Source organism: Pleurodeles waltl, chromosome 12 (genome assembly GCF_031143425.1).
Source record: "Pleurodeles waltl isolate 20211129_DDA chromosome 12, aPleWal1.hap1.20221129, whole genome shotgun sequence".
Taxonomy (NCBI): domain Eukaryota; kingdom Metazoa; phylum Chordata; class Amphibia; order Caudata; family Salamandridae; genus Pleurodeles; species Pleurodeles waltl.
This window is the reverse complement of record NC_090451.1, coordinates 217,462,276-217,677,406: the sequence shown is the minus strand read 5'-3', so window position 1 is coordinate 217,677,406 and position 215,131 is coordinate 217,462,276. Positions and strand designations below refer to the sequence as shown.

General features: G+C 45.0%; 1 protein-coding gene across 1 annotated transcript; it reads left to right on the top strand.

Moving 5' to 3' along the window:
* The first annotated feature begins 330 nt into the window (after positions 1-330).
* On the top strand, positions 331-213,985 carry DBNDD1 (dysbindin domain containing 1). The gene is made up of 4 exons (XM_069216540.1): positions 331-519; positions 127,145-127,315; positions 206,350-206,481; positions 207,689-213,985. The coding sequence occupies exons 1-4, from the start codon at positions 489-491 to the stop codon at positions 207,850-207,852; spliced, it is 498 nt and encodes a 165-aa protein (XP_069072641.1). The 5' UTR covers positions 331-488; the 3' UTR covers positions 207,853-213,985.
* The last annotated feature ends 1,146 nt before the right edge of the window (positions 213,986-215,131 follow it).

Sequence of the window (215,131 nt, the reverse complement as noted above, 5' to 3'; positions counted from 1 at the left end):
GGAGGATGCCTTGGCTCCCGTCCGTGCTCACCTGCCACACCTCATGAGTCTGGCCCACCCCAGCTGCCCCGCCCTGCTCTACCTCCCTCCCTCCGGCAGGTCAGTCTCCTGGTACCTGGGCTCCCTGCAAGCGTGCCTCACTCACTCTTCCCTCAATGCCTATCCTCACTCCCTCTCCGCCTGCCACGGCCCTCCACACCCCACAGACACGCCCTCCCCTCGCCCTCTCATTTGCAAGGCACCCGGGGCTCGCCTCGCAGGGCCGCGCGGCAGCCTATGAGCGGGCCCGGCCGCCGTCTCGCGCTCTCTGCCGCTCCTTCCTTGCATGGCAATGTGTGTCTGTGAGCCGGCGCGCTCTGCAGGCAGGCTGAGGGCTGGAGGAGGCTCTGGGTGGGGGCCAGTGTCTGCTGCAGCTCCCCGCCTCCCTCCTCTGCTTCTTTCTGCTGCTCAGCTCGGCCGGGAGGGAGCCACCTGCCCAGACTGGCTGAATGGAGGCTGAAGGTGGGGTCGGGACCCCAGGTAAGGCGCCTCTCTTTTTTGACCCGCTTTCCCCGCCAGGGAACAGGTGTGTCTGGCCGGGGGATGATCTGCTAGGGACATTGTAAGAGGATTGTGTTGCTATGCTGCTGTGGGCAGGCTGATAACCCGGTCTGCTGCTGCCGGGGGAGGTGGTGCCTGTCACAGAGGCAGAAAGTTATCTTGCGGCAGTGGGTTCGAGGCCGAAGTACCTCAGGAAGCGGACTGTAGTTCCAGGAGCTTGCTTGGTGTTCGGAAGAAATGATGCAGCAGTTTTCTCTAGCACTGACCCACACTATCGGTTTTGCCGGGCATGGTAGACTCTATGAGGAGATGGTCAGGGGGCTTAGGACCAATTCAGCCATAGCAATACTTAAGGTCGCTGGCTGCATGTGAAAACGCAGACTGCAGACACACACACGCAAAAAAACTCACACGCATATAAATCATAGATGAACAGCTCCCTCCAAAAATGTAGACATGGATCTAAACACATTATCAGCGCTTGCCTGTATATAAAAAGAGCGGATGCCAGTTTGGTTGAATTTAGGAGATTAAAATAAGTTATAATTTTTGAAGAGAGCTACTTACGTAAGGTAGATATTTTAGCTTTAGATGTGTTTGATTTTTTTTTAAAGTTATATTTTTTAATGTGTTTTCAAATTGAACTAATTTTAGGTCTGCTGCCTCATATGTGCTTTATTTACCTTAAAGGAGCGTGCAAGTATATATTTTTCAAGAGATCCCTAGCATTGTGGACCTGGTACTGCTGCTCTGCGAGCTCTCCTGATTTTGTCATCAGTAGGCTCCTCACTTATAAAGATATTGGGGACCGTGTGGGTGTTTTGGGAGGTTGGGATGGTATCCTGTTGGGTGTAGAACTGGTGTCTACCAAAGCGACGTTCCATTCATAACTCTGAGGGAGATGGTGTGCATGGGTGGTCGCCAGAAGGGAAAGGTACGGGAGGTTGGCAGTTATGGTACATGGTACAGCAAGTTCTAGGGAAAAGGAAGGAAGAGCTGAGAGGCGTGGCTTACTTGTAAGGAATACATTCAAGTTCCCACATGTATTCTTAGAAGTCTCCTAGAGACCGCCAAGTGTCAGGGTCAGCGAATACTAAGGCTGCCTAGTATTGCTTCCGCCCCAGGCCTCTTTCATCCACTACTATACACTCCCTGACTCTTTAATTCACATCTGCAGGTTCCTTTTCAACCCTGCTTTCTCCCTTTGTCACTGTTTTTATGTCATTCTCTTTTTCTCCTTTGTGCGTTTCCAACTCTTTTGTTCTGGGACAAAGTCTGTCCCACATGTAACCACCAGCTCAAATTAAGCACTGTCAGGAGGAGAGAAAGAACAAGCGAGAAATCAATAAAAAAAGAAATTGGGAACAGTAAGGTATGAGAGAAAAAGTGAAACAGCAAGAAAAACCATCTGAAAGGAATGCAACGCTAAATTAGGAAAGAAAGGAGGAAAATGAAAAAAAGGGAAAAAATGACAGAGAAGAGAAAGGAACCTTTTGTTGATGCTGGTCCTCATTGTAAACAAAAAAGTATTGTTTCTATTGTGGAACAAAATTGGCACAAATAATAAAAAAAGAACAACAGAGCACGACAATGCGTGCAAACGGACACATGGAGTGAGGCACAGTTTGACGGAGGAAGCAGTAGGAGAGAAAAACAAAACACATGCAATGTCATGAAGTGATGAAAGAAAAGGCAAAAAGTAGTTCTCTGAGCTGAGAAAAGATAGAAGTCATCCTGTTAAGAGGATAGCGGAGAAGCTATGTTCCAGAGGAGAGGCAAACCTACAAAGAGGAAGGGAAGCCATTGAACAGTAGGCAAAAAAATGAGACTGATAAGAAAGCAACTGAGTGGTAAGCACTGGGCTGACTCGAAGCCCACTGTAAGTACTGCCCTTGTCCACAACAGGTATATGACAACAGGTAGCTAAAAGCTGGATGTACATCAAGGCCTAAAAAGAGTGGCGGAAACAAGGAGATTAAAGGTCAAAATAAAGACTGCAGAGCGACAGAGATCTCCATTGGCAGTTCACTGACGTACAGTTTCTAAAGGAGGACAGTCGGCAAGGGGGGGCTATTTTCTCAGACTCTTCATCTTCTAACAGTCCTTGCATTTCCGACATCTCAGTTTTGCGTCTTCTTTTTCACACAATCCTTGCACATGCCATTCCTTGGTACCTGCAGTTTCTTGGTGAGAGCCACAGAAGTCAGGTATCTATGCTATGGTGTGATAGCAAGGGGAGGGGCTGATACTTTTTTGATAAAATGAAAGGTGTAGCACATTTGCCTTTTTCCCCCCAAAATAACTTGTAGTAAGGACTGTGATGAGGAAGAGGAGGGACATAGTAATAGATTCCTAACTCAAGAAGATCTTGAAACAGTATATTCCTCATGTCCTAAATCGTAATGCGCCATCAGCGGTTGGGGAAAGGTTTTGTTAACCAACACCGAATGAATGGATGGGAGGTGTGATTGGGTGATGGCCCCCACAGGTGTTGGGGTGGCAAATGGCGCCTTCCCCCTTCATGTAGTCCCTAATATGCTCAATATTGTGTAATCCCCTCTGGTTCCAGTGGTGACTCCTAATAACCACAAATTGCACTACCATATGCTTCTGCACCAGTACTTTGTATGCGGGTACCTGTTTGCTAGGCAATCTGTCAATGTGTAAATAGTTTTAATGATGCATAGCAGCTATTTTTGCCAGTTAAATATATAAAAATTCTGTTGGTATTATTTCTTAGACCCTGACACTTTGAATCAGGTTCCAAAATAATTTATGCCCGCAGAGAGAACTTCTCACTGGGGGAAAAACTAATCTTATGTCAGGTTATTCACAGTTAAAACGCCAAGGTCATGGGTAAATGGAAGAGTGTCAGAGAAAGTAACTATCCAGTGAAGTCACTGCTTTGTGTGTCTTCACATACATTTTGCATGCCCTCTTATCTGGAAATGCACATAAATCTACTCCAAAAGAAGGTTGTAGTAATTTTGTTTATCCTTTGTAAATTGTAAAGAACACCCACAGATATAATTACAGGGAATGGTTTCTACAACACGAAAATATTTTCTTAGTGGAGAAAAGCAGCAAAATGGTGGATGTACTATAAATGAATATACCTGCTCCTGTGAATTGTCAGCTGTTACTCAAGCAGATTGTCTCCACTGCAGACAATCTGCAAGAGTAAGCGTATAGGATGAGTACACGTTGAAATCTACTCCTGGGAATGTGTGTGAATACCCCAAAAGTTACCAGTCTGTGTTAATCGTGGGAGTACATTTATAATAAGTTGCTTTCCAGCTTTTAAAATCAGGTTTTAAAACGGCCCAGAATAGCTCGGAAAAGATGGATCTGTAGTTGGTAGAGATTTTAAGGATGATCATGGGAGAATGCTTAAAGGGGTCATTTCTGAAAATATTTCCATCCGGCCTAGGAAGCGGGCAGCAGAAGGATGCTCAGCGTAGGGAGATGGCTGATAGCTACAAGATGCTAGGAGGGGAAGCTTCTGGAGATGTTGATGTTTTTTTTTTTGGGAAAACGTATTCATTTTCACAAGAATAAAATATCACATCATGGCCACGATGTCAGTGCGTATACACAGTTTACAGGAATATCTTACTGAAGGGTGAAATTAAATCCCAACTCCCCTAACCCCTGGAGCTGCTCGTAAGTCCTGGTTGCAGGTCACACATATATATAGGGGTGTTGATCAGGTTCAGGAGTACTACCAAACATTACTTGCATGTACCAACATGATAACAGCCCTTCAGTCCGTTCGCCCAGTGATGTGGCGTGAGCCCTGTTTCCCCTGACAACCCTTATACTTTTCTGGCCCAGAGGGGTGTGGAGGGTTGGGGGGTGGGGAGGGGGCTTCATGGCTAACACCTCCCCAAGGAAGGATACTGGGACCATGAGACGACAAATAGTAAATCATCTCACAATGGGGTGTTTTTTGGGAATATGATGATTTGGGAAACAGCATGATCTGGACAATGGAGGAAGCTGTGAGGTGGACTGATGTTGGGAACGTAAGGTGTTAGAAAGGGGAGGCTCTGCAGAAAAGATAACGCTCCGAAGGAGGCCATACAGGGGAGGCAATGGAGAAGATAAGACTCCAAACAAAATGGAATTGGGATTATGAATGGATTTTGAAATTTGTGACTCTAAGATGCTGAGAGGGGATGGTTTGAGAATAGAAGCCGTTAGGAATGGGAGGCTGCAGGTTGAACTCCAAAGTACTGTACAAGAAAGAGTAGATCTTCTGTGTGGTGCATCCTTGCCGACCATGCTGCACGACCCCTCACTGTCGTCCGAATGGTTCCACCTCTTTCTATATTCTTTCTAATTACCTTTCTTGGCTCACATTTTACTTCCCATGGTTCTTCGCTTTGTATTGGTTTTCTTCAACACTTGCATATTTTCCCCACTATCGTCTCTGCCTTGTTAGTTACATATTCTACCTCCCTTTAATGTTTGTGGTTGTTTTTTTTTTTTTTACTGTGTTGGACGTGGTAATTGATTTTGTTGCTCACTATATATTAACTTATTTTTGTTCCTTTGTAAAGCACAATATATGCCCTCGGACCACCTTCACACTATAGAACACTGCCTGAATGAATGAATAAATAATGACCACAGGAGAGTGCAGCTCTTTACCCAGGGTTATGCTGGGCTGGGAAGACTTCAAGAGCTGGCGTGGGGCCTCGAGTGTGTGAGCTAGAGAGGGGACAATGATTGCTGTCCAGAGTGCATGTACACAGATGGGGTGAAGAGGTGCTACGTTTATTGGGAAGGTGTTTGGTTTAGCAGATTCTGAAAATTGTAGAATTTGAAAATAGGAGGATGCTTAAAATGGAAGCCTAGTGGGAATGGAATGTGTGGCAACAGTGAGGTGATATTGGAATGGCACTGCATGTGTGAGAGAAGTTCTCAAGTATATGTGGCTGAACTAGAGGGTTCATAGACATGTGAGTGTTGCATAGACAAGGATGGGAAAAATGGACAGAGGGAAGCCAAGGGCACAATAGTAGGAATAAGAGCCACTACTACCAAGAGTGGAAGGATACGTAAGAGTGTGTGCATGGAAACGCAAAAGGGTGGTAGTCGGAGGATGGTGGAAATGGTAATATACTTGATAATCTGTGTTTTGGAATCCTTCCTCCTCCATTGAAGAGAAGGGGAGCAACTGACTGTCTGGGTCTTGTCTGTTTAACTCTCCCATTCATGTTTGGCCCATAGTTGGCTGCAGAGGCTTTACTTGTGACTGGTCTTTGCTATGTGGGGCTTTGTCCGTGCCCACTTTGCAACCCTTCTAGTGGCTTTTTGGACTTAGGAGATGACGCGGTGAATTCTGGTGTGAGTGGTGCATGAAGAATACGTTTGCAAGGCCCTTAAGATCTAACTATCTAGGACCAGGCCACATTCCACCGCCTCGGGCACCTCATCAGCATTATCCCCTCCTCACCCCCAGCTATCCCTTTACGCTTATAGGAGCGACCATCTTACAGTGGTGCATGTGAGTGACCATCATTTTCTTTATTGGTGTTTTGTCTGTGTGTTGTGGAGGAAATAAAGAGACTGAGGCCTTAACTAAGAACTGTTGGCCTTTTCCTTGCATCCCCAGAACTGTGATTTAGCTCATGGCTGTGAGTGAAGTTTTGGCCGGGGCAAAGTTGGACTTCTGGCTTTCACCTCAAGGCTCTGCCACTGGTTTGCTTATTAGGCATGTGTTGATTGGGATTTGCCTGTGACTGGAGTTGGTCATAGATGCCGATCTCCTGGATACTATGTTTATGTTGTTAACGTTATTGTGTTTTCTGCTAATTGTTGATATAAAATATATTGCCTCAAGAGTCGCGCTCAGCAGCATCGGTTTGTGTTGCATTACAGATTTTTCAATGTATTGATTTATGCTGTTTTGTAGACGAGCTCAGTCATGGCCTTCAAATGCCACCTCTTTAGTGTTCATATAAGGCCCGATGACGTAGACTGTGTGGCTGTCTCATAGTTCTGTTATCCATTGGGCCTTCTCACAATAGCTAAAAATCCTCTGGGTTAGGGATGGCTGGAAATGGTCTGGCATGGCCTCTTACAAGCTTTCTGTTCTGTGACTCAGACAAGAAGTTGAGACCAGTTGGCATTGGTTGGGATGCCGAGGGAAGGCTCGGAAGTACTGGGGGCAGGAGGCAAGACATCAGGATTATTTTGTGTTTATATTTGGGAGGAGAATGACTAGAGATAGTGGAGGGCACAGGATACCACATATATATATTTTAATTTCATATACAGCACAGGTTAGGTGACCATAAGGAGCTAAGACCATGTCGTTACTGATTCCACCCCCTAACTCTGCTAACCCTACTCAGCTCATCATAGCAGGTGAAGATGACCGGGTGGGGCATACATATGATAAAATCATAGTTGAAGTTAAATAACCCAGAGTTTTGACTGTGTGGGTCTAAGTGGCATAGGCAACTCCAGCTTTGCGCTTATTGTCCATTTTATGTCAGTTGGAAGCCCCTCAGTGGAAAACAACTGTTATTGACATCTACCTATCTATAATTCTACATGTTTCTGTTGTTTGATATTTTCTCATGTTGTATTTCTATTTTGCACACACCTAGACGTGGAGAAAATGATGAGTGGTGGAAGCTGAATTGATAGGTGTTCATCAAGTGGGTTTCACCTACCTTGGAGACACTTTTATCATTACATCACTATATTTTTACACCCTGGGACACGGATTTATCCAGAGTTGCAAGATTATTGGTTCAGTGCCAACGGTGAAATTAAGTACCCAAGTCACCAAGTTCCAAGGTCAGATAATTCGCCACAAGACAAAATGTTCCCAATGCACAGCAGTTACGAGGTTTAAAATGTATACTTAAATTAACTGCATGAGCTAATATTGCATTTTTTTTTATGGGCCTTATTAGCAAAACTATTTGCTTCTCTAAGTTCAAAATTCACATGCATATGGCTTGGTTTTCTAGAGTAAGCAATTGACAAAACGCGAACTGGCACGCATAAATCCATTTAACCATGCATAACATTATCCTGATATAGTGTAGTCATACACGTGTAAATCTTCCTGGGGCCTGGAATGTTTAGGGACACTGACACTCGTACGTTTGTCTGTATTCACAAATCTTTCCACGATCTATTCTCACCATGGAAATGCGTGCGTATTTGCCCCTGTCCAGAGCAAGAGTAAATTAATTTCCAGAGAGGCAACCGGACAGGAGTACTCCCCAGATTGGAGGGCGTAGAGGCGAACGAGCCTCCGCAAGGGAGGACAATATTTTTTTAAGTGTGGTGAAAAAGTTCAGTTGCCCTAATCGGAGGGAACTTTCCAAATGCTCACTTAGACCTGATTGGGAAGTCGGGAATTGTTTCAGGAGTGATCATGGAAAGGTGTCAGTTTCTGAAATTCACCCATGCGATGCTGTACACCTGCGGGTTCAGATGTTTGTTTCTGACTCGGAAGCAATGATTATTGAGGTGTCGGTGTAAAGGCCGTGTTTGTTGTGCTTTGGTAGATATTTATTAATTATGCAATCATTAAAAAAATAAAGAAAGTGAAGCTGCAATGAAAATCCACAGGGATTGAAAAAAAAACAAAGGCATGACCGTACATGTCTCTGGGAATGGAAATGAGCGGCACATTGTCCCAACATGGAAATGAGGCCTCCTTTCGGGATCTCAGCGCCCGGTTGGCTGATATCTTATGACCTGTTTTCGCTGCGTTTCCGCCTTCCCTCTTTCCTTACCTGCTTGTCTCTAGCCTCATGTATTGTACTGTGCGGCAGGATACCCCTGAGAAGCCACTCAGAGCTGCATTGTCACCATAGACGAAACAGGCCTTCTTTTGAACACTGGTACACCAGTCCTCATAGGTGCCCTGATAGACTGTCTCTTAGTCACATCAAAAAGGGCAGGCACCTCTGATGAGTGTTGCGAAGTGGGAGCCTGTTGCCCACTAACTTGATTACCTCGAACTTCCAGTTACTAGGGAGTTTTAAGTCTTCTGTTAAACCTTACAGTTACCTGGCAACCTTTATTTAATGAGGACCATCAGATACTCAGGCCAAAAAGGATGTCAGTGAAGATCTGATGGTTTACCCTGGATACCCAGGGGCGAGCTGAGCCCAGGCCCAGGGCGCCAATATTCTGACTGGCGCATGGAGTTGTGTGCATTAAGATTATGCAAACAGCAACGCCCTTCTAATTTTGTTCCATGCTTGTCCCTGCCTGTTCGTTTCTGTCTGATTTGCCAGTTAAAAGTGATTTTAGTCCAGCGGGTGATGTTTTAATACCCCTTTAGCCCCCTTCCTTGCCCTCCCTTCAGCCCCTGATCCCTGCTGATACACATCAACAAAACCATCCTCTTCGTGAGGCAACTAAGCTATGGGTGATGTATGTGAGCCAGGGGAGGTCCAGGGATGTCTATGTTCAGGGGCCAGAGGCTGCTCCTCCAGGTACTGACCAGTGAACACAAAAGGGACCCCCTGCTGCTTCATTTAATTCACTACTAATAGCAAGGGGGCCAGATTTCTCTCTGCCCACGCCGGCTCTGTGGATTCCATTGCCTTATGGTACTTGATAGTGTAGGGCTAATAAGAACCAGTGAGACCTAACCACAGAGTAGTAGAACACAATTGGTTTCCTATGGTAACCACAGCTGCCGAGATCTGAGTAAACGTAGCATTTCTTCTTCTTGCTACTATAACAGCTGATGAGCAAAGACACTAGTAGGATCTGCAAAGTTCATGCAACACCAGCAGATTGTAGACCATACTCAAATGTATTACATCAGCTGAGTCATTAACAAAAATGTGCATGGGGCTAAAGCATTTTGAAGCTGCAAACCCTGCGAATCACACAATCACAGGTTTTCGACTAATGTTGGGCCATGTATTAAACCCATTTTGCTGGTGGAAAAAGTCTATTTGAATCATTTTGATTCGCAGTTAGGATGGAGCGTAAAGGGGAGTCCTCTCCTAGTTGTGATCTGCCATAGTATATGGCAGTGTTTTGCAACTGCTGTTGCTGTCGCAAGATATTGAAAAGTTACTGTCACCTTGAAGGAGGTGGTCATTGAATTGCAAAGGTGGAGCTGTCCTCATGGGACAGCGTCCCCTTTGGGAATCATGTCAGGCAGCCCCAGCGAGCAGTGGTCAAGAGGAACAGTGTTGCGCCAAAAAAAAAAAAGTTCCTAGTTTAATCTGTGAAATAATTAATGTTGCTTAACCAACTACATTTAGGCAAAACAAGTTACTTGCTCATACCTTTAATTTTTTTTACTTGAGTTTTACCTCTCAAGAACAGATCACCACCAGCTATTTTGAAGTTCTAAAATCTACATGTTTTGAAGATGGTGATACAGTTAGTTGCAGGGGCCAGCTCAAACAATAACAAACGAGAACTAACTCTGAAATGCTGACAATGAAGTTTAGTGGTGTCACCAAATCACTGACTTATTGACATTGAAGTAAGTTGCTAGAGGAAAAAAGGACACCATCAGCAAAGAGGTTGAGGAGCCCTTCTTCAAGCAATTTTGTAAATGGTCATGTCAACCAGAGGGGTTCAAGTGTTTTAACTACGAAAAATTAAATGGATGTAGCATGATACTTAAGGTTGTGTAGGCGGTGTTGTGATTTGTGTCGAAAAGTAGCGTTAAATGTGTGAGGTTTAGACATCAGCTAGGCTTGTGCCCTTTCACCAACTAGCTCTGGCTTTCTTACCAATATGATACAAATCAACACTTATTTCTGGATGGGGTAGGATTTGTTTACTCTTCGCAAGCAATGTTCCCAAGCCAACCAATCCTTTGACACCAAGGAGCAAGAAGCCTCCTAGCACAGAAGTAGCAAAGTGATAAACTGCTGTTTATTGAGATGCATGCATACCTACAAAACTCTCTTCATGGGTTTTCATCCTATTGCAATAACATCAACATTTAGGAACGTCAGAAGGTTTTTGTGAGGCCCGGGATAAGAACCTCAAGTGGGGGTCATAGGATGAAGACCTCTTTCAAAACTTAAAAAATATGTTAAGGGAACATTGAAGATCTAGCATCTGGATTTCTCTAGTTATATATTCACAAAAGTTTTCTGGGAGTGCTTCTGGAAACCTGGAACAGTCTCAGATTAACTGAGCGCCATTAAAAACATTTGAAAAATGTGTAAATTTGGCACATGCAAGGGGGTATACCTAAGGTTTGAGGGTCTGATTTGGGGTTGGCTCACAATGGAAAATCCTCCATTTTTAGATGAATGGCTGAGTCAGCAGGAGAATCCACTGTTGGAATGTCCTCCACCATACAGTCGCTCTAATGGAGCAAATCCACCCTGTGGATTGTTTCTGGATTTTGCACGTCTCCAAAAATCCGATTACCACCAAATTGGAAGTCGGGCAGACGTCTGCCTGGCACACCCTACCTACTCGAAGGGACAGTGTATTGTTTGCCTCCATTGTGTTATTTAATGACTCTTAATTCAGAGGCTTTTTATTTTACCTTAGGAACATTTTGGGATGAAAAGTTCAGGTATCTCTGCTTGTGCATGTCAATAAGAACATCATCTTGTTGGGCAGGGGTCTTGTTCCAGCAACCTACTTCCCCTGCAAGTATTCCTTGTGTTACAAATCCACCTTAAAATGCATAGATCTCTTGTGGGATAGAGAACAGGTAAATAGTCTGGTCAGCTTGGAGCTATCTTAAAGGGACTATGTTGGCCCACATTCCTAGGCACCCATCTTTCATCACATCAATAGTCCTGGTTTGTCAGTGCAATAAGAAGGGAGCGCACACTCCCACCAGATTGAACCCTCTTATATTTCCACATTTTATAAGAATTTTATAAGAAAATCGTCCTTGGAGAAGAAACGTTATTGAGCATATGCCCCTTATAACTTTCTCCTTTAGATCATGTTTGACTAATTTCAGGAATACGTTGAAATATGTTCAGTCTCTTTCTGACTATAAGACACAGGCGAGGATCCTCTCTAATCGGAATCCCACACAGAGATCCAGCACCCTGTAAATTCATGCCTCAGCCCGTGCAGAGTCGTAGGTACACTATGCCGCTGCTACAACAGGAGAGTAGAGTACAGACTCCGGATAAGCCCAATAGTACGACCCTCTTAGTTTCCACAGACCTATAAGATGACCCACGGAATACGGCGTCTTTTGTGCTCTGCCTGGTAAAGAATATGTTTTCCTTCACTTTGAGAATGTTTTGTACTTTCTACTTCATGGAAGACACCGGTTGTACCAGTTCCCCATTCCAAAGAGATCCTTGATTAAGACATTAAGACATTAAATGCGTGGATAAGGGGCAAAAAGGTGCCCAGTTTCCATGAAAGGGCTCTATCAAAGGACTGAAAAACAACCGTAGCCCTTTACAGTAATCTTTGACTTGGCTACAATGGCGAATGGAAGAAAACATTTAAGTCCTGTAATCCGTACACTTTTACTCCCAAAACATTGGACTTGCCAAAAAAAGACAGTGTCTCTCTTCCCCAAAAATATCGTTAGAAGCAAATTGGGACGCAGTTAAGTCCTTTGTTCCTGTCCAGTCTCTCAAGATAATACCTTGTCTAAACGAATTCACTTGTTTTACTCACTGGTGATGGTGCACTTTAATTTCACTTGCAATACTTGAAGTATGACATGGTGAATGTTGTTTGTCTCTCTTATTCTTTTTTACGATACAGTAAGAGTTGAAAGTAGAAGGTATAGATGTTTAAACAAAATAATGACCTTGATCAACTGTTTTTTTTCCTTTTCATTTATTAACAAAGAATAACAAAAAAACAGAACTTGTGAGATGTTTAGCATTTTTTTTTCTTCATAAACATTTATTTCCACTCATGGACCTGGTAACTTTACTCATTAGATGATGTTTGACTATTCTCGCCATACATTAAAGTATGTTTGTTCCTTAAAGGAGAAATGATTCAGCCACAGAGTAGTTAATTCTGTGCCCCGTGATAACCAATAGATATCCATTTCTAATTTATTAATGATTTGAACAAAAATAAATCGTACAGATTTTTACAGTTCATTGCTAAAAACAATAATTTAACAATCATTTGCAATGCAATGAGTCTTGCACTTGCTCGAGTTGGAGCTATTAGCGTTGTAAATTCCTAACTGGACTTTTCTTGCCACATAAATTGAAAATGAAAAGTAAAACAGTTGACATAAGCGAGCTGATTTAAAGCACCACAGCTGCCATATGCATGAGCGGGAAGGAGGGACACAAAAGGGAAAATATGTTTGCCCCCAGTCAAACGTATCAGAAATCCTGCAATTATCCATGTAGCAGGGTCAATCTACAAGGCGGTAACAAAACCGCCCCAAAGAGGGACAAACATAAAGCATTTACCAATGATGATAAAGGATTTTTGAAAGGCAAGCCCACAAATGAGTGGAAGTGATGGGTGTGCAGTGGGCGTGGTTAAAAGCCCACAATAGTTACAACCGGTCAAATGATTGGAGTCCACATACTGTCTGTATGGTGTTTTGCATGTTTTTTTCTGCAGTGCTTCATAATCACACTTTTTGTCTCTAAGAGCTCTTTCATAAGCCGTTTAACTATTATATTTTTAATGGTGCTCAGTTTGCCTACCTTGGAAGGGTAGAAGCCAGTGTTGTCTTTGCAAGGATACAAACTTGTGACCTGAGGAGCACAGCAGATTTAAGCAGCGCCTTTTTAACTCACTGAGCCATCTTGCTTGCTTTATACCTATGAACAGAGGGCTTTACTCAACATTAAAGCCTTACACACTCAAAGTTTGGAACTTTGTGTACTGCACCCCGGGCTCACCTTTGTTAGCATGGGGACAAATTTGTCACCTTCCAATGAGTGTTTACTGTCAGAACATACATAAACTATAGGAGTCTTTGGATTTATAGTTCTCCCTTAAGTATTTGTGCTGGTCTAAGGTGGTTCCATGACTAATAGTTTAAGTTTTAAGTTTTGTTTTTGTGGAGTAATTAGCATTTACACGAGGAATACTGTACACAGTAGAACTTGATACAAATGAATATACTCGGTTTGGTAATGTACATTTAGTGGTGTAGAAGGAGATGTGCTGTTCAGTGGATAAAGAGACAACAACGCTGCAGATTTAGGATATACACAAAGTATGTTAGATGTTCTGAACTGGTAGGCTTGCATTACACTAATATGGATACATGGTTCGGAGGACACTGAGTTCTTAAGCTGGACTTGCGGGGTGGTAGGGAGGAGACTGCTCAGAGGTGGTGAAGAGCCATTTCAGCAGAAATAGTTCCAGTAGGCAGGAGGATTGGGATGTCCCCGAGGAATAGGCTCAGGTTTAGTGGTGAGTAGGCTGCATTTGGTAGTTCACAAGTAGCACACAGCAATGTGGTGGCCAGTGTTTTTGTGAGCTATGTAAGTCAACTTCATTTTTGAATACCTGGCTGAGCAGTTTGTACATGGCCATCCTTTTGGTCTGTAGCCGAAATTTACTCTCCACTAGCTTAATCGCTACCAACCTGTGTTTGGTGGGCTACCTTTTCAGCATTTTGCCTTTTGGTTACGCAACAGTAACATCTTGCCTATTGGCCAAAGTATTATTTTGGAGACAATGCAGTTTTCTTTTCAGGTCCCCCAGTGTTTAATAGAAAACCTCTGCATCATCCACATGAAGTGAAGCATGTGAAGTGACACATATTCATAACCTGGAGTCCCCGACACCTACAAATGAGTCTGCAACTCTTTAAAAAAACTAGATAATACTAAGATGAATAAAGTATACATGAATAAAGAAGCAAAATTGAAAACTGAAAATATTAATAAGTTCTGTAATTGTAAAGGAATTCAAAATTGGAGGCAAAAAATTAAGTCAGTATCTTTAGCTTGATTTGTTGGAGCAGCGCAAGAAACAAAAAATAGTATAGACAATGGGTGGCCTCAAATGAACCACCAACAATAATTATATGCATTAGGACCACAAATGACAAACTAATATGCTAGAGTGTAGCAAATCTCTTCCTCTTTAAGAATTAAAAGCTAAATTTAAAAAAGCTAACACATTCCCGTTAAAATTTACATTTGTGTATATTGAATGTTAACTAAATAAAATATTTCAGTATGTGCCATTGTTTGATGTATACTTGTTTCTGTATTTTTGGAATTGTTTTGAGATTCAAATTGTAGAAATTACATACACTGGGGTTCACTGGCATCCAACAATGATTCAGTGGGGATCGCATGATTCCTTTTATAGATTTATTGGGGCTTCATAGAAGTCCAAAGGTTTTTTTAGGCGGGCAAATCAAACAATGGGGGTGTAAAAATGCTCCTCTCTTTTAAACCTTTTCTGGTGTCGACCATAATTTTAAAGTTATTTAATTGGCTCCATGTGGAATACAATAAATATCTTCAGCAACCCTGCTTGAAAAACCCTGAAAGCAAGCACTGTATAGACTACAAACCCCTATTCACTCATCAGAAGCTACCCGGGCATTCCCTGCTTTTGTTGATACACAATAGTTGAGGAGAACACACTGACCTGTGATACAACTCCTTCTCAGAAATCTTGCCAACTGCCCCAAACCAACCTGGGTACCATTGCCCTTTATCTACATCAATGAAAGTAGATGTTTCTACTCGGGATAGTGCTTAAACAATTCAGTCATGTTTTGAGACCATAATTGTCTGGGTCATCTTTAGAAGGTACAGCTGCACTCACCATGGGCATTTTGAAAAGTGTCACAAGACATGAACTTACATGTGGTTTTGTAAAAAAAAAATCACAATACAAAATGAGAGAAAAAATGATAGCAGAGATTTTGTTAGGCAACTGAATTAAATACATTTTCAGTGGTCTTAAAGAAGAAACAGCATTCAATCTTGATTAGAAGATGCACTCTCCTGAAAACCATTATCTTTTTTTTTTATTCAACTTGGAAAAGAATGAACCATTAAATAACTACTGCCATACATGATTCTGAGTGACGTGGGTCTGGTCAGTACATCTGAAAGTGTTTTCAAAAGAAAAGTGGTCCAAGATGTCTGTGGATCCATGGGTTTCAACCATTAACTTTGAGAATCCAGAGATCAGTTGTATCCTAACATGATTGTCTGTGGTGGTGGTCCCTGGAAAATGAAGAAAAATTGTCCCTGGATTAGGATGATTTGTTTAAAAGGTAGCCCCTCTCCGAGCATACGCATAATGAGACTCTAAGATGGCAATCAGGTTTTTACAGTCCTGTTGGAGCATGAAGCTGTCTAGCAGACTTGTAACCCTGCCGGCCTGGTGCACAAGAGCCAGAAAGGGGTTCTAAAGGGATGGGCTCTGGCCATTGCAGCAAAAGTGTCTGATGTGAACTGGCAATGCCGAGGAGTATGGTATCACTCTCTCTTTCTCTGTAAGACTCCCAAGAATACTGCCAGTTCTCAATTCACAGATCTACCCTTTCCGAACAGAAGGGAGTGTGGGATGAAAAGAGATGAGTGAGCCAGGAGCATCTGGATTAGTGATAGGCCTGTCACAATTGTTTCTATTATTTAAATTAGTTATCCCTGGGTCGTGATGGAAAATAAATGGCACTGGGAAAGATCAAGTAGGAACAGCTGAGGGAGGTGGTGCGGCCAAAGGTAGGCCTATGGGAACAGAGAAGACAAAATCAGCCTATTTGATAATGGAGCACGATTTGTAAAATCTTGCTAGGTAGCCTTACATAAACAAGACTTAAATGAAGATTCCCGGGTGGTGTGCGGATTGTGGGGAGTGGGTGGGTAGCAAAACTGCACTGACAACATAGAAGGCCCTGAAGACGCCCATGGAACACAATCTCAACACAATCTCAACACTGTTGGTAGGATTTATGTAAGCATGACTTCTTTAGAAGTACACGAGCAAGGCCTCAACAGCAGGGTCGACGGTGAAAGATGTGGAAGCTAGTAAAACATTATGGGTAAATTAAACCATATAATATCTGCCCAGATGTGGTACACAGAATTTCAGCAATCATGCAAGTGTCTTAATCATGACGCTAGTCGCAAGATCCTCAGTGTGTTGTGTTGCAGGAGGGGAGAAGTCCTAAGGGAGTTCATATAGAGCTTCCTTTAAAAGGGATGCTTCCATATTCTTACTGACACTGATAAAGAGTGATGAGAAAAAACTGGGGCACAGTTAGTCTGTCTTATGCTCCTCGTGGAGACAATGTTAAAACCAGTGACTGCCATTTAGAAAATAGGTAGGGCTAAGATGTCAGAGGCCCCTCATGGTCCCAGATGTGACAGACACATGATATGTAGCAGAGCTGGCTGACCTGAAGAATTAGGGATCTTCCTGCCTGCTTGCACCGGGCTTGGAAATATTTTGCAAGAGAAATTATCCATTTTCTCTTTGACTGAGAGTGCTAGAAGACTCATTGGTAATGCGAAGGTTGAACATCCCAGCGGTGTTGGTTGCCCTTTGCATGTTGACTGTGCAGAGTTGTTGTTGTTCTGTTTACAAATTAGTGCTCTCTGAGAGTTAATGTGAATTACTAACTGAGCTGCAAAGGTCAGATGCTTTACCAGAAGGGGTTTATTTGATATGTGGAGTTCAGTTGAGAAGAAGTGTTTCATTGCCTGCCTTACGCCCTTTCAATTCCGTTGCTTAAACATTCATTTAATCTAAATTGTACAGGTGAAAATCAGAACAGAACTAGGCATGTATGGAGGGTGGCGACACACAGGGTGTGGCGGTTGTGGGTAAGGTGACTTTGGATAGAGTGGCGGTTGGAACATCTGTAAGATCTTTAAGCCAATTTCATTGGTCAAAATTTGCAGTATTTAAAGATACTTCACGATGGGGGATGCGGGAGTGGGGCAGATGTTCTCCCTCGTGTTTTTTTTTTTTTTTGGTAGGAAATTTAGGGACAAGTGGTGTATTTTTGCACATTAGGCTGGTTACTTTAAACACAAATTTGTAGGGGTTAAATACTGCTTTAGGGGATGGGACCAAAAATAAGTAATATGCCTGTTTCTGTATTTACTCATTTTTTCCATCCACATTTGCCAGACCTAGGAGTCCAGCAACTCTGAACCAGCACTGAAGCCCCCAATCTTCCCACCCTGGAACATTTAACAAACTACATCACCAGCAATCAGTATACTCATTGTGTGTGCAGTATGTACACTGTTGCAATATTGCACGTAGGTTTCTTCCTTTTGTTGGTTTTTCTATCTTTCTCTTATTCGTTCTTTCCCTTTTTGAGCTTTTCCACTCCTCTGGAGCAAGGTAACGTAAGTGTCAGTCCCCAAAAGTGAGTTCCAGTTCTCCCTCTGCTGCCCCCACACCCAGCCACTGTAGCCACAGTCTCAAATTAAGCACTGCTTTTTGGCATCGCCAGGGCTTGTGTTTGCTGCTGTTGAAGCAGAGAGCATTGATGGAGTAGCTTGATATCTTGCTAACATTTCCATTGTAGTCTCAGAACATTTGTTTTATGGCTTTGGATTTTTTGGCACATTTTGTACCTCTATAATATATGGCAATGTTTAGTTTTGGCCCTGCGCATTGGAGTAAACACAGCACAGTGATCCTGTGTTATCCTAATAAACATTTGCTGGCGAGAGGATATATAATTGCATGCTTAATAGAAAAATGCAATGTTTGCAAAATGATTCTTGTAGCATAAACACCGCACTTGTGAATGTAAAATTAGAAGACATGCACACAAAACTTTTGTCATTCCCACCTCCAAATGGATGGCGTAGTGGCCTCTGTTGTCTGTTTGGGTGTTCCTTGGAGCATGATGGCAAATTGTTACAAGGACTGTAGTTTATTGTTGAAAAGCATCCAAATGATGCCTTTTAATCCCTCCTCCCCTCTAAATGTTTTCTTTCTTGTTACAGTCTCGTAATTTGATTTCCTAGTAGATGATATGTGTGTATGTGCACGGGCATGTATATAAATGTAAAACAAGTTTTCTAAGTATAGCACTATGAGTCAGTGAAATAAAAACACACAGTAATGCGCTGATAACTTAAATGTATTTTCATTACACTGATTATCCTGTACTTGCCCCAGTACTTATTGAAATCAAGTTGTCACACCAGTTCCTCCCCAGGCAATTCTTTACTTAGATAAAAAAAATAATACCTCACTTGCCCAACACCTGCCTGCACCTTTCCCCCGAGACTCCACCTATTCACTCAGGATAAAAAAGGGCAGGAGACCACATTTTCTTCTATCATCAAAAACCAGAAAGATTCAAGGTTCCATTCCAGGGAGGGTAAGTGGGATGTAAGTACAGAGAAAAGAAAAGAAAATGGAAGTAAAAAAAATTACTGGTAAGTAATTGGCACATTACGTCCTCAATCCTACTTTGTAACAGTTCTTACTAAAATGAGGATATACATCTCAACCTGAATAAATTCCCAACTCCATTGTAATGCTAACACATTTACATTAATTAGAAAGTGATTTAGTGTTGTAGGAGCAAAGTATAATTTTACTTTGCAGTATTTAGAACTTTTATTCTCAAAGTCAAAACTGCTTTGATTAATTAAATCCAGACAATAGTGTTTCACAGAAGTTGAAGGGAGCACTTAGGACTCTGCCCAGCAAAAGTCCTGAATATCTGCATCTCCGGCCTCTGCCCATAAGCTGACATTCCACGAGTGCAGTGAATCTGCACTGTTTCTGCTAGGAAAGTTTCCTGAAATTAATAAACCAGAGTTCAAGTTTATTTGTGATTTGGAACTCTTTAGAGGTCCACATTAAAACAAGACAAAATATATCAAAGCAACCAAGACTTCATAACCAATGTACAAAAAATGTGAATATATTACAACTAAGCGCACCAATATCCAGTCTGTCGGACTCTGTAAAAGTTGATTGTGACTAAAGTGCATCATTAGACTAACCCTCGTACTGTATAAAGAAATCAATATAAATTTAAAATCCCCTTAAAACATTTAAAAATCCCAAAACAAAACATTTCCTTTGGGGGTAAACAGTAACTCAAGGACTTCTCTTGCTGAATGAACCATACATTTCATAAAGAGGGGTTTCAACCATTGTTTCCTCTGTAGCAGCAAAGTGGGGCAAACAAATAAGATATGCTTTAGATCTTGAACATCAGATAGGCACAAATCACAAACATTTGAAGTGCCATACCATTTATGAGTTAAACCCTTTAACTGGAGTATATTCAATCTTAATAAAATACACAGATGCCTCACCCCATGGGGAAGATTTCAAGTTAAATAAGGTTGCATTTTTTTTTTTATAATAGTGGAATTTATAAAAACATTGAATCTGCTCTTTTGGCTACAAAGGTTTGGATCTAACTGATCACTTTCATGCAATGTAGCATCCTTTAAGCCGATTTTCAGCTGTGGTGATGATAAAACAAGAATTGTGTAGAGATCCAACTCAAGAAATTCTAAAGCATATTTAACATTTCAAAAAAACTGTGATTTTTCTCTCAGTGTGACAATAACCTCTTTGTAAATAAGGTGCCTTAAAGAAGATGCATCACTGTGAGATAAACCAGAGAGAGAACCAACTTAATCCACCAGCTTAGAAAGGAAGTAGATGGTTCACAACCCATTATAAAAAGACCAAAGTAAGCAAAGCTTCTCACACCACCTGAATTCAGTGGAACAAGAAAGATAGGTTCTTTACTGCACAAGTGCCATTAAGAAGATTTGAAGATTCCTCTTCCTAAGCTGAGGTCCTAGTAGGAGAAATAAGAAGAGATCACAATCTTCTTGTCAGTATGAAAAGAAGAAGCCACTATGGGCCAAAAACTTGGACCTAAACAGAGAACAGATAGGGTCATTTTAAAGGTAAAGATCGTAACTCCTGCAATCGGCTTGCAGGTGTAATGGTCACAAGACAAAAAACCTTGACTGTCAGAAACTTTAAAGAAACCGCTTCTAGTGGCTCCAATGGAGGTTGCTGTAATGCCCATATTTTTCCATTTTAGAAGAACCTCCTTAAGAGTCCTGATTGCCTTTATCACTTCTTAATGTACTCTAAGGAGGAAAAAGACAGACCTAAGTGAAACCCATCGTTCCATCTTGAAGACATTGTAGACTCTACTTAGGCTCACATGTGCAGAGGTCCAGAGATCTGCCTAAACACCAAGAGGAATTAGACTTTCAATGGCGGTCATGTGATTGTGTAAAAGCACAATTGTGAGATTCCTCAGCTGATGCTAGAAGAGGAAGAAAAAGGTCAAGATGTTGAAGACTCCTGCTTTAAGCTTCCAGACAGTTAGCAATGACAACAAGACACCAGAGACAGTAGAGAGCTGTGGAGCAGACACAGATCCAGAGGCAGAATCCACTGTTGTGCCTGGAGCAACCATCTCAACAGAACAATCAGTCACTTTCAGGGCCACTGTGGGATCACTAAGAACAAGTCTGTCCTCTCTCTCCGGTGTTGAGGTAGAAACCTAGGAATCAGAGGAATTGGTGGGGAAGCGTACAGAAGAAGAAGTGGCCAAGGAGAAGTCAATGCATTTACTCCCCAAACACCCAGTTCTGGAAACCAGTAGAGATTATATGGAAATAGAGCATTATGAGGACTGACAAAGTGATCCTCCATTGAAAAACAAAAAGCTTAGAAAATTTCTTGAAAATCCTGCCTTGATAAACTGAAATCATGAGAGGGAGAACAAATCCTGCTTAAGTGATCTGCTCTCACATTAAACTTTACAGAATATAGGAGGCAGCCAAGACTATCAATTACCCCCCTCTGAGGCACAGATCTGGGCACCTAATTGAGCTAGGTGGGCCAAGCTAGTTCCTAATTGTTTATGTGTGAGCTGGCTACTGCATTGTCTGTTAGAATCAGAGCTGAGTGTCTAACTATCAGCAGGGAAGATCAGAGAAGTCCTGTCTGGATGGCTGCTAGCGCCCTCCAATTGAAAGAGTGCACTAGGGTCGATCGAGACCACTTCCCCTGAGCTGAAAGGGACCTCGTGGCTCCACCCCATCCTAGTCTGTTTGTATCGCTAGTGATTATTACAAGTTGAGGAAGAAAGAACAGAACTCTTTTGTGATTTGTAGGGTTCAGCCACCACTGCAGACTGTCTCTGAATGAAGGAGATCCTGGAATTACCATCTCATAGTTCTGGAAAGAAGGACACTGGAGCAGCAATGTCCCTGTATTGAAACAAATCCCTCGCCGCTGGAGTGCTGTGCTTTTGCCTTGTTAGGAGATTGCAAAGCCAAAGTCTCAACTATTCCACTCTCTTCTGCTGTCTGGAACCTGCCTCTGATGAAACCCAGTTCTTGTGAGGGACTGTAATGGGGACTTGTGGATGATGATAAGAACTCTGTGATGGTCCAGGAGCAGGCACGCTCTATCCGTGTACCCAACAAAGAAGCCCCCGGATCAACTTTATGATGTTTGGATGAAGAAGAATCCATATCTTCCGAATGCCGCCTTTTACTAAATCTTTTCTGTGCTTGATGTTAATTGAAAGCACAAATTATTGGCCACACCTGCCTCTGATGCGCTCTCCATGTGGTGGTTAGGGAGAAGAACGCTCCTGCCTCCATTAGAGGTAAACAAAAGAGCTGCTGCCAGTGCCCCACAAACTGGGAGCCCACCAGGTGGCCACCATAAATAACTATATGTTGGAAAGAAAAGGCTTCTGTGGCAGACAGGTGTGGGGTGCGGGGAGGTGTTGTGTAGCTGTAGTGTTTCTAGCTTAGTAAAGTGGTGCCTGAGGGGAGATGTGTGACCGCCTGCTTTCAGTAAGTACTGGGGCGAGGTAGAATTGAGATGATAATGTGCTGTTGCTTTGATCTCCAGACGCCGCCTCATGCTCCCTAACACTTCAATATAGAAATGTAAAGCACCTTGCCAGCTGTCATGAGATGCAGTGAAGTGATTCATTAATAAATCGTACGGTTACTCTGCTATGGATTTGTTTATTTCTTCAGCACCGTATAACATTTCGTCTAGAAACGCTTTACCTAGCAATAAAATCGGGACATAGAAAGACAAGGTCGGGTGGTTAACATACATCCACATGCAGACGGTGTTGTAGATTCCGCGCACCCATTGTATAGAATACAGACACATATCTAAAATGCAATATTTTAATGAGTAATGGGGAATACAGATAAGAAATATACACATTTATGACAGTGTTAGAAGTGGGACTGTAATTACTTGTGTCCTAATTGCAATGGACGGTCTTTCAAGTATTTGAACGTTTTTTTTAACTACTGGCGAGAGCGGCTATTTCAGTGCCTGGTGGTTGGAAGTGCTCGTTAATAAGAGTCTAGAAGGTAAAAGCACTGGATCGTGGAGGTGGCCCATGGTGGCTTAGGTGTGGCTCATAGATTGTGGTTCTTGGCTTTTAAGCTCTAAGTTTCTGGGTAGCGGAAACTGGAGAGAGAGATGGGTGCCATGTCATGCACATTAAACAGCAATGCATGCACCACTCTGCCATGTAACACAGCACTGCTTCCTACAGGCGAGCGAAAGAAATGTGTTGTAGTGGGGTATGACCTGCCCAACCAGCAGTGACCATGCATGTAAACTTACACGTTAGTGGGGAGTGTGTTTTTATGTCTTTCCCTCTGTCCTGTCTCTTTATCTACCGGTATCTCTTTGAATCTCTGATTGTTGACACTGTATGTTTAGGTTTGTTTATTGTTTTCTCTTCACCTTATCCACTTCTATCACTCTTCCTTTGTCTCACTTCTTGTTTCTGCCTCTGTCCTCCCTTTTGGCTTAGGTTTGCATCCTGCTTTCCTGTCTTGCCTCTTTCCGTCATACCATCTTTTTTCCTCACTGCTGCTCTCTTCCTGTTTTTCGCACGCCCTTTCTTTGTCCCTTTAACTTCCGAGCATACGTGCATTCCTGTTGCCTTTCTCTCTTGCTTTTCCATAACTGCTTCTCCAGCATTTGTTTTTCTCACTTCTTCCTTCTCCAGCTTCTCTCGCACTATATCCTCTGATTTTAGTGCTTGTGCCCCCTCTTCCTGGAGTTGGCCTTACTCTCATCTCCTGCTTCTTTTTTTACACTGTCCTTTTCACTCTTACCTCGTCCCCATGCTTCTCACTCCCACTCACTCTCTCTTCCTCCACCTCTCTTGTTCCCCTAGCTCCTTCTCTCTATTGTATCTTCCTGTTCCTCCACCATTCGATGGATGGACTACATCCTATGGCATTCTACCAGAATATAGAGTTTTACATGTTGTGCTAGAAAAATAACGTAGCAAGAATATCGAACACAAAAATTGTGAAGATAAGTGTATATATGCATATACATTTGTATGTATGTATATATAACTCCATCTCGATGTACCTAGAAGGTAGATAGGTAGATATTCCTAATTCCTTGATTCTGGGGAGTTAGGAACAGTAAAACTTACGTACCTATACATACTTAACTTCATGATTTCGTGATTTTCTGGCTACAAAATTTTCATAGCAAGATATTTTGATGCTCGGTATTCTCCCAACTCCTCTACTAACAGTTGTGAGTCAGGGCTGTAGTCACTGGTGAATCTGAAAGTTGACAGTCAATAGCTGCCTGGATGAGCAACAGAAGGGAGTAAGACCAACTTTCTCTGAAGGAGATGACCATGGTTCGGGATAAAACTCCCCCAAAAAACGTGGAAACCAGAGCAAAACTGTACATTTTACAATAGACTTTTAAAATACTTTTGTGCGATAGTCACTGATTTTACATAAAGTTTTGAAAGTACGCTAATGACCTACTGTATTAGTCAGCAAAAAAAGCATGAAACACTTGCTGTTAAAGTGATGCTTTGCGCGTCACAGCTCCCTAACATTTGACATACATCATACAGTTCATGCTGGAAACAGATTAGTAAAATCACACAGCTTAGACACTGGAGCTACTGCTCAAGTGAGCTAGACCTTATATGTTCAGATAGCAGCAATACCCCTTGGGGTACACCAGTCCCCAGAAACCTATAGTGATGATAATGTCAAACACCTACAATAGTATAAAAGAAGAAACACTACTGCATGAGTCATAAAGTAACAGTCAAAGCTAACCGCGCCCCAAAGTCGGCATACATGATCAGTCCTGAATATATTATGGAAATCCGATATTGTTGCCTCCAAACATTTCCTTGAGTTTTTAATAACACTTTGGCCTGAAATACTAGCTTTTCATTGTTTCTAAATGAACACTATTCTTGAAACACAAGACTCTCTTGTTCTGAAAATACACACATTTTGCTTCCAGGAATCAGCTTTTCATTGAGTAAATAACTCCAGTTTTCTAAAGCCAAAGCTTGCCAGCTTCTGTAAATAACCATGTTTGTCGCCAAATGTCAGCTTTGATTTTTAGTAAATGCATGTCAGGAGGCCAGCAAGGAGCTTATAGAAACCAGAGCCGCTGCTGAAAACTGCAGTCTCCCCTCCTGAGTGACCACCAAAGTGCTGGACATTGTGCTGATAGAAAGGGGCGATTGCAGAAACGGGGGGACAAACCAAGGAATGAGGGGGAAACCGATCATCTATCTGGGTGCCTAGGCAGGCTCATAGATGGCTCTAAATGCTGGGAGATTGAAACAAGGAATCAGTTACTGAACATGAATGTGTTGGTTAAGAATGATGCACAAAGAAAATAAACTACAAACTCGCCCTCCAAAGGCCAAGCAAAGCAACAGCAAGCCCACTAACCTAATGAATTATAAAATTAGTAAAGGTGCACAAAGCAGGGAGGCGGGGTACAAACTTTGACAGGCGTGTACAACCACCACCTCTGTGTTGCCACGCATAGCGGTATTCCTTATTGTTTTGTATACTTTGAAACCATCAAATGAAGTCAAGGTTGTTGAAGATGTAGTAAAGCACATTGTTCTCCATGCAAGATGCCCCAGAGCAAGGTGTCCACCTACCAACACACTACACCATTGCGCCCATTCAATGCAATACGTTTCTGTTGCTAAAATGGTGGCGTGCATACAGAAAACTGTTCTTCTCAGTGTACCACTGCTTGCTGCACATGCCGCCAGGTGCTAGCTCCACAGTCGCTACCGTCCCAACCCTCAGTGAATTCTTCTCCCAGGCCCGGCTAGCTGTACACAAATGACCACTAGAAGCCAACTGTGATGCCATGATTTACGCTGAATGCCAACAGTGCCCCCGTCGCAGACAGGCCCTGGGGTTTCAAAGGATACCGAGAGAATAAAGAGCTGACCATCGATGCATGTGCAAAAATAGTTGTCTCCTATGGACTTTCAGTTCGGCCATATTCCTTCCAAGACTTTGAAAATTGTAACAGGCCCCTATGGATGCGAGAATCCAGGGTAGCACCGGCTTCATATTCAGTTTCTTCATTCAGAGCCACGGGAGGCGGGAGCGCCGACCTGAAGTGAGCTGTAGGAACTGGCTTTAAAAGATAAACCTGATTATCCAGATGAATACGCAAGCATGGGGTAAGAGTCAGTGGAACAGCCACTGGACTAACTACCTAGGAGAAGAACAAGGGCTTACGAAGCACAGAGTAAACATGTAAAAACCAAACCCTGTTACCAACTTCATAGTCGGGTGCAGGGTGACAATGACTGTATACTTTTTGTAGGCACCTTTTGCTGCATTGAGGTGCATGACATTTTGAACAGAACTTGGTCAGAAGATGAGATTGATCCTCCCAGACCAGGTCCTGCTCCATGTATTATGCACATTAAGTGCAGACTGGTGACCCCTAGGATGACGGTCAACAGATACAACTTCATTCACTATTCACCCCGCATTCTTTCATATTGAACATTCCATGTTATCTCCGTGGGTTTGCAATGCCACACCAAGTTCTACAGCTGCTTGAGCCAACCCACTATGCTTCATCCTCCTTAAGCACGTCCTGCAAATGATACATCAATACCGAGCTATATTAAGACCCGAGTGCAGGGGCGCAATTTCAGTGGGATATTTAGGGTGTTGCACCCCCCTATTAAATGTATTTTCTAATGAATAGTTGGGTACGGTAGCTTTCAGTCACATATGGTGATGGGTCTGTCGGATTTCACCTGGGATTTATGCACACACACAAATTCCCAAACAAAAAATGCACACAGTCTCTCATATCTCTTTTTTGAAAGCCCTAAAAAATTATTTTACAAAATATTGTGTTTCTTTCACTTAGTACTCCTACGAATCCACATACCTCTCCCTGTCCACTGCCTCTTAAGCTCCTCTTCTGTGCCCTGCTTATCATACAATGTATTTTAACATTATATGCTAGGGTGATTGTCGGGAAAACTGAAGCTCACACTCCTTCCCGCCCCCCAATCTTGCTGATCAAGCTATGCCCCGGCCCGCGTGTCAACACTTGAGCGATAGTGATGAGAACATCTCATGGTACATAAATACGCCGCCTTGTCCAAACTTCACACCCCTTGTTAAAATGGCCCTGTGAGGTCTATTTACAAAAGCAACTATACACGTACGTATTTACTCATGTTAGAAATGGGGTTTCTGGTTGGCTAGGGTATGTACCTAACCCAAGCAGAACCCACCACTCTAGTCAGGGAGAGTAAGCTACACACCAAAGATAACCTGTGCTCACCCCCTGGTAGTTTGGCATGGTGCAGTGAGGCTTATCCCCAGAGTTCATATGTAAAGTGTTTGCGGAACACAATCACACCAGCGACACAACAAATACACCACAAAAGCGACTCTACACAGGAATATAAAAAAATTTGCTTTTTGTATTGTATATATGATAAGTCCAAAATCACATAGTCACAAATACTGTTCATAGCATATCACTGAAGTAGTACTCATTATCTTGGTGAGACAAGAATAACATTGCCCGGTATCACAACATAAGGGCATGAGACATTATAGCACAACCCATACATCATGAAGTTTCATCAGGATCATATACATTATGAAATGCAGACGGTTATAATGAAAGCAGTCACATACTCCATCACATTCATGAACAGTAGGGAGCCCTTGTGGCAGGATAAAGTACACAAATCATTCCGTGAGGTTTAATAATGCAACCTGGCTCACAGATCACTATAAGCACCGAGTTCCTATCGCGCTTGTGCTCATATTAGATTCAATATGGTGCTCAGATTCCCTCATGTAGGGCACCGAAGAACCGGTGCGCCTATTACCAGTAATACAGTACTCCCCAGTGTTCCATATAGGACAACTCTTGGCAAGGAGGGGGATGAGCCTCAGATGAGGATTTCCCTCGTAGTGCCATCAACAAAAACCCAACACCCCCTATAATCAGGGTGCCCCAAGGCAGCTGCCTGCAACACTCGAAGGAATCTCGCTGTGTGCCAGGCGGGCCACCCTTATCCACCCAATGCTGCAGTCGAGGGCGGGCAATGTTCCTGTTGTCCTTATAGCGGCTCCCTTTCCCAGGGGACCTGTTCTCTCCATTCCCTCGTGGCAGCAACTGGCACAGATGGGAGAGGTTATCCCTGCACATTCAAGCCACAGGCCTTACTCTCCGCATCTTCCACGGCAGAGGGGGCTGGCTAAGCGGGGTGGGGGTTCGGACAGGCGCAGCGCTCAGGGATGCGATCCTTGGCACGCACGGTGTTATTTCACGGCAGGGGTGAAAGCCTCCGACCGGCACTTTTCTCCCCCACGCTGCACATCGCAGCCCCCTCCCTGGGGCAGAAGAAGCCATACTCGTAGTCCATACACCACTCTGGGGGAAGGCTGAGCACCTCCACCCGCGCAGTCTGACACCCACGGGGAGCGCCAGCTGTAGAACGTCAAAAAGCACCAACGCACGTAACCACAGCTAACGTGCTCCACCTGCGCTGGGGGAGGTAACAAAAAGGAGATTGTAGGTTGAAGTCCAGTGCTCTCTCAGCGCTATAGTTGCAGGACCAGGGGCAGGTTAGCCTGTACTTGAAGTGAAAAAATAAAGCGTTCACCATACGCTGAGGTGCAGAAAGGTACCCAGCTCGCCACACAATAACTGAAGAATAAAACACTCGCCACAGGTTTCTTTTGTGAAGGCCAGTGCGGTCAACCCCAGAATTCCTGCGGCACGGGAACTTTTGAGGGAGCAGGGGTCCTCCATCCAGCCCCTGGAGAACACTTGTAGTTGGGCAAAGCAGGCAGGCCAGCACATCAGAGCACACTGGTGGTTCCTCCTGGCAGTCCCACATGTAATCCCCAGTCACAGAACAGCTGGCAGTAGTGCAACAAGCACAAAAGCAATCCAGATGAGTTTGTGCCAGGCAGCAGGACAACAAACAGAAGAGCAGTCCAGATGAGTCCTTTTGCAGCTCAGCAGTCCTTCTACAGATGTTCAGTTCCAGTTCCCAAAATTGCTCTAAAAATCATGGGGTACAACCCCTGCACTTCTACTCAAAATGTCTTTGATCTAAGGGGCACTTCAGAAGTGCACAACACCTGCGTTCTACCCCAGTCCTGGCTCCAGACCACAGTAGGAGGTAAACAAGCCCTTTGTGTAAGGGCGGGGCACACCCTATACACATTTAAGTGCGCCCTCACCCCCCCTCCCAGCCCAGATGTAATCCTGTAACACCTCCACCCTCCCTGCGTGATGGCTGTCTGAAAAGTATGCACAAAGCCCAGCTGTCACTCTACCTTAGACATGGATTGGAGTTGGGCTGCAAATCACTAAAGCTGTAAGCACAGAGAAATGCCCACTTTCTAAAAGAGGCATTTATAAAATAGTAATGTAAAAGCCACCTACACCAGTAAGCAAGATTTCTCACTACCATTCCAAACATGCCCACGCTACTCCTCAAAGATACGAGATTACCACATAGACATATATAGGGGAATTCCCTATTCAAACCTATGAGAAGAGCTGCACTTGCAGCAGTGAAAAACGAAATAGGGTGTTTGTCCCTACTAGGACATGTAACTCAAAATGTATGTCCTACCTTATACATACACAGCACCCTGCCCGTGGGGCTATCTAGGGCCTACTTTAGTGGTGACTTGGGTGTAGTAAAAAGGGAGTTTAGGCCTTGGCAGGTAGTTTGAATTGCCAGGTTAGTGTGGCGGTAAACTGCAGACGCATGCCCTGCAGTAGCAGGCCTGAGATAAGTTTGAAAGGCTACTTCTGTGGATGGTGCAATCCACACTGCGGGCCCACTAGTAGTATTTCATTTACAGGACCTGGGTATATGGTTTACCACTTTACAAGGAATTTACAGGTAAATTAGATAAGCCAAATAGGTGTATTCCAAGTATACCAAGTTTTAGGGGAGAGAGCACATGCACTTTAGCACTGATTAGCAGTGGTAAAATGCTCAGAGTCCTAAAGCCAACCAAAAGAGAGTCAGAAAAATAGGAGGATAAAGGCAAAAAGTTTGGAGATATCCCATGCAGAAAGGGCCATTTCCAATGTGTGTATATTTACTACTGCATCTAGGTGTAGTTACACACATTTTGCTATTGAACATGTCTCAGTGTAGATTTATGCCTAGGTGTGGACTACATATCTCTGTTTCTTCATGTCAGAAGGTGTAGCCTCCTTCACCATGATTTACGAGTGTCAAGTTTCTATAAAATGGGGTCCCCTGCAGAATGTGATGAAGGCCCCCTCAGGTTCCCATATCTCCCAGATATTCATAGGTGTTATGCTGAATGGGGGCCCCAAGACACAAGGACTTGTGTTAATTCCCTGGATAAAGAGTATCTTCATATGGGCTGTTATGACTTCATTATCAACATGTTCCACCTTATTTTCTGGAATTTAAAGTCCCCTGTTGCACATTGTTGAAACTTATGTTTTTTGTCACCTCTCTGTGTTGATTTGTTCACCTTGTTGGGAGGTCTGACTGAAGGCCATGACGTTCTTTTGCTTTTCTATCCATTTCTGCCACTTTTGAGCTTAGGCCCTCCGGTGATCTCTTTCCTCCCCCTTAGTGGTACGTTTCTTCCTTAGGCATTCCTGGAATGCATTCAATACCTTCTCCCCCTGGTGAGCCCTGCTCCCATTCTTAACACTTTTGCTAAGAGTAAGGCTTGAAGAAATCAAGTTGTTAGATTATCTCTTCTTGCACAACCTTTAGCCTGCCCCTCCCTTGCATTTCTCTCTTGGAAACTTTTTTCATGACACACTTTTGGGGACGCTTGACGAGCAAAGCAGGACACACGATTTCCAACACAGCAGTTTCACACAGTCCACTGTGTCCGACTTGGATATCGCCGTCCAGCCTTTCTGCTGAGAACATCTGTATTGTAAAATATGCGCTACATAGCTCCTGCCGAGGGGGTAACTAGAAAAATAATATACACCCACTTTAAACCATATGACTGCCATGAGTGAAACGTGCTGACCCTTTCAAGGAAGGTCTCCGGGATTTGTTTATTCAAATAAAGTTTTTTTCCTTCTTTTCTCATTTACATTTGTCTTTCCCTCTTTCCATTTTTGTGTTGTTTCTTACAAACTTCTTTCCCCTCTGCTCTTTTTTCCTTCTTTTTTTTGCCTTTCTTTCTTTCCCTTTTTACCTTTCTTTCTTTCCTTTTTTTTGTGCTCTTTGTTTATTTGCCTCTCAGTTACATTTTCAGCTCCATTTTCATCACTTCTCTTTCTGTAACAATGTTTTTTTCCCACCTCTTGTCTCCCACTCCCTTAGTGTGAGCACCCGAATCACGAGTGTGTGGTAGCAGGAGAATTTAATCTTCTAAATCTGGGTCAAACTAACGGGCTATCAGGAGACCCCGTGAGAATGGCCTTAGAAAATTTCCTTTATGAGTTTGGCCTGAGAGCAAGCAACCAACCAAATTAAATCGTAGTTGGCACGCTCATACCAACCTTCAAAAACATCTCCACCCTAGACTATATCTTTGTGAGTAAAAATTTGTGGGCTAGATGTCTAAGACACAGGTTATCTACAGAACTGAAGGCGCTCACAACTCAGTGAAAATCGAGTTCAATCTCTGGGCAATGTGGCATCAGATATATGCAGCTAGCAAAAGCCGTTACCTACTAATCTAGGCTCATTAATAAAATGGGTTAAATGGGGCACGGTGTGCTCCACTAAGTATGCACAATGGGAATTGTTCCACGGTTTTCCAACTCCTGTAAAGAGGCAAGGCAGGCGGTGGACTAGTGTGGCATCATGGTTATTATGCTCTATGACGCTCTTACTAGCATCGATCAGCCCCAGCAATAAAGAGTTACAAGAAGAGGAGCCCACTCACTCCCGGTGTCCAGGGAGCATCAACGTAGCAAAAAAGTAGGAAAAAGAAAACAGCCCTCCCAGAAGCCATTATGATGCAGGCAACGAAAGAACTTAAGAAAGTAACCTGGAAACTAAAAACAAAGGATATAGAGGAACGCTGAAAACACATATATGTGTTAGTGTCACCAAGTAAAAGCAGAGAATTTTGGGTTTATGTTGGCACCATGATTCACTCATCCACTAGCAAGGATAGCGTGGTCAGGGCCTACGATTGGAAGAGCTATGTGGATAAACTATATGTGAATTCCAACAACGCAGATGCTCAAAGCATATCCATGCTGCAACGTGCATTAGATGGCCTTGACACTAGTACCCTAAATGTTGCAGAAGAGACCATCGAAACATCCTCAGGAGCATCCGGGGTGATGGGGCACTTGGACCAAACGTTCTTCCAGGAAGTATTTTCAAAGAAGACCAGGACTTCTGGGTTGTGCCCATGACAACCTTATTTAATGAGTTCGTACACTTGTCTGTGGTACCAGAGGCTTGGAAGGGGGTCGATCCTGCACCTGATCCACAAAAAGGGAGATGTCACTCAAACCAAAAAAAAGAATAGCGCTACTGGATGTGGATGGCAAGGCATTTGTAAAATTTCTCCTACAAGAGCTTGAAATCTGGATAATGGAAAATAACATCATACCTATGTACCAGATCGAGTTCAGATCCAAATCTTCTACCATAGACCACATACTTGCTCTTTAATATTTAAGCGCCAAGGCACAGAAAACTGGTCCCCTCCACTTTATGCTTGCTTCATAGATTATAGTGCAGGTTTTTTTTTTTGATGGAGTCAACAGCAATACTCCCTGGGGAAAAACTGGCAGAATGGGGAATACCTAAAAAGCTGCCTTGTACACGGAAACCTGGGTGCAAATCAAAATATCACAAATGCACGCAACAGAGAAAATGCGTACTAATAGAAGCCTAAAACAAGACTCCGTTATTGCCCCTTGCTTTCTCTAATCTATATACCGCTGACCTGGGTGCAAAGCTGCTGAAGGGGAACACATCCCCCCCCTACTCCTCCAAATTGGGCTAAACAACTATCCCTATAATACAGTATGCTGATGATCTGGTGGTGCTTGCTCAGACTCTGATAGTACTGAAAAGGGCCCTGGATATACCCCACTGGTATAACTCAAAGAACGCTTTGCGGGCAAATGCTGCTAAAACCAAGGTCCTTATCTTTGGTCATCAACCAAAAAAACACCTGATGGAATGGAACCTAGGCCCACTAAAGGTAGCGATGGCAAGTAAATATAATTACATTTTGCAGTCTGGATGTCAGATACAGGTAAATCTATGCATCAGGCAGCATGGCTGGCAGAGAAAGCCGAGAGAATTACCTATGCCCTGTCCAAACTCCACCACAGGCTTAAATCTCCCATCCAGAGGTGATCAGTAGAGTCATCAAGGCCAAACTATTACCAAGAATTACCTATGGCCATCTTGCATATCCTGGCAGGTTCACAGCGTTTCTTGAGAGTTGTCATCTATAAGCCTGTAAGAAAATATTTCAGATCCGAAGATCCACAAGGCATACAGTGATTCATATGGAATTCGACTTGGTGAGGATGGATATAGAATGTAAAAAGGACATAGTCAAATTCTAGCATCTAGTGTTCAGGCCAAGCCCAGTTAGTCTGCGAGGGATTCTGAAAGCTATTTTCATAGACAACTGAAGTAATTGGTCCAAGTATTTATGGAGCGCAGAAGAATCCTTCAACCTGGTTCCAATATACGTGCAAGATCCCCTTATAACAATGACCCTGCTAAATAAGACTTTAAAAGGGCATGAGGTGAGGATCTCAATGGAAGGTGATATTGCTTGTATCAGGAACATTAGAGGCACGGATGACCTTGTGGAGTTATACGTGGACACCCGCTGCCAACCATATCTAAAGGTGGCAATTGGTGGCTGTGCGTTCCGAAGCATACTGCTGATGCAGCTTTTAACTCTTCGCGTGTGGGAGTATAGACACCATTGGAAGTCCTCACACAGCACTCAGAAACAATGCAGATTGTGCAATTCTCACACAGAAATAGCAGTCCTTCTTGCATGCTGCTGTCTGGTATTTTCACTACAGAGATGCCCACCCCTAAAACCTTTTATTTCTGAAACACAGGTTGAGAACATGTAAAGAGGCACTGACCTCTTCACAGCGGAAGTCCCTATGGAACTCGCCTGCTTTGGTAAACTTTTTGCTGAAGCTGGCAGGGTTCTTCGGGAGGCAAGGGTCAGTGATTGGGGGCTCCCACGGCTGAAAGCAGGGCCTCAGCTACTAAATGCCCAACTCTCATATATTATTGACTCTGCTCTAAGCCTAATATTGATTAGGACTTGCACATGGCACTTTGAACTCCCAACTGTGCTTTAAGAGAACCAGTATATAATACACAAACGCACTGCAGAAGTAGGTAAAGCTTACTAATGTAGCGTATACTATGTACGTAGGGTCTTTTTTTTTTGCTTACTTCTTGGGTAGTTTCATATAATGTCTTTGGCTCCTATGACTTCGACATTCAGGCTGTCTGTGCGGCTTGGCTAATCAGCCAATTAACATTCCTCCTTGGCACACTGGCTTAAGAAGCATGATAGTCCAGAACAGTAGCGTTTTTTACTTTTGTCTTATATTGGTCAATAGATGATCTGTAATGATTGTAAGTACTTGGCTCGCACAGTTTATTAAAATTCTTTGCAAGCACACTGTTTGCGGAAGTATGATAGCTCATGACAGTAGTATATTTTATCCTTTTTTTATATTTGCCAGTAGATGATTTGTAATGATTGTTACCACCTTGACTGCACACTTTATTTACACTACCTCGTCTTTTAGCTCTGTTTTATACTTGAGAATGATTGTTTTGCAATGATTTTAAGTAATACACGCTCCACGCATACACTCCATCACTGTGCCTTTCTGCTATTTATTAGTTTCTGCCTTTGTGGACCAGGTATCACAGTTCAAAGTTAAGATGGACCATGACAACTTATTTAATCCGTCCACTGTCACCCCTGCTAATGCTGTGTTCTAGTGAGCGTTTCACTGCACCCTGCTTGTCACTACTATTTTACAGGTGCCAGGGCCCTATGCCTTGGTCGTGTCTCTGCAAATTGGATTCTGTTCTCCACAGATAAGCCCTCTTCACCCTTTCAGTGGTGATTTTTTATTTTTTTTTGGACAGTGTGGGAGAGCCTGGTCACCAGCTCCTCCCTTTCGGCATCACTCCTGCCACCGGTATCATCCAATGGTCATTCCGAAAGGGGTAACTGCTGCTCTGTTCAGAGCCCCACCTATCTGGAGAAGCTGGCCTTCCTCTTTCTCACAGTACCGCAATATGGAAGCCTGGTGGTGGCAGGGATAATCGCATCCACCATCTTGCCTCCTGATGCTTGCTTTAATTTGGAAATGGTGGGGGGGGGGTCATCAGTTTTGTTTGCTAATGTATCATAGTGAGGACCAGTTGCTTGGGTTCATGCCCAACCGCAGACATTACAATGGTTTATCCACTTGAGTCTTAGCCATACAGTTGGCTTGTCCTACTCTACGATACAATTAGAAATGGTGTTGATAATGAATATGATTGATCGTGCATTGCCGAGCCCTTGAGCGCTAGACAGCAATTCCCAGCATAAGATCAGGGGACCAGAGATGGAGATACGGATTAACCAGCACTCATTCCATCAAGCCAGCTACTGCCCGCATTTGGCTCCATTGCTCAATGGTCCAAGTTAGCCAGGTCTGAAATATGAGGGGCTTTAAGGTGATATTTTCGAACTGTGAATCCTTCTGTAGTAAGCAAACACGCCCTCCACCTATGGCTTGTTGTTGGCTGTGAACCTTTCACTTGGGCGGTAAAGCCCATAGCGGCATCAACGCTGATGACTGCACCTTACTTATCTATTTCACCACTTATCTAGTTCATGAATACACGTGCGGGAGGCCAGGGAAAGTTCCAGAGTTCTTGTGTATGATGCGCCTTAAGCCAGTAGTTTTTAATGTACATTCTGAGGTCCCATAGGGGTCCACAAGGCCTTCCTTGGGGAAGGGTGGCTAGACAGAGGGGTAAGAGGGCCTGTTACTGTTACCAAATTAAACAATACTAAAATGAATCCATTAAAATGAACAAAGAATATCCAAATAATGAAGGAAATAGAAAATGCGAAAACATTTTCTATATTGGATTGTGAATTAAACATTTGAGAATGTTTTGGTGTATACTTGTTCATGTACTTCTGTGTATTCTTTTAAAGTTTAATCATTGCAATTGCGTAGAGCCAGTGCCCCCTGCTTCCAGTAGTGACCTTGTGGGGGTCCCCAGATTCCAGTAATGATTCAGTGGAGGTCCACAGAAGTCAAAAGGTTAAGAACCGCTGCCCTAAGCGACCTGGCACTGGTGACTTGGCTCTGAATGATCATGCTTCCTGAGCCGAGTGGGATAATTAGCTGTAAAAGCCATGTGATTGCCTGGGCTCTAGTGGTGATGTGCTTGGGATAAGGGACAGCCGTAGAGAGAGTAGTTTCTCCTGCCTCTGCGCCCTGGGGAATCCACTAAGCAATAACTTCAGTGTTGGGATCGTAAGGGCTTTACAGTATGGATTGTATATATAATTCATAGCATACATAGTAGGTCCTCAAACCCTCAAGTAATCAGTTAGTCTAAAAGCAGCTACAAAGGAAACAGGAAGTTTAAACGCTGACATCAAGTTAACTAAAAAATGACATCCTTTTTCACCGCAGTGCTGAAATAGCATCTTTTCTCCATAGTTTCCTTTGGTTGTTATGTGAAAAACAATAAGTGCTCAGCACAAGCACTGTTTATGGCCGTCCTCGGGTAGAGTGTAACGTGACTGGTTCCTCAGCTAAAGAGAATTTCTTTATGTATTTATCCGCGTTGTGTAACAAAAGTGGTCCAAGGTGCTAGCGAGAAAGAGAGGTGAATCCGTTTTTAGAGGATCAGATGTTAGTGTAGAAAAGCTTTTCAGTAGTTTTCTGGTTGGGCATGTATGGAGCTTTTTACCTTAAACATACATATCTGACCTCTTTCCCTCTGGAGAGATGTAAGTTATAGGTCTAGCACTACTCAGGCGTGAAGGCCTGTAATTTTATATATTGAGAATGGTATGGACACTAGAAGTCATTGCAGGCACCAGGTCATTTAAAGGAGGTCTATTCCAGAACCTTTGCACAAAAGGCCTTTCTCCTTAGGCTGATGAAATGTGGGGCCAGGTTCTAAACCCAACAACACTCAGAACATGAACACTGAAACACGTATGTTCCATGCTCTGCAGCACCTGGGCCCCAACATGACTCACCAGGAAGAGAAAAAAATCGGGTTCTGGTCCATGAGAGTATTTTAGAGCTGTGGAACCTTTTCCTACACAACCATTCAAGAAAACAGTGACAAAATGGTAACGTTAAAATATATTACAGAAAGTTTCATACAGTATCGTATTTAAGAACCAGCCCCCTAATCTTCCAGACACTGGAGACAGAACCAAATGGCTGGTAATTTCATCAGAGGAAGGTGGCGATCCTGAGCTACCTTCTAAATGTGTATATTTCAGGTGCTACACGTTTGACATCCATGTGTAATTTATTTTTATTGGTCAATCTCCCTGCTCTTCACAACTCTTCCAAGTTTTTTCAGTCTCCCCGCTTAGATTTCCAGCCTCTGGTCTGCATTCTCCACTCCCTGCTTCTGTCCCCATACTTTCCTCTTCCATCCTGAGTGTCGCCACATACATTGCTTTCGTCTCCCTCTCTTACATGCCCTGTATCTTCTTGTACCTTCTCTGCCGCCATCTACCTGGTGACGTTGACGGAGGGTTCCATGCAGGAGTTATGTATATCAGCAATTCTGTATTTTTTCAGTTGGGCGTATTTACCTAATTAAAGGGAGCACTACTGAGTAATATAATGTGCGTCTCTTGGCCTGCATATGGCTGATACTCCTGTGACCTCTAACCTAATTGACAGCAGGAAGTGGATGTGGCAAACTGAGCTGTATCCAAATTCGTGCGACCAACTTCAGCAGCTATTTTTGACATACGACGTATTCGACTCTAGTTACAAACATGTTCGCTGATAGAAAATGCAATGAAATTGCTTTATACTTTTGATTGGAAATCAGATAGCGCCTAGTTTGCTGAATATAAACACGTGTTCCTCAGCGACAGTGGGGAAATACAGTTTGTGCGGCATGCTCTCACGGCGTACACAAAGTTGCACAGAGATTTAGGTCGGTTTTACATTTGCTTATAATTTAGTAGGGCTGTCCGAGCCCAGTGAAGTCATGTGAACTCTCTGCTCTCCACTGTCAAGTGCAATATTGTAGTTAACATGTTGTAAAATCAGTTCTGAACAGACAACTGCCTGTTGCTACAAAGCAGAAAGGGGAGGTGATCACTATATCAAAAAAAGTACATTTTTTTAAAATTTATTTTTATTTTACAAAACGAACCCTCAAAAGCATATTTTAAAAAACATTAGAAAACATTTACAAGAGGCAAGGAAGGAGAGCGGTAGGATAAAAATCAACTTGGACTGCACTAACAGGTGCATTGAACGCCTTAACTACAGAACCACATTCAGCCTCCTCTGTAAACACATATGCAGCTAAATATTGATGTAGAGAAGAACGACTGGATCATTAATACAGTAAGATATCAAAATCATCACACTTGATCAACTAGAGAATAGAAATAGTCATAATAACACTACTACCTACAGACAGCAAGCAAGCAGGCAACTCACAAATGAAAAATACTTAACCGAACTACAAGGTATACAAACTAACACATACAGAAAACTTTGACATCCATACAATGAGCTCTTTTCCCAAACAAAGGGACACGTTGGCATTTTTAACATGCTCACCAAAATTCCTAAAGATTGCCACACTGCTCCCCCCCCAAAACAAATCTTGACTTTCATCAAATATAACCAAAAACTCTTAAACATGCTTAGCAGTATTTTAAACCCCAAATGTAATAAGGTGGATTTGCAGAGTGCTACTTGTTACCCATGAGGATATCCGGATGCTGAGTAGGTTAGTGTAGACATGTGGTGAGTCAGAGCCTGAATACAGGCAGTCTCAATGGTCCCACAATAACACTAATTGAATAGCCAGGTCTTTGGTTTCTTTCGGATTTCAAGAAGTGAGGAGAGCTTGATGTGTTGTGGGGAGGTCGTACCAAGATTTAGCGTCTTGGTAGGAGAATGATCAACCTTCCATTCTGCTTCTGTGGATTCGGGGAGTGTGTGGAAGTGAGAGTGATGCTGAGCAAAGTTGTCTGATGGATTGGTGGAAGTGAAGCCGGTGATTGAGGAATGTGGGTCCCGTGTTGTGTAGTGATTTAAATGCATGTTTGAGAAGTTTGAACTGAAAGAGCTTCTGGATGGGGAGCCAGTGGAGCTCCCTGAGGAGTGGTGCGGTGTGGGTTCCATGCTGGAGGTTGAGAACTAGTCTGGCCCCAGTGGAGCTCTCTGAGGAGTGGTGTGGTATGGGTTCCATTCAGGAGGTTGAGAACTAGTCTGGCCTCAGTGGAGCTCTCTGAGGAGTGGTGTGGTGTGGGTTCCATGCTGGAGGTTGAGGACTAGTCTGGGCATGGCTTTTTGGCTAGGTTGAAGTCTGTGAAGAAGATGGGTTGGGATGCCAATGTGGAGTGCATTGCTGTAGGCCAATCTGCTTGTGAATAGGTCCTACACAATGGTATAAGGAAGACATCCAATTATGGTACAAAGAAAACGTCCAATTATCTATGGTCTGCTATAGACCTACTAAACTAATTCTGAGTAACTGGGCTCTGAACACAAGGAGGTCTGGCGTGGTAAAACCCACAACCAGTAATCATTTGGAAAACCCATAAATCGTCTGAAAAATGGAACAGCAATGGGAACAGTCATGGTATTACCGTACACCAAACTTTGTATGGTGCAACAGGGTTACAATTATATTACTACTTGCCACATCAATAGGCATCAAATCTACTTTTGTCAAATACTAATTTAGATTACCAGTGAACAAACATATACAGGTTCAAGATAATTTTAATTAATTTCACCAAACCATCAGCTCATCCACTGCCTGAAAGAAATGTATTTTGGGGCACAGCCATCAGCGTGAATGTCCTAAATATAGAGACATCAATGTTGTACCAACACACAGACTGTCACTGCTACATACATAGCTGAAGTTTCCAATGTAAGCACATAAAACTTGTTATCAACTGTAGCAGAGCAATGCATACATGGTGTGTTTAGATACCAACAAATAAATATCCTGATGAGGGAACTTTAAAATCTTGGCTACAGTGAAAGGCTTTTGAATGATCAGATCTGTTGATGATCAGTTTTTTTAAAGACACTCATGGAACAGAAACATAAATAAGGCAATGGTTGAACTTTCCATAATTATCATCTACCATCCTAACTCGAAGACGTGCAGAATGTACAACCCATTGCCTAGGAAGGCTTATAGGTGCCTTGATGCTTTCCCATCAGGCTCCATAGCGGACAAACAATCTCAAACAAATGATTGAACAAAGAATATGCTCTTGCCAGCAAAATTTAAAATACTAACATGCCATCACAATAAACACAACCAGAGGCAGTCCGTTTATATCTACAATGCAAACACAACTTTAAAATCTGTTGTACCTTTGCTGGCTTGACAACCAAACTGGTGCACCTGATTACTGGTGCATAATGCTCAAATCCTACTTTCAGTGTTGCAGAACAGAGCTGGCTCGACAGAGTTGCAGGAACAAAGAGACATCTGCTGATAAACAGTTTTGTGGTCCAGAGTTTGATATAAAGTACTAGAGAGTGGGATGATCTTGAATGAGAACAGTTAAATACAAATGGACAAAAGAGTATGAACTATAAAATGAATGAAATGTATGATATTCATCAAAATGTATTGAACAGATGTAGGAAATTAAGTTACTGGTTGATGGGGGTGAAACCCTACTCAAGCAGCAACCACAATTCTTGTCAGACTAAAACACAAGTGAACCCCAAATTAACCTGTGCTCAACCCTCTGGTAGCTTGGCAGAAACAGCCAGGCTTAACTTAGAGGCAATGTATAAAGTATTTATGAAGCACACAAACAGTAATAAAGTAAAAACACAACACAAGAAAAATCCAGCACCAATTTAGAAACCTAGAGATAAAAAGTAATAATTATTTGAGATCAAATGACAAATCCAATCAGCAAAACTGGAGGTATGCAGTTTTAAAGATTTAGGTAAGATTAGTAAATGGAAATGCAAAACGCTAACTCTGGTTATCTGGCCATGACAGACCGGAACAAAGTGACAAGTTCAGACTGACCACCATGGAGTGTGAGCTGGATACAGGGACCAAATTAGGCCCACTGAACAAAGTACTTTAAATCCTGCTTGCAGAGCATTGCGAGATCTTGCATCTATGATGCATTGCACATCAGCTGTTCCGATGGTGAGCTGCAAGGAAATGCACTGTGCTGTGTCTGTTCTACCTAAAAGACCACAGCTGGGCTGACAGAGGACTTTTAGGCCCACTTCCAAAGGTCCATGACTAGGGGAGGCACGACTTGGCGGGCAAAACTTGCAGAAGGAAGTGTCTGGGTGCAGGTTTCAAGGCGGTTGGAATCTTTTCTACCACTGAGGCTCTGATCAGGCCAACCAACTAGCTCTTGGAGTCATTCTGGTGGTCTTTGGTGGTCCTGTGTTCAAGGTGCAGGCCCAGTCTTTATTTAGGCAGCAGAGTAGCAGCTCTTCTTGCAGTAGAGCAGCACAGCAGTCCTTCTGAGTCTTCCACAGGTCCAGGGGTGTACTGAAGAGTTGGGTTTGAAGGTGTGCTATTTATCCTTGGTGTCAGCATTGAAGTATACGTTTCTAGAGGCCCCCTGCAGAGGTTTCTGGAATTTCCTCCTTTGCTGCTTTGACCCCAGCTTGTCTGGGGGTGAAAAAGACTAGTGTGAAACCTTTTGTTAGTATGGCGAGGCAGAGGCTTTGTGATGTGCAAGTGTGGTAGGTGACAACTTTGCACCCCTATCAAGTGAGAGATGGCCCATTGTTCCAGCAACTATTCCCCTTTTGTCTCACTGTCTGGGAGCAATATATAAAGCAATACATAAAGACCAACTCCCAGCTACACCTAGTCATGTGACCTAGGATACAGGCTGCAGGCACCAAATGGTTAGGAAAAAAAGGCAACTTTCCAAAAGTGGCATTGTTAGAATTGTGATTTAAAATCCATCTTTACTGTGAAAAAGGGTTTAAATTACATTTCTTTAGAGACCACTCTAAATTCATACCTGTTCCTAATTGAAAGTTATCACTCATTAAATGTAATAAGGTAACCCATTGTTTTCCTATGGGAGAAGTAGGCCTTGCAGTAGTTACTTTAAGAATCGTCAGGAGAAAAATAGCTCTTTTTTTTTTTTAAATAAAGAATGAAATATAAAAAACACTCAATCACAAGAAGATATAAGTATAATTTTTTTATATACAGTATGTGACATTAATATATAGATTTAAAAACCCCGGATTGCTATGTACATAGTCAAATGGAAGTTCCAATAGAATGATTTCGCAATATTGTGGCTGTGCAATCCTAGCACTGAAGTAGACAACACGTGTTTCAGGGAATCTCCGCCTCTTCTGGGATAAAAAATGGCAAAAAAGTTAGCCTATCCTGTCCTTTTATATGGTGAGAGTGCCCAGCATGTGGGAAGAATTCTTTGATCTGTTTTTGGAAAAAAGATGAAAAATCCCCTCCCAGCAAGCAGGAGCAGTTTTCCTGCTCCCGCCGGCTGGGAGCTGACTTACTGTTTGCTCTTGCTTGGCGGGAGTTGCCAAAATTCATGCTAAGTGACAGCAAACAACTAAGGGGGTCATTTTGACCTCGGCGGTCTTTTTGAAAGACTGCTGAGGGACCGCCGTGCGGAAGTCCGCCAGTGGTGGTGGTTTTCCGCTCGGCCTATTATGACCGTTGGCAGCTCTCCGTCCTTTTTCGGACGGAGAGCCGCCAACAGCCATACTGGCGGGAGGCGGGGAAGTGGAGGTTGCTCCACCGACACGCCAACAGAACACCGCCCAGCGAATCACGTCCTGTGATTCGCCGTGGCAGTGTTCTGTTGGCGGTGTGGTGTCGGCGGAGCTGCCCCTATGGCTCCCGTCCGCTCCCGGAGGATCGTTGGACCAGGTAAGTCGATCGTCAGTGAGGGGAGGGGGTAGGGGGGGGTGTTGGGTGTTGTGTGCGTGCATGGGGGTGTGCGTCTGTGTATGTGAAGGGGGGTGTGAGTGCGTGTATGCTTGCGGGGGTGTTGTGTGTATGGGAATGAGTGCGTGTATGTCTGTGGGTATGTCAGTATGGATGTGTGCATGAATGTTTGATTGTGGGTGTGCGTGTCTGCCTGTGTGTGTGTGTGTAGGCATGTATGTTGGCGTGTGTGCGTGTGAGTGTGTAGGTGGTGCCTGCGTGCGTGTCGTGTGGGAATGGGTGATGTGATGTTGGGGTTCGGGTGGGGAGGGGAGGGAGTCGGGGTGGGGGGTTGGGGAGACCCCTATCAGTGCCAGGGAAGGAATTCCCTGGCACTGATAGTGCTTACCGCCATGGGTTTCATGGCGGTTCAAACCGCAGGAAATCCCCGGCGGTAAGCCGGGTCAAAATATCGCCGGCCGTATAGTGACGCCCGCCGGGCTGGAGACCCACGTCTCCAGCCCGGCGGGCGGAACGGAGAACCGGCGGATGACCATGGCGGTAACCGCCATGGTCATAATTCCATGAAGGGAGACCGCCAGCCTGTTGGCGGTCTTACCGCCGGTTCTCCACCTTCTGCCAGGGTCGTAATGACCCCCTAAGTCTCAAGGGTGGGCTCCTCAGGACATAGGATGCAGGCCCTGGGGGGATGGCGGTCCTCAGGTACAATAATGGCTCTAGAAGGGGTGGCCACCTGGCCCCCCCTTTGTTATTGTAGGGCCCGCCCTGGGGAGGTGGTGGTCCTAGGGCCTAAAACAGCCTGAGCTGAGCGACCTCTCTCCCCATTCTAACTATGGCCAAGCCCCTGGAAGGTGGTGGTTCCTGGGGATGTAAATGGCCGAGGAAGTGAGGGGGGCACAGCCACCCACCCCCTTTGAGTACTTACTTTGGTCTTGAGGAGGTGGTGGTCCCTGGGCCCCAATGGGCACAAGAGGGGTTCCACGTGGCCCCCCTCTTACATATATACAAGCCCTGGGGAGGTGGCGGTATTAGGGCCATAAACGGCCTTTAGGTGATGGCTCCCCTCCATCTCAATTTTATTTGGACCACCCCAGGAAGGTGGCGGTCCCTGGGGCCAAGATTGGCCATTGGGAGTGGGGCCACGTGCCTCCCCTCCCCAAAAGAAATAGTACTTTTTGTCCCCAGACCTGGCCCACCCGGGGACAGACTTCTAAACAAAAGCAAAAGACTACACTTGTGTTTGTTTTTTTTTTTTATTTAAATGTTTGTTGGGATTTGCAGATACTCTGAGATGTTTGCTGCAATTTAAAAAAAAAAAAAAAAACAAGCTTTTTGGCTCCGGCACCGGGCCTAGTGGGGTCAGAGTATTACTATCCTGCCCCCCCGTCTCTCTTTTTTTTTTCCTCAGTCAGAGTCCCAAAATGGCTGTCAACACTTCAAGTTTGAAGTTTTGGCAGCCAATCAGATATCAGCATGGGACTGTCAGGTCTGCAGAGCATTTGCCTCCTTAGATATGCTATTTTTTTCTCAAGTATCTCGAAAAAATGGGCACACAGGGGACAATGAGGCACTTGCGGTACCAATCCCAGACAACACTCGTATATCCTGCTCACATACTCCCAAAATGGTTGGAATATTGCATGGACAACGTAATGTTTGGCCTCATAGGCTGTATCCTAAATTACAGCAATTATGGCAATCTGTGCTTTTTACTTGTTGCTTTGTGTTTTATCTTTCTATTGACACTTTCTTTTTAAACTTTATTTATAATTTATCTCGTAAAACTACTGAACGGATTTACACCAAATAACAAAAAGAGATCTTTCTGGTCTCAGATCTACCTTTCTGCCAAATTTGGTCTACTTCTGTACAGTGGTCCAGGCTGTAGTTGTATTCAAAATCTCTATGGGAAATCACATGGAGAAACTCTTTCTCGGACCCCGCTTGATGGACCACCCCCAATTGTTAAAGACAGCAGCTGAAAGAATTAACATGGGTTTTGTAAATTTCGTTAAGATTCATCAAACAGTGTCAAAGTTATTGATAAAACAAAAAAAGCTTAGTCTGTGGGAATTAGGGAGCAGATGTATCGAAGGGTTTTACCCATTCTGTGTCTATGGGAAAATGCTTTAGTACATATGGCCCTAGGTCCTAACTATAACTACCTGCTGGCGACCACCAGCAGTTTATATATATATATATATATATATATATATATATATATATATATATATATATATATATATACACACACACACACACTTTCACAGAAAAACAAAGGTTACAGGACAGTATAGTTCGGAAATAGAATTAAAAAAAACCTTAGAAATTCACTAAAGATTTTACTATAACTCTGACCTAAGGTAACTATAACTTGTGCCCCTGCATGCAGCCAACCCCGCGTATGCAACCAACCACACGCTGTGCATGGTTGCCGACCTGCAGTGAGGCCAAACACCCCCCAACATGCAGTAAACTTCGCAAAGGCAGCCAACCCGGTAGGGGGGCATAATACAGACCTATCCCCCGGGGCCTGGCACATTTTGTGGGGAAGGGGGGCACCCCTGCATAGGCCAATTCTGTCCCCAGGGACCGGCCAAGAATGGGTGGGCACCCTGGAGCCCACCCAGGGGAGCCACAGTATTTTTGAAGGGGGTGGGGAGGGATCATAGTTGTGGTCACAAACCTTTGATACATCTGAGAGAAAGAGGAGGGAACGCTCATTTCATACCTGCTAATGATTGCGAATTAGTATGAGTCCTAAAAAGCCTTTTTGCAACTCGAAAATGCTTTTCTGAATTGCAAAAAAAAGGGTTGGTAGATTAACAAATGCCATTTTTCATTCTAAAACCTGTAATTTTGGGGGTTGGCAACCCCAAAATGTTTTTGTACATTAAGCCCTAAGTCCCTTGTAATTGTTCTTTTGCGACCCGCAGACTGTTGGTTTTTTGAGTGATGCCCTCTATGAGTACGAGTTGCACTACGTACAAATTATACATAAATAATGTAAGAAAGCCTAGTGAGTTAAGACTCCAAGTGTCCATCTCATCTACTGTGAACTGAAAGTCACAAGTTAATATCCCAGCAAGGTAGATTCAGCCTTCCTTCCACCTTTCTGAGGTCAGGAAATTCAGCACCATGATTTGGGTAATTTTAACATGTCGTTTTAGTGCTTGGAAATGGCAGACGTGCAGTAGGAAGCACCATATAAAAACATTATAATGCTCATTCAGCTCTTCAGTCTTTCTTTTTCTTTGTCTTTGGCTCATTCTTCCATTCTTTGTTCTGTTTAGTTTTTCATCTGTCATTGTTGACAGCCTTCTATTCATTCATTCAGTCTGCATATTTTTTACCCACTTACATTTATTTTTAAACACTTTATTTGTCTTTTGCGCCCTTTCTTTCCTTGTTTTGTTTCTTTCTATGCCAATCTTTCTTTCTAGTATTCTTGCTTTCATCTTGCTACTTTTATCCGTTCACCTTTCCCTACCTTATTTTTGTTCGTTTCTATTTCCTCGTTTTCTTCACTTTCTTTCCTTTTATTTAGCTCTGTCTGTTTCCTTCGTTTTAGCTGTTTCCTTCTATTCGTATGGCCTTCTTCTTCTGATTTATCATTCTTTCCTTGTCTTACCGTTGTTTGCAAGTGTAGCTTTCTTTCATCTTCTTATTTTATGTTTGATTCTTTCTTCCAGCACTTTTTCCTGACTTATCTCTTTCCTCCTTTCGTTCTTTCCATCCTTTCTTTCTTCAGTTTCCTTTTATTCTTTCTTTATTCCCTGCCTCACTTAGTTTATCTACTCCTATCAGTCACCCTGTATTCCTTTCTTTCATCCTTCCTTTTAGTCCCTTCTCTTCACCACAATAAACATAGCTTCACCATAAACATAGCTACACCCATTAGTTTGACTGAATTCTAATGGGAGATGGTGAGCATGGAATACTGTGTATGGGCTGTACCCACCAATCTGTTGGACTCCAAGTAACCCATAAATGTATACACTCGCTGCAGCCCAGAGAAGTTACCATGTGCAGACACAAACCTCTATATTTACTTCCAAAATAAATGAATGATTACCATTGATTATGACTGGACCTGCCAACTAAAACAAACATTTCATTGTGGGAGGAGGAGCGGGGCCTTGGAGGAGGTGAGGCCTCCGGAAGTACCAAAGAGGCAATTTTGCTTAGCCCTGCTTCCAACCCTCTTCTCAGAAAATAAAAAATAAAAAAAAGATTGCTGATGATTGTGTCCTGGGGCATTTTCACACCTCTTAATGGACGTCGGCAGTTCAAAGACTTTAAAAAACAAGCAGGAAATCCACAGCTTAAAGTGGTTTTCAGCGTTTTTCCCCTGCCACTGTGTGATTTTGGCTCCTCATTGGGTGACGAGGTGAAGGGAGACGATATTGTGTGTCACACTGTTGTACCGTGTGAGTTGGCAGGTCTGTATGCCTTACCTGCAGTTGAGAGGTATATGTCCTTGTTGTGCTTTGTCATCAAAAAGGTTTTGCTAGGTTAGACAACAGTTCTGGCGACTGCAGGTTACTGGTTCACCTTAAGCTTCATAGGCTAGACTGCATCCAAAATTATCTAGACAGAAATACTGCAGGATACATGCACAAATGTTTTTTTACAATTGTTCCTTATTAGCAGGAACAGTTCTTATGCAAATTTGAGTATCCTTTGCAGACTATGTGCCTAGTTTGTCCTTGTGACTATTAATCGCCAATTGTGCCTGTTATCTTTTTAATTTTTGTAATTTAGACTTTCACTTACGCTTGCTTTATTTGACTAGTAGTCAGTGGCGGCGTAGTTGGTTCTTGGTGGCCCATCCTGCTCTGAAAGCAGCTCACTAGCCTGCAGCCCACTCGTTAAAATAGCAAAGTGGCTAAATTTCCAGTCTGACCCTGAGCACTGGAAAGAAATGAAGACGGACTTAGTTTCTATAAATTGTTCACTCATTTTGGAACTTTGTCTCGACATTTCTTACTGAGCAACCTGTGGCTATGTTGTTCTTTATCTTGAAACTTTAGCAACATACATGTTTGCAGTTATGCATGTAACTTGCAGACGGCACGTCATGTCAGTCATTGCAGTACTTGCACTGGTCAGTTTATTCAAGTGAATTAAATAAGGAAAGGAAGTGCCCCAAGACGACACTTACATATCATAAAATTATACATTTTACATCATGCTCGCAAATGCACTCACACATGAAAATGGGTCACCTTGTAGGCTTGTCAGGGAGCTTCAAATGGTTACAGCTGTGTTCTGCTGCTCTTGCACCCTTAAAGGGGCCATCCCTTGTAGATGAAAAAATGTTCACTTTACCATGCCTTGCATTGCTAACAGCCACCAATAGGCATTCTACAATGGCCTTTTGTTTGATCTTGGGCTCTGAAACATACAGCGACAACATTTACCTGATTGCCTTTTAATGGCTGGTGGGCTAGAGCTGTGCTATTTAGGGCAGTGGTTCCCAACCTGTGGTCCAGGGACCCCTGGGGGTCTGCAAAGCCTCCTCAGGGGGTCAATGACCGCTTTGAAAATGTAATAATATTAACAGATTAGGTCCCCAGCTTTCAGTAATGACTCATTAGGTGGTCCCCGGATTCCAATAATGATTCATTGGGGGTCCCCTCGTTCCAGTACTGATTAAGTGGGGGTACACACAAGTCAAAAGGTTGGGAACCACTGATTTAGGCTCCTGGAAATCCTGTACGTGGAAATTGTACATGTCAGGTAACAGGATCAGCACAAATACAGCTTTTTCCTAAGACATTCATGCATATTCGCTTGATTCCTCTCTTGTTTAGTGAAGCTAACACGGAGGATTGACAGGTCTGGCCCAACCCTTTCTGCTGAGGTCCCTTAAATTGTACCATCTAGGGTTGTCACCCTTCTTAGAAAAAACATTTTGACCGTTTGTTTACGTTATACAATTCTGGAACAGTCTGGTAGGGCAAAAAGGCTTTGTTTAAAATTGCCAGAATTATTTTGTAGCATGCCAGTCATTCCTCTGTTTTCTTTAATCATTCTGAATGATTTAAATAGCTTTCAAATATGTTCTATCTGATTTCTTTGTGTTTGCTGTTTTACGTTTGTTTCAAAAAGAGAAAAGACAGAAGTTCACTGATATTTCACAATAATTTTAGTAGCCTAGACTTAAAAATACAGACCAGACCAGTAAAAACACAAAAAAACACACACAGCAGGTAGCAACACTCTAGTACCATCGGGTAACATAGCAACATCTGTTATTACAGAACTTAGAACCAGCAGATAACTGTGTTTGAAGCGTTAACTGAAATAGACTTTGTGTAAAATAAAGTAATTATTCACAACACTTCGGAGATGATTTAATTAGACATGAGTGCATGTGATGCAAGGGCTGTTTGTGGAATCGGTATGCATAAAAAGGTGTTAGGGAAGTGATGACTGCTTCTTAACACCCACATCCTACGTATGGTGAAGGGCGGAGGAAATTGATGGCGCTTGCCTCTGGCACCTCAGCTGTAATTTACAATCCCTCTATTTGCGGCCCTTGCTTTTCCCCTGCCTGCCCTTTGTCTTTCTGTGAGTGCATGCACGCCATTTCCATAATGCTGTGTGCTCAGGTTTTTAAAATTGTAAAACCAGGGTTTGAAGGACAAAACATACTTACTCAACATTATATGGATCCATGGGTCCCCCTGCACTTTTCACGCACGTGGACTCCGTGTTAAAATGGCCGCCCCCAAGCCTGATGATTGTGTATGAAAACACTGGAGGCTGTGTTTGGGCTGGGAAATTTGCCAAGTCATTGCTGACAGCTGTCTGCTGCTGAGGTCTTCTAATGGGAAGAACAGTCTTTAATAATTAAATAGATTTGGGCTGTGAAAGCAAGCGTTTCGCTCATTTAATAAGCATTGCAAACACTTAGGGATGAGGGGAGCACACCAACCACTGACACCAGGCCTGTGTGAAAAAGGCCGCCTTATTGAAAACCAGTGCACTTAATATAAATCCTGGGCCTTTGCCTCACAAAACTAACCACCTCACTATACATATATTTCACCTATGTTACTCTTACCCTACCCTCTTCTGTCACTCCCACTTTACTGCTGCAATACTGTATTTCTCTCACCCTGATTTGCGTGATTGCTAGGTTTAAAACAGCCATCCTGTTTCGTGTAACTGCAGACATGTAACTAACATAATTTCCTAATGAGAGTTTCACTTCCTATCTCGCCCAGGGGGTCTGTAGTCTACAGTTCCTTATTCACTTGGACTGCCGCTTTCAGCAACCCTAAACTTCTGTAAACCGTGGCAAGTTGACATGCCACTGCTACTGCACGTGCTTCAAGAGACATCCCTAACTACAACAACAAACCCCCTAGCGCACTTGTTATCAACCAACTAGCCCTGAGCAAAAACAATCCTACACTAAGACTGAAAATGTCTTAATGCTCCTTCTTTAGGAATGAGTGGGTGGGGAAGAATGCTGTCACTGGTACCAGCCACTGTGTCACTTACTCAAAATGGTGGATGGTGAGCCATAATGGCTGAATATGTACCCTTGGGCTACATGTAGCCCACATAGATCAAATAGCCCGAAGCAGTTGTGGACTGCTCCACTTCCCCAATCATCCTGGGGGGAGACCTCCCACTGGTCTGCTGCCCCTCAAAACTCTACTGGGGAAGAAGGACGGCACACCAACCACTAACACCAGGCTTGTGTGAAAAAAGCTGCTTAATTGAAAACAAGTGCACTTAACAATATAGATCTTGGGCCTTTGCCTCACAAATTTAACTGCCTCATTATACAGTTCACTTATGTTACCCCCTGCCCTCCCTCCCACTTTGCTGCTGCAGTAATGTATTTCTTATACCCTGATTTGTGTAATTGCTAGGTTTAAAACTCCTTTCCACTTTAGTGCAATTGTGAATATATAACTAACATAATTTCCTAACAAGTGTTTCACTTCCTATCTTGTCCAGGGGTGCTGTTGTCTACTGTTCCTTAGCGACCTGGACTGCCTCGTTCAACAACCCTAAACTTCTGTAAGCATGGTAACTTGACATGCCACCGCCACCAGAAAAGGGTCTCTTGACTTTTTCTGCCCCCGACTGAGCTTGAATCTAATGCTCAATTAACCCACGCAGCCTCTCCCTGATGTGAAACAGATATAACTCCATACGAACAAAAGATAGGTGTACACCATTACCTCTTTAAAAAAAAAAATTAAAAAAAAATCTTTATAACATAAATCACAATGCCCCAGCATAGTAATGGCTTTTTCCCAACAGAAGACAAGCAGTTCCTGATTGATTTTGTGTCTTGCCCTCTCAATTGCTGACGGCCGCTCTGCCCCTGGTCAAATCTTCTCTGGAACAAAAGCTGTCCACAACTATGTGGCAAACAGCCCATTGTCTCTGAATTTCTTTGAGATCTTTCTTCATCATTTTCAGTATGTCTAACCCTTTCCCACATACCATTCTCACCTAGGTGTATTAGCAAAATATCCGAGCACTGTCCCCTCAACATCAACCTATTTAGACAAGGGAACAATTCTTTCCAACGCATCTCTCTTTTTCCCTGCCAGAGAGCGCAGTACATTTCGCTATCAAGGCCCAAGTTATCTCATTGGCTGCTATTCCTTGCTTGTTTTTGTGCCCACTTGATAAGAGTGTCCCATTAGTCATATCAATAAACCAGTGACCTGCAGTTCAGGGACCAAACCTGTAAAATCCAAAGACAACAAATTGGAAACAACATCCACTTTTACCCGCTTCCGTAGCCAGGCCTATTCTAAAGGAATGGGTCCCGAAAACAGAGGCATCCAACCCAATGTCTTTACTGCCTTCCTTAAGATGGCCAGAACTGGAAGGCTGTAACTGGCTTCCGATCAGCATGTAGGAAAACAAATCCTTTATCTTTTGTGCACCAAGCGTGCCATGACAAACCTCAACTTACCGGGCGGGCCCTAAGTATGGGATACTGGTGCAGCCAAACTGCTTTCCCATGCCACCTTTGATCAGTCTTGGACCTGTGGAACCACACTTTTGAACCACACTTGTTATAGTCAGATGTGTGTCTTCCCATAATAAACCTCGCCCCTTCCCCCTACTCCCCCCAACAAATCTGATACCCTGAATGCCCCAAAAAACATCCAGGACATCAAGGTGCTTAAAAGTAGTATTTCAACCTGGTCCCGTCATGCGTTGGGCAACTGCCCAATCACAGCCCCCAATAGCTCCAAAGTCACTCGTCTCCTGGCTGGTCCCGCCTTGCCTATTTTCTTAGCCCACACCTCCTACATTCTCCTATCCAGCTCCCCCGCTGACAGTACATATCCCAGAACAGTTTCCCCATAAATGCTATCCCAGCTGATTTCCTGGCAATGGCGACCCTTGATTGTCCTTTTCCGATTAATCTAAAAATATATTGCACAACATCCTCCACTCTAGCCCACTCTTCCAGTCGGCAGCCTGCGCCATTTTTTAACAATTAATTCCAGGCCTGAGCGTATGCTTCCCTCATGGAAACTGCTAACGAGTTTACCACCACTAGCTGAAACATCCTCTGTTGCCTATTTTCCATAAATCTGGCAACATCTGGGCCTTGTCTGTCTCCACATCCGTGGCCAGCTCATGGAATCTCTCCCATTGCAAATGAGACCGAGCATATCATTGTTCACACCTGGCACATGTCTAGCCCTAAAAGCTATATCATACCTCAGACAACCCAGCACGAACTCCGACTGGAGCTTCAGCACTTGGGGATCCTTGGCAGAATGCCTTTTCACTACCTCCACCACCGACATATTTTCTATCCTTAAAACAACTTGCTTGCGGGCCAACTCCTCACCCCAAACAGTCACTGCTGTGACCAGGGGAAAAAACTCCAAGAATGCGATATTACAACCTCCCTACTTCCATTCCGTAGGCCACAGCGCGGCCCACCATTTACTTTGCCAGTACAAACCAAACCCCCTTTCACGCCCCTCATCTTAAAATATTTAGGTGTCCCATTCAACCTCCTGCCATGTCCGCAAAGGTATCCCATTGAAGGACCCCGAAAAATGTTGCCACATGCGTATGTCCTCCTTCACACCCTCTGACAAGTGCACATGATGATGTGGCAATTTGTGCCCTTTCAGAGCCAAACCGAGATGCCTGCAACAAGTCCGACCTGCCCTCACCTCTCTGCACATGAAGTTCAGATGACCGAAGAGCACCTGTATTTTCTTAAGTGACCTTGTTCTTCTGCAACATCCAGTCAAGGAGCAGCGCCATAGCCAACTGTTTGTCCTGTAGTAATTGAGTCATCATTGACTCCGAATCTATCTCAATACCCAAAAAGGCTAAAACAGTACTAGGGCCCACTGTCTTTTCTGGCACCAGAGACACCCCCAAGCCCCCCTTGATGTCTTGGAATCTGTCAAGCAAGTCCTGGCATGTGTCGACCCCGGTATTCCAACCAAGAAAAAATCCTCCAGATAATGAGTGACATATCTGTGCCCCATCTGTCTCGAGAAGATCCATTGAACGAATGTGATAAAGCATTCAAACAGAGCGCAGGAGATTGAGGAACTCATGGGTAGCACTTTATCCGTGTACCATCTCCCTTCAAATTGTATGCCCAGCAATTTGAAGTCAGTAGGGTGTACTTGTAGCAAACGGCAGGCCGACTTAATGTTGCCCTCTTGCCTCTGTCCAACTTTTTCCACCAAGCTAGGGCCACATCCACTGAAGCGTAAGACACTGACACCTACTCCTCTGGTACAAAGTCTTTCACTGTTAGCCAGGAGAGGTGCTGAATCAAACAAAAGTGTCCCTCCCCCTTTTTGGGAACCACGCCAATGGGTGATATGATCAAATTCTGCATTCGCCAATCCATAAATGGGCCTGCCATGTGTCCTTCCCAAACTTCTTTGCTCAATTTCTCACGCACTGTGTGCGGGTGAGCGTTCACTAATTTCAGATTTTCTGCCCACTGACCCCTCCATAGCCCCATGTATCCCAGCAGAAACCCTGCAGGTGAACAAGTTCAACAAGATCCTCTAAGCCTCTGTGTCTTCATACTGTTCAAGCCAAAAACACAGCCTCTCCAGCTTAACCGGAGTAGGAGATCTTTCCCCCAGGGCACTGGGAGCTTATTTCTCCCTGGAAATTGCCAGATCCACTAGGCTGCTGTCTCCAACTGCCTCCTTGCTGCTGCTGCCACTGACCAGCCACACCTTCTGCTGTGTTCCCTGCCCAATAGCAACTGACCAATGCGCGTCTGCCCGAACACTTGGAGCACTTGTGATTAAATTTACAGTACTCCCTGGAGCAGAGTGTTAAATTCCCAACATGCTACACTCTGGGTGTTCCCATTCCCTGGGATAGGATGCTGTCCTTTGTTGGTCAACCCCACCCTACCCCCCCACACCAGGTGGGACATCCCTGAAAGGGGTGGTAAACTATTGGGAGCCCACTGGCCATAAAAATGGTTTCCCCAAATTTTCCTGGCCCCATAGTATGCTGCCATAAATTTGCGTCAATTTCACCCCTTTGAGCCTCCAGATCCAGCACCATGTGCACCCCAAATTCCTCGTCCTATTGTACCCAGGCATATCCTCTGTAGGTAAAATGATGTCCATGTACTTAAATAACGCAACTGACCTTTCCGGATATTTTTCGCAATAGACGCTGGCATATATCAGAAAGGCCACTGCCCAATTTTCGATCCTAACCTGCACTCTAGGCTGTTTTGCCAGCTCCTATTCTTCTTTAGATTCCTCCTTAGCTCGTAACTCTGGATGTCAGGGCTTCAGCATCTCTACATACTCCCCTTTCCAAATCTTTTCCTTTGTCACTAATAAGGTGGGCCCCAAGTGCTTTTGCCATCCCCATGTGGGGGAGTTTCCTAACCTTAAGTTCTTTACTATCCCGAAGCTCTGTCTTAGCTGCAATTTCTGTCCCCATGGACTCCTTGCCCCCCCCTCCCCCCCCCCCTCCTCCACCTTCTCTTCTCTTGTTGATCCTGCTGCCAGTCTAGACCCTGCTGTCACCTTTCGCCGTCCCGTGTTTACTTCTGCCCCTTGTTGCTGCTGTAGCACCTGTCTCACCTGCCAGTGCTGGACCCCCTTGCCTGCGGGCCCCCATGCCCACACCTGTGTCCAGCATGTACACTCCCTTCCTGAGGCGGGCCTAACCGTACCCTGTCAGCTCCTTCACCTCCACTGCAACCAAAACCATCTTGTCTACATACTGTTCTTGCACTCAAGTCTTACCTGGCACCAAGGTCTGTGGCCGTTCCAGAGCCCCCCACCTACCCAGTTGCATTTGTTGCAAAGCGTCCCAGTGTCTGCCAGGCCCCCCTGCAGCACCCGACACCTGCAATATATGAGAGACATTTTAGTGAAATCCCCACCCACCCCTATCCTTTGCCCCCCTTGCCAACATGCATCTTCTGCACCTTGACCGTCTTCATTCTCTTTTAACTCTCCTTTCTCCAAGCTCACTTCCTTGTATGGAACTTAGTGGAATCCCCTAAGACCTCTCCACTCATCCATGACAGAACAGCTTCTACCTCCTGCGGGGCATATACTACCTTGTGCACTACTGTATCCTTGGTAAACATTTGCTGAGGGGCTGTACCCTGCCCTTTCTGCCATTTGCCTGATGCAGGATGTCACCACCCCCTAAAACCGTGACATGCGAGGTTGCACAGAGCCCTCCATCTCTCGGCACTAAACAAGCTTTCCTTCATCTTCCCAATATATCTGAAGACATGTCCCTTACTGTCCTCCAGATAGCTGCCCGGGCCCAGTCTTCTCTTCTTCTTGTGATCCCCAAGCTGCACCACGCTCGCCTGAGTCCACCTCCTTCTGTGCGACCACATCCTGCAAAGAGAATAATAGGCCTGGTGTACTGGTAAGTTCCGTCCCTTGCCACACCAACGCCCGAACCGACGTAGGTGCAATCCCTGCTCTGTAACTCCCCCCCCCCCCCCAGTATAGCTACCTTCCCACTTGACCCTCACAAGTGCCCATCCCTGTCCAGGTTCCCTCCCCTTTATGTCACCCCACCTTGGAAATCCACCATTTGTGCCTGTCCGCCTCCCAGCCTGGCCCACTTTTCCATAGACCCTCTTAGGGGGCTTTCATCTGCTACCCCCAAAGCTTCCACCAGGGACTTCCCACCCCCAAAGTGTCCTCTTCTCCTTCCCCCTCATCGCTTCACTCTAACATGGAGGCAACTAGTGCTTAAGCAGGGCCCTGCGTTGAATGACTGTCTCCTTTACTGAACCACCCATGTCCACATGTTAGTGTACTAATGGTGTAGGCCTGGGCTTCTTCTGGCCTGATACCTCCATTAGCACCTCCTTTGTCCCAGCTGGTGCCCTGTCCAACCAGTCTGTTGATTCCAGGAAAAATGCAGGATATACCTGCCTTGGTGCTTCACCTTTGTTTTGTTGTGCCCTCCTTACTTAATTCCCCCAACTTTCATGCCCTCTTTGCTCCCAGGGAAGCCCAGCTGGGCTCCGTCTCTCCTCCCCATGCAGCTACACTTAACTCCCATAGGCCCTTCCCCTTCAACGCTGATGTGCAAGAGTTTTGTGAAGCCCAGCCGCCTGCCTGCAAGTTTGAGGCAGTGTTAACAGTAATGGGGCCTGGAGGCGAAGACTTGCGGGTCTCGGTCGTCTCTGACCCTGTCTTTCTCAGAAGGCACACCGTCCCCACAGCTAAACACTCCTCCAAGCGCTCCGACATGGAGTGAACACCTTGTGGCCTGCCCCGCCCACCTGGGGCTGCCCTCCGGACCCAGGAGCAGCTCTGGCTTCTCACCTTAATACTGCCAACATCGTCCCTCCTCAGCGCCGAACAAGCAAGCACCACCACTGCCACACCTTCAGAGGCCCTTCATATCGGCCGTGCCACTGGCAATGCTCCCGCTGCCAACAGATCTAAGCGGCCAGCCTCCCGGAGCAACTGCAAAGCCTTTGCCACTTTCCTGTCGGCTGCTAATAGTGTAGGTGAATACTGCGCGCTACTCGGAGGGGTATTATGTATAACCAAAACACTGCTTGCCAATCAATCTTTTTTCGTGACTTGAAGCAAAACCAAACTATGCTATTCCCAGGGGGAAAACACTGTCACTTGTAGCTACTGTGTCACCTAGACAAAATGGTGGCTGGTGACCTAAAATGGCTGAATATATACCCTTGGGCTACAGTAGCCCACAATGCCCAAAAGTCCAGGCCGGTCAAAACATTGAGAAAAGCAATTAAATCTGTTATTTTTACAATTCTGACACATAAACCTAAAACAGCAGACATACGTCTAAATCATTTAGAAAGTGTGTTAGGCCTGTCAAAATCATTTTAGAATTACTTTTAGAAAAATAGTTAAAATACTAGAAAATATTCCTGACCATGTTACGGAAATGCTTTTTTACCTGCCATCTCTTGGCTGTTTCAGAATGGCAAAACGTAAATGAATGGCCTGTATTTTCTCCTTAGAAAGGTGGCCGTTCTATCGCCTCATGAAAGGTAGAGGGCGATCCTCAAGTCTCCAGAGTTTCGTATTACTTCAGTGCTCTATATTATAAAACAAGCAAATCTGGCTAAGCACATGGCCCAGTTTACGTAGTACATGCTATAGACCAATATGTGCACTAGACGTGCATTAACCAAAATGTCAGGGGTAGTGGAAGTGACATCACTTGCCCTTTGACCCTTGATGACCTTACAGGAAGTGACAACATGTACCTGGTCACGATAGCAGAGGAGGAAGATGTAAATATTCCTCAGTGTTTCTAATAATATTGAGGTGTTGCTCAAACATTTCTTTAGGCATGCTATCTGCACAATGCCCGCATATCTGCCAGCCAGCAAGAATGACCAGGTTTACCACAACTTGGCTTATTGTGCCAGATTTTCATTTTCCACATGCTAATGTTGATTCTCCTGAAACAAAACACACATTCTAATGTCAGGATTGCATCTAAATATCATCGAGGGGGAGGCAACTTTGAGGTATAGTTTCTACATCATTTGCTTTTTGAGAGTGGAAAACAAGAAATACGGTTTAGAAGATAAAAAAATCAGTAAGCATCATGGCATGTAAATATGTGAACCAGGCAGCGTGAACATATTAATTGATTCATTGTACATAATGTGGGGTGTTATTTGTTTGTAGAGTGTGGTCCAAGGTCAAGCCAGGATGTTTGTGTTAACTCAGTTATTTATCTGGCGCTTTGCCTGGCAGGTTTGTACATCTGTGAATCAATAGGATGCATTGTGTGGTCTCGAACAGCACTGATAATCATCTGCTGGCGTATCTGTATTGTCCGAGATGGATGTTGTGCGTTCTGGTGCTATGGGTTAATGCTGTTGTGGTTACAATAATATCTTCTTAATTGGTATATCTGTACAGTGTTGGATGTGTGTGAGGTCTGCCATCTAAGATGTTTTTTTGAAGTGCATGGGTGTCATTTATTGGAAAGTACTGTTGTGAGCACACTGGCACCACACGATGGGCCTCATTCCGAGTTTGTTGGGCGGCGGAGGCCACCCGCCAAACTCTTTGGGTCGGAAAACTGCCACTTCGGTCTTCCGGCCGCTGGCCCAGCAGGAAACTAACCACAACATTGAAGCTGGCTCGTAATCGAGCCAGCGGCAATGTTGCAGTGCGTCATGTGCGACAGCACCTGTTGTGCTTCTCACTGTCTGTAATTCAGGCAGTGAAAAGCGTGACGGGGCTGTACATGGGCATGGGCAGTGCAGGAGGCCACCGGAGCCCCATCTCCACCAGACTTTGCATGGCGGTGGAACTGCCATTCAAAAGCTGACGGACATGGGAGTCATAATGCCCAGGGCAGTGCTGCCCTGGCGGATTAAGACCGCCGACACCACCAGACCATTGGTCGGCGCAAATGTGGTGGTGCCAGCGGTCCGACCATGGCGTTTTCACCACTGTCCTAATGTGGAGGCCGGACTGCTGCATTGGTGGTGGTCTGACCGCCACCATAAGTCTGGCGGTCTTAGGACTGCCAAACTCTTAATGAGGGCCTATATGCTGTGCCTGCAATGTATTGTTTGCTTCCACAAAGTTCTGTTTAATGTCTCCTACCAATAGGTATGTTAATGTTGAGTGCTGTTGGGGCACCCTGACGCTATTTAAAGCAAACCCAAGCTGTGATGGATGCATGTACTGTATTCTGTTCTGAGTGTACAGTTAAACTAGCATATGTAGATTTGAAAGAAATATACTGTTAGTGTTTTGAATCAAAGACACATGGAGTAAATGAAAGTAATTTAAATTAAGTGTTGATTTTAAATGTGAAAAGGTACAGTCAACAATGCACAAATCCAGTGGCAACCATGTGGCTATACTCATGGTAATAATTATATACGCTGAGTAATCAAACATACTATCGTTGGTTGCCTCCCCTTAAACTGTTGTGTGCTCAAGATAAGTCTGACATACAGAACCAACATGCCTGGCATGGCAGCCCAAGACTTCTAGCCTCTGGGTGTGTAGCTGCTTCCTCGCTTCGCATTCCTCTCATCTCTGTGCTAGTATCAATGACTGCGAAGGCGGGCCATCGACAGGCTGCTACAAATAGTCACAAAAGGTATGTGGCATTAGATCTTTCCAAGACCCAAATTGGCCAGACAGTTACTTGAGGTTGGAGGAAGGCCACCAGTCCCAGAATAAAGGGGAAGCCATCCATAAATTACGAGGGATTAAGGGTTGCAGACATCAGGCTCTGGAGAGAAGAGGATATGCAGACTAAAGGCAGCAGAATAGGAAGAGTGGGAAGCATTGGATCACAGAGGATGAATTGGGTATGCTGGAGGCTCTGTAGCAGACATTCTGCACAAAGTGGTAGCAAGGCTGGACCAGAAACTCATTGCAGTAAGAGCCATGCTCCAGAGAAACAAAGATTCAAAGAGAGAAAAAGGTGATGTGGAAGCACAGATTGCCTAGTAAAGTGAGAAGGCTGTAGTGGTATAGCATAAGAAGACCCCAACCAGAATTAGGTCCAAAACCTATGACTACCCTCGAAAGGCATATACTAACGGAAGCACTCAAGTCCCTATAATAATATTAATAAAAACCAAATTCAAGGTCCATAGTTCCACTTGGAATGTTCATCATCTTCTTTATTATTTCCTTTTAACAGCTACAGCCAAGCCAACACGTGTTTCGTCTGGGTAAATATCTCCCCACAGCCTTCGTCAGGGCTTCTCTCGACTGTTAATAACATACAATATCCAATTAGTTTTGTATTCAAAATCTCACTTGTAAATTCCAATTCCTAATAAATCCACAATATTTGTAATTTTCTTTTTCTATAAAACACCCAGTGATATACAATTAACTACTATGTGGTGTAAATCTTATTAGATTCATTGATGATCTATTATAGTAGCTAATCCCCTCTATTAATTAGTAATTAGTCATATTTAAATATTAGTGATTTTTATATAAACAAACTCACGTGCACCAACGAGTGCCGCACCCCACATCAGAAACACCAATGTGTATCCATCTAATCAAAATACGAATACATGAAAAGCATTAGTTTTACCCGGTGTAGTGTACTCCGTTTATATCCTTATATCACAACCTAAATCCAGTGTATCTGTAGACATAAATAAATCGAAAGAAATTGAGATTCAAACACTTTCTCCTATGTTATTGCTACAGCATGCGGCACAGTATATATTATCTATGTCTGCTGCTATACTTACACTACGTTGCTTGTGTCTAGTGCTAGATATTATTATTAAGTATATCTCTTTCTTCTCACTGTAAAGAGAAAGAGACGCTATCTTAAATAAACAGAATTACATGCCGCCTCATTTCGCTACCGCGCCTTTCAAATACGAGGTTATCTCTTGTAACCAAATGTCAACCAAATAGTAACGAACCTTCTAGTAGTGCATCGTCGCGCCGCCTCAAATCTGCATTTCCCATTGATGACAAAGTGTTGAGCGATCTTCCGAACGCGAAAGGAAGGTCTCGTCACTAGTGTGTGTATTTATATTTGATTCATCACGGACATTAACGACGGACTTCCCATCTCGTTCCATTGCATTAGTCTAAGTAGAAAGAGGACTGTTGTCCCCTTAGAAATAATGATGTAACACAGACTAGTAAACAGAAATAAAGGACTAAACTACTCATATCCATCAAGGCAAGTATCAATTATGTTCATCGATATTTATCTTTGATTGTAATATCCTATTTTAATATTCAAACTTATGATCGTGTTTTAGTAATCCAAATCAAATTCCTAAAATATCATATTCATTTGAGTTTTTACTATTTGTTATTTATTTTATTTAACAATAATAGACCGTATTGTAGGCAAAGTTTTAAAGCAATCAAATCTATATGTTTAATATATAACCTAATTAGTGTGCATATAATATATAATAGTTTCCTGATATAAAAACCGCTCTCGTCCGTGCACGTGATTCACTATCATTTAGTACATAACTCATTTCATTGTCTTAATCCCCTAAAAAATATTCAAGTTCATAGTCAGAATTCAAGCCACGTTCTACTGCCATTAATCTTATAATCCAACACGATTCCCTCCTTCTCAAAAGAAGTTCTTTATTCCCTCCTCTTGGATCTATTTTAACATGGTCAAATCCAAAGAACCTGAATTATTTTCGTGTATCCTGCATATCACACTTTCATATGTACAGCAATAGGAAATCTGTCATCATTTTGTTTAATAGCTCTCCAATCCTTACTTTCAGTGGGCGGATGGTGCTCCCTACGTATAAACGATTGCATTTACATAACAACGTGTAAACGACATAACTCGTGTTACAATTTATAAATGTTTGTATTGGATACCTCTTATTGCCTCCTATTCCAGCAAAATCTCTTTGTCCCTGACATGCCCATCTACAAACAATACAATTACCGCATTTAAAAAATCCTTTGTGTTCCTGGTCTAACTAACTAATATTGGTGTACAGTCTTGGATAACTAGGGCATAATATGTTGCTAAGAGTCTGACCTTTATGGTAAATAACAGTAGGCCTTTTATCAAGATATTTCTTGAGAATTGCATCTTGTGTTAGGATATGCCAATACTTTTTCATACTTTTCAGCAATAGTGTAGAGTTATCCGTATAGTTCAAAATTATCTGTATTTGTCGTACCTGCGACTCGACTCTCTTTATATCTTTAAGTGTACTATCACGAGTTATTTTCCGAATTCTACGTACCGAATCATCAACAATTTTATTTTGATAACCTCTGTTTATAAACCTTTTTCTTATATCATCTATGCATGACTCAAAATGCTCATCCAAACTACAGTTTCTCCTTGCTCGAATCATTTCTCCAAATGGTATTGCTCTTATTTGGCACGCTGGGTGAGCACTCGTAGCGTGTAACAATGAATTACATGACGTTGATTTCCTATACAGTCTACTCTCTATTTTATTCTCCTTTATGAATAATTATAATACATCTAAAAATTCAATGTTGGTATCACTATAATGGTATGTAAATCTCATATTGACAGCATTGCTATTCAAGTAGTCACAGAATGAGTGTAAACTCGCTAAAGTCCCTGTCCAAAGTAAAATTGTCTATATATCTCCCCCAGTAGAGGATATGTGTATGCCATTCTGCCGCTCCAGGTCCCCATAGCCAGGTTTCCTCAAACTACCCCATGAATAAATTTGCATATGATGGGGAAAATTTAGACCCCATAGCAACACCTTGTTTTTGCCGAAACCATTCATCTTTGAAAATAAAAAAATTGTGTTGCAGAATAATATCCATCATCTCAATTAGCATCTTTGTATGTTCTGATAAACTTGCTGATCTTTTGCCTAATATATGTGGTATGGCTTGTAATCCAGACTCATGTCTAATGTTTGTATATAGAGCCTCCACATCCAGAGTCACCATAAATGTATTGGGTTCCCATAGTATATCATTCAACATCCCCAATAGATGTTTTGTATCTCTAATAAACAAAGGCATATTACATACAAAGGGCTGCAAAAATACATCAAAAAATTCTGCTAGTCTTTCAGTAGGGCCTCCAATTCCTGATACAATAGGTCTCCCTGGTGGAAAGGCAAGATTCTTATGTATTTTTGGCAGAGTATATATACATGGAAGTCTCGGACGGTTTACCTGCAGGTATTTGTATTCATCCATATCTATAATAATACCTTTCTCAAACCAATCACAAAGTCTCTGATTGATCAAGTTAGTTAAATGATATATGGGATTTGTTTTCACTTTCTCATAATACATCTCATTATTTAATTGCGTATAAATTTCGTTCTCATATTCATGTCTATTTAAGACTACCACATTTCCCCGCTTGTCTGCCCTTTTAATTATTATGCTATTTGTCTGGAGGGATTTTAGTGCCTGATATTGTCTATAATCTAAATTGTAATTTTTCACACCTTTTTTGTCTAATAAGAATTTGCAATTCAAATCTTCGTTTACTAGTTTATAATATACTTCAATGTTGTTATCTATGGAAACCCTCAGTATCCAAGTTGATTTTGGTTTCAAACCACTACTTATATGAGTATCTGGAACAATGTTCAGGTCCTGTAGGTCCTGTAGCCTTGAAAGGCTCCTACCTTCATTCCTTTATATAATACAATGTTTGTATTAGTGGATCTATCAGCGATTGACCCTAGCAATGCAGTACCGATTCACAACCCACACAAGGGCCACTTACTACACAGCCCATGTACTGGCACATACCAGAAACTATTAGCACCCAGGAGCAGCCACAGCCCACCAAGAACACACCCAGACCAACTCTGAAAGTAAAACTTCCCAGGCTTTTTAGGAACACCCCATACCGATTCACCCAGAATAATGAAGGGTGGAGGGGAGAGGATCAAAAAGAACCTGAAGCCCAGCTTAAAATTAGCAACCCCCTAAAACACTGGCAGAATAAAAGACTAGAGGCCCAAACCACAGTACCACCAAAATTCCTCCTGACACTGCACTATCCACCCCAGAACCCCTGGTGAAGACTCTAGGCTGAAGTCCTTGTCAATCTCACTGAATGCATCTCAGTTCCAAACTTGGCAGATTCTTCTGCAGTCTACATTATAGCTCGATCCTATACCCCAAACACAGGGCAAATCTTCTCCATAGCCCGTCTCTTGCTTGATGATGCAAAATAGTCTGTCCAGCCGGATGGTGACTCCAGGTCCAGGAGACCTCTCAAACACCCTGCAGGATTTCCAGTCCTTCTTGTGCAGTAATTTGCCTATCTTCAGTCAATCAGAAGCTGCTAGCAGTTGATAAGCCTCACATGTGCCAGTGCCCCGGGCTGTGCTGGGTGGAATTGTATGCTGCGTGTTCTGGGTGATGTAGTCTCATCCAAATAAAATGCATATTAGCAGATGGTGTTTCACTGCACTTCAGTGCTGTTGGACCACTGACGTTTCAAAAGCAAATTCACATCATTTTTGCATATGTATCAATCAAGCCCTGCAATCCCACTGTTATTCCAATAGCTCTGCCACTGCATCACCGTTATGTGCCATAGCACCGCCTGTTATGCCATCGCTGGGTGTAGTGCACAGATATCATTGTACCCAAATCCTGCATGAAGCGTATACTAGCAACGACACTCCTTCACACCTACCTTAGCATCCCATTCCAACATTGGAAACACCTGTTATTCTAAGTGCTGCAACTCACAGCTCTGCCAGTGTGTGTGTCACACATCGACTACAACAACCATGCTCTCCCACTGTCCCAAACACAGCTCTGCCTTGGCACATCAGTGGTACTAGCTAACATCGTAGTAGTACAGCGTTTGACAAGCAGTGCCGTGGAATGCCAGTCTAGGCCTCTATGCCTGAACTATGACCCTGGCAGCTGTCCGTCACTTTAGTCCTTCCCTATAGCAGACTGGTCTCTGTAGTATGGATCCGCCACATCACAATCTACACCCGCTGTTACTCACAGCCAGTGCATTAACCCTGTGCTCGACTTGGCTCCAGCAGATATTGATGAAGAAATATGCAAAAGCAGAGTACGTAAATATAAGGGTGATGCCAGATTAAAGCACATAGACACTTTTATGATGCCCAAAAGACTGAAATGTTTTTAGAATCCACCTAGACGCCTTTCAGAGGGGAAGAAAACAAATGATTAATGACATGAATATGTTATAAAAACAACGAACATTTATAAATGTTGCGCCAGTGTAATACATTGCAAATTAAGGGGATCTTTCTTGAATCTGTTTGAATTCGTTCGAACTCCAATATAATGTAGCACATTGTGTGGTAAAGAACATATTTATAAGTTGATATAAAACAAGCACAGGCCAGTGTGCAATAACTGACAGGGGCATTCTATACAAAGAGAAAAGTATTTAAGAAGGAATTGGTTTTAATTCTGATGCTTTGGAATTATTAAAATTTTACCCCACCAATTGTTTTTTTTATCGTCCTGGTCTTATTGTGCACAGCCATGGTGGCCAGCTAATGCACAATAAAGAAATGAGCTCAGCCACACGTCCACTCCCTCCGTTGAAGCTGAATCTCTTCATTTGCATTCTCTGTGTGCTTTTAATAAGGGGGAACGAAAATTATTCACCTGCTCCCGCACCCCCAAGTTACAATATATATAACACTGCTTGCAAACAGTCACTTAAGTGCACTTAGCACAGTAATCGTTTGAGGCACTGATTCCCCGCCAGGCGAGTGACGCTCAGTGGCAGGTACGTGCCATCATGAGGCAATCACACTCCGGCCTCCAACGTTTTGTGCAAAAGGCCATTTTTTTTAGAACAGGATTACATAAACATTGTAACAAGTAACCAAGACAGCACTTTCTGATAACATTAAACATATTAAAAGTGTTTGCTTTTTGTCCACCTCACCATTCTCTCACCATAATGCTTCACACATTCTTTGCACCTTAACCCAATCACCTCCTTCCATCCTGATGTCTTTTTCACTGCCTTTCCCAAACACCACCTGTTTCTCCTGCTCCATTATCCTACCAGACATATCCCCCTCCACCTATACTACCTAGTTCCTCCCCCGATCAGCGGATCTGCCTGCATCTGACTCTCCACCCCTCCAACTACCACCACCCAGGAAAAGCCCAGAAGGTATTTTACTGCCCCCCCACAACACATTCAATAAGTCGCTCCTACCACACCATACCTATTCATTCCACAAAACTCCCAGGAAATCCCTGAACTCCAACATGTAATAAGCATAACCCAGATTGGAAAGATGCACCCCATCAAAACGGAAAAGCCCCCCCTCTTCTTCCTTTATCCCCCCCAAGCACCACCACTTTAATGTATTTCTCCACACAAAAATCCCTCATCGCTCTGTTGAGCTTTCTCCAGGCCTTGTCAATGGCCACATGCGTGAGTGCTCCCTTCCATTTCCTGCGAGGCACAAATTCGGTGCATACCAAACATGTTCCAGCCAATTTTTCCTTCAATACTTCCAAGTCCCCGTGCATGTGTTACAGTAGCGTTAGTCCTGACAGTTGTACCAAATCATTTTCTCCAGAGTTTAACACCAAGATATCTGGACAACCCCATTTTGGCATCATGGTAGTTAGAAATGGCAGTAGAGTGCCACACCTCATCCCACTCTTTCCCCACCATAGCACCGTATGCCTGGTGCTCGGCAAACCAAGGAAAGAAATAGATTAGCTGACAGTCTCCACAATGCATCTCCCCAGACCCCCAGACCACACATTCTCCATTTATTTTTGCAGATACCGTTCACAACACTTCGATCTCCACCTCGTGATCCTGCGAATTTCATTTGCACCCTACCCCAAATGCGCAGCTGATGTCGCTGCCCCAATCCAGAATGAGTGACTCCATAAACTGGCAGGATTACACCCTAAATTCGCCAAAGTCCTGTGCAGCACTGTCAAGAGCTGAAAAGCCGTGACCTTGTTACCATCCTTATGACAAAACGCCACCTCCTGCCGGCAGCCCAAATAAGCCTGAAACTTGCACTGCGTACTCACTGGTCATGCCGTCACACACCCACCCTCTTTCAGCCATATCCAGTTTCCCTTCCCTGCTTGAACCGTTTTCAATTTCTGCAAACAGATGCCCACACACCCTGGTTCCAAACGGACGTAATCATGCCGTACCACATCCTTTCTTCCTATTCCCAATTCCTCAGACACTCTGAACTCCTCAGAAAACATCCACATCATGCACAAACAGAACAAAGCCACTTCACACACGGCATAACACCAGACACTCAAGCATCTCAAAATCTCACACAGCAAATCAAAAGTAATGGCTTCCTGCAGTTCTCTTCCTTTCGCGCCTCTCTCCCAGCCCCAGCCCCAGCCCCAGCCCTTGAGCATCTTATTTAAAATCTTGTCCCCTGCTGTGTCAAAACCCCAATACAGCTTGCCATAAAAAGACAAACCGGACAGCTTGCCTGCAGTTATCTGGCGTGACAGGCCCTTATCAATGAAGGCCAAAACAAAAGCATCCACCTTTCTTCCCTGTCACTCCATTCTTGACTCAAAGGCCTGTCTGAGCTCCCATCAGATCCTTGAAATTCACTCCATGCAAGCTGATAACTTCTCCTGGTAGATTCTGCTAAAGACATTGCCACCAGCCTAAGAACTCTCATGCCCCCCCCCCCCCCCTTTCCCAGATTTCTGTAGGGACCAGCATCTTGTCTTCATCTGCTCCAGGTGTCAGAATGCGAAAGCAGAGCCACTGTGAACGAGACAACAAGTCAGCTATTGCATTGTTCACTCCCGGCACGTAATTAGCCTTGAAGACAATATCCTTTTGCAGGCATAACAACATGAAACAACGTAACAGCCTCCCGAGCCCTCTGTCTGTTCACTAGCTCAACAACCGTCATGTTGTCCTCATAAAACATCGCTATCCTGTTTGTCAGCTCATCTCCCTACACTGCCAGTGCAACCAGAAAAGGAAAAAAAACTCCAACAATGCTATGCTCCGCCCTTGCTGGAACCAATGAGGTTGCCAATTCTCCACACACCATCTTCCATCCCAAAATAATCCAAAGCAATGAGCACCCGCAGCATCAGAAAAAATTGCACCTGCCACACCATTCTTTCCTCCTGAAACCACATCGACACACTATTGAAGTCATCAAGAAAAAAGTGCCACTCTCCAAATCCACCCTCACTGCTGTAGAGATCCTTGTCCTTTGATGGGGTAAGGTGGCACCAGACATAGCCATGCCCAGTCATCTGCAGGACGAATGACTCCCCTGCACCACTCTGCAAGAAAAGTTCAAGAATCCCAACATTTATTTTACTTTCTGGAGCTCCAAATATCTTTCACCCATCACTTCTTCCAAAAAACTCTCCATCTTTTGCACCATCTTTCGCCGCAGTCTTGCAATCCCGTAAAGTGTTTCCAGTCCAATATCCAAAAAAGTCAACACTTCACTGGGGCCTTCTTAGGTGCTAGAGGCATTCCAAAATGTTCTGCCATGTCCTCAAATTGTCACCGAACTTTGACACCTCACCCTGCCCTCCAAACAAACAAAAAATCATCTAAGTAGTGTGATACCTCCCTGTGCCTGCTCAACTTTTTAAAGACCCAGTGCAAAAAGGAGCTAAAAGCATCAAACATGGCACAAGAAATAGCACACTCCATCGGCAAGACTCTGTCTACATAAATGGCACCATCAGATTTCATGCCCAGTAAGGAAAAACCTTTGGTGTGTATTGGCAACAAACAAAATGCCGACTTGATGTCACACTTTGATAGCTGTACCCCCGTACACAATGCCTCACCAACCTGATGGCATCATCTACTGAGGCACAGACCACCTCAGTGTTTTCCATAGCTATGAAGACATTGATCGTAGCACCTTCAGGCCAGGACAATTGATGTATCAACCTGGAATCCCCTTCCTGTTTCATTGGTCCCACACCCTGTGGGGGATATGATCAAGTCAGACAATTGCAAATCATAATAGGGGCCCACAGTCCTGCCTTCCTTGACCTCCTTGTGCAATTTAGCTGCCACAACGTCGGGTATTTCCTTGACTGACTGCAAAACCACCTACGACCTCTTGGACCTTAATAACCTATCCGGAAGCCCACACGAAAATCTCATTCCAACCTCAGTGCTGTCTCTTTATCCGGGAACAGTACCACCCATGGCAATAAACCCTCCAACTTAATTGGCGTAGTAGCCCTTTGGACCAAGAGGGCCCTATTGTCTTCCGCCCCTACCGTTTTCCACTCTTAAGATAAGCTGGACAATGTGAAACATTGTATAATGGAATGTCGGCCCCTGCATTTGGAGCAGTCATGTTTAAATTTGCAAGGGATTCTGGATCAAACTCCCCTTTTAAAGTTCCAGCATGCCCCTAAAATAACCCCAGTGGCAACATTCTTTGACACATTACCCGCTCTCTGTTGAGCAGGATGTGGCTGAAAGGACTTATAAGTAATGGGCAGGCCACTCACCGTATGGATCGTAGCTGTAGATTGGGTAGAAGACATCCACTGCATCCATAGCTGAGTCCACATCCCCCCCAAGGCTTGGGAGGATTTAACACTGACCCTGTCTCAGAACTCCCCACTGTAACTGTGCCAAGCAAACCCCTCAAAGTGCATTGGTGCTTACCTTATAATGTCAGTGTACTTATAGTTATCTCCCTGTCCGGGTATTTCTCACAGTAAACGCTGGCATATATTAAAAATGCCGACATCCAATTCTCTATGGTAATGGGAATCCTGGGCCTCCTTGCTAGCTCCCACGCTTCCTAGTTTGACCCTTCCTTGGCCTGAATGTCCATGTGTAAAAGTTTAAACATGCCCACATACTCGTTTTTCCATATCCTGTTCTTCGTTTTATCAGATAGGTGAGACCCTAGCGGCATGGCCAAACCCATATAGGGCAATCACTTCCTATGCCCACCTTCCTCCTTGTCCTTCTCACTCTTCTCTTCCAGTCTTTAAAGAGTCTGCCTGGACTTCCACTTTTTTGTCACCAGTCTTCTTCCGTAGGTCTCCCATCCCTTCAATCACACCATCCCCTACACCTATGGATTTACATGACTTCATAACAGTACCACCATTCTGTGTATCCCGTATGGACTACCAGTCCTTCTTACCTGCTGGCAGGCCAGCAGCATTCCTCCTCAGTCAGCTGATTCCTGTGCTTGATTTCTTCTGCTGCTCTGGGGTGCCTGCATCGTTTGCACTTGACTTCTGTAAGACATCAACTCCCATAGCTGTTGTCACAGCACTCCCAGTGCCTCTTATTACCTTGTGACCTTCTTCATTGTCATCACGCACATCACCATCCTCCACTCACCCACACTACCCTCCTCATAATCTGGCTACATCTCACCCCTACTCACGTCAGGCATAGGTGGGTTGGCCATTCTGCCCTTTTGAGAATCGAGCATTGCCCCGTCTAGGGCTGATCGTGTCTTAAACCGAGGATTGTGTGAACAATCCCTCATTGGGTGGAGGGGACTGTGGGGGCAGCAATTACTTCTTCCCCCAGTTCTTCAGATCAATGTCCAGGGGCCGTCATACTTCTAGTTGGTGTCTCCATCCGTCTGCCACCCTGAAATATTGGCTTTGACTTGCTGACCGCTCGGCTGCTCCAACCTGGTGGGTCTCCCCCACCACCAGGCCCATATGCTGCACCAGCTCCCACTGCTAGTCCCCCCCCATCTGCACACTCCTCTGGTACCCATGACCAATGTCCCCCTGCACCCTGTCTACCTGCCACAACCCTGGTCACACAATTAGCTGATGCCCCTTTGGCCTTCTTCACCTGATGTGTATGGTCCACCCCCAGGTCTCTAGCTCTGCATAAGCACTCCTAAAGGGCTTCCATTTCTTCAACCGCCCTACTCTGTTCCTAATCCTGGCCTCCAGATCCAGCTCGTGCCACTTGCTGGAATGCCCACTGTTCAACCCCACCTGCCCAACCCCGTCGGCCTGTCCTCAGGGTGCACTGAGCTCCAATCCAGCATACCTCCACTGGTGTCCACCCCTCCCTTCTTTGGACTCCCCACAGTGCCAAGTCCTGTCCCGTGAACCAGCCTAAGCCCACAGCTGCTGTCCCCAGTCTGGTTTCCTTTGCCCCAAAGCTCGTAGCCTGTGCACCAGCCCCATGACTGCCCCACCAGGTGCCTTCAATGAAACGTCCAAGGGTGCCTCACCAAGAGAGGCCCCAAGTGTCACCATGGCCCCAGCAACAGTGACAGTACCACCACTAATGTGCATCACAATAGGACCCACCCCACCTGCCTCTGACTCAGGTAGCCTAAAACTACTTGAAGCCTCATGTATTATGTTGACAGGGAGGCTATTTCGCCTCCCTAATGCCTTTTTGTTTATTTTCCCAGGGGAAGCTCTCCTGCCCCTCCCCACCCCACCCGTTACTTTATCTGCAACACCGCTCGACAGGGCCTGCGTTGGATGCACAGAGCCAGGCCTTTTCTAAAACTCCAGGTCTGAGCAGATCTGAGCGTCAGGCTGCACCCAAAATGAGCAGGGCTGCGTGCATAGCCTTCCTGTCTGCCCTTCCTGCCATGCCTTGCAACTAAAAAATGCTCCCAAAGAAATCCACCCTATTGGTGGCCGATATGGAGTCGCAAGAGATCGGCACTTCTTCTCCCGACTCCATAAATAACTCTGCAGTCGTTCCCCACCCCACCCCGCCACACCACACTCCCGCCTACCATCCTTTTAATCCTTTGCGAGCTCTCTCGCTCTCCCCCTCATGAAGAATCCCAGGGAAAGAGTAGCCTGAGACTAGCTTCCCCCAGGGCCCTCCATTTGCAGCCTTTTTTCTTTCTGCAGTGTACACACAAGCCGCATTGATGTACACAGGAAATTCATTACCAGCCTCTTTTTCCTCCCAAGTACCTCATAAGCAGGCTGTATTCTGGAAAAGAATGAGATATTGGGCTAGTAAGCAGCAGCCTCTTCTCCCACCCTTAGTCCCACATAAGCCTAAAGGACAATGGGAGGGACAAGGGATGGGAACTGCACATTGTAAACATGCTGAGCTTTGTTTGCTTTCTGGTTTTGGCATAGCCTGACTTCTGAACCAGGGAGCTCAAGAGCGCATTCAGGGGTTGCAAAGGACAAACCAGTGGTCGCAGCTGGTGACCCCCATTGTGTATGAATATGAGGCTTGCACTCTCTTTAACAATACATGAGTAAAATACCAGTGTCGTTTATAGGACTCCGTGCCTTAGAGAATATAATTACTCTATGAAAAAACATAATCTGCATGGTTTTGAATGTGCTTGTCTGGTGTGGTTGTGTTTTTGGCTGTATAAATACTGGTCCTTCATCAGGACTGGGGCTATGATGTTTTCAAAAAGATCTTCTGGAGACGTGGAAGTAGGTCTTAAACTAATGTTTGGGGAACTGGCATCTTCAATGGCTTTAAATGCGTCCTTGATTCTGATCATTGTACAGAGTGCATCTCATCATGAACCTTAACATGCTGTATATGAGCCCTTAAACTGAAATATGGCAGAGCAGTTCTTATTGTTTTAGGGAATAACCCCGTAATTAAATTGGAGGCAAATAAATGAGAATGGGCATGCCATAGAAAAAGTATTTATACAGTTCGGCAGGAAAGATTGGTGAAATACATTCTAATGGGGAGCTAAGAACTCAATGTATTTGGTATCCATTGGAAGAGCAGAATTATTTATCAAACAGGTTTTCTATTAATAGACTGGGGAAAAAACATTGCTTTAATTGCATGGCCGTATTATGAATATGGTGGAAGCACTTAATACACTTGACCACTTTTATGTGCTTTATTAGTGTCACTAAATATTAACACATTTCTAAAGCTGCATTGTGCACTGTTTCTTTGGTGATGTACTGCCCCCCTTCCTCGCTCCATAGATAAACAAATGCTGCCCTCTCACATACAGGCTCTACAGCTTATGTTTTTTTTTTTTTTTAAGTTGCACAATTATATTTCTTCTTGGTCGACTCGAGTGATCCAAATCAACAGGGGTTGGGGTGGCAGTTGGGCAACACAAGCGGGTAAAAAAAATAGGCATCACACCCTGCCACTATGTGATCTTCCAGCCCCTTTGCCATGGGATTCGGTGCTGCAAAGGCCAATCAAATGTTTTTCTTGGCCTCCAGAGGAAAGGGTGACACCTCCCAATAGTGACTATGCCACCCTGCACTTAATAGTGTCTGTTGAAGGTGTTGCATTTCTTCTTAAGAAGGTACCAGTCAGGAAGAAAATGCTACAAAGGGCAGAACAAGTTTCATTGGAAATCTTGGTAGCTCTTGATGAAAGATGAAGAATTAAAGCAGGTGTTGGAAAGCAATGTGTACATACGACGAAATGGTGCTTGGCCCATTTAAAGGCCCTGGGTTGAACCCCCATATGTGTGTATTATCAAAAGATACACCCAGAGCCTATTCAGTACCACATATTAATTAATAATGAAATATTCAACCTTTAATCTTGAACATGTGCATAAATCAATACCGAACTTCAGTACGGTTAAAAATGCTTGAAATAATCAGTTTGACAAACAAGAGGCAGACCATTTAGTAATGAATATCTATTTGAAAATTATTTAATGCAAAAAGACGTGCGAAAATCTCAATACGGAGCACTATGCAAATGTGATGCATAATTAACACACAAAAAACAACTCAGTAATTTTGCAAAGGATAGTCTTAGTGATTTTGAGTAGTCAGCCTAAATGTTTCAAAGTAAGAATGAAGAAGTTGATGTTGTTCCACTTTATGATTCCTATTGGTGAGAAGCTGTGGTTATGTTGACGATCACAGGTGGTCAATCCACTTACGTTTGTTTTTGCTGTAAAGCTGAGTCTCTTATTCTGTGACCCAAATGCCTGATTTAGAAAGTCGTTGTATTGAGAAGCAAGTTACCTAAACATCCAGGATTGAGAAATAGTCCAGCTTGCATCCTTCAAAACGAGAAGTCCATGAAAGAAGCCATATACAAAGTAGAGCAATAATCAGCAAAAAATGGCTGCAAGTGGGTGGAGAACACAATGAGAAATAAGGAAACAAATATAATGCGATGCAGCCATCCCTTATCAATGCCTCCCTATATATGGTCTAAACAATTACATTATAGGAAATAGGTTAGCTCCATTTTGCATTGGGAACCTTGGGCAAAAATCACTGGAAAAGCCACCATCTTGCAAAGTGTTATGAATAAGGTTAATTACACCTACATCTTCATAGATAAGGTGTGTTGCACGTACAAGAATTCTGTTGTGCTTCTACTCTGGTCGGATTGGCATACTCTCATGTAGCATCTGTATACTGCCCTGCCCTGATATCTTCCTCCATGACCCTGAAACGGGCAGCCGAAGTCACTGCTCCTATGTGGAACAATTGTGTGCCTAAACAGGCCACTGATAAGCTGGCCCTGGTCAGAGCCTTCTTCACTACCTCCTTGAACTGAAATGTTCTCATCACCCCCCATTGCTATGCTTGAACAGGGACCCTTCTCCCGTGGTCATCAGCTCCCAGTCCCTCCTGAGACAGCACACTCGGCATAGGTTGGGGTTAGAGAGGCATATCAGCAGCACCCTGACCCCCTTCCCCCACGTTCCCTCTACTTAGCTTAATGTCCCGACCCTGCAGGCATACCTCACCCTTTTCTTGTTTTGATGGGACCACTAATTCACTTACCCTAAAGGCCCAAAAGAACACCAAGGTGAAAGCCTCTTTGAACAATGTAGTCTCAAACTCTGGGAAATTCAATCGGGAGCCTTGTGGTCGGTGCAGGCTTCTCCAGCCGACACCAGTGTTTCATGGCTGCCCTTGTGTAGTGTGAGCTGGTAGGGACCTTTCTGGTTGCAAGCTTGATGAAGTGTGCAGTTGCTGTTAGGTGTGCCTGCACCCATGATTTTTACTTCTTCTGCTCGAATGCCTATTTTATGAATTGTTCATTCGTTCTGACTGCTTCCTCGTGAATGTTAAAGGCAGCTAGACATGTTGCCTCTTCACTCTTTCTGCATATTCTTCACAGCACTTTGCTGCTTTTGGGGATAACGTGCTCTATTAAGTGGGACAATTCACATCCACCAGGACCCACAGCCTGTCCAGGAGTGGGGTCACCCTCCACTCTGCCTCGGGTGCAAGCTTCTTGAATGTGTCCATCTGGAAGTAGGAGAGTGCATCTGATTGAGCATTATTCACTCCTGCCACATGCCTTGCTTTTATGGCTAGATTGCTCACCAGCTGACTTCTTACTAAGTATCTGAGCAACTTCAGCACCTGCGGACACCTGGCTGGCCCATGTTAATGGCGTGTACCACTGCCTGGTTATCTGACCACAAGGTCAACTTCGTGTCCCTTAGCTGTTCCCGCCATATTGTTAGTGCCACCACTATGGAAGCAGTTCCAGGAGTATAATCTTCTTGGTGAGGCTTGCCCTGGCCCATTCATGGGGCCATCTCTTTACACGCCATCTGTTCCCTGGAGACACCTGAAACATAGGTTACCAGATGCGTCTGTGTACAGTACTATCTGCCTGTCTGACACCCAACCTTCTATCCAGATGAGGACCCTGTCAAAATCTGCCTTTAAGGTCAGCCACATCCTGAGGTCTTGTTTCACTTCTACCCCAATTCTTGTGTGGTGTTGTCTCTGCAACACCCTTGTCAACTGTATGAGCCTTCTAGCAAACACCCTCCCTGCTGGAATAACTTGGGCCATGAAGTTCACCTTCCCAGTGAGCTTCTGGAACTCCCAGAGTCTGTCCTTCTCCTTTCCCACTAGCTCCTTGATGTTTGTTTTTTCCTCATATCATGCACTTTCTCCTCTGGCATGCGGGATGGGCCCGCTGTCGAAACAAGCTCGATGCCCAGAAATACCAGCTTTGTTGTCTGGCCCTCAGTTTTGTCTGCTGCCAGTGAGACGCATAGCTCAGCAGCTAGGTGCTGAAAGGCTCTCAGTAACTCTTTGCACTCTGACTCCCCGGGCAGCTCTACAAACAGGAAATAACTTTTGCCCCCTTTGGGTTCCTGTTGTGAAGGGTTCACTCTAGGAAGGTGCTGAATCGCTCAAAGTAAGCGCTTGATATGGAGCACCCTATTGGTAAAGCTCTGTCAAAATAGGTGTCCCTTTCACATTTGAACCCCAGGTGGTGATGGCTGTCTAGGTGTACCAGGAGCAATCTGAATGCTGACTAAATGTCCGCCTTTGCCATCAGGGCCCCCCCTCTCCATCATGCACACTATTTCTATGGTGTCCTCGAAGGATGCGTACCATACTGCACAGTCCTCGGGTTTGATCCCATCGTTCACTGAACCCCCCTTCGAGAATGAGAAGTGGTAGATTAGCCAGAACTAGCCTGGTTGTTTCTTGGGCACTATGCCGAGTGATGAAATGACCAAGCCTAGGGGCTTGAGTTCTGTAAGGGGCCTTCTACTCTACACAGTTCCCTCTCCTTTTTTAGTTTTTTTTCTTTTTCTGACAACTTCCAGATGCTAAAGAGTTGTCCCTTTACTCTTTGGAGGCGGTGGACACTTCAGATGGAGTCCTAAAAAACATGCCCAAAGCCTCTGCTTAGTAGCCTTGCATCTTGATTGTTGTCATAATCTTTGGCTCGTTGCCTGAGCCTGTGGGTATTTGAGGGACCTAGCCAGCTTTAAATCCACCCACCACCTTAACTCCCTGTTTCTGTCTGAATACCTCTTTTTCTCTTTCTCGCTCTTGTGACTCATTCCCCTGCCCTACTTGCAGTCCCCTGCAGGGTGCCAGCCCCACTCTGAAATGAAACAGAGGAGCCTGAACTTGCTGGCTGGCCCCCATGTGCTCTTGTCGTTGTCATATTTATAGCCGACTGTTAATTTATCTTTCTCTGTTGCTGTTCGCTTCCAGTGTGTGTAGTGTGTCTGCTTGTCTCTCCTGTTTCCCTTTGGAATAGCGCGGCCGCTGCTTCTTTTGCGCTCTCAGTATTTCACCCAGTCGCATTGCTGTCCCCTGACGCCCAGTTCTTCATGCCGCTGCTGTCGCTGGCCGCGGTCTGCCTGGTGATCTTTGGTGCTCCTGCGCAGACCGGCACGTGGCTCTTGCAGGCTGTCCCAGACTGCTTTGCTTGTCTCGGTGTTCTTTTTACCACTGGGTCGTGTCGCCCCATGGGCTGTCCCCGACTACTCTTTGTCTATTCTCCTTTACAAGTGAGTTGCATCACCTTTTTTGGCCGTCCCTGACTGCCCCAGCTTCCCTTTCTTGTTTACTGCCCTGCCTCCATGTGCTGAGCCTTGCACTGCAAGGTTGTTGTTAAAACTTGCATGGATGCCAGTCCGTGTTTAATTTGCAGCTTGATTTCGATTGCAGTCAATTTAATTATTTTAAGGCATTCTTTTACGCCCTTCGTAGGCTGCTCGCCTTGCCCTCTGTTGATTCAGGGGCTTTTGCCAACCCAGAAGTTTCCTTCATCGCATGTCCTTCATCCCCCAGACCACTTACTAGGGGCCTGCTGCTTTATTAAATAAATATCATATCGAAGAGGGAGTTTACTTCTCCCAAAACATCCCTCGTCCCCTGGCCATCCTACTCGGGCCTGCTGCTTTAACAATCCAAAGGCCCCACCTGGCCCTCTGATGCGTTGTAATGGGCGGGCTCAAGGGCGGGCTTAGTGCTGCAGATGCCAGCCTTCTGGCCGCTGTCACTCACTCTAGTAGATTCTTTTCACCTTTTGCAGTGGCTTTGGCTGCTGCGGTGCCTCAGGCTGGAGTTCTTCAGTCCTGGTGCTGGGGCGGTGCTCACTTTGGGAGGATGTTGTCACCTGAGTCCTGGTGCTGCAACAGTGATCCTCTTCTGACGGTCTGTGCCTTGGCCACCGAGCCTCACGCCGGGCGCTGTCTTCGAGGGCTGCCACAGGCCTCCCACGGAACCGACCACTGCCACACTCCCCCCGCTGTGCTCCTCCAGCCAACTTCCACCCCTGCACAGTTCCACTTAAGCCATTCCCCTCGTTTCTCTTCGTGCGACAGGCTGCCCTGCCACCCTGGTGAATGAAGGGCAGCCTGGCAAGGGCAGCTCTCTTTAAACCTTGAAAGCCCCCTCAGGGGTTATTTTAACAATTGCTTTGGCTCCCTATTGGCTAATTGGAGTTTGCACCGTTTGTTCTGTTTTTGGTGCCCATTGCGCCTCCACCTTTTACCCTCACCTGGGGCGCCACATTCGGTCTCCTTTTTTGTACCCTTCGGTAGAACACCAATGCTGGCATTGCAAGACACCCACATCCATGGCAACAATCTGACACTAGAAAGAGGGAGATTTTTTAAAATAATCGAGGGATTTTTTGTTTCCCATTGACTAGTATTGAAGCAAAAGCAATTTTACGCGTGAGACTATGAAAATAGCTCAATTTTTAGCTTAAAAAATCAGAAGCGTCGCGCCTGAATCTGGTCTGTTGGCATGTCTGTACCCAGTGCCTATAGATTCAAAACATTTTTAAGAAGTTGGCGCATCCGTTGTTGAACTGAGCAAAGTTAATCAACAGGTGGCTTAGTTGCTGCAAAGAACACTCGCCTATTAGGTTACAGATACTTTCCAATATGAGGAATATTAAAGAATCACGACTAAGTTCAGCAGTTTGTAAATGGCCCCATACCTGTACGCTGCCTCTTTTCTTCCACAAGTAAACATCCATATTTCATTTTTAAGTCATCACTACATCGATTTATGTAAACAATCCTACATTCGATTTTCTCTTAGGCCACAAAGTTGATGCTGTATAATTGTGGGGCACAGCCTTGTGCAAAAATACAGAATAGGCCTCTGTGAGAGGCAGCCTGCCTGGCACGCCTTTGATGCTAGAAGTGCTCCCACCACATTGTTGGGAGCATTTAGGAAGACCATTGTGCGAGGTCTTGATACAGCACTTAGGATGTTTGGATACAGTGACTAGTCTGCTGTGGGGCGAGCAGTCTGGGCCTTCGCTCCCTCGGTGTTCTACAGGAAGGGAAAGCAGCTAGATCGCAGTACAGGACAAAAACGGGGTTTAAATCAGTGACAGCAGATCTTGGAGGGGCCAAGCAAGATATTAGGATGTGACAGATACATGACTGACAACATCATGAGTGAAAGGAGGCAGCATGGAAGAGAATAATGGAAAGCAAGAGTGTGGCAAGAAAATGAATGCCCCGGTCACTTTGAGCAATAGCTGTAATCATACTGAGCGAGTGAAGAGAGGAAGGTCAACCCTCCTTGGAAAAGTTCCCTTCAATCTATTCATACATCCGCCCATTCTTTCACCTTTCTATCCATCAGTCCTCTCACTCATAAATCATCCCATCCATTTATATTTTATTCCTTCCGTTAATCCATCCTTCCATGTATACATCCACCTTCCTCATCCACCCATCAATATATCTATCCATCCATTATCCATCCTTCACCCATCCACACTTTCACCCTTCCATAAACCGTCCCTTCACTGACCCTTCAGACCATCATTCCGTTGTTCAGCTGTCGATCATTTCATCCTTTCGTCCATTTGTCCTATCGTCCATTCATCCTATTACACATCAGTCCTTTCACCCTTCATCTAACCATTCTTCCACCCTTCATCCATGATTTCATCCTTCCAATTATAAATCCATCTGCCCTGCCATCAGTATATCCATATTTCCATCCATTCTTTCAACCATTCATCCTTTCTCTTATCCATCCTTCTACCAATCTGTCCTGTCAGCCATTTTTCATCCTTCCATTTTCAACCTGTCATCCATCAGTTCCTCCCTCCATCCATTCATCTTTTCATCCTTTAATACATCCATACCCTTGCATCAATTAGTCCATTCTCCTTTCCATCCATTATCTAACCTTTTTCTTACATAATTGCATCATCCACCCAACAGAATATCTAAGTGCCCATGAATCTATTATTGTATCCATCCATTCATCCACGTTTTCACTCTTCCAGCCGCCCTTTCGCCATTCTTTCCTTTCACTCTTCGACTCATCCTTCCGTTCAACTTTCCATCTATCATCCCCATTCTTTCATTCCCTTTCTTCCTACCAATCTTTCTTTTCTTCCTTAAACTTGCTTACCCTTTTCCACTCACGCTTTCCTTTTGCCTCTCTGTGACCCGTTTTCATTTTTTTCTCTTTCTCCAGTAGTCTGAGTTCAGACGGCAGCCCACTTCCCACACCTCAGCCATGGTATTTCTTCACAATGAGTTTTTAAGTATTTTCTCTGCAGACCTGGAGACTGAAGAGGTGGACCAAAGAACTAGTAACGTTTTAGTGGGGCCCTGTTTGCCAGCCCATCGCATCCAGTGGCAGCAGGTCCGGTGCTGGGCGGAAGCGAACACATGGTAGGTAGCTCTGCGGCTGCCTTCTGAGAGGAAAGAAGCTTCCTTTCCCGCCACCACGCAGGAGCAGTCCAGTGAGTAAACGAAGCTTGGATTGCAGCTGCTCCGCTGGACCTGTTTTATGAAGATGGGGCCAGGCTCGGACTGGGACACAATTTAGCCCGGGCACCAAAACAACGCGTGTCATGGGTTAGCAAAGCATATAGTTACAAAAAAAAAAGTGGTAATAACCGGGAAATCAACAGTAACAACTGGTCCACCTGGCCATAAAACCGGCCCAAAACTGCTAAAAAATGACTCTCGCACTAATCTGTCAGACCAGCTTTTCGAGCACTGCCTGGTTGCCCTATAGGCCAGTTTGACCCTGGCAAGGGCATTTCTAAGGGTAACTGCTTCTTCTGTGGGAGAAAGCATCTTCTCCTGTTGCTTGAATTGTACTTAATTTTATTGGAAGGGAAGTTTGCACTGTGCTAACAATATTATACTGGTGTTGTGTCCGTGTGACTGTAACAGTGTGTAATGGTTTACTGAACTCTAGCGCTTCGCGCGCAAGACTCCTTGTTATGGCTTGTTATGTTCTCATTTACTTTTCACACCCCGGCAAAGTTTTCTTCATGGAATCCTTCTTGACCGCTATGTAGTTGCGGCTCGTGTGATACACAAGGGGTGGTGGTGGTTGAGGATATGAGGAAAATAAAACTAGTTAAAAAAATTTTTAAAACACCTCACCGCCGCATGCTGCTCCCCTCCTCCACCTCCTCATTGCAGGCGGGCACAGGCTGCCAGCCTGCCCTGTGCCGGTCCTGATGCTGCTTACAGCTGTGTTGCTGGGATAGAGAGAGCCCTGTGCGCCAGTGTTTGGCCGGCCCAAGACCGCCGGCCAAACACACATGCACTCTGAGGGGGAGTGCTGTGCACTACCCCTCGTTCCTCATCACCCCCATGGCCTGCCCCCTTTCCCAAAAAACAATAATAAACACAGTTTATGATCGTTATTTGGGAAAAGGTTTGCAGCTGTCGCTGCTGGCCGGGGGGGGCAAAGCTCCTCCACCCTTATAGAGGAGCCACCCCTGCTGCTATGGCAGGTGACTTTCGACATCCATGAGGAGGACGGGCTCCAGCAGGTCCTGGGCTCCTCATTTCAAAGATACATCTTCAGAGAATTTTACCTGATTATAATTGAGCGAAGTGCATTAAAAAAGAATGTGAGCTGAGAGCAGGATTAGTGTGTGGGCAGGGTCAAAGTTGTGGCTAAAAAACAAAATATTCTGGTACTTTTTTCTGTCTTTCACCTAGATAACTACATAAAAATAAGGCACAGCCTAAATGAAAAATAAATGCGAGTTAAGTTAATCAGTGGTTATGCACTATCGTACATTGTAAAACCTTTGTTTGTTAATGCACTGAAAAGTTCTGTGCCCGTAACCAGAGACACAGAACTGAATCTTGGTTCGCGCAGTGGAGAATAATGACTTGTATGTATGTTTACTGCTACGAGGTCCCACTATGACAGAAAGCACTGCGAATATGTAAGTCAATATGTTAAACTTGCATCACACAGGTATAACATAAGTTGCTACAAAATACACAAAAAGGTTTAAAAGAAAGTGCTTTCACAATATAGATTTTAGGAGTACCCAGACTGAATGAATTAATTAATACATTGTATTGATCAGTTAATTACAACGTTCACAATTAAAATCATAACAATAGCCCCAAAGAATTGGGAACAACGTTTTTACTTAACAAACCATAAGAATGAATTCCTAATAATTTCAAAGTGCAGTTTGTGCACAAAGCAGCACACACAAGAATTGTAAACAGTCAGTTAAAACGTTTGCAATTAAAATATGGGCGATTACCCCCCAAAATTAAGTATATCCGTACCATTTATCAACATTTAAAAGGATTCCTAGCAATTTTAAAGTGCTAATTGTGCCAAGAAGGTGAGAACACCCGATTTTATAAAAACAATTTATAAATGAACTTAAAATGATGGCATAATGATTATAACTGCTATATTGTTGCCTGTCAATTAGTTTTTCATGTGACCCGCCGTTAGTCCCTACCATTTTTACGATTGTAGAGAATAAAATATAAATTAACCTCATCCACAACAGTAATACGTTAAAAGCACAGTCAGTTGTGGAATACCACTAATAGCAATCTTTGAGGTTTGCGTATTCCCTAAAGGCTAAAGATCCCCTGTTTGCTGTCAAGCTATTCCATCTTGTCAGACCTAACTGGGGTTGGGACATTGATAGTTTCTTCACAGGAGACATGATAAATATCATGACTCTTCCGCTGAGTACTGAGTCTTGGCTTTGGAGATTGGCTATTACTGCCTGTCTGATGCCTTTAATTATATAAAAAAAAGAATCTTTAGTAGCTGTCTATCTTCCTCCACCAGCACTGAGCATATACATAAAATGTGGATTAAGAACTCCCTCATACTTTTGGAGGGGCGACATGCACTCTCCATAGAGTGTCTTTTCCAGTAGAGTGAGTAATGTGACATGGCAAAGTTGCCTAGTCTGTAGCTCATCAGTTTCAGTTTTGCCTTGAATCCGTTTGATTCCCCCTGGTAACTTTGTAGTTTTAAGAGCTTATACGTGCTGATAGTCATCCATGTGTGAGATCTTTTTGAAAACAGTGGCTCTATCTACCAGCATGGAGGTCTTTTGGACCAGAGTTAACTGCTTTGTTAAAAGCCCCCTGACTGAGATAGCGACCATAATGGCACAAGTTGCAACCTTTGCATTGCTGAGTCCATGTGTTCCTTTGCTTGGCTCTTTTCTACATCAGATACTGCTTTCCACAGAGTGTTGTTTAAAGTGCCTTCCTGCAGTCTTTTCAATTTATAACATGTTTTTAGGGTCAAGGGCCCAAGCGCTCTGGCCTGTTGTAATCTCTCTGTGGGCTTTTAACCACGCCACTCTTGCTATTCATTATTTGTTGTGCTTGTCTTAAATGCTTCGTTGTTATTGATGAATTTTGTGAAATGTCCCTTCTTTGTGTGCTGAGTTCCCTCCCAGGCGATTTCACTAAGTGAGCATGTTTGTTGGCCATCACACTATGTCACGCTTCCTCCTGTTACAGCGTGTGATGGCCCTTCCTCCGGTTTCGGTTTGGCTTTCATCCTAGCCGCATCCTTTCTAGACATTCACACAGGGAGCCAATAACTCTCTCGCTCATGGCAGCCGTGGTGCTTTGAATTGACTCGCTTATGTCAACTGTTTTACTTTTCATTTTCAATTTATGTGGCAAGAAAAGTCCAGTTAGGAATTTACAACGATAATAGTGCTAACTCGAGCAAGCGCAAGACTCATTGCATTGCAAATGCTTCTTATATAAGCACTCAAGCTGTCCAGAGCTTCTTTACACAGGCCAAATTCCAGTCTTAGTTGTGCTGGTGATATATGGAGTGGCAGCCAGAACACCTGCCGGTAAATGCCTACAATCACATTTTCTGTGGTTCCAACCACCCGCCCCTTATGGGCTTTAGAACCATATTGTAGGGCAGGAGCAAGTTTAGTTGCGATGGCTTGTGCCAAAGTTTGCAGGGTTCGTCCATTCAAGGCGTTCCTTAGGATAGTAAACACGGCTAGCAGGGTGTTGCTCTTTTTAATTATGGACCGTTTATGCTCTAGGAATGTACCTCTTGCATCAAATGTTTCACCCAGGTACTTATACTCCGGAACTCATTCCAGCGTGTTGTATTCCAAGCTGAATAGGGGCACAATGGACCTTCCTGTGCTGATAAACATTGTTTTTGTTTTTTTAAGGTTGACTTCCAGGGCGTGTGTTTCTGAAAACTTTGCCATGATATTTATTAGCCTCTACAGGCCTACCTTTGTGTGACTTAAGGCAACAACGTCATCAGCAGACATTTTATTTGAAGCATTAATATTTGCCACGTTTAGTGAATAGGCGTTGGCATTGTTGAGTGTTGTTGTTAACTCTGCCAAGTACAAATCCAAAAGAAACAAAGCAAGGACAAAACTTTGTTATAGTCCATTGCTGGTGAATGTTTTCCGTGAAAGTGTTGTTCCAATCCCAATCCCTGATTCTCATCCATGTGTTAGAGTATAAAAGAAGTATGGCCTTTAAAAGCACTGGTGAAATGCCACATAGCTGGAGTTTATGCCAAAATAAAGTGCACATCAAAAGCGGACCGAACATCCAAAGAACATAGGTGCAAGTTCTGATGTTAGTTCCTTGCTTTGTCGATTATTAGGAAAAGCATTAAGATATTTGTTACTGTTCCCGAGTCCCTATTAAAGACGGTTTGATTTGGTGGCACCAGCGAATTTTTCTCTGCTCATTTGTTAAGTTCTCATAGTAACATTGTTGCAAAATGTTTTGCCTCACCATTTAATAAGGCAATCAGTCTATAGTTAGATGGCAAAGATTTGTTCCCAGCCTTGTAAATTGGGGTAATTATCAAGCCGCGCCAGTTGTCCGGGATTACCTGGTGTAGAAGGACAGGGTTGAATAGTGGGTATATTGGTTTTGCCCAGTACTGCGTATTTTGTTTATAAATTACCTGTGGAAGGCCTTTGGGGCCAGACACACCATCTCTGCGGCCTGCCACAATTACTTTTGGACTGCTTCCGGAAAGATTTTTTTCAGTCAAAAGAGGGTTGCAATGTGTGGGAGATGATGACCATTTTCGTGACCCCAGTGTCTGATTTTGCTGGTGGCGCCTTTGCACCCCCAAACATTCCTGCAGGTATGCCACCCAAACTCCTTTGGCAATGGTGGTTGAGGGTACCTGCGGTCTAATTCCCACAGCGTTATTCACGAGCCTCCAAAAGTCACATGCGTTTATTCCTCCTCGTGGCTTCCAACAATTTTTGCCAGTACTGGTCCCTCTCTTTTTTTCTAATTCTCCCATATTATTTTCTTATACAAGCTTCTCAACTTAAGCTGGTAACCTGGACCAATGATGCATGTTTGCTACGAGGTATCGTCAGAGCATGATTTAGCTTCTCTTTTGCAGCTGCCAACTCTATAGATGGTTACTTATGATGGACATGTGGTTGATGTGTGGTTTTATGGCTTTGGGATTTCACAGGCAGAAGTACGGCAGGTAACATGGTCCATTGAGCTATCAGATCTACGTTGTTCTTGCTTGTATGCTCCCGTAGCGATCTTGCTCTGGTTTCAATGTGGACAATTGAGCTTACTTTTCATTTAATCTTCTTGTACTTTATTGTGGTAACCATGCCAATTTCCGGCTCAGCCTGGTCATAAAGGTGATAAGCTAAATTTAGGTAGATTCTTCGTGGTTGGTGAACACTTTCAAGCTGGGTTGAAATTTGAACATTGGCAGGGTCACCAAGGTGTAGTCAAGAATCAAGTATGCCTTCCCCGAATGGAAGGTCAGTTCTGCTGGGACATTGCTACTTATTCACCAATTTAGGATCCTCAGGCCCAAGTGCTCCATAACTTCCACTAAGGCCAGGCCCTGTTTGTCTTTCCTAGTCGGCTGTGTGCATAAAGATGGCCTTTGCCAAATCTGGTTGTGAGTGGCCAGGATCTAATCTTCTGATGCCTCTTGTAACAAGTTCCTAATGAAGTACCCTGACAAAAGGATACACTTTTTTTTTTTTTTTTGTTAACAATTGAGCAGTAATAAAACACTTCAAAGTTTCAACTGTTACTTTTTTCTTTTTTGATGACTGATGAACATAAGCATTTATTATTAGCAGTGGACCAGCATTGTCTTAGAGGCACTCGGACAGTTGCCCAGCATGTAAATTTTGATGGTCTACTTGCAGCTCTGTTGATTTTCTGTTTATATCTGCTGAGACATAGATGGCTAGACCACCAGCTGGCCTGCTAAGTACGTGAGTTTTTACTTCCGGTTTGTTAAATTCTATGTATGGTGGAATGAGTATCGAAGATAATGCCCAGGTTTCCTGCAGTACTACATATGTAAGACAGAAAGTTCAGGTCTTTGATTTTACTCTGCACCAGACTGTACATAGTGGAAATTATTTTTATAACTGTCCTTTAAAAGCACATGCTTCCCAGCTCAGTTGGCAACTCCCTTCAAATACCAGTAAAAAAAAAAAAAAAAAATCTGTTTCATCAGGAAGCTTCAAGTGATTCCATAAACTGTAGCCAATAACTGACACTACGCAGCCTTTATATGTGCAGATTAACCAGTTGTACACATTTATATTTCTTTCAGGCAAGCAGGCTCCTTGGCAAGAAGGCTTGTTTAGTTTTCTGCCCCTCCCTCAGTTACACAGGGAATGAGACTCCCTGCCTTACACTTCAACTGAAGCATTTCAACTCTCAGAAATTAACCGCCCTGGGACTGTTGTCTTTCACAAAAAGTAGCGGAACTGTTTTTCTTAAATTAAAAAAGAATGGGCACCACGTATCACTCATATCAGCCCACTTCGACCCCTGCTGTTGGTCTCCGCTTCATCACTTCACAGTGGCAGAACCTTATGGTGCTCTTCATTCTGTTGCCACATGTTCTGTACGTACATTTTGTGTTATTGACTTTGCAGTGCTTCTTCCCATACTGTACCTATGTTGTGTGTTATTATTGCTTGGTATGAAAATGTTAACTATACAAAAGCCAAAACAATTGGCATTGCCAATAGTTGTTTTATTGCACAATGTGAAAAAGTGTGGCATTACACAGTATTCCCTCAGCATCAAGTAGAAAGTTATTGCGGGACAGAGGTCAAAGCAAGGTGTCAACCATGTGATGACATTGATGGTCAGAGGGTACTTGATGTAATTTCCGTTCCTCCTAAAATGTTGTTGAATCAACCTCCATGAGATATATCTTGATATTCAGGGAAAACATATCTGTATAAGCAGAAGCAGTCTGAAAATAAAGTAGAGCTCTGTGAAAAATTTGATTTGTAATTGAGGGAGTTGAAGACCCTTCTCAAAAAACAACCACAATCCCTGTCATGAAGAATCACAAAAGTTATTCTGTGCTTGCTTAAGTCTCTGGTAGCTTGTCACAAAAGCAGTCAGGCTTAACTTAGAAGCATTGTGTAAAGTATTTATGTAACATTCAAACAGTAATAAAGTGGAAACACAATTAAAAAAAATCCCACACAAGTCTAGAAAAATAGAGTACGCTTTAATAAATTAAATGAGACCGAAACAACAAAAAATATCCGATCCGTAGAACTGGAGTAATGCAGTTTCAAAGATTCAGAGAAAATAGCACTTAGAAGTAAATAGCACCAATTACGGTTATCTTGTTGTGCTGAACTGGGACAAAGTCACAAGTTCAGGGTATGGAGTATCTTGTGTTCTTGGAATCAAGATGCGAAGTCCATGTTGGCCTGTGGCTCTCTGCGTCAAGTAGCTATTAAGCAGGAGCTGCGATGCTTGGTCCAGCGTTGAGGTGCGTTGGGTCAGTTCTGTTGAAGCTGCCAATCGGAAGCTGCAGTGCTGTTGTCGCTCTGTGTCGGTTTGATGAAGCCTGCTGGCCAGTGCTGAGCTGCAGACACTTGTGTCAAGATGTGTTGTGCTGGCTCGGTGCTCGGGAAGCCACCGGTTAGGAGCTTTGATGCCAGATCCAGTGCTGAGGTGAGGCTTGCTGCATCAGTTCCAAGGAAGTGATCTGTTGGAGCTACCGTTGTGGGGGACTGACGTCGAAATACATTACACTGCTTTGGTTCCGATGAAGCCACCAGTCAGGAACCTGTTGTGTCCATGTATCTCGGAACAGGACGCCATTCAACTGGGTCTTGGAGACCCTCTGAAAGCAGCAAGACAGGCCTTGGGCAGCAGGGCAGTCCTGAGGCACCACCCTCCTTGTAGAGTCCATAGGCCCAGGAGTGATCTGATGAATGGGTCTCAGGGTCCAATAGTTATACTTGGTGCCAGCTTTGAGGTGAGAGAAACTTCTAGACGTCACCTTACATCTGGTTCTGGTATTGCCTTCCTTCCCCTGTCCAGGCCTCAAGATATATGGGGTGACAAAAGGCTAGTGTGAAGTTATTTTTGAGAGCAGGAGGTAGCCCCTTTGAAGTGCAAGTATGGTAGGTGACAGCTTCACCCCACCCATCTTGTCAGGAAGGCCCATCCTGCCAACATCCAGTCCCCCTTTGTGACATTGTCTGGGAGGAATACACAAAGTCCAACTACAGCCCAGTCATGTGACCCAAGGCACAGGTTACCAGCACCAAATAGTTAGGACGAGAAAATTCCAACTTTATAAAACTGGCATCTTCAGAATTACAACTTAAAGTGTGACTTTACCATTAAAGAGGGTTTTGAATTACAATTCTCTAGAGACCAAACATGACACGTCTGTCTGTCCCAAAGCAAACGTTATCATTTTTGTTACCAGGTTGTTATTAAATGTGACAAGGTAACCCAGTGTCATCCTATGAAAAATAAATATAAGAGCTCTTTGCTCCCACGACTTGTAAAACTTAAAAATACATGTCCAACTTTTTAAATACAGAGCACCCTGCTTTATAGGCTGTTTAGGGCCTATCCTAATTGTAATAAAAAGGAACGTATAGGCCTGACACAAAGGTTTTGTTTTTCAGGTTGAAATGGCAGTTTAAACCAGCACACAAGCTGCAATGGCAGGACTGACACATGTTTTAAAAGGCTACTTAAGTGGGTGGCATAATACGTCCTGCAGTCCCACTGGTAGCATACATTTTACAGGTCGTGGTTACATATAGTATCTCTTTACTAGACACTTGTAAGTAAACTAAATATGCCAATTGGGTGTAAACCAATTCTACCATGTTTAAAGAAGTGATCACAAGCACTTCCAGATTGGGTAATAGCGATAAAGTGTGCAGAGTCCTAAAGCCAACAAAAACAAATTTCAGCAAAACAGGAGGGAAGAAGGCAAAAGGTTTGGTGAAGACTACGCTAAGATTGTCAGGTCTAACAAGCTTCTACATTGGGAGCAGCAAAACAAGAAGATCAAATATGAACGTCCCAGACCCGGCAACAAGGAACAGCTGAAAATGTAGATGCCCATTTATTGAGCAATAACAAATGAAAGTGGCTTCCTTTCTGTAGGGAAGATGAGGGAAGACTTAACCTTTAGGGACTGTTGTTGCTAAAGGGAAAACAATTTTTTTTTTAAAAATGCCTGCAGTTACGATTGTCAATGAATTGGGGTTTCAGAAGGATGCATGTGTTGGCTTCTAGTCCTACTGTACATTCACTGGTGTCTTTATAAAGTGTGGGAGATTCTGCATGGCCATTCTTCAAGGCAGAAAATAGCCCCTGGTGCACCCCTATTATTTGCTTTGAAATCATTCGGCCAGTGGCGAGATGCAGAATCTTAGTCACAAGAGAAGAAATTAACAACTACATTACTGCAAACTGTTGTAGCAGCCATTAGAATGGAATGAAATGCAGGACAAAAAAAGGTCTCGGGGTTGCCAACGAAAGGAGATACACTAAGTAAAGAGTCTGTAAGGTTGGTAACTGGCACAGCAGATATGCGGGTGTTAGAGGGCACAGCACTTGGTACTATATGTGAGTGAAGGTAGAAGTGACGTGCTTGCTTGTACATGCTTTCCACTCTTAAGGAGGAGTTTTGTGGAAGTAATGACACAGTTGGTCTAAAGGAGTGTTGGTACTGGTGCTTGAATGTACCTTAGAAGAGCAGATCTCTGAATTCCACATGCTGAGTGTAGGAAAGTAGGATGTTATGCAGTGAGGCCGGTTAGGCTTCACTATGTAATAGCCCCAACTGGATGCTTTGGACTCACACTAATAAATCCCTAGCTCATTCCTGATAGGGTGACACAGAGCTGACAGCTTTACTGGAAGATCATGTGTTAAGCATTTCAGAGTACCAACAGGGCCAATAAGTAATTGACACGACCCAAAATAACACTAATTTATAAAAAATAAAGAAGATGTTTATATCATTTTAGACACCTAAACGAAGACAATATGATGAGTATAACAGGAGTTATGGATTTTCAAAGGAAAAATAAATCGGTGCATTTCACTCTTGCAAAAATGTTTACTAGTGACAATCAGTTACTTGCAGGTCCAGTTCAGTGGAACCCACTGAGGCTAAAGGTGGTGCAGGTCCCTTGACCAAGGTTCAGCAGTCAGTACAGTTTTTCATGGCTCGTAGGATGGTACCTTTTCTGCCCAGAAGCCTCTAGTCTACCAATTTTCAACATGGCAGAGCTCACCCTCTGCTGTACAGCCTAGGTAGCCCACCATAGGGGTTTGGCTAGCCTTCTGAGGGTGTACACCTTCTGTCTAATTTTCCCACCTGCCTGGGTTGCAAATGTGCCTGAGGCAGGTGGGTGGCTTTGTCCTCCATTGGGACGTAGCCCAATTGCATATGAGAGGTGGCGCGGTCCTTGAAGCTCAACGCCTTGATGTGTCACTTCACCAGCTATCCAATCAGGGAGGGAGGCAACACATATGCCCAGGCCGGCCTTTATTTTTGACTCCTGAAAAATGTTCACACCTCCTGGCAGGGGTCAGATTCCTATCTTGGCAGAAGCAGCTTGTAGGCTGTCAGCCAGGATACAGGAAGGCTGGGGCAACCAGGTGGGCAACCCCTAAGATAACCACCTGGGTGCATGTCACATTAAATCCGACTTTAGGAACAAGTCAAGTTTGATGAGACTAGTTGTTTGATACAAAGCATGACACCTTTCAGTGGGACCAAAATAGAGCTGGGGATGCCAAGGTGCCAGCCCATATTATCTTGTGCCCCCCACAACATTTATAGTAGCCCTTAATGGAAAAAGGCTACTATAGGGACATAAACGCTTGCACTTATAAGTCCACACCTTTAATACATTGCACTCTGCCTCCTGGGATCAGGAGACCTACATTAGGGGTGATTGACATATATTAAAGATAGTGCTGTGACCTTGCCACTCTTGGTAAGTGCAATGTCGAGTTTTGGCAGCTTGCACTGCTCCTTCAGTCTGAAATGACTGGACTGCTGTCATCTGTTTACTTGGGTCGCTCAGGGTGGCACAATCAGTGCTTTAGGCCCTGACGACATCTTGAACCCCTTTGCCCTGGTTACCACTGGTACCATTTACCAGGGACTTATAGGGGGGTTAAAGTCCTTGTCAACTGGGAGATACAGTTGTCATGCATCATATTTTAGGGAGAAAACCGTGTTACTGGGGCCTTGTTGGCAGACTCCAGTGCACTTTCAGAGTCGTAACCATCTACACTTGGGAAGAAGTGTGGGGGGTGACCACATGAAGGGCACTTTCCTACACTCTATTCCATGATTTTTCTAAGGATAAGAGACCAGGTTGTGAGAGGGACACTATTACAGGTTCTAACTTCTAGGTCAGAAATGAGAAGAACTATTCTTTTACCATTTTAATTGTATAAACTGCACCTTATTCTTGTTCAGGTTGTCAGACATATAAATAAATGTGATACTTGGTATGAGAGTGATAAAGTGAGGCTGAGGTTGCAGAAGATATGCATTAGCCATAACAAGGAAGAGACTGGTTGCCTTTCCCCTTCCCAAGGCACATGTAGAAGATGCAGAGAACTGAGTTCATTCACCAGTCCACTGAAAGGTCAAAATAACCGTATTGAATAACCCTTTTCCATTTTCAAGGAGTACAATTGATGGATACTTTTAACCGCTGACCTTTTAAAACCACCCATGTCACATGATAGATCCAGCAACTTTTCTAGCAATTTCTCTTGAACGAGACCGGTGTCACCGCTAGATTCCATGACCGCGTTGTCTCACCTCAGGAAGTGATGGCACTGTATATTGGCACCACCCCTGCGCACTGACCTGAGTTTGTTTTTTCTCATGTAGCGCTGGAGCGTGCGCCCTCTAACTTTTTTGTCATGTTTTTCGAGACCATGTGCTAGAGATATGTCTCCTCTAAAGGGTACAGGCCTCAAGCTGTGCCGCACCTGCAGAGAGCAGAAATTGGTTACAGATCTGCTTAATGTTTCTTTGGTGTCTCGATTCCCAGCATGATTCGAAGTCTTTCAACAAATGATCCCTGATGCACCGATGGGCTATCATGGAGAGGAAGCCAAAGCTGTACTTCCCGGAGCAAATGAAACAAGGCTGTCCATGCTCCATCTTCAGGCAAGTCCAAGATTAAGTCGAAAGAATAATATTGATGCAAGCACAAGTCGTCCTCTCGCCATTGCTCTTGATTCAGGGAGAGATCACACAGCCTACACTCAAAAGGCCTATTATCCATCCCACTCCAACCTTATTTCCCAGCGAATTCCCAAGGCCATCTTTGAATCCACAGCAGGGAGAGACCTTAACTGAGACAATGCTACCACATTTTGGATGATCCCTGGTTCTCTTGAGAGCCCTGGTTCCCTGGAGTGCCGTTGTGGCCCATAGATCCAGTTAGACGTCCACTCGTGGGCCCTTCCTCAGTGCTTACTATTTCTGTCAAGCCTCTGCCTGGCCACACCTCCCCTCCTATTCTAAAGGTGATGCCAGATCAGTGCTTAATTTGAGCCGGTGGTTTCCGGTGCAGGGCACCAGCACTTATTTTTTAGGGCTGGCACTTAGTTTTCTGCATCAGACATTTACTGCCAGAAAAAGACGCATATGGGAAAGGCGGAATAAAAGAAAAACGAAAAAGCGTCACAACGGGAAAAAGCAGAAAGCTTTAAGAGTGTGCTGAAGGGGCAGGGAGTGGCTGAAACTGGATTTAAGAGGCCTAAAATGGCTTAAGGATTATGCAACCTGAGTATTCAGTGTACGCACATTTAAATGCAACAGCAGCGTGTTTCAAAGGAGAGATTTGGGCACTGGCACATTTTTATTTGCAAATTAAGCACTGTGCCAGATCGTGCAAGTTTGATGCTGGCCACATTTCCGGGGGCACATGATCTGGATCCAACCCAAATGACGATTTTGGACCAAGAGCCAAGTTCAGCTAGAGTTCAACCAATGTTTTGAGATCACTAAAGCACAGCCTATAGTGTGTGAAGAATCGCTGACATTGCCTTTGCCTCAACACCAGTATTTTCTTCACCATGTGGCCATGTTTAGTTCAGATTCAGTTGCAAAACAAGAATGTTCCACATGACAAGGAGGATGACAACTTGCTATCCCATCACTACACATATACCAATATGTATTTAGACCTACAGAATTCTAGTGGCCTTGATACGCCCTGAGAGAAGGAATTGGACTCCTCATGGTGGTGTGGCTGGAATCACTTTCGGCATTGCAAGCAAGTCGCCCCATCAGTAGACACCATAGTCCTACTCCAGTTAGTCTGGCTTTTTTTAAACAACACCCCACTCGCGAGAGCATTGTAGTTCAGCCTTCAGCCAGTAAGGTGAACGCAAATGCCTTCCCTACTGCTGCACTGGACTGGAAATCCAAGTACACTGACACACTTTGCAAGAGGGTGTTCTCTTCTGTCAGTCTGGCTTTGCAGGCTCTGAATACTGTCTGCTTGTTGGGAAGATAGATTGATGCACTCTGGGATATTTAAAGTGATATCTCACCCTCCATCTCCTAGGACTTCTGTAACACTTGAACCCAGACGGTTCAGGACTACCAGGACACAGCCAAGTACATTTTGAAGGATGGGCTGACACCAAAGATTGTGTCAGCACTGTTATTGCCACATGTTTTTCCGGGAACGTGCAGATGTATGGGAACGACTTTTATAGCGATGTCCTTTGATAACACTTGACTGTTTGGAGAGAAGGCGACTAAGATGTGGAGTAGTTCACGGATAGCCACGCTATGGCCCACTCCTTTGGCTTACTATCCGCGTCTCGTCAGTTCCACCAACAATACTGCAGGTTCAGAGGTTACTCCCAGGGCCTGGCTTACCACCAGAGACAGACACCTTAGTCTATTCAGAAGCCCTTTTGTGACTCTAGGACAGTGGTTCCCAACCTTTTGACTTTTGTGGACCTCTACTTTATCATTACTGGAACCCGGGGACCTCCATTGAATCTTAATTTGAATCCAGGGACCCCCCACAGAGTCATTACTGAAAGCTGGAGACCTAATCTGTTAGTATTATTTAATTTTCTATGCTGCCGTGGACCCCCTGAGAAGGCGTCGAGGACCCCCCCAAGGGTCCCCGGACCACAGGTTGGGAACCACTGCTCTAGGACCTGTGGCAGCAACAGAGGACGGGGCCACCAGCCAGGTCAGTCCTCTTCCCCTTCACTTTCTGCTGTCAAGCTGCTCGGTTTCCCCTTCAGAAGTCACCTGCAGTGAATAGGTGGCAGAATACATTTTTACCACCCAGCTGCGTGCAATTACTTGGGACCAGTGAGGCTTGCAGGTTGTCTGTCATGGTTACGCTCTTCCCTTCCTGTCAAATCCGCCTCCCTCCCCGACCCCTCTGCCTCCAGTCCCTCCTGTTTTTACAAGATTGATCTGTTCTTCCTGCTAGGCAAAGTTTATTGTCAGGTCGACCCATTTCAGAAAAACCTTTCTGATGAACGTGTATCTGTTATGTTCTTGACCCTGCAGGGGTTTGCGTGGGTATGTTAACAATTGCTTGCCAGCCATTCAGCTTTTTTCTGTTTTTGTCTGGTCATCCCTTTCTATTTAAGTTACCCGTTGAGATACATTTTTTAAAGTGTTTATTTTCAGTCAAACAAACTGAAGCGACCCACTAATAAACAAAAGGTTGCCGATTTTTCTTTTTTAATTCTGCTGTGTGTAATTTGCATTGTTATCGTGTGGTTGTTTTGCTATTGATGGTTTGACTCTGCTCAATAAAAATAAATATATTTTTGAAAAGTTGGCAATGTTTTTTTTAATGTAACTAACGCATTGTGTTACGCATTGTCATTTACTGATAGCGCATTTTCCATAAAAAAAAAAAAAAAAATAACAAAGTTTTACTGATAAAATTATATTCTACACACATGAAAATGTGTGGAGATCGCTTGTTGATACGTATCATTTGTGGATCACCAAATAAAACATCATGAATTCCTTTGGTCCTATTAAAATCTTTCTTTCTACTGCACTTCAAAATTACAAAAAATATGCTTCATTTTTGCTTTCCTATGTGAATGTGTAAAGTTCATTTACAAGCACATGTTGTATGTTACAAAAAATGACATCCTGCAGCCTTTCCTTTCACGTTCCCTGTACCCCAGCAAGACTGTCATATAATTCACTTTACTTTACTTTTCTTTCTTTGACTGCAAAGTGAGAGGAGTTTGCAAACAGCAACATCCATGTTAAAAAAACAAAAGCAGAAGACATGGTCTGGCACTTGACCTCTGTCTTTAAAGCACAACAAATTTGACAAGATAAATACAGAATTTAAAGGAATCTTTATTTAATGCCTGGACTTTCAGGACCCGCCAAATATCGTTTCACGATCTGACCCACAGTTTGGGAAACACAGAGGTATTTGCCTCCCTCTGCACTTTATAATATGCCTCAGTGAGACCATAACTTGGTTCTTACTTATGTGAAATGTACATCATTTAAGACTATGCATAGTTGTTCTTTGGGGTTGCAGATCCTTAGGGCTGTTTCCTTCGTTGTGATCAATTCTGTGTGCCATATCAGTGACCTGCAGGTGCTGTTGGTACAACCACTGTATACCACCTTCTTCCCAGAGAAGTCAATATTTCAGAGTCTGATATCCTTTCTGCTGAGTATGGTGCTACCCTGCTTTCCTTTCTCCATCTCCTACCTCTAAGAAGGAGGAGAAGCTTCATCTGCTGGACCTTGAAATGCCTTTAGTTTCTATATAGAGAGGACTAAGCAGCACTGGGAGGACCACCAACTCTTCATTGGGAAGGGTGATCCAGGTGGACAGTTTTTTGCTATTGTCGCGTAGGCTCTCATTATTCTAATTAGACTACTGGATTTTGAGCAGCAGAATTGCCTGCGCTGTGGGAGACTAAGGCCCTCATTCCGAGCCTGGCGGGCGGCGGAGGCCGCCCGCCAGGCTTCCCCCCTCCGAAATACCGCTCCGCGGTCGTAAGACCGCGGAGGGTATTCCGAGTTTTCCCCTGGGCTGGCGGGCGGTCTTCACAAGACCGCCCGCCAGCCCAGGGGAAAACTCCCTTCCCACGATGACGCCGGCTCGTAATAGAGCCGGCGGAGTGGGAAGGTGCGACGGGTGCAGTTGCACCCGTCGCGTATTTCAGTGTCTGCTTTGCAGACACTGAAATACTTTTAGGGGCCCTCTTACGGGGGCCCCTGCCGTGCCCATGCCCGTGCCCCGCGACTCCCCCTCCCGCCATCCGGTTCCCGGCGGGAGAACCGCCAGGAACTGGATGGCGGGAGGGGGAGTCGGAATCCCCATGCCGGCGCAGCATGCTGCGCCGGCTTGGAGGATTCCTTTGGGGCAGCGGGAAACCGGCGGGAGACCGCCGGTTTCCCTTTACTGACCGCGGCTAAGCCGCCGCGGTCAGAATGCCCCGCGGGGCACCGCCGGCCTGTCGGCGGTGCCACCGCGTCCCACGGCCCTGGCGGACTTGTTCCGCCAGGGTCGTAATGACCCCCTAAGTCTGCTTCAGGTGACACCTGTCGTTCCAGTCTGGGTTTTGCTCCGGCTAACTAGCAGTGCCTCATCTCTACTCGAGGGCAGGGATGACTGGGCAGCCGAGCGCATGACATAATTGGTTTCTCAGGGAAGCCGTGGTCACTCAGGTCTCATCCATTTCTCTCAGTTACATTAGTCTCATATATACAATGACATACAGAGGCAGTATATGTTTCGATAATTATTTTAATTAAACAACTGCATCTTAGATAGTAAAGCGTGAGCTGCAGTAACCAGGACGACACAGCATGACAGTATTAAAATTGTGACAAGGAGAGTGAAGCATATGAATGACGCTATCATATTGTCACTACAGTCAATAGACTAATTCCTACCTAGGCTATGATCGAGCACAGCGTGTTAAGCTCTAATTCTGGCCTTTGGGTTCCCCTGGGAATACATCATCCCCCATACCTGAGCAAAGACCTGCGGTCTGCAAAACAGCTGCAGCGAAGCAATCGGCATACAGACGTGGTTCTCTGGCTGGAATCTCCCTCTAACGTGTAAGGGACAGGGAGGTGTTTCTATAATAAAACAGCTGATGTTCTGAGAAAATGTCCATACGTAAGGATGTGTATTTTCTACAAATGTCAGAGACTAAACATATACCACGTTCACTAGCAGTGTACCATGCTGTAGCCTTGGAAGAAGCACAGAGTGAGCAAGAATGTCTTGTTTAAGAACAGAGTGCTGTCCTAGGCAAAAATAGTTAAACTGAAAATAAAACAAGACCATAAAAGTGGCTATTGCAACAATAATAAAATAAAGTCGAATAAGATATATCTAGGTTAGAGTGCACAGCGGCTTGGCCTAGTGTGTTAAAATAACGTGCATGGAGCTATAGCTAAAATCGCTACACAACACTATGTCTTGGCCAAGAAGCAACCTTCTGAGGACCTTTGGTTCATTCCACCAGAGTCAAAACTACCACTGCCATTTAAACTGGAGTGTTCCTGTGCTGGACATCTGCTATGCTGCTTTGTGGCTGACCATCCACACTTTCACCAGTCACTACTGCATCAACTCTTAGGTCCACTAGGAAGGCAGTTTTGCCTGCAGTATCCTGCAGGATGTCCCGGTGTAGTAAAGTACACTCCTTTCAGCCACCACCCTTGGAGTGTATTGCTCCAGTTCAAAAGGTGAAGACTCTGTAGTTGGAAGTATCCATCAGAAGAAAAGTTAGATAACTTTGTTAAAGCTGTTTCTGGTGGATACTTTATCCATAGATTCCTCACCGCCTTTCCTCTTCCCTGTTAAGTGGAGTGAACTTCTATGTGTTCCCTGTTCGATTCTGCACACATCACAGTTTTAATCCGTCACTAATGCTCCACGTCTAAAGGCACAGCATGCTTTCTTGAAAATTAATGTTGGTTTGCAGGGATGGCGCCTGTAAACTGATCTGTGTCATAATTTCCAAAGGCAGGACAAGTCCACCCTAGAGTCTGATGGCATCCCCTGTTGGCAAGCTGAAGCAATTGCTGGAACAGTTTCTGGATCCAGTCAGGCACCTATTGGATATTCAGAAGGTGAGGAATTGGAGGTTAGGAAAAGTATTCACCAGAAAAAGCATTCCAAGGCCTTTGGATCCACCAGTCCAGGACTTTGGCCAAAACAGGTAGATTGTCAACAGGCTTCTGATTGCCTTGGACAGTGGTTCCTAACCATTGTTCCAGGCACCCAGGGGGTCCACGAAGCCTCTTCAGTGGGCCTGTGCATACTTAGAAAATTAAATAATATTAACAGATTAATAAAGTGTATATAAAAAAGGTAAATGTGCAACTCAAATTTAAAACGTACTGTAAATGTGAGGGAATTTGAAACTGGAGGCTAAAAATTAGATTAGTATCATCAGATTGATTTGTAGGAGCAGTCTAGGTGCGTTAAACAGAATTTAGTATGGACAATGAGTGGCCTTATTTGAATTTAGAAAAGCTTCAACCTTTCTATTAAAATTGCATTTTGTTTTTTTTATTTGTGTTTGCGAATTAAATAAAATGTGTCATCATTTGTGAATTTGTTTGAGTGTTTTTGTTTTTTGTATTTTTTGTGTGTACTGTTTTGCATCTCAACAACGCTTAGGCCGGGCTCCCCGGCTTCCAGCAATGACTCATGTGGGTCCCTGAATTCCAATAATGATTCAGTGGAGGTCCCCATGTTCCAGTATTAAGTAGGGGGTCCCCAGACGTCAAAAGGTTGGTAACCACTGGCCTAGCACATGAGCACGAAAGCAAAACATTCTTAAGTGGGCAATTACAGCTCTATTTACATTTATATACACATGCACCTAAGCAAACACCACAAGACAAACTTGACTCAGACACTTAATAATGCACCAACATGAAAAATCCACCTAGAATCACTAACACACACATATTTACGTACACCCATGCACTCATTGACATATGAAATAAATGAAACAAAAACAAAAGACCATACAAAGACACCACTAAAACAATGAACCCCATACAGAGATGGGCACACAGAATCAGACTAATAAAGTAGCACAGTCATACACATTGTAATGGCAGCGCTTTATTTGTGCACTTGCCTTCCACTTTGTTTTTACATGAGACAAAACCTCTTTTGTTCTAGCTCTGCATATCATCCTGCCTTTGTTTTTCTACTGACAAAAGTCGTGTTGGTTCTGTGAGTTTAAAGCCACATGATCACGAGCTAGACCGGTTTGGTCATTGTTTGCTGTGCAACCCTAAGACATCTGAGCCTCACATTTTGCAGAATGTGCTACACCTTTTTTTGACCTTCTAAATTTAGTATGCCAAAAGTTGACCATGAGTCAGATGTAATAATATAGTGGTAGGAAAATGAGGTCAAGGTAACCGACCTATGTACTAATATGTTGGTTCAAAAAATAAGGATTCTTCTGGGGGAGGGTTGGGTTGGGTTACAGAATATTAATTGGACAGTTTGAAATTTGTGACCACCTGCGATTGACTATAGCAGACCAATATCTGTATGATCGGACTGCATAATTGATTTTTAAAATTTTTTATTTTTTTTTTCTTTTTTTTAAACAACCTGCTTTTTTTTAAATGGCAACAGCCGTTTAAATCTTTTTATATATTTTGAAAAATTACAGCAAGAACTGGCAGTGGTACCCTGAACCATCATCTACTCCCAAAGATGCTGCCCTAATTCCCAAAAGATCCCTAGACCTTTGCAAATGAGCACCCCAGCCTTGGGGCCTGCAGGCCCGGACTGGCCCCACCTGTCATTTTCCCAGGATGCCAGAACGGTGGAGGCTGGTTTTGGTACTGGTACTGGTCCTGGTACTGGGACTGGTCCTGCAGGCCACCACTCACTTTCCAGGCTTCTGTGGTATGTGTTAAACTTATTAGGGGCTGGAGCACTAACCCGGAGGGCTGTGATGGCCAGGCAACGGAGATAAAATCCCTGCTTGCAGCTTCCCAAAAGCAAAAGCCTACCTTGAAGAGAGGGATCATTCCCAGCGTGCGCACTTTAAAACCATTTGTTTTTGCCTTTGGCCAGGAGGAGTGATAACTTCAAACCGCCACTCTCCTGCCTCTTGCTGTGTGCAAAACAGTCTCACTCGGCACCCTCTCACCACCAACCTGTGAGCTGTCTCTCAGGAGGACCGAGCACAGTCAGAGCAGACTTCTTTTGTTACAATGACTGACTGGCTTAAGAAGTTGGGAGCAGCACCTGGGGCCGAGGCGGGGCGGAGAAGTGTACGATTTGATTCTATGTCAGGACCGGAGGCTTCGGATTATGCTTACTCTTTACTTTACTGACAAAACAGCAGCCAATAAAAAATGAGAACTTTAAACTGCCATTCCCATGATGCCAAGTCCACCAATCATGTCCACACAATGACCCCATAAATAGTCTGTCTGCCATAGTCCGTCCTCTTTCTTTGCTGCTGCAGCAGCCAGTTAAGTGACGCGCGTAATTGTGCTTGAATTGATTTATGTTAATGTGTTTAAAGCGTGAACACGATCGTAGCTATCGGCGCTTCCGCGTTTTCAGAAAATATTGTTTCTATTTGGAGCTCCGTTCTCCTTTTAATTGCTTTTGTTTGTTTTTTCTCCATTTGCCGGCGTGGAGCGGGACCAGGCCATTTAGTGAGCGTGAGCTCACTGTAAAGAGGACGCAGTCCTCTTTCTGTGTTGCTGAGCGCGCGCGCACTGTGAGCCGATCGGAATATATTTTCCGGTTGGCTTTCAGCGCGTGGGTCAGATGGCACACACACAGCTCGTTTTACCAAATTAAGCGGCCGCATTTCGCCCGACGGGGCTGTAAGAATACTTATAGAGCTTTGCTCAGGGGGCATTTTGATTCAATATACATCGTATATTATTTTAGCAAGCAGGTGGCTCCCTCCACTCAAATAATTACCGGCTAAACAGCTTTTTAGCTGTTTCAAAAAATTACATTATTCACCTGCCCAGGGTTCCCCCGTTAACTCCTCCAGTATTTTACATCTCTAATATGGCGTACTACGCCAATGACGACGAGCAGTATCAAGAACTGCAGGAGATGCCTTTGGAGCATCAGATGGAGGAAAGACTTGTGGAGGCACTAGGGAATCATGTGCAAGACTCCGTGAATTGGGCACTAATCCAGGCCCTGAAACCTTTTACCCAAAAGAGAGTTTTGGGGCGAGAGCAGTCAACAACCTCGCTTGCAACCTGGAGAACCCAAAGAGAATGTGGGTCTCCCTCTTTAGCGCTCAGGAGGCTCTTCCTCAGCGGAGATTTTGGCGCAAATGGCAGCTTCTGTGCTGCGTGACCATGCTTATGGAGGTCTCCCCCCCCCCCCCTCAAGATACATCCTCAGCCTTTCAGCAATCCTCCTTTTCTCAATCCAGTTTTCAGGACCCCTCCTCGTCTAAATCGGAGTCGGATGACTCGCAGTCAGATTCTCTTCCACGCAAAAAGCAACGCAAGACACAACACTCTGTCTGAAATCAATACCCCGGGTGGTAAGAATCTCTTATTCTCACCCAAGGATATTATACACCCACGTTCCACCGAATGGGTTCCTATTCCTGAGGTAGCCCACTACGTCCAACACAGACTGCGTAAACGTTTCGAGAAAGAGGCACGCAACACCCTCGGATCAGAATGTCCTCGTCCCCCTCTTCTCGGTAAGGTGGCGGAGACGCCGGAGTTAGATCCCAGCATGGTGACCTTTCTATGCAAATTCGCCAAAGATCCTAAGAAGGGTCTAGATCGTGCCTGGAGAGGTTGCCAGGACAAATTCCTAGATGTTTCCGGCCCTTTGACAAAAATCTTGGATCTGGCCATCCAATCCAAAGAATCTGATACTCCATTGGATACGTAAGTCATGTTGCAATGGGCTCAGAGGGCGATCTGTCTCCTTGGCAACGCCAATTGTGCCATGTCAACAGAACGTAGACGCTCTTTCCTCATTCGTCTGGATCCAAAGCTGGCGGAATTAGCAAATAATGAAGCTGGCTCTTCGGCCAATGGTATGCTCTTTGGGGATACATTTATTTCCAACTTGAGCAAATATGTTGCCACCTTTACTGCCCTAGATAAGGCCCAATCCAACATATAGAAGGTGTTCAATAATGCTTTTTGCCCGGGCCGGGCGTTTCAGAGGCCGAGCGTCAGGCCTAAGATATCAGGCTTCCAGATACGCCTCTCAGGGTAACCGAAGTGGTTCTTCAGACCAACAGAATTTCTACCCCAACCGCTACAGAGGGCGAGTTCGCTCCTCCAGAGGTTATCGCGGAGGTGGTTCCAACCAAGAGACCTCAAGTTCAGGTGAGAATTATTCCTCCTTCGGAGGTTGTTTTGGGGGGCAGGATACAGTTGTTTCTCCCAGCCTGGCAGGAAATTACACAAGACCCTTGGATTCTTCAGACCGTTCAGGGTTTTCAACTAGAATTTTACGCCTCCCCGATTCAAAAGGCTCCTCCTATGCCTCTCCTTTTTTCCCTCGCAGATCGCGAATTCATAGCAGAAGAGATTTTTTCTCTCATTCAAAAAGGGGCAGTAGTGCAAACTTCTCCTCATCCTCGGGGGTTCGCCATCACAATCTTCTTAGTCCAAAAGAAGGGACGGCGGTTCCCGGTTGGTCCTAAACCTCAAACTTTTCAATTCTTGGATGGTTTATCGCCATTTCAAGATGGAAGGTATTCATCTTCTCGGGGAGCACGATGCGGCCCTGTGGAGACGAGGGGACGGTGGTCCCCGGGGGAACTGACATATCCTATCAATTGTCTGGAACTCCTAGCAGGAGCCTTTGCCTTCAGATCTCTTGCCCCTTACCGGGCTCATTGTTGTATCCTCCTGCGGATGGACAATGTCTCCGCGGTCAGATACATCAATCGCCTGGGGGGGACCAGATCACGTCTCCTAGCGGAGATAGTGAAGGAATTCTGGTAGTAGCGGGTCGTGTCAATACGACCGCGGACTGGAATTCTCGCTTCCTTCGGGTTGCCAGCGACTGGAAGCTCAATCCGCAGATTTTTCAAGTGCTTAAACTACGTTGGGGGACTTGTCAGATGGATTTATTTGCCTCCCGGTTGAACAGTCAGGTTCCTTGTTTTTTCAGTTGGAAACTGGACCCTCAGTTGAAAGGGACAGATGCTTTTCTGCAACTGTGGCCGGGGGAACTTCTTTATGCTTTCCCTCCTTTCGTGATGATTCCTCGCGTCCTTGCACAAGTTTGTCACCAACGCTCGGAGCAGTGGCGTAGCGTGGGGGGGTGCAGGGGGGGCGGGCCGCACCGGGCGCAACATCTGGGGGGGGGGGGGGGCGCGCTCGCACTCGCGAGTGCTAAAATCCACGGGTTAGGGGGCGCAAATTACTTGCCTTGCCCCGGGTGCTGACAACCCACGCTACGCCACTGGCTCGGAGTTCATTCTGGTGACTCCGCTTTGGAGTGCTCAGCCTTGGTTCCCTTCTGCGATGATTCTATCTTACGACTTTCCAGTGAAGATTCCGTTGTCTGTGGACCTTTTCACGGATCCGTTGAACAAATTTTCACCCAAATTCTGCAGGGCCTGTTGCCCCTGATGGTGTGGAGACTTTCAGGCGACGATGGCAAGTGCCTGGAGTTTCGGAATCTGCGATGTTTTTCTTATCCCAGTCTTGGGCCCCTTCCACTCAGAAAAGATATGAACAGGCCTGGAGGAAGTGGTTATGTTGGTACGGTACAAGGAATGTGGATCCCCTGGGGTCAGAAATTCATGTCATAGCCAATTTCCTTTCTGATTTGGCAGCCCGGGGTTTAGGATATAGGACAAGTAATAATTGTCGTTCCGCCCTTTCTGCTGGACATCCTCCTATTCAAGGAAAAACGGTGGGTGAAGACCCTTTGATTTGTAAGTTACTTAGAGGTATCCGTACGGTTAAACCTCCTCAACCAAAATATACTTCCTTATGGGACGTTAATATTGTCCTACGTTTTCTCAGAAATTGGCCGGATAATGAAGGATTATCTCATAAGCAATTATCCGCAAAATTGACAATGTTACTATGCCTGTTGTCCTGCAGAAGAGTGTCAGAAGTTAAAGCTCTGGATTTATCAGGTAGAGTATTTACTCCGGAGGGAGTATCCTTTTCCATTACTAGACGTACTAAAACCTCTTCGAAATGTTTTTCTTATCCCTCCTTTCCACATAACAGGAAACTCTGTGTTGTTCAATGTTTGAAGGTGTATGAAGATTGCACACGTGAATTCAGACAAGATGTTTTCGGTCAATTGTTGATTTCCTTACAAAAACATTTTCGCCCAGTCACTGCAGCAACTTTGCCTTGTTGTGTCAAATGGTTATTAGCAGAAGCAGATATTGACATAAGTATATTTGGAGCTCATTCTGTTAGAGGAGCCATGGCTCCAAAAGCTTTTGCTACTGGAGCTAGATTAGAAGATATTATGGCGGCAGCGGATTGGTCAAATGATTCTACCTTTAAGGTATTCTATCACAAACCGATTGTTGATGTGGTGTCAGAAGTGGTAAATAGACTTTAAACTAGCATAATCCGAAGCCTCTGGTCCTGACATCGTTTTTTATTGGCTGCTGTTTTGTCAGTAAAGTAAAGAGTAAGCATAATCCTCGCCTCCGTGTCCTTAATAGAATCTAAAATTCTTGACGCGATAGCTAGACATTTTTTAATTCTCCTGAACGCCAGGGTTAGCGGAAGTGACCATGCACATCCTTTTTGACTTCCATGACATCACAGGAAGTGGCATCTTATGGTCTTTGACCCAGGAAATGATGCCACAAGACCTTGATCCTGATGACAACGTAATAATAGACGCCACTGAAGCCTAGTGCATACCCCAAAGAGAAAAAGTATTGTTAAATCACCAGGAGATGCACAAAATAAGAGATCTAAAAAAACAATAGTGGTCAGCCCCTTTAATTCGTAGGGACTATACATTGCATAAGAACTATGTTGTTGGCTTGATTTGCTCCTTTTCATTGTTAGTACGTTTTGACTTATGCTTGTAGGGAACTATCATACTTTCATATCACAGAATTGACAGTTCTGTCCAAAAACCTAGTTTTTCACATATGCGCAGTAATGGACTGTGGCAACAACTTTAAAAAACATGAAATGTTTAATTTGTTTAATATGTTTTCTGTTGTAAAAAAGTGTGCATTCCCCTTCTGAATGTGTTTATTTTTAACTTAAGGTGTGGTCCCCGAGTAGGATCTGCAGAAATCAGCAGCATTCATTAGAACACCGTTTAACTTCTGTGCTTGGTACTGCTTTTGCCGCCTCTTAGCCCAAGGTTCGCAAAAGCAGTGCTAGGGGTGGCAAGGGGAAAGCCAAGTATCCTAGCTGCGACATCTAAATAATGTTCATCAAGGTGCGTGCCCAGGGGCTTTGCTGGTTCAAGTTTGATTGCACATAGTTGGCACTTTCCTAGTGGTGTTACTGGTCGCAGGGCTATTGTGTAGAAGCACAAAAGCACTACCGGAGAAGGCCCCGCTTTAAGAGTATTGGCCTTTGTGCTCTTCCACCCTCTACATAAGACTCATTCATTCACACGTGTCATCATGCTTTTCTCTCGTGGTTGGCTGGTACCTGAGGTTTCTGCACGTGAGTCCACGCAACCCAACCTGGCTGGGCCGTCTTCATCTTCGTTCTCCTGAGTCCTTTCACAGTCTCTTGAGTCTCTACTGGACTGTCAGGACTGACAGTAAGGGAAATTCAGAAACCATTGCACACTAGCCAGGCTCCACTACTCCACGTAGCCAGCAGGTGCAGCTGGTGTATGCGAGTGTGATTGGCTGTGCCCCACCATAAATGGGAGGAGAGGAAAAATGGGAACAAACTTGCTGCTCAAAACAGGCTGGCTGCTTCATAGATCGGCTCCTATCATTGTCTTAGTGGTAGTGTAAATGCGCATGCACGAGCATGTGGTTCCTGTTGCCCTCAATGTACAAGCTGGGGCAGTTACGTCAGGTGCAGGGTGTGGTCTAGTTTTCAGTGCCATTCATTTTGCCTGCCTTTGGGTGCTAATCTGGTGGCCCTCAGGATGTATCCATAGTAGTCCACTTTGGAGAATAGAGAGCTGGGCGCAGGGCGGCCCAGCAGAGACAAAATAGGAGTGTAGGAAGCTGGCCTGGTGTCTTGTGGGTACCTATGGTATTTACACCTTAGACCAGGTCCAGGTATCTCCTCTTAGTGAAGTGTAGGCAGTGTCTAGAGGCTAGGCTCACTAGCGGTTGCTGTGGATGAGCAGCCAAAGCTTATCTAGGAGACATGCAATAGCACTTTAGTCACAGAGCACTTACACACATGAAAGAACCACACAGTGTTACAAAAATAGATACTTTATATACACAAGTGCTAAAATACTATATAGGCATTACTCTACTAGCAGGTGGGTAAACAAACACACTATTATATACACCTTAGTTGTCAGGAATGAGCACAGAAACTAATAGAAAACAGTGCAATAACAATAGACAATAGTGACCCTAGGAGAAGCCCAAACCATATATAAAAAAAAATGGAATGCAAATGATGGACCCCCACATAGGTAAGTATAATCTGTAGAGGGGAGCTGGAGGAACTAGGAATCCCAAAAGGTAAGTACCAGAGTGCCCCCCAGCGACCAGGAGAGAAGAGGTACTTACCTGTTGTTTCCCAAACCCACAGAGAAACTTTGTAAAAGGACTGTGCAAGACCCAAGCAAGACTGCTAGAAACAGAAGATTGATCCAGACAGAGGAGGACATGCAAATGAAGGAGATCAGGTCCAGTTCCAGTCGGAGTGTCCCTTTGGGGCAGAAGCCACTACCCACACCTCTGGAGATGCAGGGCCAGGTCAACGGTGAAGACCAGGAGTCGGCTATGCAGCACAGGAGCAAAGGAAGAGTTCCAGAAGTGATGCAGTCGATGTCCCACGTCGGAAGAAGAGTTGCAGTCCTTTAGTGGTGTGGAAAAACACCAACAAGCCTTGGCAAAGGCAAGAGTTGCAGGAGAAGATTTGAAGAGCTACTGGAACCCAGGAAGATCCAGGGAGTAAACTCAACCCAAGGAGGGGAGTCCAGGCGACCCTCAGCAGTGAGGAGAGCCAGAAGTTGAGAATGTAGTCCTCACAGGCAGCAGACACAGGAGTCGCAGTGAGGCCCACTCAGCTTACCTGGAAATGAGTCCCACATTGCCAGAGCAGCATGCAGGAGACTACGCGTTGCAGAGAAGAGTGCTGGAGGCTGGGGCTACACAGAGCCTAAAGATCCCTAAAGATCCCTTTGAAGAAGAGGCGACAAGCCTGGATAACTGCAAGAGTCGAGGTGCACAGGGGTACCATCCTGCAAGGAAAGGCAATGACTCCCAACCTCCAAAGTTGGACAGCTGGTAGAGGGGACCACTCAAGACAACTACCTGTGTTGCTGTATCCATGCAGAGTTGTAGGAGAGAGGACCCACACAGCCAGTTGTCATTGCAGTTGGTGCCTGCAGATGCAGGGGAGTGACTCCTTAACTCCAAGGGAGATTCTTTCTTGGTGCAGACTGGATACTTGCCACCCTCAGAGGATGCACAAGCCGGGAAATATTGCAGCTGCTGGAAGGAGCCGGTGAAATAATGTTGCAGGGCTAAGTCGTCGCTGGAGCTGCAGATTGTAGGTTCCTGTGAAGTCCAGTTGCGGTGACAGTGGCCAGAAGTCAAAGTAAACATTGCAGAGGAGTCCTGCTGGAATCTTTCATGTCAAATCTGAGGACCACCCAAGAGGGAGATCATAAATAGCCCTAAAAGGGGGATTGGTCAACTAGCAGAGTGACCACCTACCAGGAGGCGGCTGTGACGTCACCTGCCAGACCTGGCCACTCAGATGCTCCCAGAGGCCTCTGCCTACCTTGGATTCAAGATGGCAGAATCAAGTGGTCACCTGGAGGAGCTCTGGACACCACCCCTGTTAGTGGTTACTCCCCTTTCCATTGTCCAGTTTCGCACCAGAGCAGAGACTGGAGGTCCCTGAGCCGGTGCAGACTGGTTTATGCAAGGAGTGCACCAAATGTGCCCTTCAAAGGATACCAGTGGCATGGGGAAGGCTACCCCTCCCCAGCCATATAACACCTTTTTCCAACGGGAGAGGGTGTTGCCTCCCTCTCTCAAAGGAAATACTTTGTTCTGCCTTCCTGGGCTTGAGCTGTTCAAGCAGCAGGAGGGCAGAATCCCGTCTGTGGGATGGCAGCAGCACGGGCTGCCCGGGAGAACCCTGCAAATGGTAGGTGCAAAGCTGGGGGTCCGCGAAGAAGCACCACAGAGTTTATGGAATCATACAACCAATACTGTCAACAGTATGGGGGTAAGATTCTGACATGTTTGATACCAAACATGCCTAGGTTTGTAGTTACCATTATGTAGCTGGACATAGGTAATAACCTATGTCCAGTATACAGCTAGAATGGCTTCCCCTCACTCACAAAGTCCAGGAAAATGGAGCTGGAGTTCCTGGGGGCACCTCTGCTCAAGCAGGTTTGTCCTCACACACAGATACTTGCACCATGCCCTCTGGGCTAAGAGGGCCTGCCACAGGGGTACTTTCTTACAATGTTATAGTGTAACACCTTAAAGTATGTGTCCCTGATTACACACTGTCCTTAGTTCAGAAGCAAGGGCTGGAAGGAGGTGTCACTTTGAACTAATAGGATGGCACAGTTTCAGCAAATTGCCAATGGGCACTTCACCAGTGGGTCCTCTTAGAGTCCAGCAAATGTGGGTGGAATGAGATTTGGTCCTGGGTTGGGGACGAGGGCACAGGAATTGAAAGAGTGTCTGGGGGCCATCTCTGAGGTTGGCTCAAATAGGCCGTACACATGTGGCAGGATGGACACTAATGAATATTTATGTCCGCTTTCCATAAATGTACTGAGCTTGTGGTGTAGAAGTTTAAGGGAGAAAGGTGGTGGAGGGTCTTTGCAGCTCTCGGATCCCCATACAGGGGTGATGTAAGGGACCACATGTTGGAGGATAGGGGTCTCTCTTTCTGGCTTTAGCACAACCCTACATTGGTATGCCATCCTATACCTAAGAGGTGCATCATTTATCTAATGAAGAACTGAGTTTGCTCTTTCGTTCACAGCCTTTTCAAGTGAAGCCTGCAAGGCAGTGTGTAATGTTGTTTTTAGGCAAGCTGTCAATACTGAGCCTACTAAGTATGCAAAGGATTAGGGAAATTGGTCAGGGGTAACAACTGTTATGACTAGCAGAAGACTTAAGGGCCTTATTTAGAGTTTGGCAGACAGGGTACCTCACTACAAACGTGTGGTGCACACTTTCCACCAAAAATCCAGTTAGCCTGTTCTATTTAAACTTAGGAGAACAGTGTAGCCTCTGCCAGTGGAAAACTTTGGCCGACCTGATGAAACACCGTTGGCTCGCCTTGCCGGCTCGCACCACCTTCAAAACCAGCTGCATCATTTACAAAGCAATTCCGACCAGCACCCAAGCCCCCCCCCCCCCCTTCTCTCGCAGATAAGCTTACCATTTCTGGTGTTCTCAACACACCTCATCTAAGACACCATTGAACTGCAGACTACAAAGTGTAAAAAAGAAAAAAGGCAGTAGGCCTTTTCCATCTATGCACCCGGAATCTGGAACAATATCCCTGTATCCATCAGGACTACCCCAATGCTGTTCCATGAAAGAGTTAAAGACTCGCCTCTTTAAAGAACACGGCATCACAAAGCATTAACAGTCCACAAACTTGATACTTCTGCTGCCACTAATTGACTGACCATGTACAGCACTTTGCTCTCTTTTGGTTGGTTTTGCACTGTAGAAATGCTACACTAAAGAAATACTACATACATACATATATAAATAAACACTGTTGGCCCAATCTGTCAAAGTACCTTAAAACAGCACAGTGTGTCTAAGACATTTATTTATTGTTTTTCAAACTCTCGCTTTGGGAATTTGTTTTTGAAAAACAAAAAAACTGCTGTGCTGGCTAAACATGGCGAAGCTTCATTGCTTTCAGAGGAGCTGCTGTGGCTGCAGCTCCTTGGAAAGCACAGAGATCTCCACCAGGCAGGCAAGGAACTCTTAATAAGGCAGGCTTTAATCTGCTAAACCAGCGGAGTAAATCCCCAGATGCCCGGCAGAAACAAATGCTGCCCGTCACACGCTATATAAGCTCCTATGTTTTTCTATCTAATGTAATATAGTCTTGGGTTATTAATATTGCTCTTTCAATGTGTGTGCAGCCAAGTCTGTCTACATGGTATGGACATATGAGGGTGCAGGTTTGGTTGTTTGGAGGTTTCTGTAGTAATGTGAGTAGGGCCCCTTCCTGGGGGTGGGGCTCACAAAGTACAAGGATTGTAAATGATGTGTGAAAGACAGCAAGCCAGAATTTCAGGATGGTAGGTAGGCTGATTTATCTTTAAACATGTGTCAGGACTAGTGCTAGTTGGGCATCAGGGCTTTTAGTCTAGTGTGGCTAGTATTTCTTAGAAGCAAGGCAGAGATGGGGCGGGTATAAGAGGGAATGCAAGAGTCCTGTTGGAGAAACCGGAAGGAGTCAAGAATGTCCTTGAGGGAAATAGGGGCCTCTAGTAGGGAGGATAAGAGAATTGGGAAGAAATGGCAAGGCGCATCAATCATTAGAAGATCAGACGACCCCCTCTGAAGGTTTAGCTCAGCCCATACCCAATTTTCGACAGGTGTTTCTGCTCTCCCTTCACCCCCAAAGTTGGCATTGCCCCGAAAAGCTCATTTCTGATGAAAAAGTGTTTTTTTTTCGTAGGAAGGGGTTAAGAGCTGGGCTTGGTAAAGATCCCTCTGACCAACGAAGGGGGAGGTTTAGAGCAGGAGCTGTTTGAGCCGTTGGCACTTCCCTCCAAAGCAAGGAAGAGAGGTGGTCTAGAATATCTCTTTCCCCTTAAAGAACAGTCAAAGTCCAACAAGTAGGAAATAAAACAAACGAAGAAGGTACAAGTTTGTAGTTCGACGTGACTTGTGAGGTGGCCCCTGGGCATGCAATGGACAAGTGGAAGGAGGTTGCTGGGATACCAGTTACGTATGCAGTGCCTTTAATGCTGTTGGTCAGTGGTGTCAGGGTGTCTCTTCTGATGCTTCGAAATTTAATTTGGCGAGTTTGATAAGGTGAATTAAGTGAGTGTTAAGAATCTTGCACCCCTCAAAACATGGCATTGTGCCTACCGCACAAAATGGCACCACTCCAAAATTTAATGTTCCAGTATATACCAGGCATTTTACTCAGTTCCAATTTTGGCAGGTTTCACCTCTCGAAATTCAATGGGAGGAGCATTTTTTTTAATTATACACGGTATGTAGTGGGTGCAATAAAAACCATAGAACTTATAATTCCAAAAACAGACATTACCACAGATATTGGAAATGATCAACCCATTCATATGGAGAACCTAGGTATCATCCCTCTTGCCAAGCCTTGAATGGTCAGTGTCATTAATTCATGCAAGTGGAAAGAAAGATTCCCACTCAAAACTCCTATCTATGTGCATAGTATAAATCACGGAAATTATTAGGCGAGGAAGAATCTCTGCTCTATGTCCCCCATACTTCCTCAGATTTAGTGGCACAGTCTGTGCTTTCATTGAAAGGCCTGTCTGCTCCTAAACGCCAGTAAAGATTGTACTTCTACCCACCTCATGCTTTTTTTAATTGATTGGAAAAAGTTAAATAATCTTATTATTTCCGGTATTGAGCAATTTAAAAAGGGTTGTAGGGTCTAGATTGGTTTTAAGGAGAGCACAGTGTTCCACAGTGATGGGGTTATGCTGTGTAAAGGAAGCATTGGGGAGATTAACAACAGGTAGCATTGGTGCATGTGGTCTTTTAGGTGCAATTAGTTATGGTAAGATGGTTATGCAGGTAAAGATAAGACAGCTTGAAGGCCCAACAAACGTTTAAGAGAGTTAATGCACTGTACCTAAAAGCTAAGAACATTCACGGACCATAGGAGCCCTGCAGATTGGAAACAGGGCTTGTGTTTCATTATTTAATTGTATTGTTATTTTAGTATCTTGTGAAGTAGCGTTGCCTATGGATGGGGCCTGCAGATGCATAGAATAGAGATTAGGAATGGCAGATGTAGATCAGGATGGCTGGAATTGGAAGGTTTGTGAAAGTAGAAGTCTGCATAGTTCAGAGATTTTCTGCAAGTTTGGGGAAGGAGCCTAGCCTAAGGAAAGGTGGAGGTGTATAACATAAGCAGGGAGTGGGGGCATTTGGGCAGTTTGTCCTGGGTGCCCTTAGGGCACCCATGGAGTTATTATTGGAGTTAATATTTGTTTTGTTCTTAACTATAGCAACAGATGGCCTTGTTTATAGTGAAGAAAGACTAGTGGGGATCCCAACACAGTAAGAGAAAGACTGTGTAGGAAGTTGGCTCTGTATATATTATCTCAAAGTGAGAGATGGTGTGCACAGTCCAAGGGTTCCCCTTAGAGGTTGATAGTGGCAATAATAGATAATACTAATGCTCTATTTGTGGTAGTGTGGTCGAGCAGTTAGGCTTATCAGAGGGCAGTGTTAAGCATTTGTTGTACACACACAGTCAATAAATGAGAACACACACTCAAAGACTTAACTCCAGGCCAATAGGTTTTTATATAGAAAAATATTATTTTCTTAATTTATTTTAGAACCACAAGATTCAGAATTCAAATAAATGCACAAATTGTAAGGTACTTGACTTAGGTAAGTATAGAACTTTGAAGTAAAACAATAATGTACCCAGTTTTGTAAAAAAATGGCAATAAGCTATTTTAAAAGTGGACACAGGGCAAAATTCAAGAGTTCCTGGGGGTGTTAAGTATAGGTTAGTTTTTCAGGTAAATAAAGCACTTGCAAGTTCAGTCTCCGGGGCATAGGCAGCCCACCGTTGGGGGTTCAAGTCAACCCCAAACACCCAGCACCAGCAACACAGGGCTGGTCAGGTGCAGAGGTCAAAGTAGGGTCCAAATAACATAGGCGCCTATGGAGGCAGGCGGTGCCACGGTTCTGTTCTGCTGGCAGGTAAGTATCTGCGTCCTCGGGGGCAGACCAGGGGGGTTTAGTAGAGCACCGGGGGGTCCCAAACAGGCACACACAGTACACCCTCAGCGGCACAGGGCTGGCCGGGTGCAGTGCGTGAAGCGTCAGGTTTTAGATTGAAATCAAAGGAGAGACCCGGGGTCACTCTCGTGATGCAGGCAGGGCACAGGGGGGCTTCTCGGGCAAAGGTCACCTGCTGGTCACTCCTGCACCAGTAGTCGACTACTCTCGGACCTGGGGCCTGTGGGTGCAGTGCTTCTACCAGGTGTTGGTTCCTTTGTTACCGGGCAGTCGTGGTCAGGGGAATCCTCTGGATTCTTTCTGCAGGCATCGCTGTGTGGGTGCAGGGAGGTCGTCTCAGGGTGTTCACGTTGTGGGAGTTGCCTGGGGGTCCTCGCTGCGGTGTTGGTTTCTCTGGACACAGGCCGGGGGTGTCGGGTACAGAGTGTTGGGGACTCAAGCTTCAGGAGTGAGGTTGGAGTCCCTTTTAAAGATGGTTTCTTTGTTGCTGTTTGGACAGAGCCACTCTCCACGGGAGTTTCTGGTCCTTTGGTTGCAGGTCAGTCCTCTGAGTCCTCCGAGGTCGCTGGTCCCGCTGGATGCGTTGCTGTTGCAGGTTCTTTGAGTCTGGAGACAGGCCGGTAGGGCTGGGGCCAAGTCAGTTGTCGTCTCAGTCGTCTCTGCGGGGCTTTCAGGTCAACAGTCCTTCTTGTTTCAGGTCGTCACAAATCTGTTTTCCTCAGTTCAGGGTCGCCCCTAAATACTAGATTTACCTTGATGCCAACTGCATCAAGGTAAATACATTGGTTGGACTCCAGACTTCAAGACAACTTCACCAGCAAGGAAGCCTGTTCTGCAGCTACCTTCAGGACCTCCTGTGGTCTAGGAGACTTACACCACACACAAACTACACTGCTGGGAAAGTTGCATTGGCGAGCACTGTCAGGGGCCAGCCAGTGTAATTAACTTAATGTAACTTCCATAAAGCTTGTCAAGCTGCTGGTAGTGATGAACGGCTCAAGAATTCCTCTGACTGTGCATTCCTCAGTGTGTGGGATCAGGAATTCTTGTTTTGTAGGACATTTCACCTACATTCACCCCTTTTTTCACTCCATGGTAGGCAGATGTGGAAAAGGTGGAATTTCCTGTTATTTCGCATCCCCTTGCTGCGGATTGAATTCAATGAATTTTGTCCATGCTTAGTATGGAGCATCGATGGGTGAAGGATAGCGAAGCTTTGTTTCCAAGGTGGACGGGGCGGTGGGAGAGTAGAACTTTGTGTCTGATATTCTTGTATCCGGCCTGGCCACCTTGGCTTTCTATGTCAGCCTAATGGTTTGCCAAATGAGGGTGGCATGGGGCAGACATGCTCAGTCCAGTGACATTTATTTAGGGCAGCGTCCTTCCCTCATTCTTTCCTGCTGGCTGAAGTTTTAGACTCCAAATTCTCTCCTCTGCGGGAGTATGCGAGCCAAACAGAAACTGATTTTTCTGACCCTGACTGAGTTGCTGGCATACCACAGTGTACTTGTGCTCCACCAAACAGTTAAACCGGGATGATATGAAGAGACTCCACTCCTGGTAGGTTTCTTAATAGTTTTTTTTCCAAGTACAGTTCCACAACTCCAGCCGGGCAGCCACCAGAATAGCAACTGCCTCTGCAAACCTCAACACTCTATTCCCAACCTTCCGAATTCCATCCCCATAGTTACATGAACAACCCAGATACAACACATCTTTCCCCTTCAGAAAATTAATTAACAAAAATAAATAAGAAAAACTATTTACACACACGTGTTATGAACATGTGTTATGATTTTGATGAAAATAGAAGAATATAAAACAAATATGTTTAAGTAAATTTATAGCATATCAACTACTCAACATACTCCTGCAACCATGCAGGTTTCTTCTTTTCCCTTCCTGATCTTCTTCATTCCAAACGTTGACCCCCCCACTTCTTTTCTGCACTTTCCTCCATTTCCACCAACCATTCTCGAAATACGTCCCTCATTCTTTTGAACGGCTAATTTCTCTTTATTCCACCATTTGCCATCCCTCCAGTTTAACTACACACCTTTTCACGCATACCACCCTTTTTGGAACAGAAAATTTGGAACTCCCTTTGACAATAATTCCCAGTAGTCTGATTTGAAGCCATTCTCCTACCTTAACATCTCTCCCTTTGCTCTTCCTTACATCCACATATTTACTTTGTGCACACTCACGCCTCTTCGCCACATTTTATTTTCTTCCAACGACTCCACATCAATCATCCTTGGACACACTAACTTATTTGCCGCCTCCCTACTTTTGAGTAAAGGAAACAGTGACACTCCTGTGACGGCATTAGGCGTTGTTCGTAAAGCCCATATTAATTCCTCCAATTCTTTTTTCCATTGCAACCCATTCACCACAGACAACTGTATGTTATCCTTCACAACTCGGTTACATCTTTCTACTAGACCATTACTTCTAGGATGATATAAAGATGCTGTAACATGCTTCACACCCCAATTCTTCATAAACTCCTTAAACTCGAACTACACACCATTGTCGGTAACTATTTCAGACAGAACACCTTCCCTCATGAACAACTCCCTCAAAAATCTTGTCTCTTCTCTAGTATTCGGCATCCTGACCAACTTAACCTCAGGCCAACGTGAATGGTAATCTACTAATACTATCCCAAACCTGTGGTTTTCCCCCAACATATTCATGGGACCAATTATATCCATTCCCAACTTATGCCAGGGTTTCTCTGGGAACGATACAGCCTCAACTGGGCTAGACGTTGTTACTTGTGACTTGTCGCTCAAAGCACATGATACACATTCTCTCACCCAATGTTTGACCTGCCTGTCTACACCTGGCCACCAAAATGTTTCCCTTATTCTTCTTTTCATTGCACTCATCCCTACATCTCCCTCATGTGCCAAATGTAATACTTTCCCACGCATAGCCTGTGGCACAACCAACACATTTCCTTTTCTTAAAATGCCGTCAGCCTAGCTTAATTCCTGAAATATCTCCTTATACATTTTCACTTCATTACACACCCCATTCTTGACCCATCTACCACTTAGACTCCCAATTAATTCCTGCAACACTTGATCCTGCTTTACTGCATCTTTCCACTCCTCCTCATCAATACATCCTTTCTCATCCAACATGGTATACGCAACCACCAGAAAGTCATCACTAATATCTTCTTCATCCTCTACAGTCACAGGAAAATACAATAGACAAGCCGCAAAAATATTTTTAACACCAGCAATATACTCCAACTTGAACTGAAACTCTTGTAGCCTATGCCATTTAGCTATCCTAGGTGTCGCTTTGAACACACACCCTTAGTTGAAAACAAATTAACCAAAGGTTTATGATTTGTCCTCACAATAAATGCAGTCCCCCACAAATACTTTCTGAAATAATTCACTCCCCACCAACACTCCAAAGCTTCCTTCTCGATGACCGAATAAGTATTGTCAGCTCCTCTCAAAGTTCGGGAAACAAATGCTACCACTTCATCTTTCCCATTCCTGGTTTGCTTTAGAACAGCTCCTAAACCATACAGGCTAGCATCAGTCACCATTATGCTACGATCACATGTATAAGACGGTTTCTATGGCACAGCAGCAGCCAATTCACACGTAATCTTATTGAATTCCTCTTCCTTATCTTCTGTCCACTCAAACTTAGTCTTATTCTGTAATAATTCTCGCATTTCCTTCATCCGTTCAGCACGTCTTAGAATGAATCGTGCATAAAATTCTACCATTCCAAACTATGACCTTAGTTGATCCTTGTCCACAGGTTCTGGGAATTCTCTTATGGCCTTCACCAAACTTTCCTTTGGTTCAACACCCTTCTCAGACAAAGTGTGTCCCAAGTAATCTACACTCTCCACTCCAATCTTGCACTTACTAATTTCGAAAGTGACTCCTTTCCCTTTCAAAATTTCTAACAATACCCTCAACGTTTCGTCAAGTTCTTTCCTGTCCACACCTCAAATCAGAATATCATCCTGAAAACATTTGACTTTGTCCACACCTTTAAACATCGCCTCCGTTATTCTCTGAAAAACAGATGAAGCAGAAGCCAAACCAAATGGCATACATTTAAATCAATATGCCCCATTCGGTGTGACAAATGACATCAAATGACGTGAATTCTTGTGCAATAAAACGTGATGGTACGTTGCAAACACTCTGGCACCTTTAATCATAGTCAACATCTCTATTATTGGGCAAAGGATGGTGATCAACCCATATTCTCTCATTCAAGTCTCTCAAATCGATGCACATCCTCAAGGCCCCATTGGATTTTTTTGCCAAAACTATGGGAAAAAGCTATTCGGAACCCGCTATAGGTTCTATTACATCATTATCACATAACCTCTGAAATTCCTTTGTCAGTTCTTCCCTCATGGCTATTTGAACATGTCTGGGTTTGTGGACCACAGGCTATACACCGACCTTGAATTGTATTTGATGGGTAAACCCTTTTATCCTCCCCAGTTTGTTATTGAATACTTCTGGAAAATCTTCAGCCTAATTACTATTTTCCATTGAAATTAAATTTACCACCTCCCTGTGTAACATTACTTGTTCATCACTGTTAGGATCTAATACAATTCCCAACTTTTTCTGGTCCATCCACTCCAACAAATTTCCTCCCGTTCGTGCCACGTACACTGTAGTTTGTTCGATTGCCCTTGAAATTCAACCATGCACCAATCTCTCCCACTACATTAATTGGTTGTCATCCATAGGCCACTGGCTTGACCTTCGATTGCTTCAAATGAACACTATGTAACTTGTTGCACTCTTCCAGGTTGATCAAAGTAAATAATGAACCAGAGTTTGCCATCATCCTATACCAATTCTATTAATTTCAATCAAACTCAATGGTTTCCTCGTTAGAATCTGAGACACCACAGCTGTATCTACTCCAACAGCCGAGTTTTCCTCCACTAAAAGTACAACACTTTCATCACTAGAATCAATATGACTGCTTTTCGCTAAATAAGACTACACAGCATTGACTGATTTAACATTTCTAGCATCCTTTACCCACTCTCCTTTACACACTTTCATGAAATTACCTTTTTTCTTGCATTTGTTGCACCATTTATCAAATGCGGGACAGGATTGAGAATTTCCTAAATGCCTTCTACTCCCACAACGATAACATTCAAACGGCTTTCTCTTATCACTGATTACCACACCACTCTTTTCCTTTCGTTTGGTGCTGCGCTGCGATTGCATACTTTGCACCTCAACCTTCAAATTCATTTGCTTCATATAGTCCTTCTCAAAATAGCTTCGCCTCACCTCCTCAGAGCTCCTCATGGCCCGATGTAACACCATTACATACCATTTTCATCTGGGCGAAAACAAACGCTGCTGATCAAACAGACAATCTTCATAGTAGCATAATGAAGATGTCCAACTAAACGCTACACTGCTGGAAACAACGTGGTTCAAAGCTCATCACCACCTGATACGAAAAGACTCCACTCCTGGTAGGTTTCTTAGTAGTTTTATTCCAAGTACAGTTCCACACATCCAGCAGGGCAGCCACCAGAACAGTAACTGCCTCTTCAAACCTCAACACTCTATTCCCAACCTTCCGAATTCCATCCCCATAGTTACAATAACAACCCAGATACAACACGGGGCCTCTCTAATTATGTGGCAGGGGAGGACAAAAATATGTGGCAGTTGTAACTAAATTATGCTGTAAGAAATTACAAAGTATACCGCATTATGTGGCATATTTTGTGGCAGTATTACTTCACTACTTTGCCATTTTTATACATGTTAATATTTGCAACGAGCCTGCCACTGTAGGCAAAATGTGACTGTTTTTAGACACTGTTCATCCTTTTGCGCTAGAAACAATGTTTGTAACAATATCAATATAAAAAATACAAATAAGCAAAATATGCAGCAAGGGATGGATTATGTGGTAAATCTGTCAAGCCCATAACTATGTGGAAAATACAGCAGTCTCAGAGTCGCATACTTCCAGTTGCGCCGCATTATACCCAGCCACCACCTGAGTGTTTGTACTAGAGCCACCTTATTGTGCTTCAGTGCCTTCTCACTGATTGATGAATATGTAATAAGCAGAAATGTGCACATCGTACTGATGCTGCCTTCTGGAATCACTGAGTGCTGTTTTTATGGCCATGTTATAAAGTATTTTACTACCTATTGTAGCTGTGACAGGGTATACTCAGTTTATGGTTTTACCAAAGTACGAAGTGAACTGTGGGCCGAAGGTGAAGGTCTTGCATGAATGAAGCTACACTTCTGTTGCAGGAGCGGCTCGCTGTGCTTAATAGGGGCGGGCGGTACGCGAGGGGGTGGATTCATGAAAAACAAAACAAAAAAAAGAACTTACCTGCACCGTCGCCACCGCGCCGCTCAGGTGCTGCAGGCCAGCTCAGAGCAGCATTAGGATTGGCTGGGATTGCCTAGCCAGGGCGCTCCCAGGCAGACTCTGTGACTGATCTCTCCAGCCTGGCAACACAGTGCCGGTCTGGAGAGAGCACAGTGCACATGTGTGTTTGGCTAGCCCGAGACAGCCGGCCTAACATACATGCGCAATGAGGGGGAGTGCTGTGACCTCCCTGTTAGTGTTCGTCAAAGCCCATGGCCCCGGCCCTTTTACTGAAAAAAAGTATAATAAACATTGTTTATAATTGTTTTTTAGTAAAACGTTTGCAGCTTCTGCTGCCGGGGGGTGACCCACCCCCCCCCCCCCCCAAACGGAGGAGCCATGCCTGTTCTGTTGGAACCTTGTGCATTGCTAGTCATTCTGCCAACCTGGCATTCAGATGTGATTTCCTTAGCTTCCTCTATGCTCACTTCACGTCCTTGGTTCTCAGTTAAGGCCTCTCACCCACATCAGGCATAATATCTTCCCTGCAGAAGCCACCCCTCACAGTGGACTGCCAGTGTTATCCTAAGGATTGAAGGGCCTTATTTAGAACAACTTTGAATTCTATTACACATTTTTTGCTATTTCAAGCCCTGTTTTCTAACAATATTGACTTATACGTTGAAGATTAAGGTACAAAAATACACAGAAGTGAGCTTGAGAGAAAGTTCTGTTTCCCAGGGGGCCCTTGGAAGTTGAGGTCCCTGGGTGTGGCCACTTTGCCCATACCTTAAAATGTCTCAATGACAGCTATATGAGGTGACTGCTGCTACTCCTGGCTTGCCCTGTGGCACCCCTGTCACTGTCCTTGCTTCCCACGATCTCCAGGGTCTTAAAATCAGCAGCAGGAGTAGAAAATACACAACCTTTTATGAGATTAATTTACATAATACAGATTTAACTCCTCGCCATTACCCTAAAACTTTGGTGACAGTTGATGCCATTGTGTGGCTACGGGTGCCTAATGTTACTTTCGCTACTCCTGGACTTTTGGCAAGTCGATGTCCATGTCGTCTGTTCCTTGAAATGTTCCTCTTTCCCCCTTGCACGCTTCAGTAAATGCTTCAACAAGCGAGGCTTGCATACCTGTGAAGGGTAACTCCACAACTTTGTTACGTAATGTGAAGTAAATGGCAAGATGTGGTATACCCTGCTTCCAGGTGTAACACGGCAACTGACTAGGGCATGCCAACATAAACCGAAATGCCACATTTTGCATAGCTGGCGCAGCCCACTAAGTGACATACAACTAAAAGGGCGACAATCTGTAATGATACTGGTGACCTACAAAGCAATGACCATGGATTGCTACCCGCAGTAATTCTCAGTGGTTAGGAAGCCTATGAACCAAACTTTTCTTTATTTTTTTTTTGTAAGGTGACATAATCTCTACATGGCTGTTAAAGGTTATCTAAAGCAAATTTGCGTGGACCAGTTTGGTCCTCTAGTTAGTGGCTGACTGGGGAGAAAATTTAGAGCAAATAATGCACCAGTTCAATTACATCCTACATAAGTTTCATTATTTATGGAGCTGCTTTGTTATGCTATGGGCATTTATATATTGCTTCCCATTTCCTTTGTGAGGTCATGTAATGGTACACATTAAAATCACTTTTTTTAGTTTGGAAGGCTCTCTTATGGCCCTGGCTTAGCCCTAGGTGTTCCAGCTCCAACAGAACGTCCCGTCCCGCATATCACAAACAACAACCTCAGGGACAACTCGGAGGGAGGGTATTGCAAAAGTCCCCCAAAAGGTAGAACCGGCCACTGTGCCACCTGTTGACAAAATGGTGGCCAGGCTGTAACATGTCCGGTTATATGTCCCACCTGACGCCCAACCATACATACCAAAAGTTGCCCAACTACGTCGTGGGCCATACAACCCTCCCCAAAAACCCCAGGGGGGAGACCTCATCCTTCAGCAGTTCCCCCCGGGGCCCCATTTTCGTTCTTCCAATCTTAAATTTCCTCTGCATCGGTGGGCGCTTACGCCAGTCAACCACTTCTTTTTTTCTCCATCCATCGGCCGCAGTAGACCAAGTTGTTAATCTTCTTGTTATTCACTCACAAAAATATTTTTTTGCCAATTCAGAGTATGGTGCTTAATTGTAAATCTTGAGAACACCCCTGTTTGTAAAGGGATCAGATTTTTACTAATGTCCAGTATATTCCATTATGTCCAATATATTCCGTTTTATGTGGCATTTGGTTTTGAACCCACCAATTCTGCTTGTAATTCGCCAGTTTACATCAGATGCTCCTACTCTCAGCTTCAGAACCTTAAAGGGGAACGGGCAAGAAAAGGAATGGCTGAGCCCTCTTATACTGGCAGCTTTACCCAGGCCGGGTGTTGGATCGCAGAGGGATAACCACCAGTAGTGCAGCGCATGCATTGACACTAAGCCCCAGCGGCACTTCAGACCAATTCTGGGTGTTGTTTGCCCTCTATTCAGGGTGAGCTGGACCTTCTACTTGCTTGCATTAGGGCCCATGGCACCCTTGTTACGCCACCGTGTGATTGGCTCTGGTGAAAGGAAAGTCTAACTTGAAATATAATCTCTTGGATGAGGTTTGGGTTTATCATCTGCAAAACCTCTCAGTGAAGTCGTAACTTGATGTCGGTCGAACCTCTTCAAAAATAGGTTGACCCGATTTAAAACATGGCGGCTGTCAGAGGGCAGCGTGTTGTTGTCAAGGTATACTGTATAGTGCAGAAACAGAAGACCACAATGTATGAGGCTTGGATCTCCCTCTAGTTAAAGGAACGTTTTTAAATCCAGTCAGTGTTATCTCCTCCTTCCCTGATTCACTGACTCCCCTCATCCATATCCCAGACTATAACGTACTCTCTGCAAGAATTGCTGACGCTGATTTCACACTTTGCTTCGTGCACAAACGACTGCACTAGGCTCAGGCTGCTGGTTCCAGATTTGTAACAGAAGAAGTAATCTTCTTTTCTCACCTCTGCTGTGAATCAGTAAATCTCGTTTTTAACCCGTTCTTCAACTGAACCATTGCCTCTCTTTCCTTGCTGTGTCATTTTGTGCCTGCACCATCACTGCTGCTCTTAACCTCTGTACAGTTCCCAGAAAGTCCTTGAAAACATATTTAGTTTCCTATTAAAGATCCAATGCTTATGAACTCCTTAATTCCCAATTCATTTCGTAGAATGTCTTCATGTATAAGGAGTCGGAGGGAATAAACTTTGCATCAGTTCAGTTACACGTCAAGATTTGCATGCATCGACCACTACAGAAACACCATGTGCACCAATGCGTGATGAAAGTGTGTTCTTGTATTGCTTGAGCAACATAAATGTTGTTGCTAAGTTGTATTATCACAGTGCAGTGCTTCAACACGTCATGTTTGACACCAGGTAATCTGATGTCATACATCGGACTACTTCGGGCTTACACTTTCATGAGGCTTCTCTCCCCTTCGTCCACTCACCATCTACCTGAGTTGAGGCAGCACAAAGTCAAGGTTTTGTGGGGTCCCATCATGAAAGAGACCCAGTAAACCTTTCGATCAGCAGCCCGACTCTAATTCTGTTACCCAGAATTAGAGTCCGACTCCGCATCGCCCCCAGTATCATAGTACCAGTTCCAGGTGTATCTAGTTTGCATTCCTTGGATTTGTTGCTGCCACTGTAACTTCAACATCTCAGGCCTAGCTTTTCCACCCAATACCAAATCTTAGACCTTTGACAGGGTATCCTTCAACCCTGATACCACAGGCCAGTTAACATAGGCAGGCTTGAGGAATGTGTGAAAGGCAGGTGCGTATGTGCAACATACCCAACATTATTTGATCACAGAACTAGAGGCCAGATGTTTCAAAGTCCCATTTTGCATTCCGTAAATAGCGAATTTTAAGAAATCGCTATTTAGTGAATGCAAAATGGTATGTAACAAAATAGTGATTCCCTAATAGCAATTCCTACAGAATCGCAATCGCTACTAGGGATTGTGACTCCATTCATTCCTACGGGTCTGAAGGCCCATAGGTGCGAATGGTTTTGCATTTCCTAATTTGCGATTTTCAATTAGGAAATCACAAATTAGGAAATGCAAAATCAAGGTTGCTGAGGGTCTATGATCCCCCTTGATACACCCCTAAAATAAATTGTGCACATGTTAAACGCACACGTCTTAGCGGCATTTGTGCGCTACATGGCACTTTAAAAAATGCATTTTTTTTTTTTTTTTAGAATTGCACATGGTTACCATCAACTTGGAATTGATGGTAATAGCATTTTGTAAATGCTCATGTTGCCTTTAGGAAATGCTTGTTACATTTGTTTAGGGAATCGCAAATAGAAAATCCTAATAGGCGATTTCCTATTTAGGGACTCTCAAATTGAGATTCCCTATTTGAAGTTGCAATTTAGGGAATCGCAAAAAAATGCGTATCCCTAAAATTGGACTGCCAATGCCTTTCATACATTTGGAAAGGCAGTTTTGTATTTGCAAACGGTCGAATTTGGCGATTTGCACCGTTTGCGAATGCAAAAACGTCTGATATGTGTGGCCCTATGTGCTGTTTTAGGCGAAGGCTTTAGAGCTCAGTTTTGTGGCGTTTCCTGAAATGTAGGTAGTTGGGTTCAGCTCACAGTTGAAGTGTGTCAGATGTACAGCACCTACATCATTTCTAATAGCCTGCTCATTGACCGGCACCCAACTCCAGCAAACTTCTAGCGCCCCTACTCTTTTTCACAAGCGGTTATAACAAAGAGCAACCCTTGGGTGGAGAGGCCCGCAGAATGTCAGTAAGAATCCTCGGAGAGGACACACATTGCTTGTGTCTGCAGAAGCGAGTATTATGTGCAGGGTTGGCAAAGTACAGAGGTTATACTCATAGAGGTATCTGGTGGGAGATATGGGTAATGCACACTGCTCAGACACTCCAACTTCTGCTGCATTTTGCTTTAAAGGGCACAGGTCTTTAATGAGGCCGTTTCCCTGTAAAGTGTAACCACAAGAGGGCCTTGGCAAATGCACAGAGTTTAATAGTTCATTGTGAAGGCTATACCTCCACAGTTGTGCATTGAGGGAACAACAGCACTCGGGCGAATATCGGACATACATAGGATCTGACGTCTTCGGGAAGAAAATTCTTCAATATGAGTTTCATACTAAATACCAGATCCCAGTTCATGTGGCTCCTCCATCTTTACTCCTTATTTGCCAAATCAAAAACCTTTTGTCCATGGCAGCCACTTAATTCTTACAAGCTATTTTTTTTTTTTTTACAGAATGGCTGGCCTTGTTATAAAGCTCTAAAGCTACTCTACCATGATCCATGTGATGCCCTCACCGAAAGGATGGCTACTCAACACCCACAATAAGTGACTTCTTGGTCCCTGATCTTGAACACCTCTCTGTATCACAATTTTCAGGATTTGGCAGGGTGCCTTGAAGCAGGTGTGCTGCTAAACCCTGAGGAAGCCAAGACCTGCTGCTGAAAGGAGGATGGGGAGGAGAGAAAGGATTATAAGAAGGGAGGACGCTGCACAAGTGCTCATGTTTCCTGAAACTAGAGTAGAACAGTGTATGCTTGTAAAGTAACATAGCAGAACAATTATGTGCTCATGGATCAAAATCCGGAATAGCAGATGACCTTTGTTACCCCTCGCTCTGTCCTTGATAAGAGGCCAATCAGAAGCAGGTATAGTGAGAACATTATTCCCCTGGACTGGGCTTTGTCAGAGCCCTGTGCGCGTGCTGTAGCACTTACGAATAAATTGTAAAACAAGGGTGAACTATTTAATAAAGTTGAAGCGTCCAACGTGGTAAATACCAGCGGATGGTTCCACATGGTACGAGTTTGCTTCACCTGGGCACAGCTACAACTCATGACACGCCACCTTGCTAAGGTTTATTTCAGAGATGAAGGTAGTGGCAGAACAGACAGCAAACAGGACTGTAAAAGCCTGGGTTACCTTCATTAGTTTCCACTACTTAACCTCCCCCAAGGATATCATCAGCAAATACATGGCTGTTGAGAGGCCAAAGGCGGGGTAGTGGGTCAACACTGTGATGTTGCGATTGGTCAAATGCCGCACGGTGTCACTTCCACTAACCTTGGCATTTTGGTGAATTTACTTCCATCCTTATTTTCTGAAAAGGAGCACATCATAAGGCATGCACCCCTACAGTGGAGACAGCAGGCATAGAACGATTCAGACCGGTGTGTACAGGGCAGAGGGAAAGCGTGAACATTGATGTTCAGCTGCTGGGTGTCAACAGTGGTCCTTAGCCTGCTGCAGGTGTTGAGTGAATGAGCCGTGCGCCAATCGATGCAGAAGAGAATTAAGCAGAAATGTCTTGGCCTACATAAACTATATGTGCGTTTTAAATAAATTTATCACTGTAACCATAATAACATGAAAAAAGTTCATAGTCTTTAGATGTTGGATAAAACAGAGGCATTTTATGGTTTTGAAATCCTTTGCATGCAGTTCACAGATTGTTTATTTTTGATCGCCATGACATCATTTGGGTACCAGTTTGCGCTTTTTAAATTTGTTTCCTTTCATTTATTCATTCTTCCAATATGGTTGCAACTGAATAATTTACAAGTCAGATTCATGTCCCCTATAAGACATGGCAGGCTACGTTTTGAGTATTTCAGAGTGTTTGGTCTGTGGATGGAACCCACTGGCCCCAACGCGATGAGATGGCTTGGTTATCACAGGCAGGAGGATCCAAAGACTGTTAAGCGTTTTCTTATTAGCTTGAGCAGACTAATCCTTCATTGTTGGAAAGGGATCCTAATGGTGCGAGAACCTGTAGCACTCTTGAATATTGTAGATAGAAGCTAAGTCAGAAGACAGAGGTATTGAAAAGGTGGTTTTCTTTATTTCATCAAATGAAAGATATAAAAAATCACGCCAGATGACACAGATTCACCCGATCAAATGGCAAACCTAGCATTTTTTAACAGTGAAATGTAAATGCTGTGGTTGGCATGAATCTAGAAAGGGTTCACCCAGTGGGTGTGCAGCCATTCTTGGTATAGTTGGAGGGTTTGTTTCAAGGCTTAGGCAGGCTTGTCTGAACTCCAGCCTGTGTGTTGTATTTGGGATTTAGAAAGCTACTACCACTCTTTGAAGGGTTCGGATTGCGGTACGGCAAAGTTAGTCCTCGTCCTCTTGGGGGCTGATCTTCAGTTTGGGCAGGAAAATTGTAACACTGTTGGAGTGCTCAGTTTGGGGAGAGGTGAGGTAGGTCCCACCATGTAAGATGGCCCGGTTTGGTTTGGGGAATGCAAAGTTTTGTCATAACATAATCACAGGGTTTGTTTTGGGGCGCGCACAGGGTGGTAGTGACCTTATTAGTGGTTTGTGGCTTAAGCAGGATTGTCCTAACACTGGTGAGTGCTTTGACTTGTGTGGTGAGGTGGGTAAATCTAACTAATGCTGTCACATGAATTGCTTTCAGAACTGATGAGAGAAGCTGAAAGTCCAGCCAAGATTACCAGTTCTCTTGCACCAGCAGATGTTACAGTGGAGGAGCCACTGCATTCCCCTGCAGATGAGCCACCACACTCTGAGGAAGAGGACGGAGTACCAGTCCCAAACTCAGGACTCCTGCAGGTCACTGAGAGAAGACGTGAGTACCTATTCTTCCTAACTGTGCATTCTCTGTGCATAGTAAGCCTTGTAGTGAGAGCGAATGCCTCAAGGCTGTGCAGTAGGTTCTTAACGGATTATAAACTCTGCAGTAAATGTGGTTGGAGCAAGGATTTTAAAAGACAGACCCTTGATACTGTCTAATCACACTCACCAAAAGTAATTTTCAGTGTACAGTTTTTCATGTTTTGCAAGTTTTGGCAGTGTAATCAGATGTTAGCTAGGTTTAGGTATTTCTGAAACTGATCAAGATCAAGTTAGCTTTTATTTTTTTTAATTCTCCCCTGTCCTACTGACACAACAATTGCCTGTCTCTATCTAAAAGAATACAAGACCAGCAGTGGTAGATGTATGCTGAATGTTTGATTATCCATGCCATGCTGATCTCCTGCTGACAGTGCACATCTAGTGCCTGCAGGAACCACCATGAAATGCACTGCAAGCACATTACTTTGTGCAGGCCAAACAAGTGTAGCAGGCATTTTTTGTAAAACCCTGAGTCACTATGCGAAAACAAAGAAATCATAATGAAGAAAACAGCATTAAGAAACAAATTATTTTTTTAAATTATGAAGAAAGTGATTTTAGTAAAACTAAAGAAAACAAGCATTTGCAATGCAACGGGTCTCGCGTTTGCTCATGTTAGAGCTAACAGCGTTGTAAACTCCTAACCAGACTTTTCTTGCGACATAAACCATGTACGTAACCAGAAAAGGTGCAATTAACTGTGTAACAGGGTCGATATTATGCAAAGCGCTCAACTTCTGCCAAGCAAGATCGCGTTGCGATAATAGAGAAAAAGTAGTCCACAAACCGAATGGAAAACAGCGAGCCTTGCATGTTTTCTGTACTTGGTCAATGCGCTCGAGGAGGACTAACCACCGGAAAAGGCATGACGTATGCGTGCCTTCCACTAATGAAATCAAGCAGATTCTAACAGGCAAGCCCACGAATCAATGAAAGACACTGACGTCACGTGGATGGGGCTCCGAGCCCTTATTTATCCCTAAAGCGTCTCGCTAGCGAAACGCATGCGCAAGCGTATGTGACGCAGGCTCGACCCTAAAAAATAATGGCACAGTAAACATTTACTGTCAGGTTAAGGTTACAGTCCGGGGTAAGGTCTGGGGTATGATTATGGTAAACACTTCTATTACGGGTAGCTTGAGTGGGGATAGGGTGACAGTTGCGTCTGAGGTTAGGGTCAGCTTTAGGATCAGGGGTAGAGTAATTTTAGGCGCTTTGTACAATTTATGCACCATAGTTAGCTTATGACTTCCTGTTGGGTGTGTGCCGATGACTGCTGTTAGGTTTATAATGATGTGTCTGTGTTGGGAGTGTTTGTGAATTGGTGCGGTTGCTTGGATTAAATGTGTGAATAGGGCAGTGTGGGTGCTCTACTGGTTCTTGATTTACAATGGGGAGTGTATATGTGTTTGTGGGTGATTGTTCTTTGTTTTGCTATTATCGGCCTGTGTCTAGCTATGGGCTTGAGATATGACTGTTATTTTGTTTATAATTAATGCCTGCCTTGGGAAATACTGGTTGGTTTATATTTGTCTTTATGCGCATGTATTATTGTATGTGAGTGACGGTTGTTAATAATTATATGTATGCTTCAAGGGGTCTTCTGGGTGACAACTGCTTAGGTAAGATTTCTACATCCACTGATGTATTTACATGATTTGCATTTGGTTCTGCATGGGCTGGTGTTTAGTGCTATATAGTGTATTAATGTGCCCAAAGTTTGAATGCCTGTCTTGCTGGTCTAGTTTATAATCATGTGCCTGTATTTGGGCTATTTGTTTGTATGTGGTTGTTTCAATTGTGGCTAGGCTGTGTATCTACACATGTTCTCGTGACTGTGATATTTATAATTGGGTGTGGACTGTGGTGGTGGTGTGTCTGTGTGCCTTTTGGTTTGTAACTGTAGAAGTTATTTTGAGTTTGGCGGACTGGACTCCGTTCCACTAGAGTCATGTACTCCCACAGCCTGGTTGACGACATCCTCCGATATTTAGAGGTGTAGGGGCAGTCGCTCTCAGGTTTCCATCCACAGAGCAAGTGGAGGCACCGCCAGCAGAAACAGGACAGTCTGCCTGACTCCAAGTAGACTGCGCAGGTCATTAATTTGGCACACAAGGTACTACACCATGTATGTGTTCAAGTACCCTGTCCGACAAACCCTAAACGAGGCCCTTAAACCCATATCACAAAAACGAAAATGCCTACAGGCGGGACAAATGTAAAGCGTTTACCAACACCATCAAGGGATTTCTGAAAGGAAGGATAGGGAACCAGTCAAGGTGATGTGCTTGGTCAGAGCCCACAGAATAGATTACAACATGTCGAGAAGCTATGCTCAACCTAAAAAAGAGAAATAAAATCACCCCACTCTAATACCATTTAATTAAAAGTAACTAGCACTGGTGTGTACTGCTGATGAACATTCATTTTTGTATTGATGCATATTGTCCAAAGAGCGAGTGCTGACGACCTAACAAGTGTAAACAAATTGCATGGATACGGTGCTCAGTTTGTAAAATAAATGTCAGGCCCCAAGTTTGCGCAGTACCTGTGGCAGGTACGATTGAATGTCGGGGGGGGCGAATACCAAGGCCATTTAGCCTTGATTCTTCTTATGCCCCTCTCACCCACCACCAGTCACTCCTTGACCCCTTATCTCACTCTTTTAGTTTTTTTCATCAATGCTTTATTTGTCACTGTTTTCCATCTATCTCTTCCTCCTTCTTTCCTTCGTTTATGTAAAAAAAAAAAAAAAAAAAGTGCTGTAAGTGCTGGTGCCCAGAGTGCTGCTCAGACACCCGTGGCTGATGCTATAAAATAGAGCAAAAATAGCAAGGGTGTGCAGTCCTAAATCCACTTTAGTCCTCTTTAATTCACTGCCAGACACTCCCTGCCCCGTTATCTCACTCTTATGTGTTTCTGCTTTCTCCCTTGGTGACAGAATTTCTGTATTTCTATTCGTCCTTCTTTTCTTTTTGTTTATTTTTTCCTCTGTTGGTCGAGGGGAATGTCTGATGTGGAGAATAAAGTGCAGGCCTCGAAAAATAAGTGCTGATGCCCCCCACAGGCAACCACTGTCTCGAAGCACTGCTTTCATGTTTAATGTCTTGCTCTGGGTAAAAATCTGATTAGTAAAAATAAGAGCTGTTCCTCAAAAATGTGTGCCAGTGGGTCCCACTTGCAGCCACCGGCTCACATTAACCACTGTTTGGATGGTTTGTGTTTAACCACAAGACAAGCACACATAAAGCAGGACCCTGAATGCTTCAGTATATGGAGGCTTCGATACAACTGTAATGCAGGACTGTTGTAATGGAATAGATTAACAAATGTGCTGCAATGTGAAAAAGTCTATCACCATGTGATCAATCTTCAGGAATCTGAAGTGAAACATTTGAAAAACACCAGCTCTATTCATCTGCTGTCCCACTAAAACAGCGTCTTGGGATGAAAATGTACCCAAGTCATAGCTGTCAAGTTGACACCTTTAGCCAGTCCTATTTTTATTTTTTTTAACCAACAGCACTTGATATGCCCCTCATTAAAAATGTTTAAATGAAAAGTGCAATTCACAATGCAGCAATCTGAACTGCTGAAGAGATAATACATGGAATGTGACAACTTAACAGTTATTAGTACATTGGGATGTTGGCAGCTCCATTGAAAACAATGGAGTGCTCCGGGCTTTCACTGGCCGGTAAAAGCCCGCAGCGCCAACATTCCAATCTTCTTTGTTCACAGCAGCAGCTGTGAACAAAGCCTCACGGAGCCTGGGGGGATTTTAATCCCCTCCGGTTCCGTGAAGCCTTTGTTTTATTTATGAGAACATTCTGCCCTCTAATGGCAGAATGTTCTAATAGCCTTAGAACCCGCCGTAGCGGGCTCTACCGGCTATTAAAGGCCCTCTCCCTTGTTAAAGGTACTCACCGTTGGCTCAGGCCCTTAGCGCGGGAGCAGGCCTTTAATAGCCGGTAGAGCCCGCTACGATGGGTTCTAAGGCTATATTCACCTGCTTCCAGCAGCCTATTGTTGGAGCATAAGGTAACAAACCTTCCAGCCAGAGTATACTCAGCTTGTACTATGCTCATAATATGGGGGACTGAGCACTTATTTTGGAGAGAAACACGGATCATTTCTTCGCATGATTGCTTGCTTTGTCCTGTTGAAATGCATCACACGAAGGAGTGCGGGTCAATTTCCATCCTCCGCTTCCTTGCCTCCCCAAGCCTTTGGCCTCCTGACAATACAACTTTTTCAACAGTGCACAGATGACCCCCTACATCTAGTGCCTTAACCCTGTGAATTATGAAAGAAAAACACATTCAGGTTGTGATTGGTGTGTCTGTCAGTGCTGCTTCAGACGAGGCCCTGGCACATCCGATTTTTGCTGGTCAGGGAGAGCATAGTACTGAGATAAGGATGCCTAATCCTCAGGATGCGTTTTTTTAAGGTCGAAGCCTGCTTGGTTGCAAAGACATATGGGGGGCATGCTGAAATCCTAGCTAGAAATGCATTCCAACCGTTGCTTACCTTTGGCTTTGCCTTTTGTCACTCACATTTGCTTGTTTTTCTTGACTGGCTTTATTTGCTTTAGGCTCTCAGGCTTGTGTTAGTCCCGTACTATGGAGCATAGCATGTTTACCATCTCTGATTGTTTGTTTCTGTCAAAACTGCTCGTTTTTTGGGAACTTTTCTTCTTTCTTTCTTTCTTTCTTTCTTTCTCGTGAGGTACTCCACAAGTGTGTTTGACAGCTGTTTCTGCTTGTATAGTTCTCTCCCTTACCAACAGCTTTCTGTATTCCTCTTTCTTCTGTGTGCTTTTCCCCATTTGTTTCTTCTTTAAACTTAAACTGGGCATTGTTTCTAAGAGCGTTTAGCCGATGTAATTACATCAAGCTACTTATTATTTGTGGTTTTGTAAGGTGCTTTGTGGGTTCTGCAGCCACTTCTAACAGTAGTTTAGTAGCTGCATTGTTTTTTTGCCTTGGATTTTGAGGCAGATTTTCTGAATGAAAGGATGTTTTTTGTTTAGCTGCCTGCCCAAGCACGACTAATATTTTAGAGGTCGCTTTTCATAAGGCTTGCTTCTAAAACTCTGTTTTTTCACAAGCTGCCACGGCATGCCATAGACTGGGTTGCAAGAAACTGTTGTTTTGTTTTTCCACCTGGTAAGCTTTGTAGGTCGTTTGGTCCTTGGAGAATGCATAGTGTTTTTTTTATTTTTTATTTTGTATTTATTCAGTGGAACAAAACACAAGTATCAAGAACCCCATAAACAGAATTACAGAGTGAATATAAAGCCGGTTTGTACAGCATGCAAATCCAATGCATCGCAGCCACCATTCATGATCCCAGAGGGAGTGTCCCTTCACAATTAAGACAGATCGGAGTGTATCCTCAAAGTTGGGAGCTTGGAACATGGATAAACATAAGGCTGGAAACCAGCACAAGAATAATTCACTATTCCGTCTCCAAGAGAATGAGTAACCAACAGAGTAAGAACCGAAAAAGACGGGCAAGTGAGAGACGCAGTGGGTGCGGTGCAATCATCCAGTCAAACATATCAACCAAGGTGTGCGGGGAAAGCCAAAATCAGAACTACCAATCGCGTGGCTGAGGGAAATCGTAGCCGCGGCCTCATGAGAGGGACTCTAAAAAGGAGCGCAGTGGAGCCCAGATGTCTCGGGCCGGGAGACCTCTGGGACCAGTTCCCAGAAAATCATTAATTGTTGTTGACAAAAAGAGGCGTCTCGCAGGCAGTCAGATCCACGCAGGAAACTGCCACGTCCCCAGGACATCACAACTCTACGCTTCGCAAGCAGCAGCAGCAGGCCCACTAGTCTTCTATGAGCCGAAGGAACAGCATCGACCAGTCCAAGAAGCGCCAATTTTTGGGAAAAAGGCAGGACCAGACCCGTCATTTCCTCGACCATGTGCATTACCTCTCCACAATACCACGCAAGGTGCAAAAAGTCTGCACCAGGAGCTCGACACCTTTCGCAGTGCGAATCCGCACGCAAACCCATAGCATGTAAACCTTGAGGGGTGTAATATAACCGATGCAGAAATTTGAAATGAATAAGCCTCAACCTGTAATTCGGGGACAAAGCACGCATATGCGCACAGCATTTCTTCCACGCCTCTTCAGAAATAGTCTCACCAATGTCAACTTCCCATTTAGTTTTTGCAGATACCGCGACACCTCCCCGCTGACCCTGCAAGCAGTTATACAGCTTCGGAATAAGTTTGCACTGCGACTGTGCGCTACATATCACCTCCAGGACCTGACAGGTCGAGGGAGTCGCAGGGAGATCGGAGAAACGCGCATGAAGCATTGCACAGACACGCAACACTTGCAGCCGGCACAACGGGTCATCACGGCTATCACCCAGAGCTGTTTCCGGGGAGAACAACCTCCCCTCCACAAACCAATCACCCAGTGTAGTCCAATTCGAGGTCCGCAAGAAATCGCGCAGCCAAGTATCATGATGCATCCTCTCATCCGTGACGGCCAACACCGGCATCGAGGGGGCGAAGGGCTCCCGCACAGTATCCCAGCGCAGGAGAACAGTCCAGGCTCTAGCAGTGCAAGCCACAGTATTCACACCCCGTGGCTTTGGCCAACGAGGCCCCATCGAGAACACTCGACAGACCGTCCGGCCACACTGCATCACTCTCAGGCGCCAGATGTGGTAAATAACGAACCGGGCAAAGTCAATAGTGCGCAAAGTGGGCCTCTGCACAATAGTAATAAAGCTCCAAGTCAGAAGCAACAAGGCCACCCAGCTCAAAGGGTAATGTTAACTTCTCCCAGGCTATTCTAGGTTGCCGGCCCGCCCAGACCAATCTTATTAAGGCAGAGCGCAGGCGCCGCAGAAAGCTTGCAGTTAGCACAAGAGGAATGTTCACAAACAGGTACAGGAGTTTGGGCAGCACTACCATCTTAGCAATAGCAATACATCCTACAAGAGATAGCGGCAGCGAACGCCACACTTCGACCCTGTCTTCCAGCCACGAAATAGCTCTACCATAGTTAGTCCTCCAGAGGGTTTCCACGTCTCGACTCAGCCACACACCTAAATAGCATACCGGACCGTCTGCCCACCCAATCGGGTACCGAGAGGGGAACCTCCCCGAGCCATCAGGGAGGGGCATCACAACTGACTTGGACCAGTTAATAACAATGCCAGAAAAAGCGCCAAAGCGCACAACCTCATCAAGTAAGACATCAAGATTTTGGCGCGGCTTGCGTAGAAACAGCGCGATGTAATCTGCATACATGGAAATCAAAATGGGCCGCTGTCGGAACGGCAGTCCCCGCGCGCCATGATGTTGTCTCAGGTACGCCGCCAGCGGCTCCATCGCAATTGCAAAAAGCAACGGAGATAAAGGACATCCCTGACGAGTCCCACATGCCACTCGAAAAGGGCTCGAAATGCTACTATTGAGTCTCAGTCTAGCTGTGGGTTCGGTATATAACAGACGTATCAATTGCGCAAAACGCGGGCTCAAGCCAACCCTAGCGAGTAGCACAAACATATACTTCCATGCAAGCGAATCAAAAGCTTTAGTGGCATCAAGGAACACCGCAACCGCATCCTCCTCAGGTTCAAGTGAGCCCGCTACCGCAAAGTATGTCCGCAGATTATGAGACGTAGACCGGCCCGGTACAAACCCAGACTGATCCGGAAGCACCAACTTCGGCAACAAAGGCTGCAATCGCGCAGCAATCATCTTGGCCAACATTTTGTTGTCTATATTAATCATTGAGAGAGGGCGATATGAATCACAGCAATGGGGGTCCTTACCAGGCTTAAGAACCGTGACAATCAAGGCCTCGCGCAGGAAGGCAGGCAGGATTCCTGTATCCATAGCCTCCGCATATACCTCCAAAAGCTGAGGAGCAAAAATATCAGAGTATTCCTTGTAAAATGCAGGCGTCAGTCCATCCAAGCCGGGGGACTTATCTCCCGGCAGGCTGCGGATCGCTGATTTAACCTCTTCAACTGAGAAGGGAACGTCAAGATAAGCACGGTGAGCATCATCAAACCAGAGTAAGCTGATCTCTGAGAAGTAAGCCCAAGCCGCCTCGTCGTCCAGCCCGGAAGGCTCCGCGTATAGATCCACAAAAAATTTAGTAAAAACCTGCATGACACCATCAGTCCCAGTCACCCGCCCCCCTCCGAGCAGTCAATTTCAGTAATATAGTTACTGGCCCAAGGTTTGCGCAACAAATTCACCAGCGTGCGTCCAGCCCTCTCACCTTCCCCATAGCACTGTGCCCTAGCAAACCTCCCCAGGAAGCAAATCTCTCTCTGGGAGGCCGCCTCCTATTGAGAAACAGCACTCCGAAGAGCCGCAGGCGTAGCGCCGGACCAATCCAACACCAGACTCCTCTCCAGATCCGATATCTAAGCCTCTTAATCCGCCAGCTCTCGCCGCAGCATCCGTAAGACACCATGCTGTTTTGAAAGACACACCCCGCGAATGACCACTTTAAATGCCTCCCACAACGTTCCAGCCGAACTCACAGACCTGCTATTTTCAGCGAAGTAGTTGGAAATGGCCTCACGAACCTCCCCGCGAAATGCCTCATCTCGAAGCACCCCGTGAGGCAGGCGCCACATAAACACACGTCCAGGACCACCAGGAACAGCCAGCACCAGCTTGACCGGTGAGTGGTCCGACAGTGTGCGGGCCATGTGATCCACTGACTGAGTCCAAAGCTCCACATCCCGAGTACCCAGCCAATGGTCGATGCGAGACCAACTGTTGTGTACGTAGTTAACACATGTGCCCTCTCTTGTAGCCCCACGCTTCACCCTCCATAGATCTACTAGGGCGCCCTCAGCCATCACAGTTGACAGAGCCCTCGCCGCAGCAACGTTCTGCACCCTGGCCATACTCTCACGATCCGCCACCGGGTCCAGAATCACACTGAAATCACTGCCCCATATCATCACGCCGCCTCCCAAAGACTCAACCAAGCGCCACACTTCACAAAAGAATTCAGGGTCATCATTATTGGGGCCATAAACAGAGACAAGTCTACAAGGTCTATCTAAGAGCGTACCACCCAATAGGACATATCTACCGTTCGGATCTATTATCGTCTTATGAGTGCGCCAGTGCAGCCCCTTATGCAGCAAAATCGCCACACCTCTAGCGTAGCTCGAGAACACCGACCCATGTGCCTCGCCAATCCAACCAGCTTTCAACCTGTGCAAAGTAGCCGTAACCAAGTGAGTCTCCTGAAGCATGCAGATATCAATTTCCTGGCGCTTTGCGTAAGCAGACATAAGCCGCATCTTTCGCCCATCATTCAAGCCACACACGTTCCAGGTAAGACACAGAACCAATGTCATCCCCCCCAGCACCAGCTAATCATCCACGCCAAGGCACCGCACAGCCACAGCATCCCACCAAGCCCATCACCCGCATTCAAGCAGAAGAAATGAAAGAAAAAGCAAAAAGAGAGAAGAACAGGCCAGAACAAGAACAAACCCACCCCTCACCCATGCTGACCCCCCCCCCCCCCCAAACAAGTCAAAGCAAGAACCCCACCTACCAGAACCAAGATAACCCCTCCTGTATCAAACAGAATGAGAGTAGGACACATCCAAGGGGCGAATGCAAGGCCATCCATCCCACCACCCCAATGGGACAGTGGAGGAAAGGGCTAAGGGCCACATTGCAAGTAAACTTCAGAGCGGCCAAAAGTAGAGATCGCATTAATGGAGCATCCAGCCATCTGTGTAGAAGCAACTCAGCCCATCGACACCCCGGGCAGGTCAATCAGTATCGCTTAAAGCCGCCCGGTCAGCAACCAGGGACCCAGAGTCAGCAGCAGCAGACCTCCTGGGGATAGCCTTGACAAATTTGGCTGCCACTTTCGGATCGGTAAAGAAATGCAGCTTGCCGCCATGCTGCACTCTCAATTTTGCGGGATAAATGAGGGAGAAATGTGCATCCGTCTGACTAAGTACCTGTTTAATCGGCAGAAAGGCCTTACTCCAGGGGTATAGTCCGGAAAAAAGTTCAGTTCAGTGTTCTTATAAGTTACTGGGCGCCTCTCTCTAGCCAACCAGAGAACAGCATCTCTATCACGATAATTCAGCAGCCGGACAATGATGGGGCACGGCGGAGTACCAGGCGGGGGCCGGGATCCCAGAGATCTATGAGCTCTTTCCACCACCAACATCTGGGACAGCTCACCGGGGAAGAGCTCCGAAAGCATGTGCTTGACAAAGTCCTCCATCCTGCCCATGTCCGTGGACTCCGGAAGCCCAATTATTCTGATGATGTTGCGCCGGGACCGGGCCTCCAAATCCTCATTTTTAGCACGTATGACCTCCAACACGCGCTCCATGCGCAGCAATTGCTCCCGTTCATCCATCCGTCGATCCTCCACCTCTGAAGTGCACAGCTCCAGCTGATCAAGTCGGGAGTCGTGATCATCCACCCTGGTCTTTATTTTGTCTAGCTGCGCAGTCAGATGATCAAGCTTGGCACCTATTCCAGCGAGGCTGCTCTTAAGGTCCAAGAACATGGCTTTGACCGAGGCGCCCGGGCTCCCGCCCTCTGCCGGAGCATCCGCCACCTGAGAGGCAGAATCACTTCCCTGCTTCTTCCCACCATCGAAGGATAACTTTGCTTGCCTCTGCGCCGACTTGTCTATTCACACAGCCGCAAGAGTGTCGACAGAAGAACTCCTGACAGTCACACCAGAGCCGCTGCCTCCAAAGACCCTATAATGAGAGCAGAGACAGGCAGCCGGGGGAATCAAGGGGTACAGCCCGGCCCGGAAAGGGACAGCTCTCCAGTCCTCACAGAAAGCACTGTGTCTACTCCAGCTAGGCCAGACAAGGCCCCAATCCAACAGTAAGCAGACTCCTACGCAGCTCCAACGTCGGGGTCGCCACCGGGCCAGCCCGACACCAGCAATCAATGGGGCTCCCCACTGCCCAGGGAATGCAACAGCCGTCCCCCGGCCTGAACAGACCGGCGAAGGGACCAGCCACCCAGAGCAGCCCCAGGATTACAATGCGCACCACCAGCCGCGCACAGGAGGAACAATTAGCGCCGGCGGCCCACTACCTCCACACTCAGCCAGCAAGCCACCAGCATCGCCCGTCCAGGCAGGGGTCTCAGCCAGGGGCCCCGGCGGCCGTAAAGTGCCCCCAAGGGGAGGAAACCCGCAGGAGGGGCCGGCCCGAGTGCCCCTCCCCTGTTCGCCTCAGCTGACAGCCGCAACCACGCGAGAGCAGGCCTCTCGATCCCAGGTGCGAAGAGGCCGCGATCCGACCTGACCGCCGGTCGGCCCCCCAGGGAGGAAGCAACCGCTCCCCTCCCGGCCCCCGAGTCACAAAAAGGGGCCCCGCGGCACGCCCGGTGCTATTGGAGGAGGCCCAGGGGCCGCACCAACAAGCACCGTGGGCCGCAGTCTAGCCAGCCAGGCCCGTCCCGGCGGGCGGAAACTTGGCGCCTCCGGCCTCGGGAATCCCAAACCCGGGGCCAGAAGACGCACGCCGATCTCGGGGATGCACCTGAGGCGTGAAAACAAGGAAACTGCCGCAAAGGAAGGAGAATTGAAAGAAACAGGCCCTAAGCCCAGCAAAGCCTTACTCCGTGACGGCCATCTTGCTGGCAGGCCAGGCCACGCTCCCGGAGAATTTATAGTGTTATCTTTGCAGCATGCCAATAAATTATCCCTGACCTATTCGTTGAGTGTCCTGAAGAGGCAGCACGTATATAAATCGCTCAAATGTTTTCTATTTCTAGTTCCGTCTGCTTTTATAGTTCTTAATGGATACATTACAGAAATTACCACTTCAATTTAGTTTTGTATTGGGATGCCTTTCTGTTGGATGTTTACGTATTGTGGACCAAGTGCCCCTTTTCGCTCCTGGAATTTACTTTCCACTACACACAACGATTTAAAATAAAGTGTGTGACTCGGTTATTTCATTTATCGTTTGGCAAATGAATGTGCTGAGATTTGCCCTTCTGCATTTAACACCATAATCCTAATGCAAGCTTCTTTCGCAGTGCACACAAAGTTGCAGCAGAAAACCAGAATAAAAGAACCATCTTTATGTATTGGCTTTGGACCCATAGGGCCAGTTTTAAAACAAACTGGCGCAGCGCGGTGTTGTGCCAAAATCGGCAGCGCCGCACTGTGCCAGTTTTGAAATGCAGGGATGTGCTGTATTTACAAGAGTACGGTGCACCCCTCTGTTTCCCCCTGTGCCGGCACTAAATTTAGCTGCCAGCACCAACATCCTTGCACCATAGTGCAAGGGTGTCTGTATTAAGGGGATTGATTGTTTATGTGCAGGAAGGTGTTCCTTCCTGCACATAATCAATCATGGCAGTGTTGTTCTTTCTATGTGTGCTTCAGAATGCAGCACACATCGAAAAAGCGAAAACAAGGAGAAATGAAAGCATTTCTCCTCGTTGCGCCATGCTAAAGGCTTCCTTGGGGTGGTCTTAGTTTTTGGCGCTGCCAGAGATTTACAGACTCTTATCAATCTGGGGCAGCGTCAGAAGCAATTGGTGTTGCTGTGGAACGCCCACAGCAACACCCATTGTATACCCCTCTGCTGCAGAAAACTGCGCTGGGGACATATTTACAAGGCCACAAAAAGTGGCTTAGCACCACTTTGTAAATATGCACAGCGCCACCAGAGCGTCACAGTTACGCTCCAGTGGTGCTATGGGACTTGCAAATATGCCTCGTAGTGTAATAGAGACCACGTCCTGACTTTTGGTTCTGAACGACCATGTTCTTCTTAATAAAACCCACATGAATTGGCTTATTAGGAACCCTAAATAAAATAATACATAGTGTAGGTAGCAGGGGATGAAGCCTGCAGTAAACAGCAGCTCGAGGGTGACATCTGCCTCTTGTCCCTGTTCATGACTGCTTTGGGGCGGCATTTTTCTGGCACAGGTTTGCAGCTTTGACATAATGTAGTCTTGATCACAAAAAACTACACATTCTTAATAATGTTTTCGCAAAATTTATTGGCCCAATAAATGCATTCTGTTAATAGACCTTGTGTTTAAAGTAGAACTTTATTTAATAGTTCTATTACATATGGCAACGATGTAGCAATTGTTTCATCTGTTGATGTTTTTATTTTCCATGTTTTATTTTTGTATATTGAAATATATAAAGTAATAGTGTGTGTGTGTGTGTGTGTATATATATATATATATATAGTCATGACAAAGGAGCAATACGCTGGGCTACAAATTAATATATATATATATATATATACATACATATATATATATATATATAATTTATATATTCACCTAAAAAAACAAAAGTTACTGAATGTTATAATTAGGCTCACATTTTAAACGTACAGAACCATAGAAATTTACCAGTTAGTTCTCTCAAGTAGTTATAACTCATGCCCTAAGATAACTATAACTCGCACCCTTGCCTCGCTGTTTTTTCATCAAAAATGTTACTGCAAATATTACATTGATATTATCAATGATGTTATCAAAGACATGCCCTAATTAGTGGGTTAATTAGCAATGCATGGCGAGGGCATAAGTTATAGTTACCTTAGGGCACAAGATATAGTTACTTGAGATAACACTAACAATAACAGGTGAATTTCTATGGTTTTGTATGTTTAAAATATGTGAGCCTAACTATAACATCACTGTAACCTTTGTTTTTTAACTGAATTTCTATGTTTTTTAAAAATTCAATTTCCTAACTATAACATCCCTGTAACCTTCGTATTTTTTTCAGTGAATTTCTGTGTTTTTGTTGTTGTTTCTATAGCGTAAAGTAATTTTCTTCACTGTATGTTAATCCAACCACCGCTGTGCACTGGCCTGCAGCCATAGCCAACTCTCACTGACCACCCAACCTTGCGCCCGGCCTTCGGATGTGCATGGTGGGGTTGGCTGCAAGGCCTGGCCTGCGCCCAGTCGCTTGGGCCAAACCCCCCCCCCCCCCCCCCCAACTACCCAACCGTGAGAGAGAGAGATTTAGAGAAATATTTCACAGAGAGACAAGAGGGTTTTGATGAATGATATACTTAGAAAGAGATATTTCCATACAAATTGAAAATAAAAGTGTTGTCAATTCAAAAGAGGGAGATCACTATCAGTATGTAACTTAAATATTTATAGTTGAAAAGAAACTAAAGGAGGAAATGATCACAGACTCACCTGGACTGGAACCCTTAACCTTCACTGTGCATGTCTGAGACCTTAACCACTAGGCCAGAGGTGACTCCTTACAATGCAGTGTCCATACTTAGCTATGACATTCAACCCACAGACTTTGAGGGGAAAAATACTTTAATGTTCCATCATTAGGACTGTTTAACAGTCAAAACACTAGAAAATAAACAGACACAGTCATGAGATACTTGGATTTGAACATTTAACCTACTGACAGTCCAAGGGCTGTACCATTAGGTCAGAAGTGACCCTTGTCCATTAAAAGGTAAGTATAATATTTGCGCCAAACATTTTGCTCGTTTGATGCTTTGAAGTCACTGCATGGAATGATTATTGCAATAGCAATTTCTGTCTCTTTACTATCCCATTATGGGATGGAAGAGAGTGAGAGAGAGTAACAGGATTGTGGGAAGGGGGGAGTGGCCTCAAGGCCTCCATGGTCCTAGCCAGCTCTCTTCGTCATTCGAGAGCGGGCATTGCTCCCACAAGCAGGAAGCTGCTTTAAATAGCAGCTCCCTGCTTGCGGGAGCAATGTTTTTATCGGTTTACCTGCACGCATATTTGCATGCATGGAAACAGATGAAAATTGCACTTTCTGCAAGTGAAAGCAGTTTGACAACTCCTGCTTTGAGAATGCAGACTTTGTTAGTTTGCTTTTGCTTCTCCCACCAATCAAAAGCAAACGGCTATGTCCTGGGGTGGGTATCCCGGGACATAGCAGGAGCCGGCCCTGTGGGGTGGTGGTCCCTAGGGCCATCATTGGCTCCTCGAGGGTGGGCCGCACGGCTCCCTCCAACGTAAACCAGCCTCAGGGAGGTGGTGGTCCCCAGTGCCAGGGGTCCATCACGGACCCCCTTCCTATTTTAAATTCAGCCCTGGGTATGTGGCGGTACCCAGGGCTGAGGGGGGCCGCACACCCCCTTCTTTAAATGTGATTAAAACCCAGGGAGGTAGCGGTCCCCAGGGCTGCGAGTGGGGGGGGGGAAGCACCTGCCCCCCTGCATTGATTTTTGTTTAAAGCCCCACGGGGTGGTGGTCTCCAGGGCTTTAACAAGCCTAGGAGGGGGGCCCCGTGCACACCCCTCCTTTTTTTTGACATGCCCATGGGACCTCACCCACCCGGGGGCGTCATTAAAAACAAGCGCGGAGCCCACACTTGTTTTTATTTTTTATTTTTGCAGTGCATTTGCAACATTGTTGCAAATGCGCAGCAAAATGAGTTTTTCTTTTTTTTAAAGTGCTTTTTTGCCCTGCCGGGGTCCCTCAATGACCCCAGCAGCAGAGCTAAGGGGTCAGCGTGTATCTACCCTGATCCCTTTTCTTATTTTTTTTTTTTCCACTTTTTTTCTGGGACTCGGCTGAAGCGGAGTCCTAAAATGGCTGCCAACACTTCCTGGTTTGAAGTGTTGGCAGCCAATCAGAACTCTGCAGCTCTATGCACAAGCTCTTCTTATTTGTGAAGTAGTCTGAAAGGATTCGTAGCCCTAGATATTCAAATTTATTTTCTCTTGGGATTCTAAAGATACCCATGGTTTGTGGATTTGTGGATTCGCTTGGAGGGGATCAATAAATTAGCCAAAATACAGCTCCATTTTGTTTTTTTGGGGAATAATGGGGGAAAAGGTGCTGCAGAAGAAAGCATCAGTTTTTTTCCTTGCAAATGGCATAAACAAAGGGTTTGCAGTGCTAAAATCACTATCTTCCCACCTTTCAGGAACAGGCAGACTGGAATCAGAAAACCAACGTTTTCAACAGTTTTGGCATTTGACTGGGACTTAGCCTATTTTTCCTATTTCTATACTCCCAGTCTCCTTCCAATTAGTGGCAGACATGGGTGTGAAACCAATGGTGGATCCTGGAAATGTATACATTTCTGAAATGTAGGGAATATTCTGAATTCAGCAAGGAGTCATTTATGTAGATCCTTTAAGGTTTTCCTATAGAAAGTAATAATTGAAATAAACAACATTTTTGAAATTGAGTTGAAAAAACAGCCATTGGTGTCTGTTTTTATCTGTAACTTCTTCTAACGATGGCAGATTTTCAAAAGCAAGATACTGTTAGGTCCGCTGAACCCTTCTGGTTGCGGGGACACCAAGAATCCGAGGTACCCAGAGCCAATAACTGAGCTGCACCTTGCAATGGTTTTCATTGTGTACCTGGTATACAGCAATTCAATTAGTAAAATATAAAGAGTGAAAAATAGATATCAAGGACCCTATGTATTTCCAAAATAGGCATAAGATATGGAGTTTAGAAGCAGTGGTTATTTGTACATCTCTGAACTTGTTGGTACCCATACTAGCATGTGAATTATAGGGCATTTCTCAAAATTACTTCTTTCTTACACACTGTCTTACATTTGGAAGGCACAAATGCAGAGAAAGAAATTTGATAATAACACTTGTTCTACTATTCTGTGATCCCCAAGTCTCCAGATAAAAATGGTACCTCACTTGGGTGGGTAGGCATGGTGCCCGCAATTGGAAACAGCCCAAAATGCAATGTGGACACATCACATTTTTTCACTGAAAACTGATCCTTTCTTTGCAGTGTGCCTAGCTTTCAATTTTGGGCCCTAGTTCATCCGGCACCTAGCAAAACCTAGAAAACCTGTACATTTATGAAACCTGGACATCTAGGGAAATCCAGGATGGGGTGACATATGTGGCTCTCACCAGGTTCTGTTACCCAAAATCCATTGCAAACCTCAAACCTGGACTAAAAAACACTTTTTGCTCACATTTCTGTGATGAAAAGTTCTGGAATCTGAGGGAGCCACAAACTTCCTTCCATCCAGCATTTTCCCAAGTCTCCTGATAAAAATGGTACCTGGCCCACAACGGGAAACAGCCCATGGACGCATCGTTTTTTCCCACCAAAAAACAATGTGGTTTTTGCAATATGGGTAGCTGGGGATTTTGGTCCCCAGCTTAGCCGGCACCTAGGGAAACCTACCAAACCAGCACATTATTGAAAAGTAGATACCCAGGGGAGTCCAAGGTGGGCTTTTTTAACCCAGAATTCCCTGCAAAGCTCAAACTTTGCCTAAAAAACACATTTTCCTTGCATTTGCGAGGAAAAGTCCTGGAATCTGCAGTCAGCTACACATTTCCTGCCAACCAGCATTCCCCCATGTCTTCTGATAAAAATAGTACCTCACTTGGGCACATGCCCACAATAGGGAAGGGCCCAAAAAGTATTATGGACACATAAAAATTATCCATCCCAAAATGACCAGTTTTGTGCAAGGGGGGGAGGGATGACCTGCATTTTTGGTCTCTGGCTCGGCAGCAAGCTAAGGAAACCTGCTAAGTCAGACATTTCTGAAACCTAGACACCCGGGGGAGTCCAGGGAGGTATGACCAATTCTTTCTTGTGCAGAATCCTCTACAAACCTCAAATGTAGCACAAAAACTGGCACAAATTTCCTACCATCCAGCATTCTTCTCTGTCTCCCGATAAAAATGATACCTCACTTGTGTTGGTGTGCCAAGTGCCTGCGACAAGGAAGGACAAAAAACCTGTAGAGATTGAGGGGGAACAAAAGTGGGTCCAAAAGGGCAGATTTTTTTAAAATACATTTTTAGCCTGACTCTGCTTTAAGCACCCACACAAGTGAGGTATTGTTTTTATCGGGATACCGATGGGGTGGGTGGGGTGGGAATGCTGGGTGGTAGGAAATGTGTGCCTTCCCAGTGATCCCACACAGAAATGTGAGGAAAATATGATATTTGTAGCTATATTTGAGGTTTCAGGGGATTCTGGGTAAGAAAACTTTGGGGGATCCACGCAAGCCACACCTCCATGGACTCCCCATAGTGTCTAGTTTTCAGAAATGTCTGGGTCTGGTAGGTTTCCCTAAATGGCCGCTCAGCCCAGGATCAAAAACGCAGGTGCCCTCCTTGCAAAACCAGGTAATTTTGTAATAGGCACTTGGCCCACCCCTACAAGTGAGGGAGCATTTTTATCGGGAGACCGAGCGGAATGCTGGACGGTAGGACATTTGTGGTTTACTTCTGTTTGTAGAGGAGTTTGGCACAGAAACGAAAGGAAAATCACATCTTGAGGTTTGCATGGCATTGTGGGTACAAAAACGTGTTGGAATCTATGAGTGGAAAATGACCCTGTACTCCTCTGGGTGTCTAGTTTACAAACATATCTAGAGTTGATAGATTTTCCCTAAAGACAATGTACACCTTGGCAGAGAAAGACAGAAAAGACCAGTATTACTGCACAACCAACTATTCCTTAAGTACACACACATACTGGTTGGATTTGGCACGAGTGTTGGTTCAGAACGTAAACTTTTATTAACAAGAGATTCAAAGAAATTAAATGCACTGTTAATAATAATAATTCAAAGTTGAAAACAACTGAATCAGTGACTAACAGTTTGTGAGCTGTAAAGCTGCAACAAGGCACCAACTGCTTTTCAGGCCAGTCACACACCTTTCATATGTGAAACACACACAAGACCATTCACACCGCCAGTCGTGGGCCCAGCTCATTACATCACTCACATTAATAGAAAATGTAGAGACAATGTACACCCTGGCAGAGAAAGACAGAGAAGAAAAATATTACTGCACAACTATCTATTCCTGAAGTACACACACATACTGGTTGGCTTTGGAATGAGGGTGAGTGAAGGTTCAGAACGTAAATTTTTATTAACAAGAGATTTTACAAAAATGAACCGCACTGTTAATAATTGAAAGGCCAACAAATTGAACCAGTGACTCACAGCTGATGAGCTGTAAAGCTGCAACAAGACACCAACCGCTTTACAGGCCATTCACACACCTTTCATACATGACACACAAGACCATTCACACCGCCAGCCGCGAGTCTGGCACATTACAACACTCGCATCAACAGATGGAGGGTTGATCGCTTTCATACGCCTACATGCTTGACACAGCAAACACACCAACTGACAGTGTGTGGACTAGCGTTTGGCTAGCATTGTGTGTAGTGATCATCAGCTAGTCACTACTCGCACACCACCAACCAAATGCCAGCTCACCCATACTGCCAGCCAAGTGTCAGTCCACACACACCGCCACCACATTTTTTTTTTTTTAACAAAAAAGAAAACACAAACCAATTAGAAGTAAATACAAAACTAGAACTACAAACACAACAGCTCTAACTATATACATCACACTAATGTCAACGGCGCAATCTAAACAAAAAATCTAAAATGATACAAACCAGACCGTTTACTTTTCCGCCCACGGTTGCTCCCAAAACCTCCATTGCATGTGGTACAGTTTTTAAAACGTGGGCACACACACCCATACGACTCTCCTTCCACACACATACAGACTCTTCATCTCCTACTGGGAAAGTCTTTTTCAGGCGTGGGACGTATGTGATCAGGAAAGTGGCAGTCTTTCATTCTAGCGAAATCCTCCACCACTGCAACTCTAGAAACCCTTGCCTGTTCCACTACGACAAGGCTGCATTTCACAGACTGCTGAAACTGAACAAGTGTCATCTTTGACTCTGGAGAACAATCCTTAAATACAACAAAAACATTAAATGATGCTAAATGGATTGCTAACTTCTTATACCAAATATAAGCCTTACGATCAGCAGTGCAAGGTTCCAGTCTCTGATCTACTCTAGCTACACCACCCAGGTGCCTATTGTAGTCTTAAATATACACAGGTGTGCGCACTACAGCAACCTGACCCCAAACAGTCACAGGTGAAGTACTTCCATCATGGATGGTAGTAAGAGTGTAGGCATCTCTCCTGTCTGCAAATTTCACAGCTAGAAGTTCATCACTACGCAAGGCACTGCACTGTCTCCCCCCCCCCCCCCCCCCCCCCCCAATTTTTTTTCTTTACAAACAGGCTCTTTTGGGTAACCTTTACAGTTAGAGCGGATTTGGCCACAAGCAACTTTGACCAGTTCTCTGAACAATTGCACACCAGTGTAGAAGTTATCTACATATAAATGGTGACCTTTGTTAAAAAGTCCTCTACCAAGTTCCTACACAATTTAGTCACTAACTACGAAAGTGGACCGACAACCAGGGGGTCAATACTGGAATCCCTACCAGTGTACATCCTGAAATTCTACATATCCAGTCCTGCTCTGACAGCATATACATCTTAATTCCATAACGTGCCCTCTTGCTAGGAATGTACTGCGTAAAATCCAAATGGCCCTTGTACAGGACCAAAGACTAATGCACAGCTATTTATTTCCCTGGGATATACATCTTTAAAAATCGATCTACAAAGTGATCAAGGACAGGCCAAATCTTGAAAAGACGGTCACAATCAGGGTGATCTGGTGGCAATGCTGAAGCATTATCAACAAAATTCAGCATCCGAAACAGAAGCAAATACTGATCTCAACTCATGGTTCCAGGAAATATAGCTATTGCCATCAAGAGATTAGTAGACCAATATGAAGACCGTGATTGCTTCCTTATCAAGCCCATCAAAAAAGTTAAACCTAAAAATTTCTTCAACTCATCCAGATTTGTGGGAGTTCACCAGCTAGCTCTAGAGTAGGGATCAAGTCTGGTTGTGTAGTCCCTCAAATACTGTTCAGCATACAAATGAGTCTGGTCAACAATCTCATCCAAAAATATATTGAACATAAACAACTGAAAGGAATTTGTACTCAAAATGTTTTCAGTATTCACTCTACAAAACCAGTAAAGGCAGGCAATGTTGGCTGCACCATATTTGGGGCAACCCAGAGTTCGCATTTCCAAGGGTAAGCCTTTCAGCCCCATGCTGCAATCCATATGCCTCTTGCTGCACCTTTGGCACATCAGTGTCCTCCTCTAAAACAGGCACTTCCTCTGCACCGAGAGTGGCTTCGTTATCAGATGATTCCTCTTGGACAGAAAATTCACTGCCAGAATCTTGCACTTCCTCCTTTGCCTCAGATGCAGTGTCTGTCTCATAATCATGGTCGGAGGAAGTTTCGAAAAGCACACCAACAACCTGCTAAGCGGTAATCCTGCGGCCAGCCATAAGCCTTACTAATAAAGTAACCTGACAAATAAGTCAACAGCAACCAACACTGTGTAAAATAAGCAATAAACAAAGTGTGGCTTTATCACAAAGACCTATATACTCAAAAACGATACCACTCACTTGCCGGAGACAGCTAAACTCACCAGCACCTACTCTGCAAAGACACAGCAAACACCAACGATATCTGACTAAAAAAGAAAAACAAAAAAAAGTTACACATAGGACAACACAATACACATCATGCACAAATCCAAAGAGAATTTCACACACAATAAAACAGAAGCTAAATATGCAGCTATTATTACACCATTTACAAAAACACATTCACGCAGGGAAATTATACTCAGTCAGAGTAAACAGTAAAAAAACGTTTTTCTTACCATACACGTGTAGCTACACAAACTGCAGATCTACCTGTAATGAAAGCGCAAGCAGGAGTCACAGCAAAAGAAATCGAAAGCTTTGCACTAGAATAAAAAGAGAAATAAAACATTACAATCACAAATGCAAATGATGTCAAGAAATAAAACAGTTAACATTATAAAGCGCTATGTCACCACCCAAAGGCCCGTCCACACATACCACTGGCCAAGCACAAGTTCACACACACCGCCAGCCAAACACCAGTACACACAGTCAGCCGAACACTAGTTCACTCACACACACACACACACACAATTTACCGGTATCTAGTGGTTTTCTGCCCCCCTTTGGGGGAAGATGGGCCTCAAAATACAGCCAGTCTTCCCCCAGGGGGCAGAAAATAAGCAAACGTTATTTTTAATTGAATGCCCTCACAATGGGAGCAACCCTTGCCCAAGGGGCTGCTCCCAACCAAATAACTAACCTAATCCCTAGTGCTAGTGACTTTCTGCGCTGCCTTCCCTCCCACCAGGGGCAGATGGGCCTCGAAATACTGCTGATCTGCCCCCAAGGGAGGGGGGGGGAGGGAGGGGGGTTGGGAGAGAAAGCAGCCAAGACAATTGCCAAACATATTGGAGCTGCCCTTTCCCAAGGGGCTGCTCCACTAAACCCATGCCCAAGGGGCCACTCCACTAAACAAGAAATAGAATCCCTGGTGCTAGTGGTAGCATTCCTGCTGCATGATCACAACCCCATGTGTGAATCATGCAGCAAGAATTCCCTGCAAAGAGACATTGGGGGAAAGGAAGAACTCTTTCCCTTCCTCCGATGCCTTTGTCCTTGCCGCAGCCTCCCCCCCCCATCTCAAAACCGGTATAGTGTACCTTTCTCTTAGAGCACTGAAAGCCAAATGGCTTCCAGAGGTTTCTGGTGCTTTTTGATGATGTTGGTGTGTGTCGTGCGCACCAGTGTCATTGGATCGCTGAGAGGAGGTTGGGGGTGGCAGCAGAAGCGCTTCCGCTGCCATCCTTTTTTGGGGGGATGAAATGGGCGGCCCATGGGGGGGGGAGCACCAGCGCTTTCCCCTGTGGGTAGGGGCGAAGACAGAACAGTTCCGTCCTCAGCATGCAAAGTGTTAAGGAGTAGGGAATGGTTTTAAGCCGGCCAACAGTAATGCCAACTTACTAACTGGCCAGAGATGTGTTTTAATATCTGCTTTTAACTGATTTAGCTTCTTAATTTTTTTACTCCTTGATCTCAAATCTGGCTATTGTTGCCCACGTGAAATGGTTATCTTTAGGTCGAGCTTTCCAGACAGCACATTATCTGGTTGTGAATGACATATTGTAGGCTTACCAATAATATATAAGAGCTTGGAGCTGGTCAGTTACTTACCACTGACTGGCTTTCCTGTCACTTTCATTTGCCTGCTTCATATTACACTTTTTTTGTCAGTAGTTTGTCATTGGAGCATAGCCATCTCTTTCATTGACTGGTTTTTGTTCTTCCTCTTCTTGCTTTAGGGAATTACTTTTTTCTTTTTGTTTCTGCACTCCATTAGAATGCATGTGTTTTCCAGCTGTCTCCTTCCTGTGCTTTTATCTCCTGTCGCTCTCTATGCGCATATGCTTCTCTCCCCCACCGGCAATTGTTGCTCTTGTCCATGTGCTTCCTGCCTCCGCTCTCCACATTGCTTTTTTTCACCATATGTTTTGCTCCTCCCACACTCATAGTTGCTCACCGTTGCCCGTGTTTTCTCCCTCTTGTTGCTTCTCCCCACCTGCCATGTTGTTTTAATTAACACCTGCTCCTACACCCCACCCATCCATTATTTTATTTGTTTTAAAAGTTCTTTTGACCTTTTGTTTTAAAGTAGTGCTTTTACATTACTTTTTTTTAAATTTACCAATCCATCTCGGGTCGGTTAAAAAATCAATTGTGTTCTTAGTAGGGGCACACATATGTGTAGAACAAATGTGCATGCCTACAAAAGGACACAATGGTCGCTTTATCAGGTTTTTTTGTAGTCATGGGGCACAGCAGCAGCAATGCTGTACATCATAGCTAAAATCATTAGCAAAGCCAATAGGTCTTATAGACGAGACTATTCGCTTTGCCAATGCTTGTTTATATAGTCATTCGGCTTGCTCTTCCATTCATAGTTTTAAACCTGTCCCAATTGTTTGTGCTAAGCAGGGCTTTTGGAGAGAAGTGCTTGCAAAGTTTCCTAAAAACAGAAATGTTTGCCGATGTAAACAGTGGAGCTGTAGCACTATGATGGTTTGGGAAATACCTAATGACCCAATGTAGAATGAACTGGTGCATCATGTGGGTCCCTCCATTCACAGAGAAGGACAGAGCCCTTTGGGTGCGATAGTCTACTGTGAGTCTGAGTTGTTGCCCATCCTTTTTAAAACTGCACTCAAGGACTAGTGGACTGCAGACCTGTGTCTTTTCCAGGCTTTTCTTACTTCTGCACGCCATGGGGGTGTACAGAAGGAGGATTACTACCACCCTCCTGTTCCTCCTCTAAACCTCAGTAACCAATAGGAGACTACTTTGGAGGTAACTGACAGACATCGGGTGGCAAGTGCAAAATACAACATGGCTGCTTGACATCCATGTTTTCCTTCCTATTCCTGGCGGTGCCCTGTGACCTTTGATCTAGGATTTGCAACAACGTTGCCTTGGGTGGCAAAGGGCTAGCCAGGAGCTGCTGCTGCTGCTACCTTTGGTAACCCTCAAATGTTGTCCTTCGATTCAGATTACCATTGGTGGAGGAGCTGACAGGAGTGCTGTCCCATGGTGCTGCTTGAGCACTTCTCAGTGGGAACTAAAAGGAAAATAAGTGAAAAGTACCTGCAAAACATGTGTATCTTAGGGCCTGATTTAGTTCTTGGTGGTCGCACCACCAAGCCACGTCGGTGGCAGATCCAAGAAGATCGTCAAGTCGATGGTGTTCCCTCTGCCATATTCAGATGTTACAGCTCTGCAAGCGATGGACTGGCTGTGATTCAGTGACGAAGAGAGAATATTGCGGGAACCAGTGCTTGAAATGGAAAAATAGAAGTGCAGGTACTCTGTACCAAAGTACCTGCTTGTTTCTGAGAAGTGCTGGTACTCTCCAATTAAAAGTATTATGATTTCCTTGAGGAGTGCAGGTGTACTCTCCCTCTCAAAATAAAAATGTGCTGGTACTCAGGTAATTGACAGACAGACACACACACACTCTACCTTTGCCATATATGTTCCCCTGCACAACACAACACCATGTATACACCATTATCCATTGCCACTCCAACACAACACATACATGCCGCAAACAAACATTGAGGGACATGCACAACACAACACAACATACATTTACCATTGATACTGCACCCACACACAACACAACAACCAAAACAACTACACACTCATCTATACAAACACACTCACACAAAGGCACAAATACACATATCACGACAATGGCTGTCACACAATACCAGTTACCTGAATGTTGCATGCAGCAACACAACATACACAATAACATCACAGCCATATGCAGGTGGCACACTTACTGATTCAACCGTAGCACCCAGTCCAGTTCCTTCCCGCAGCCAATCGCACTGCATACACACATACACGTACTGACTCTCACACACACACAACTCGCAGCGCAACATGACAGGTCCCCTGGCAATGTGTACACATGGACAGAGTTGACGGGTCTGAATGTACAATCATTGTAGTGCCAGCATTCATTTGCCAATGAATACTGCCACCATAATGACAGTTGTGTATGTGTGCGATGTGTTGTGTACCAGTGTGTTCCCATCCGTGTCTGATCCGCTCATGTCCCCGTCATATGCATGCCACAGTAACTTTAAACAATTACTCTGACATGTATATGTTTGCAGTGGTCCCTACCGCCCATGCAGTTCTCACCCAACGTACCCTAGCAATGTGGCGTCCCTACTTTAGAATCCGGTGATGGGGAGGGGGCATATTTTCTTTGTTGGTTGGTGGCACCAGTGACCGCACGTGTTGTCCAGCCAAAGACTGAGGTGGAATAGGAACAAAAGGTGAGTTTTCACCCCTTTTCTCCCCCAATCTGCTAACTCCGACATGGAGGTCGAACTGCCACTTTCTTCTTGGCAGTAAATGGCAGTAAGGCACATTCAAATCTGCATGGTGGGAAGTGGGGCTTGGATACCACCGACATCCCCTTTTCCCTCTCTCACCACTGACGTGAGCGCTATTTCTTGGCAGACATGCAGTCTTTAGTCTATGGGACCTCCAACAGCTAAATACAGCAGATGGACCGTCACGGCGACAGATGGGTTTCCAGTCGAAAAGTTGACAGCAGTACCGTTACTGCCAGGATCTAAATCTGGCCCTAAAAGCTTTCTTGCCTGCCCCTATCACTGTCTTCTTGAACCTTGGGAACAGTAGTTGTAACACCTGTGCCAGGGGCATCAAGGGGCAAGCCAGGAGTAGTAGCTTCTGCCTGTAGGTGACCTTGATGCTGTGCTTCAGCATTCCAAAGCCAATGGCAGGCACCTCTGTCTCCCTTAATTTTGAATTGACAGTGCAGGTCAACAACCAATCATCATGCAGCTCATGTCACCTGGTAATTAAATCTATTAAAGGCCCAATGTTGTCAGTCACAATGCTATTTTGTATCCATTGCCTGCAGTAGCGCAAGAAGCGGGAACCTGAGATAAGCAGAGTAGTGCGATTCAAGGGAGGACATGTTGCATGGTACATAAAATGATGTCCTCCTGTTTTGGCTTGTGTGTGATGGTTCGTTATGCCCTAAACTGGTGTAATTTTGGCCCTCCCATATTATGAGCATCCAAGCATGAGAAGTCGACACCCGGTATGATCCTGGTTCCATGTTAGTGTAATTCATGGCCTATACTGAGCATCTGTGATGCAATGAAACCCGCACATTGTGTAATACTGACTTACCCATAATGATCATAATTCTGGCCAATTGTTGGCTTCCAGGGTATAATAATGCCCATTATTGGTATAATGCTGGTGAGGCAAAATGTATGCAATTCTTGGCTTTTGGGGGAGTTCTTGTCATGGTATGTGAGATTCTATCTACCTTGAATATTGGTACTATGTTTGTGTGGCAGTAGTACACATTTTGTGCTCGGTCAAAACAAACTGATATTTAGGAATCAAATGCTTTTTGCTTGAATTCCAGGACAAAAACATTTTTTTATTGAAAGTAAGTAATAGGATTTTATTTGGTGGAATTAAGTTTATTTTTTACAAAATTAAACTCTAGTATTCGATAGTAAAATGTTTATATGCCCCTTATCTAAAAAATACATTTGAGGACACACTGATTGTATTTTCAAATATATATTAAAAACAACACTGCTGTGTGATTCTGTAAAGTCTCTGCAACATCATCACTGATGGCACTATTATCTACCGTCAGTAGGTAGTTATAGTTATGCCTTATAGTTTTTGACTTGCATATATCTTTGGCACCATTTGACGAATCTTCACAAACTTTTCCCCAAAACGTGTCGCTGAGATTATTGTTCCGCATAGAAAGTTGCGGGGTGATCTATCAAGCGGGGGCCGAGAAAAAGGGAGCTCAAAAAAGTTGCACTTCCCATGTTAATTCCTGTAGGATTTTTTTAGATATGACTACAGGCCGAACCACGGGACAGAATTCACAAAATATGGCATAAAGCTAGCTGTTGGTACGCAGATTACGCATTTGCTTATTTGATGTGAATCCTTTCAGTAGTTTTGAGAAATTTAGGGTAATTCAAATTTGTATATATGTGGCCACGAAGTAATACACAGCTCTGATTGGTTGCCAACACTTCAGACCAGGAAGTGTTGGCAGCTATCTTGGGAGTCCCAGGAAAAAAAGTAAATAAATAAAAGTGGCAAGGGTAGAGAGACCCTGACCCCTTAGCACTGGTGGGGGTCCCAAATGGACACCACCCCTCTCCCCCTACACCCCAAGCAAAAAAACATTTAAAAAAAATATTTATTTGCCACTAAATCACGATATTTGTAATTTCACAATAGAGAAATGAAAACAAAACAAGCGCAGACTCCTGCGCTTGTTTTTATTATAGGCCCCCGGGTGGGTCAGGTCCCGAGGACATTAAAAATGTAGTGGGGGGGCTGCTGCCCCCCCCAACCCCCTGCGACCACCACCTCTGAGGAGCTTTAGTTTTTTTAATATGTAGGGGGCCTGTGCCACCCTCCCCCACTGCCCAGGGGACTGCTACCTCCCAGGGCTTTCCTTTATGAATATGTGGGTGCGGGGCTGCTTTCAAAGCAGCTCCGTGATTGCTGAGGCAAGGACACTGCGAGGGATGCCTTAAGGCTTTTCCCCCGCAGTGCCAGGTAGCCTGTAAAGAGCGTTTTTTTTTTTTAATCAATTAATTAAAAATATATAGAGGGACCTAAAAGGCTCCCAGCGGTCCCAGATAGCCCATAAAGGGCTAACAAAAACATAAAAACCACATTACTCAGTGTGAAGGTTTTAAGTCTAGGGTTTGAGTCCAGCTGGACTCATTTCAATTTTTTTATTATATATTTTTTTTTATTACATTTTTTATTTTACATTGGAAACAAATAATACATTCTAAGTATATCGGACATCAAAGACAAAAAAAAACCGATCTCTCTACCTCTCACTTTCTTTAACTCTCTCTCTATCAATTCTCCCCTCACACACCCACTCAGACACTTATGCACCCACTACAGATCCACTCACTCACCCACCCACAGATCCACTTAGACCTTTATGCACTCACTAACAGCCCCAGTCAGACCCTCAAACACCCACTCAGACACTTATGCACCCACTCACACACCCACTCAGACCATCACACACCCACTCACAGACCTACTGACATCCTGATGCACCCAATCGCAGACCCACGCAAATAGTGACACACCCACTAAAACACTGATGTATGCACTCTCACACCCAAACAGGCACTCTGACAGCCACTCTTACCCCCAAATACAGCCTCTCACACCTATTCTCACACCCAGAGAGGCTGCAGACAACTTCCGCCGTGCATGAGCAAAGAGCCGTGCACAGCATCGGATTAGGTGTTTAGGGGGGTTGGCTGCAGGGACTGGCTACAGGCCAGCTCCTTGCGGGCAACCCCTACTGCACTGAGAAGGCTATGCACAGTGCCAGGTTGGGTGCTTATAGGGGTTTGGGCTCTGGGCCTGTCTGCGCGCGGCAGTGGTGTTTGGATTCACGTATAGCAATGAAAATTACTATAGGTTAAAAAAAAAAAAAAAAATAGAAATTCACTGAAAACCAAAGGTTACAGGGACGTTGTAGTTAGGGTCTGAATTTACTTATACAAAACCATAGAAATTCAGCAGTTATAGTTAGAGTTCTTTGTAAATTCTGACCAGCTCTGCTATCAGTGGCCAAAGATAGTAAAATCTGTTATTATTTTCATTTTTAATCCTGTCCTTGGCAATAGGATACTTAGTCATAACATCTGACTGGAATCTCTTAGGCAGGATCAGGATGGAGAAATAAAAAGAAGTGAAATGTTGGAGTGACCTTGACAGCCTCTGGGAAATTGATTTTTGTGCACCTGTATGGGTCTTTATCCATACTGTAGAGAAATTGTGCTGAAAAATGCATCATCATGCCACTATTTTCTGAAAGTCTATTTGGCCGGGTGAAGTCCCTACAGCTCTGGGCGCAGTCCGGCTTACCTGGCATAAAATGAAGAAAGTATTGAGATATTTCATGTCTGCCCCTTCACAACCCTTGTGGCTTGTTAGCAACTTTGTGGGAAAGCTGTGCTGTGAAATGCAGTACACGGCCCTATTTCTCTTAAATCTTCGGTGGGGTGGGAGGTGGTCGATACTCCCGGGACCCACCTGGAGAAAGGCAGGCTCACTTAGTGCGATTAAGGATGGGTATTTATCACTCCCTAATCTCAAAGATTTCCAGGCAGTTTGACAAGTCATGCCAGTCAGAGAACCTCTCGGGTTTCACAAGTTGCAAAGCTCCGCAGCCATCACGAGAAGGCTCTTCCTATGATTTGGAGCTACCATTTTCCACCGAGTAGTAATAACATATTTTGAAAACGTACTCAGCATTTCCGATCTGGTTTCCCTGACTGGCAGCATTTGTATAGCGCCCGCCAGCCGATTAGGTCTCTTGGCGCTGGTAATCACGAGCTCAAGATCAAAGCACACCCTGTGAAGCGCCACGCTCACTTAGTCAATGTTGCCCTTAGAAAGAGATTCATCAGCGGCGCGGGGAGCTGAAGATGCGACCCAAAGCACTTCCTGTACTGACACCGGTGAAATCGATGCCAATAACGGCCTCGGTGGACTCATTGGTCACGGCTCGAGCTGCTGCGACGAGCAAGAGACGTGCGCAGCTGTGAGGCCCCTTTGCCGCATGCACCCCTGGCCGCGCGCTTCCATGCCAGGTTTCTCAAGCTTTTGTTTTGGCAGTTACAACCATCCTGGCTGTTGTTTTTCTCTCTAATTAGTTCTGGCCTATAGACCGCTTTAGCTTCTCACCAGACTTTTGTAATAAAACAAGCATTGGCAAAGTCAATAGGTCTTGCAATGCAACAGCTATTGGCGTTGCCAATGTATTTTAGCCTCTATACACTAGCATGGCTAAAAGTTAGTGGCGGGCAGAGGAGTGCCGTGGAGTATCGTAAAGTGGAATGCCGAAGAGTGGAGTAGAGTGTTGTGGAGTGGCAGGGTGTCGTGTATTTGAGTGGCATAGTGTGGAGTCCTATAGAGTGACATACATTTGAGTGGCATATAGTAGAATGGTCTGGCGTAGAGTGCATTGGTGTAGAGTGTTGTAGATGATAGTGGTGTAGAGTGCAGTGGCATTGAATTCAGGGTGCAATGCAGCGTCGTAGAATGCAGAGGTGTAGATTGGAGTGGTAAATAGCAGAGTAGAGTGGCACACAGTAGAGTGACACTGATTAGAGCGCAGTGGAGTGGCATAGAGTTGAGTGATGCAAAGAGCAGTGGTGTTGAGGTGAGTGGCATAGAGTAGAGTAGTGTCATAAAGTGCAGTGGCGTAAAGTGCAGAGTAGAGTCTCATGGCATTGTGTACAGTGGCGTAGAGAGGTGTATAGTTCTGTACAGTGCAGTGGCGTAGGGTGCAGAGTAGAGTCTATTGGTATAGAGTACAGAGTAGAGTATAGTACAATAGAGTGGAGTAGTGCAGAGTAGAGTTCAGTGAGGGAGAGTAGAGTGGCGTTGTGAGCAGTGGCATAGAGAAGTGTGGTGCAGAGTAGAGTGCAGTGACAGTGCAGTTGTGGAGAGTGCATTGGCGTAGAATACAGTGGTTAAAGAGTGGAGTGATACAGAGTAGAGTGGCAGAGTGTAGTGGCATAGAGTACATTCTTTCAGAGTGGAGTGGTTTAGTGTGGAATGGGGCAGTGTAGACTAGCTGCATAGAGTGGAATAGAGTGTAATGGCATACAGTAAAGTAGTGTAGAGTGCAGCGGTGCAAAATAGATTAGAGTGGCGTACAGTGTATTGGCATAGAGTGAAGGGGCCTAGAGTTGAGTGTAACAGAGTAAAGTGCATTGGCGTACAGTGTATTGACGTAGAGTGCAGTGTTGCAGAGTGGAGTTGTGTAGTAAATTGGTGTGGGCTAGACTGGAGTGGTGTAGAGTGCAGTAGCATAGAATGGAGTGGTGCAGAATGCAGTGGAATGGTGAGGAGTAGAGTGAAGTGGTGCAGAGCAGAATGGAGTGTTCATGGTGTGGTAGCACACGTCCATTACAGACAACACATTTGCAGTTGAAATGAAAATGGAAACCTCACAAATACCTTCCTGTGGAAGGGCAAATTCAAGATGCAAGCCCAGGTTCTGTTTGCCATGAGTCCTGAAGACGTGATTGTAGCTTTGGATCTGCAGGATGATTATTTCCATAATCCTGAACCGCAGGCCCACAGGTGTTATGTGTAATTCACAGTGGCCCAGGAGTATTTTCAGTTTTCTGTATTCCCTCTGGGTCTTACCAAAGCACATCAGGAGTATACAAAAGTGATGGCGGTGGTCACACCACACCCTCAATGGTGGGGTGTTATACTATTTCTCTACCTCAAAGACTGGCTGTTGAAGGTGGCCTTGCCCCATGCAGTCGTAGACCTCCTTCTGAGCCCATTAAGGTTCACTAGCATTGTGCCAAAGACACACCCGACTCCTTTGCTGATGTTCCCGTTTAGTAGGTACATCCTGGATATGGTGCAGTTTCGTTCCTTTCCCATGGAGCAGTGTTCACGACATTTGGGCTATGATCCCGATGTTTCAGCCTCTTTTCTGTATTTCAGTGAAGCTGACAGAGGGTACTAAAGCTGTTGACCTCCTGCAGCCTGCTGGTCGAACAGGTGGCACGTGCAGGCTTTGCAGTGTGTTTTGAAATCTGTGTCTCACAGCACTCTGAAACCTATTGGATTCCGTCCAGATTTCAGAGGATATTCCAAAAGATCTGCAGTGGTGGCTGCTCAATAGCAATTTGACCAGCACACAATCCCTCACTTTACCCCACCCAGCGCTGATGGTGGTGATAAAGGCATCATTGCTGGTGAAAAAAAGGTATCCGGGAGAGGTAGAGTTCAGTGTATTCTGGTCTCAGGCAGAATCCTGACTAAACATTAATCTGGTAGATTTGAGGGTGATCTGCTTATGGTTGACCACCCTCCTGTCAACCCTCAAAGTGAGGTTGGTACAGGTTCTAATGGACAACATGACCACCATATAGTCATGCAACAAGCGGGGTGGGGTCTTGAGTTCTGTACCAAGAGGCTATATGCATCTAGAACTGACTGAATTGTTGGGGCATTTCTCTGGTTGGGAACTAACTGATGGGATCTTCAAACAGCAAGTCAGACAAACAGAGACGCTGATGCATAGCATTTCATGAATGGCAGTTACACCTGGAGGTGGTGAATGGCGTCTCCCAGCAATGGGAAGAATCCTAGCTCGATCTCTTCACCATTGCCAGGAGCCCATAATGTCAACACTTTTGTGATCTGGAGTTCCTAATAATGTTCTCTCTCTCTCTCTTAGAGACTCATTCCACCGAGAGTGGAGTTTGGGATTCCTCTATACCTCCCCATCCTGCCTGTCTGGGCCCAAGTCATCTTAGTCACTTCAGACTGGGCCAAGAGGGTGGCGTGTGGTATCCAGAACTTCTGAGCATGAGCATCTGTCCTCCAATAAAGCTACCGCGTCAGAAGGATCTTCTGTAGGGGCAGAAGGGCATGGTCTGCGCAACATACATCGCTGTGTGTGAAGATTGGATGGTGGCAGTTGATTCCATCTCCTCTCCCTTCCTAGGTTGTTGATGTTACCTTGGCAGCAAGATGCCCTTCGACAAAGTCACAGGGCTTGGATTGGTGCAGCAACCACCAGATGGACCCATTACAGGTCAAATTGTTGAATGGTGTTTGTTTGATCTTTAGCCCAGCCAAAGACAAAGCACTACTAAAGACTACTTGTCAGCTCTTTCAGCTTTATCCCATTTGCCAGATCAGCCTTCTTTATTCAACTCACTTGTTGCTATAAGATTTCTTAAAAATTGTTACCTGTCAAAACCATTTGTGATGTCATTTGTGCTGGAACTTGAAGTCGGTTCTCACTTCTCTAATGTCCACACCTTTTGAGCCAAAGCTCAGGTATCCAATATGCCTCTTGACCCTGAAAATGGTCTTTCTGATCATAACACTAGCTTCTCACTCGAGGGAGCTGCAGTCATTTTCGGTTTAGCCGTCTTATACAACATTCGCCCAGCGAAACTGGTGCCGAGAACTCAAGCTGCATTTCTGCCAAAAGTAGGAACACAATTCCATGACGGGCAGATTATCACCTTTCTGACAGTCTTTGCCCCACCTCATCCTTCGAAAGAGGAGACACTGCATCTTTGGATCTTAAAAGACCCCTCAGGTTTGACATTGATTGTACCACGGACCTCCTTGTGGGCAATGAGCTGTTTGACCAGAATGTCAGAAACGTCACCTATTGGAGCACCAACTGTGCCAACCGCATCGCTCTCATTGGCAACAACACCCACAGAAGGCCCACCAAACAGGCTAGCTAGTGCACTGAAGACCTCACAACCACTAAGCAACCCTTTAAACAACTGGAAAAGAGATGGCGCACCAGCAAGGACACAACCGACAAGACCGCCTTCAAGACATCCCTCATGCTGTATCACAGACAATTGAGAGAATCGAATAGAAAGGCCTTAGCCTTATGCATTGAATAAAGCTCGAATAACAGCATTGAGCTCTTCAACATCGTTAAGGACCTCTCCAACACCTCAGTTGCAACAAACACCATTACCCCCCTCACAGGAATTCTGCGACAACCTCGCAAACTTCTTCCACAACAAGATTGCAACATCTACAGAAACTTCACACCCCAGCCCCACTCAACCAGCTTCTTCAAGCAACACAACAATTCACTACCACCACGAACATTCGACTAACTGAATAGAGCTAGCTCGCTCCACAGGACACAGCCTCCATCATGAACTGCGTCCACTTAGGGCCCCAGCTGACCTATGCCCTCACCACATCTTCAACCTAGGCGAAGCCAGAATAAGTTACGTACTCACCATCTTGTTCACACCTTCATTGCCATGACAACCTTCCCGGAGGACTGGAAATACAGCAGACCCCAGCAAACTTAACAACTACTGACCGATCTCCCTGCTCCTGTGTGCTGTATTAGAAAAAGCCATCAACCAACAACTCTCCTCACATCTGGGAAGGAACCTCTTACTCAGCTCCTCCTAATCTGGATTCTGCAGCAACCACAGCACCGAGACAGCCCTTATCGTGACCCTACACGACCAAGGAGAGACTGTGGCTCTGATCTTCCTAGACCTCTCGGCAGCCTTCAATACAGTCTCTCACCACACACTCATCACAAGACTGCACAGCATAGGCATCCATGCAGCTGCTCTCAGATGGACCACCTCTTTCCTCAATGGAAGAACAAAGAAATTCTTCCTGCTCCTCTTCACCTCTAATCCCAAAGAAGTCATCTATGGAGTACCCCAAGGATCCTCTCTCAGCCTCTTGTCTTCAGCTCCTGTATGACACCTCTGGCCAGCATTCTGAGAACCAACAGACTCCACATCATATCCTATGCCAACGACACACAACTCATCCTCTCCCTCTCTGAAGACACCACCAAGACCAGATGTTTACTGACTAGGATAACAATTCCTTTTGTAGCTGCTCAACCATTACTGCTGGGCCCATAGATGATCCATCCGAAGTCTCTAATCAGGTCAGGCAGATGGTGGGTATCCTTAAAAAGCATTGGGTGATGTACTCAGTGTGACTCCCCACCGAACAACTGCCAAATGAGAATCGAAAAGAGAAGGATACAAAGTTTGAAAGTGCCCTGTTAAAAATGACTTCAACCGGTTGATATACTGTGCACTCATCCCTGTCTCCAAGAGGTGTCAAGTCAATGACCATTGGTCACTGTAAGGAAATGCCTCCTTGGCATGGTTACCCCCTGACTTTTTGCCTTTGCTGATGCCAAGTTATGATTTGAAAGTGTGCTGAGGCCTGCTAACCAGGCCCCAGCACCAGTGTTATTTCCCTAACCTGTACCTTTGTTTCCAAAATTGGCACACCCTGGCATCCAGGTAAGTCCCTTGTAACTGGTACCCCTGGTACCAAGGGCCCTGATGCCAGGGAAGGTCTCTAAGGGCTGCAGCATGTCTTATGCCACCCTGGGGACCCCTCACTCAGCACAGACACACTGCTTGCCAGATTGTGTGTGCTGGTGGGGATAAAATGACTAAGTCGACATGGCACTCCCCTCAGGGTGCCATGCCAACCTCACACTGCCTATAGGTATAGATAAGTCATCCCCTCTAGCAAGCCTTACAGCCCTAAGGCAGGGTGCACTATACCATAGGTGAGGGCATAAGTGCATGAGCACTATGCCCCTACAGTGTCTAAGCAAAACCTTAGACATTGTAAGTGCAGGGTAGCCATAAGAGTATATGGTCTGGGAGTCTGTCATGCACGAACTCCACAGCACCATAATGGCTGCACTGAAAACTGGGAAGTTTGGTATCAAACTTCTCAGCACAATAAATGCACACTGATGCCAGTGTACATTTTATTGTAACATACACCCCAGAGGGCATCTTAGAGATGCCCCCTGAAACCTTAACCGACTACCAGTGTGGGGCTGACTAGTTTTAGCAGCCTGCCACACACCAGACATGTTGCTGGCCACATGGAGAGAGTGCCTTTGTCACTCTGTGGCTAGTAACAAAGCCTGTACTGGGTGGAGGTGCTTCTCACCTCCCCCTGCAGGAACTGTAACACCTGGCGGTGAGCCTCAAAGGCTCACCCCCTTTGTTACAGCACCCCAGGGCACTCCAGCTAGTGGAGTTGCCCGCCCCCTCCGGCCACGGCCCCACTTTTGGCGGCAAGGCCGGAGGAGATAGTGAGAAAAACAAGGAGTCGTCACTGGCCAGTCAGGACAGCCCCTAATGTGTCCTGAGCTGAGGTGACTCTGACTTTTAGAAATCCTTCATCTTGCAGATGGAGGATTCCCCCAATAGGATTAGGGATATGCCCCCCTCCCCTCAGGGAGGAGGCACAAAGAGGGTGTAGCCACCCTCTGGGCTAGTAGCCATTGGCTACTAACCCCCCCAGACTTAAACACACCCCTAAATCGAGTATTTAGGGGCTCCCAGAACACAGCAAGATAGATTCCTGCAACCTAAGACGAAGAAGGACTGCTGAGCTGAAAAACCTGCAGAGAAGACCGAGACACCAACTGCTTTGGCCCCAGCTCTACCGGCCTGTCTCTCCACTTCAAAAGAACTGCTCCAGCGACGCGTTCCACAGGGTCCAGCGACCTCTGAAGCCTCAGAGGACTACCTTGAATCTAAAAGGACCAAGAACTCCCGAGGACAGCGGCTCTGCTCCAAGAAAGAAGCATCTTTGCAACAAAGAAGCAACTTTGAAAAAACACACGTTTCCCGCCGGAAGCGTGAGACTTTGCACTCTGCACCCGACGCCCACGGCTCGACTTGTGGAGAACAAACACTGCAGGGAGGACTCCCCGGCGACTGCGAGCCCGTGAGTAGCCAGAGTTGACCCCCCTGAGCCCCTACAGCGACTCCTGCAGAGGGAATCCAGAGGCTCCCGCTGACCACGAATGCCTGCTTCAAAGACCCGACGCCTGGTAAGGACACTGCACCCGCAGCCCCCAGGACCAGAAGGATCCGACCTCCAGTGCAGGAGCGACCCCCAGGTGGCCCTCTCCCTGGCCCAGGTGGTGGCTACCCCGAGGAGCCCCCCACCCCCTTGCCTGCCTGCATCGCTGAAGAGACCCCTTGGTCTCCCATTGAATTCCATTGCAAACCCGACGCCTGTTTGCACACTGCACCCAGCCGCCCCCATGCTGCGGAGCGTGTACTTTTTGTGCTGACTTGTGCCCCCCCCCAGTGCCCTACAAAACCCCCCTGGTCTGCCCTCCGAAGACGTGGGTACTTACCTGCTGGCAGACTGGAACCGGGGCACACCCTTCTCCATTGAAGCCTATGCGTTTTGAGCACCACTTTGACCTCTGCACCTGACCGGTCCTGAGCTGCTGGTGTGGTAACTTTGGGGTTGCCCTGAACCCCCAACGGTGGGCTACCTTGGACCCAACTTTGAACCCTGTAGGTGGTTTACTTACCTGCAAACCTAACAAACACTTACCTCCCCCAGGAACTGTTGAAAATTGCAGTGCCCAGTTTTAAAATAGCTTTTTGACATTTGTGTGAAAACTGTATATGCTATTTTGCTAATTCAAAGTTCCTAAAGTTCCTAAGTGAAATACCTTTCATTTAAAGTATTGTTTGTAAATCTTGAACCTGTGGTTCTTAAAATAAACTAAGAAAATATATTTGTCTATATAAAAACCTATTGGCCTGGAATTGTCTTTGAGTGTGTGTTCCTCATTTATTGCCTGTGTGTGTACAACAAATGCTTAACACTACCCTCTGATAAGCCTACTGCTCGACCACACTACCACAAAATAGAGCATTAGAATTATCTCTTTTTGCCACTATCTTACCTCAAAGGGGAACCCTTGGACTCTGTGCATGCTATTTCTTACTTTGAAATAGTACATACCGAGCCAACTTCCTACAGTCACTGATACTGAAAGCAATGGAGAGATATAAAAAAAACACTGGTGTCTTAACATCTTCATCTTGAATGGGAAAAATCTCATCCTCAGCCAGGAGCAAAGGTGTCTCAGCGCCATGCCCTGGCCGAACCCCCAGCTGCCATAGGCCCAGGATATTGGACTCCTCAAGTTCGTCAGTACTAGTGACAGTCTTTTCTTGCAGTCTACTCAATGAAGGCAAAGCATAATTAGCTGATAGATGGTGGATTTGCCAGTATCTAAATTGCCCTGTTTTAGAGAAGTGACCAAGACAATGTGTAATGTACTGTGATTGCATAGTTGCATTCATCACCAAGTGCCTCCACCCCTATCATGTGTAACATTGCTACTGCTCTGGATCCAATGTAGCACCTTGTTACCGTTTACAGTCTGATGACACAAATTCTTTTTTTTCACAACTAAATTCAAATAATATCCATTGATGTTCCTGCTAAATCCATCCTTAAGAGCTACATCCCCTACCAATCAAATATGTGCATACTAATCTGCTAAGTAATATTAGTAAACTTGTCCTACTGACCGCATTTCATACCCTTCCATTGAAACACTAAACAGTACGTCACTTAATCCCTCTTTTTCCTCCCACCCAGGCTTCCTTGTGCCTCAGCAGCTAGACCTTTGTGGTTTGTTCATATGCACCTCATTAAGGTGAGAGGTGCCCCACTGTGTAAGGACTTTACCAGGCCTAGTAGGAATTGCTGAACTGCTGCGACCGCACACCGGAGAGCACCGAAGGCATGGGCCCCATTGTAGAGACACTGCTCAAGCCCTCCTATCAATATAAGATCCGTTCTATAAACTCACCTTCTGCATCACACTCACTAGGGGAAGGTCATTTTGGTATTGAAGTGGATGAGTAATAGAGAAACATCCCAAATAGCCCATGGGCCCTTGACCGTGTGTTCCATGGTTTTACCACCAAACAGCAAGTGCCAGAGGGATGACTTCTTACTTTTATGGCTGGAGTCACACAGTTACATTTTACAGAGGAGGTCAAGGAAAAAGAGGATCTACCTAACATTTCTGTTTGACTTTTCGATCTGATGCAATGACCTTATCTGCCATTTTTAGCAGACAGCCCGGTCTACAAGGATAGAAGGTCTGGCCAATTATGGAGGGGTGTGTGCCGTGGAGTGCCTTATGGACCAGGCGCATTGATTTAAAATGACACGCTCTTTGCTTCAACCAATGTAAAGAGACCAGGGTTGGAGACGCATGGTTTCTTCAATTTAGATCCAGAACTAGTCTGACCACATAGTTTTGGATCAATTGCAGTTCCTGTAACAAATACTGAAAAGGATCTACATAGATCCTTGTTACAATAATACAATCTGGAAGAGATGATTTGTTCTTTATGTTGGAACTGTAATAAATATGTAATTATTTTTAAAGATCGCAGCTGGAAGAGTCACTAACTGACCTCTGAATTAAATTCGACATTCAAGTTCAAAGCCAAATCTGTCTTCACTCTAAGATTTTTCACCCGAGAAGTTAGGACAAGATTCCTTCCCAGAGAAGGCGGCCAAAAGGCAGGTCATAAAATGGCAGTTTTCAAGGGGATCAAAAGCTTGGTCTTCTCAACATTGAGTTTTAGCTAGTTAGCACAAATCCAAGACTCCACTTTAGACGAACATCATTGAGAGAGAAAGCAGTACTAGTTACAGCAGCAGCAATTTTCAGAACAATTCGGGTCACCAGCCTACGTGTATAAACAAAAGCCAAATATCTAATAAGATGTTCTAATTGAATCATATACAGCTTAAAGAGCAGAATAGATCATAGCAAATCCTTAGAAACCCCACAGAGGACTGCTGTGGCTGAGGACGCAAATAGGATGGGAGCCACTAGTTGAGTTCTGTATGCTAGAAGATTTGTAAATCACGCCGGCCTCATGTCTCAGTCCCAGTTGGACAACCTAGGAAGGAGACCGTGATGATTCACCATATCAAGGGCCACTGGAATTATATGATTGTGCGGCTGCAGCGTTTTTTGCATAATTATAGATTTGCTGCATTTGCCACATAATCCATCATCTTCTGCATAATCTGCTGATTGACAAAAAAAATGTTCTAGCTCAAACAGTTCAAATTGCTGCGCAGTGGAAGGCCCTTTGCAAAGGTTGAACGGTCAAACTTGTTTCCTATTGCTTTATATGGGAGTTAAGTTGGTACTAATGAGGTACAACCAATGCAAGGAAGTGTTAACAAATGTAAAAATTAAACCTCAATTAAGTATTCCTATCAGAATGTGCCGTATAACGCTGCATAATTTGCTTTTTCTTGCTGCGTAATTTACTCGACCCTGCTGTATAATGTGGCCCTCCCTTGCTGCATAATTTCAGTGGCCTTGACCGTATCAAAAGTTTCAGACACACCCAAAAGGATTATGACAGGAGGCATGTCAGTGTCATGAGGGTGTGATAGTGTATCTCAGCCCAGTGCTGTGGCCCGGCCAAAAACTCACTTTAACATGTTGCAGAAGCTGATTAGCTTACACGTGGTGCTTTTATGGGAGACAAATAGTCTACTGAAGCAGCTTGGAGAGGTATGTAATGCTGGGAAATTAGGCAGCAATCTGCCTCCGGATCAAGGGATGCTTTTTTGAGAAGAGTAATCACCTGTGCAGACTTCAGAGTAACAGAATGTGGCCTGAAACAAGAGAGTCATTCAAAATGGCTCCAGAATGAGTGTTAAATCAGTGGAAGATCCCTGTGAAGCTTCGTAGGGAGAATTTGTGCAGGTGAACCCACTGTTCTGCTCATCTGAATTAGACCCAGAAAATCATCTACATTCACAGCGTAGAATTTTGATACCCGTTAAGGGGTAACAAGGGTATGAAGGCACCACATAGGACAGCCCTTCCAAATGAATTTCTATCATAACAAAGAATTTCTTTTTTTTTGTTACTACAAAAACAAATCTGTAATATGGTTACACTTCTCCATGGAGGAGTGGGTCTTGCAGTTAACGGGTGGCGTTTTAAAGTACAGATAGTTTCCATTCGTTGTGTGTGGAGTCTGGATTAGTGGATGGAACATTGTACATCATTCCTCACCAACATGAGGTGACCCCTTGCTTTAGTCTAGAACAACTTTAAAGACCACTTACTTTTGTCTTGCAATGCAAGGCGAGGAGACCCTGCCAACTACCTATTATTGATGGACTGGATTCTGCTTCTTCTGCAATCTTTTCTACAACTGGGGAACATGCCTTTAGGAAACGCTCATGTCTTCCCTGCTATTTAGGTTTAACACTGGGTAATGTGGCTCCTTTAAAGGCAGGATGTGTGATTCCTGGATTTTGTACACGCACACCCGCAGCACCGAGATTGGACATAGCAGACCTAATAAAAGAAAGCTTCCACACTCGGGCAGGCAGTACCAGGAGATGATGCTGCATAGATCCATGCCTTGAATCGCTGGCCTGCATCTGCATTGGGGCCTCCCTGGACATCCAGCACCCATTAATGGCCTCTGGGAAGATCTTTCCTATGATCTCGCCTGCACAGAGTCTTGGCCACGAGTTGCTTCTAATCTGTTGCTTTGTCAAATACTGTTGAAAGAGACGCACAATAGTGCAGGTCAGAAAGGTGAAACATAATCAGGTTAGAGACGTGACACTGTAAAAATCATAAAAATGCTGGAAGAGACGCCACACTTTTTTTGAACCTTGATATTACCCATGGAATAACATCAAATGAAAGTCGTCCTCCAGACCACCATGACCATATTCATTGAAAAGTTTAGGCTACATCATGTTAATACACATTGACTGTAACAAGCATACTCTAGCTGCTAATAAAACTAGCATAAGCTAAAGGCATGAAAAAACTCACTAGTAGCTTGGGGTGACCAAGGACAGCTCCTCTTGTGCGAGGGATCCAGACAGACTGCCTCAACCCCATATCATTCCTGTACACATCTGCCTGCCTCCTAACCTAGGTCGGCGGCCATAGTCTGCTCTTTTTATTCTAATCCTTTGTAGATGAGATAGTTCAGTGGGTTAACTGTCTGCTGCAGAGGCCAACGTGCAACCAGAAGAGGAGATTTCAGATCCCGGTAGGGATGACTCAGATTCATAGCACTAAACCTTTCACAGCAGCTTGGTGGTGGCTAGGCTGCATGCCCTTTGACCCGGGTGACGCCACATGACACTGGGTCAGTCACATTAAATGACTTGCCATCACATAATCGAAAACCGACTTTGTAAATATGTTATAAATCGGGCTCCCTGGTTTTATGGTATTTTTTTAACATCTCAGTCTGTATTTCTCCTTATTTCGTTTGCTCTTATCCATATTCAATTTCTGTTATGTGAAAAATAAAAGCGCAACTTGTATATTGCCACATTTATTTAACCAATAAATGAAGGACGTGTGTGGAATCTTACCACTATAAGTACCCTTGAGTTTTACAGTAACACATTTACCTAAAATTGTTAGCAATGGAGTGCAAACATGTGCACAGCTGGCCATGCTGTTAATCTGCATGCAGTCTGATCTACAGCATTAATGATCATTATAACAGCACTGATAATCGTTCAAAAGTAAACAGAGTTCCTGTATTTTTTGTTTATTCAAAATAATTACAGACAAGGAAACCCATTGCCGCCGTCAGCATTTATGCGTAAAGATTAGTAAAATGAAAAACTGGGATCTTAAGTTGTAATATGTTTGTCGGTAGCACTCGCACGTTTCTGTCCCCCGGGGTATCGAGCCTGGGGCCTAAGCCTACCCGTTCCCTGGCACCCTCGTAGACTTGTACAACTGTTTGGGGGTACTGGAGGGCCGCAGAAATGTAGAATGTTTTGGAGACTATGCGGTGGGGAGGTTAACCTCCATCCCAGCAAGGAGGGGAAGCGGTGGAAACTGGGAATAACCCAGAAACTGAGAAAGTAGACCGCTCCGTTCTTCTTTCTCGTGCTCGACAGCAGAAATGGGAATAATGGCAGAGCAATCCAGCCCTGTCACTTCTACGTGCAAAGGATGGGAGCAGTAAAGTGGGTGAAAACCCAACAACAGATGCACAGCTCCTTTTCCTGCCTCCCTCCAACAGGAGCAAGATGAGCAGGACATTGTACGTCTAAGAAAAAACACTTGCAGGTCCTCCCTAACAAACTTGACAACATGGGTACAAGCAATTCCTTCTAACCTATGAAGGGAAAAGATCATGTTAAAGTACATTTAATCCGTGTCTTCATCAATGTGCTCCTCTTCCCCAGTTGTCTGTGGGTTCCTGGAGCAATAGAGAAGAAACATTGTTAGACCAGTGCTTCCCAAACTCTTTGGAACCACAACTCAGTATTAGTAATGACAGATGTCCTCGACCCACCTAGCTTTAATGGACATGGTGGATGGGAATTTTTTATTTAAGTATTTTTTTCCATAACATATGGCAAAATTACACTCATTGACCACAATTTCGGGAATACAAAGGCGATGCTCCACTGCCCATTTTGGCCAGTGTTGTGCATGCATAATAACTCCTGTGAAGTACTCTCAGCTGCACTAATCGGAACCTTGGGGATGCTAAGTTCTCTTGCCATTCCTCCTCACCAAAATCCCCTACATCCTGTACCCAGCATGTTGTCAGGTCTTTACTTGCACCTGATAAATTATTGAGAATATTATGATATGTGAGAGATGTTGCCTTTTTAGGTAAATGTACGAGTAATAATCTATCTTCTAGCGGGGAAGACTCAGGGCGGGGGGGGATCTTCACCTCTGGGCAATACTTTGAGTGCATGTCTGATTTGGAGGTAGCGATACACCTCTTTTGGGGGCCAACTTATACTCCACCTGAAGATTCGTGAAGGGAAGAATTTCCCCCTCCACCCACAGGTCCCCCACTTTTGTGAGACCAATAAGATCCCATTTATTAAATCCATGTTGTGTTGCCAGTGTGCCCAGCGCTGCGGTTTCCCACAAGGGGCTGCTCTGCGTAATGACATTGTTCCACCCCATCGCCCACAGCGTTTCATGCCAGAGGGTTAAAGTAAGCACTGTTGGAACTGGGAATGCCTGTGCTCCTAGTCCACTATACTGGTCCCGGAGGCCCCTCCTGGCTGCATTGCTTCCCTATCCATGCGGTATGCTGGCTCCGATTCCAGCAAGAAGGTCTGATTAATAGTAGTGAGTTGGACACATCTGGGAGGGCTGTGCCCACGTCAAACCAGCTTCTTGTGAGCTTGGCTACAGCTATTCGGGCCAGCCCCCATCCACCAGGTGTGTATGTATTTCCTAGTCAATGGCTCAAAAGTACAAGGCTGGGACCAGATACGGGGTGTTGTAAAGTATGTAGATGAACCGGGGCGGGACCATCATTTTGAACAAAGCTGCAGTTCTCAGAAATGACAATGTTATGGATCGCCATCGCTCGACATCCCCCCCTAAGCCGTCGCAGTGGGAGCTCTAAGTTCTGGGTATAGAAGCTTGTGAGTGTTCCAGTTATAGTGATACCCAGGTACCGGACCCCTTCCGCGGGATCCAGGTGCCACAGCCAGTTGGGAGACGTGGGGCTGGGCCGCACAATATATAAATCACTGACTTGTCTCAGTTAATAGTGTAGCCTGAGTATTGAAGGAAGAATGTAAGTATGTGCATTACTCTGTCCAGCGAGGAATTTGGCGCTGAAATATGGAGCAGGATATTGTCGGCATATGATATCCTGTTTTCCCATCCCTCTGACCACCGCAAGCCTCTAAACAGCAGATCACCACGTATCCACTCGGCCAACGGCTCCAGCGCCATTGCAAAGATCAAGGGGGACAGTTGGTACCCCTGTCATGTACCACACTGAAGTTAAAAAACTGGGGATGTACATTGGTTGACGACCACCTCTGCCAGGGGCTCAGTGTATAGGAGATGCACCCAGCCTGAAAATTGTGGTCCGAACCCAAATTTTCATAAGACTTCAAAGAGGTAGATCCAATCTATGGTGTTAAAGACCATTCGCGCATCAAGCGGAAACAAGAGTGCTGCCTCTCTTACTTTGTGCGTCCTGCCTATGACCCCATATAGGCATCTCAGGTTCAGGGCAGTACTTCGACCCGCATAAAGCTGGATTGGTCTGGGTGTATCAAGGAGAGGAGCACCTTGACCAAACTTGTGACCAGTATTTTAGCTAAAATTTTAACTTCCGCAATCAGAAGCGAAATAGGCCTATATGAGGTACATTTCTGAGGCGGTGCGTCTTCTTTGGGTATGATCACTATGCTAGCGATTCACTGATCTTGGGGCAAAAGACCCTTGTCCCTACTTTCAGGATACATTGCCAGTAGATGTGGCGCAATGGTAGATGCTGTAAGTTTATATAATTCCATGGATATCTCATTGGGTCCCACGGCTTTGCCCGGGGCCAGGTCCTTTATCGCTTGCAATATTTCATCCTGCAGTATGTCATGATCTAATAGTTCCTTATCTTGGCAGTTTAGAGTCGGCAAATTGATATCCGATAGTAGTTCCCGTATGTCAATGGCTGAGGCCAATGTGGTTTTGGAGTACAGGGCGGTGTAATATTTGGCAAATGCTGCCGCTATCCCTTGCCCCTCACTCACCCGAGCTCCACTGTGAGTTTCAATCTTAGGGACCCATTTACTGTTCCTCTCTTTTCTCTCCAACCAAGCAAGCAACTTACCTGCCCTATCTCCCACTTCATATAGTGTACGCTGCATGGCCACGTGGTCTGTGCAGGCTCCTTCCATCATAGTGTCTTTATATTCTTTTTGTTTTAGCACAAGCTGGTGTGTTTTGTCTACTTGGCTTAGATCTCCTAGTCCCACCTCTAGGTCTCTAATTTCTCTCTCCAGCGCCTCTGAATGCACATTTGCATCTTTCCAATGCCCTACTATCGCAAAGACCCCTTGCCCCTTTATGACTGCCTTGTAGGCCTCCCATAGTGTCTGGGAAGAATCAACAGACCCTACATTTTCTTTGAAGTAGCGGCGGGCTTCTCTGGTCAAGTAAGAGCGGATCTGCATGACTTTGCTACCATGGACTAATCACTAGCCATCATTGTCCTGGCGGTGCCTGATTTCCGTACAGTGCCCAGATTGGTGAGTGATCTGATATTCCTCATGCTAAATGCCTAATTTCATTCTAGTAACTGATCTGATGAAGGAAGGTAATCAATTCTTGAGAGACTTCCATGGTCCCCTGAAAGAAACATGTACTGTCGCTCCTTTGGGTGACAGGTATGCCACACATCAATTAACTCCAAAGCTGCCATAAAGTCTGCCAGTGAGTGGTGAGGTCGGGCCACTTGCCGATGTGGCCATCTATCTTGTAGCTTACAGTTTGTCCCATTGAAATCTCCTCCCATAAGGAGGTCGCTTATCTGGCAGTTTGAAGAGCAAGGTACTAAGTTCCGCATATGCATCCACGTTTAGGCGCAGTGGAATATACACTGAGATAATGTTCAGCGTGGTTTCACCACATGTCCCAGTGAGTGCTGCATATCTGCCATGTCTGTCTACCCAGGTAGAAAGCCAGGACTTGCGCAGTAGGATGCCCACTCCTCGTGAGCCCGAGGTGTATACTGCATGTGCCACCATTCTATATCCCCCACAGTTTGGAGCTCGATATGTGTTTCCACTTAAATGCATCTCCTGCAGGAGAACAATGTCAGGGGCACGCCATTTTAGGTTTTGCAACACCACTCCCCTCTTTATCTTATCCCCCAACCCATTTACATTCCAGGAGAGCAGTTTAGTATCAACAGCTCTTAGTATCATTGTCCCAGGTTAATGCAAACATGGGCCCAGATATCACTGGGTAGTCTAGGGGCCACGCAACCTGCAGGTCGGGATGTATTAGCCCCGGCATTCTGAATCTTAGTAGCATCCAACATTTGCTTGTCGTACAAAACACTTGTTCTAACAGTTTACTAACCACTGAACCAAAATATACCCCCTTTCCTGCCTCCCTGCATGGTGAGTCTAAAACTACCCAGCTCCCCAACTCTGCAGAGCGCCTGTCGCCGATTCCCAACATGTTAAAGTTTACTTTTAGGGTAGGTGCCGCCTGAGAGATACATACCCTAGGCTACATCCATATCTATAAAAGTTTGCTACAGTACTGATATTGTTATTAGTGGTATTGCTGGTATCGTTAGGCCCTGTGTAGGGCATCATGATCCTGTGTCGCTGTGCTCCCTGACAGTGACCAAACCAAGGTGTCCAGTAGATTGCAGGCTCCCCCACCCACTCTCCATGTTGACTCTGGGTACAGAATGATCCTGGTCATCTCTCCTTTGGTCATACAGTTTGTTTAGTAGTCTGCCATTACACAAGATTGAGCTGTTCTTCCACATTTGGTGCAGCACTTTAGTCCTCCTGGAAGCCATCCCTAGGTCCCTGCCTTATGTCCTCTCCTCGCTGGCTCTGCGGTCTTGGTCTAGCTCTTCTCTGCGGTTTCCCTGACGTTGACCAGCCCTTGAGCCATACCCAAGGGTCAGTTGGAGTCTCAAAGAACCACATTTTCCCTTACGCAACTATTCTTAATTTGGTGGGAAAGATCATTGAGTATTTAATTTCTCATTCTCGTAGCGCCTTTTTAACCTCCAGTAAATCCTGCCTCTCGTTGCACCTGGAGTGTGAAGTCTGGGGGGAAAAAAGAAATGTTTGAGTTGCCATATAGGACCGGGGGAGCAGCTCTTGCCGTTTGCAGGGTCAAGTCTCTATCCCTGAAATTAAAGTGTCTGGCAATAATGGGGCGGGGTGGTGCTCCAGGTCAGGGTAACAGTCCATGCACCAGGTGAGCTCGCTCCACGGAGAAAAATTTGGATAGCCGTTTAGGTTGTAGTTCCTTAAGGAAGAGGTCCTCTATAAAGATATCCACCGCATGTCCCTCGGACCTCTCCGGGATGCCCACAATTTGTATATTGTTTCTTCTTAATCTGCCTTCAGACTCCTCCTATCTGTCCTGCATGGTGATGGTGAGAACCTGCAGTTCATTAACTTGAGTCTTTAAACTGGCATTGTCTTCTCTGAGGGTAGAAGTGGATTCCCCGACGTCCTTCACCGAGAGCCCATCTTACGTAGGACTGCTCGCAGGAGGCCCACCTCAGCTGTTACCAAGTCGATTTGTGACTCTAGGGATGTATGAACTCTTTTAATGGCCTCCATCACATCATGGAGTGTGGGGGACTCCTCCTCCGTCACTGTCTGTGTCGCCATTCTCTGGTCTGGGGGGTCCTTCTGCGTCTGCTGATCCTTTTGGTATGTCATTTTTTTTAGTTTAGTTTAGTTTGTTGCACTGCTTTTCCTCCACGGTCCCCTGTCATGTTGACCCCGGGCCAAGTCGTGCTGTGCGGCCAAGATTATTTTTTTTATTTCTCAGGGTTGCAGTTCAGTAATTGCCGCCTGCCCAAGGGGTCTAGCAAGCCCCTCAGCAGCCTGTCTGTTTTCCTTCCAGGCAGCCCTTTGTTTCAGGGCCCACGCTTCGTCTTTTGGTGAGTGATGGGTTTGCCGTGTGGTTTAATCTATGTTGTCAGGTCAGGGACAGCGACTCAACCGCTCATGCTCCAGATCGTGCCCCAGTATCTCAAACCCCGTTCTCCTTCCCTTGTTGGGCACTTTCCTCACGGGCCGACTAGATCACCAATCCTTTGGAGCCCTCCTTGGTCACTTTGGCCCCCCCGGCTCCAGCACTTACACACTCCCCTGCTTGAGCGCCTGGCGGCGGGATCTTCCCTGCGTACCTCTTCCCAGGTGGGGATCGCTGAAGACATCTATCGGAAGAGTCTGCCCCTGGGCGCCAGTCCCCCGTCTCACCGCCGCATGCACAGGGGGCTCCGGGGAGCCCCCCGCTCCTAGCCAGAAGGGACACACCCAGGCACCTCTGGCACGTTTCCTGCACTCATCGCGGCCTCACCTTTACATCGCCATCGCAGCCCGGATCAGCATCTCCGGCAGTCTTCTCGAATCGCTCCTCACATATTGTCCGGGGGTCTCCGAGGGGAGCTCACTGTGGCCTTTGCTGTCTCCGTGGCCACTTGTCTGAACTCAAGGCCGCTCGCAGTCGTCTCTGCACTCCCCCATGTCGGAATCTCTTCTGTGGGACTTACCGATTTTCCTCCCGCACTGGTGCCATTAGGTTGGCTGGGTCCCAGCCACGGCCCTGCCTTTTTCCGTGGGGGGAAACGACTGCCACGTCTCCGCAGGCCAGGCGGATGCAGGGCCCTGATCCCCATGGTGCTAGGGTGCAAATCCTCAGTGCTTTCTTTACGTGTTGCCAGAGTTAGCCAGACTCACATCGGGCCTCGATTCGCTTTTATATTCCTGCATAGTTCGTTGTAGGTGTTTTTCGGATGTATGAATAGATATTTTATGGATGAAGCCACTTAGGGGCTTGGAGCCTCACTAGTTTGCGGCCATCTTAGATGGCGGTTGGCCACGCCCCCTCATTACTGAGTTTTAGGTTGAGCTTAGCAGCATGCAAGTGCTGCTCTTCAACCTGTTGTAATCTTCTACTCTGTAGGCTTTAACCACGCCCTATGTGGGCTTTAATAACACTCATCTCACGCAGTGGCGGGCACTGCATAACTGAAGGGTGGGGGGACGAGGATTGAGACAGGAAAAAAAAAAAAGGAAAAAAAAAAAGCACTTACCTTGTCTCTGTCCCTGGCGTCTCAACCTCCTCTTCTTTCGGTGTCCCAGCATTCACTGTTGGGACACCAGCACGGGCTCCCCAGCAATCCTGGTGCTGCTTTCATGCAAAACCTTGCATGAAAGCAGCACCAGGATTGGTTTGAGCGGCAGTGAATGCCGCTCAGACCCACCCTAGGGTCTGTGCAGTTTCTCCAGACCGGAGAAACCTAAGTGGAGCTACCTAAGTATGCATGTGTGTTTGGCTGGACTACAACGGCTGGCCAAACACACATGCGCACTTAGGTGCACTTGTCCCTCCTCCACCTCCCGTGGCTCAGCCCCGCCCCTCCCTGCACTGTTGGCTGTGCCAGAAGAAGATTTTTTTTTTTATAGAAAGCTATTGTTTTATTTTTCTGCTTCTGGTGCAGCCAGTGGGGGAACGCTTCTTTGCCCTAGTGAAGGAGCTACCCCTGATCTCACGCCCATCACTTTCATTCATTCCTGGGCCTTTCAAAATTCCCTTCATTTCGTGGTAAATGCTTTACCTTTTGTCCCACCTTAAGGCTGTTTGTTACGCCTTGCAGACTGACCCTGTTACATGGATTAGTGTGGTGCACAATTATTTTTTTTGTTGCCCTGCTGCTTCACGCTGCGTGGCCGTATGTTGTTTCTCCCTCTTCCTTGTTTTGGGCATGCCTCTGATTCTTTGTGGTGTCTGCGCACAAAGGCTGCTAGCTGGAGGGGGGATTCTCTTCAAATTATTTAATACAATTACTTTTAAAAGGCTCCTGTAGCGCAAAATTGATCAGAGAAGGGCTGAAGTTTCATATAAAGTGTACTCGGAGGATCGCTTTATATGACTATGTGAAGTTTCATATAGCGCAACCTTGATCAGAGGAGTGCTTTCCATGAGGACCATTTTACAAGTTTAGCAGTTGAAAAATAAAAAGACTGGAGCATTTACAAAAGAAATAAACAGAAATCCTCAAAGCTTCTCTCCTGGCACAGCAGCAGAGCCAATACTACAATATTCACTGCACTCAGGAAACTCGCCCCATAATGCCTTGCGGGGTATTTATTTTTCAAAACATGGCCTGTGGTAGTTCTACGACAATGGGACCACCGCAAAACATTTCAGCACAACACAGTTTTTACCTAGGTCATCTCTGGGTCCCCAACCTAGGTTGGGGGGCCCAAAATAGTAACCTCTCCCAACATTCAGTGTATTTTTAAGCCCTCTCATGGCTGGAACATTTGTTTTACAGCTGAGAATAGTTTGTGTTTTAAGGGTCTTGTTTGTTATAGCTTTGCAGTAGGCCTACTAGGCCTGAAAATGTAAGGCAAAATGCCCTCTAGGAGCTAAATATATGGCTACACTGCATTACTTTCTGCCCTCTAGGGGCTGACTATATGGTTACATAACCATGTTTCTTACATAACCATGTGTCTTACAAATACTATTTTTGTTATGGTGTCCTCTAGGGGCTGTTCTGAGCATTACAATCAACAAACTACAATATTCGCTGCACTTGGAAAATCATCCCATAATGCTTTACGGACAGAAGATTTTTTGCCCATAACTCACCGTGTGGTAATCCTAGGACAATGGGACCACCATCAAAATGTTCTGCACGATGTGCTCTTTCAGTCTAGGTCATATCTGGGTCCCCACCCTAGGTTTGGGGGGGTAATAGTAACCTCTCCCACCATTCAGTGTCTTTTTAAGCTCCCTCCTAGCTAGATCTTTTGTTTTACAGCTGGTTTGTGTTTTAAGGGCCTTGTTTGTAATAGTATTGCAGTAGGCCTACTAGACCTGAAAATGTGTAAGGTGCTACGCTCTCTAGGGGTTACATATATGGATACACTGCATTACTTTCTGCCATTCTGTTTTCATGTCGTTATGCCCTGTTAAGCCCTATAGGGGCTGATTATATGGTTACATGACCGTGTTTCTTACAGATGCTATTTTGATTATGGTGTCCTCTAGGGGCTGTTCTGAGCATTATAATCAAGATACATTATTTGATGCACTCAGTTTGCGGGGCATTCCTTTTACACAACATTTTTGCCCATAACTCACCGTAAAACCTGTTCTTTCTGTCTAGGTCATCTCTGAGTCTCCTACACCATGTTGGAGGGGGGGGCAGGCAAAATAATAATGTTAAAATATATAATAATTAATGGCAATATTTTCATTTTTGCTGCAGATAGAGGAAGAGGGTAAATAGATCTTGCCACATAAATTGGTCAACCCTGATGCATAATGTATGTGGCAAGAAAAGTCCAGTTAAGCATTTTCAAGGCCAATAGCTCTAACTCAAGCAAATGCAAGACCTATTTCATTGCAAATGCTTATTAAAAGTTTTTATTAAACATAATTTTACAAAAACAAATTTGTTATTCATAATGAAGCCTCTGCAAAGGTGCGCTTGTTTCTAGTTTCTGTTGATAAAGGTATTGGCCTTTATGCAAATCATTTTCAGGCTCAAGGAGTTCAACAACAGTTTGTTTCGAAATTTGGTTTTGATGCCTACCATTGCCAAAAATCCAACTTAACATATGTACAAAGAGGTGAAACAGCTCATGACCTTCAAAGCTTCAGCAGAAAGGATTGGATAAGATTGTTGAACAGCCAGAACTGTGTCCAATTTTTGCAGTTGAAACTCATTTTGACAAGTGTCTTCAGACAGATTGAGTTTTTCATCTGCCTTTATCGATAGCCCAGTCATCATTTTATCCTAAAACAGATTGATAATCAGTTTCTTTTGCTGACAGCTTTTCATCTTTTCGAGAAAGTAACAATCACATTTTTCTTTCAACACGTTCATATGCAACTTGATGCCCCCCGGTTCACATAGGCCCTTATTGCGGAGAAAAAGCATTGCAAGGTTTGAGAACACTCCTGGAGGAGATCATATGACCCCACTCTAAAAGTTGTTTATAGATCAGCTGTTAAATCGTACCACAAATCTATCATGAAATCTAAGGTAGAATACTATGCTAGTAAAATAAATAGTAGTAAGAACCCGGCAAAAGAAATCTTCAGCTTGGTGACCAGCCTCACAACACCTCAGCTCCCAGCTGGCTAGACTGAAGCCTCTAGCGCACACTTTGATAAATTAGCGAACAACTTTTTTAAATAAGAATGAGGATATCTATGCACATTTCCCCCCAGCATGCTCTGTGGCCGGGACGCCTGTAGTGGACATGGCTTCGACAGCTGTGACGCAGGTAGCGGACATGGATTTGACAGCCCTGCTTAGCTCATTTCCTCCGCAAGCCCTATTACTTTCCGCATTCTCTGTAGCCAAGTGAAAACCGACTCTCCAGATGACCCACTTAAACCAGACATTTTTATCAAACTGCAGGACCAGCTTTTTCCTCCCAGTCTTGAACTGGTTCATCTCTCTTTGTCAACCACCTCTGTACCAGGTCCTTGGAGGCATGCTATAGTAAATCAGTTTCTTAAGAAACCATCTCTGAATGATTCTAAGCCTGAAAACGTCCGTCCTATCTCCCTCCTACCCTTTTTTGCAAAAGTTACAGAGCGGTATGTCAACAACATCTTAACCAGTTTCTTAGAGGATAATTGCATATTGGATACCTTTCAAAATTGCTTCTGACCTGTGCATAACACAGAATCTGCACTTATGGTGGTCTCTGAGCACCTCCAAAGCGCTTGGGGAGAAGGCAAATCATAAGCCCTGATCCTACTTAACTTTAGTGCTGTGTTTGATACGGTGTTTCATCAAATATTACTCGCTTGCAGAACATTGGCATAGGAGGCATTGCGCTCTCTTTGTTTGTCTCCTTTCTTTCTGAGTGCACTTTCCAGGCTATTTTTCATCCGCACAGCTCTCAACCCCATGTGCTCCAGTACCGTGTCCCTCAAGGTTCATCATAAAGCCCCACACTGTTTTACATGTATATCCAGCCTTTAACCCGGGTGGTGAAATCTGTTGGGTTTACCTTGATATCGTACGCAGACAATACCAGCTTGTACTTTCTATATCAGACAATCCTTTACAAGACCGGGCCAAATTTAAAAAAGGTATACTTGCGATGGCTGAATGGATGATGAACCACTGTCTTCGCCTTAATGCTGACAAGACCGAGATTGTTTTCAGGGCAAACATACTCTCTTTTGGGATGACCATTGGTGGCCCTCTTCTCGTGGGCCGCCCCCCCAAACCCAAGTCTTGCATCAAAAACCTTGGAGTATGGCTGGACAACACCCTGGTCTTTGAGGCTCAAGTAAAATTGGTAACTGGCAGGTTTTGGTCTCCTGAGATGCCTCAAACCAATTTTGTTTTTTGTTTTACTCTCGCAGCTGCCAAGCCATCATCCAGACGGTTATATTGTCCCGTTTGGATTACTGTAATATTCTTTATCTTGGTGCTAATAAATCTGTCACAAAGAAATTGCAGCTTGCTCAAAATGCGGCTGCTAGGCTGCTCTTCTCCCTCCCTAAATCATGCTCCGCTTCCAGTCCTTTGCAAAGGCTACACTGGCTTCCACTGGAGAAGCGTATCCATTTTAAAAATCTCTGCATTGCTCATAAGATTCTTTATTCTCAGGCAGCTCCCATTGTAAGCCATCTTATTTTACCATATCGCCTTACTCGCCCCCTACGCCCTGCTAACCTCAGCCTGGCCACAGTTCCCCATATGAGTTGAGCCAGAGCTGGAGGTCGCCCTTCCGTGCTTTCTCTCTGGAATGCACCTCCTCTTCCTATGAGAAGTACTCGGAATAATTTCCTCTTTAGGAAGTCCCTCAAGACATGGCTGTTTTTCATCTAGTCTCCCTCTTTCCTTGGGTTGCAGGTTTTGCAGTTGTGCTTTCTGGCCAGCGTTTTGGAAGCCCCTTTGCTGGGGCAGCTACGCTCTTTATACTTTTTTAACATAACATATGTGCGGAGAGTATGCCATCAGCTGGTTTCACCTCAGTTTCGATGATAAAGGTGTCAAATGTTTCACAGCAGTCATACTCAATGTTCTTCTTCCACAACACAAGCCTTTGGATGAAACCTCAAATTTTGTTGTGAAATACATATATATCATTCCTTGTAGTACACATTAAGTTTGTTTAATTTAAAAAATATCTGCCAAATACACTGAATCGTTGTGGATAAGGAGTCTGTGATAAAGTTGCAATGTTTCTGGATGAGAAAAGCAATTACATGAGCTTCAGAACAGAGTTCTGCAAACCTTGTCAGCATTTTCACCCTTGACAGCCATTGTACCTTGGTGTGCAGAAGAAGTGATTTATGCATTATCTCTGGATGAAATGTGAATAATATTTGTGGTGGGTGATTACCCACCTCAATGACCAATCACAACCCTTGTCAGGTTGAACCCTCCAGGTCACTAAATTAACCAGAGCTCAACTCGTGGTAGCTGTAGCACACAGCAGTCAGGCTTAAAATAAGGCAATCTTTAAAATACTTAGGGCCTGATTTAGAGTATGGCGGATGGGTTACTCCGTCACAAATGTGACAGATATCCTGTCCTCCGTATTACAGTTTCCATAGAACATAATTGGGTCGTAATACAGTGGATGGGCTATCAGTTATGTATCTGACGCAGTATTCCCGTCCGCCAAGATCTAAATCAGGCCTTTGTCCTTTGAGTCCCAATTCACCATAGGAGCCCCAGTTCAGGTCTAGTTGCCACTGATCAGCTGGGAACTTACAAGAAAAGGCTGCTTGTAGACTATTCTGTCTCTGTTGCTTGAACAGGAGGTAAGCCTTATGACACTTGAGTAAACGAGGAAGCAGATCCAGTCTTTTAAGGACTCCTTTCAGGTCACAGCCACCAGGTCCAGTATTCTTCTGATCTTACACATGGCCTGAAAATGTTCTGAAGTGTATGCCACATTTATGCCTGCCTCTAGTTAGTGAAAGCGAATGACTGCTGGGCACGTCTTTACCATTGGGGTAAAAGCTCTTGGGGCCAAGCCTACCCACTCAGTGCATTTTCAAACTAGCAAAAGTCTTTGACCATACTTAGTGGACTCTGAAGGCTGTGGGAGTATGTGAGGAGTGTGCTTTGGTAATCATAGTGTCCTCCCACAACTAACTCTAAAACCATAATTGAGATAGGTACCCACAACAAATACAGACAGAAGTCTGGAAGGATAAAAGCAGACTCCCTTAGCAACCACACAGTGGATCCACAAGAACTGTCTTGGTATCCTGTGCTGTCCCTTTTTTTAGTGTGCCCTGGGGGTTATATGTAAACCCAGCAGACTTGTCAAGCAGGATTTGACACAGTAGTGTCAAAAAGGATGCCCAAAGCCCCCACTTATATATTCTCTGGGGCTCAGAGAAGTCATATCTGCATATTCTGATCAGCCTCTTTGCTTCTGGAGACATTTTACATCTCCTGACACCTATTCACCGCTAATTATTGACTGGGAGAAGCAAAACAGCCAATACAAATTAGGCTCCAGGAACATAGTACAGACAGGTAAGTTTCAAAGTTACTTTTCCTTAATAATTATTAAAAATCCAACTTCACCATTAAATTAGATTTTATATAACTACTAAAATAGTTGTTTATTTTTGTAGCTGGTCCTATTCCACAGACACGGTTATTAGTATTTGAATTTGTACTCTGGTTTTCTACATAGGGCAGCTAGACCTGCCATATTGAAAGTAGCGTTTGGTTACTGGTCATTGTATGGGCAGGTTAACATTAAACCTCTTCCTGCATGTCCTACTGGTAAATGTTATGCACCCTGCCTTTAGGGCTACATGGCTTCCATAGGGGTGACTTATTAATATTTTTAAAGGAGGTTGTTACCTATGAAAAGGGTTTACTCTGACCACTCAAATGAATTTCTTTACACTGCTACTGTCAGGCTACAACGGTAGTCCTAAAGTTGTGTTTGCACACTAGATGCTGGCACAATAAGTGCTGCAGTCCACTAGTAGCATTTTATTTAAATCCCTTGGGTACATTTTATAACATATACTGGAGACTTACAGACTAGTGTTAAACCAGTTAGGCGTATGCCAATTTGACCATATTGAAGGGGGGCAGAGGCACTTTACTAATGGTTAGCAGGGGTAAAAGGTACAGAATTCTAAAGTCAGACAAAAGTTAGGGTCCAGCAAAAGGCAAAAAATCTGGGGTGACCACACAGATTAGGCAGACTTCCTACACTCCCCATTTCCTCACACAGTTTTTCAGATCAGATTAATTGCAACATCAAAGACCTGATGAAGTTCACAACTTTCACTGAATTTTTCAAAACACTATTCAGATCATTAGACCTAGTTTTCAATACTAGCACTTCCCTGGGAGGTTGCAGAAATTCTGTGGTGCATTCAGACTAACTTCTTGAACTTGAGTCAGAACACTGCTATTTTTGCTGTCTGGGTGCCATCCGTACATATCCTAATGCATTGCATCTAGGCAAGATCTTTTTTTGTTACAGAAGTATTAAGGGTTTTGAGCATTTCCTCACTAGCACCTCGAATAATTGGTTTACAGCACATCATATCTTCATGTTTGTTCCACATGTAATGTACAAAAATAGGCATCTGAGGCAAACCTTGTACATCCGTAGATGTGTCCAACTGTAAAGAGAAAAAAGTACTTGCTCTAGTGCTTTCGATCAGCTCATCTGAAAAGTGGTAGCACATGTACCCATGGCTTGAAAATTATGCCATAGTGGGACTAGCCTCTTAACATGCCTTAGGCCTGCCATTGCTGCCTGTGTGTGTAGTTTTAAACTGCCTTTTTAACCTGGCAAATAAAACTTTTGACAGGCCTATACCTTCCTCTTTAAATCATGTCACCCTTAGGTTAGGTCCTAAACAGTGCATAGGGCAGGATGCAGTGTGTTTAAAACATTGGACATGTAACTTTAACTTTTACATGTCTTGCTAAAAAAAAAAAAAAACCTTACATTTGTTTTGTTCACTACTGCAAGGTCTGCCTCTCCCATAGGATTGGTTTGGGTTAACTTATTACATTTAATAAGTGATAACTATTAATAGGGCGCAGGTAGGAATATCAGGTTTGGTGTCTATGAAACTGTAATTTAAAACCCTCTTTACTGGAAAAGTCTGACTTTAAATCACAGTTCTGAAAATGCCACTTTTAGAAAGTTAACATTTCTTGTCCTAACCATTTAATGCCTGCCGCCTGTATTCTTGGTCACATGACTAGGTGTAGCTGGCAGTCTGTCTTTGTGTATTGCTCTCAGACAGTGAGTACAATGAGACAAAGGGCAATAGTTATTGACAGATTGGGCTGTCTGACTTGATGACGGGTAGGAGCTACCACTTACCACACTTTCACATCACAAAGGATTTGCCTGTGCACACTCACAAAGGGTTTGACACTAGTCTTTTGTGACCCCAAAAAGCTGGGGTCCGGGCAGGGAGCCGGGAAATTCAAAACACCTCTAGGGGTGGGAGTCTCCAGAACCTATCCTACTTCAAAGCTAGCTCCAGGTATAAATATTGGACCCTCAGACCGAACTCCTCAGTACACATCTGGACCTGTGGAAGACTTGGAAGAACTGCTGTACTGCTCTGCAAGAATACCTGCTCCTCTGTTGCCTTGCTGCCTGAGTGAAAGGACTGGACCTGCATCTTGAACCCAGGACCACCAAAGTGACTCTAGGGGCTAGTTGGCTGGCTGCCTGATCAGAGTCTCTGAGACAGGAAAGACTCCAATCACATTGAACCCAGCACCTGAACTCAGTCTGCTGTGAGGCCTGTCCTCCAAGTGGTCCCACCCCAGTCCTGGGCCCATGGAAGTGGAACTAAAGGGGCTCTGCCAGCCCAGCTATGGTCCTTTGAAGCAGAACTAATGCAGAGTGAAGCATCTCCTTGCAGACGTATCCTAAGCAGGCCTTCGGATGCAAGCACCTTATTGGCAGCATTATCAACAATGAGGCAGGCCTCCTCATCACAGCCCTACAGCTTTTTGGAAATGCCAGTGCGCAACTCATCTTTGATGCAGGACCTCACATCACAAGTCCCTTGTCAACAGCATCCTTGATGAAGACGAAGGACTCAGTGCTGCAGCTCTTTTGAAACCGCTGCTGTGTGATGCATCCTCGCTGTGGGGTCTTGCAGCGCTGTGCAAACTAGGATTTAAAGTACTTTTGTTAAGTGGGCCTTGTAACTGTGTCCTGGTCCGGCGCGACCAGATAACAACAGTTGGCGCTTTGTGCTTCTAAGTATGATTTTTACCTAAATCTTTGGAATTGCATGTCTCAGTTTATACTGATTGTATATTTGTTCTTTTGGTGTCAAATAATTTATTAAATTATATTCTATTTTTCTAAATTAGCATGGGATTTTTTGAGGTACTGCATAAATAATTTATACATTGCCTCTAAGTTAAGGATGACTGCTTTTGTGCTAAGCTTGTGTTTCATCCTGACAGATTGTGGTTCCTGCTAGAGTAGGGTGTCACTTCCTCAACCACTAACCCAATTTCCAACAGAAAGCAGAATTGTTTTAACTACTTTCAAGCTCATATCAACAAATATAAATTTTAACATGCCTTTTATTGCTGGTAGCACTAAAGACTCGCCAATTGTGTTGGGTTTACCAGCAAACTAATCCAGTATGAGGCATGCTTAGCTTTTTTTGTCGATCTTGGTGAAATACGAAATCTTCCTTTTTTTATATTTTCAACTTTTCAGTTTTCTTTCAGAAAATTAAAACCAGATGCTTTGAGACTCAGGATGCCAATGCAATTTGTTCAGTCGTATGCTCTTGTTTGTGAGTATCCTGCAGCAACTAATGCACTGTGACGTGGAAGATCTTCATCTCTATTCCACAAAAATCTGATTTTTAAGTAGTAGGAATCATACTTTCTTAACTTTTTCTTTGCTTTGATTGCTTGGAACTCCTTTTTGAAGGCTCTACTTTGTCGACTTTTATTGAGTTTCTTGGATTTACCGTTTCATTGGCCACAGTTTCCATTTTTCCTAAATTCCTGCATTCTATGTTGTCATCATCTTCTTTGTCAAGCAGTTATCCATGTGTTCTATGTCTCCACAAGGAGGTTAAAACTCAGATGAGTCAAAATGCAAAAATAGACAATTCATGTAATACTGAAGTTTTTATTTCCACTTACTTTAGATCACTTCGAAGTTAACTTATGCACTGTTGGATCCAGATTGGACTCAAGAGAAACTGGTCCTGCTTAAATATGAAAATGGAAAATTCTGGAAACTTCCAGCAATGGAAATGGAAGTATCATCCAATAGGGTCTCGAGTTAGATGCTCACCGTGGTCATTAGCTGTGGCCGATTGGCGTTCCAGAAATGCGGTGTGGTAGTTAGATGGCAACACTAGGTTGCAGCGGGTTGCTTATAATTCCTTGAAGGGTGCCACAGGCACATGCATGAAACCCAGTTATTTATCTTGCAGTAGGCCAGGGTTGATGTCTCCTCCTTCCCTACTACCAACCAGTTACTAGAAAACAGAAAAACATCCCTAAAACAGACCCTTACCGGGTCCTGGGTGTAGACATATCCCAAAAGAAGGTGGTAGGTTGTCTCAACTGCGGTGCATCTTCTCCGACAGGACTTTAAGCAGTTGTGCCCTCTTGTGTACATGAAGGCTCTCACTGGCAGGCCACCGTCATTTGCCATCCGGACTAAGTCCTTGTACTTGTCTAGAATCTGGATGCAACATTCTTCTACACATCGATTGCAGTGGCTGAGTGGAGGGCATGGATTTGCTCCCTGATGTCTTTTTGCCCTGATCAGACTTTGGAAGATCTTCTGAGACTATTATCCGGGGTTGCTGCTTCCAGCCCAAGCTCCTTCAGAAACTTCTCCCCTTTCATGTAATACCATGTCGTGGCCCAAGTGTTGGCGAAGGCATTCACCCCTTTTGTCCACCTGAAATGCCTCCATGTTAGTTAGTAGGAGGAAACGTGCCATCAGGAAGTTGGCCCGGCTTCTGTCTTCATTCCGCAGGGTGCCCCTCATGTAGTGACACACAAAGATCCCCTTAGGATGGTGGTGATTTCTTGCACTCCTTTGCTTCTCTTCTTGAGGATTTTGAACATCCCCTCTCTCTACACTCTTGTTCATCTTTAAATTCCAGATGAGGTAGTATATAATTCTTGTTATGGCCTTGGCTGTGCTCAGTTGCAACCATCCTACTTGGGTGACGTACTGAAACCCCAGCAGAGTCTCATTCCATAAAACCAATGTTGCTCATCCTGTGTCTTCTCTGCCTCACTGTGTCATCTACACCAGAGTCAAAGGATTTTCATGTGGCCTGCTTGATGTGAGATGGAAGTGGGTCACTGTTAATATCTGGAGCTGAAGAGCATGGTTTCTGACTTGGCACTGTTAATCTTTGCTCCTGCTGCTTTCCCAAATTCAATGCACGTCCTCTCCAGTCCCTTCATTGAATGCCTGCCCACACAGAAAAACAAGGCATCATCCATTTAAACTGAACACTTTACTTTGCCTTTCCCTCTGCTGCCTGGTATTGTCACTCTCTTGATGTCTTTGTTCTAGTTTGATGCATTCAGCAAGAAGTTCTGTAACTCAAAGAAACTGAAGAAGTGATTGCAGGCAGTTTTATCCACTCTTGCAGGACTGGGAATGGGCCCATTTTGCAGCAGGTAACCAAGAGAGATATCTCTATACATTGTGCCAACCATGTGTCAGAAGAATCACCAGACCCAGTGCTTTGTGTGTCTAGCATATGAACTCCTGGCAAATGTAGTTGAATGCCTTTTCTTGAACAAGACTGACAAGCACTTTCAGGGCCTCTCAGCCTAGGTTTTGTAGTCCAGATTAAGGAGTAAGATTGGCCTCCATTTTTTTTTAGGTCTTCTTTCTCTTTCCCTTATGTTTGTACAAAAACATTATCATGCTTTCTCACAGGGATCGTGGCATACTGCCTTTTTCCCTTTAAAAAAAAAAATATATATATAAAGAGAAACAGCAGTCCCTCAGGAGAAAGCTTCAATACCATACACATAAATACAATGGAATCTATGGAAAATATTTAAAATATTGTCATACATTTCTTTTCTCAAAAAGCAAAAAACAATGTAGTGGGAGAACCAATAATTAAAAGGCCATCAGAGACTGTATGACCTAGACATATCCAATGTGACATTCACAATCATACATATAAGGTAGCAACCTCTTGGTACTTATGCTCAAATCAACCATAACAACAATTTTTCACTTCTGTCCAAAAGTTCCGACATATCCTTTCGACACACTGAGGTTTACCACCAAATCCTCGTTCCTCAACAGTGAGCAGTTCAGTGTCCGGGAACCTGTGCCAGAGGTGTACTTCCCTGCAAGTTCCCCCACAAAACCTATTGCTCCGTGGTCAAAGACGTGGACAGCAACCATGGAGCTTCACTAAGCCTCATCTACGTTCTCCATCAGCAGCCTAGACATCACATCCACCCGTACAGCCCCTGCTCCAGTATGTCCATATGCCTCTATTGTATAGTTGAAATCAACATTCATCAGGATGGTCCTGGAGGTCACGAGCAACAGTCTGAGGACTTGGAACATCTGAAGCCTGTCATTCTGATGCCGGAAGTTCATGGGAGATATACAGTCTGATGAGCTTCACTGTTTGTCCCGACCATGAGCCGTCCATGCCCATAACTTTGCAGTTAACCTGCTCAGTTTCTGTCTCAGGTGTGAAACCCTTCTGCTTGATTAGAATGGCAACTCCTGAGGACTTGCAGTCATTTCCCCCAGATCAAAAGACAGGCCTTTTGTCCACCGACCTTCGAGTTGCCTGTAAGACTGGATATATGGAATCCTACATTCCTGGAGAAAGATGTCTTGGTTCTTGGCTGATCTTAAAGGTGAACAAAGGAATAGCCATTGTCTTGCCACAATCTGTCGGTGTCTGGATTAAAAATATTACAGGTAGCGTGCCAGAGAAACTTTACTGGGTGGTTTTGACTACCCGCAGGCCCACTCGTCCTACTTCTTCCTACGTGGCCTTGATGAAGACATCTGCTTCTGGCATTTTCTGCCATAGGAAGTGACCCTGCATTGGTCTTCTGTCTGGTAGTCCATTGGTCTCTGGGTAAATCCTGTGCAGTTCTTCCTGAAGCTCTTTTTCCTCTTCTGTTAAAGTGTGTTTCAGTTTCTTCTATGTCCTCTTCTCCTGAGGTGTAGAAGTTCTCTTTCTGTTGCCTTGTGCTGCTGGTTCTTGAGTGAAGGTGCTGTTTCTCGGTTTCTTTCTCTTCCTTCTACAGATCTAATTTTGCTTTCATTGAAGGTGAGTTCAGTGTCCGAGGAGTTTCCACTTTCTTCTCAGACAGACCTGTTGCACCTCCTCTCCTCCTTATCTCTCTATCTCTCCCCTTTTTGAACTTGATGGGTAAGTTCTGTCTACATTCATTTGGCAGCTCTTCCTTGCTGTTGCTTTACTTTGGCTCCTTTCTTCTGTGATCTTAGTTTGGCTGATGTATCTGGCATTGCTTCAGCTTTGGCTCAGATCCTTCTGGACATGTGGTGGTGCTTCTTTCAATGCTTCCTCGTTGGTGGCTCTGTCTCGATGCAGTTCTGTTCCATCTGTGGTCTCTGGTTGGATGGCTGGCTCTGATGTTGAGCCCTGTCCTGCTGCTGGTGTCTATTGTTTTCACCTTCTCAGGACCAGCTTGTAGTGTTGCTTCCTTCAAAGCTGGCTTTCTTGCCATTCTTCCTGATTGGCTTGACCTATTCAGCATCTTCCCTTGATGCTTTAAAAATAATATCCTACCTTGGGTTGGCTGCTGGGCCATTCTGGGGTCTGGTGGTTCTTGTGGCTAAGATTCCTGCAGCTGCTGCTGCATAAGTCGTCTTCTTTATGGACTTGTCTGCTTTCTCTCCGGATCGTTTGCAGATCCTGCAGAACTTTATTTTTTTGTGTCTCATGGTGTTGCACTTCCTGAAGGATTGTTCTTGGTACTGTATCTTTCCCTCGTCCGCTCCTAGGTGGAAGCTGGTCAGTGAATTTCCAAGGCCATTTTTCCTGCTGAGTCTTGCTCCAACATCACACTCACTTGTCCAGTTGTGTTCGGTAATCTTTCTTGTCCATGGATTTAGTTGTTCCCTTCAGAATGGTGCCAGTGCATACCTGCATCATGATGATGTCACAGCACCACCATGGAATGCCTGGGTGGTTCGATGTAAAATCAAAATTGGCTAGGACAGCACAAATACTTTTCTTTTTGGGTAAGACTGGGGCACTGTGCAAAGAGATGAAAAAAAAAAAGTATTTGTCCCCCAAAATTAAGTGCCGGGGGTAACCACTAGCATAAAATAAATACTGTTTTCCAGGTAGTCCCTCACCATGTAAGGAGTTCCAGTTGGATGTAGTGTATGTTCATTTACCTGACATAGGTAGCCTGAAAATCTGAGATTTATCAAGTCTTCCATTAGCTACATTGGACATTCCTAGTTTGGCCACTCTGATGTTACCAAACACCTCACTGACTGGCACTCACTCTAGCAGCCTTTCTAAACCTACATAATTATTTATATATACAGTCATGAAGTGAACCATTTCAATATTTCATACCCTGTGCTAATGGCCAGGATGAAAAGGGGTAAAAATAACAGCTGTCAACTTTGAACAGTCTGCACAGCTCTCAGTCACCACTCTGAGAGTGCACAATACCTTATACTGGACCAACCCTTTGGGGCTGTTCATGAAAGCTAATGCGCATTCTTTCAAAGCGTATGCACACATTACCTATGCACTCCTTGTATTATTCATGCAAATACTTCCCATGTAAGCAGCACTCTGCTCTTCTCAACAGGTATCCGTGATTTATTGCTGGCACAACAACAGTGCACGAGGGACTACTTACCTGTTGGAATCGAAAGTCAGATGCACCCCGAGACCTGCACAGGCCAGGGGTTCCCAGGCCCGAGCCACAGCTGTAACTTTCATGGGTTTGTGGCATCACGAGCTGCTCCTGCGCAGAGTTGCACTACCTTATGTGGCAAAATGCACAAGCCAAAATAGATTGGGTCTGGGTCAGTTGGATCTCACCTTGTGCCCTATTGACGTTTCCGAGGCACTGGTCGGATGGGAATTCTTCACATGATGCCATGGACTAGTCCACCTCTGCTTCTGAGGTCATAATTAGCACAGCCTTAGCTAGCAATAGTGCATCAGGTGCAGTGGCACCAGGGTACACGGATGTGAAGAAACCTCAGATTGTGGCTGTCTTTCGCTACCAGACAATGGGAAGGGGGTCTTTACTCGTTGCGTGCATGAGGGACCTTAGCACTGTTACACCACAGCAGAGAAGAGCTATCCATTGCATAGGGTGAAAGTCCCGCTACTGACAACACACCTTACACAATTAAATGTTGCATAACTGCCTTAAGAAAGGAAAAACTTCCAATTTCCCATCAAAGTGCTTTATTATATTAATCAATGTATTAATGCTTCATAAAGAGTGGATTCTGTTTGAATGGTCTATTCACGGGTTGATAGGGAAATCACTAGCTGCCCTCGCAAAAATGCTCAAACCAGGCCCGCTCCCTTAGTCTCGTTGTGCTGTCTCTCTTTCCATCTGTCCATCCTCTCTCTCTTCTCCCTTGCTTTCCTTTTACCTTTCTCCTTCCCGAGGCCTCCCCATTCCTGCAGCAGTTCTCGGGGGCTGGGGAAGTGACAGAGGCACCAGGAGCGGCCCTGTCCTTTCAAAACCGGCCTCCAGCCCGCCAGGGAAATACCCGGGGGAATAAAAGGCCTGTCCGGCGCTTCTTGGGTCGGTACAGTAAGGTGCAGGTGTTGACCATGGTATCTATGACCTCGGAGTCTCAAGACACCGGTTTGATACATTTTGTGACAAACCTATCCCACAAATAATTTAAAACCTGCTGAGGACTGGTGGAGTGATTTATGCCACCATAAGCGAATAACTGCAGGCTGCTCTTCCTCTCTGGAGCTGCAGCACAAGGGCCTAGGCACATGGGAGGCCCTCTCCCAGTTGTAGTTTTCTTTTACCGCCCAACCTGGCAGTTGCGATTGGGCAAAGTGTGGGGGCGGGGGAATAAAAAAAAATAAAAATAAAAAAAATGAAAAAAGCTTACTGCTCAGAGCAGTGTTATGATTGGCTGGAGCGCCCTGGCTGGGTGCTCCAATGCAGACTGGGAGTCTGGGTCTACGGTCTCCAACCTGGCAACACAGTGCTGTGTTGGCGAGAGCCCTGTGCGCATGTTTATTTGGCTGGTGCGAGACAACCGGCCAAACATACATTCGCACTGAGGGGAGTGCTCTGTGCACGCCCCTCACGGGCCGTCATCCCCCCATGGCCCCGCCCCTTTAAAAATAAAACTATATCGTTTCATTTTTAAAGATTCGCAGCTGCTGCTGGCGGGGGTAACGCTCCTCCACCATAGCGGAGGAGCCGCCCCAGCAAACCCAGGGTGTTCTAGGCTCCCATTTTCCTTGATTGCTTTAGGATTCACAGTACCCTCGCTGCGCTTCTGTGTTTGTGGGTTTGCACTGTGGTCACATCACGACCTACACTTGGCCTGCTACCCGTCACCTACAGTGATGCGGCTTAGTCACCCTAGAGCTATTCCCTCCCCACCTTTATGGCATGTCCCTACTTTTAAACAGCATTCACTTGACTCCTGCTGCCATTTTTAGATCTGGATGGGTAGCGCAGTTGTCAGACACCTTATGTGATCCACATAAAAAGAGCATTAAGAAGCACTACTGAGAAGTGCTTTTATTCTGCCCGAGAGTTGATTGTTTTGACTACAGATTTTGATTGTGTAGAACTTGAGAACCTTTGCCGAAAAAATAGTGCCTGCATTGCACTCTTTGCCTTCTGGGAAAGCTTACGTTTAGTACATCTGGGCTCAGTTAGTTACGACAAAGGCATTAGGCCTGACCTTTTAATGGTTGTTATGCTATTAATTGTGTTTGACCAATGACTTTGTGTTTCACCACTGCGCATATTAGTTGCTTAATGTTCAGCAGTAGCACATTACATGTTGTGTTCAGTTTAGCTGCCTATTGGCTTTAACACTGCATTAGACATTACATTTGGTATGTAGGTCAGCTGCCTATTGGCTTTAATATGGCATTAGACATTACATTCTGTATTTAGGTTAGCTGCCTATTGGCTTTAATGTGGAGTTAGACATTGCAGTTGAGACATTGCAGATGAGCTGTGTTTTCCCAAGCTGTGTTTTTCCACATGATAGACCAAGCTGTGTTTTTCACACCAAACCCTAGCTGATAAGAGAGCGTAGATTTTGTGTTTACCTCTCAATCCAGTCTGGGAGCCAGTGAAGTTTGGAGACTTGGCCACTCTCCAAGTTTATTCGGTTCCCACACTGAGTTTGCTTTTAACGGTGGCCCTGGGCAACAGCGGGAGAATAATCTCGACTTCAGGCAGGAACGGACGTCAATTGCCTGTCTCCCGTTTGGGTGGAAAATCTCTTTCTCGCAGTTGAACCGGAGTCATCGACTTGCAGACCTTAGAAAGATGAAGCGGAGTGATAGGCCCTACGGTGACGCAATTTTGACATTTATGCTTTGCTTTGAAGTTATGCTATAAAATAATCACAAGTATTTGCTGTGTACATTGCAACTGAGAAGTACTTTGATATATTTTGCTTTCATTGCTGCAACTACTGTTAAACGTGTGCTTCCAACCTACTAATCTCGTCTTGTGGTGAAGTAATAATAATAATTGTCTTCTTTAAACTAAAAAGTGCATTCCAGAGAAGTTTTGTCAGCTCGGTCATAAAATAAGAGAAGGAAAGCAAAACAATGGTGAAAAGCGTATTTTAAACCCGGTATGCCTTTAATGGTGGATTGTCATCACACCATGTAAAGCTTTTGGAAAGGTCTTTTCTTACAGGGAATCTCCCAGGCATTCATATAGGAAAGGCTTTTGGTATTGTTTGTCCCTTGAGAAAAACCTCCGGGGTCGAAGGGCTGCAGTTTGAGAATCCTCGTTATGTCATTTTCAGAAAGGTTGTGTGTTGTTTTGTAAGTGTGTACACGTGTACTTCTGTGATTACTGAGAGAGGGCCTTTGGCTGTGTCTCGGGTTATTTCATCCTGCTGTCTCCAGGGCACCACACTCCAGTGGTGGGCACTTGGGCCAAACTCCAGCCAGAGTTTGAGCCTCACTACTGGAGCATAGTTCCAGCCCTCTTGAATCAGTGTTGGGCACTGCGCTGCAAGGACTATGTATGCTCTCACGATGTGCCACCCATCAGAGACCCCTTCCGATCTTTTCCAATAACTAACTCCGTTCTGGTCACACCATCCCATTGTGAAAGTGACATTAGCCACCAAGAGTAACCTTGGGAACCACCAAAAGTCATGAATCATGCGTAAAAACTGGTGAGTTGCCATGACTCCTTTCTAAATGATCGTTCCTTTGACTATTTTGTCGATTAAAATACCCTTTTGCCACGTGAAAAGAAAACCCAGAATTCCGAGGGAGCACCGCAGTAGAGGCAAGAGTAACAGACACTTGTCACATCTAAATTAATGTAAAATTCAAACGTGCCTGGATACAAATACATTTTTAGCCAGCACTGCTGCCACAAGGACATCAAACTACACTCGAATTCGACACAGACCGGTGGAACTCCAATGCTACAACAGCTTTCGGCTCTGTAAACTTGTGATTGGCTTTTGAAGTTTATCAGAAGTGGCACTGCATTTGTGACTGCATCCCTGAGACTTGGTCACAGGGATTGTACACGTGATAGTATTGTTTCATAGCCTTCTGCCCACAGCTAGAACGATTAGTAAAGGCCCGCTTGCCGAGTTACTTCAAGAGAAGAGGGCCTTTCACACCTGTTACAGCCCCCGCCAGTGGGCTATAATGCTATCAGAACATTACCCCGACTGAGGGTAGAATGTTCCTAAATAGAGAAAGACAAGCATTGGAATCTTGGAGCAGAAAGGCAATAGCAGCAAGTATTAGTCCTAAGTCACTCTATGGTCTTCAGGGACGCTTTAAGCATTCCAGTGTTTTAATATTGGTTATGAACTGCCCACATATATATTTAATAATGTGCCCCACTACCAGTTATACTTATTGATTCTAGAGCAGTCGCATACTACCAGACACAAAGGTATATTTATTTCCCTCAAGGTACACATATATATTTATTGTACTATGCAATATTTATATTTATGGATCTTTAGAGCCGTTTGGTACTTCTTGGTCCCCTAATGTCCTGGAGGCCATTGTATGTTGGAATACTTCTGGATCTAAACTCTTTTTTAATCATATCAAATGCAATTCTGAGAAAAGGTAATGTTTTTCTGCATTTCCTTCTATCATATTTGAACATAAATCCTTGCTCCAGTACAGGTAATGCTGACTGATGTCTGTGGCTTCTGGGTGCTGTGTTGTATTGTATTGCTGCTTCCTGCTAGCTCTTTCCTCGAGCTTGACTGTAGATGTGGGAAAGCAGAAGATTAGTGGGGGAGCTGGGCTTGCGTGTAGCAGTTCTATCAGAGCCAAAACACGAGCCGAGCTACCGAAGATCCGCAAATGACCCAAAAATGTCATGTACAAGTACAATAAAGACTCGTCGAAACGAGCAATATTTTTTTTTTATGCTTGTGTTTCAGTTTAGCACATTAGGTTATATCACTGCACTGACAACTATTAAAATGAATAGTTTTCACTTATCATCTCACCCCCTTTGACCTGACGCCACTACCATAAGCGAACAAACAAAATATATGTGGTCAATATTTTTGTATGTGGCCCAACATTATTATCCAATAAATCATACATAAGGGAGGTTTTTATATACACACACACACGCGCAGCACTCATTTTCTTCAAGGTACTTCAGATCTGACACACAGTCAAACTGACATACGATGAACTAAAGTGATTTGCTGAAGATCACACAATTTAATCAACTGGGAAAGCTGAGATTCATACCCAGAGTTTATGATTTAACATTGTTCATTTCGGGCATTAAATGAAAATCAGCCTTTTACCATTAAAGTGTAATGTTTGTGTTTAATTCTGCTTTTGGTAGAGTCGGGCTGTATAATAATGTGAAATAACAACCTTCTCCGAGCATTTAGCTGGTAGAGATGCCGTGAACGAGTCCTCTGTTTTTGGTGTTAGGCATGAAGCTTAAAGAATTTCTTGCAGACTTGCCACTTTGGTGTGCAGCAGCATCCTAGTCACGGAGCTGACCGCATGGATTGTGAGGGATAGCTTCAGAGGCAGCATCACTTGTCGTACAGGCATCCACCCTTGAATGGCCTTCGATCACAACCACTCTTTTTGGGAGCTCCAGGGCCTCTAGGCCTGGAACGACTTGCCTCACATGTTAAGCTAACAGTATGGAATCAGTGAAGTCTACCCAAGAGTGATAAAAGCTTAACTCATGGTGGCGCAGTTAAAACACCAGTAAAAAGACAGATGGGCCAGCAAAACTTAAAAACACAAACTACGGCTGTGTGCAGTCTTATTGAAGTGGGACTTGGGATAATGGCCCGAGGGCTGTGCTTGGAAGTAATCCTCGTCAAGCCACAAGATTTGTGGGCATTGTTGTACTTCAAAAACCATAACATTTCCGAAAAGTTTAATAAAGAAGCAGACATGGAAACCAGGAGTGGCAAAGCCAATAGGTCTTGCCTATATGAGAGCTATTGGCTTCGGCAATGTGTTTTAGCCATGTGGTACACCAGTGTGGCTGCTGCTCAGCATGCCCTAAAAGTAAGTGGCATGGAATGTGGTAGATTGTAGTGGTGTAGATTGTGGTATAGTGGAATGGGAGTAGATTGTAGCGGGGTAGAATGAGGTGGAGTGAGTTAGAATATAGTGGAGTAGATTGGTGGGGTAGATTTAAATGGGGTAAATTGGAGTAGAGTGGGTAGATTGGAGTGGGATAGAGTGGAGTGAGGTAGTTTGGAGTGGGGTGGATTAGGGCAGAGTGGGGCAAAGTGGAGCAGATTGCATGGATTGGAGTAAGGTAGATTGAAATGGAGTGAGGAGGAGTGGGGTAAATTGGGATGTGGTACATTGAAGTATGGTAGATGCAGGTGGGGTGGGATAGATTGGGGTAGAGTGTGGTAGATTGGAGTGGCGCTGATTTGAGGAGTATGGTGGAGACGGGTTAGAATGGAGTGGGAAAGTTTGGAGTGAAGTGCAGTAGGTTGTGGTAGATTGGAGTAAAGGTAGATTGGGGTTGAGTGTTAGACTGGAGTGGGACAGATTGGAGTAGAGTGGGGTACATTAGAGTGAATGTGGTAGATTGGAGTGGGGTAGACTGTGGTAGAGTGAAGTGGGATAGATTGGAGTTGGATAGATGGTAGATTGGGATGGAGTAGGGTAGATTGCAGTTGAGTGGGTTGGACTGCAATACATTAAAATAGAGTGGGATCGTTTGGAGTGGGGTAGATTGGAACAGAGTGGAGTAGATACAAGTGGAGTGATTGGAGTAGAGGAGTGGGGTAGATTGGAGTGGGGTGAGGTTGATTGGAATGAGTTATATTGGAGTGGGGTAGATTCTGGTAGATTGGAGCGTGGTAGATTGGGATAGGGTGGAGTTGGGTACACTGGAATGCAAAGGGGTGGAGTGGTATAGACTGGAGTGACTGGAATGGATTGGAGTGAGGTGGGGGTAGAATGTGGTAGATTTGAGTGGGGTAGATTGCAGTGGGGTAAATTGGTTTGGAGAGAGATCGATTGGAGTGGGGTAGTTTGGATTGGAGTGGGGTAGATTAGAGTGGAGTTGAATGAGGACTTTTGGAGTGGGGTAGATTGGAGTAGGATAAGTTGGTTTGGAGAGGGATACATTGGATTGGAGTGGGGTAGATTGTGGTGCATTTGAGTGGGGTAGACCGGTAGAGTGGAGTGGTGTCGATTGAGGTGGAGTGGGTTGGATTGGTGTTGATTGGAATGGAGTGGGATCGATTGGAGTGGTGTAGATTGAAACAGAGTAGATACAAGGGGAGTGCTGTAGATTGGGGTAGGGCAGGGTTGATTGGAATGAGGTCTACTGGAGTGGGGTAAATTGGTTTGGAGAGGGATAGATTGGATTGGAGTGGGGTAGACTGTGGTAGAGTAGAGTGGAGTGGAGTGGGGTCGATTGAGGTGGAGTGGGTTGGATTGGGGTTGATTGGAATGGAGTGGAGTGAGGTAGATTGGAACAGAGTAGAGTAGATACAAGTGGAGTGCTGTAGATTGGGGTAGGGCAAGGTTGATTGGAATGGGGTAGATTGGATTGGAGTGGGGTGGATTGTGGTAGAGTGGAGTGGGGTAGACTGTGGTAGAGTGGAGTGGAGTGGGGTTGACTGAGGTGGAGTGGGTTGATTGGAATGGAGTGGGGTAGACTGAAACAGTGTAGATTGGGGTAGGGCAAGGTTGATTTGAATGAGGTCTATTGGAGTGGGATAGTTTGGAACTGAACACAAAGGAATGGTCATAATGGAAACACATGAATAGAATAATGTCTGGCTTTCCATTTGATAAGCAGGTGGGAGCTTTGAGTGTACTCGCCAATCTGCCCCAGTAATAAAGAAAAACTTTCCTGCCAGTCCCAGGTTAATGGCCATTAAGGGAAATTATTCCAAGGATCGTGAAACAGAAATCATCCAGACTATCACTGTCAAGGTAGTGATCCTGAAAATGGAAAAGTGCTAGTGACTCCTAGCCTCCTTCAATAACTGTGAAGTGACAACAGGGCCCCATTTCAGGGCCAATAAATTGATGACTTACTCCAGTTCATGGAAACCAAACCTATTAAAATTAACCAGCAGTGGCCTCAAGCCAATGGGGAGGAAACCGGTTATGTGCACCACAAACAGAACCATCCTGATTAAGTATGCCTCCTCCCAGAATGTTGAGTGATCCATCTTTTGAGTCCTTTGGGAATATTGGAACACCCCCCACCGACCACCAGGTATGCACCTGCCATGCTCTACAAGGGTGGATCTTTGTTGGCTCTAGTCTCTTCAGACACCTCAGTCCTGGACAACAATGCCATGTGTTCCCAGTGGACAAAGAGCACTCTAAAGACAAATTGCAAAAGGTATATTCGTAGTTCTAAACTCCAAGTAGCCGATACTGTCCTGGTAATCTCGACACCCAGGAAACACATTTTATCTGCTGTTTGAAATACTACCCTTGGTAGACGCAGGCTTAAAGGGATTCTAGTCACTCTAAGGTGTGGTGGTGATCTAGTTGCAAAGAAACTGGAAACTCTGCATGCCCGATGATGATCATCCTAACCACTCTGCTGATGTCTGTCTAATAATAACAAAAGTTGGAATTTGGAATCCTACATCTAATTTAGTGTTTGGAGGGAACTGAACATTCTTCAGTTTCTGAAGGACACTCTAAATATAGAGCACAATTCACCAGCTGAATTTCCTCCACAATATTATTCCCAGAGTGGAGGAAATTAAGCCGAAGGATTTGTTTCCATATTTATTGTTCATTTAGAAATTGGAGGATTTAAATTCTTTCCAAACTCTAAATAAGGTCCCTTTGTATGTTGAAGTATAAACTAGTTTAGTGAAACATTTAATCCCCAGTTATACCTGGACATGATTGATCACTTTCCTCTGTTTTGGGTAGGAATGTAGGTTCACACTTGTGTGGTCCTGTCTGTACACCCCAAGGTTTCCTGATGCTGCTGAACAAATTATTTACATTCAGTAATGCTTTATCTGGTAGAGGCTCAACCTAGCTGCAGATTCCTTTCCTTAGAATATTCCCAGGCGCAGACTGGATCTGGAGGTTTTTGGACAATACCCCTTGCACACCAGTAGATGGCGTTCTTTGGCTCTGCATGGCATCATCTGCACCGGAAGTGACATGTGCAGTGCCTATATATGCACAAATAATGTTTGAGTTCTAAGACCCAGCTTGTCTAGGAAAAAGTATAGGGAGTGTTGACTGAAAGCTCCCACAATTTGCAATTTGCTAACCCTCCTGGCAAATGTTATCGCCACAAGAAAAACAGTTTTAAGAGTGAAGAGCCATGAAGGGCAGTGCACATCAGCTCAAAAGGAGAACACACAAGGAAAGTAAAACTAAATTCAATTCCCATTGGGGCATAAAGAAAGGCATGGGGGGGAAACATATGCTGTAAACCTTTAAGGAATCTAGTCACAACCGGTGAGTTAAACACAGAAGGTTGGTCCAGCAGCTGTAGAAAGGCAGAAATGGTGGAGAGATATCATTTAACTGTACTCAAAGCAAAGCCTTGCTGGGTGAGGGAGAGAACAAACAGAAAAACATCAGACAAGGGTGAAGACAGACGATCAACCAATTTACATGTGCACGAAGCCACAAACATGTCCCATAGGCATATGTAAATAGTTTTAATGGAAAAATGGATGGATGTCAGAATGACACACTTCAGGAGGCAAATCAAACAACCTCAACTGTCATCACTCAATCTCCACGCATGAAGGTAGAGAGTGGATAGGGTCGGGTGCAGTACCCTGCCCTGTTGCTGCGACAGAAGATCCTTTCAGATGGGCAGCCTGACTGGTGACAGATGCTCATGCTCGGGAGTTTGGGATACTATACTCTCCTTGCCAGTCCGGAAGCACTAGGATGACCTGAGCCCATTGTGTTCCACCTTCTTGAGAACTCTGGACAGTAGTGGTATCGGCGGAAAGGCCTATAGGTGTCCTGAGCTCCAGTCAAGACGAAATGCGTCTCTAAGCAAGAACTACAATGCAGAAGTGCTCACATTGTGCATTCTTGGCGATGGCGAACAGATATAACCAAGGTTCTCTCAATCTCGGAAGAGGCCTCGCACCACGTCTGGTAAAGACGATATTTGTAATCTTCTAGGCATCAACAGCTGAGTTTATTTTGATGTTCAGAAAGCCCGCCAGATGTTGAACTATATGACCTGATGTTCCAGCCCTGTCTAGAGATGTAGAGCCTCTTGACATAAGGTCCGCAACCCCACTCTGCCCTGCTTGTTGCAGTACCACATGGTGGTGGTGTTGTCCGTGAACACCCAAACAAGCCTTCCCTTGATGGAAGGAAGAAAGACTTTCAGTGCCAGACGGATACACTCTCAATTCCAACAGACTGATGTGGCGCTGAGCCTCTGGTGGAAACCACAGGCTTCTGATCTCCACCTCTCCAGGTAGCTGCGCCAACCAAGAAGTGACGCATATGTCACTATTGTGAGCTCTGAGTGGGGAAGATAGAGAGGTCTGCTGTTGACTCAGTCGCGTCCATGAGCCACCACTGCAGGTCTTTAAAGAGCCCTCATATGCCAATGGGAATTTTGTTACCTACAGGGTGCAGGAGGCAATGAGACCCAGCAGCCTCAGAGTCAATCTTATCGAAATCCAGGATGGAGGCTGAACCATTAGAATCATAGCCTAAATATCCTGGACTCACGGTTCAGGAGGAAAAGCCCAAAACTGCACTGATTCCAGCATATCTCTGATGATTTGGAGCATCTGAGAGGGAGTCAGGTGTGACTTTGGCACATTGATACTGAACCCCAGTGAGTGCAGGAGGTCTGCCGTGGTGTAGAGGTGGGAGATGACTGCCTGAGGGGAGACCACCTTCAACAGCCAATCATCGAGGTAGGGGAAGAATAGAACCCCAGCAGGTCTGCTGCAACCACTGCCATCACCTAGGTGAACATCCAAGGAGCACTGGCAAGACCAAAGTGGAGCACAGGGAACAGATAAAGCTCTTTACCCACCGTGCACGGCAGGTAGCGTAGAATCTGTGCGCAGGCAGGACGGATGTGTGGAAATAGGCTTCCTGCGAGTCCAGCCCTACCATCCAGTCCCCAGGTCTAAAGGGAGAGGAGACCTATTTCAAGAAGTAATTGAGAAGGCGCACATCTAAGATAGGACAGATGCCTCCAACCTTCTTTGGCACCAGGAAGTAGCAAGAATCGCAACCATGACCTTCTTCTGATGGTGGCACTCTCTCGATGTCTCCTTTGGCCAGAAGGCTAGTACTTCTTGTTGCAAAAGTGCAAGGTGGTCCTCTGTCAGCCAGTGTGAAGCAGGAAGGAGTGGTGGTGGGGTTTGTTGAAACGGGAGGGCATAGCCCCGTTGGATAATCTGAAGCACCCATTTATCTGATGTAACCTCCCTCCAGTGGTGCAGGTGTATTGGATTCTGCCACCACCGAATGTCCATGCTGGCTTGAGGGTAAACTAAAGAAGATTTGACTGTGCTGCTGGTGTCGGGGTGGAAGGGAAGGTAGTGGATTTGGTGGGCCTCTCGCTTTGGTCCCCACGAGGTTTGTGGCCTAGAAATGACTGGCCTGGAGTGAAGGGATACATACGGCAGATAGCCCCTCTCACAACCATGGAATGGGCATAAGGCAGGATGAGACTGTCATGAGGCCACGAAGAGCCCCAGTGACCCAGCAGTAGTTCTACTGTCCTTGAATCTTTCCAAGGCAGAATCCACCTTGTCTCCAAAGAGACAGGTTCCATCGAAAGACATGTCCATGAACAAGGCTTGGGGACATCTCCCAAAAAGCCAGTATTCCTCAACCAGGCGTGACAGGGCAGTGTCACCAAAGAAACAATGTCCAGTGAGTCGGTCATATACAACCCACTTCTGATTGTGAACTTTGCTAAGTCTTGCCTGTCAGCAATAGCTTGGAGAAGTATGGCCTGAGCCTCCTCCGGACCATAGGCTGCACTTGCGCAACTTAACCACACAATATGGGAATAATGGCCAAATAAGCATGTGGTATTAACGGACTATAGTGCCAGGCTGGCAGAAGAAAAGATCCTCTTTCTGAAGGTATTCAAGCTCTGTGATTCCCTATCCGGTGGTGTGGTAGGGAAGGTGCTTTGATTAATTGGGGAAGTTGAAGGCCGGACTTCTAGCATCTCGGGGGTAGGGCGATGGCAAGAAAAGCTGGGTTTGGGAGCGGGGTGATGGTGGTGAGAAATGGTCTTGTGTAGGTCTTGTCCCAGGTGCCACGCAGGATGTCAGTGAGGACTTTGTTGAAGAGTAGTAAGGGGTCTGATGGGGATAATCCCGGTTGAAGCACCTTTGTCAAAACATTTATTTTGACTTGAACTGTGCACAGCTGTATGTCCAGGACCTCAGGAGGCCTCTGGGGCACCATAGCAAAAGAAGCCTCTTCCTCTGTAGCCACTGGGAGGAGAGGAGGCGGCCAGTGTTTGATGAGCTGTTCAGACCACTGGTGTCAGCCAAATCCTCATACCAGTTGCCGTAGGTCATGGACCCTGCTCGGCGGGGGTGCATGTGTAGAAATAAGTATTTTCAGAGCCCCTCCATTCGTGTTCCTCAGTGAGCCCTTCAGTGAAATAGGGCTCTGTTTCCAATTCAGGCTGTGTGGGCCTGGTCAGTGCCAGAGCTGACATTGTGCGACGCCCGTCTGACTGTTTATCAGAGAGAGCTTTTCAGAGACATCTCGAAAAAAGCGCACACCAGTTGTCGAAGTGAGTCAAAAAATTACTGAGGGGAGCTCGATCTGCATCCGTGCTGATGGCGTGGAAAAGACTCAAGTGATGTCAGTGCGCTAGAGTGGTGCCTATATAGGCACCAAGCACGTCACTTCCCATGCGGACGACACCGCATGAAGCCGAATAACCCCACCTACTAGCACACATGGGGGATTGCTCAAAACTTTCCAGATCCACTCTGATGCCTGGGAATATTCTAAGGTAAAGAATCTGTGGCTAGAATTCTCTATTAGATAAGTTATGAGCCACAGTATCATGTAGTTAATATAAGGCTTGCGTTGCCCTTGCATCAGATAAGGAGACACAAAGGCAAAGCAAGCCCATAAATGAGATTTACTATGCCATGCAGAGTAAATCAGGCACAGTAAATATTGAGTAATGCAAGGCAGGCAAATCTCTGCCTTCCGTTACTGTGCCCTGGGAAGATGGTCCTTGGATGGAGCATGGGTGTTTCCACGCATCCACCCATAGTTTTTGGTGCATTCGCAGTGTCAAGATGGTACACCTTCCCAGGGGAGGTGTAACAAGGAGAAATAGGTTTATTTCTCCTAGTTTTTTCCTCTTTCATTCTGCAGACCACATAACAGGAAAAGCCTCAGAGGCTTGCTTCTGTGCAGGAAGGTGTCCCTTCCTGCACAAAATCAATTGTGGCTCCAAGGGTGCCTGTGTTGGCACTTGGCAACCACAAGTGTGCCAGTGCAGAGGGAGAGAAGGAATGCACCATATCTTAGTAGATACATTGTATTCCTGCCCTCTACATTTGACACACAGCAGCAAGATGGTAAATACAGCTATTCTTTTCCCCTTGACGTTTAAAAACTCTTTCTGAAAGGCTTGCAAAATAGCAGATCGCACCAGTGACCACAAGGCTACTTCAAATAGACAACAAAATGTCTGGAAAAGGAATAACCACAAAACAACAGCTTTGACTTCCTCTACTACTGGCTTAATACTGAATTCCAGGAATACGCAAGTAGTAACCCAGAAGTAAACCACTAGTACCACAAGAGCAATCCACACTTACTCATAGGAAAACCTTTGTGAAGCGAGCCCTTTGTGTGCTTCCTGCTATTCTCATCAAAGAATTTGCTATCCCTGCCCAGGAATTAAACGCACAAGCTGTTGTCCATAACCTAATAAGATAGTTTGTTATTCTGCTGACGACTTTTCCAGACTATGGGGGTCATTCTGACCCGGGCGGGCGGCGGATGCCGCCCGCCTGGCGGGAACCGCCAAATGGCCGCTCTGCGATCAGAAGACCGCGGAGGCCATTCTGACTTTCCCGCTAGGCCGGCGGGCGCCTGCCAAGGGAGCACCCGCCGGCCCAGCGGGAAAGGCCCTGCAACACAGAGGCCGGCTCCGAATGGAGCCGGCGGTGTTGCAGGGGTGCGACGGGTGCAGTTGCACCCATCATGATTTTCACTGTCTGCTATGCAGACAGTGAAAATCATGCTGGGGCCCTGTTAGGGGGCCCCTGCACTGCCCAGGGCAGTGCAGGGGCCCCCAGGGGCCCCATGACACCCGTTCCCGCCATCTTGTTCCTGGCGGTCAAAACCACCAGAAACAGGCTGGCGGGAAGGGGGTCGGAATCCCCATGGTGGCGCTGCTTGCAGCGCCGCCATGGAGGTTCAGCCCAGCCAGGGGAAATCCGGCGGGAAACCGCCGGATCCCCTTTTCTGACCGCGGCTTTACCGCCGCGGTCAGAATGGGCACTGAAGCACCGCCAGCCTGTTGGCAGTGCTTCCGTTGCCCGCGGCCCTGGCGGTCTTAGACCGCCAGGGTCGGAATGAGGGCCAATGTGTTTTTCATTTTAATGACCTCTTAAGACAATGTGTTTTCCCTGCAGATTTTATCATAAGGTAATGCTTTTCCCTCCTGCTGACTTCATCCAAACACTTTTTCTCCCTAAATATAACCTCACTGAACATCCTTTCCACTATTGTCTTCTAGGATGCAGAACTGGATTGTCACAGTGCCTTCCAGAACATAGTCATGTTGGGGTGTTATAATACCTTACACCTTCATGATGTTGAAACTGAACTGTTTTCAGCAGAGATTAGTTATGCAACAGTATAAAATCTGAAACCAGCGTAGAGCTGAAGAGCGCATGTGTAGGCTCCAAAATCATTGTGTATTTCTAATATCTTTGTTTATCTCTTGTTCTCCTTTCCTCTTAGAACCTCTCAGCAGTGTTTCTTCATTGGAGGTGCACTTTGATCTACTTGACCTGACCGAGCTCACTGACATGTCCGACCAGGAGCTGGCTGAAGTCTTTGCCGACTCCGATGACGAGAACGAATCTTTGCCAGGTGCAGAAGGGGGGCAGTGGATAGAGCAGGGTGTCTCTAATGCACCAGCTGCTCAGACAGCTTGCTCTGTATTCAGTGGAGAGGAGTACCCCTTCCAATTAAGCAGTCTGTGCATGAGTTTACCACTAAACCCTTTGTCCTCTTGCCTAAGCAAGCATATAGCTCAGCGTGGGATATTAATGTTGGAGGGGGCTCACTCTCTTGGATTCCCAAGCTCGAGTCAACCTGAGATCTCAGATCTTTAGACCCAAGAATCGCTTGTAATATGTCACAGATATCAATAATTAGTAAATAAATGTACCTTGCAGTAGTGTCTCCATTCAGTGTTAATACCTCCAGGCTATACTTCAGCGATATCCCCACATTTCCTATAATCTAACACATGGGGAACATAACCAAAGGCACAGGTGATGTACAAGCAATGGTTCACACTAAACAACAAGAGACCCAAACTATCTTGAAACACCTTCCCACTCCCCAACCGAAACATTGGGTATCTACAAACCTTGGGGTTACACTACACCTTCCGCCAGAGACCCACAGTATTTATGATCAGTCACTGTTGCCTTGCACTACACCCTCTACCAGAGGTTTTGAAGTCTGGTTCATCTCATATGATCTATATACACATGTAACAAGACTCGATCAGGGTGGAAGGATCACAACTCAGGAATGCCCTAGACTCAAAGTACATTACTGGTCTTTAGGAAAAGACACACGTTTACAGCACATGAGACACAAAGAGTAAAAGTGGGTGACCAGCAATTCTACATTCCTGGGCAGTCGTCTCTTGTAAATAAAGCACTTTATGTGGTCACAATCTACATATTATATTGTATTTCTCTAGGTATTCTGTAGAGTCTTACAGTGCCCAACTGGTTGCATAAAAGCATGATAGAAAGTAAAAACAAAATGATCAGCCAGAGCTGTCAAACACTCATTTCCTACAAAGGATACTAAAAGGAGAGCTAGCAGAGAGGGAGATCTTCAGATCTTCCACAAACCTTGCTTATGACAAGCCGGGAGAACCAGGGTAAAGTTAATCACATGTAAGTTAAGCTACACGCTTATCTATGCAGAGGCCCTTTCACAAGCTATGGTGACCAATAGCCCAAAGCTTCTTTCTGTGGTCATTTCATGTTACTTAAGGTCTGAAATGTGTTGTAAAGAAGGCATTAAATGCAAACTCTCTTTAATTTCTTGGCAGGTCTGCACCACCCATCACTACCTCGTGGAGGGTATATGCGATCTCCTTCATGGACCAGGATGAAAGCCGATCACAGCCGGGAAAAGAAGCACTTGAGCGATTCGGAGATACAGCCTGGCATGGTGGACAATTTCCTCACTTTGGAAAAACCGAAGGAGGACTAGGAGGCTTTGTGATTGCTATATCATTAAATGGGACTCCCTCAAGAACCTGTTTATTTATTGAATGTAAAATAAAGTGCCAACTCACTACCATTGAGGGAACCAAAAAGACTGACATATGTGAACTCAACTGAAAAATCCCACCACCACCTGCACAGAACATCTCCACAATGGTTCCAGATATTACCAAGTAGCATTTACATCTGAACTGCTTTCTGTTGTTTGTTTGTGTGTGTGTGCGTGATCTAGGTGGTAGAACCGTCTTTCCAGTCAAGGCAATTATGACTCTGTCAAGTTGATATTGGTTAAAACTGGAGTTTTATTCCAGAGCAGTCCAAAAAAGTGTCAGATGTCATTCCATACCTCTAAGAAGGTGCTAGTGTCTTCCCTTTGGTGTGATTAAGAACAATATACTTGTTAGCATTGTTTTAACTGTTTACACTGCACAAAGCCTGTAAAAGAGAGTGAATATATGTGATCTTGCATGTGACAGAGAAAGTTAAGGCATTAATTGTGGGACTTAGGCATTCCAGTGGCTGCGTAGCCATGCTGAATAAATCAGGAAAGCGGTTAATTTCTTCTAAATGAAATTAACATAAAATATTGGGAGCTGCCCCAAACATCAATAGAATCCACAGTTACAGATGGAAGAGAGAGTAAACACCTCAGCGTAGTTAACGACCCCTTCCACAAACAGTAACAGGGACAACAGGTGGGAGTATGTGTGGAACAGGGAGAGTGTAGAGGATACTGAGGAATACGAAGTGTTACAGACAAATGCCACTGGATGCTGGAAATATGTACCAGCAAAATGATGTACTCTATAGATTGTAAGCACATATTTTATCCCAGCTGCCTTATTCTCTTATCCGGAAGCATCAGGGCAGTTGTCTGAGCCAGTAGTCGATGGCACAATCTCGTGTGTTGTCTAAAACAATACATTCCATCAGCAAATGCATCACATAACATGCTTGAGAAGTCCCAGAAGAAACATGTGGTAGTGCCAATTACACTGCTGCGGCTTTGTCCACTGGCGGCTTCGCAGCAGACACAGGCAGCGTTCTAAGGATGCACCTGTTGCTATAGCTCCATTGCACAATCTCCTTATGTCCAGCTTTGTCTTAGTTCTTCTGAGACTATTGAAATAAATGGTGCACTTTCCAGCTACTGCAATAACCCCTTAGGACAGGAAGGTGGGAAACAGACGCATGAGAACTAGTAAATAAAATATTTGCTAATATCAGTTGCTGAAAGTGAAAGTTGTGGGTTTTTGTATTGTTTTGTGCAGCTCATTCATGTGAAATGTATTAATGTAGAAAAATTTGAACCTTTCTGTTCCTGCTCTGTTCGAACATTTGTAATTTTTTTGTGGCTTTCACCCTGCAAAAAGGAAACCCTCAATCTACCTCTAACATTCTTCAAATGTCCTTAGACAACAGAAAATTGATGGGTGGAAATGTTTTAGTCAATACTTCTTAATGACTTTAAGGCCCATATTTATACTTTTTTAGCGCCGCATTTGCGTCATTATTTGACGCAAAAGCGGCGCAAACTTGCAAACTACAATTGTATTTTGTGAGTTTGCGCCGTTTTTGCGTCAAAAAGCGACGCTAAAAAAGTATAAAAATGGGCCTAAATTTTTTAGAGTGCCATTCAGTTCTGTCTGGTTTAGCAGGTCTTTAGGTTATGAATGGTCCCCTTACTTAATGATAGTTAGTGGTAGCCACCATAACAGTATACCCCAACTTGCTAGGCCAAGTCACCTTTTCATGGGAATGGAAGAAGTCTAGAGCCCAAACATGTTTATCAGGTCTCCCAAGTTAGGCGCATTTCTGATAGAGACTTGTAATTGCAGATTCTTTACCTTTTGAATACTTCAACAGACATCAGAATGAATCTGTAAACTTTTGAACAGTATCTCTGTGTACCATCAGCTTGCACCGTGCAGCTCCGATGCAGAAATGACATGCAGAGACAATATAGATGCCACTCCTATGCACCACTAGATGCGATCTGGAGCAGCTGCTCATCTCTTTTGAGACCTATTTACATCAGAATTTATACAGTTGGCAAGCAGGTTACCTGCCTAAACAGCTTATTTGTTTTAAACCTTGTAAGGACTGTTTCAAGCAAATGCCTGTGACAGATCTACATCAGGTGTGCCTAGGGTCGAGCCACAGCTTTACAGCCTGTAGTGACTTAGCGTTGATGAATGCAAAGGCCATTCAGGACATGGAGGCAAAGCTATACATTGCCAGGCATTGGAAGACTCCGCTTCATGACCATTCCAAGCACAAACGTTTGCCGAGTATAGAAGTTGATCACGAGGTCATCGTCGTTGCACTCCAGATCCTCTGTTAAAGCCAAGGGAAAAAAATAATAATAATCAAAGAGGGACTCGGACCCTTCTTGCCACTCATACACCTGAGAGGGTTGGGGTGCATCGCCATACCTCTCAGTCCCACTTTCAAAGTCGGCTGACGTTGGAGCCAATCCTGCAACTTGTCCTGGCACAACCTGAGTTCCTAGAGCCATCTGCAACTCTGAGGCAAATCCAAGAGCTCTGTAAGACTATGTTGCAACTCTTCAGATCCCTTTCGACTCCCTTTGGCCCCATGCAGACCAGAGGCCCTCCATCTAGGATACAGTCAGCGGGTTCACCATCTACGTCGATTTGACCCTTTGTTACCACTACAAGACCTCTACCGGTGCCTTTGTTGACACCAGTTCCTGGTAGGTCGACACCAGTTCTGTCCCCTACAATGAAAGAGGACGAGGCACACCGTATTGTGCTCTCCGAATCCAAATCTATGCTGCCTCAAATTTGACTGAGGCTGCACTAAGGCCCATATTTATACTTTTTTAACACCGCATTTGCGTAATTTTTTGACGCAAAAGCGGTACAAACTCACAAAATACAATTTGCGTAAAAAAGCGGCGCTAAAAAAGTATAAACATGGGCCTAAGTGTCTATTGAACTGCTCCATGTGAGCTGCTTAAAGTCCCGCTTCAGTAGGGTAAGTCTCATAAACTACATTCCTTGTTTGAGACAGATTCCGACAATGAGTATGATGCAGGGGATGAATTTGTGCATACCTACCTTGAAGAAAACTGGTATGAGGATCTCCAGGATGCCAGTGGCCATAACACCTCTCATTGATTCTGGCCTAGTCTTGTCCCAAGGCCCTACAAATTAGGAAAGTGCCTCCTTCCAAAAGGGCATGACCTCTAAGGGGTTCTGTCGCTCAGGTCCTCCCAGGTGTTATGGGAGATGTTTGCCCTGTACTGACACATTCCATACAAGATGGCTCTGGTGCCGCTAAATTTACCATCTGTTGAGACCTGAATACCATGGTGGCAAGCCATTGGCAAAAGTGCTGCTATCCGTCGACATGCTTGGCTGAGAGCGATGGTGTTTTTTGGGGGGGGGGGGGGGGCGGCAATGTCCAGGCATCCCTTATGGACATGCACTTTGATGGGACTTGCCTTCTTAGGGATAAAACATAATCTACTCTGGAGCACTTCAAAGAAATCAGGACCACAGGGCACTCCTTTGGATTGTTTGCTCTACCACGCCAACCACATCCGCTCTTTCAATTCTTCCAGGACTCTGGCAGGAGTGGCTTATACAGATAATCACTTCAGGTTGAATTCCTAAGGCGTCTGTCTCTCTTTCTGATATGTGTTCTGCCTATCGTGAGGCTCAGGACTTCTGTATGCCTTCCCGCTGATACCATTCCTTATCCAGGTTCTGGAGAAGATCAGGAATGTCTGGGCCCAAGTCTTCCTAGTGGACCTCGTCTGGGCACAGAGAGTATGGCATCAAGAGATCCTGAGCATGAACATCTGTCTTCCAATTAGGCTGCCCTCCAGAAAGATCTGTTGTCACTGTAATGGGGCAGAGTGTTACACCTGGGCCTCCTCCATCTTCATGCTAGGAGATTGACCAGTGACAGCTGAACACTGTTGACTTGTCTCCAGAAATAGCTGATGTCATCTTGAGAGCCAGGCATACCACAACAAAAACTGTATATGCCTGTTTTGGGGACAGATTTGTGGTTTGGTGTGGCCCAACAGATAGACCCTCCTCCAGGCCACGTTAGCTGATGTTTTGTTTGTTCTCTCCCTTGCCCAGCAAGGCTTTGCTTTGGACATAGTTAAAGGGTAGCTTTCAGCTCTTTCGACCTTCTTAAGGTTGCTGGTCCAACCCTCATTATTTCAGTCGCCTTGTAATGTGCTTTTGGAAAAGAGTCCATCATTTGTTTTCTCCTTCCTTTGTTATGCCACATTGAGATCTTAACATGGTCCTGCTATATTTGAAGGGCAGTCCTTTTGAGCCATTGCACAGCTGTTCTTTGTGGCTTCTTACCCTCAAGACAGTATTCCTAGTTGCCATAACATCAGGAGGGCGAGTGAGGGAGCTCCATGCTATTTTTGTCAACCCACCATAGACTGCCTTCTTCCCAGATAATCTAGTAACCAGACTTGGACATCTTTACTTCCACAAGTAGTGAAGTCACTCAAGCCGTCACTGGCATTCTATGCTCTGCTCTCACCTCTTTAAGAAGGAAGAGAGATTACATCACCTAGACCCCAAAAGAGCATTGAGGTTTTACATCAATTGTACCAGAGAACATTGAGAGGGCGATAAGTTATTTGTGGGGGTTTATGTAACGAGGAACAGTAAAGTTGTGCAGAAACAGACCATCACTCATTGGATTGTAATCTGTATTAAAGTTAGAGATTAGCCAATGTGCAGCCCCCAGAAGGGTTAAGAGCTCATTCAACAGAACCAAGGCTGCTGCTAGTATTGCTACTGTATGGTACTTGGAGTTCCTGTCCTCAACATTTGTCAGGCAGCTACATGGGCATCCCTCCATATGTTAATGAAGCACTACTGTCTGAATTGGCCAGGTGTGCCAAGAGGGGCATTTTTCCCCGCTCAGCCCTACACGGCATTCTGGTTTGCATGTTTTGGCATCTACTTAAACTGTGAGGAATCTGCAGTTACAAGTCTCTGCCAGAAAAACAAGTTACTTACCTGCAGTAATCTTTCTGGTAGAGACTTTAACTGCATATTCCTCACCGACCCTCCCATATTCCCCCACACCAACCCCTGTTATGTGAATTGGTCTCTGTCCATTAAAAAGATCCTGACCCAAGTCTAGAAGCCTGCACTCTGGTTGACAACAGTTTGCTGTTGCGGTTCTGCATTTGGTGGCACAGACAGCTCTGAAAGCAACTGGCGTCAGCGCACAGGAGTAGCACATATATTGGCCCCACATGTAATTTCCAGACCTTTACAACAACATTGTGGTACCGCACAGCGCCACCTGATTGTATGCAGGGGTACTCCCCTTAAAGGTTTCCCTATCCAGTCTGACACCTGGGGAAGTATTCAAAAGATGAGCAATCTGCAGTTAGATAGGGATCCTCCAGAAAAAGTTTTGCTTAAGATAAGTAACTTGTTCCTTATGTTTTTAGCGTGAGACAAAGAAAGAGTGACGGATGAAATATTTGAAAAGCCTAATCTAGTGATCAAACAGATGTATGATGCTCAGCCATTGGCACTAACCATGTTCAGACTCAGAAACCCATACACACAGTGATAAAAACTTTGTTAGTGCTGTAGGTGCAAAATATAAGGCTGGCAGAAAACTTGACATGGACATACATGCTAAAGTGGCAATCAGTGGTGTAAGACAAAAAAGGCTTTAGTTTAGCTTTCACCAACTTAAATTGTCCTCCATTTCAGAGCACTTTAATGAAGACATTTAATCTTCCCTGTTTCTCCTAAACCTCCTGCCTTCTTGTTCCAAAATCATGGCATGCATGTATGGGGGAGATTGACAAAAGATGCTCAAGTAGCTAAGAATTTCACACTTATGTAGAAAACATGTTAAGAAGCTGCTGTTACTTAATGCATAGGACTGCAAACAAATGCGGGTCTACTTGGAACTTTGCAGTTCTTTTCCTGCTCTCGCTCTGAAAACGGGAAGTGATGTCAGATGTTTGGCTCTGTGGATACCATATGTCAAAGGATCTCAGAGCTTGGCAACACTTCTGATTTAGCAATATTGGAATGGAAAGAGAGTGGGAAAAATCATATGTACAGAATAAAAGCTGTTAATCTTTACAGTTTGCAGTTTTTTATAAGAAACCACGACTCGAAAGGTCAAAAGTAAACAAAAACTGAATTTCTATTTGTTTTTAAAAATTTCATGACAGCTGGTACATTTATCTGAGTGTACTAGATAGAACTTCATCCCCAGGTCTACTCCCTTTTGATTGTTTTGCTAGCCTTTTTCTGTGGGTTGTTCATTTTGCTGTACGAACAGAAAAATATTTGCAACGTATTCTCATGCTACACCACTCTGTGGCGCTTTCCTTCATTTGTGTGGGCCAACACACCTTTAAATGTAAGGTAAATATGCTGGGACATAATTCTTAAGTTTCCCTAAACACAAAAAGAACAGATGATCGACAGACTTGAGCAATGCAAACATTCACCCCCAGTCACAAAGATCTGGGTTTAATCCATTGTTTTTTTTGCCCACCACGCCACCTCAGCTTGGACCCAGAAATATACAATTCAGTCTTGACACTGTTCCCCATGGGAACATTCCAGACCGGACTGACAGGCCAGGTCAGGGCCTCCCTGGACCGGAATAAAGCATCCTGGCACCAGTTGCGGGGTATCACTCCTCCATCAGCCAGGTTAGCTTGAATCCAATTGCACAGTGAGAAGGGACCATCTCTGGGCATAACCTTCCCACTCAGGGTGACAAAAGGAAAAAGAACAGATGATGGATGGAATGCTGAGCAAATCACATTCTTCCCCAGTCACAAAGATCTGGGTTTAATCCATCATTTTTTTTGCCCACCAGGCCACCCCAGTTTGGACCCAGCTATATGCAAATCAGTCTTGACCCTGTTTCCTATAAGAACAGTCGAGCACAAACTACCAAGCCAGGTCCTCTCTGGACCGGAATCAAGTATCCTGGGACCGGTTAGGGATATCACCCCTCATCAGCTAGGCTAGCTTGACAGGGTTGTCAAGTGAGGAGGAAGATAACGTGGCTAAAGGGGTAGACTCAGACACTAGATGAGGATCATCGCCGTTGAGAAGGCGCAGCGTAAACAAGGAGATAGGAGCGCAGGTAACACTGAAAAACTTATTGGGGAAGAGTCTCGAAACAACAGACTCGAAATCGCAATGGGCTGCCACAGAGTCAAAATTCTCGCCGACTGAAGGCAAGCAAAGACTGTAAGAACCCCACAG

Coding starts and splice junctions, on each gene's coding strand:
- DBNDD1 (XM_069216540.1), top strand. CDS start 489: ATGGAGGCTGAAGGTGGGGTCGGGACCCCAG. Junction 127,316..206,349: donor GCAGGTCACTGAGAGAAGAC/GTGAGTACCTAT, acceptor CTTTCCTCTTAG/AACCTCTCAGCAGTGTTTCT. Junction 206,482..207,688: donor CGAGAACGAATCTTTGCCAG/GTGCAGAAGGGG, acceptor ATTTCTTGGCAG/GTCTGCACCACCCATCACTA.